The sequence below is a fragment of the Oreochromis aureus genome, linkage group 1 (assembly GCF_013358895.1).
Source record: "Oreochromis aureus strain Israel breed Guangdong linkage group 1, ZZ_aureus, whole genome shotgun sequence".
NCBI classification, from domain to species: domain Eukaryota; kingdom Metazoa; phylum Chordata; class Actinopteri; order Cichliformes; family Cichlidae; genus Oreochromis; species Oreochromis aureus.
In genome coordinates this window covers 11182229-11469002 of record NC_052942.1, presented here as the reverse complement: position 1 = coordinate 11469002, position 286774 = coordinate 11182229, and the positions used below count along the sequence as shown (strand labels likewise).

At 40.0% G+C, this 286774-nt stretch overlaps 8 protein-coding genes and 1 long non-coding RNA gene across 24 annotated transcripts; 5 read left to right on the top strand and 4 right to left on the bottom strand.

Moving 5' to 3' along the window:
• Window positions 1–49291: 49291 nt before the first annotated feature.
• Window positions 49292–100781, bottom strand: kcna4 (potassium voltage-gated channel, shaker-related subfamily, member 4). The gene is made up of 3 exons (XM_031744468.2): window positions 100470–100781; window positions 97435–100406; window positions 49292–56497 (listed from the first exon to the last, which is right to left on the bottom strand). The coding sequence occupies exons 1-2, from the start codon at window positions 100779–100781 to the stop codon at window positions 98682–98684; spliced, it is 2037 nt and encodes a 678-aa protein (XP_031600328.2). The 3' UTR covers window positions 49292–56497; window positions 97435–98681.
• A 13358-nt stretch (window positions 100782–114139) lies between these two features.
• On the top strand, window positions 114140–116887 carry LOC116324003 (gonadotropin subunit beta-1-like). 2 transcript variants are annotated; one of them, XM_031744528.1, is made up of 3 exons: window positions 114140–114239; window positions 115477–115651; window positions 116608–116887. In XM_031744528.1, the coding sequence occupies exons 2-3, from the start codon at window positions 115502–115504 to the stop codon at window positions 116797–116799; spliced, it is 342 nt and encodes a 113-aa protein (XP_031600388.1). In that variant the 5' UTR covers window positions 114140–114239; window positions 115477–115501; the 3' UTR covers window positions 116800–116887. The 2 variants fall into 2 exon arrangements, with proteins under 2 accessions (XP_031600388.1, XP_031600389.1); XM_031744529.1 differs by having other exon boundaries at window positions 114141–114239; window positions 115480–115651.
• Window positions 116888–124160: 7273 nt separating this feature from the next.
• Window positions 124161–129630, bottom strand: LOC116324030 (ADP-ribosylation factor-like 14 effector protein). The gene is made up of 5 exons (XM_031744579.2): window positions 129415–129630; window positions 127407–127602; window positions 127195–127320; window positions 126809–126849; window positions 124161–125476 (listed from the first exon to the last, which is right to left on the bottom strand). The coding sequence occupies exons 1-5, from the start codon at window positions 129483–129485 to the stop codon at window positions 125248–125250; spliced, it is 663 nt and encodes a 220-aa protein (XP_031600439.1). The 5' UTR covers window positions 129486–129630; the 3' UTR covers window positions 124161–125247.
• Window positions 129631–131018: 1388 nt separating this feature from the next.
• Window positions 131019–143336, top strand: nr1h3 (nuclear receptor subfamily 1, group H, member 3). Of its 4 annotated transcripts, XM_031744569.2 has the most exons (12): window positions 131020–131196; window positions 131952–132051; window positions 133576–133792; window positions 135691–135773; window positions 136713–136955; window positions 137529–137795; window positions 137961–138166; window positions 138298–138477; window positions 139356–139455; window positions 139891–140004; window positions 140261–140355; window positions 140709–143336. In XM_031744569.2, exons 4-12 carry the CDS (start codon window positions 135731–135733, stop codon window positions 140853–140855), a joined length of 1395 nt encoding a protein of 464 aa, XP_031600429.1. In that variant the 5' UTR covers window positions 131020–131196; window positions 131952–132051; window positions 133576–133792; window positions 135691–135730; the 3' UTR covers window positions 140856–143336. The 4 variants fall into 4 exon arrangements, with proteins under 4 accessions (XP_031600431.1, XP_031600432.1, XP_031600429.1 ...); XM_031744571.2 differs by lacking the exon at window positions 133576–133792 and having other exon boundaries at window positions 131019–131196; XM_031744570.2 differs by lacking the exon at window positions 131952–132051.
• Window positions 143337–145123: 1787 nt separating this feature from the next.
• madd (MAP-kinase activating death domain) lies at window positions 145124–193114 on the top strand. 10 transcript variants are annotated; one of them, XM_039606235.1, is made up of 36 exons: window positions 145124–145494; window positions 152050–152300; window positions 153358–154002; window positions 157943–158246; window positions 159221–159352; window positions 159484–159597; window positions 159752–159832; window positions 162883–163055; window positions 163178–163413; window positions 163505–163661; window positions 163793–163896; window positions 163981–164186; window positions 164413–164666; window positions 164907–165046; window positions 165955–166056; window positions 167769–167828; window positions 171582–171690; window positions 171841–172027; window positions 172883–173033; window positions 173345–173548; window positions 174927–174977; window positions 176328–176419; window positions 176666–176749; window positions 177658–177816; window positions 178181–178301; window positions 179493–179555; window positions 180454–180574; window positions 180754–180859; window positions 180987–181097; window positions 181182–181289; window positions 182171–182335; window positions 182422–182494; window positions 182843–182949; window positions 186876–186945; window positions 189454–189500; window positions 190776–193114. In XM_039606235.1, the coding sequence occupies exons 2-36, from the start codon at window positions 152242–152244 to the stop codon at window positions 190887–190889; spliced, it is 5010 nt and encodes a 1669-aa protein (XP_039462169.1). In that variant the 5' UTR covers window positions 145124–145494; window positions 152050–152241; the 3' UTR covers window positions 190890–193114. The 10 variants fall into 10 exon arrangements, with proteins under 10 accessions (XP_039462169.1, XP_039462120.1, XP_039462070.1 ...); XM_039605998.1 differs by lacking the exons at window positions 167769–167828; window positions 173345–173548; window positions 174927–174977 and adding an exon at window positions 162106–162162 and having other exon boundaries at window positions 145132–145494; window positions 176316–176419; window positions 176666–176746; XM_039605978.1 differs by lacking the exons at window positions 167769–167828; window positions 173345–173548; window positions 174927–174977 and adding an exon at window positions 162106–162162 and having other exon boundaries at window positions 145133–145490; window positions 176316–176419.
• Window positions 193115–194959: 1845 nt separating this feature from the next.
• Window positions 194960–215308, bottom strand: bbox1 (butyrobetaine (gamma), 2-oxoglutarate dioxygenase (gamma-butyrobetaine hydroxylase) 1). 3 transcript variants are annotated; one of them, XM_039605813.1, is made up of 8 exons: window positions 215212–215308; window positions 211202–211662; window positions 209495–209609; window positions 199002–199200; window positions 198006–198111; window positions 197647–197843; window positions 196831–196997; window positions 194960–196017 (listed from the first exon to the last, which is right to left on the bottom strand). In XM_039605813.1, exons 2-8 carry the CDS (start codon window positions 211604–211606, stop codon window positions 195857–195859), a joined length of 1350 nt encoding a protein of 449 aa, XP_039461747.1. In that variant the 5' UTR covers window positions 211607–211662; window positions 215212–215308; the 3' UTR covers window positions 194960–195856. The 3 variants fall into 3 exon arrangements, with proteins under 3 accessions (XP_039461747.1, XP_039461788.1, XP_031600405.1); XM_039605854.1 differs by lacking the exon at window positions 215212–215308 and adding an exon at window positions 213035–213280; XM_031744545.2 differs by lacking the exon at window positions 215212–215308 and adding an exon at window positions 213120–213279.
• Window positions 198118–207153, top strand: LOC120435775. Its single transcript, XR_005609916.1, has 3 exons — window positions 198118–198339; window positions 202756–202798; window positions 206563–207153. It is a non-coding gene; the product is annotated as an uncharacterized LOC120435775 (long non-coding RNA).
• Window positions 215309–218378: 3070 nt separating the features above from the next.
• Window positions 218379–221353, bottom strand: fibinb (fin bud initiation factor b). Its single transcript, XM_031744440.2, has one exon. It carries the CDS (start codon window positions 220904–220906, stop codon window positions 220286–220288), a length of 621 nt encoding a protein of 206 aa, XP_031600300.1. The 5' UTR covers window positions 220907–221353; the 3' UTR covers window positions 218379–220285.
• Window positions 221354–261537: 40184 nt separating this feature from the next.
• On the top strand, window positions 261538–273412 carry muc15 (mucin 15, cell surface associated). Its single transcript, XM_031744566.2, has 4 exons — window positions 261538–261650; window positions 266198–266910; window positions 269010–269186; window positions 271643–273412. The coding sequence occupies exons 2-4, from the start codon at window positions 266217–266219 to the stop codon at window positions 271750–271752; spliced, it is 981 nt and encodes a 326-aa protein (XP_031600426.1). The 5' UTR covers window positions 261538–261650; window positions 266198–266216; the 3' UTR covers window positions 271753–273412.
• The last annotated feature ends 13362 nt before the right edge of the window (window positions 273413–286774 follow it).

The window sequence follows — 286774 nt, the reverse complement described above, 5'->3', positions numbered from 1 at the left end:
GGGACATTTGTCATTTGGGTGAGTGGCAGCAGTTAGTGCATGCAAACACAGGGAGGCAGCACTCACCAGGCTTTCAGCACCACAACATCACACTGATGAAAACAGCTGGTGTGTGAGTGTGTGTGTGTGTAAAACACCTAGAGGCTATTGAGGATCACCCCCCCACACACACACACACACACATCCCACACCCACCCACCGACACTACAGCCACCACGAAAATTCCCACTCATTCCTATTACAGAATGGCATTATAAGCTTTATTAGTTTCCCGGAGTGTTCGGGAAGGGGGGGGCAAAAAGGGCAAATTAGGCCTTTCAAACATGCACACGGTGACAAATGTCACTTGGACAGTGAGCTGTGCCTACTCACAGTTCTGTTTGTACATAATATTAATTATTTCCAAAATATGCTTCTGTGTAACAAGCAGAAAGGAAATCAAATGGCAACCGGTCAGCTCACAGCTACTAATTGGTTTCCACTGGGACTGCTAACAATGCAAATTAAGCCATTTCTCAGTTAGTGAAGCTGGCAGTGTAAAAACATTTCCCCCTGTGTGTAGCAGGCACACATGGCGAAATGAAACGGCACAAATCAGTGTGTATTGTCACACCACCCCTTTAAGGTGCTCTAAACAATACACCTCACGAAAGCTGAGTCATCCTTGGCAAAATGGGGGGGTCCGTGTTTTTTTTCCCCCTCACCTTCATAGGGGGGATTTGGCATTTAACGTTTCCATTGGAGTGAAAGTAGTTAAGCACATGGCGATTTTTAACAGGGCACTTTTCCAAAGAGCAGACATCTGCAGAATGCAAGTTGTCCTGCACTCTTGAGACTTTGGTCTCTACCTGAGTTTGAGTTTAAATGGATGACAGAAATTATGACAACCCTCTGAACAACAATTGTGCCTCCAGCAATTGAGTCCTGCTGATGAAAACCATAATAAATTCCCCCCCTCCCCGTGCGGGCCTCCCTGCCTGTTGCGCCTGCTCAGTGAGACAGCCTTCATACAGCCTAACACAAGGTGTATGCTAACAATGGCAGTGCATGACATTTCCAAAATATCTCCTGCGGTACTCTCTAAGCAGTTGTCAATTTGATGCACATGTCACCTGCTGCACCTTGGCCAGTTTGGCCCGTCCACCAGAGAGTGCTATTTTCAGTCCAGTGGCAGAAGCTTGTGCGGACTTCACCTTCTACCTTTGTCCTAGGAAGTGATGCGATTCCTGAGTCTACAGGGTAAAACCGGCAGCAGGGAGCTGTGCTGCAGTTTGTCTGCAGCTGGTGACAGAAGAAGGAATATGCAGCCATTCGTTCCCAGGGTCACCCAAGGGCAAAGGAGCCCAAGGGTACAGAAACCTGTGTCTAATTTTGGCAATGGTTTGTATATTTTCAACTTTAAGCTTTGCTCAGACTGCTGAGGTTAATAACTTGTTCTATTGGATTTGGTTTCACAGCAGTCGCAAGGTTAGGTGAGTAACATACTTCAGTCTACAGCTGCCTACAGGGAAATGAATGCAAACTGCGATATAAACTGCAGGTTTCCATCTGGTACGTCAGGGTGATCCTTGGAGTGGTGATATTAAAGGAAATGGGAAAGAAAAGAGAATTTCCAAAATATGACCAATTCTTTGCTGGTGTTCTGAATAATTTTGTGGACAATTCAAGATGATTTGTCACTGAAAACTCTTTTAAAAAAGAAGAAGAAGAAATGTGATCTTAAACGGTAAACAGCTAGATAGACAATGCAGTCTTTTAAGGGGTTACGAACTAAAAATGTGAGGAACAACTTGTTTGTGTGTGAAACAGGACTGTGATATCAGGAAAGCAGTGCATGGCTGAACCATTTTAGCTGTGACTGTGACTTTGAGCCACTTTGAGCAACTAATGCTGTGCTGCTGCTGCTGCTACAGGTCAATACAGGAGAGCCTAAACATGGCCTGCCTCTATCCTTTTCCATATGCACGCTCTGGTTCCTGAATATCTCTGCCGCAGAGATCTCCGCTCAGTTCATTCTCATTCAGGGCTTCAGCCGTTTACCTTGTGTGCGTATGAGGGAGTGAGAGTGGGGGTGAGGGGGTGATGTTGGTGGATGGTGCACGCCAGGGGTGAGGGAGGCGGTAACAAATGTAATCTTGAGTCTGTAGATGGCAGTAACACTCTTGGCCAATCTGTCTCAATAAAATGGAAAAAAGTCTTTTGTTTTGGCTGTCAAGGGCTGCCAACTGAAATTGAAATTAATTGGAAAATCCAGCATAAAGGGAAAAAAACACAAAAAAACTAAACAAAACAAAACAACCTCCCCAAAACATCAACGTAATGGTGAAATAAACCCACTCAGAAGAGCCGTTTCACTGCCTCCTGCTGTATACCTGTGTGCAAGCTGAATGTATGCAGAGTCACGCTCTGCGCGTGTTTTAAATCAAGCCATATTCCTTTAATAAAACCCCCAACATGCACAAAGGGATAAATACAGTGTGATTAATAAAGAGTAACAGCTCCACTCATATGAGGATCGTGTCTCTGGGTCAGGCTTGAGCCTCGCTGTGAAGCAGAAGATGCTACCGGACAAATTAGGCTTGTTCTGCTCACTTGGACAATCTGTAAATTGACTTGCTGAACATGACTGATTATATTTGGCAATTTTTTTTTTTTTTTTTTTACACAGTTATCAACACTTTTTTAAATGCTGACTACACTTTTTTTAGTGTGTGTGTGTAGAGGGGGTGCTGATTATGTAAGTCATTTACATTTCCTCCAATTTAAGAGTGACTGGCTCAGTGAAGTGAGAGACTGAGCCGCAGTAGCTTTCAAGCTCCCCTCAGACTAATACTGAAGAGCTGCGTGAAATAAAACCTCTCACTGAGCCGCCTCTCAGCTCTGAGGAGATGTCGCTAGTGCATCTGTTAGGGGGGTGGGGGGTGCGTGAATGAACGTATGGATAAAGATCCAGCGTGCTCACAAGAAGTTCACACTTATCCCTCTGCATTCAGATACTGTACCATGCACACTGCACACATCACTCCCTGTCACTCACCTCAGCCCTGATTCGCTCCCTAAAGCATAACACCCCAACATCTGGCTTCCTTTTCTGGGTCACATCCCATTTCAGGCAGAGGGAAGTCTGAGTCCTGTGTAAGACCTTCTCCAAGGTGGTTTGACCAGCTGGCTTCTGATCTTCCTCTAGGCAGTTGTGTTGTTTCTGTGTGTTGTCTCTATGTGTTTCTGTGTGTTGGAGGGGGTGGGGGTATTAACTTTGGTGTGCTCCCTCAGGGACAGCATCAGGGTTGCAGCTGCACATGTAGAATGAGTAGGAGTCTGCAAGTCCACGGCCTTGGATATGAATATACCACGCAAATGAAAAAAACACATTTGTGTGATCTGCCAACCGGCACCTGTGTGACATCATTTAAAACACACACTTAGACCAAATAAGTCATTTGTTAACTTTGCACCATATTTCCAGTGTAGAGATGATTTCTACAGTTCAGATTACATGTGTGTATGTATATTTATATCTTCATTTACTTAGAATTCACTTAAAATATTGTCAAACCTTTATACTTTGAACACTTTACAATGGCCAAATGCCATATTTCATAATACAGTACTGTGCAAAAGCCTTGCCCTTCAGTTCTTTATATTCTGCAATGAAAATGGGAAATAGATGCAGTGATTCATCGAAACATGTGCAAACATACGTGGAATTACAGTAAAAAAAAATTGAGTTTGTACAATTCAATTCAGTTCAAATTGACCACCTTAATTCTTCAGCACAGTCTGAACTCTCTTTTAAGCTTTCTTCTTCTTATTTCTTTAAGTAGTTCTTTAGGAATATTTCTCCAGGCTTCTTGAAGAACATTCAAAGCTCTTCTTTGGATATTTCTGCCTTTTGTTCTGTTTTCTGTCAAGATGATCCCACACTGCTTCAATAATGTTGAGGTCCAGGCTCCAATCCATGACTGATAGGGTATCATTGCGTGTTTTTCTATCCAGGTATGCTTTTACTGCACTGGCAGCGTGTTTGTCATACTAAAAAATAAAGCCTGCTTTCCAGACAGTACTGCATTGTGGATCAAAATCGCACACTTGTCTGAATTCATAATTCCATCAGTTTGACAAGATCCCACAACCCACTAGCTGAAATGAAGCCACAGTCCATGAAAACACCTTGGTTGTGCTTTACAGATGTTGTACCCTCACTGTTGTACTGCTCTCCTGACCGCCTCCTTATATAATGACAATTTGAACTAAACATTTGGGGATGGGATGGGATTTCTGATTTCTTAAAAACTTTCAGATACTCTGTATCTGCTGTAGATAGTTTTTTAGGTCTACCACTCCAATTGTTCAGTTTCCTCAGATTTTATAAGGACACACTGCAAATCGTGCCCAAACAAATGGTTTTTACAAGAAAGTCTGGCTCGTTGGAAGCAAAATATAAAGAAATAAGGGGTGGATCAAGACTTCTGCATAATATTGTATGTCAGTCAAATGTCAATTAAATATTCCCTTGTTGGTATTGCTTATCTGGATTTTGATTGCAGTTTTTTTCCTCTGCCAGTTCCTCTACAATTAGTCTTAACACAAGTAGTACTGTGTAGATATGACTGTTGTCCACATATTATTATATTATTTCATAGATGGGCGATATGATCAGGGAACGAAGTGAAAGGAGCCAAAATGACTTCTTTCAAACAGAGGGGGAAGTCTACATGATGAATAGTGATCATTCTGAACTGTGAGCTACTCTAGTGGAGTCCAAGAGTAAAAAAAAAAAACAGGCCTATAAATGCACATAATGGGCTTCGTTTAAAGTTTGAAAGTTTAAGATATTGATTATGCAGAGTGAGAACATAACTACTGATGAATGAATGTAAAAGTAAGTGGAACTTTAATGTGAAAATGTTATTTTCACTCCTTTTTCACATCTTTTTTAGCAGTTTAATGTGTAAAAATTAACTCGATTTTATTACCTGATTTTAAATTTTGTATGAAAGCTATGAAAAAGTGACTGCATCGTTAGAATAAATATCTCAGAGAGAAAAAGGGGATATTACTTATCCTGAAAAGTGTTTTTTTCTTTTAGAAAAAAAAAATCAAATATTAAATACTTTTCCGTTGATTGATTTGTTTTCCATACTTAAACTGCAGCAGATTTTTAGAGACTGCTAACTGTTCTAAAGCTGAAAATGAGGCTGTTTCCTTTATCCTCTTGAAGCATGATAGCAGTGACCATACATCTGCCCATACTTTATTAACAATTAGGGTAAATTGCTCACATTTATTAAAGGGTTAATGACAGAGCATGAGTCAGCAGGCATTTTCCACGGGTATGGCTGTGTGTATTTTAGGTTTAAATGCTTTAAATGCTGCACTTTAACTGATCACATCTCAGCAGTGCTGAGGTCAATGACTCTTAGCTGCACCTGATCAGAGCACCCAGGGACATTAAATGTGCATTAAAAGATTTTCTAGAGTGGATAATAAAATGCTTATCGACATGCTCGGATTAAGCCAATGGGCGAGATGGGAATATTGATACATTTTTTAATATCTTTAACTTTACATCAGAAATGTGCTCATGCAGGTAAAATCCTAATTAGAGAAGGACTTAAAGGTCCAGAAATGAAGGGCCTGTAACAGAATCTGTTGAGTTATTATTGAAGTTTTGAGGATTCTTTGGTTACCTGAACAGGAGGAGGAACACGTACGCTCCTTATGGCAAAGGGGAGAGAGACCCATGGTAAATGTATAAATATCCATTGTACATTGGCTATACATGCCTAAATAGCCATCATACTAATTTCAAATGAATACATATACAGTACATCCAGATGTCACATACATACTTAAATAATCAGGCCCCATCTTATCTTAATGACCTTGTAGTACCATATCACCCTATTAGAGCACTTCGCTCTTGCACTGCAGGCCTACTTGTTGTTCCTAGAGTATTTAAAAGTAGAATGGGAGGCAGAGCCTTCAGTTTTCAGGCCCCTCTTCTGTGGAACCAACTTCCAGTTTGGATTCGGGAGACAGACACTATCTCTACTTTCAAGATTAGGCTTAAAACTTTCCTTTTTGCTAAAGCATATAGTTAGGGCTGGACCAGGTGACCCTGAATCCTCCCTTAGTTATGCTGCAATAGACGTAGGCTGCCGGGGATTCCCATGATGCATTGAGTTTTTCCCTTCCAGTCACCTTTCTCACTCACTATGTGTTAATAGACCTCTCTGCATCGAATCATATCTGTTATTAATCTCTGTCTCTCTTCCACAGCATGTCTTTCATCCTGTTTTCCTTCTTTCACCCCAACCGGTCGCAGCAGATGGCCGCCCCTCCCTGAGCCTGGTTCTGCCGGAGGTTTCTTCCTGTTAAAAGGGAGTTTTTCCTTCCCACTGTCGCCAAAGTGCTTGCTCATAGGGGGTCATATGATTGTTGGGTTTTTCTCTGTATTTATTATTGTGCTATCTACTGTACAATATAAAGCGCCTTGAGGCGACTTTTGTTGTGATTTGGCGCTATATAAATAAAATTGAATTGAATTGAATTGAATGTGTCCATGCTGTCATCAAACGGATAACACAACACGAATCACCAAAACATATCAATTGACTAGAGTACGTTGGAAAGACGCTGCTAGATATCTGCATGACTAGTTTTATTGAGGTGTAGCTGAAATGCGTAACAGTCTGCAGACACTTTTTTTGTTTTCTTTCTAATTGGTCTTTCCTGACTGAGCAGCAGTGATACGAGAACCCCCTCAGGGTGCCTGAATGCAGCACAGCATTGGCACAATAGTCAACGTTCTGGGGCATTCTCCCTGCTTGAAACATTTTTAAGTAGGTAATTGCGTACTCATACAAATGTGCAAACATACACTTGGACTGATAATATGATACCTAAACATTCATAATTCCATTGATGTTAAATACTGTTTGTAATTTCAAGTCAGTTGTCCCATACGTACGTTGGGGAGGCTTGTTCGACTTCAGACACTCACATAATCAATCTGAGGTAGTGCAGGATGATTCAAGAGGAGAAAAAAAACTGCTGCTCTGTATTCTAATATATGTGCCTTGCTAGGAATATTGAATTGTATCTGTTTGGGTTAGAAAATGCCAATGGCTTTTTCATAAGGGACCAGAAGCCCAACCGAGGGTTCAGTATTTAACAACATAAGCCAAGTTTCATGGAACCTGGTAAAGAAAGGGACTGTGGATAAAAGAAGAACTTACTCAGTTTTGCTATCGACCTGCATCACTTTCTTACAGAGGGTTGGCCTTGGCAGGGGGCTGGGTTTTTCTGATTAGTTTTCTAGTTGGTGGTCGGATGATCTCTGGTCCTCTTGGTCTGTTCCGCCCCAGGACACCATTAAGACCCCAAGGAGAGGATGTGGTCATGTATAACAAATCCCAACCCCTACATCGGGTTTGTTGTATTATTGTAGGTCTACCTTATGGTATAAGTGCCTTTAGGCGACTGTTGTTGTGATTTGGCGCTGGATAAATAAAACTGAATTGAATTGAATAGATGAAACCCTGACACTGAACAAGGTGCTCAAAGTTAACAGGACTAAAAGTACAAGGCTAGGATGTGTTGACTATAACAAGTCACGCTTTTTTACATTTCAGTTTAAACATAATGGACGGTTATGATACACTATTTTAAGTTAAATACAGATACAATTACTCCCCAAGCCTCTGTTGCTGTGACGCAATTTTCTTGTGCGGTTCATGTGATTAGAACAATATAAATACATTTAATTTAAAAATCCTGCCCTCATGGTAATTAAAGGAAAATGCAGAGATGTTAGCAACATGTATTCAGTACATCAAAAGTGAGAATTGTTCCCCATTGGATTAAATGTCTGATGCATGCTGCACCATGTACTTATGTGTTAATCCATTTGTGATTAAAATGTAAGTACAAGTTTGGTAGTAGTAATTGGAGCCATTAGACATGTGTAATGCAATAAACGAACATTTACCACATGAATATTGGCCAGTGCCTACCCCAGTAGGTAAACCCATCAGTCTAAAGTTACTACATTTAAATTTCAGGTATTCTAGTTTGCATGCTGACTGCTAACTTATCATAGATTTGTACAAATGAACCTTTGTTGGTGTTGGTGTTGTTGGTACTGATAAAGATAAAACCAAGGATATATGGCAATGGTTGTTTCTTACATTTAAAGTCTATTTCACTGCTTAGTGGTTTCTCCTCTCTTAACCTTCTCAGATGGTTTAGTTTGAAGCAAATTATCTGATTTATAAACACATAAATGTGGAACATGGCATTCCATATTGTTGGAGGCAGCCATGAGAACATGAGTACACTGTGGTCATAAAAGGATGGGGATGATGAGCAATAATACACAGGTAGGCTGAGGTGTTTATACAATGCCCATACCACTACAGCAATACCACCAGCCTGAACCGTTGATACAGTGCAGGACGGATCCATACTTTCATGTTGTTTACATCAAATTCTAAAGTTACCATCTAAGTGTCACAGCAGAAACTGAGACTCGTCAGAGCAGGCAACATTTTTCCAAACTTCTGTTGTCCAATTTTGGTGAGCTGTGAGTGTCTGTGTAGTCTTCTTCTGCTCATCTGCTTCAACATTCTATGTTCTGCATACTCTGGTTATAATGAGTGGGTATTTGAGTCACCGTTGTCTTCCTATCAACTCAAAGCAGTCTGGGCATTCTTTGACCTCTCCATCACAACCCAAATTTACAGTAAAGCTTAATAGGCATGCCAGTATACCACATGCATAAGTTTCAGTGCCAGTAGCAGGAGATAGGGATGGGAATCAAGAACCGGTTCCAAGTAGTCCAATTCCTTGGAATCATTAGTCTGCCTTCCTATCAATCCCAGAATTGATAAGAGAATTCATAACCGAATCGGAATCGCTAAATTCTAATCAATTCCCATCCCTTGTGGGAGATAACATTTATCTAAATGTGTCGGGCCAAGAAGTTGCAAGTGAGCAAGGAAGGTATGGTGTACATTCCAGGGTCCTTGATCACCAGAGACGATTAAGCTAGGTGGCTAATGTGTATTTCCACGTGAATGTTTTAGTAATGTCTCTTTAAATGTTTTCCCGGGATTATTTTCATGTTGGCCCGAAGTAAAATATCTCCCTCTGCTTTTGCTGCAACTTACTGCAGTGTTTGCAGACATGTCTATTGCACATTTTGGAGAGGTAAAGCATGAAGTGGACACGGTGGACCAGCGTGTCTGTTGCACATTTTGCCGTTATACTGGGTTGGGCATGAAAAGAAGGCCTTTTTGCCCAGAGAACTGCTGCTCGCTGGATATTTCCTCTTTTTCAGACCATTCTGAGTGGCTGAGAGGCTGTGTGGGAAAATCTCAGGAGATCAGCAGTTTCAGACCAGCCTGTCTGTCCCCACTGACCGTGCCATACTCAAAGTACTAAAACCACTTTTCCTTGACATTCTGATGCTCGGTTTGAACTTTGGCAGGTCGTCTTGACTATGTCTGCATGCCTAAATGTGTTATGCGATTAGCTGATTGGACATTTGTCTTAACAAGCAGTTGAACAGATGTACCTAATGAAGTGGCCAGTTAGTGTATATTCTCTGCTACTCAGTGTATCTTGTGTTCCAGTACCTGTCTGTATGTGCACATTAATAATTATTTACTATAGATGCATCGGTCGTCCTGCTGCTAGTAGATTATTGGGTTTAGATTTATGTGTCAGCTCACTAATTTTATACATGACCCTTGCAACTTGATGTGCCCATCAGGGTAATGGAGCATGTGGATGCTGATGGATGGTAAATACATCCATCAGCATGTGGATGCTGATGGATGGTAAATACATCCAAGCTGTCAGAACTTTGCCCACATAGATAAATGTTTGCCCCACAAGAGGAAATAGTAAAAAACTATATATATATTTCATTAGTACACTGTTTTTTTTACAGAGACATTATGCAAAGCACTTTAATCTAACCTGTTTTTATACAGTTTAAACCGTGACGCTTTTCAACTTCATTTTGCGTCAGCTGCTTCCACAAAATCATAACATCAGCATAAATCAGATAAAGTTAAAGTTCTAGATCGATGAGTCCTCTGGGTCTGCTAATCAAGTTACTCTTAGGCCAGTTTTATTGATGATAATGACTTTCACCATTTGAACGTAATTTGGTTAAGGTGTTGGCACAGCAGCGTCTTTAATCTGATTCAGATTATTAATGCAAAGTTGTAACTTAGAGTGTGCAAAATATAGCACCACCAGCACCTTCGATCAGCGCAGATATGGCAGTGCATATTGCTTTCACAGTGTTTTCTTTGCCTTTTTTCCCCCCTTTTTTTGGTTGTCTTATATTTTTCTTTCGCTGTAGAAAAAGCCAGCAGCTGTTGACGTGCTGCACCTCCAATCTTATTGTATATGTATCACTGATGGGAAAAGAGATGGAGGCGGAGGAGGTGGGGGTGCCAAGGGCGTGTGTGTGTGTGTGTGTGCGTATGTGTGTGTTTGAGTTGGCGGTGCAAGTTGCTGGGGCGTAAAAAGTCCACTACTATTTGTCACAGTCGACTCTGCCTGGCTGTCAGAGGGGCCTGCCTGTATTCTGCAGCAGAGGCCTCTGGGAGCATCCCACTGTGCATCTGCCAGGCAGTAACCTGAACGCCTGTTGCTCCCTTAGCTATGGAGTCTGTGTGTGTGTGTGCGTGTGTGCGTGTGTGTGTGTGTCTTTAGAAGTGAAGCATCATGCAAAGAAGAGAAACGAAAAACAGGAGGTTTGCCAAAACTATCTGCCCAAGTCAGCCTTCAAGGTGAGACTCTCAGAAATAATGTTGTTGTTGTTGCTGCTTATGCTGACCTAGGTCCGCATCAGTGTTTATTTCTTGCTCACTCTGTATAGTCTAGCATTTTAAAGTCAAATTATTAGAAGTAGAATTTTCTTAAATTATATAAAATATATAAGGTGTAAGTGTCCTTTAAGCCCAGCAGCCCATACACAATACACGATATGATACTAATATAAGGTGTTATTGTTTGAGCTGGAGAGCTGGAGCTAATTTTAGTTTATGGATTTATGTACTGGGCCCCACAGTCAGACTTAGTTGAGTCTAGTTAATCCACGACTTACTGTTGGCTTAGTTGCAAGCAAGGTCGCATTATATCTAACTGACTGCAGCAATGTGAGTTTTTATTTGGTAAACACAATGATACAGAACTGCTATAAACTGAAAGGTGACTTGTTTAGAGCTTTGTTTGCCTTATTTATTTGTTTTGCTAAATGCAAGCAGCTTTAGTTTATCCAAACTAAGCTGAGGTAAAAATAAAAGCCACGCAGTTAAAAGACTGGCTTCACTTTTTTCCTCTTTGCTGCAGTAGACATGTCAGGGGGGCTACCGAAAACTAGCTCTTGGCTGTATCTGCAGATCATGTGACCCTTGCAGTGCATCTCACAGTGGTATGCGAGGACTCTCTTATGCACATATTCAGAGTTGAAAATCTGAATATGCTTCAAGAAAAATATTTTGTGTTAGTAAGAGGAAGTTTGGAGATTTACTTAATGTAAAACAGCAGGTTGGAACTGAGACTGGCAGCAACATCTCCTGTCCAAAAACACATATCACACACGCACACACACGCACACACCGGTCGGCCCCAAGGCCAGTGCTTTCTCTTCACATGATTCATCTCTCTTGACATGCAGGTCATCAGCTCAGCATGATAATGAATGAATGAGTGAGTGAATGAACGGATGGATGAATGGATGAATTCCCTTGCATGCTGAAGTAAACGGCGATCACAGGATGGACCCTGGATGTCTTAGTCAAGCTGTCTCTTGCATTAAGGTTATGTAACTGAGGGAGTGGAAAAGGACATGTGTATGTGTGTTTGCACTGAGTGCGCACATGTGCATGTGTATGTGTGTGGGGGTGCGAGCTCAGTTCCTTTTATTCACAATTGCATCCTGACTTTGCTCTTTTGAGGATTATGGAGGTGGCAGATAGCTTCAAAGAGTATCATTTTCAAAGGTCATTATGAGTTATTCTCACTCTCAGTTTTTATAAAATCTCTTTTTCAAATCCCAGAGTCCTTATCAAACCTACCGATTGTACTGTTTTTACTTTATTCTACTGAATTCTTAATGATAATTTGACAGCCAAGTAATGCACTTGACTTTAATGTTATTATGGCTCAAATATTACAAAAATATTTTTGTAATATATTACAAAATTTTATTTGGTTAAACTTAGCTATATAAAAAAATAATAACAACATTAAAAAATTATGTTTATTAGCAAGGCTCTGTGAACATTCCCGACACCCTCTTGTGGTAAAACGTCTGTATTACACAAAAGTGCGGCCATGCCCAAATTCAGCTTCAGTTGACACGTCTTCAATATAATACAGAGATATGTAATTATTATCAGTAGTAGGATTATTAGTAACTTTTTAGTTTCACTGTAAACATATGATGGGGATGTATTTACAGGGACCATGAAAAACTTTAAAATGTAGGTGAAATAGCTCAAGTTTTTTTGGTGTAACAGAAAACTGGGTAATTGTTCCACTCTAGTGAAGTCCTTGCCATTTTGTAGGTCAGCTCCGGGTTGGCTGATGTGTCACACTGTTCACATCCAATTAGCTTGCCGTTTAAAACCCCTCAAACTTAAAACAGCAGCTCCTGCAATTGTAATGCCGGCTTGTTATCTGATAGGAAGCTGCATGTGACCCTGTGTGAAGCCAGTCTCGCTCGCATGTGCACATGTGTCGCTTGTTTGCTCCCCCCTGTCACTTCACCAGCTAGGGGGTGGTTGAGCCTGCCAGCTCTGAATACATGCAGTGAGAGGAGAAAGTGTGTGTGTGTGAGAGAGGTGAGAGAGACATAGAGAACAAGCGAGTGTTTATATTTGGATCTAGTGGTACACTCGTGTTTGAAAGCTCTGAAGAAACGCGATCACAGTTTCCCCACATTCTATTTCATTTCTTTCCTAGTCTAGGAAATCGTTCTCTGGCTCCCTCCACACGACAGGAGCTGTAATAAAGCAGATACTCACGTTTCACACACGCAGTTTGGAGAGTCTAAAAGATTTCTTTCAGAAGGTGGCACTGGAAGGGGGGCTACGCTGCAAGTCTTTCTTTAACTTTTGAAAACAATCTGTCAGTCATGCCTGCTTTGCAGCGATTGTGGAAAGAAAAAAAGAAAGAAATATCCCCGTTTCCACTTTGCTTTCCTGAACTACTTACCTCTATGCTTGGCAGCTACAGAGATAGTGTGCTTGTAGAGTGAAAACAACAGGAGTGTCCTGACTGATACGAGTACGAGGGAGTTAGTCAGTCTCTCCTCACTTCCTTCAGCAACTGTTAGAAATTGTGGCTAACTCTAAATATCATACAGTATAATATGCAGTGTTGGGGGGGTAATGCAATACATGTACCGCCGTTACGTATTTAAAATACAAAATATGAGTAACTGTATTCCGTTACAGTTACCGTTTAAAAAGGTGGTATTCGGAATATAGTTACTTTGTTGAAATGAATGGATTACACAGCGGTATTTTCCTGTTTCATAAGGCTATGCCCTCTCTATTTTTGGTTTCCACGCCGGTGGAAACCCAAACAAAACACGCATTAAGAGGCTCTAATTTCTGTCTCAATCTTGCGGCCTATGTCAACCCTACTTAATGACGTGAAGCAATATTTTAAAAAATTATTCACAAAACTTATTTAATATGAAGGCAATAGGCAGAGTGTTACAGGCATCGCCCTAAAGAATGTTGCCTCATGGGCAGTGTAGTCTGTGCTGCAGGGAGAATGGACAGCCGTACCTGTTATGTGTCTGTGAGCGCGAGGGAGGGAGAGAAAGACTCGAAAAGTCCGAGCTGTCACGGAGCAGAAACGGGAGCTGGAAGCATGTAAATATAATAATAACCACTGCAGCCAAAAAGAGTGCCTGACGAGCGCAGTTGTAAGTAAGCTATTAAGACTCGACTGTACACCGTGTTCGTGTTTTCCTCCGAAACAATAAGTTCCGTTGGAGCAGCCTTTCAACGCCTCTCTCTGTCTCTCGCTAGCAAAGTTGACCCAGACAACAAAGTAAAGCTAGTTTTCGGCTACGAGCCCGACACGGAACCCGACGTATTAACCAGAGGTCCCTTTACGGTTTTATGCCTTGTGTCATATACGCGTGGAATAGTTTTCTATACGAGATCCCTGCAAAAAGTCCAGCCTTACCTCATTTTATATTAAGGTTTAAAAATCTAGTTGGTATTGCTATGGCGAATAACCTTCTGTAAAAGTAATAAATCACACAGCAATAGTACATTCATGTAGTTGTAAAAAGCATGATAATATATTAAGTAATCCAAAGTATTCAGAATACGTTACTCTCATTGAGTAATGTAACTGAATACGTAGTCGAACTTGTAGTCGACATGCATCTTAACCTTTTTGCTTCTTTGGAGATGCTCATTGACTCCTTGTTTTGGTGATTTGTTTTTGTATGTTAATTATACGCCTTGATTATGTTGCTGGGATATGCTCCAGCCACTTCATGACCCTTAATTGCATAAATGAAAGAGAGTAGATGGATTGATTGGTCACATATAAAGACATTTCATGTGTATACAGTACTAGTAAAAAAGTACACATGATGAGGTAAACGTCTTCTCTGACATTGATCTGAAACATACTTCCTACTTCCTTAGCACAGTTTGACACTGGCTTTCGGATTCTAGGGAGTTTGAGAACAGAGAAGGAAAATGACATTCAAGCAAATCATTTAGTCACCAGTAAAAGTGGATTCGCACACAAGATATGCAGTGTATGTACGCTATGTACAAGGAGCCTGCAGGGATGCTGCAACCACATATTTGTCATACATATACTCTGACATCCATGGACTTCTCATTACGATAATTCATTGTTCCTGGAATGAGAAAGCTCCGCTGAGATCCTGAGGCTGAAGCTTAGCGTGCCTTTCTCAGCAGTTTAATGGAAAATTTTCTGGATGTCTGTAACACATTTGAATTGAGAACTGCAGGTTACGTTTATAAAAATAAGTTTATCTCTGAAAATGAGCTAAAATTCGACACATTCTTAGATTTTACGTGAGATACGTTTAAAATGTGAAAAATTAAATGAATTGGGTTCAACAAGACCGGTAATACTTTTCTGTCTCTGTCACGATCCTGCAGGTCAGAAAGCAGGAAGAGCAAAAAGAGATTTACAGTTTTAAGCTGAAAAGACCAAACCATGTGATCATGTGAAAGTACTCACATTTGCAAATGGCACCTCATGTCAGACAAAATGCACACAAACAGTCACACGTACTTCACCTCAACAACTAAGCCTCGTTGATAGAGTGCTGGGCTATTAAGCCACTGTAACGTGGAACAAGTGGATGGGAGCTGCCAGCTAATGATATCTATTTAATTTTCTTTAAGCCTGGGTGCTCAGATGTAGGTCACAGGATGATTCACCTCAGCATCATCCTTGCAAAAACAAAACAACAGCAAAAAAAAGAAGAAGAAAAAGAAGAAAACAGACAATGTGGAGACGTTAAGTGTGTGGGAGCTGAATAAAGCAGCGCAATGCATTCTTCCATCTCTGTGTCGCTCTCAGTATCTCCCCCTGTCTATCTTGGTCATTTTCATTCTGTTTGCAGCTCAACGCCCTCACCATTTGTCCGTACGGCTCTGCGCCGTCATCCTATCTGGCTTGACAAGGAGGGTCTTGCCAGACGCTCATTTGGAAATGGGTTAGAGCTGCATCAGTGACTCAATTGAGATGCATCTGAGGATGTTAGTCTCGCTCCGGGCCGCCGCAGCTTTTAGGTGACGCGGCTGTAGCTTCAATCAGACTGGAGACTGTTTTCTTTTTGTTCAGACGGGCTCATTAACGTCAACACAATTTGACATTGAGGACAATTTGCTGTACTATTTTGTACACACTTTGTTCAACGTTTTGCTGCACTGTCAAGCAAGGATTTGTGTTGAAAGCAGTTGTGACAGCTGATTTTCCTATAAAGCAACATTCATGGAATATTTTCTGTACGTATAGGTGGTAATCTGTGCTGCAAGTTTGGACTGGACTGAAAACTCCTGTGGTGAATGCCCTTAGAAATTAGGTGGTTTAAAAATATAAATAAATAAAACTGTACAACATCTTTCTGTTGCACGGTACAGGAGTCATGTACCCAGCTGCGCAGTCCTAGTCGACTTTAGCGACTCACTTCCACAGCAGCTTTATCAGTATGAGTGCCAAACGGTGATGTAACTGGAAGCTGACCTCGCTAACTTTCAGTGGCAGCGAGGAGAGCCCACACATAAATCCGCCAAGCTGGATGGGACTTGAAATTATTGCAAGAAGGTGTCAGAGTTCAGTCAGCCACCACCCAAAAACATATTGTGTTGATTTTTGACGGCTGATTGGACTGCATAAACAGATAATTTTTGATAATGTTTTTAATAATTAACTCAGTTTGTTCAATTCAACTCTATATTTATTGAAAACATGACGGGCCTCCTCCCGGTGGGACATGCCCGGAGAACCTCGCCCAGGACGGATCGTTGTTAGATGCCCGAACCCAATCAAATGGCTCCTTTCGATGTGAAGCGACTCTACTCTGAACCCGTCCCGGATGGCCGAACTTCTCACCCTATCTCTAAGGGAGAGGCCAGCCACCCTTAGGAGGAAGCCCATTTCTGCCGCTTGTATCGGCGATCTCATTCTTTCAGTCACTACCCACAGTTTGTGACCATAGGTGAAGGTAGGGACATAGATCAACCGGTAAATTGAGGGCTTCGCTTCTACACTCAGCTCTCTCTTCACCACAACCTACCGGTACAGCGTCCGCATCACTGCAGCTGCAGCACCAATCCATCTGTCGAGCTCTCGCTCCCTTTTCTTGTCACTCGTGAACAAGACCCCAAGATACTTAAACTCTTCCACTTGCTAAAAACATTTAACCTATAAGGCATCTAGGAGGCAAGCTAGATGTGTGAAATACCTCCACTGCCTCATTTTGATGTGGAGTCATAATGACTTTACTCTGAGCCGCTCCAAAAATGATCACCCTATTTCTGAGGGACAGTCTAGCTGGGGGCAATTTATTTACATATGATCATGACAATAAAACTACTTCTTCTTTTTTTGTTGAGCTCATTTCCACTAATTGCATCCATGGTGTCATTCCTCCAGGCACTACACACAGTTTGGGGGCATACATAAGGATATCCAGCTCCCTCCTTTCCTTACTCATGACTCCACTTGGGGAAGCAACTCCTTCCCAATCTGGAATGGGCACTCCATCCTTGCTGCTTCAAACCTGTCTCACATCTGACTTTCAATGAATCAGCTCTACATTATATAAATTTAAATGGAGAAATCTACTTTTGCGTGATATGTCATTTCACACAGGCTGTAAACAGCAGTGTGTTCATCTTTTTTCAACTTGTCGCAAATGTCTGTTAAATTAGGACTATTCTTATGATGGTTTCTTTCTTGGCTAGTCCCATTTTGTAAAATCATTTGAGCAGTCCTATAATGTGTTTGAGATAATCAGCATTATACCACACTGTAAACTAACGTTTCCACCACTGCTAAAGATTTGTGTGCAGTGTGATGAGGGGTGACAGACATGAAATGAAATGCTGCATGATGATATATGAATTAAATCAACCTGAACAACTTCAGACTGAGCGTGGTTGTACATCAAGCCGGAGTTAAAGGACCACAAGTAGGAGGTTTACATATTTTAATCAGTTTACACCACTTAATTATAATTTACATAACATTTAGATTATTATCTAAAATCTGTGAAGTGTGTCAGATGTTTTTCTACAGTTTTCAACTCCTTGAGGCTTTCAATCCTTAACATGCATTTGCATACAACAGGAAAATCAACTGAATTTCAAAAGCTGCTTGAAGTAGAAACTCGGTAAATGCTTGCCATTTATAGGTTATGCTTTCATTTTGTTGCCAAAAGACAGATGTTTAAAATCCTCTTTTACTGCTGAATCGGATGATAACAATATTAAAAGCAGAAATAGGTTCTCTTAATTAGTAAGTGTTTTAGTTAGCAGTCTAGTTTAAAATCACTATAGCTACAGTACAACTATATATAGATATATATATACACCAGAGATGCAAAGTCAAGCACCTAGTCATGCAGTCTGACTTTGCAAGCATTGGGTTGTTCTAAAGAGCTCAATGAAATCAAGTATGGTACGTTAATTGAATGGCACTGCTGCAACAAGTCATTGTTTTTGTTTTTTTCTTAATTTTTCATTAATAAATGCACCCAAATGTGATTTGGGGCAACTGGTTAATCCCATCCATGAAGTGCACTCAGCCTTGTGAATTGTAACAGCAGGTAGAATATCACAGAGCCTACATCCCACACTGTTTCAGTAATGTTGAGGTCCAGGCTTTAGGGAGGCCAGTCCATGACTGCTAGTGTTTCATTGTGTTTTTCTATCCAGGCATGCTTTTACTGCACTGGCATCACTGTCATCATGCTGAAGAAGTTGGTATTGCACAGTGGATTACAATCAATGACACTTTCCTTGTGTAATTTGTGACACCTCTGCCTTTTCTCCCCGTTTCCCTTTCTTCTGAATGTCTTCTTGACAGCCACCCTTCCACTGACACTATTTTTTGAGTCTTCAGTGAACAGTAGATAGCAGTAGATCAGCAGAAGGGTCAGATGTATTTCTCGTGTCAGGTCTTTGCTTAAGGACATGAATTTCAGATACAGTTTATCTGCTGTGGATAGTTTTTCATCCAGTTCCCTGAAAATTTTAAAGACATACTGCACACCATGCTGAGATGTACCAAGTCAGTACTATTTTATGCCTGTCAAATGATTTTGTTTGTGGCATTTTTCATTGATTCAACTAAAGAAATGGGAAAATGAATCAAGATACAATTAATCCTGTCAAAGAAAAGAACCCCAACCCCCCCAAAAAACAAAATAAGAAACTATTCCTCTGAAAATAGTCAGTTAAAGCATTGAAAAAGCAGCCATAGTTCAAAGAAAACCTTTGGAAGAGCTTCAGAAAGTCTTGAGAGAAAATTATGTGCAGTGACACTATACAAAACCTTCTTTTGGTGTAAAAAAACAATAACAAAGGGCATCTAATGCTTCAGATCACATTTGAGTCGTGCATTTCTGTTACATTCTCCACACTGTTGTGTTGCGCACATTGATTTTAGAGCAATTTCTGTATTTATGTATTTTTTCTGTCTAACATCACTACTTTGATTCATGCTCCTCTCTACTGGACATCTGCTTCCTGTCACTGCATCAATTCTTCCTCTCCCATCTATTTTTGTGGGGTTGGAACATCATGTCATACACAGTATTACAGCTACATTACAGCCTGATTGACCATTTTTTATCCTGCTGCGATCAAATTAATCTGGACGGGTCTGAAACAATGAATGATAATATAACTATCTGGGCGCTGGCCACTTGTTCCAAAAATCAATTGATATTTGGCCAGAGCTAATGCCTGCACAGACTATCCAGTGTGGTGTGACAGGGCACTTAACAGGCTATTGGAGGCAGCTCTGCAGGAGCTGTTATTTGAACTATTTTAAAGAGAAAATGTTTTCCAATTTTAATTTCACCGAAGATTGGAGTTATTTGTGTTTTAGTGAAGGTTTTATTGACGTTATATTGGATAACTTGTTGCAGTTGGATTTAACTGTTCCTCGGTGTTTCTTCAGGGCTATTTTTTTTAACTTTGTGTTTAATCCCATTCTAGCAAGATATCCTGTGCATGGGCTGCTGCTCAGCAGATGCATGCACACTAACACATAGCAAATAACTGGCACCAATAATCACAAGATCCCTCACTGCTGTGTGATGGATAATAATCGTTACTGCAGCACATGCATACACTTTTGTTTTATTGTGATGCAATTCAAAAGCACAATTTGTGTGATCAAACTGTATAAAAAAAAGTAACCTGTGACCAGGTCACGAGGAAGAATCCTTTCTTGATGGCAAAAGTGTTTTCAAGTTAACTTTAGCAAATTTTCAGGCAAAAAATGTGCATGCAATGCTGAAATGAGAATTAAATAGATTACATAATAATTATTTTTGATTTTGATTTTGTTGTAGTCCCTATTAATATAGCCATTGTGTTTCTATGGGTCGTATAAACATGAAGTGAGGAGTCACACAAAACAGTGTATATGAGGGCAACTAGCACAAACTCCCTGCAGCTTTCTAAAAAACTCAGTTTTTACTGGAATCATTGATCACTGATGGCCAGGCTTCACTGCTTTCCCCCCTGCGTCTGGCTCAGAAATTAAGTATTGCTGGATTCTTTAGATCAAGTCAAAATCAATTTCTGCGTTATTGGATTCCATGAAAAAAAAAAAAAACTGTTGATGGCCCACAGTTTTGATTGTGGTCTGTGAATGATATACAAACCAAACTTCATTAAAGGAGTCACATATATTTTCTTAATGCTGGAAAGTCTGTTAAAGCAGAATGAGAGGTCATATCTCAGCAATGCTCTGAGGTCATAAACACAACTTTTGTGCATGGACTGAAATGGCCAATCTCACAATGAAGGTATCTTCTTGTGTGCGTTCATTCCAGGGAGTTATAACTCCCTGGAAGTCCTGTTATGACCACTTGCCCTTTGTCATTTCTCCACTGACCTCCAGTGTACTCAGCACTTTTAGCTCCCTGCAACTTCCAGTTCCTGAAAATAAAAGTCAAGTTTAAGAATCTCAGTTCGTGTACAACGAAGAAACGTGGTGATCACTGTCTGCAAGGTGCTTCAGGGTGAGCTAAGTAGTTATAGTAACAAAGAATACTACTTTAAAAACAGTAAAATAAAAAAAGAAAAAGTGAGGTACTCAGCGATTAATGCATTTTTTTGTATCAGTTATGAAATCTCTCTTCTCAGCATGCTAAAGAAAAAGCTTTCATATTGATACTGATTGAGTCTATTTTGCCCTAAAACACTGGAAATCCCAAACCATACTCAGAACACGAACATGGATGCTATGCGTGAAAATAAAGTGCGAGCCTAAAATCTTTCACCCAGGCCTAGAAGTAACAATTTAACGTCTGCGTCATGTTAGCTTTACCTCAGGCTACCTGCCTCCTCAGATGATAAGCACTGACTTGTGCTGAGTTATACACATGCTTACAATTATGATTTTTGGATCAACAATTTATTCATGCACCGTGACTCACATCGCTTCGGGGGAAATTAGATCATTTTGTGCCGCACGTTACCGACGCATTATTTATTCTGAGCGCTCTCACAGGTCAAAGTTATTTACAGGTCACAGAAAATGAAATGTATCAAGCAACTGTTTTTGAGCATACTGTAAATTTAACAGTTGCTGTTTCCACAACATGTGATAGAAGCATTAGGTAATATATATTTTTATCACTTGTATATTCAAATGTTTTTGGACTTCTTTACCAAATTATTTTGCAAATTTAGAAAAAGGAGATGTTTCCTAATTTGATACTTTTGTAGATGAACAACTATTGTGGTGTAGCAGAACAACCACAAAGACACTTGATCTGTTGGCATACGTATGTGTATACATTTACTGTATTGCCAAAAGTATTCAGTCACCCTTCAAAATCATGGAATTTAGGTGTTCCAATCACTTCTGTGGTTACAGGTTTATAAAAAATCAAACACCTGGTCCTTCAAATATTTGTGAAAGAATGGGTCTCTCTCAGGAGCTCAGTGAGTTCCAGCGTGGTGCCATGATAGGATATCACCTGTGCAACAAGTCCAGTCACAAAATTTCCTCACTACAAAATCTTCCACAATCAACTGTTCATGCTATGATATCAAATAGGAGGTTACTGGGAATCATAGCAACTCAGCCACGTAAAATCACAGAGTGGGGTCAGTGGATTCTGCAGCTCATAGTGTGCAAAGGTTGCCAACTTCCTGCAGAGTCAATCGCTACAGACCTCCAACCTTCATGTGGCCTTTAGATTAGCTCAAGAACAGTCCATGGAAAGCTTGATGGATGGCTTTCCATGGCTAAGGATCTGCATCCATGCCTTACATCACCAAGTGCAATGCAAAGCATCGGATGCAGTCATGTAAAGTTGGACTTAGAGAAGTGTAGACGTGTTTGATGAATCATGCTTCTCTGTCTTACAATATTATGTGGATGGAGGTAGAGAGGAGATTATGGTGTGGGGTTATTTTTCAGGAGTTGGGCTCAGCCCCTTAGTGCCAGTGAAAGGAACTCTTAATGTGTCAGTATTATCATGGCGCAACAAAAAGTCACAAACTTCACAGTTGTGTAGCTCAAAATGAAGGCTGAGGATGAGGATGGGAGTGGCCTGAGCCACGAGCAAAGGATGCCATAAGTGGGTGTCACAAAGGTGCGTTATTTACAAATTTGCAACTCCTCATGTGAAGTGTCCATGTCTGTGTGTGTTCCCACAACTTAGTCACTGCTGGGTGCTGCTGTGATCCCATTGCAAGATGGCCTCCAGTTTAGGTTTTGGACATCTTTGCCAGTCACTACATCCTGGCTCATAATGCAATGCTCAGTTGCCAAATTAAGTCAGTGAATGAAATGAGAAGTGCTGCTCGGTGTCAGTCAGGTGTTTGGCCGATCTGCCGCCGCTGAAGTTGCTGGAGTGACATCATCAAGCGTATGAGTCAGAAGACCTCAAATGCGAACGCTGGCACTGAGACACACTGACAACCATTCGGCCGGACAGCTGGAGGTGGCTGTGTGACTCCGTCGTGGGGAATTGTCCATCTCACTGTGCCGCACTTGGGCAGACTCAGACAGATAAATGACCAGACGTGATTAACAGCTTGTCATGGTGATTCTGGGGCATGTGGGCCACCGTGAGCGCCTCCGGGAGTACTCGCTGCACAGCGAGAGATTTTGGTCACCCGTAAAGTACATGAATGTGACGCTAGTCAGTTCCAGAGAATGATTCCACATAACCATCTCAAATGTAACTAGCAGACAGACGGAGACAGATTGTTTTCATCCTGAACCAGAAGCAAAAGCAGGCACTGCTGGGGAAGAGTCTGTGAAACCAGTTGATTCCCACCTTGTGTTCCCCCTGCATTTCACAGACTTCTTTTGGATCAGTGCATTTATCATATTTATGGGTTTTTTTTTGTAGATCTAGATTTGATTAAACATTTTGCTATCCTTCAGGGTTTAAAATCATCATCATCTCGCAGTGGTAGCAGTTAATGGACCGTGTGCCTACCAGCTTTTAGCTGTCTGGCAGCTTGTTGCATGTTATTTACCTTGCTGAAAATGTGTTAAAAATGATGGGCTGTATTTTTAAATGTGCAAACACATAACGCAAGACTGAGATGGGTCAACCTGAGAAAGCATCTTTAGATCAAGTATTCCCAAACTCGATCTGCTCAGTGGCGTTTTATAGCGCCGTGAGTGATTTGTGAGTGTAAGGAAAGAGTGCAGCAGTGCATTCACCTGTTTACAGATATGATTAAAGAAAGTTTAACAGCTTGTCGGGCTGCACAGTCAAACCAGCTCTGTCTCAGGTGTAAAAATGAAAATATTTTGGCATTTCCTCATTTTTCACCATTATTGTCAACACTGATACATTGTCACGGTAAATCCCCCACTGAACTACACCAGGAATGCCAAATTTCACACTGATTACGATACACTAAAACATGACTTTAAGAACCTTTGCTAAATGGTGCTTCACAAATTTGCACCCAGTCATCTTTGAGACTTTCTACCAGCAAAATCTGGAACCTTTTTTTAATTCTAGGAGCTTCTTCCATGTCACACACATAGAGGTCTTAGAGCCAAAAGACAGAAATAAAAAAAGAAAGAAAGAAATGCAACACATGGAAGCACCCGCAGGTGGTCCACAGATCATCCCACTGTCACGATACACTAGTTTGGCCTCTAGTTTTTCTGTTTGTTCAAAACAGCAAACGAATGCTGTTATTGTTGTAGTTGGGGAAGAAATAACAGGGACTTAGTCACGCTGCAGAAAAAATACCTAAGGGGAATCCACTTCATCCAACAGACAGCTCAGCGTCTGTGTATTAAGAGATGAGGAGGATGAGCAAGTTTGATGGGCTTTCACAGTAAATTCCCCAAGGTCTCTTCCTTCAAAAATAACCAGTTCTGGACCAAAATATTTTTTACTGCATTCATTTTTGAAGATGTTACACTTTGGTGAGCCTTTAGAGTGATCAGCTACACTATACATCAGCACATACTTTATCCTCTAGTTAAGCAAAATACAGAAACATATACAAGTGTACAAAATAATCCAAAGCAACAAACAAAGCACAAGTTTCTGAATAGGCTACCTGTTAATCGGGTTTTGTTTGTATGTTTTTTCCAGAAACCTCTATGTCCAGCTCTTTGGACATGCCATAGGAAATGGCTGCAAAATCACTTATAATGCAACTGGAAACATCACAAATGATGTAAGCAGAATTCAAGGCAAAGTCACTGAGTATGAAATCAAGCCATTATTAAGGTTTTGGGACATGACACAGGCTTTCATAACAAAACTAACAAAAAAATAGGACGAACAGTCAAACATGGTGGTTGTTTTGTGATGGTCTGGGGCTGCTTTGCTACTTCAGGATCTAGATGACCTGCTGCCATTGATTGAACCATGAATTCTGCTCTTTACCAGAAAATCCTTTAGTAGAAGGTCCGGCCATTAATTCATACCATAAAGCTCAAGTCACTTGTGTTATGCAGCAGGACAGTGATCCTAAACACACCAACACTCTGAATTCTGAATAGCTCAAATAACAAGAAATGAAATGAAAGTTCTGGAGTGGCCTAGCCAAAGTCCAGACTCAAATTTCATTGACAAAATGGTCAAAAACACTTCAGTGTGGCTAAATTAAAACAATCCTGCATAAAAGATCGAGTCGAACTTCCTCCACAGTGATGTGAAAGACTGGCAGTTATTGCAAATGGTTAATTGCAATTCTTTTTCTTTATTAGGTACATGGGCAATTGTATTTTCACACGTGAAATCATCATTTAAAACCTTGATTTTATATTTACCTGGGCTATCGTTCATGTTTTGTTTCATGATCTGAAACATTCAAGAGTGCAAAATATCCAAAAACAAGAAATCAGGAAGGGGACAAATATTTTTTCATTCATCATTCATTCTGTGCAAATGACTGAGTAAGATCACAAAACCCTTGAAATGGAAACAAGCAGCTGAACCTGTTGAATCCATGAATGACAGTTTGATACATGCTCATACTGAAATGTTACTTTATGTTGTTGGATTTTTACTTTGATTAAAAACAAATATGAAAATTGGAATACCACCTTAGCAAACGGTGGATTGCTTTGCACTCCTCCTGACAATTCATGTCAGGTACTCTTGTTCTGGACAGCGAGCCAGCCAGCATCGTATCGAGCAAAGGAGGCAGGTCCATTCATCACTGGCTGGCGCAGTTCGCTCCGTAAATGATATATTGGCAGCTGACAGATGTGGGTCACTTTCAGCCAGAGTGATAATCGTCATCTGCGAATCCATGAGTCTGATGTTGGAGGACTGAAGTAAAGGCTCCAAAGGTGCTGAGGTCCTGCCAAAAGCAGTCATCTTGTACAGTATACTAACAGAGGAGAAATTCGCCCTTTCTTCACTGAAGACGTTTGACATGACACAGAGAGAAAGACGACATACTGGTACGCCTATACGTGAAACAGAGCCATGGTTAGTTATTAGCAGCACCGGTGCTTTTCCTGCTATGATTAGTCAAAATGTTTGCCATGAAAAATGCCTATTAGGAAATAATGGCAACTGTACACTGTAAAGCAGGTTTCGTGGCACATATTTACAAAACCCAAACATAATTTATGACAGCGGCTCTCAAATATAGGCCACACTCAGTAGCAGGTTGGAAAAAAGGGCAGTGTGACAGGGTGAAAAATAAGGAGAGTAGTAAAACTTAACGAGCCTTTTTCACAAACATAAAAACATAAAGTGATGCGTTGACGTTTGGATGCCTATCAAGATTTATTTTCTGACATTTGATTTATTTTCAGCTGAGAATAACATTTAAAAAAAAACCAGGTGACTCACAACAATGAAAATATGACCATTTTCCATGTGTGTTTGCTGCCAAGAAGTATTACCAGATGTGATTATATGTTCAAATTATCCTTATTCTATCAACATAAGGTTCAGTTTGACTGATTTACTAAAAATATTAACTGATTAAACGCTCCTAAACACTCCTGAGACATTCCAACATTAAAACAACACAGCAGCTCCTTTTCCTTTTCATAGGCTCAAACTGCAAATTTCCATGCAGCTTTAAAAGTTCTGCATATACCTGCTTGTATTGCAGCTACTCTTTGGTTAAATATAAAAAATATCCACATTAATTACACACTGTGTCTGTAATCTTTCCGTAGCTTGCATATTTAATGGTTTCCTGGATGAAATGACATCAGCTCTGTGTGGGAAAACCAGGCAACTGTGAGCCCGCTCGAACGCAGACTCAAAGCCTATTAGTGACGTTACATTTTCCCCATTGACAAGTTTGGCTTTTGTTAACTGCGACTAATTCATCTCCTGCGCGCAAGCGAAAGACACGCAGAGAACACAACATACACAATGCAGGCACACCAGATTATCCCTCATTTCAACAGGATAACAACTGTCTCTTTATAATAACAACAAAGAAGCAAAGCCACCCCGCCTCCCCGGATGCCCTCACTGAAGGATGTGATGGATGCTGTTTTGCATGTAATATTGAATTCACATTCAGGCATGTTTTACTGTTTGTCAGGTTGAATCGTGCAGATCACCTTTGCAAAACTGACAAACCATCAAAAATCCAATGACCCTGTTTCATCTTTAGCCCAGGCTCACTACACGCGGTGCACTGCACAGTTTCCCTTGTACTTTCTCCATATAAGGTTATATTTCCAACCAAGATTAATGTTTGTGTGTTTCTGTTATCACAGCCTGCATATTCTCTGAAACCACAATTAGGGTTTTAATAAAAGTACATTTTACAGAATCTCATATCCTCCTGTGTAATATTGTGAATCTCTGTAATTCAACTAAATAAGCTTGATGTAGCAGTTTCCAAAGAACTTGTAATTCCCCGAGAATGAAAGTCCTTGTCATGTATACATTTTTTCCATTGTTTGTTTGAATGGGTCCTAGTATTACAGGATAGATGCATAATGGGTTTAAGAGCAGGCTAAACATTAAAAAAAAAATAAATCAGGTAAACTATTAGCCATGTATATTTAAAAAGATGAATAATTTTCACATAATTTTTTAAATCATGTTTATGCTGTGCTCCTGAGTTGCAGTGGGTGCTAGGCTCACTTAGTCCATGAGTGAAGAAAAATTGTGGATTTTTTTCTTCTATTTACCTCTCCTGCTTTATAGCTGACCATTTAAGCCACTGTTCTGGTGTACTCATTGCTTCAAATAGTATAGACTTTTGAAGAAACCCTGCAGGACACAGTCCTCTGGACTTTAAATTTTGATAATAGCATCTAATGACGTTGCAGAAGCTCTTCTCTTCTTAGACAGCATTGATTTAATTGATTACACTGCTCTTTTACTGTCGGTGTGAAATGGCTCGAAGGCTAACATTTCTGAACTACTTCTGTGGTCATTAAGTGAGTGGCTGGGATGGCTTATCAATACAAGCACAGGAAAAAACAAACTATTTGAGCCAACGGGTGCATTTAAGGTCTACTACACTGATCAATCCAGGTCCAGAGAGAGCCAAATAAAGCGTTTGAATATACCCAATTTTACACTGTGTGTCGGCTGCCTTGTTTCTATCAAATAGTTTTGGGGGGCTTTTTAATTGAAAAAGTAATACTGTACTAATAAATATAGTGTGTAATTACATCTTCCAACAATTCTCATAAACTCAGAATTAACCCATTAAAAATATTTAAAAGCAGGTCCTGGTGAGTGGAAACCACTACATTACAGGAATACAGTCATTGGACATTAATGTTCAGCCTTAGCCTCATGTCTTGAACTGAAGTCAGTGCTCCAACTCGCGAAGACGTGCATAAACATGCTCATTTACTGTTATTATAATTAAGAGATTAGACAAGCAACCTTCCAGACAGCTAACAGGAAGCTGGCTAAACAACAACAACAGCTGGTTATAAGCTAATATAACGCCAGCTTATGCCAGCTAAAGCTAGCTTTGAGTGTCATAACAATCACAGTTTCTCTGTGACAAAACGTTTGATTACATTCTCCCGTCATATGTGTTTATTCAATTAGCGACAATTACTAATCTTAGATCCACTTCAGAGTAGGTTTCACTGCTACTAGCTAACTGCAGCTAAACTTTTGTACAAACACAGAAGTGCTTACCAACAGAACAGTTCAGGCATATCCTCAGTAGCACACCTTAGTATGGCTGTCAATGGTCAGATGTGAGCTTCTCTAACTCACCGACTCATATCAGACTCCTTTCACAAGGTTTCACAGGCTCGTCCAGAGTAATGAGACGTGGACGCATATTGACAGCTGAGGTAGACAGTAGCTACAGACACCCTCAGATAGCCAAAGACTCTAGGGCTGACTGCAACAGTCAGTGCATTTACTACAGATGAACAGCAAGGTTTTTTAGGTGACAACGTAAAACATTGCAAAATATTTGGTTGACACATCAGTTTTTTAGTCTTGATTTATTGCTAAGTGTTGATATAATTCAGATATGTTAAAATACAGTGTGTTCAAAATCTTTTTTTGCAGAAACACAATAGCCGACCACGCATATTGGATTAGTTTAAATTACAGTTTTAAATGTATGACTTTGATCTTTGTTGCCTTGAATTGGGAGGATTAAAAAAATAGAATTTAGTTAAGTCAATCTACAAACTACTGACACCTAGAGGTGATTTTTTACACACTGTAGTTTAGTCTACTTTGTCTACTTTGGGTAAATGTAAACAGTGTTGACAATGCATTACCCTATACTATATTATACTAGGCCTATTTACAATTCATATATTAATTTACTATCATTAAGATTACTCACTGTCTTGTAATAATAATAATAATTAAAAAAATTTCTAAGAAAGTCTTGTAAGAGATTGAACTATTCCATTCCTTTTAAACACACCATGTATAATGTTCACAGTGATTTTTATACAACTCTCTGATGAAATGCCAGGAACTTAATTGTCAGCAGTCACCCCTCCATGTGAGAAAACAACAAAGCAAAGCATCATACAGTACATGGGTCCAGAACTCATTAGATGGTCCCTGCATAAAGCAGTACAGACATGAATTCTTCTGCAGAGCCAGTCTTGGGATGTGGACCAGCACACCACTGCTACATCCTGCCAGTCTGTCTCCTCTGATGATCAATAGTGGTGAACAGAAGGCAGCTGGAAGCTCACTTCTAAAGACTTTTGTAGTGTGCCAGCTTATTTTGGTTGGCAATCCTTGATTAGTGTTTAATCTCACTGGCCTTTGCTAAATTCTACTTATCCTTGATGAAATAAACTGTCAGCTGACAAAATCACAAGACAGAGCGACATAAATTAAAACATTTTGGATACTATTTAATGTTAAATTAAAGAAGAACTCACTACGTTTAGAGCAGCTGCTATAACAAACCCCGTCTTGGGCATTGTCTCTTAGAAGGCTGCATATTGTACGCTTAGGGGCACATTATTTATGGTTGGTTAGAATTGGATGGTAAAATACAGCAAGTTTGTTTCGCTAACAAGAACACACTGCGGGTTTGCTCACTACCAGTTAGTTGGCTGAGTGTGTGCTGAACAATTAAACTGTTAATTAAAATGCTTTTCATAACACCTGAAGAATAACAACAAATTATGAGGCTGCGAAGTCATTTAACCCTTTAAAGTGTGTAATGTTGATTCTGCTTTACTTTGTCCTTTTGTGATACTTTAGCCAGACAGTTTTCCTCTGCATGTTTTGTCTGATACCCTGAAGTACCTCAAACCGCTGAGCATCGCAGCTTTTACAGAAAAAATATTTGGAAATGCAAATTATTCACAGATGAGTCCAGGAAATGAAGTAGCAGTGGTTCTCCTGGCCACCTCCCTGTTCTCCACTTTGCTATCACCGTGTCTTCTGTGCTGCTGATGGTTTTGCCCCTGTGCTCAGATTCATAAAAGATGAGATGAAATGCAGCTTTATTGATCCCGGTAGGGAAATTCTGTCACTGCAGCAGCAACAAAATGGGCTTCAGCAGGGGAAAAGGAAACAATACAAGAGCAAATAAAAAAATGATGCATGTAAAAAGACATGCTAAACATCTGCAGAGTTAAAAAACATATTTGATCATTTTGATGGACTGATTTGAGAAAGATAGTTTTAGATTTAGAGAGAACTGATAGACAATGAAAGAAAGAAATGATAAGACTGTGCAACAAGATTATTGCCAAAGAACCTGCGAATGCCTGCATTTGTTTACGTGCATCATTTAAAGCTTCGAGCCAGCAGGGACCTACGTATCGGTGTTTGGTTAAGTCTAGACGGGGAGGGACACGATCGCTGTAGGCGTACAGCATGCTCCAGCTACTGCTCTCTGCTTTTTGCGTGTCTCCCCCTTTCTTTGTTTCAGAACCTCTCCCCCTCTGTCTCTTTCTTTCTCTGTGTTTAACCATGTACTGTTAAATGAGGGGGAACAGAAGCTGCAGAAGTCGGAGACAGGGCGAGTTCAAGAGCCGGAGAGAGCAGCAGACGCGCCAGCTGCCAATCACAGCTGTCAATCAGTGGCCTCATGACACACATCAAAGACTTCTGTAAGCCTTTAGATCTTATTAAGGGAGAACTTATTTCTAAAATGACCACCAGTACACTTGAAAGAGGGCTTCAGTTTAGTAAATATAGCCACAATGACTTGTGTGACCCAGTGTTCCTGAAGAACCGAGCCATCATCGGCCCAGGGGGTTCATTTTTATCACTTACACATGGGCTGGAGTTTCCAGGACTTGCTGTCTGGCCCTTCACAGCTCCTGAGCTGGTAGACTTGGACACCGTGGGGAAGAAAGCATCACAAGGAAAGAGTGTGTTTCAGCCAGATCTATTCTCTGGTGGTCAGACTAACATGTGACCAGTGGAGAATTGTGCATTTCTGGCAGGGCTTTTAAAGAGAACTTGTTGTTTACATGTTTGTTGCACTTTGGGAATAAAATGTGACTGATGAAGGATTGTTGAAGCTAATGCTAATGTTAATAATATTATCATCAAGGGTCACAGGTTAGTGTTTTATTTTTTCTTGGGCTAAACTGAAAGATGCTTTGTATTACTTGTTCTTTAACAATGTTATTGTGGTTGAGCATTCAGTTAAGGGTGATATTATGCACAAATATGCTCATTTTTTTCCTTCCTATCTTGCAGGGAAACCACTCAGCATTCATACCTTTCCCCGTCACCCTCTCATCTCCCCTGAGCAGCACCTTCTGCTTTAATAATTCACTACACAGTCGATCATTTATAAACATTAAAATTTCACTACCTCTAACTTTGGACCAGGATGTTATTGAAAGTCATCGTAAAGCAAGGGGAAAAAAAAGTACACACAGGTACAAAAAATAATTACTATCGATGTGTGTTTGACAGCATTGAGGGTGTCCATAAAAATATACTCACACAGGGTTTCTAGAAAGAACTCGTGAAGTCAGTATTTGCATTTTTAGATTAATAAATGGGTAAATACATAATGAATTATTCACCACAATAAGTATATTGTGATTACGAATCAACCTTCATCAGTTCTTGTAGAAATTTACTCAGTAAAATGCTGAATGATGCTCTTCAAGAGCAATACAGTCAGCTTGGATCAGTGGGGTTTACGGTGGCCCCGAGAGGCCAAACGGACTGCAACTTAAGAAAACACCAGCAATAAGAAAAACGCTGGAAAAGCACACAAAACACAATGGAAATAGGAAAAAAGAAAACAGAAATAGGAAAAAAACTGATTTCCAAAAGCACAAGGGAAGTATTTCTGGGGAGACAATAACCCGACAGACCAGTTGCAGGAACCCAAAACATGGTAGGTGTGTTTTATCTTGATTCATATAATACTGATGACGGATTTTTAGGTTAATAGTTAGGCTAACACACTTACCTCTCATCTTTTCTTTCCTCACAAAACCGGTAGATCCTCCACTTCTTTTAAATGTGTCCCAGTGCAATTCTTAGCATATTTTGGTTCCTGCAACTGGTCCGTCGGGTTATTGTCTCCCCAGAAACACTTCCCTTCTGTTTTTTCCTATTTCCGTTGTGTTTTGAGTGATTTTGCAGCGTTTTTCTTATTGCTGGTGTTTTCTTAAGTTTCAGTCCGTTTGGCCTCTCAGGGCCACCGTAGGGGTTACTACGGAAGATGGCAAAACTCCCTCGAGTGTATACATGACCTTACAAGTCATTTTAAAATTCTTTGTCTTTAGTTTTTCTTGTATGAGGATTTGTACATTTGACTTGTTATCAAAGGCTTGGCTGTTTTCCCCCCTATCCTCCAGTTCTACCACTTCCGATACAGAAGAGATCATTTGCTGCACTACAGAATCATTTGCAACCTTGTGCCCTCATCGTCCCTGTAACTACACAAAACAAACACAATGCAACACAATCTTTTATTTTGTTAATTTTTTGTTTGTCTCCCTTTATTTTCAGTCACAATTCCTCCTCAGGGTAGAGGATAGCACTGTTACACAAGTTTTTCTCAATCTTCTGAGATATTTACTTGGCAGGAGGTATTGTCTTTTTGTTCCTTTCTCTTCAAAACACCCCATAAGTGTTCTGCTGGTTTCAAGTCAAGTTTGCCTCTGGCCATGTCATGGTTTTTTATTTTTCCTTAGAAATTCTTGGTTGATTTTAGCAGCCTGCTTGGAAATGTTATGATTTAGAAATATTCCTCCTCTGCCAAACCAGGAGACTTGGGGTCTGGCAGTTGATATGTTGGTGTATCCACAAGCACCCATATACAGCCCTGAATCATCAATTATGATATTGATTATAAAACTGTATTTACAGAAACCCATTTTCAGATGTAATTGGACAAACTAGCACAATTTTAAATATAAGGTCTGTTTCTCATGTTTAGATCCTTTGCAGACAGTTGATTTCCTGAAGTCTAGGAGCCATGGACGTCACCAGATGCTGCGTTTCCTCCCTTGAGATGCTTTGTTAGGTCTTCAGTTGTTACTTACTTGCTCGTCTCCCTGCTTTCAGTACCTGAAAAGCATGCTCTGTCAGGTTGAAGTCAGGTTGAAAAGTATCCCATTTTTTTGCCTTGAGAAACTCTTGGTTTGCTTTTGCTGTTTGCTTTGGGTCATTTTCTCTGTCCAATCAGTTTCTCCAGCATTTGGCTGAATGTGAGCAGAGAGTATAGCCCTGTATACTTCAAAATTCATCCTGCTGCTTCTATACATGTCCATGCCATAACATTACCTCCACTATGTTTGACAGATAATGTGGTACACCGTTTCTCTCTTTCTCTACCAATCAGTCTGGTACATTTTCTTGTTTTATCCACCCAAACATGTTTTTTGTTTGTATTCCAGTACTAGGCATGCTCGCCTTTGTCTTCTTGAGTGTAGCCAGTGGTTTCTACCTTATTTTAAAACCTCTGTATTTCCTTTCAGGAAGGCACCACATGATTGTTGACCTGAACAATGATGGCCTACCTCTTTGAGACTGCTCTTGGCTTAGTTAGATGTAGTAAAATGACTTTATTAATCCAGAAAATAATTCTGTGATCATCAGCTTAGTTGTCTTCACTGCTCTTTCAGTCCTTTTGACGTTGCTTTGCTGTCCAGTAAAACCTATTGATGGCTTCCTTCATTAACCTCTGGACCTCTGGACAGCTCCAGTGAGTTTGCAACATTAAAAAGAAACTGCAATTCTTTTATTGTCTTAATTAAAGATGGAATAACAGAACAGGCCTCACCTGAACATGAAACTGTGTATCAGTCAGTTATTTTGTTTTAACTTCTCAAATGCATAAAAATGTGATTTTTAAAGAGTTCATGTAAAATGTTTGGAAAATCTCTTGAATTAAAGTTGAAAGTTTTCACTTCAATCACATCTGGATTGTTTGATTTAAAGCCACCGTGGTGGTGTACAGAGGGAAAGCTACAAGAAATGTGTCATTGTCCAAAACTGTTTATCTCAGTCTTATCTCTCCATAGAATTTTCTCTCCACATTTATTATTCTTTTCATCTCCAGCAAAGTTTATTCCTGCATTTTTGTCCTGAAGAGCAATTAACGGTTTAATTTTATACAACGCCCTTCACAGTGTTTGAACTGTCACAGAAACTCAGATCATCACGATAACCCCTGTGCCAAGTCTGAAGCCCTTGTCCATTTGAGGACAGCCACTGCGGCTCTGATTAATAGGCGCTATGGCATGCTCTATACCTCCTGATCACTGCTGCAACACTGTTTTTGCTAACTTTTAGCAGCTCCGTGATCTTCCTGTATCCAATTCCATCTTTATGAACTCTTAAGACCTGTTTTTTCCCACAATTCTTTTGGTAATTTTCTCCTATTTGCAGCCAGATTATACGCAGTTCTTTTATTCAAAGTTTAAAATGTATTTTATAGCAGTTTTGCGGCATTTAGGCCATTTTATATCCACAGATGCACGTGGTTATATTTCAGTAATCAAAGGTTTTCAAAATTGGGACATTGATCACAGGTGTATTTTCTTTTTTGGGGTCTAAAATAGTTAGGTTTTTTTCTTGTTCATAAAAGGAAAACCTCTATTTGTGAACTTATTAAAGGTAATACAATATTAAATCGTTTGAAAAACGTGATGTCTGTAAAGGGGTGTAATCACATACTTCTGTTTACTTTATCGAGTAACTTAGCCATTACTTCTGTTTGTCTTTGTGTCTTTGCTAAGATTTTTTGAGTGAGCTGTATTGTTCCTTTATGAAACACCCTTTGCTTTACAATTATTAGATGAATGTTAATAGTTAGTCACTTTGCATGAAGCTAAATACTATCCAGTCTTTAAGTCTGATGTCATTAGCTGTTTTTGGTTCCAAACTCCGCTTCAGGTCGCGAAGTCAAACGAACACTGTGGCATCACTGAGAGTTACAAACTGTCTAAATTCTTTCATCTTTAATAAAGTAATCAGTGTTGCTGCTCTACCAGGTGTAACTGTTAAGTTTAACATCCAGGCATCCATGAAAACAGAATTTATAAAATTTAACTGAGTTAAAGTTAGCAGGAAGTTAGCTCGCTAGTTTCCACCTAAACATAATATACCATGTTCTGACTGAGAGATTTGTGAAAAAATTGAAGACAGGAAACTAAACAGCAGTGACGTTTATAGGGTTACTGATGTTGGGCTAGCTGGTATATAATGATGTGCTACATGGTGGCTAGCTACACAGCTTTGGTTAGCATAATATAAACACATTAGCACAGTGAAGCTGGAGGATGAACGCTAACTTTTTTCCACTCGATGAAAGCTAATGTGTGGTTTCCCGATTGTTAGGGACAAATACAATTGCATGGCAGGATGCTGTAAACGGACCAAACTTCAGTCGGGAAAACAACTGAGATAATCGATTCGCAATAGAGGTTAGTCATTAATATACTGCTGCATGGGCTGGGCTGTAGTTACATCGTAAGGTTTTAAAAACTGAGCTTTAAAATGATTAGTGGTAATAAAAAACACATCAAAAAGGTAGTGATCACTACCTTTTTTTAGGGGCTTGTTCAGATTAAATAGAACAAAATACAAAGCATTAAAACAAACAACAACCTTAATATAGTCGGCCTCATCACAGGTGAGGACGACTCAGAGTACAGACAGTGGACTCTGGACTTTGTGGACTGGTGTCAGCAGAACCACCTGCTGATCAACGCCGGGAAAACCAAGGAGTTGGTGGTGAACTTCCGGAGACGCAGACCCATCACACTGACACCGGTGAACATCCAGGGAGTGGACATTGAGATAGTGGACTCTTATAGGTACCTGGGTGTTCACCTGAATAATAAACTGGACTGGAGCCACAACACTGATGCTCTTTACAGGAAGGGTCAGAGCAGACTCTACCTGCTGAGGCGGCTCAGGTCATTTGGAGTCCAGGGAGCGCTTTTAAAGACCTTCTATGACTCTGTGGTGGCATCTGTCATTTTTTACAGTGTGGTATGTTGGAGCAGCGGTTTATCGGCAGCTGAGAGGAAGAGGTTGGACAAACTCATCAGGAAGGCCAGCTCTGTTCTGGGATGCACCCTGGACCCAGTGCAGGTGGTGGGAGACAGAAGGACTCTGGCCAAAATAACATCTCTGATGGACAGAGTCTCCCATCCCATGCATGTAAACGTTGCTGAACTGCAGAGCTGCTTCAGTGACAGACTGCTGCATCCTAGATGCATGAAGGAGCGTTCCATGCAGGTCCTTCCTCCCTGCAGCTGTCAGACTGTACAATCAGAACTGCTCCCAACAAACACAGATGTTTACATCAGCGCTGTAACAACTTTTACTGTTATAACTGCACATTACTTTTCTCAGCTTATATATACACTAACTTATTGAAAGTTACATGTTTACTTTTTAATGCACGGGTACAATAAACAATCTGCACTTTTCTAATTATTCTAAATATTCTTAACTATTTAAACATCTTTCAGTATCCTGCTATGTTTGCACACTATGTGTACGCTAATTTAAACAACTGTACTGTACTCTGCTCTGGTAACTATTGTCCATGATGTAAATATGTAAAAATTGTGCTTCGGTTCTGTGTGTCCTGTTCTGTTTGTATATGCGTGTTTTTTTTGCTGCTGATACAACCAAATTTCCCCTTGTGGGACAATTAAAGGATTATTCTATTCTATTCTATTCTATTCTAATAAACGCAGAGTACTTTGGACCCGGAAACAGAGTTCATAGGTCATCACTTAAAAACCGGATAGCTGATGTTTATGAGTTAGTTGGTAGTTGCAATGCATTTAGAGTAAAGGCCTGTAAATATTTTACTGTAGTAAGATAATTGTGACCACTTGAAGATAGTTGGACTGGATTTCAGCTAGTGAAGATAGGACACTAACTGTGCATTCACAATGTGAAACTGATGGTAAGTTTTCATTTTCATATTTTCATTCATTCCAGTGTCTACATGATCGGAGTAAACAAATCAAAAGGCCACATTGTGTCAGAAACTGCATCTGTGGAAGTCAGAGGTCATGAGTCTCATGTACCCGACCATGTGGTGAAAGATATCTCAGGGAGAAGGTTTTTACATCACATATCATTAAATGTTAATTAGTAAAGTGGGCTTCAGGGACTTGCTTCCCATCTGGCTGTCTTTCACATACCTTGTCCTTCACATTTCGTTGAGAAGACGAAAGTAGGAATGGCTCCCACATCAGGGCAGGACTGTAAGTGTATTAATAATGCAATTTGTGTTAACGACAGAACATCTGCCCCAGGTTGCTGTATGGTTAGCCACAGGTGCACCAGCTGTCTTTTACCATTTATCCTCTTAATCACTTCAGCTGACGTCAGATTTAGATCGCGAGAAGGAAGCAACATGTTCTTTTTATTAAAAGTTAATTAAATGGGACATTTTATTTTCCTCTTTGAACCAAAGACAAAACTTTTCTTTCTCCACCAGTTTCTTCATTTACTCCCTTCAGAAAAACTGGTTTTACACCAGTTTTATTCCCAGATATAAAAGTACAAGGCATGAAAAAATAAGCTATAAATGGAAAAAAAATCAAATACATGCAGCAAAAAGCTCCAAGGAACACAAAATTATTAATATTAACTACATTTATTATGAATATTAAATACTAACTGCTGTAGAAGAGCTTTCCTCCCAAACTCCTCTACAATTTGGGAAGAAGATAATGGAGGGTATAAGGATTTTTTTAAATCACACAAACAAACACATATACACATACACATACATATGAGTGTGTGGATCCTGTGATAAAAGGCTGAAACACCCACTATAAGTTCGGTGGGTGACATCAGTAAATGGCCATCATCATCAAAGAAAACAATCCTCCAATCCCACCTATTAGAGTAAATGCTATTAAGCAAACACAGTGGGGAAAAAAATCACTGTCCAGCTTACAGAACCCAAGTTTACTTTCTTGAAATTGTTGTTTTTGCTCAAACATCAGTCCATACTCAAACCTATACTTCTATAAGGACATAAGGCAAATGATTGCTGAAGGCAGGAGGCTAGAATCAGCTTCTTTGCTGGTATTAGCGTTGTTTTTTAAATGCATAAATGACCATTGGGTCTTTTCACTGGATGTATTCTAAAGCAGCGGTCCCCAACCCCAGGGCCGTGAGAATTGAGGCTCGGGTGTAAAATTTATGGTTTTCAGGGTTTTTAATCTGTATTTTTTTAATAGTTTTTATCAGTTTCCCTGGGTCTTTTTACCATGTGTTATGAATAAATCTTCTTTTTTTTGGTACCGGGACTGGTTTTATTTTGTTGAATTTATCCTCAACACCTTAAAGGCCGGCCCTTGAAATATTGTTGGACATAAACTGGTCCGTGGCGCAAAAAAGGTTGGGGACCGCTGTTCTAAAGTAACTGGCTAGTTTGACATTGGTCATCTGTCTCAGGTCCTGAAAGTGCTGTGTTCCCATTGCAAATCCCACCTATGTACCACCACTGAAATGCATAAACAAGCGTTACAATTCCTGTTAAAGCATGGACGATATATGTTGGCTACTTACAAAGCGTGTCAGTGGATCCCCTCAATTCAAAAAGAAAGCAGAATATGAGTCAATGTCAGGATACAAACACCAGCTGTGTTGAGAACTGTGTCTTAAGGATGAATTAAAGAAAGCAAAACTCTTATTCTGTCTAAAAATTGAATTTTTCTTGGGTCCCTCTATCTCAGTGTACTTTAAGCCATTCTCCTGCTAAAGTTTCCTGTGCAGCGTGAAGAACAGGCTCTTCTCGCTTCGCTTTGCTGCGTCTCTCCTCCGTTAGTGTTGCTTCATCAGCGGAGACACTGTTCTCTCCACCTAGTGCACACTGGGCCTACAACCAGCACAGTGTCTCATCATGTTGAGCAAAATGGACAGAGGAGTATCTAAAGGCTTATCACTTGCATTGTATTACCCAGAATTCCTTTTGCCTATGTTATGCTCATCTCTCTTGCTCCTGATCCACATTTGGCATGGCTGGATGGTCATTTTGCCAGAGGAGAATTGGAAGAGATTGTGTGCAGCCCTTCAGTATGCTCTCCCTCCGAGCCTCTGGATATTTCAGCGGAGCAGGGAAGCAGCTAGGCAACAGTCTATGAGAGAGGTAATTGGTTCCTGGTGATGAGACGAATTGACATTCATTTGGCCACAGTGCTGTTTTTATTTCCCCGTCTGCGCTCTCCGCCGAACGCAGAAGCCAAATCGGGCCAGCGTTGAAGCTGAAATGCCTCGGCTATTTCTCGAATAAATATCAGCACGTGTTTGAAATGGAAGTCAAAGTGAGATGGGATTGTCCATCCAGAGTGAAAGAGAGTGGCTTCTCCTCAGCTCACACACACTTTGATGGGTATCTCTTACCATCGTGCTTGAGCGCATCCGAGCGTTCCTTGCCTCCAGACGCAGTGAAGAGAAAAGAACACGTCCTCCAGAACTGACAGGGTTTATTCTTTTTACTGTCAGAGCTATTTGTAAAACAACTATTCTTTGGTGGCAATTCTTTAAATATTAAAAAGTGAGGTTCTAGTTCCTCACTTTTTTATTTTTTCGAAGCTGAAAATCTCTGCCAGAAGCTTTAACTCTGTGAAAAATCAAGTGCAGGTAACACCAAAATAGACTGACAGCTTCTCTGGGGTTTATGGATGCGGATATTCATGTGAGGGGGGGGCTGCAGGGTGGGGGGGGTGGATGGGGAGGAGTAACAAACATTTCAAACATCACCTTCACGGCGTGGCATAGTGGCACAGCGGCACAGCCGTGCACGCTCCCCGTCAAGCGCAGCCGCCATCGCACCGTGCTGCACGTTTGCGGCTCTATCGCAAAAATTCATTAACAAAGCAGAGCCGAGACGAAACAGGCGCCTTTTTTTTTTCTGCCTCATCAGTAAGATTCAAACTGAGCGTGAGTTACGTAAGCGCTGCTAAATTTATCAATGCTCATTTTATGCAAAGCCTGAGCTCCCAGGCGCAGACTGTGTGATGTTCAGAATGGGAGAAAGGCTTTTGTTTCCCCTGCAAGCCATCTGATTTCTATTTCCGTGTCTGAAAAACAAGATTTTAAAAAGGTCATGCTAATTTTAGCCGTGTTTTCGTGAAGGAGAAGGGAGATGCGTTTCTTTTCGCTCAAACGCAAGAGACAATCAAAGCAGACTTCAGTCAGATTACAGCTGAGGTTACAGCGCAGAGGATTACAGTCTCGGGTGAATGGCAGGCACATGCTACTTCTCCATATGCTGCTTTCTTCTGTCACTCTCGCTCCTCTTCAGTGTGTGAGAAAGAGACGGAGAGGAGGACTGACAGTGTGTTTTTCCGGGGTGTACCTCAGTGGAAAGAGTGTGCAGGAGTCTCTCAGTGTCTGTTTCATTCACAGTGAAGTCTAAAACTGAAGTGGTGATTTCCAGATCTCACGCAGGATCTTTGTACTTGAACAAGGCGGCTTTCGTGCTTTTTGACACTCTGTCTGCCTCCTTCGTACACGCTTCTGACGACCTCCACTGGAGGCATTAACTCATTAAGCTGTATGCTTAACCCCTGCACTTTAATCCTCATCCTGACCTAAATTTAATCCTATTTCTGCCAGTTGGCAGGTTATTTTCCTTTTTTCTCCCCACTGCTTCAAACCTTTTTTTTTCTATGTTCGTAAGTCTTCCATCATTTAAATCCACTTATCATGTTCAATACACTGCACACAGGAAGTCTTTCACAGGAGTAAAGTGGAGCTCAACTTGTGATGGCAGTGAAGCCACTGGCATTTTGATCTGTGACGTCTGTAAACTCTTTTAATAACACAGTAAGTACTAACACTTCCTTTTCATGTCAAAACACTCACCGTCACCTTTCACAGAAGAGTTAAAAACAATAAGAATAGACATCAAGTCAATAAAACAAATTTGCAATATGTAAAATCAGAGGATTTATGTGACGGGTGGAACACGGTCAGGAAATGAAAATGTTTTGGAAATGTAGAGAGACTCAGTGGCATGAATGTTTGGCTCTAGACCCCATGGTATTGAAACAGGGGGGGTGACATGGAGAGAAGATGGAGACCCGAGAGTACGAGTGGGTGCGTTGACATGCACCAGTTCACAAAGGTATTTAACTAGAAGCCAGTGGAGCTGGTGAAGGTCAGGTGTGGAAGGATGTGAGCATCAGAGTTCTGGACCAACTAAAGTTTATGTGTGGAAAAGCAACAAATGCTCTGGGGTCTTTTGTTTTTACCTTTTCAATCTACAAACATCACGACTGCATCTTACACTGTCAGCAACGCCAGTACTCAAAACTGGAACCTTCATATGATGCTACTACTCAGCCACTATCATATCATTTACTTCACTTATTTTAAAATGTTATTTTACATGTATGTCTACATATTTGTTATTAAAAACCCCAAATAAAACATTAAGGGTAACAGACATACAAGGATAATAAGTGCATTCATATACCTTGATCAAGAAATATCAGTGCATCTTGTGCAATTTGATTTTGAAATCTCACAGCAAAGAATAAGTCTAAACTATTGAAACACGATGAAAGGACCAATAGTTTTATCTCTGGCATTAATAACATAAAATGACCTTTTACAGAAGGGTTTGACTTCAGTAAAGTTTATCAAGGACGTAATGATAAAACAGAATAAAATAGTCTTTATTCTGTCAGTATTTATAGATGAGGTACAGTGCTCTATTACTCACTGAAACATGTATGTTCTGATATTGACATTTATACAACTGTTTTCTAACAAATGCTTCAGTAACTGACCACCTTTAAACCTTCTTCAACACAGTAAACTGAACTCTGTTTAAGGAGAAGGCATGTGCAGCATTGGCCTCATCCAGTCTTTCCTTTGCTTTAGCATTGTGGTAGGAAAACTTGTTTTATAATAGTTCAGTATAGACCACTTTCTTTCAAGGGGTTCATTTTTCTGTAGTTCAGGAATGCAGTTCAGGAATAGTTCTCCGGGAATGATAAACTTTGGAGGCACAATCAAAGACTTGTTAAAATCTCTTTTGTTTGTATTTGATGTTGGAACTTGCCTTTGGGTTAATATATTTTCTTCGTTAATATGTCTGTCAACAGTGATCCCACACTGTTTGTTACAATAATGTGTGAACCTCGGGCTTGATGTGGGGAAGGAGTTTAGGGAGGCCAATCCAACAAGCTGATCCACCTTTATTCTTTTCCACTGTGTTAGATTTTCTATTTAAGTAGTAGGAATAGTTCAGGAATGTATCAGAAGGACAATTTTCTCTTTTTGGATGTTGGCTGCCTTTTGTTATTTCTTTTGATCCCACAGTTTCCATGATCCCAGTTTTCCACTGTGTGATTTTCTATTGCAGTTTTCATCCACTGCAGTATCCACTGTATATAGAGTTTTTTAGTCCTACCACTTCTTTTACTCTCCACTTGTCTGGTTTTCTTTCTTTTTTTCAGGGCACACAGCAGACCATCCTGAAATATGCTAAGAGTTCAGCAGAAAGCTCATGGAAATCATCTTGACGGTGTAAAAATATAATTTTCAAACTCTGTCATATTTGGCATTCTTTTAACTTAAAAATGGGTACAAATTATATGGACTAATCTTGTCTGAAATGAATAAAGATGGATATGTTGATATAAGATTGCTAGTAGCAAAGTTTAACAAAAGATTGGAGATTTAAACTTGTTTCTTTAAGTTTTTTTCGACACAAGACAGATTTATGCCTTGCGTTAGTTGCCTTTTTATGATTGAATGATTCAGTCCAGGTACAACAACTGGACTGAAAATGAATTAAAAAGCAGCCAATGTCCAAAAGAAAAACTTAAAAAAACAAGTGATGGGTGTGTAATAGTATGATGAAACCAATTCCGTGAAGCTCCTGACGTAAAGTAAAGAGCACTGACAACCTTTACAGACTATGCCCCCAGCACTCAGTGGCATTGTTCTGAATGTTTACGTGATCTGCCACTTCATGGCTGAGCAACTTCCTAAACAATAACAGCACTTAGAGCTGATGGTTGAATACGACTGGTTGCAATGATGGCGTCCAATTACAGTACCATGCTCAATTCAGTGAGCTCTTTAGACCGACCCATTCTTTCACAGAAGGTTGTAAAGGCAGCCTGCATGGCTAGGATGCTGGATTTTATATACCTGTTGTAATGAGACTGAAAACACTCAATACTTTCATGCACATAGTCTACAGCTTTGACACACTAACAAATTTATAATACTCTATAATAATCCATTTTCTTAGACGCTCAATGAATTCACAGGGGTGCTGGAGCCTGTCTCAGCTGTCACAGGGTGCAATGTGGGATACACCCTGGAGAGGTTTGCCATCCATCATGGGGCAAGTCTGAATTCTAAGGAATCCAGATCCAACAGGTGTCATGCAGCCAGTCCTTAGAACTGCCAAAGTCCTAAAGAATATTTTAAAATTGAATTAACTGTCAGTTGTTGAATGGCCTAAGAAAGATTTCTAGAGTTGAAATCAGAGTATAATAATAATAATGGATTGCATTTATATAGCGCTTTTCGAGACCCTCAAAGCGCTTTACAATTCCACTATTCATTCACTCTCACATTCACACACTGGTGGAGGCAAGCTACAGTTATGTAGTTTTAATGTTATATTTTTATGTTACAGTGCCAGTGATTGCATTTTTGTACAAATATTTATAAATGTTACCACCAAACACAGACCATAATCATACTTAACTCTTCATGGTACTTGGGATTTGTCTCTTGCACAGTTCGATACCAACCCTTCAGTAAATGTTACTGTTGTTGACATTTTTTGTCCTCTCACCTTCGTGCATGGTTGCATTGAAATCCCACACAGCACAAAAGGAAACGCCTTCCTCACGCTCCCCTCAACAATTCAGTGACTCACCTCCCGTTTATGAAGCCTGCATCGACCCTGATAGTACTACAGCTGAGTTTCACATATGAAACTGTCCCCGTTTCCCTTCAGCTCGGCTGATCTGTGCATTTCATATGATTCAGAGCATCACGGATCATTAAGCATTTGCAACACGATCAGCGTTCCCACGTTCAAAATGGAGGAGGGGAGCTGTTTAGCGAGGAGCCGCTGGATCCTGATCAAGCCTCTATGCTAGGGATATGTTTTCGCTACAGACCACACTGCCTGTTACCATGACAACAAACAGAAATTTCTCTTCTCTCACACACACACATTTCACCCGAGTGCTTTTCAACACTGCAACCATCCTCCCCTCTCTTCCTCTCTCTCCCCCGGAGTTGCTACCCACTTCTCTGCTCCCATCATCCCCAGAGTTTGGGGAATACACTTCAATTGATCTCCTGCAGACGAGCGGAGCGAGACCGGTCACGTGACTAATTCAGATGTCAGCGACATCACTGCCTCGTTTCGTCTCGCTTTTCAGGCACGATCAATTTGAGCGCAAACTACGGCGGAGCCTGTGCAACCTGAAGCAGAATGAACTGAGCTAACAAACACGGTGAAGCGACGAGGCGCTCAGTGTCGACCCGGCTGTGTGACCGGGTCAGGCCTACTCAGGAGATCTGCCTGCCCTGCAGTGGAAATTACAGTCTCAGTCACCTGTTTTGACCTCTTCCACCACATGAGTAGGGAAAACATTTTTTTGTTGTTGTCTCCACATAGAAATAGACTCTCCTCGAGCTTGGAGACAGCAGCGATGACGATCAGAGAGGATACTCTAACATGCTGTGAGAGGACAGTCCTACTGAGCACAGATCCCAGAGCAGCACTGGGCCTTTGACCTTTGACTTTCATTCACTTTCACATGTTAAAATGTTGGATAAAGAGAAACCAGACAGTGTCCCCTTTCTTTTAGCGCCTTGAGCTGTGAAACACGTTTGGATTGAGTTTACACGTAAGGCAGATTAACAACGCTGCTCCTGACAACCTGAACTGTGTTTTCCTCTCACTTTGTATGCCGAATGACGTGAAACCTAACAAGCTGCTTAAGCGCCTCGACTTCAAAGCAGCTGTTGGGCTGTGAGATAAATCCAATGGAAATCGCTAATGGTTTGATGTGTGTTGGTTGAGTGGGGCTGCACCGCTCGCCTGTCTTCCACCTCTGTTTTTCCTCCCAAACTCCCTGAAAATTGGTTACACCATAGTTAGTCAGGACGTCTGCATTTGTTGACTTGTCTTGTTTTTTTATATTGATCTGTAGGCTTACGGACACATACATCTGTCTATATCTTTCCGTATCTATTTCTTGTTCTTAGACTTTCTGCCTCAAAAAATGTACCTCTGTCACGCACAACTAAATACAGAAATGCTGTAAAATGCAACATTTATCCCTGACAGCACATCTATCTAGTGTCATTGAATGCCAAATTTAATAAATTGAGAGTGAAAGGACTATGCCAGGGGAGTAAGTGCAAGGTCAATGCCACTGGATCTAAGTGCAGAAGCTGGTAAATGTTCCCCTGGGGAGGTCACTGGCCTGAGTCACGCTGTATTTGTCTGGCAGAAGGCCGACTGGCATTTTCTGGATGTAAAAGAACAGTTTGTCCATAGCAGCAAGAACAATTGTTGCTGACAACTTTTCCATCCTCAGCTACGGTGACGGCAGCGGCGTTTGTAAAGGAGCAAGCAGGTACCATTTGGGTGATTGGGTTTCAGGGGCCACAAGCATGAGGCAGGCAGGTGGTATTGGGTTTCTGTGCTGAGGGGAAATTGTGAACGCCAAATTTGCTGGCATGATCATATGAGAGCAACCTTCTGCCATGTGCTGATATATTGTTCCCTGTCAGGTGTCGTCTTACGGCTCTGAGAGATGGGGTCTCCTGGAAGAGAGACGTGTCGAGCATGAAGCCCAAACAGTGCTGTGCCGCCACTTTGACTCTGCAAGTTGCATTCAGGAGGCTTCTGCTGTATAACACAAATATACTGATGTATATATATAAGGACATGCAATGTATTTTAGAATTTACTACAAGCATCTTTGCGCATTGCTTTAAAAAATTGCCTTTTTAAATCAGGTAATTCTTTTGGATACACCTTGTATATAAATGTGACTGTGATAGCCTCATCTGGGATCTATCAGGCTATATCTAGGACTGAATTCAAAGTCCTGTTTGTTACTCTTAATAAACTTAGTCATACCTTAAAGGCCTCACAGCACCACATTATCCAAAAGCTAACTTGTTGTTGCCAAAGTTTTAGAAGATAGAATGGGAGCCGTCACGCCTTTTTCATGTGGATCCAGCTCCCAGTTTTGACTCCGGTGATAGACACCCTCATTGAGTTCAAAATGAGGCTTTAAGCATTGATTTTCTGATCGAGCTTAAAGTTACAACTGAAGCAGGTGACCCTGAACCATCCCTTTATTTAGCCCGCTCGGGCGGGTGGAGGTAGGGGTATCTCCCATGATGCACAGAGTATTTCTCCTCCACTCTCATCGCTTTCACCTCCCATGCATTTATATGCTGCTGTTGTATGTCGTAACTTTGAGTCTTCTCTCCCCCACAGTTTGTGCTTCGTCCTGTTTGTGGGCTCTCTTTGCTCTTCTTTTCTCTCATCTCTTTCCCCCCTCATCCCTCAGCCGGCTGTGGCAGATGGCTGCCCCTCACTGAGCCTCGTTCTGCTGGAGGTTTTCTCCCAGTTCAAGGGAGTTTTTTTTCCCCTTTTCTCCCGACTGTTGCCAAGTACTTGCTCAAAGTGGATTGATTGTTTTCTGTCTTTACCTTCCACCTCGAGATAACTTTTATTGTGCTATGAGCGCTACGCAAATAAAAAAAATGGAACCAACTGTATAACTGTGCAGCAGTGAGCTTCCTTTGCCAGCTCTTTGTTCATACTCATAGTTCATGAAAGAAAAACTGAGCAAACACAGCAGATAAAACATTCTGCATCACCGCTTCTTCAGGTTCACTCACAGCAAGGAAGCAGCCATCTGAACGAGTTGGTCTGAATGTTTGTTAGTTGCATTGTGCATTGTGTGTCTGTATGTGTGTGTGTGTGTGTGTGTGTGCGGGCACCCTCCTGTAGACCTTGTGTACCTTGTCTCGTTTTTTCGGGAACAGCTGTAAAGGGTGAGCTACTATATATATCCTCGACACTGGTCTAATTTTCCTCTCTTTGAGCTGAACCCACAGTCATACATCCACCTTTCAGGGTCGCTGTCATCCACAACAAATGACAAACTCTCTTAGCTCCTCAAACCTTTGTGGGGCATTAAAAAAATTCAAAATAATGTCAAGCATTTGTTAAATTTTCCCCCGACAGACACTGGAAATGAATAGTTTCCATCCCAGCGCGACCGCTGCAAGGAGGCTGAGCACGTACCCGCCAGCAGCACGTCCATCAGCAGCTTGATGGATGAACTGGTGTTTGTCCAAGAGTCAAGTAATTGCACCACAACGGAGCCATTTGAAATATTTAAGCAGCGTTGAACACGAATGGCTCGGGCATCCAGTTTCAAAAGCAACCACCGTATACGGCCACTGTGGGTGAAAACATTCTGTCACTGTGATACCCGGCCCCTGCTGACAGAGCTGATTCTGACTGAGCCGCAGAAATGATGTCCACACATGTCCCAGCAGTTCAGCCAACAGCAAACAAAACACTGTGAGAAAACAGGCAGGGAGGGAGATGTGCTGATGTTAGCAGATTAGCCAAAGTAGGCAATTGCATGACAATGTGTAGTTAAAAAAACAACAACAAAAAAACCCATAATGACAGGATAGTTTAAAGTTTGAAGTAAATGGTTTCTGTTTCTAAGTGTTTAATATTCATGTCTTGCAGTGTTGTAATCTCGCTGCTTTTTGCTGCGGTGCTGAAGAAATGCTACTTAACCACAAAAAAATGAGCCCACTTCAGTCCATCTGGCTCACTTATAATCACATATGGAGAGACAATGACATCCACAAAAAGTACCCGTACCATCCCTGTTGCTCACGTACAAAGTCTTAAATGCATGTGTACCAATTACCTGATACGCACAGATCGCATTGCTTGCCCACGTGGGGTTTTAAGACAAATTTCATGCTGCCAGCTTCCAGATCCACAAATGTGAGCTGCGTTCATGTCCACGTGTAAAAGTGGAACACCTGGGCTTTCTCTTGATTCCTTTTTTTAAAATTTAAATAAAGCAGGCATTTCGTCTTCTACTAGGAAATACAGATTTAATAATTAAAAGCATTAAACTGTAGCCTGAAGGTTAAAACATAGGTTAAATAAACTGTTATTACACCCATTCACCATTAGGCTTAACATTAACATTAGCCTGCTATTATCAGAGAATGGTAATATTGTTATAATATTGCACTTCTTTTTCCAAAATATACACAGATTAGTTACCATATACTCCCTCCAGAGGATCGACAGTTATGCACAATCATGGTGTTCTGTCACCTGTGCACCGACACCCAGATGGCCCAGTTTTGTGCAAATCTTAGCTTACGCTTCTGGATCATAACGTACACATTTGCTTTTGAGGCATATTTCTCTCCATAATCACACAGCATAAGAAAACTATAGCTGTATCGCACATCCACCGCAGTCCTCAAATTCACTCAGCTGCTTGCGAGGACGCAAATGTCTGAGTCAGTTGGAACGGACATTAAATGGTCTTTAACCTGTCAGCTCCCTAGTACAAAGTCATATAATGTCTGATTGAGCCCATAGAGCGGGTAATTGTCTGGGCATTAGGTGCTGCCTCCTGCATCCAAGCTGAATCAAAAGAAAAAGGAAAAAAAAGTATTACCTGCACTCACAGACCATCTCCTGCTGTGTGAGAAAGGGCAAACACTCACAAGGCCCCAATCTGATTCTCTTCACACTGTCCAGGTTAAAGTACTTTCGAGGAAGATCCTAGTCCATCACCATCCATGCCATCAGTTACAGGCTTGTACATCTGCTCTATGGGTGCACCAAAATGTATTGGATAGAAGACTGAAATACGCCCTGTTATATTTGTAAGTAATGAAGATTAAAGATTAGACTAGAGTAGCTATTGATGCTGAGTATTTATGGAGGCCAGAAAACGCGTCAGCCTGCAAGCAAACACGCAGGATTTATAAGATTACTGTAGACCTGCCTTCAGATGAGGTTTGTGTATGACAGCAAAATGATGAGCAACATACTTCTGTTTTCTGGATTTTTATTGAATATATTATATTTTTCTTTAATCAACATTGCACATATTCCATTTCAATCACATCTCATATTGCTGTCTACAAAATGTTATGAATGTAGAAAATCCAGAAGTTGGAAGGCTTACCAAAAAAAAAAAACCTAAACAAATAAAAACAATTAATCATAAATAAAACAAAGAAGAAAACAAAACAGGACAATTAAGGTCAGAAAGTGACAAGCTCCAAAGATACAGAGAGAGAGAGAGTGTGTGAAGGAGAAGGAGAGGCGCACCCTCGGGAAAGGAATACAAACATACCTTGGATTAGGATGCATATTTCTCAAAAACAAAGCATCATGCAGAATAAAAGCAAGGCTGGCCAAAACTCACATGGATATTTCTCAACACCTGAACTGTAGAAATATTTTACATATTCATGAATAACTACTGCCAGTTTCTCTGCACTGATCAATGATGATTATCCCTCCATTTTTTTTTTAGGTCTTTTATGAGAGACACGGCGATTGCAAATGAACGGTTTGAATATTAAGCGTACAGATACTTGAAGAAGTTATAGTGAAACACTTTTGTAAACTCAACCCCCTAAACAAAAAACAGAATCGCCATCATTGTCATCATCACACTGCAGCAGCAGAGCAGCAAGCATGTAGAAACACCTCGTGGCTGCACGGAGACAGCATTTTCTCTGCGAGTGAGGCGATCGTGAGAATCATCGAGACTAATAGTAGATATGCTGGATTGTGACCGCCGTTACTTGTAGCTGACCAATCTGCACCAGCTTGCATAGACGCCTGATTATCCTGGTTTTGAACCCTGTCTCTGTCCTGTCAAATTCTCTCCTGGAGTAATAATCAGAAACAACTGTCACGTCTGTTTCACAGATTAAGAGTTTCTGACCTAATTGCAAAGTGATAAATTAGAAATGTTGTGCATAAAGAATGCCCGTTTGCTTGAAAGTGATATTCACACATGCTCACTGTTTCTTGGCCTGTAAATTGTGAGGTTTGTTTTGGGGGGGAAATTGTGCAGTGCCCCACATGCAGTCTGTTCATGACAAAATTATTGGCTACAGTAATTGATCTGCATACTGTAGGTAAAAGGACACATACTAATTATCTTTCTGTGCTCGGCGTGTCCCGAAAAACAGCACGTTTCATCTTTATGACCGTCTGCGGGCTTTTAAATCATACTTTGGATGCGAGGATTACGGCAGGCCCAGAGAAGCTAACGCTCCGTAATCAACCAAAACATGCAAATAGACGAAACACAATTAAATGAAGCAATCATCCTCACCGCATTCAGTGCGCACGTGCAACCGGACAGAACGTGCTGGGAATATAGACAACGGCCGAATAAAGAAGCGGACGCTTTGCATCAGAGTGTGTTTTCTGCATTTGCAGCACATTTACTGCCGAACCTGTCGATGACGGCAATTTTCCCATTTTTGGTTTTGTCTAAATGTTGCAAACGTGTTGCGGAATTGGTGGAAACGTTTAGTTTGTTTGCTTGTGTTTTGTCTAATTTCACGCGTTCTAATGCGTTTTACTGAGACACAACACACAGAGCATTTATCACAGAGCGAGGGGGGAAATTACACAATGTTCCAAAAAAAATTCTCTTGCTTGCCATTAGGGTTGCAACTATTTATTCATTCGTCCTGCCATTTTATTACCGCCAATTTGTTAACTGGTGCAATTTCCCTCAGAATCCAGAAGAACTCAGATCCTCATTCAGACATTTTGGGATATGATAAAAGCATCACGGCCTGAATTTTGAGAAGCTAGAACCTGTATTCCATCAACAACCGAAGAGATAAGGCCACACTTAATAAAAAAAGTCATATGTCTCGTGCTTTGATGAAAGACGGTTGAGCCCTGTAATCTCTGTCTTGAGAAATCCAGCGAGGATATCACTGGTTTGTGGTAGAGTTACATGTATGACCATAAGTGTAGTTATAGTTGCTTCTGTATTAACTACTAAAAGTGCTTCCAATTAGTATTTAATACTTGTGGTCATGTGATCATCCTCGCTGTAAACCCAGTAATCTGACCTTTGTGCTTACATTAGCTGTATTTCCAACAGACACAAACAAATTATGCAAAGTTTTTTCTGTTTTATTTGTCTCATATCTCAGACCGGTTTCTAAATATATGGATGCGGACAGGTAAACACTGCGTTCATTGAATTTTCAGCACGAAAACACTTCACAGCAAAAGCAAACCGCGTCACCGCTCAACAGTTCTGCAGCGCTCCTCGCAGGGCACCTTGTTTATAAGGAGATTAAGACATAAAACGAGTTTCTGCCGTTATCTAACGCTGTGGATATTACAGTAAACACTCGGGCTTTTATCCTCATAATAATGCAGCGCTTTTATTTATGTACAGTATGTGTCGGCGGGACGTAATATCCAAACTGAGCCGCGTGGAAGCATCTGCAGTGCTTTCCGGGTGCAATGTGAAGATATCAGGCTCAGTCGGTTTGTCCTTTAAAGATATTTGGAGACAAAAAGAGGGTTTTAAATTCAAACCTAATTCAGTGTATGAAGAGTAAATTCAATCTTAAAGGTAAAACTGACATTTTTGTTTCACTGAGCAGGGTCTTGGTTTTGGGGTTGTTTTTTTTGGGGGGGGGATAACTGTGATGCTCTGTGAAATGCTCTGTCATTGTGGAGCCCAAATGTAAGAAAGAAACTGAAACCTGGACTAAATTCAAAGCCCGGCTGAACATGAGGATGTAATTTCGATGGTTTTGGATCAATCAGATCAACGCTGAAAAACCATAAGAAATTTTTTTCTCTGCAAAATCTGAACCGTCTTGTTTGTCTTGGCTTTAGAAACCAATCGGTGATTTCTTTCAGTGAGTAAATCCTTTGTTATTGATTAAAGGAGGCATTCATCTTAAAACGTAATCTTGCTCGGTTGCACAGAGACGGAAGAGTCTCGCAGGTGTTTAGGCCTCAGAAATACGTGAGCCTCGACAGAAAAGCACTTTCTCACAATGTGGGCGCTTACGTAAGAGGCGTTATTAATCTAAAACTCATTCCCAAGAAGAGTTTTCTTTTGTTTGAGTCTAGTTATTTTGTTTCAAGTTGATGTGTTGAGTTCAAAACTGATCTGAGCGACTCTGGTCAGCAGTTGTGTGAGCTACTCTTGCATTCAGAAATGTTTTACATGTAGCCCTGGTGAGTTTTCTAGCTCGGAGGCGATTGTAATTAAAATGTTCTCCTCTCACCTCGTCCTGTGTGTTATCTAATGTCCCCACACAGACTGTTGGTAACCTCCCCAGCAGCTTTGTAAAATCTGCTCATTTGCTGCGCTGAATCACAACAAATTATCACTGCAGTTATTACCGCAGGTCACTTTAGCGTCCTTAGGAATGCCTAGCAGTGCAAAGTTTAAAGAAGTGATGCTGCTGTTTGCTCACGACAGGACCTGGATGATGGAGCTGGATAATCTGAGGACTTTTCTGTTTAGTGTACACGTCCATGATTTTCTGCTTCAAAGGCTGAAATTCCACCTTAGTAATCTTCTGTCTTTGTATGTGACATTTTTCTTCTGAGTATTTATTTTAGAGCAGATATAACTCAGTGCTGTGCATCAGTGCAGCTTGACACAATTGTCGAGTCTAACCAAATAAATTATTTTAATTCATAGATTGAGGAAATGGGTTACATAGTGCCCAGATTTCCTCCAGCCTCCTTTGGTGCTTATTTGCTCTGCTTGATTGAATGCGGTGGCCTGCAGGACCAATTGGCAGGCTGATCATGTTCTTTTTCTGTCTACTAACCTGTGGGAATATTACTCTTTGGCTTTTGTGGTAACACCAAGCTGTAGCTAATTAATTTGTCCCTCATAAATATATCAGTGTCATACAGCTTCCGGTCATCACTGGCAGTTGGTGCGATAGTATCTGGGATAGCTGCGTCTCAGATATCTAAACACCCTGTGAGCTAATGTTCAGCTTCAAATGCTTGTGCTGGCCCCTCCTGACGGTCCCTGGGCCTCTCTGGGTTTGGAACATCTTGTGCTTCAGGCACATAATCTGACAAGATCAGTGTAATGAAATCACTTCTGAAAATATATTTTTGGACATCAGTCACATTTTTGATTTAATCTACCTGTGAAAGAAATAGCTCAACATTTTTGGGTAATAAGCTTTTCCTCCTTGCTGGGGAAAGACAGACTGTCTGTACAGTTGATAAGTACCTAGAGCTGGTTTTAGCTTAAACTCTGCGCATAATGAACTGTTGTTTTAATTATCAACTAAAAATTTGATAAAAGCTTTGTGTCTGTGTGCTAAATAGCCAGATAATTTGTTATATTGTTTCATAAATATTTTAATTTCATTCTTTCAGTTTCCCTTAATAATTTCTATATTTGTAAACATTTTTTCGGTTTTACGTTAACGTGACTTTAAAGAAACATGTAAATTGTAGCTAAAAGAAAAAGTGCACCGACTGTAAAATCTGGGCTAGCAGCAGTGTTTAAAACAACTTTAGCTGATAGATGATAGGAGGTGCTGATATGATTTTTGTCATTTATTCCTCTGCTGTGCAAAAGTCAAGAAGAATATTGTTTTAAAGCGTTTCCGCCCTTCATGACACTACCGCTGAACATTTATCCAGCAAAACATAGTCAATTTACGTCACAGAAAATCATGTTTCTGTCAATGTCAGTCGGCAATAACAATCAGCACACACTAATATTGGACGTGTATGTGATGCAGCATGCAAAAATCCGGTCGAAGACACAGACCATGAATCCCAGCAACGACGCACTCAAGAACAACTGGACTTCTCGAATATTTCAAATATTTATTTTAGCGTCACTGCTTGCAAATGCTTCTTAAAACTATGCCCAAAAAATACAGTTTAACAGTTTCTGACGCGTAAACTGCAAATAAACACCTCGTCCAGCCAACGTTTTAGCCATGACGCGAAACCTCCTGCTCAGCGCAGACACAACGCCCAAGGGTGTGACTTTTACATCGCTAGCCTACGGTGATCAATGGTTTCGCATGATGCTAGCACAGATTTTATCAGAAGTTAACGAAGGTGCTACAAGTGAGTATTAATTTTCATTCTTACTAAATTGCAATAACTCCAACGCACAGGCGCACAGTCTGACATCTTCAAATTACAATCTCATCATAAAAGATAGATAAACAAAACCAGTTTGCTGTCACATGCTGCATCACATATGTGTGTGTGTGTGTGTGTGTGCATCCCTAGCTACGATCGGATGCGTGATTGCTCCTTTTGGATCACCTTTTTCCCCTCCTGTCTTTCACACATTTATTGTTATGCAACTTTTTAAAGTGACAGTCCCTAACCTCTGCTACTGTGCACTGGTGTTCTTGGTTAAACTGCCGGTATCCCTCCTCACAATGATAAAGTAAACTGACGAAGAAAACACATCTTTTCTATAAATTGTACCCCAAATAAACCACTGACATCTGTTTTTAAAATATTGTGGCTATAGGGTGATTTAAAGAAAAAAGAAGAAGAAAAGAATTTGACACCAAGGAAATATTTGGAACATTCAGTAAACATCTTTCGTAAGGGTCACTATATTGAGGTAATTACAGATATGAATTTTCAGAAAAAGAGCACACATGAGAACTTGGAAGATAAGATGAAGGACACAAGCTTCCATGTGCCAATTAAAGCAAATAGAGTATGTAAAGGGTGCTTTTTAAAGGAAAACAATTAAAATATATTTATATATGTATGTATGTGATATGAGTTACTACTACTGGCATGTCAGTGGACATTTCTAATCATTGTATTCACAGGCAACTTTGCAGATCTAAGAGCGGTAACAAATGCCAGCACCCCTCTCACAAAGTTGCAGAAATGACATCAGTAACCTCATGTCTCAATATGCCAAATAAATAGTTAAGTGGATTTTCAATGGGAGTTTTGTTAAAAAGACAAAAGAAGAAAAGGGAAGAAATGAAATAAAAAAGTACACTGAAGAATGTTGGAGCAGCATTCGCAACAATATGAAGAAGGTGAAACGGACAAACTGAACACAGAGGATTATGGTGGATGGTCATAACAGTCAAAGAAAGTGAAAAGTCTCAAATTACTCTATCTGCGAAACACATCTTAGGACACACAAGTAGAAACGTCTGGTATTTACATTTTTTTTTCCTATTCAGTGTGCATCTATGTCACAACATTTTCCAGAAGTCCACAACATACAGTAAATTCAGGGTTTCACCTTTGGTTAATGTAATTATCAAGGCTAGGTTTAAAAAAATATAGAACACACGTCCATGTTACTTTTGCATACAGGTAAATTCAAAGTGAAAACATATCAACAAAGCAGCTGGTCAGCTCTAAATTTGCATCGGAGAAAAAAAACGTAAGGTATTTTGTCTTTACGTCAATGATTCTCGAGCAGTGAGAGCCCGGCGAGTTTCGTCTGCTGTGATAGAAAGTGAGTGTGGCTGATATTTATGATGGGTGTTTATGTGCCTGACATCTTTGCTTTAGTGTAAGTGGATCTTAATGTAAGAGGATAATCTTCTGATGTATTTCAGTGTGTTGCATTGAGCCAGTCAATATACGTCTCGTATTTCTCTCCCAACCCTATACACTTTCCGAACGAGGATTTCCATGTGTTATGACACAATGTGTCGTAGATCGTTATTTAATTTTTTTTGCCAGCAGATGAGCGAGCAACTCAGGCCAGCCTTGTTTGGTTGACAATATGAAACGAGATTTCTTTTTTTTTCAAAAAAGTCATACTGCTGGCCGCACAGAAGCAGAGAGCAAACTCACCATTTAGTAACCTATGACACCTACGAAGCCGACCCAACTAAAACATGTCGACGTTACGACCAAACATTATCTCTATCATATTAAAATATTCACATCTGTTCCTTACAAGACACTTTTTTCACATGTAAATAAAACATCTGTTTTTTTGAACAAGTCTTCTTAGTTATCTTCACTTCATACATCTTTATATGTGTAGTAATTAAGGCAATCATTTTGGGCCGCGACTTACTCATACGCTAACTCCAGTCTCAGCCTTCGAGGGTTTGTTTACTGATACCATACAGCAGCTCTCTCCTCCAATTGTCCAAACGCCAAGTCTCATCCGGTTGTTGCTTTTCAGTGTCCGCTTGTGCTCAAGATGACCGGTCACAATGTTTTGCTTGTTCTCTGTGATTTCCAGAGATGCGGGCGGGGTGCGGGGATACTCCCTCTCCCTGTAACTGGCAGCGCTGCAACAAAGAGAGAAACAGGAAATCTATAATCATGCTTGACGAAACGGCACCCTCAACATGGAGCAATTTGCCCAAACACCAAGCTGATATTGTGCATATTTTCCTTTCCCACCCAAAAGTTGGGCAAGATGCACTCACTACAGATAAACATCAGGGTCATTAAGCAGCAGCTCCTTCTGAAGCACTTTGGCAGGGGATACGTCTGAGCTTTGTATAAGACCACATGGGGGTTTAGTTACATAAATAAACCATTTGTTATACACCCCTTAACATGCTTGCGTTCCTTTATCCTTCAGTAGATTAAGCACTTAAAACCATCTCAGTTTACTCTGTCTGCCAGTATCATATTCATCCAATGACAGGGGGTTCTGATTTATTCAACTGATACAGTTTATTTACACTGAGTGAAATAACCAGTGTTTTTTGGGTTGTTGTTTTTTTATGCTAGCACCGTCCCATCAAACCGGGGAAGCCCTAATGTCACAGCACTAGACACACCCATTGTTGTTTGGATGCACAACTTTTGATAACATCATCCTGCTGGAGAAGGAGACGCACAGTTAAGTCCCATCCACACAAGCGCATGACTCGCCGCTGACTTTCAGTTACATAAAAGTTTCCTCGTCAATTCCGGCTGCTAGCAAAACAGGCAGGACTCGCTCAAACAGGGCAAAGGTTGTGTACGCTGAGAAGAAGAAAAATCAAGCCTTTCATCAGCAAACTGTGGCCAATCATAACACTTGTGCATGTCTGCGTGTATGTCCAAATGTCAAGTGTTAGGCTAATAGCTAAAGCATTTTAAAAGTATGCAACTTCTGAAAGCTGTAAATAGTGTTATTGCTCCTGGGTGCCTCCTGGGTGAGGTATGGGAATGTCTCACCGGGAGAAGATCCAGGACACGCTGGAGAGATTATATCTCTTGGCTGGCCTGAGAACGCCTTGCTGTTCCCCCAGACAAGCTGGAGGAGGTGGGTAAGGAGAGAGAGGTTTGGGCTTCTCTGCTGATGCCCCCGCGACCCAACCCCTGATGGATGGATGGATATTCTTGGTTGTCTCAACAAAAAGGTCTGCCTTCATCCAACAGATAAAACTGATTTCCTTTTATTATATTACATTCTCTTCTCTTCTTGTCTGTGTATATATATATGTTATATTATTTTTCTTAAATGCAGAAATTTATACAAGAAAGCTTAAATAAGCACCTGATATGTTGATTTTTTAAATAAAAATTTAGACATACTCATTGATAAAAATACATGTAGTGTAAGTGTTACGCAACCGCTAAAATACAAATAATTTCAAAAAACATATATATAAATAATAATAATAATGATACTTATATCTCATTAATTAAATTTTATGCTTTTTTTTTTAAATTGTAATGAATAATTAACCAAAATGTAGTATTTTACCAACTTTTTTACATTATGCCACTAATGCTAGTTTTTTTTGTTGCCAGTTACACTCAGCTCCATGTAGTTAAATGTAGTGCACTGTATTAGATATTCTGAAATATTCTTAACCAAAAAAAGGAAAAGCATCTCTTATTGAGAAAAAACAAGTAAAATCAAATATAACATTTTTATTTTAATATCAGAATCTGGTGTAAGTTGCTTCAGTTTCTTCCGTGGACCATTTGATGTACAGAAGTGAACATATTAATGAGTTTTATTGTGAAAGGAAGGAGCAGGAAGAAGCCATTTTCACGTGTGTGTGGGGGGGTTTCCAGTAGGGACAGGGCAGCGACAGCTCCTGTTTATTTCTCATCAATCAACAGTCATCTTTGGTTTCTGCTCAAGTATAACAACAGCTGCTCCAAAGTAGAGCTGATGTCAGCGTCATACCAGGTTATAAACGCAAAGCAGCAGCTTGGTTGTCAAAATTGTATGTTTAGTAAAGAAAAAACAAAACATGAAAAAAAATGTATTTAATTAGTCTAAAATCAGACAAATAACGGAGGCGTATGCCAAACACAGGTAAACTCCAATTATGAAAGAGAAACTGTGATCACATGCCTGACAGAAACCTACAGCGGCGTGATGACGGACATACGCCGCATAAAAAAAAAAACAAAAGCTTCTCTGTAGCTGTTTTTAATGTTGATTAAACTCAAATTTAAATTCCTTCCTCATGAAGTGTTTGTTAGTTTGGCTACCCCCTGTAGGGTGAAACATTTCACAGAACTGTTTTGTGCCACAGCTATTTGTGCTTATTAAGATGCACACTATTAGAGACAAGCGTCCTCTTTAAACGGAGCAGCTGTTGTATAATTCTCCACCTCAATAATTTGAGGATTTCCACAAAGTCTCCCAGGAGTTGAAGGCATTCTGTATGCAATCATAGCTGCAGCAGGCACAAGGCAATTACAACAAACATACTGACTGTTTTTAATCTAATTCCCTTATTAGGACTTTGAAGCTAAACCTGCGCTTGTTTACATTCCAGGTTTTGTTTGTTGGGGGGGCTCCTTTGGTATATTTGCGCTCCAGTACACTGCACCTGTAATGGTCGGAGGGCAAATATAGGATTCAATAATGTCAGCATGAGCACTCAATATACTGAGTGTCAGACCGTCCTGAGAGGGGAATTCAGAAGAGATCAGTGAATATCATTAATATTATTCACTGTTTGCGATTTACAGTATTGCATTCTGGTGCTAAAATGCCACCGTGTCGCAATTCTTGAAATAAAAGCAGCTGTGTGTGTGTTTGTGCACAAGTAGAGCAACGTAAAGCTAAAGAGAACCATGACTAACTTACTACAACAACAAAAAACACACTGAATATAATGTTAGCGGAGATGTTCGCGGCACTGCCACCTGAGGCAAGGCGACCCATGCTGTGATCTGCTGTGGTTTATAACCGTTATTATGGTATACTGTGTGAAGACAGTTTAAAAAAAATTATTTTATGAGCACATATCATGGCAATGAATTAAGTTTAATTTCACCCTAAATGGGTTGGTGCAATACTAGAATGAGCCATTTGTTGTGCAAGGAACTTTGGAGCGTATCATGTATGAAAAAAAGCAACTTCTCAGCAGGTGCAGAGTGGTTATTATTATTAGTAGTAGTAGTTTCTGCAAAAGTTTGCATAAATTTGTATAATATATCTATTTATGACAAACATCAGTACTCAGCCACATTATACCCAAAGTATCACAGTATCCTGAGTACAATAAAAAAAATTCACAGTCATAGAAACATCTCTGCTTAATCACTTACATTCAGATTTACCTACATTCCAGGATTAAGGATAAAAGATGCATTCAAATCATTCAAACATGAGTGTAACTTTGCTTTGAAGTTGGAAAATGCCATTGAAACTGAACTGATTGAATCTCATCATTCCCCATAATACTGCCTTTCTTTTACTGGGTGATTCTACAGAGTTCTCAGTAATACAATCATCAGCCCAGGAGACAGTCTGCAATTTGTGAATTACCCGTAAAACACCAATGTTAAAGGAGAGATACCTGGAAAACACTAAATAACTCAGTCCTGGGAAATAATGGTTAAAAAAATACAGACACTTTATAAATGAGAACAAGAGATTCCATTTATTTATTTGCTAAACTAAAACAGATCTAGCGAGAATATTGTCATGTAACTGGCCTCCCAGCTGTGAGCTCACCAGTAGGAGGCAGGACCATTTTCAGTGCCACATTGAGACACTGTTGCTCAAGGCTAAGCCAAGAGCACCACCGCAAACCTGCTCACATCCGACAATCCACCTGCGTACCCAGAAGCCATCCCTATTCACGATGCAAGAGCCCAGCAGCAGCTTTTCTGTTGGGAATGGATTTAAAATCATTATGGTGTTTGTAGAGAGCGCCCAGTAGAGACTGCCAGAAACAGAGCCCTCAGGTACAGCATTATGTGGGAGACAATTTTATAGCCCTGAAGCTCGAAATGATATAAAACTGTAGGGGAGGGAATGATAGAGCTAATAATCCAAATGACTCAACAGTTAGTTCACCTGTTTTTGGAGAGTCATTTTACTGTTTTGGAACAAAAATACATTGTTTGTTTAAAAGAAAATCAATTAATAGACTCTCCTTTTGCCTTTTAAGCTGAAGCTGGCCAGTTGCACCTTCTTACTACGGTATAATCAGGGACAATAACTCACGGCTGACAATCGGTGTAATTATTTCAGGTATTTACAGAAAGGACAAGTATAAAAATACCAAGTATGAATGATTCTGGACTTGATAAAATTGACTGAAAAAATTATGGCACCTATGACCACGATGTCCGACTGTATGAAAGCAGCGACGCAGTGAGATTCTCTACCGCTGTCCAACGATCCTTTACGTGCAAGACCGGTGTCCCGTGACCTCGTTATTCTTAAACCAGAGCGCTTATTAACATGATGAGAGAGGAGAGAGCCACCCTGGTTGCAGTTTTGACGCCTACAGTCACAGACGACTCACTGACTGCTATTCATTTAAAAAAATCATGAGCATGAGAGACAAAGGTGTGACTGCAGAGATCTACCAACCAGAGAAGGAAGACAGATACTAGTGTCTGGGAAAAAAAGAGCTATCTTCTATTACCGTCCTTACATTTTGATAGCGACAACTAACTAATGCACAGCTGTGAATCAAGAAGCCGTGCATAAGCGTTTTCATTTATTCTAGCTTGAGACTTCCTGCCAGCATGTGCAAAGCAGCAAGGTTTTTCACACGGGCAGAACAGCATCATCTTTATCTTGGAGTGGAATAAATTCCTCAAGAGGGCAAATAGGTGAGGACATCAGTAGCAAGAACTATTACTGCTGAATCAAGTTGGGAAATGAGACATAACACCTTCTCATTACTTGCTACCTAGCTTGCACATCAACCGTGCAGCCTCCTGCTACAAATGCACTCATAACTCTTGTTTTCAGGTTTTTTTACACAGGCAGTTAAATCTGTGAGAATAAATGTGTTCTCATGCATCATGGGTCTAGTTGGTCTTATTAATGTAGCAAAAATCAAGAGGCAGGGATTAAATATTAAAGAGTTCTCTCTTTTTTTGACATTATTGTTGAACAAAAGGAAAAAAATACCTCTGGATCTGCCACAGGTGCAAAAATGTCAACTCACCCGTCACCTTTTAATTTCTTTTTAACTAAATATGTGTGATTATGACAGATTGATCTTGAGCTCTGGCTCCTTTGAGAATATTCTCTATGACACCAAAGTGTTTTTGTTATAACTTTCATCTAAATATTCCGGTCTAGGTGTCACAAGCAACTATTATCATCAAAGCGGCAGCAGGAGCTTCACAGGCAAGTCACTTGTTACATTTTTTCAAAGGAAGCTGTCCAGGAAACAGAGTTTTTTATAAGGTGGAAACAGACACCACTTTGTCCTTTGCAAAGGATTTCACAGGTTATCTGATGTCACGGCCGCGTTTGTATGTTTTCACAAAGACCAGCAGACCAGACGTGACCCACAAACGGTGTATGTACTGCTTTTTAGTGGGAAAAAATGGAGTGGTGATATTTCCAGACATCTCACAAAGTCCCAAGATTTAAAATTCCTAGTTACACTTGTTTTTGTTAACATTAAATAATCAAAATCAGAACTGTACAAAGCCGCAAAGGGCAGTTTTAAAGCTATTCTGATCAAATGATCCACATCAACAAACTGATGCACAGCAGTTCTTGTAGGTTATCCTTTAACTATCAAAGACAAGTAGTGACCTACAGAGCTGAGAAAAAAGGTCATGTAGAAGTCCGGAAGTAGGCTGTGAGTAGCCAAGTTTGACACTGTTCAGCTGTGAGAATGTCTGCCTACTTTTGATGATCAGAAGTGACTGGCTTTGTAGTTTATAACATCAAAAATACATGTCAATTACTTGATTTCTACTTTCCACATCAGCCAAAGATTCGGGCAGCTAACTAATCTCATAAATTCGCCAAGTGGCAACGTGAAATCACATTGGCGACATCTATCTTTTATATACAGTCTGTGAAGAAAGATTGTAAAAGACATTAAAGGTAATATCAGAAAACTTTAGCTGGGTTTTGATCCAAACCCTAGACATAAAAATATGACACTTTGAGAAAAAAACGCAAAATAATGCCACAGGGACTGGCTTTAAGAGAGCGCACAGGCACATGTAGCACGGTGCCTGGCTTCCTGTTTGCTGACACTAATCCAAAGGCAGCGGGGATTTTTTCTGCCTCTTGCTGCTTCTTGCCTCACACCCCTGCAGGGCTCTTACATCCACACTGGCTTTCACATTCGCGCACACACACACACACATAAACATACACAAATGAACACAGATAGACTATAAATATTCAGGCCAGGATCGACGGTACGTGCAACACAATGTACGCCGGGGACATAATACACACTGCGCTCATTTCAACCCTGTCACTGAGCTCTCTGTCAGCACTTTCCGTTAGAAAAAAAGAAAAAACATAACTTGCACATCTGCTTATCTGATGCTGTTCATTTAGGCAGACTTGTCTATGAATGTGCTCCGTGAAGCCCAAACGCCAGCGGTCCCATCAACGTTTTCTGTGGTTCTCATTAGATGTGTCGGCTGCTGCGTTAAAAAGCCGAGCTTCAGGTGTTTATTTGTGTCTTGGTCTGAGAGTGTGAGGTGCTGTTTGGAAAGCACATGTGTAACACAACGAGTCACATTACACCATGACAGACTGTCACGGTGAATTAAAGCTGGAACAGAAACGGAGGCAGTGGTCAGGAAATATCATTAATGCCACAACACTCTGCTTCACTCTAAACAAGACCTGCATTTGACAGAAGTGCCAGAATACTTTTACTGAATGCAGCTTAACGAAATCATCGCTGTTTTGGGTTTTTATTTTTGAATGAGCAGTCACTAATTGTCCAAAGGTACTGACCTATGTTTGAATAACATAACCAATGTACAATAAGCATGAAGATGGAAAAAGCAGCTGAAATCTGGGTTAGCTCCAATTACTTCCAAGCCAGCAGCCAAACAATCTATAAGTTTAGATGGTTCTGTCTTCTGTGACACTGACGTATAGTGACAGGCCCTCTTATCTAATCTTTTAGCCCCACAACTTACTGACAGAACGAAGGGTTTACAGTCCAAAATGTCAAAATTAGAGCCATCTTCCTTTCTTAGAAACACAATTTGACACAAATACAATTGAAATAGATTGTCAGCATAAGGCCCTATCTTTAATATGATAACAAGTTTATATGTTGATATGATAAAGTGTCTCAGTAACTGTGTAGATCAGTTCCAATCAGTGCTGTACTGTATGGGGGTGTGTAATGGATTTATTTGTAATGTATTTTTAGGTATGCAGCATGTCTTTAGGGGATGGCAGTGTTGGCCTTTCTGCTACATTGATCCAGGCAGAAATGTCAATATTTACATGCAAATACATAAAAATGTTCTACATTCATTCTTGATTTCCTTGAGGAAAAATTCTGATCACTTTTATGTTCCATGCCCAAAGCTTAATCAGTCTTGCTTGCAGTTTGTGTTTCGCACTTATGAGCACATTTTTGTATCTAAGCATGCTAAGGAAAGGCGGTGAAGATCCTGTTAAACAGGACCCCATCAACACGCCTTATGATGTTTGCATTTATAGCTCAAAGCCCTGATATGGCGAGGTACAACCTCACAGAGCCGCTAGCATGGCTTTAGATGCCAAGTCTTGTTAACAGTGTAATGCTATGCACGGTGGCTCCCAAGCTTTTTAATTTATTAGACATGCCCCCACTTCCCTGTCAGATAGACTCAATAATGATTGAGCTTGATGTTATGCAACACTTGTTAATTATGTAAAAGTGGATGTTACAGTAATAGTAATCCCTAAGTCAGCTTGGTAATGTTTTTTGTTTTTGTGGTTGTTGACTGCCACGTAAATTGAGAGAAGTTGAATACTTCAGTCATTTGTCCATCACTCTGTTCAGTAGTTTCCAACAATATCACAACACAGCACAGAGTGTTCAAGTATTAAAGTGGACATAACAGTTGTTATATATGCTGAACTTGCATTTTTTTTTCTAATTCCAAGCTTTCTATGCAGCTTTTAAAGAAGCTCCAGACTATGTGGCCCCTTATGTCAAATTTCCTCTACAGTTTTAGAGCTTGAACGACTCCTAAATCTTCTACGACACAAATGCGTGACTTTAACCTATTATGTGTTGCCCGCGTTTTTGTTTTTTGTTTTGTTCATTACTTTTTTAATTTCATGTATAGATTTTAACTGTGCTCGTGGTACATTAAGCACAATTTCATAATTTGTGTGAACAAAAGCACAGAGCCGTTTACCCAAAATGAAAACTGTCATTATCGTCTCATCCCCGTCAGTCACGTCGTACCACCTCCAAACCAGCCTCCTCTATCTAGTGCCCCCGCAGCCATTTCTCACATGTGCACTTCAACAGTGACTTAATGAAACGCCTACAATCGCTTATCAACAGCAGATGTAGATGCCTGCCAGTTGTGTTGCCAAGCATAAAAAATACCATGTTGTTTCCCTTGATGATAGAAGCTGCTGGCAATATATCCCCCAATTTACAACTAAATTACAAACTAGAACTCGTTTCGGAAAAATTGACCCAATGCAATTCTGTTCTGAATGTTTGATTAGAAACCTAAAAGCGGTTTGGTGTTATATCACGACTAGGTTAGCATAGCCATATATTAAAATTTCTTGATTCCAATCAACCCCCCCCAAAAAACATTTTGTGATATTTTCAAGAGTCCAGTCAAATCCATAGATCCCAGAAACACAAAGAGAATGCCAGGACAGGAAAGAAGATGAATCATGGAGCACATCAAAATTTCAGCTTCTCGGGTACAGTGGACAACGACGCAGTCCGATTAAAATTAAACAAAACTGAAAAACTGAGTACTGAAATGACATTTGAATAAAATGTCCTTAAATTGAGCCCAATTTTCTTTTTAGGGCTGTGCCAAATAGTATTGCTCATTTGGTGGTCAGTTGTATTAAGAACCACAGAGAAGTTATATTATGTTTTAATGTTTTTATATTTAGAGCTCTAAAATAGTAAAATAACTCTTGCTCAGGAGTTGGAAGAGACCAAAAATGGAGCTAAAAGACTGTACTGAGAATTATTTCTCAGGTTTCCAGAAATAAGTCTCAAAGTGCAAAATGTTGCTCTGTTGTTACATGATCAGATGTCTTCTAACAAGTTTGCCATAACATTGTTGTGTTGCTGTATGCTTACCCAAAGTGACCAAAAAAATGTCCTTACGATAGATTTAAATGTTTTTAGCTTGTCTTAGACGACTTTTTCAATTATCTTTACCCATGACGTTTTTTTCTACAAGGCTCAATAGTTAATTCTTTCTGGTCACAATCTGATTGGCGCTGAATGTATTTGTTAATCTGACTAGACAGAGTCCCACAGGCTACGCAGCTTGCTAAATTAAACCCTGCTGGATGAAAATTGATCAGAAACTTTGAATGGAAACTTAATTGTATTTTCTCAGAGGTTAGTCAATACACCAGTAACATGCAATTAGTTTGAAAACTTCTGCTGAACAGCGTGTTTATCTCCCCACTATCACATAGGTGAGATTTATCAAGCAAGGCCAACAGCCTGAATTCTGCTACAGGGGAGAGGAAAATCTGTTTTACTTAAAAAAATAATTTTTATCTGTAACATATAAAAGAATCTTTTTCTATTTATTTCCAGCCATGTGAATAGATTTCAGTGAAGATGTTACATTTCCGGTTGTAAAAGCTGCCAGGAATCTCTACAGTTTGAGAATCGCCTTAAATTCACCACTTCTCGACTCAAGCTTGAATACAATTTTCACCCAGCAAAAATGAGTCCCATTTTTCTCTCAATTAGGTTTCTGCAATATTTATCATCATTGTTGATGCCAACTCCTCTGTTGGTCTGGCAAGGCTAGCTAGCAGACTATCATGTGCTTTCTTCCTTACACATGGAGGTGCCAGTCGCCTACCTGCATGGACTGCCAAATCAGCAACAAAGATGCAACCCCAGCCTTCTTCCTACCTACTGACACTGCCAAAGAGTCATCAAAGTACTGTATGTATCCATGTAGGGTTTACTGTGGGAGTGGAAATCATGTTCACCCACACTTGATTACATTCATGGTAAATGCATGCTGTAGAAATCAAAGAAGCACAGTTCTGTTTCTGTACACGCACAGTTTAATTGTGAACCTGTGGCTCAGGTTCCTTGCAATGCTAACTAATAACTTTAGTTGTACCAACCTGGCATTAATTAATGATCATTAGTTAGCAACAAACCAAGAGTAAATTCTGAGCTTCCCTTTGATGTGATTTTATAATTTTGTCCTTGTTGCCCTCAACCTCCCAGCTTTCTGCACATGAGGACAGGAATGGGTTTGTGAAACCTGACTACTGTACATCGCACATAGCAAAACTGGTATGGCCCGGATCTGGCCCACATACCGCAAAGAATGACGGCCCTTTGGTGGCCCAGATTTGGTTTGCCAGAGGTGGCCCACACATTGGCCAGCACAAGGCCAGTTGCAGACACACTGCTGGCCCTGTGCTGGCCCAGAACACTTTCAGCTATGGCCCCAGATGTCAACCTTATGTGTACCTTAATCAAGCCATGTAATAACAACATGTGCCGGACATAATAGTGCAAAAGTAACATGAAGAAACTCAGTTCAGACAGTAAAGGGACTGATTCTTATATAGCGCTTTTCTACTCTCCTGGGTTACTCAAAGTGCTTCCTTACTACATGCATGCACATTCATACTCTTGACGTGACTGAAGGAGCCAAGGATCAAACCACTAACCTTCCAATCAGTAGGTGACCTGCTCTACCTCCAGAGTTACAGCCACCCAGTGGTAAACATGAGAAAACCCTCACTAGGTTTTGGATAAAGTGTACACTCAAAAACCTGTCAAACCTGCATTTGAAACGTTGGCTACCATAGCAGTACAGTATTGCAAAATGGTATTTGGATCTTCTAACTAAAATAGGAACATAAATAGTGCCATCATTGCCAGACCTGGCCCACATCTGGTTGACATACACCCTGCCATGACACCAGTCAATTAGAAGTGCCAGCTTGATACCGGATCTGGGCCAGACCTGTTTTCTATGAGCCTGGGCCACATAAACCAAACCATAATCGGCCCAGATACGCCAGGCCTGGCCCACATCTGGATGACATACCACTTACTACCATGCCAGAAGTCAGCCAGCAGTGCCGGCTTGACACCAGATCCGGGCCAGACCTCTCTGCTATGTGGGATGTTGTAGTCAGGGATATTTACTGACAATTAATAATTGTTTTTACGGGTATAAACTGAATAATATAGAAACTACAATGGATCCACAGTACAGTGTTTCCCACTGGTTTGGTGGGCAGGTGGTCAGTAGTAGGAACCTCCTGTGCCGTCCCAAGACCATGGTAGAGGAAAACTATGCTTACTGGTGTAAAATCAGTGGAAACCAGAATACAGTGAAAATAGATTGCAACAAAAATTTTACACGGTTACCATGCCTTTGCCATTGTGGTTTTGCTCTGTCTGTTCTTTTACTGAGTCTTCCCATGGCTGGACCACAATACTGCGCCCTGTCATGCTGCTGAATTGATTTGTCCGTCACGTCTCCCACAACGTCCCCCGTCTGCCCTAAGTGACGCCTTCCTCAGAAGTCTTTATTTGCTTTTTCTTTTTTAGAAGAAGAAAATCTTAATGAGCAATGTCAGTCTGAAGCCTGAAATTAAGTTAATAGTGAGTTGCTTTTTCTCCTACTTCATTTGCTGGGAATGTAAAACGTAAAATGAAACACAAAGTCTGACTTTTTCCTAAAATAAAAATCTTGAGAGGAAACAAGACAAAAATCAAAGCCCCTTTACAAGTCTTTCCCTCAAGAAGTGGCTGCGTCCCAGATGGACCACTTCTTACTGTTTCCTTTCCAATTGGCTACTTTTCTACTTTTTTATGCATCAGACAGATTTATCCATTTCTAGCACTATTCTGGTGCAGAAAGGAGGGTATCTTTCCCATTTGATCTTTACTCATCCATACTAAAGAGCCTCTTTTTTGTTCTGGATGAGATTTCAGCGCTTATAGTCTTGAGGTTAATGACCCTTTCTTTAACGGCACCGAGGTTGGCCTTGTCCAGTGCAGGTGGTAAGACAAAAATCAAAGACAGAGTGTGTGTATTTGATTTTGTTTCATTCTTTATGTTCACTGGCTTGTTCTACTTCTGTGATCATGGTTTATGTTTATTGGCCTGTTTTTGCTGTTGAAATCTCATCCTTGATATGAGTGTTGATTACATTGCACATTAGAGTATGCTGTATAGTCCTACAGTTCACTTATGTGCATGCTCTGTTGTAACACTGTTGCCAGTTTGCATGAACAAACTATTTAAGTTAAGCACTCCCCTACTTTAATTTCTGTTTCATAATCGCTCCAGTCTGAAAATGCAAACAAAGATGACCCGCTTGTGTATGTCGGTTCGTAGTTATAATCAGACACATTATAGTTATTACGAATCTGTGAAACTGCTCAGCGTTATGAGTGCAGTGATTCAGACATTGGCCCCGTTCACCTGTTTGGGTTGACTAAGCTTAATTCAACAGTCCACTTGGCAATTTGTAAGGATGAATAATGAAGCAGTAATCCACAGCAGGCCACAGTTCAGGAACAGTCAATCTGTTCTAGGGTGACACAGTTTTCACATATCAGCCTTGTCTCCTGTAAGTCAAAGACCTGTGACAAATAAAAGGAAAACCCTAAGGCGCATGGGGATCTATTGGCTTTAGGAGTATGTTTATTGCTATGTTTTGGAAAAATGGTGTTTCATCTCTCCAATTATATCTGAAGACTGAATCACTGTCAAAGTGCACTGAAGCTGGTGTCACATGGTAGCTCTCAGGTGTTAATTTATCACCTGTCTATGTGTCTTTATAACTGCAACTTTCGACATCTAAATGGTTTTTTCGTGATTGAGTGTATTGTTATGTATTTTTTTTATTTTTCATCCATGTAAAGCCTGAAACTTGAAATGCCAAAAACATAATTATTTGAAACTAACACATTTAATTTAGATCATTTTTGCTAAATACGTTTTTGTGCAATTTTTGTTGCTTAAAAATGTATTATTGGTTTTTTTGGGGGGGAAAATCAAACTGATGATTTAGAGTCTCATAAACTCCCCAAAAAGTTTTGTAATTGTGGTTTGGGTTAAAAATAACAACATATAGCAATAATATACAGTCTCAACTCAAAGTAGGGTACATCAACACACACACGAAAAAATTTATTGTTAGGTCATTTTTGCTGTTTCTCCTGAACTGTTAAACCATTTCTTCCCATAATATGACCTTTATACTTTGATATAAACAACTGTAATATATCTATAAGTTTAGTATGTTTGTTTGATGTTACCCAAGTTGCCAGACTGGCAGCATGCTAACACAAAGCTAGCAAAAAAAACAGAAAAATGTTAAAGCTCAGTGAATGCTGACCCCAGCCCAGCAGCCAGACCCTGAACTTCAACAGGTAACAAAGGAGTGATGAGCTGTCAGCATGCAGCTTCCATTTCTACCTGTTAATGGCTCTAATGTAGAATCACCATGGTGACAGCTTTGAAGTAAATGGTAATGGTAAATGGACTGATTCTTATATAGCGCTTTTCTACTCTCCCGGAGTACTCAAAGCGCTCTATACAACATGCCACATCCACCCAATCACACCCATTCTCACAAGCACTTTATCTGTAATTAGTGCTTTTTCTAAACTACATTCACACACATTCATACTCCAATGCATCCATCGGATGCAACTTAGCAACTTGGGGTTAGTATCTTGCCCAAGGATACTTGACATGCAGACTGGAGGAGCCAAGGATCGAACCACCAACCTTCCGATCAGTAGGTGACCTGCTCTACCTCCTGAGCTACAGCCACCCAGCCTAAAGTCTCTTTAGGCTGGTTACTTTGTGTTGATAGCAGTAAAAGAAAGCATGTATGTGTGTCCTTATTAGAATACAAATATATGTTGATGTCTGCAACTGTTGCCTCAGATTTTTATTGTTAACTTGTAATTATGTGTCAATGCTTTAAGGTCATTTTACATAACAAGAAAGTAATATAATGAGTAGTGTAACATATTACTTTAAGTAACAAATAAAATGGCCTGTATTTATATAGCGCTTTTCTAGTCCCTAAGGACCCCAAAGCGCTTTACATATCCAGTCATCCACACACACATTCACACACTGGTGATGGCAAGCTACATTGTAGCCACAGCCACCTTGGGGCGCACTGACAGAGGCGAGGCTGCCGGACACTGACCACTGACCATCACCAGTAGGCAACGGGTGAAGTGTCTTGCCCAAGGACACAACGACCGAGACTGTCTGAGCCGGGGCTCGAACCGGTAACCTTCAAGGCGAACTCCCAACTCTTGAGCCACGATTGCCCCAGCATTACTCTTAAGAAATGTGTACATATAATACAATAATTTGACCCAGCAAAGGTCCTAACATTTTTTACTTTTCACAGGTTAGTCTAAGGAGCTTAGAAAGAACAAGCCTCAGACTTAAGTGGCATCCTCCAAAGCTAACGTGGAAGTGACACTGTAGTTAGGGACAACTTGGGGCTGGCTCTAAAAGGAGGTGAATTCCCACATGTTAAAATATCCAGCATTGCTTTACATTATTGTGTGATACAAACCATATCAGAAGTTTGTGCTTCAGTTTTGGTTCTAGTGTTTTTTCAGTCTATTACTTAATACAAATTATGTGTGTCTGTATGCACTCACACTGCTTTCTAACCAAGCTAGCTGCCATTAGCTGGTAAACTAGCACACCACCATTTCATCCATATAAGGTAGCTTCTGTTTCAAAAAATCCCCCTCTTTAAGTAGAAATTATTTCAACTTACACTTACATTCTCTCAGAGTTTTCCATATTTTAATCTAGGGAAAGGGGATTATAAATCAGTAATAACCCCGACTGTTGGACTGTGTCATCCCTAATTTTTTCTCCTTTTTTCTGAATAATCATGCTGTGACCTTCACATTCATCCTTAATACAAGTGCACTATTATATTGTCCATTTTTTTTCAACAGTGATTTATGTACTTCCTGTCAATAATGGTGCACTAATAATAACAATGCCGTTCACTGCCCTGAATGCCATTTTTCCACTCATTTGGCTCATTCTTGGCAACAGTCTCTGTTTCTGATCATAACAGCAGACACTTATCACCATAATTATACATAAATGAGCCATTCAGTGTTGAAAGAAAAAAAAATGTCTGGAAGTTCTGCTGTGCTGTGTGAATCGATTGACGGGCTAAATTTTTCTCTCCATGGTGTCAGCTGGGAACAGGTCCCGCATTGTGTGAGCTGAGGACAGTCAATTATCCTGCAGTTTCTCCATCACATTCGAGTCAAACCACTGTCTGTTTATAGTTGTGCTTTTTTCGTATAATCTCCTTCATGGTTTAAAAAAAAAAGGATTTTTCTGCACACATAACTACTGTATTTGCACTTGAGACACTGTGCTTCTTTCATGAAACTGAGCTCCTCACAAAACACCTCAGTCTCTTTGAGCTCTTCTTTTGTTGATCTCCCCCTGCTCTCATTTCAAAAAAGCCATTCTGATTGGACTTCACTGTTTTTTTCCACAACCTTCTGACTTCTTTTAATACCTGTACTTCTTTCTGTAGCCGCTGTACTTGCCGCCACTCCTTCACAGACTCTGCATCAACGTATATCCAAAAGAACCTAAAGCCATGTGTTCATCTGCTTGTTGTATTCAGCAGCTAAAGTTTAATAAAGAACATTATAAAATTGTGGGATTCACCAGGAACCCCACGCTACGATTTGCGATTTTTAACATTTTGTAACATTTATTGTGATTTATCATCTTTTAGCAACTGCAGATGAGTTAAACATTGTCAATAACAGTTTTATCCAATAAGATAAAAGGTATCTCACCTCTGTTATTTTTTTTCCTTTTAGCTGCAAAATGAAAAAAACACTGTCACTAAAACCTCCCATAAATGTTGCCATAATACAGAGTCAGCCTGCTATCAGCCTCTGAATGGATGGGGTCAAATTGGCAATTACATGCAATCGGTTTCTGATAATACAGCAATTATCTGTAGTCAATCATTGAAAACCACACATCTGTTGCTGTCTGCATAGACAGAAATTCACATTTCATTTGTGTTCAGCAGCCTTCCTGTTCTATAGGAATATAACCAGAATATAACAAGCGGCCAGCCAATTGAGTCGAGTTCCCTTGAGTTGTGCAAATTCACAGACTCATTCAGACTGAGAGCAACATGTTGGCATGTCTCCATTTATAAATTACACAGTAGTTATTTGCAAACCTTTGACAGTCTCTCTGAGAGTGACTGCAGCCAGTCCAAGTAAGACTGCAACCATTTGCAGAAAGCTTGCCTCCTATCAGGCAAAATGAGTCCTCTGGCTTTTAGTATTTAGTATGCTTTTAGTCCCTGGATACAACGACACTGTGAAAACAATTGAGATACTATGCCATATGTAGTTTTTTCCCCATGCCTAATACCTATGAACATTTTGCCCTTGCATATATTTCAATCACATATTTTGTAGGGATTTAAATTATGCAGCACTACATTTTAATTTTACCTCATTAATCTCCCGCTTACGGTTGCCAGCCATGTCACATGTTGCTGTTGCTCATTCTAATTTAAAGTACACTTGCTGTAGTACTGTAGTACTCAGTGCTACACTGAGTAGCTTTTATTGTGAAGTCATCAGAGGAAACCGAGGTTAGTTCAGGCTGTTCATAAAAAATGCATCTACAAAACTACTTTATGGACATCAGATTTGAAATTACTGGCTGGCTTGTTTGTGAACAGATATACCAGCTTCTCTTCTGTTGTGTTTTGTACAAATTATCTATACAACAAATGTGGACTGCCCATAGAATTACGTGAGATTAAGCATGCACTGCTCGTGATCACTACATCGAGCAGGAGTGACGTCTTAAAGTACATCACTCCTGTATATAAGTATATCTCACGTCTCGATCCCTTTACTAAGACCTGCTTCTTCATTCACCTGTGAAACTCAGAATCAAGACTGTACGTCAAACAGCAGACTTGTTTGTTGTTGCAGTCTTGCCTCCACACAAAGGCAGGGTCAAGCCTATCCAGCAGCAGCGGCCTGAAGGGATCAGCCTTGAAAGGGCTAGATCACTGAACATTCTTGTTTCCCTTTGGTGCAATGGGGACTAACACATCCTTTTATCGCAGTTTTCTGTGGTTGTAGACCACCAATTTCAAAACGATTTGCACCTTTCCTCCTCGTACACAGCCCAACTTTATGGCATACTGTAACCTGCATGTTTCACAGTGATGTTAGTCTGTATTTAACAATTATAGTGGACAGGCACAAAGACAAGGTTCCAGTATCACCATTACAAACTATGAATGTGGAGCACACTGTAGATGCTTCCGCTTCTATCCTCACATGAAAGCATTTACCCTTTAAGCATATTTTCAAATATGTGATTGTGTCAGAATGGTGTGGGATTTTATTTAAATGGCAACAGCCTCATGTATGCATTCACAGGAGCTCGCTCTTTTATTTGGTTCATGCTTCTGTTTCTCTGCATGCATAATGCGCCATTCGCTGGATTTACATCCTGAAAAGTGGAAAAATTAATGTGATAATTTTCTTCTGCAAAGGAAGCAGAAAGGAGAGAATCGTCTGGCGCTTGCTCAAAGCAGCTGATTCAAACATCTGGACTTCAATAACAGGAGGAAAAAAGGTGAAACAGGCAGGAATAAAAGACGGGCTCGGCTGATGAGGACAGCTGAAAAAAGGTCTTTTTCTCTGCACTAGAATATTGCTTGATTAGACACCTGAGGATGATTGCAGTGGTATAAAGGTAAGTGTGATGACTGGATTGATTATGGTCCAGCTCGCCAGACTGTAATTAAACTAAATCCTGGACTCTAAAGTGAATCCTTTAGTGTAGAAATTCTGTTACAGCAGAATCTTTACCCTTTAGAAAGGTAGGGGAGCGCTACACTCACTGGTGTTTCCAACTGCCGTCACTATTTTGGCAACAAAAACATACACAAATCATATTATTCTTATAAAACGCAATTATGTGTATTTTTTAAAAAAGCAATCTTTTTTTTCTTTTGTTATTTTTCTACATTGATTTCCGTTAGAGCCCCTTAAAGCCAGCCTGCTTGGGCTCTGTGTCAGCCATTGTTTCTTATATAAGAATGAACACATGTTCACAAGTCACCAGTCACTATTGTTGTATCTTCTGATGTCGTCGAGCTCTCAAAAGCAGCAATTTTAGCACATCGGCCCTGAATGGGCACTATCTGGCCACTGTGCCATGACTATAATGGGGGTTTGCAATTTTAACATTGGCAGAATAACAGCTTTTTCTCCAGAGTGGCAGTGCTCTCTCTGCTGCTGCTGCACCAGTTATAGCACCGGGCATTCTACTGATCCTTTACCTTTTATTAGACCGAAGTTACAGTACAACTTACTTCAACTTAGACCCTGACATTTGACGCTGAAAGGGGGGGAGAAATAATGATAGTGGCAACTTTAAGATAAAGGTGAATTTTGTAAATCTTAATATATAAACAAGCTATAAATGAAGCCTGTGTGTTATTATTATAGCTGTGGCTTGGCTAGTTATTGTTTGAGGACACAAGTGTAAAGATCTGAGTGATTTTTAAAAAAAATTTGACACGCTATCCACATGCATGTATGTATTCAACGACCATTGTTGGTGGTTGAACCACTTGGGTTTTAATCTGATGACATGCATTTGGGGAAATAGTGGTTCCACACAGCCTACAAAAAGCTTTGCTGACTATCATCTACATGCAGTAGCTGTTTACTATCACCAGGGGGCAGTGCAACAACCAATTGGTCTGTCACTCTTGCTGTTATTGGTCCTTCAGCCAGTTGCAGAGACAGCAAAGTTATAAGGCAAGGATTAATAAAAGCAGTGAAAACTCTCTGCTGTAGCCAACATCTATGTAATTATGTGCATTAAACTCAGCAGTCCATGGCATATACATGCTATAATGAATGAATACTGACAGCTATTTAAGAGCTTATATTTTTACTTAGGTAAACACTGGCCTATTTATTCATGCTAAACAAGCAAAGAGTTTTCACAAGCCTCTCTATTTAAAAGTATTTTTTAAAGTATTTTTTTTTTAAAGCTAACAATATCAGGGATTTACAAAGCAAGGACCTTTAGCCTTCCAGCACATCAATTTAAATATCCACTAAAAAAATCATAATTGAAGCACAAAGAGAAATCTGCATATGATTTTTGGTTTTCTCCAGCACACTCTTCCTCTTTATGTGGCATCTACAGCCGAGTAGCTGCACAAGCAGCGGAGACCCAAAAGACAGGACAGGCACTGCATTTAAATAGACATGGTGTAGCATTCACAGTATAATGCATAATTCAGCCTCGCACTGTGGATTAAACCCTGCTCCCCAGCTGTTGCAGAGAGCCACTTAAAAACAGCATGTAGCACGACAGCCAGGACCCTGAACTGTTACTGATATCATGAGGCTCCTCTTTGCTGTTTAGCACTTGAATTTCACTCCAGAATATGCAGCAGATTGAGTCAAATAAGAAAGCCATGCACATATTATACATTTTTAGAGTCGTTCTTTCCGCCAGCGAACTGTTTGGAAAACTCTTTTCTCTAAAACACACATTTTCCAAACCGTGGGTGAGACTTGGAAAAAAAAAAAAGAAGAAAGAAAATAAACCCGCAGGATTAAAGAAAGTGCAAATGTTCACACACGTCTTTTTTTCTTTTTTAACACTTGCACTTAACCAAACCCCAAACACATGGCACGCAAACACACACATGAGGACAATGTTTTCCACAGAAAAATAGCTGCTATCAGAGATTCCAGCCCCTGTTGCTATGACAATGATTACATTTATCCAAAACACAAGTTTCTTGCTTATGACTTATGGTGCCCTCCACCCCATCCTCGGAGAGAGTGTTTTCAACATAATGTATGGCAATGCAGCCCTGGAACAACATTACATGGAGCCAATTGATCAAGTCTGACGGGAAGAGCCCGGTGTGCTCAGGGAGAGCGTTTCATAATAAATAAATAAATAAATAAACCAAAGGAGAAACAAAAAAGTACAAATGTCTGCCAACACTGAATAATTTCTGGCAGTCTCATCTGGAGACATCGTACCTGCCACTTACGTCTGAAGCTTTCCGGGACCTGCATCTATTACAGTCCAGTTTATAAATGGGATATCTGTCTCGTGCTTAGTGAGGTGTAATGTGACTATAACTGCACACATCAATGATCCAGATCTCCACAAATATTGAATTCTTTTGGCAAAAAGAACGGGAGAGCCTGTCTACACAGACGTTTTAGAGGAAGTCTGCTTACACACACGAACTCCAGTGAAAAAAACAATTAACTGACTTGATGTAATTTGACGTATCTAGCTACATTCTGCACTCGCTAAGGAAATATGTGTATGTGCATTCCTGGCAGATTGCTTTGTAATGAAACCGGCATAATGGTTGCAATAATGTGGGATTATTTATATGGCGGATAAAATCATTGCCACCATGCAAATATCCCACAGCAATATCAACTTTTAGTTGAAGTCTACAACTAATTTTGATTCATTAAAAAAAAAGGCACAGCTTGTGTGTCCAGACTTTCACTGCCATGTCTACATTGTAACGTTTTTCTTTAAAAATGTCTTATTTCTTACACAAGAATAGTATTAGGATCAATAACAACTGTGCTGATGGAAAATTTGGCACAAATGTTTTGCACAATTGAGCTTTCCTTGACTAACACGTAGCTTTTTGGTTAGTTTAACTGCCTTTTTGCAGAGAATGAAAGAAAAAGCAAAGGGAACCAAAATCAACCGCTCTGTAGTGGAAAACGTTACACTAGGAGACTGTAAAGCTCTACAACGAGCAGCTGGTTCAGTCACAATAAATCCACCATTGATATAGTTCCTAACTTAGAAATTCAGGCATAAACTTTATTTTTCCCATTAAAAAGATAACAAGACTAATTTTTCCCACTGTTACATCAACTCGAATGAGGCTCTTTGGCAATTTGCGTATTCTGCCTGTGCATGTGCATGATTTTCCAATGCTGCAGCTACCACTAAAATTAACAAGCTGTACCAAGGTGGGGGTTTTTTTGTGAGACAAATACCGTCCCTGGCACAGCAGGAAATGCTGTACCTATTTTTAACTGCAAAACATGCAGTTTTTCAACTGGGACACATGGGAGGGCTCCAATTAGCTCACAGGAAACCCACAGAGGCAAACACTGAGATAACTAATAATATGTCTTCCCCCCATGCCGACACACTGTACCAGCAGGGGAAAAAAAGGAAACATGTCTAGAAAGATCTGGGTTCGGGAGGAAGAATTTGACTGTAATATATTTATGTAATTAAAATCAACATTAAATCTAGCTTCACGCACAACATCAGAGTAAAGTACAATGAGTTATAAGTACGCTGTGTGTCTGACACTTTACGATTTAAGTATTTGAACGGCAATACAGCCTGTTAGTTAGCTTCACACATTCATGGTGCTCTTGTGAAACGATTGATTTGAACAGTATCTGATGAATAAACACACCGAGTCTCTCCCTCACTATTTAACTCATTCACTGCTACTGTCTTTGCCACTCCTCTTGACTTTCATTCCCATCCATGTGTTCATTCACTCTTCTTTCATTCACAAACTCATATCCTGCCTGACCCACATATTCCTCCATTCTTACACACTGATTGATTCTTTTGCTCACTCATTCATACTTTATCTCTCTTTTCTTTCACACACACACACACACACACACACACACACACACACACACACACACACAGAGTAATCCATCAATTTTTTATCTACTTACTGCTCGTTCAATCAATCACCCATTCACTGGTTGTTTCTTGACTAATTCATTCATTCATCCATTATTCACCTTCCTCCTTTCATGCGCCGACTCTGCTCATTTACTAATTCTTTATTCATGCGTTCACATATTTAGTCATTCTTTCACTAATGGATTTTCTGCTGGATTTGCACTCTTATATAAGTATATACAGTGGGTCACTCAAATAATTAATTTGTTCATAGATAATTTTTCGGCATTTATTAGTTTGGGGGTCAGCTGATCTGTTCTTGATGAATTGATGTCACTGCATTTCTTTTAAAACCACAGAGCTTTCAATCCAGTTTTTTTCACTCACGGTGGTTGAAATGAGAATTTTTCATTTTCAATTTTTCATTTCATTTAAATTTAAGCTTTGCATTTATTTGAATGTGGCGCAAAAGCTACTTATCAACTAACGTGTAAAATACTTATCCTGTTACATTAAACTGAGGTGAATTTTAGTGCAAATGGAAAATACTGCCGTGTAACAGATATGATTTTTCATAAAACTGGTCTGAAAGGAAAAGCAGTATCATCTGCACAGATTTACTTAATTAGGCAGTTATAGGCTATAAAATTCAGCATAACATCTACAGGGACAGCGCTGAGATTAAAAACATAGACCTGCAGAGATATTTGAATAATACTAAAATGACAGGACGAATATAACATCTTCTTAACTTTGAACTTATTCTGTGTGGTTACCTGCTGCCTGTTCTCATACTTGGCAGTCTACCTTCACTCACTCTGAATAATTTGGAGACGTTTTCAGCATTTTCTGTGCACCAGATAGCATGCACAGAGGCCCACACAAATAGATTCTGTGGCTGCAGGGAGAAAAAAGAAAAAATCAACAAATCAACCGTTTGTTAACAGTAAAAATTAAATGGAATTTTCCATCAGTTCAATGGTAGCCTTTTAAATCTGCCAACTGCTGAGTCTCGCATCTAACGAAGAGGCAGAAAACCATGACTGCATAAAACCAGGAGTTGGCTGGAGGGAAAAAGGATTTACTGTTAGTGGCCTGAGAAGTAAAACAAAAAATCCTAAAAGAGGACGCTGTGGTTTCTCTGCATAATCCAACAGACGTCAGTTAAAGCCTTCCAAAATAGCTGCGTGGACGCGGCCCAAGGAAAATGAAACTGCAAAGTCCCTTGAACATAAAGACGGTTTTCACCCTCAGTGGTATGAGCGAAGCCAGAACTGGAAACAGTTATCCGCTGGGAGAAATTTTAGTATTATTATTATTATTATAATAATAATAATGTTGTTATTACCATGACATGGAAATAATAATAATATTATTATTTCCATGTCATGGTAATAACAACATGCCATAGCACTGGCAAAATCAGCTTCCATTTATTAAAGAAAATATGGCTCTAGCAGCTTTGGCATCTTGACATATCATTAACTGATATCAGATCCGTGAGAGAATACCCAAATAAACGTAATGAGAGCCACTGAAAAAAAAACGTTTCAGCCGCCGCACAGCTGCTTTATACGCTTCCTGTTCCTTTCAAATCAAAAAGGGCCAAAGAGGCCACAACTATTTCCCTAAAACTCGATGGGAATTCTCGATAAAGCATCATTCCCTGGCCCACGCTAAACCCGATCTTGAGGTTATTCATTTACACGAATCAGCAGAGAATAGTTTTTTTTTAAAAGGGAAAAAAATAAGAGTTGGCACCTCAAAAGAAGTCATCAAGAACACACTAATTAAAGCCAAATTGAATAGGATCAGCAGAGAGCGACACGGAGCAGGAAGGCATGATAACAAATTATCTGAATGAGAGGTAAGGGAGCATAAATAAATTAAAACCGACCTGCTGCAGTAAATGAAATCAAAAGGAAAACAGAAACTGTGGAAGCCGGTGGGAGGGTGTGTGTTGCATGTAAGAATGTGTGTGATCAAAGAGGCGAACGGGGAGCAAGGGAGGGAGGCTGCGATGTGCCACTGAGGGAAGCAGTCAAGCAGTTTGGTTAATCACGCAGCTCTCAAGATTGCATGCAACAGATATCTGCAGAAGATAGAATGAGTGTGTGTGTTTGTGCCAACATGGCAGCCAGAGGGGAGCAGAACCGAAAGCACCGGTCAATTAAACCGCTGCCCAACCAGTCATCATCTTAAACATAAAGTTTCACAATAAACTGTTTATCCTAAATAGGATGGATGAATAGGATGTGTTTTAGGGGGAAAATTGCGTTTTTCACACATATCAATAACTACATAATCAAATGTTAAGCGGAAAAACAGGCATTTTATAGAAACTAACCTCTGTACTGCTAATTTGCAGCAGGGAATAATTACATCACTGACTCGCCTGTAAATAGTTTTAATAAACACTTAACAAACCGTTTAGACCGTAAAGCACAAGAAAACAGTGAAACAATAAAATATGGCACAAAGCGATGCCGTTGCATTTCTCGCGTTGCCAACTAGCATCGCAAAAGCCCTGAAATACTCACTGTAGTTTAAAAGCCAGTGAATTCTCACACTCGTTTTTTTTCTCACTTTAATTATCAGATTGTTTTCCAATTCTCTAAAGCTTTCAGCTGATGTGGTCGACGATGGGGAAAATGTTGGGAATTAAAATATCAAACAAGTTGACAACAGATCAGTAAAATGTTACCTGACAAAGAATTCCTTTTCTTTTTCTACACTGTTTCCTTTTGCAACACAACATCGGTTCTTGTGAAAGGCTGATGACTGATGGTGATGATCATGCTGTCATTCCTGTGATGTAAATAAGAAGCTAGTAGTTTAGCTTAGCATGAACCTGAAACTATTTCTACTTTGTTTTATTTCACACTAAAACTAAAATGTAAAAACAACAGTCACTGAGTTATTTGATGTTATGTGTGAGACTATTAGACCAATTCGCTGTGGACTGGTAGGTTTTTTATCATGTAGGCATGAAAGTGGTCTGAATCTCAATGTAACAAGAAAAAAAGAAATGTACGTTTAATTCCCCAAATCTCAATCTTCATTCCCTTCACTCGAGTTAGGAGAAAGGGATTTTAAAATCTTGGTTTACAGCAGAAAAAGTCTAAGAGTCTTCAATGTCTAACCAAAACCACAGCTTTTCCTAACTTTAACAAAAGGCCCTAAATCTTTTTTTGTTTTTACATCTGACCCTGTAAGTGTCTTAGGACTTGAATCTCTCAAATGCAACTTGGATTGGAACTTTTTTTAGCAATGGCTAAAAAAAGAAAAAAAAAGAAAAACAAAACAAAAGCAAGCAAACAAAAATCTAAAATCTATGAATATAATCCACGTTGTAATTATATCCCCGTCACATTACCAAGAAAACTAATTAGCAGGACGCAGACATGATTTCTTGAAGAGAAATGGACTGCTGGATACTTCACTTACAGTGATTCATTTGTTGGCCGGCTGCTGCTTTGAATTAACTTTTGTATAAAATCCTCTCAGCTCTCTTTCTGTTTACACTGACTGAAGCCTGCAGAGAGAGCTGATGGACACAGTGCACTGCGATGTTTCTGTTCAAACTCTACTTTAACCTCAGCTAGGCAGCGGACGGTAATTCAGGTTTTAAGCAAACGAAGTCCGAGAAATCTCACGGGACATGATGAAATCAGTGTGAAACGTCTTAAGCAGTTTAAAATTTCCCGTTTTACAAAGATTTAAGGCAGCAGCAGGTAAAACACATGGCCCGAAAACCAGCATGAATACAATCACCAACTGTGCTCTGCTGCTGAAGTAAAACACCCACATCAGCCATTCATGTGTTCATTATCTCTAACCAAACCAAGGACCTTCTTGCTGTGGGATGACAGTGGCGAGCACTGAGCCGCGCCGCTATCCCACCTACATAATTTAAATACATTATGTTGAATCACATGCAAAGAGGGACTGTACGAGGGGAAAGAAGTGAGGAGCTCATCTAGGTGCTGACAGATGTTCATTCTGACACTGATGGGTGAAAAAAAATTGGCTTTGTCCTGAAGAGAGCCAAAGACAGCAAAGGAGCAAGAAGCAGGAACTCCAGCCACTCCTCTCAGCAGTCCATAAGTACTCAGATCCTTTATTTAAATAAAAGTATGTGAATGACGCATGTACTTGTATGTGTAAAGCAGTCATTAGAGCTGGCACATGATTTTACTGTGCACTAAAGGTTAAAATAAAGAGACAAAAAAAAAAACTAGTAAATGTTCTGTTTTATTTCTGGCTTCTGGATTTTTCTTCAAAATCTATGTACCGAACACTTGCAGAAGTGATGAGAAAAGTTAAGAACACATCTTCCGTGTTTAAATGACGACTGAATGTCTGTTTGAATCTGATCTGGCATAACTGGGCACAGAAATCGTTTGTATTCACACAGTGAAAATTACTGTTTGTGCCAATCTGCCCACATCGCTCTCACCTCGAACCTCCTTCACTTACTGTAACCCTAATCCAAGTGTTCTTGTGTGAATTGATACTATATGGTACACATTTACAAATCAAACCATTTGCATGGATCAAGATGATGTGTGTGTGTGTGGTGGGGGGTGTCTTGGTCTTTGCAGACCATGAAAGTGACTCATCTTCATGTAAGCAAGTCAATGCGGATTGGTCGCGTACAGCGTGCACACATGCACATACACACAAATGCACGCATGCACACCCAATGAGATATACCCCAGGCCCTTTAGAGCGAGTATTAGTCACTCCACATAAAAGCATCTAGTCACTCCAAAGCAGGAGAGCAGAGAGAACGAGTGGGAGACGAGGTCTGTAGAGGTCTGGTCACGGCAGCCATTTTCCAACACATCCAAATGTTGCTCGGGCAGGACAAAAGCCGAGAACGCTTTAATGTTACAGAGCCGGGCTCAAGTTTACATAATAGCGATCGATAGAACAGGAGACGCCCCCTGATCCAGGCTCATCTGGGATTTGTGTTTTCCCTGTCCACACTGAACAAACTGACCACAGGGTGAAACTTGAGGTCATCTGACTGTAATTGATGTTGACTGCACATGTGGCACACTTACATAACTGTATATTACTTATTGCCTTTTAACATTTGTGGTCGTTACACCATCCAGGACTAGTCAGAAAGCTATGTGACTCAAAGGTGTGCATTTAGGTCTGCACAACTCTCTTTCGGTTTGAATTCGAGCCCTGAGTTCAGCTGTCTTTGTTCAATAGCACCGCAAGTGGGTGATACTCTCTGAATCTGAAATGCCTGTTAGATAATGGTGATGAACTACTTATTGACAGTGCTATCAAACAGTGTAAGATGTAATCACTGAGACATTTTGTAAAGCTGCTGGTATCTGACTGAGCAGGAAAAATGCAGAAATGCAAACAGGTTTCGGGGGAAAGCAGTGGAGAGATTATTAGTATTCTAGACTGTGCGGTTATATTGTGGGTGATGAATACATTTACTGCTCGGTGCAGTGAGATTTCTAACTGCAGACGCACGTTTTGTAGGACAAGTCACTAAGCTGTAGCAAACCACACAGCACACAGCTTTCCAATTAATGTACAGTATATGTAAAATGATTCTCGCTAGGAGTGCACGAGGCACTTTTTTTTAGGGTGTGCTTCTGGTCAGTTTACCACCCGACTGGAAGATGTTCTGCTTTCAACCCTGGACTGCAAAGTGTAAAATATTACATGAGTTTTGAAGACCTCTATATAGTCATTGTTACTTTTTTCCCCCGTGAAACCCGATGTATCCAATCAGACACATGCAGTGCTATCGCGAGGAATAAACGCTGGACATAGCAAAACTGATACAAATTAAAACTCACGCATGTACATTTTTTTGTAGCATTATGTTAACTGTAGCATAATGCTAAAATTAAGGCACCCACAAGTGCAACACTACTGAAAATAGCTTAATGGTTAGGGTGGAGTGGTAACCTGGCTGTGAGGATGTGTGGGTTTCCTGTGGGTATTCTGGCTTCCTGCCACAGTCCCAAAGACATACATGTCAGGTTAACTGGTAAATGACCACCAATGTGAGGTAAAGCGCTTCAAGAGTAAAAAATAAAATGCATATTAAAGTATTGTTAAAGACACGACTTAGTCTAAAGAGCCTTGGAAGATGTGGATGGATGCATATATATATGGATTAGACTGAGCCACACACACTATGCACTAGTCACATATAGTTACATACAGCTAGAACATTTAAATTCCTTTTAACTGATCAAAATTTGTTCCTTTTTTTGGTAGAAGTAGGGGATTAGCTCCAGTGCTGCAGCTAACTCTAGCAGTCAAACATTTAATTTTTACTGCAGCAGAGATGTCTGTGTTGATTGTTCAAAATATGTATAATCTAGCAAAAACATTTCTTCATTTATCAAAACCAAAATGTGTTTGGTTGTACCTTGCTCGCCCCTAGTTTTGTTGCGGTAATGAAGCACACTTTGGTAACTACTTAAAGTTGGCTCTTCAGCTGATTGATGAGCATGAAGAGCGTTGTAAAATAACATGTGCTATGTCCATGTCTGAATGTCTATGTCTATCTAAGCTCTTCAATTCATGCACTTTTTTAGGTTAAGCTGCATTAAAAGATCATTGGGAAATGCTTTAAGTATATTAAACAAGCGGACAAATATCGCAACAATATTAGCTCTGATAAGGCTGGCATGCAGTTGCCCCTTCTTTCACGTCCAGCAAACAAGGAGCGTGATTATCCCCTCACTGGAGTCATGTGTCTGCCCAGTTGATAAATTCAAGCCTGCTATTTCCCATCCTTTGCCCTCTTTGAGTCTTTGACTTTCTTCCTCGGTCTGTTTTTAACTTTGCCTTGCTGCTGTCTGTTGCTTGATTGCAGTATAAGTGATTGATGAGAGCAATAGAGCCATGTAGACAATTTGCAGCTTTTGTGGATAAATCAATTATCTAAAAGAGGCTAGAAAGTTGCACATCAATCCAGCACGCACATTGCACACAGTAATTTGAATCAATAATGGAGAGCGTACAGCTCTTTCGGTTTTCATATAATATTGCCTATCATTAAATTAAATACATAAGGTCCAGCAGGCTTAGTCTCCAGAAATATTAAGAAACACTCCTCCACACTGCTGCTTTAACACGATTAGGTCTACATGAAAAGCTACTATGATATTTGTTTTAACATGTTATGTTGCTAATGTTGGGGCTGCGTGACGCTTCAGAAGCCCTTAATACAAAGCTACAGGATCAGTTTATGCTGTGGGCTACAACTGCAGTGTCTTCACTGCTTTAAAAGGGTAACGAAATTTAAATGCGCCCTGTAATATATATGTATATATACATATATATATAGTAACTACAAGTGTCATATCATTTCCACTCTAATCTAATAAAATGTAGACATTGACAGTGCATTAACATGATGCACTGCCTGACCCTAACACCACCTTGTCATCAGGTTTTGTTTGTCCTATCCACTCAAGTCCACTCAAGGAGAATTTGTCTGTTATCTAATCGCGAGTAGCTTGGAGCATTTTAGACCAAACAGTTTCAACAGCACACTTTGATTGCAGTTGTGACCGCCACTGATCCAACTAAATGTATGAAACACAGAGAAAAATCCAACGAATCAATACTTTCTTCCTGACAAGCAAATGCACTGACATAAGACAGACAGAGTTTTTAAAGTAACTGCAGAAATGATTTTAGTCTAATCTAGTCTAATTATAATGACATGTATGTACGATTTCAAGCCTAAAACCACTATTTGGCATATATGTTTGTCCATTTCAGTGCAACATCTGACAGGCTTAACAGTGAGATAAGTATATCAAACAAGTCCAATGAGCACTTTGGCAGTACTTGTACCTCTTTAGTAGCAGAGAACACAGAGACATCTGGCCTAATAAGATGCTCAGGTTTCCCTGGGTTTGTTTCTTGTAACTGATTTCAAAGACAGCTGCAGCTCTGTATATGGTCAGGACTTCAACCAAGTCCCTTATCTTATAAATATGAACAAAAAAAATTGCAACTTCAAAGAGCATTTGAAAAAGTAAATTATGTTTTACTCTTGGACAGCCTTTCTGTAGATAATACTGACTTTACATGGTGATAAAAAGGATATGAACGTTATCTGTTGTTCTCTACGTTGTGTATCACCTTTTGTGGCTGATCTCACAGTTGTAGCCTCAGAAAATAAAGAGCCTTATTGCATCTTTAGGGTGTAATGGCTTGTCACTGTGGCATTACACAAGTAGTGCTGCGTGCACTTGGCAGGCAGTACGTATTTGTACTCTTGTCATTTCCAGTCTTGATCTTCATCAGCGTCGTAACTCTGCTGACAATTTCTGTACTTTAATGCAACTGAACAAAAAGTGACTGATTAAAAAGGGTGAAAATGTATCTTTATCTACCTGACATGTGTGCCTATGATATACAGAAAAACATACAGAAGGAAAAGGGGAATTAAATGCTTTTCAAATAACTACACTAAATTTAAAAAAAACAGTAAAACCTTGAAATTGTGCAAAATGTATATTTTACCCCATTTCATTTCCAATGTGTCCAAGCATACTGTTTTCTGATATCAGTATTTTTTTCTTAACTATTTGGGAACATAAATCTACCTTTTCTGGACTTCAGAAAGGTACATGTTATCTTTTGGTCCAATAATTAGCCTTCGGGGTTGCATTTGTGCATTTGTACCTAAATGGATTTTCAATGTACAGCTTAAAATTCTTTATCTTTGAATATTAACGATAAAACTAATAGTAATTCATGGAAACTAATAAGCAGCTAGACATACAAATCAAAGTCTCTATTATCTGAGCTAAAGGAACATTTTTAACAAGCGTTCTGCTTGACAGTTGTAGTTTGTGTAGCAGTGGCCACATTTTTAGTTTCAAAAGTTGAGAGCATAAGAAGTACAGAAATGCAATCTCAAAGTCATCTGAGGCAGAGTAGCCTCTTTATTAGCACTTTTTGATTTATTGGTATTTTTAAACAGTGATGACACAAAGAACACGAAGAATTACTGCTTCCTCTAAAGGCTAAGTTATTAGATTATAGCCTAAGGGTTCTCAGATTGCGACCATCCAAACACCATTTCTGTTTCCGAATATAAATAAAACTTAAATTACCTACGTACGGTTTACAATACACTCTAAACGTGCATATATGACTATTTGTCAGGCTTGCCCTTCAGTGATTTTCTGACACATGCTGATGTGTGTTTCTAGATTTCTACAGTTGATAAACAGCATCTGTGGCCTCTCAAACGTTTACAGGACCAGCAGGGCGCCCATCCTCTGCTCGCCAGCTCATCTTCACAGGGAGCAGGAGAGAAAACTTTTTTTTTATGGTTGAGCAGCTGCTCTATTTAATCAAATCTGAAGCTTGTTCATAAAAAGCTGCAGCGCTGTGGGGTTTTAGGTACCACTCTGGAAAATGAGGGGTGAAAAAAGCCTCAACTTGATATGACAAATCTTTGAAATGCTTACCTTTCCCAATGCCATAACAAATCTGTAATCCTCTGTTGCCCCAGATTGACTGTGTGTGACAGCAAACTTCATCAACACTTTGACCACTCATACCTCTGTGTACACTACAGGTAAACTGGCCATTTAAATACTGAAATATTAATCCTTTTTTTTTTTTAGAAACTAAATAAACTCTGCATTCGAACAAAAAGAATTTAGAATTTTATATTGCAAAGTATAGAAAGAAACCCCAACAATCAGCTCACCCCCTATGAGCAATTGGCGACAGTGGGAAGGAAAAACTCCCTTTTAACAGGAAGAAACCTCCAGCAGAATCAGGCTCAGGGAGGGACAGTCATCTGCTGCGATCATCTGGGGGTGAGCGAAGGAAGACAAGACAAAAGAGAGACATGGGAGAAAGAGCCAGAGTTTAATAATTTATAATGATTAAATTCAGTAGTATCATATAAACACAAAGGGAATAAAAAGAGATAAGTGAAGAACTGCATCATGGGATCAGAGTCTATTATACGAGCGGACCCCCCCATGGACCGAGTCGTTTGGTACCGGGCCGTGAGAGCTGAGACTTGGGTGTGAAATTTATGGTTTTCAAGGTTTTTATCGTTAACTTGGTTTCTCTGGGCCTTTTCCTGTGTTGTAGTTGTGTCTTATTTTGTAAGAAATATTTACGTGTTACCATAGCGACCAGAAAGCATTAAGGGGTAGAGAGGAGGATGTTACTCTCAGTGTTGTTGGTGCATTTCAGGAGGACAATGTTAACAAAGTTACACAATTACACAGTGAATGTGCGTTTATTATTATATGTGCAAAACACCACAGTTTTTGTCTCGGTCGTGTCATTTTATTTTCTTGTATTTATCCGCGACACCTTAAAGGTCGGTCAGTGAAAATACTGTCTGACATTAAACTGGTCCGTCGTGCAAAAGTAAGCCTGTAGTCTCTGTTAGGATAGTAAGGTACTATGTAGAGGACTGAAAAACAAAACAAAAACAAAATAAAAACAAATCAGCTTTTTTTTCTTTTAAATGCTGAACATGCAACAAGCACCATTTTTAATAACTGTAAGGCAATAACATAAACTGTGGGCGGTGAAATCCAATACGGAAGCATATGAGTAATTAGCAATACAATCTTCACGTCTAGAGTGAAGTAACACAATAAAGCCAGAGATGCTGTCAGATTAATGCAGCCAGTTGGAAAGAGGGTATACAGTGGAAGGTGCAGAGAATCAGGTTGCTATTCTTCAATAGAAGGACATTATGTAACTGCTACGTGGAAACCACAAGCTGGTTTAAACTTACAATAGAGATCTAATCCCAGGTGTGTTTTATTAACTGCTCCTGTCCAATGGGGCTGTGAATACAGCGGATACATGGAAAACTGGAGGAACCCAACTGTCTTTGTCAAATGCATGATGGGCTGGAGCAAGTAGGATGTTGACATGGATCAATTAGCCAGTCAAACCTGTTCAAATGGTTGTTTAGCCCGTTAAATAAAAATAAAGGTAGTTGACAGTGATAGCAATGACATATTAACCATTAATTGTTTAATCTTTTAAAGAATATGCTCTGTTAGTAAAGATTAGCAATACTCTGGATTTTTCTGGCTAAAAGCGAAACAGCAGCACAAATACTGTTGGTACTGCAAAAGTTTATATATGCCAATGCGGTTAGTGAAACAGCTTGCTGGGCTGTAAAAGTAGTGTATTTCATGGGCTTCATCTGAAGTCGGTCTAACAATTAAAATCAAGTGCATTCTTTATTGAACCGTCCATTTACAGTAAAAGATAATGAATAATCGGAGATGTTATCCAAAACTGTAGGGTACTTTGATTACAAATGATGCTGAATAGCTCACAAGTACACACAGTACAGTAAAAATATGCAGCAACGACCCTCCAGTTGGAGGCAGAGTGCAAGGAGTTGCAGCGACCAGCTGGTTTCCCAGAGGTTGAGAGCACAACAACCTCAACCCCTGTGCAGCCACTACTGTGACTCAGCCTGGTTGTATTCTGGTTATATTCCTGTATATAAAAGCAGAGTTTCTGGGTGCCTGTGTCATTTTCAGCAAAAAACCCAACCTGCAGCAACTGCATCACTATCCTATGAATTTCTTTATTAAATCTATGAGGTTCTGGCTACACTATAAATGTAAGTAGTTTATTTGAATTACTTTTTATATAGACTGCAGCAGATTAACAACAGACAGCAGCAGGTTTGTGATTTTCAACAATTTATCCCAGTTCATAGCCATAGTATCACTAACAGACTGCATGGAATTGCCAACTTGACCCCATTAAATCAAAAACTGATTGCAGACTGATTTCGTCTTATTGGCATTTTATCACCATGTCGACACACCAAAGTCACTTTGAAGCCAGAAAATGACTGTGAGTGTTTATTATTATTGCACATATGCACAGTAACTTTGTCCTGGTCTCCCACCACTGTTATCCACCTAGCGTGACTCCAGCCTTGGTGTGATATGGAACACCGTGTGTAATCTTTTTCACTAAGAAGGGTATAATTTTGACCCATTCATAATGACTCAACACAAACCTGTAAGGATCATTCAGAAATCAAGCTAGAACATACCCACCATTTGTAAAGCTGTCCACTGGGCTCAATTTGACCTTTTGCCAGATCATGTGATGTATGGTTGACACCACTGGGTTAAAGTTAGTTGGGCAAACTTGTTATTCATATAAAAACTGTTTTAATAATTAAGATTTGTTTTTTTTTACTCTTTGTGATACCATCACCATAGAAATCATTAATCTGGACCTTTATTTCCAAAACTTCACAGACTTGCCATGCTAGTTGCTAGCAGTGTTGGTCAAATTACTTGAAAAAAGTAATTAGTTACTAATAACTGATTACTTCTCCAAGAAATAGTCCTGTTATTTTACTGATTACTTATTTTTAAAAGTAATTAATTACTTTATTACTTAGCTATTTAGTTACTTTTTAAAAACATGATACACAATCTGAAAATATAATAAAGCAATAGACCTTTCAGCCTGATTCAATTTTTTCTGCATAATCCACCATATAAAATTGAATCAAATGAAAAGGTCTGTTTTTAAAACTTGTTTTATTAGTTTTAATGTTTTAACTTCATGCACATTGCATCAAGCAAAAAATAAATTATATACAACGGTCTTTGACTTGAAGACATTTGTTTAACATTCAAACTTATTTTCTGCATATTCCAGCATATAAAATAAAATATTTTTTTGTGTTTACACTCACTCTTTCAAATAGATGCAAGTAAAATACAGCAGAAAATAAATAGAATCAAAGACTCAGCTGCACTGAGTCCTGTCGCTCGTAAATCTATTTTCACATGTTTAGCAGGAGTGGTGGGCCGGTGCCACAGCGGTCATGTCAGTGGGGGGATCCGGTGGTTTCTCTGTGAATTTCACATTCCCGTGGCGGCGTGCTCAGTGCTTGCTCAGATTTGAAGTTTAATTTTTGCTGTAGAAAGAAGTTTTCTTCCCATGCAGAGTGTACAGCGGACGCTAATGTTTTTGTCACTTTTTACGGAATCAAACTTAAAGTAATGTCAGTACTTCCATGCTTTAAATGCTGCACGGTTGCACTCTCTCCCTCACTCCATATTATCCATTGTTGATCTGCACACGTCAGTTGCTGCCACAGGCGTCGCACGCTCGTACTTCATTGTCATGAGACACTCTCACAAACAAAATCGCGGTTTAGTAGCGCAGTAACGCAGCATGGTTACCGGAAAGTAACAGTAATCTAATTACTTTTTTGCAATAGTAATCCCTTTCTTTACTCGTTACTTGAAAAAAGTAATCGGATTACAGTAACACATTACTCCCATCTCTGGTTGCTAGGCTATGACTGGATAAGGTTTGTTTGGGGGAGGGGTTCTTAACAGCGGGTAAACTAACCCAGCAGTAAAAGTGGCCCACCAAGAAACGCTAATCAGGCTTCTTTGCTTGATTAACAGAGCACTTCTTTTCTAATCCTTTCTCTGTCGGCTCTCTGTCTCTCAATTTTCTCTGACCAATAGATTTGGACAGCAGCTCAGCAATACCTTGTTAACAGCCTTCCTGAGTTTAAAGTGATTAATCACTCCTGCATTTTTTGAACTATTTACTAATGATTTTACAGGAACATAGATTGAGTTGGCTAAATTCTTTTTCAACAAAACAACAACAATTATCACAAATACTCGCACAGTGACAACAGCTGGGATCGTCTATTGTGCACGTTGGCGACGCAGCCGGCTGACAGCCTTTTATCAGGCCTGATTAATGTATTGGCAAGACAGATGAATGGAGAAGCATTCCATCCTCATGAAATTCCACTCTGTTGTTTGGTTGTTTTCTCTTCTTGTTGCTCTGGATACTTCAACGGAAAAGATTTTATCATTGAGGCATGATGGCTGGTCTATGAGAAGATTATTTCCCATAATTACTTGAAACAGCAAATTAAGGATTCCTTTCTCAAACGAGAAGTCACTATTGTGTTGTTCCGGTATACGATATTTTGACACATTAATGATTTTTTTTCACGAAGTCATTGCATTTATTTAAAAAAAGAAATGTGCATGTGGATAATGTGGAAACTGTGAGAAGAATAAGAGCTTTTCCTCTTCAAATTCCAAATATTTGGTTACCTTTTGTAAAGGAAATGACATACACGGAAAATTGTACACATCATGGTTTGTTTCACTTATTCTGGCTGATAAGACATGTCCTCAAGTGATTGTGTGGGCAAGTAGATATTATTTTTTTGACAGCTTCCATCTCTGCCAGGGAATCCCACTTTACACGGTGATGCTAAGGGAATGCACTTCTTCACACAGAAGTTACCACTCTCACATAAGTGGCAAATACAAAACATAAAAAGGGCTTGTTTAGGTCACTTGTTGGTAATCACATTACAGGAAAAGATGACTTTTTGACCACTGTGCCACGAAGCATGAAAATGCAAGCATTCAAACGTGTTAGCGACACATAACAAAATCATGGCAGGTCCATTCCTTTGATCAGCAAGTGGAGGGAACTGGTGAGAAAAGGCAGCTTTGCATTGGCAACAAGGGGCAACAAATGAAGACAAATTCAAGCTTGGATGCCAGCAATGCACAAATATAAAACTGAAGTGAAATGAGGACTGAGACTAGTGCCGGCTAGTAAAATCATTGCATGTCACACTAAGTATGGCGGTTTCATGTAGCCCCAGCATAGTTCCACCCAGCTTCAGGCTAAGCCGAGGTCGAATCAGCTACTAAAAACAAACTTTCTTTTATAAATGCAAAAACAAAAAGCTTCTGTACTGAGCTATTACGGTACAACCAAATATTAAGCAGATATTAAATTTCACCATCAGTTCCTACTTTATTAATTTCCATAATTTCTGATGTCATACTCACAATCAGAGTTGAACTTGGCTGCATCTGTTTCATGGCCTTCTTCTGTGCCAAAGGTATTACATAAATTCAGGACACGTAGTTTGAATGGCTGCGTAATCAAGCTACTGTTCCCAGAATAAACATTACTTTGTAGGTTATATGCCAATTATAAGTCATAATAGCATCATTGCTTAGTAACATATTAGGTGTTATAAGGTCTTTAAGGTATTAAAATAGCATCATATAAGCTGAAAGCTCAGGTTTAAACACTGTTTTTTTCTACTCCTAGACCTTCATGATGTCACAGAAAGGTACCCCATATGGCAGGTGATCTGAAGGGCTTGATAGCACCCACTACTTTTTATTCCATTTGACATGCTTTACTGCTAATATAGAGTATCTGATAAGTTTTCAAAGTAAAAGACTGAGTCACTGCAGATTAGGTCCTGAAACGTAACATCCTGAAATTCAAACTTCTCTATTAGAGTCCGAGAATAGAAAATGGAGATGGAAAAGATAAGTCCCATTTAAGATTAATAAATATTTTTTGAACTTTTTGCCTATTTATTATACGATTAAAAGAGGAGCAATTAAATATATTTAAATAAATAATTATAATTTGAATATAATTTAAATATAAATATATGTAATATTTGCTATGTCACTGAACTTAGTTTGGTCTTCATTGTAAGCAGACTGTCAAGCTCTCAGTCTGAATATGTTTTATAGGTCTGTCATTGACTATCTTTGATATGTTCCCTGCCTCTTGCCCAGTGTATTCTGGGATAGACTCCAGCCCTCTGTGACCCTGAGTGGGTATAAGCAGATGTAGAAGATGGATGGATGTCTTGGCTGCAGGTAGAAGTCATTTTCCAAACAGCTAAATGAGCCATTTGTCACAGGGGTCAGCCGTGACTTTGACCTATGGTTGTCAGCACAATTTGGCTTCTGTTATGCAGAGCAGGTTGTTTCAGCACAGAGGAGTCAACTCTCACATAAAATGTAGACAATGGACTCAAAGGTGTGAGGAGCTAAAATCAACACATCATTTAAAACAGAAACCCGTGCGACAGCTATTACAAAAAAAAACAAACTGAGTACCAATCGATTATTCTTAACCATGGGCTGGATGAATGAAAACCTACACAGACATCATGGACGAGCTAACCACTGGGTTAGATTTCCCACAGAAGAAAGGCCACAAACCATACCTAAATGTATTTGCAATGTTTTTATTTTTACTGAAAACTATTTGGTGCCAACGTTTTTGGGTGGAGAGGAGGGGCAGTAGACAAGGAAGAACGAAGAAAGCAGGGGCAATGACACATAGGAAACGATCAGAGAAGACTCGAACCTCGGCCCCTGCAGCTCCTTTGTACATGGGTTAGCTAGCTTAACCACGTCAGCTCTAGCAGCACCAAAGAACAATCATTTTCTAATGCATAAAACACATAAGACACTTCCATCTTAGAAACCAGACTATTTCTAAATAGGAACATGGCCCTCGCTTAGTGTTGCTGTATGTGTGAACAGAAAGGTTTAAGAAGCACACTGGACAGTTCACCATACTATCACAGAGAGACAGACAACCATTAATGCTCACGAGATGGCATGATGACCATGGAAGCCATAGACAGGACCTGGCAAGTTGTTGCAATTGAACATATATTGTTTTCGTTACGAGGCAGCGGTGATAACCACCACACCACCGTGCTACCCTGCTGTGCTAAATTTGGATGTTGTAATTTCTTTCTTTTTCGCTTTTGACTGCAATAACTATACTTTGCGCTGATGTTGTCTTTTTAAAAATAGTAAAGTAATAGTTTGAGTCCAAACTATTACATTAAATTATGCAACATTAAGTTTGCATAAAAAATGCACCTCATCCTTTGTGTTTTAGAGCTGCACATCAACAAGCGCATTTGTAATGAACTTCAAAAAGTGAGCGAGACTCAGAGATCCTACTTGGCAGCCGTGCGCGTTTGCCCGGCTTTGGCTCTGTATAGCAAAAATGTGACCACTGAAACGCTGCGGTTCGCTGTTGTTTGTACAGTGTAGTACACAGGAGCAATGTAAACAACATTTATCAACGAGCACTCCATCGGCAGTGGTATAGTAGTCTGGCTGTATTAGCACCTCTTACATGTGTTGGGCTATTATTAGTTCTATCATCAGTAAAGCTGTTGGATTCAGTCAGATAACTAACTTTATAATCCATCGATTCATATAATGGATAAGAAAAGCAAAACGCACCCCTTTATCACAGAAGCAATAACAAAATCTTGACACTGGAAAAAGCTGATACAGAAGAGATTACTCAAACTATTCTCTGATTGCCAAAAATGGAAAACTTTGAGTTGATAACCTCACGTCATCCGTACTTCCTGTTCTTACATAACCAAATCTGACATTATGTGCCCCTCCCTTTTATGTTCTCTGGTACAATAAAAAGTGGTACATAAAGCAATACCTTTTGAAAAACAACCATAAATAACTCTCACTTGGTCACATGGCCCAGCCATATGGTTTGAATCTGCACTACAAAGACTCCCCCAGTACGTGGCAAAAGCACTCTATGAACAGTACAAGTCACTGAGCTTCCATGGCTCAGGATGACACACGCCGTTGCAGTCAACTCAGCAGCTACAAGCCTTAAAATATGCCTGACCCACACACTTTGCATAAAAAATGTTTTGGATTTTGCCTCTTGCCATAAGCCACATTATGTAAGTGCAAAGTGTGAGGTATCAAGAGGAGATGGCCCTGTGCCAGGAGTGTGCTGTGATGCTGTGGGTGCAGGTGTTGAAAATATCTCGCGTGAAGAGTTCCTCTGAGGATAGAAAGCGCTCCGTGAGATAAATTAGCGCATGCTGATGCAGTGTTAGCGTGCAGAGGAACGCTGAGAAGCAATGACAGAGTGAGTGGCGAGGTGTCTGGGTCGATTTTATGAATACAGACGCATTTAGATTTCACTTAAGATGGGAACTGAGCGTTGATGTCATAGCACCTTTTGATGCGTTCTGTAAGTATTCAGAAGACTGAAAAGTCTTGAGACAATCAACTTTTGTTTTCTTGACTTTTCCCAGCATGCAACACAGTTTTTAGAGTTAAAACAGTTTTTTGTTATTTTTTCTTCCTGCATTACTTCTCTATTGGAAATAAAGGCCTAATGTGCCTAATGTATACATATGCAGTAAATAACTTCAAATTTTAAACACAAAGACGTGCTTTAAAACTCGTAGTACTCTGCTTTGATTGCTTATTTGAAAAGTTTGACTGCTTGGCACAGGATGCCTCTTACTTCTCTAAGTTTGACTTATTTCTTGTGCATTGGAAGCTTTTAGTTTCCACATCCCACTTGTGTAAGTGGGATATTTAACTTTGACTGGCTCTCAGACTATTTGATGTCACACAGTCCTGCTTGTGCATCCATGTCCTAAACTAAGATTTAGTGTAAGCACTCAGAGAAACTTTCCTCCTTCAGCAGATGGTTGTAAAAACATCCGTCTAGTGCCAGACACACACGCACACAAGCACACACACAGGTCCTTCTGCACTCACACATTGAAGTGAGGAACTTATTTCTTGTTTTTTTCCTCATCTGAAAAGCGAAAACTGGATAGAAAAATCTTTAACTAACGCATTTGGAATTATAAAAGAAGCAGTTCAGTATATAACAAAACAGAACAAGTAAACAAGTAAAACGATCTTTTGATGTGCAGCAAAGCAGGGAGTAAATTCTGCAGCACTTAGAATCATCATGCGATCATACTTAGTATTTAGTTTTGCAGAAACACAGTTCCTGGTGTTAGATCTTTCCAAATATTTGGCACAAATTCGCAGCAATCTGACTTATGTCACCCTATTAGTTTTGCATATGACACTTGAACACAGCTTAAATGTTGTACAGCAGAAACATCAACTGGCCACATGAAGACTGGAAAAATGTGCGCCACATTCCTCCAGCGTCTACAGGGCTTTACGCACGCGCATTCACGCGTGGTTCTGTTGTCAAAGAAACACGGGAGTGTTTGAAAATAAAAGTGAGGGTGTCGTGCTCGGAATAAAAGTGTTTATCTCGAGATGGGACCTTGTTTAGTGGCATATATTTTCCCTTAAAAACATGTGATTGGAGCTGTTTTGATCATTACAAGGTTGTTTTAAAAAAAATCATTTTCACACACAAGCTGTGGGCCACATACCTTGGAAGACATCCACATCATGACGATCCTCCGAGCTCGCAGATAATCGCAGTCCTCTTGGGGGGGGTGAGGCGGGGTGGGGGGAAAGGAATTGTGCACGAAGTCCAGCAGACAGGAGAGAAAATTGCTCGCAAGCTCCCCTCCAATGAGTTTCCACGATGAGTCATTTTTGCTTTAACTTTCCATCTGCCTCCTTGTAAAGGGATATTGTCATTTTGAGGTGCTTTAAATGAAACTGGGGAAAACTGCTGTCACCGAGGTTCCAACAAGCATGTCCATACAAAACCTGGGGCGAGTCATTTCTCCAGCCATTTTATAAACTGATAATTCCTGTGCTTAGCTCTCGCAGTGGGTCAGCAATACAAGGCTTTTTTTTTTTTTTTCTTTTGGCCTGTTGTGGAAAAACATAGTTGTGTAGGTGTCATAGAAATAACTGTAGCCCTGGTTTACTAAATGCTGTCTTATCAGTTAGCTTTTCTTTAATGTTAAATACTGGAACAGTTACAAAAGACTTATCCGTATTTTCGTTTCCAATTTTTTCTTTTTTCTTTACTTTTACTGGCAGCATATAAAGGGGATTATTAATATCCTTAGTCTGCTCTCTGTGAGGAAGTTGTTCAAACATTCTTTAGCGAAGTGGTCAGAGGATTACTAAATACGCGCCACTTTCATGGCCTACAGCTTCTGTCTCTGAATACAAATCTGCCAAAACCCAGCGCAAAAAAAAAAAAATCTACATTAGTGCAAACAGATTTTGAACTTTATTGCATAACAGCAAAAACGATCCCTATACCTCTCTGTTATTGACAGATGAAACTCATAAAGTGCGAATGCATAGCCTGTCTTCACTAGAATTTCAATTTGATGTCAGATTTGGAAGCCCGCACAGCTTAGATGAACAAATAGACTGGTGTGTGGTGAAGATGGTTTGGGGGAAAGGCTGCTGTTAGAGAAGTGCGCGATGGTTAAAAACAGGGGAAAGAGAGAGATGAAGCATAACAGCCTGCCAATCAGTGGCATGAATGTGTGTGTGTGTGTGTGTGTGTGTGTGTGTGTGTGTGTGTGTGTGTGTGTGTGTGTGTGTGTGTGTGTGTGTGTGTGTGTGTGTGTTTCAAACTTGTGTTGGGGAAGTGTGAGCGGGAGGGGGTCACCTGCTGTTGGGCAGAAATGATGTTTAGAATTATCTTTATAGGGCGTGTTCTTCTTCTTCAGGAAAAATAATTAATAATAATAAACTCTAATTGTAATCACACGTCAGTCTGAATGGATTTTGAGTTAGTACTGTTTTTTCTGCTTATGTCTGTGCCGTTTCCTTTACTGGGGCTCTTGTCCAGCCCGCAAAGCGACTCCGTCACCCCCTCCTCCATTTCCATATACTCCGCTTTGTCGCCGAGCGAGGAGCCAGAGGGCGAGCCTTTGAATTTTCTTAGAAAGTCAGGGAAGTACGGGCAGCCCGGGGGCATGCTCTCCACCACCGGCGGCTGGTCCTCGTTATCGGTCTCCCTGTGATAAAAGTAGTTGAAGTTGGACACTATGACCGGCACCGGGAGCGCAATAGTTAACACGCCCGCGATCGCGCAGAGGGAGCCCACTATCTTCCCACCCACAGTGATGGGCTTCATGTCTCCGTAACCCACTGTGGTCATGGTCACTACGGCCCACCAGAACGCGTCCGGGATGCTCGTAAACTGCGAGGTGGGTTCATCCGCCTCAGCGAAGTACACCGCGCTGGAGAACAGGATGACACCTATGACCAGGAAGAAAATGAGGAGGGCCAGCTCCCTCATGCTGGCGCGCAGGGTGTGACCCAGGATCTGCAGCCCCTTAGAGTGCCTGGACAGCTTGAAGATGCGAAACACCCTGACGAGGCGGATTATTCTCAGGATGGCGAAACTCATCGCGTGCTGTCCGTTGCCCTGATGCTGCGCCAGGTCCGTGCCGAGAGTAATGAAATAAGGCAAAATGGAAACAATGTCTATGGAGTTCATAATGTTTTTAAAGAAGTAAGTTTTGCTCGGACTGGCAAAGAAGCGAACTATAATCTCAAACGAGAACCAGATGATGCAGACCGTTTCCACGACGAAAAACGGGTCGTTAAAAGGTGTAAATCCGTGATCGGGCTGAGAGGAGTTGTTTCGTGGCTGTAGATACTCTTTGTCATCCCTGAACTCCGGCAGCGTCTCCAGGCAGAAAATCACAATAGAAATGACAATAACAAGGACGGACACGACCGCGATCCCCCTGGCAGGGCTCGAGCTCTCCGGATACTCAAAGAGCAGCCAAATCTGGCGCTTGAACTCATCCTCCGGCAGAGGTTTCTCCTCCTCTTTGACGAAGCCCTCATCCTCCCGAAACTTTAGTATCGCCTCCTCCCCGAGTTCATAAAACTTGACCTCCTCGGAAAATATGTCAAATGGGACGTTGACTGGTCTTTTTAAGCGCCCGCCTGACTGGTAGTAGTAAAGAATGGCGTCAAAACTCGGTCGGTTCCGGTCGAAGAAGTATTCGTTCCTCAGCGGGTCGAAGTACCTGATCCTCTTGTCCGGATCTCCCAGGAGCGTGTCCGGGAACTGAGTGAGCGTCTTGAGCTGAGTTTCAAACTTCAGACCCGACACGTTGATGACAACTCTCTCGCAGCAGCCGCACTCGCTGTAAACGTTTTCATATCCGGACTGGGGCCGCCTGTCGGTGATCGACACGGTCTCCTCCTCATCATCCATGTTGCACAAAAAACTCGACCTTTTGATCCCCCGGTCCCCCCCGCCCCCCTCCCCCCCCTCCTCCTCTTCCTCGGCTCCTTCGGCCTCTTCCTCCTCTATCATGATGTCCTCCTCGGATCCGAGCAGAGCCAGCTCGGAGTGGCGCAGGTCCCCGCCGAGAGTGCCCCGGTTCCGTCTCCAGCGTCCGACGCCGCGCTGCTTTTTCCGCTCTCGCACAAATCTCTGCTGCTGCTCGGGCTCCTGCTGGTTCTGCTGCGAGGAGGAGGTGGAGGTGGTGGTGGTGGAGGTGAAGGAGGAGGAGGAGGGGCGCGAGGCGGTACCGCCGCTGCTGATGTTGGCGTTCGCGGAGGAGGCGGCGCGAGACTGATGCTGGCGGTTGTTAAGGAGATGAGCGCTCGAGGAGGTGTTAGAGGTGGACCCCCCGACGCCACCGCAGCTACCTCCTCCTCCTCCACCACCTCCCTCCGTGCACGTTCCACCTTCGGCAGCAGCCGCTGCGGCCGCCGCTCTGGTGTGGGCAACCTGGCGCTCCCTCTCGCGCTCCCTCTCCCGCGCGCGAGCCTGGGCATATCCGTAAGGCAGGTGGCTGTTGCACCCACCGTCCGCGCCCACCATGGCAAACTCCATTTTAAGTCAGTGAGCGCTTCGGTCCGCGGACGCTTACAGTAAGCGCTCGCGCGCTGTGATGTGGACGCAGACCAGAGGACAAAAGTTGCAGCTCAGCGCGCGCAGGGAGGCAAAATGAGGCATGAAGCCTCTCGACCAATCAGTCGTGAATGCGAGAAAGTCAGAATAGCAAACACACCTCAAACGGGTCCATGCTGAGCGAATCCCATGTATCCTACTTACATGATACTGATTGCCATCTCTTCCAGTTTAGGTACAGCCCCCCCTTCCTCCGGTATTTCATGACATCATTACCATATCCAAAAAAAAGAAGAAGAAGAAAGAAGGAAAAAGATCAGATGTAAAGGCCGGTGGCATAGCCTGTTACGCAGACGCTCGGTCAAACTTGCAGCGCCCCTTATTTGCTCAGCATTGTAAATCACCAAGTCAACAAGCGACACCAAAACAGTCTCTCCTCTTTTTCCTGGTGCCCATCAGGTGGTTAATTTCTCCGCGAGCCGGGTTTGCGCCCGAATGCGTCTTTTGATCCTCCCTGGTCACTCATGGTTGCCATTTTAGGATGAGTTTAAAAGAGAGAGAGAGGGGGGGAGAGATATCTCCGTTGTTATTTTACACAGCTCCGGTGAATCTGAATGACTTTATTCCTCTGACGCTCTCAGGAGCTGCGAGAACAAGAAGAGAGGAGAAAACAGCAGTTTGTTTAGGCAAATAAAAACAAAACCTTCATATCGATGTGTGTTGTTTTATCGAATACACAATCAAAATACATCATGCTTATTATCATCATCATTATTACTATGGAGTGAACACAAAGGGATATGGAAGACATTTATGGTTACAATACAATTTACGCATTAAAGTATCCTCCCTTTATTCTAACATCCATACTTACATCTGAAAGGGGGCCAAAACGACATCGCCTCAGTCCCCCTCCCCCGCCCCCCCTCTTCACAAACCAATCTGATGGAGGAAGCAGGGGAAGGAGAGGCTAGGTGAGGATGCAGTTGTTCACTCTCGCTCAAATCCCCGTTATGATTTTGGAGGGTAACGCCGCAAAATCCCTCGCTGTATCCACGCAGCGACCATATCCACATCCAGTACACACATCCGTGCTCTGACGCACTCTGGAGAGGACACTTTTTTTGGCTGCGTCTCGACGTCTTGTCTCAATTCAACAGGATCTATCGCCACTTCAGCCTCCGTTTCTGCTGCATCGCTTCTGGTTACGACGAGAGCAATAATGTTACCCCCTCCAGAGGAGAAAAAAAGAATGAGAAGAAGAGGAGGAAGTAGCAGGTGTGCGCGTAGCGAGTTGGCATCAATGACAGCTCCACACGAAGACAAGATACGAGGGTGGGTAAAAGTTTACCTTCGCACGGGCGAGGGGGGATGGCTTCATGGTTTAAGTCTGAGCATCGCACATCTGTCTGTCTGCCGCCGTATCCCTACCTATACTCCTGGATCCCTCCCATTGTGTGTGTCTGTGTGCGTGTGTGTGTGTGTGTCTGTGTGATGATGGAGAGTCTCGGTGAGAAAGTCGCTCGTGTACCGCAGCTCGTGCAGGCGGTGCTCGGTCCTCCCCCAGTGGATGCAGCCGGTCACTGCGCACCGTGCTGCAGTCTTTCACCCGAGCTTCATCTGCCCTTCATGGTCACTGCTGGGTAGCAACCGGTGTGTTTGTGTGTCCCCACCATAAAAAAAGTAATACATTAACCTAACATTTTAACTATTCATTTTGCAGTCACCAACCACTTTCCTACAAATTAATCGGTGTTTTTGTTGTTGTTTATTTTCTCATATTAAATCAGAAAATGCATACATCACTTATTTACATACGTCCATATATTGTAACTAAAAAAAAGTGTGAATTTAAAGCACTGGAAATACTTTTCATACAATTTCACTTCACCTAACAATCGTTTAACATTATTTTTTGTTAATATTATCACAGGAAAAAAGGTTAGCTCATGCAACAACAAAAAATGTTCACAGAGGCCACAAAAACAAATAATTCATGTTAGCTGTGCCCGCCCTCCCTCTGATATTTGATTAGGAGAGCACTCGAAACAGAATGCAAAGTGTTCATTAACCTCCTCTGACCCAGCGATTCATTCTTGTCCTCTGTTGGGGGGACACGAGTCTGAGACCTCCACGAACACAATTCATGCAATCTATTTGAGTCTTACTCAAATTTACTGTCAAGGAGACATCTCAGGGTTTCAAGTTTCCACATGGGCTTTCTTTTCAAAATGACCATTTCTCATATAATTTTTTACTAAATTTGCAAGAATTTCAAGAAAACTTTTTTCATTTGGTCATTATGGGGTATCATGTGTAGAGTTTTGAGGTGAGAAATGAATTGAACCCATTTGGGAATAAGGCTGTAACATGACAAACTGTGGAAAATGCAAAGAACTATGAATACTGTCCATTACACAATCAGTGTTCTGTGTAGTGGACAGGAGGACTTACTCATTCCTGTTTTCAACCCATATCCACACTTCAAGGAGCAAAGGAAGGATTGAGGCGGAAAGGACTTTACTCAGAATTGTAGAAGGGGAGTCAGACTTCGTGCTGTCCGGTGATGAGGTGGAGGAGGACCAGACAGAGCAGGAAGGTGAACGCTCAGTGGAGGACATGCCAGCCCTTGGACCCTGAGCAGGGGATAAAGTGAGGGCACCCACCATGCCATTATGGATAAGAAGCAATGTGTAACACATGGCTGTGAAGTTTTTGGGGGGGGTTTGTGACGCACACACACATAAATGTAGAGCACATAATCAGTTAAAATAATGGGTTAGTACAATTTCAGGTTAGGGCTTGGCTGTATTTGGTTAAACCTTCACACACATAGATGGATTAAACAGGTTATTTACTCTGTTGATTTTTATGTTTAATAACATCCATCCATTGCTTATCCTTTTCAGGGTCGCGGGGGGTGCTGGAGCCTATCCCAGCTGTCATAGGGCGAGAGGCGGGGTACACTGGACTGGTCGCCAGTCTGTCTCAATGCTAACACACAGAGACAGACTGGCAACCTGTCCCACATTCACACCTATGGACAATTTAGATTGACCAATTAACCTATCCCCACTAACTGCATGTCTTTGGACTGTGGGAGGAAGCCGGGGTACCCGGGGAGAACCCACACAAACACAGGGAGAACATGCAAACTCCGCACAGAAAGACCCCGGCCTGATGGTGGCATTGAACTCAGGACCTTCTTGCTGTGCAGCAACAGTGCTAACCACCGTGCTGCCCATTATTTAATAACATGTAAGGCTAAAGACCATGAAACCGTACCTCTTCTTTTTTTGTTTGAAACTGATTTTAACATGAAACATGAAAACAGGAGTGCGCACACCCTGGAGGCCCTCTGATTACATCAAACAGTAAATAGGTGTTCATTCATGGCATGATGCCTTCAGGACTCAGATATACTGGGGCCCATTTATAGCCAGTTAAATAAGTCAAGACAGATTCTTTAAGATTAGGCAGTCGTTCAAAGTAAGAAATGATCTTGATGTTTTTCTTCCTCCTGAGGCCCAAACAAGAAATTGTTTTGATACTGAGATTTTTAACCACTGTGGTTGAAAGAAACACATTACAACAAATTGTTGTTTTCAAAATAATTTATTTATTAATTTATAATTTGTCGCTTTGATGGACTGCCTACTTTTGATGAATCTGTCTCGACTTATTGAATTCACTATAACTAGGGACCAGTACATTTGCATCCTATGTTATCTGACTCATGCCATCAACATGGATATGCAGAAGAATTTTTTCGATGTTAATGCTCCACCTATCTCTGGCTGGCGTGGCTCTGACATTTTGGTAATGCCTATCTTCTGTTTGATGTAAACAGGGAACCACCTGTCTTGGTGTTTATGGCCAGCATTGACCTGGTTTCATATTCCATGCTTAAAAAAAGAGACAATTTCAGCCCAGTTAACACTCTCAAATTTAGAAAACAATTTGATTTTTAGCAACAGAAACATAATATCTGCCAAAAAAACTTCAAACCTTTCAGTCAACCTTCCTATGTGGTCATAAAAATGTGAAAGCTGCAATTCCTGTCCATCCATCCATTCGCTTCCGCTTATCCTTTTCAGGGTTACAGGGGGCGCTGGAGCCTATCCCAGCTGTCATAGGGCGAGAGGCGGGGTACACCCTGGACAGGTCGCCAGTTTGTCGCAGGGCCAACACACAGGGACAGACAACCATTCGCACTCACATGCACACCTAGTGGCAATTTGGATTATCCGATTAACCTATCCCCACAAGCTGCATGTCTTTGGACGGTGGGAGGAAGCCGGAGTACCCGGAGAGAACCCATGCAAACACGGGGAGAACATGCAAACTCCACACAGAAAGTCCCCGGCCTGATGGTGGAATTGAACTCAGGACCTTCTTGCTGTGCGGCAACAGTGTGTGCCACCGTGCCACCGTTCTGCTTCCTGTCATTTTGAAAAAAATATTCAGTGTGCTCTGTTGGCCTCAATCTGCCGAGATTGTGGAAGGCCTGTGTAGATGAGCAGATAATTCACATTTAACTCTAGAGTACTAGATGATCCTTTACTGCAGTTTGTTGTAGGGAAATCAAATCCTGCAACTTAAAAACCATAATGTTTGTCCCTCTTCTACCTCATCTCCTGACAGCACTGAGCATGACTCCCCTTCACCTTCGAACAGATGCATCGGAGAGCAACTTGGGGTCAACTTTTTTCTGGGTCTCAATAAGTTATTTTGTTACTGAGCTTCTAGAGTGCGACATAATCCAACGTTCTTGTCTGCCACAGTTGCAATTAATCCTGGGCAGTATAAAACACTGCAGTCTACAGAAACATCAAGTAAGACATGAATCAAATCTACATGTGCAGCTAAACAAGTGCTAACTTCTAAACTAAAAGAAAGAAAATTTCAAACACGCTCACTCTTAAATTGATTTATAGATCTGGAGTCTTTGAAGTTTAAGCAGAAAACACTTTTTTGTTGCTTTTTCAAAGTTTGTTTACATCAGTAAGGCTTGTCATAAGTGATAAAACAGAGATTTAAAACATGGTCCAAGGGATAAAATTCTTGGCATGTAACTGGGATGTATCTCATTAATCACCAGAGTCTGGTCAATATACAGTCATGAGAAAGCATTCACCGGAGTCTATGCAGTCCAGTGAAAAACTACACACACCCTTAATGCTGCCATAGGAATGAAGATGGTGAATAGTAGCAATATGCTGCTCATCAAATGCACAGGATTAACCAGTCATGAGCAAGTGTGAGTACATCTATACAAACAGCAGAAGTTTTGGCTCTTTGTTGGTCTGAATCATTCAGATTTGTGTATTATTAAATTTTAAAGTTCACAACAGTAGATTTGGCCACCTAGTCAACTCTGAACTCTGTTTGCCAAAGTATTCTAGAGTCTAATGTGAAGGCATCTGACAGCCAAAGCTTGACCAATCTCAGGCCAAAGCAGGACGATGATCCCAATCTCAACAGCAAATCTGCAACAGAAAGACTGAAAAATAAAAACACAAGGTGATGCAATGAGCTGGTCAAAGTCCAGACACAAACCTGATTGAAACTAGCACATGTTTTTTAAATACTAAAGTGTCAATGGTGTAAACAGTAACCCTGCCAAGAAAGACAGAAAGACAAAATATTTCAGGGCCTTTCTTGTCTAATTTGTTATATATTCTTTAAAGCGATTGCACAACAATTCATATACTGTGTAATTAGAGGTCATCTTCTCAGCCGAAACTAGCCTGCAGGAGAAAGAATGGAGAGTGCAACACAACAAGCAGGCTAACAAATTACTGTGTTAGGGTATTAATTAGTCAAACAATGCATTGCTATTGACTAGGCGATTAGGAATGCATTACTTTTTTGAGTAATGAGTACTGAAAACCACAGACAAGTGGGTATAATGAATACCACAAGGATTTTTCATTAATGTGGCCACATTAGCTCTTATTTGCATACGGCTGTAAGACTTTGTGAAAATGATGATACTCCAAGCAAAAGACGACAGATTTGGTGCATGAAACACACAATAGGCGATATGATGATTAGTGTGCTCAAGGATGCAGCTGACCAAAACAAGTAGAGGACAAATGCAGTTCACAAACATATCATATTCTGTAATTTCATCATTGCTTGGCAATACTTTCAGCTTGTTTGTGCTGTCAGCCTTCTGTTAACGGGTCAAAGGTGTCCATAGCCACGTCTTTTGGGATAACAAGTGCCGTGACTTTAAATACCAGACATCACAGCACCTGGTGAGGTAACTGTTGAGTCAGTGTTATTGATCATTCACCCTATTGCTGCCACAGATTTATGTGGATCATTTTGCACTCAGGTCTTACTCACTGCACCTTTGAAACCTCCCAGGTTTGATTGCACACATAATTAGTTTTTCTGCAGGTACTGCTGCAGGCCTAGTGCTGGGCTACAAAGCAATCAGTAGCTATAGCCCACTGAGTTCAGTCCATTTGATTCAAAGTATACATCTGAAACAAAAGCACTAATTAGGACACGGACAGCCTGTTATTCCAGATACAATATTCCTCTGAGGAATCCTAATAATCCCCTAAGGTATTTCCCAAATCTCTACTTCTAATATTCCTGTTGGGATATTTTTGGTTGCTTGTGCAGTCTCCTTCTTAAACCTATCATACGGCCATTGTGCTACATTTTGATACCAGAGAATATGAAACGAAATGTAAAACCTAATGCGTATGCTTGTGCTTGTGAAGCAATCAGTGCTGCTGACAGTGCAAATCTCACTCACTGCTTCTTTAAAGAGCCTCATCTTCAGTCTTCTCTGTACTTCTCAGATACTTACCTAAGACTTAAGTGGAGGTCTTTTCTAGTCTGTACCACATGTAAGCTCCTTTCCACCCACCGCACACGGAGACATCCCGCTCCCCTCAACCCCTGCTCTTATTCACCGAGTATCCACCTCAGTCAGCACCAGAGGGAGTTGTGAGGTCAGTCATAATAAGAGGTGATAGAGTGGGGATGCAAGGTGCCTTATTAAACACAAGTTTAGTTGCACTTTGAACCAGTGCCAGAGCTCATCAAAAACCCTTCTGCCTCTCACGAAGCATACCCAGTGAAAAACATCCAGCACTCCAAATTCATAAAAAGACGAGTAAAATGTCAAACTCTCTATGCATGAAACACAATCAATATTTGTTTTTTGTTTTTTTTCAGAGCCATCATGCAGAATTACAACTTTACTTACTTAACTTTAAAATGCAGTCCAGGAAGCATGATAACCTTTACAGCTTGTCAGGATGTAATAAAGCTCAGCGCTGTATCATAGATATCTCTGTATGTTTTTGGACAGTGATGCATATTTTGTAATTTTGCTTCTGTATACCAGCACTGTGCGCTTTAAATCAAATAAACAACATGTGATTCAAGCCCAGATTTTTAGCTTTAATTTAAGAGGTTTAACATACAGTTAGGTCCGTAAATATTTGGACAGACAACCTTTTTTTCTAATTTTGGTTCTTTGGTTTTGGTTCATCAACGCAGTGAATTTTAAATGAAACAGCTCAGATGCAGTTGATGTGCAGACTTTCAGCTTTAATTCAGTGGCTTGAACAAAAACATTGCAGAAAAATGCAGCAATTTTTAAGACAATCCCTTCATGTCAGGGGCTCCAAAGAACTTGGACAAATCAAATAGCTGAAAATAAAATCTTCATTTCTAATAGTTGGTTTGCTGGCAATGACAGCCTGAAGTCTTGAACTCATGGACATCACTAGATACTGGGTTTCCTCCTTTTTAATGCTCTGCCAGCCCCTTTACTGCAGCGACTTTCAGTTGCTGTTTGCTTGTGGGCCTTTCTGTCCAAAGTTTAGTCTTCAACTAGTCTTCAGCAAGCTCAGTTCCATTAGGATCAGGTGGCTGACTTGGCCATTCAAGAATATTCCACTTTTTTGCTTTAATAAACTCCTGGGTTACTTTGGCTGTATGTTTTGGGTCATTGTCCATCTGTATAATAAAATGCCGCCCACTGCATTTAGCTGGATTTGAGCAGACAGTATGTCTCTGAACACCTCAGAATTCATTCAGCTGCTTCTGTCCTGTGTCACATCATCAATAAACACTAGTGTCCCAGTGCCTCTGGCAGCAATGCATGCCCACACCATCACACTGCCTCCGTCGTGTTTTACAGATGATGCGGCATGTTTTGGATCATGAGCAGTTCCACACCGTCATCATACTTGTTTCTTCTCATCATTCTGGTAGAGAATGATCTTGGTTTCATCTGTCCAAAGAAAGTTTTTTCTAGAACTGTCGGCTTTTTTAGCATAGTCTAGTCTAGCCTTTCTATTCTTGAGGGTTATGACTGGTCTGCACCTTACAGTGAACCCTCTTTACTTTCATGCAGTCTTCTCTTTATGGTACACTTGGATATTGATACGTCTACCTCCCGGAGAATGTTGGCTGTTGTGAAGGGGGAAATGACACTGCGATCATCCACCACTGTCATCTTCTGTGGACATCCAGGTCTTTTAGCGTTGCTGAGTTCACCAGTTCACCTGTAGATTTTTTCACTCCTAATATTGCAGCAATTTCTCTGATGGATTTTTCCAGTTTTTGCAGTTTAAGGATGGCTCCTTTCACCGCATGTTGTCTGTTCACAGCAAGATCTTCCAAATGCAAGCACCACACCTCGAATCAACTCCAGACATTTTATCTGCTTAATTGACAATCTATCTATCTATGTATGTGTTGCACCTCAAAATGTCCAGGAACTCAGTGATCCCCTGGTACGTCTGGGAGGAGATCCCTCCACCATCCAATGTCTCATTAGAGCATCCCCAGCGTTGTTAGATATGCATACAAGTATGTGGGGACCATACAAACTACTGAGCACCATTCTGAGTTGCAGTATTTTGGCAAACTGGACTAACCTGCTGCATCATTTTTAATATTGACTTTGTTGGGTGTCTTTGAATTCAGCCCTCTATAAGTGGGTGATTGTAATTTCCATCAAATCGTGTGCCATTCGTTTCTTCCTAACACATTACTCAGTCCATCTCAGCAAGGATATCAGCATGATTTTTTCCCCATTTGTATCTGATTTGCTTTCCGAGTGTTCCTTTAATTTTTTGTTGAGCAGTATTTTAGATCTTTAGCTGTTTTTAAGGACAATAAAAGAACACATTTACATTTGCTTAAAATAAGTCAAATAATGAAATGAGACTGCATATTAAAATGTAAAGGAGAAAAGGTAGACAACAGAAGTCAGCAGTCGATACACATAAGCACACCTACCACCTACTTCCACACTCGGCCTGCACGCAGAAATATCCAGCACAGTCACCAAACAGAAGTCTTGTCCTTGGCAGTGCTGTGGAGGCGTTTGTTTGGACCAGGTGGAAGGCGGGAGAGAGCGTGAGTGTGGGGTGATGCAGTGCGTTCAGGGCACTGCTGAGTCTTTTTTGTTGTTGTTGTTTTTTTGAGGGGGGTTTGCATGCGACAAAACGAGTTTAAAGAAGTCTGCTTGTGTTTCATGCATTAGCAGATGGAGCAGCAGAGGACAGGGGCGAGGTGTGACTGAGCATGTTTGTGCAGGGTGTTGATGCGGTTATGGCAGTGTTTACGCTGCACTGATAAAAAGAAAAGAGAGAAAGCAATAGGACTCTGTTCCCAAGCTTAAAACCAATGACCCATGACTGAAATCTGTGATGTCAGCAAGATATATGACTTGGAGCTGTTTTATATGTGGCTTCATCTAGAGCTATGAGCTTTTACACCCAAAGGAGCCCTTTTTATATAGCAGTGCTTCGAGTTATGAAGCAGAATATCATCACGGGCCCGGCAACAGTTCATCATTGCCCAATTGATTCCCAGTGGACCCTGATGTGACAGGGCAGGACTTCTTCTCATGGCTGTAGGAAGGGAAAAAAAGGCGTTTTCTCTTGGAAACATCCTGCTAATTTCAGCAATTCTTTGCTGGTGTTTTCTTTCAGCTTGCTGCAGAGCATATGGGCTGATTTTCAGACTGTGATGCAGACATGAATTTCAAAGTCTTACCTTCTCTATCCAGATAGCCAGCATATCGACAGAATGCACGGATGGATGATATAATTTCAGCACCGCAGTTAATTAATCAATTTTCAGAGCAGATGTGCTTTTTTTTAAGAGGAACTACCATCTGTTATACCATTTTTTTTTCTCAGAAAATGACTAATGATCCGTTTTGTTCTAAATATAAGATTAATCAAATCTGCCTAGTGTTCATTCAGGGCAACATGCACAAAAACATGATTCATTTCTGCCAAAATTTCCTAAAAAGAAGTAGCACCTCAGAGGATGGGGTTGACTCAATAAAAGTCCTTGCAGCCTTATTAAGCAGGTACGGCACTTTAGCAGGATGCCCGGGAAACCTGATTCCCTAGTGGCTGCAAGGGCAGACGGAGCAGCAGTTGGGTGAACTGTGGTGGCTGCTACCCAAGTAGTTAAATTCTACTGTCACTGCAGCTTGTCCAGATTGTGGTGCAGTGCTAACTTTTACCGAATGCAGCAGCAGAACATTGAATTTCTCAAAAACTCACAGGAGCAGTCCTGGAATCTGTATGTGCTCTATAAAATCTAAAGCTGTACCCGAGTGCAAAAATACTTATACTTACTCAAAGAGTTCCATCCACTTGTTAGGTGATTACATTACAATACTGCTTCTAAGTCATAGATGCTGCTACTTTTATTAAGGATGTTGTTTTTAAGAACATTTTTTAAATATTTTATTTAATATAAACAAGCCCCTAAAAACAATCAGTGGTGATAGTCTGCCTCTATGGCCCTTTATTATCAAAATAAAATTTGATAATAAATAAAGTTTTTAAAACCTGACGATGTACCTACAGCCCACAGGCTCACGGTGCCAAATGGCAAATATTTGAATGCTTCAGAGAAGAGTCACTCTAAGATTTCAAATGGTACATGAGGCTTAGGATCAGGAATCTTTCATAGCGAGTCACCCAAATCACACAGCGACATGTTAATAACTAACCTTGTGTGAATGTGAATAGATCCTCTCAGATGTTCTATTTCAGTCACATTCCTGTCATAGGATTGCATCTGGCTCTTCCCATCAGGTAGGCATTAAACGAATGCCCACAAATATCAATGAACTGAAGCAATGCTGTAAAGAAGAGTTGGCCAAAATTCCTTCCTAACAACGTGAAAGACAGATAAAGTCATACAGAAAATGATTACTTAAGATTACTTGAATGTGTGCTGATGTTGTGTACTTACTGTAGGTAGTCCTGTGCAAATATTTTTAACATAAGTGTACAAGTAGTACAGGATAAAACTGCATGTTGCACGCTGCAATGCAATGCAACCTGGACTGGCGAACCACTAAACAGCAGTCAGAATATTCTATTTTAATAAGAAATATATTAAACATGATTTATAATGTACTATATGGAATGCTGTCACGAAATAGTCAACATAAAATTATAAGATTAATTTAAAGTAAGAGCAGTTTCAAGATTTATTAAGCTGAGATTGGCTCCAGTTACCCCTGAAACCTTGAATAGTAGAAGCTTTTAAGAAAATGGATGAGACGACATTATAGAAGAAATAGGATGTATTTATGAATCAAAATAATATCTGTAAAGATTTGCTTTTTTACTTATGTTTATGTGTTTGTGAATGTTGATTCTATGCGTATGTACGAATGGAGGGCATCATCAAGAGTAACTAACAATGATGCTACTGTGGATCCTAATAATGTACAAAAAAACAACCAAAAAAATCAAATCTTTTACATTTTAACAAGCATAATGTAACCAAGGACAACACAGGGCACTGAAGATGTACATCTGGATGAAGATGATCAGAGGCGAGGGATGCAAGAGTGTTTCTGTAGCAGTTGCTCACCTATGCCATATGCTAAGCATTCATATTATCCTTTCATATTAAAACATCTCACATTAACAGTAATTCTAGGCACTGAGCACCACAATATAGTCCTCCTCTATGTTTTTATACAAATCAACGAAACAAATTCAGTTGTTTTTAGCAGTTTACTTTAGTATTTATAGCGTTCTTTTTAAGTATCTGCCTTGAGCTAACACATACAGGACACTTACCAACAGCAATGGCTTTCCCCTGAGATAATACAGCCTTTTTTAATACTCTAATGAGTGTCTGCTGTGAGTCAGAATGCCTGCTACACCAGACAGACAATAAACCTTTTTTTTACCTGTAAGAGAAAAGCTCATTGTGGAAGTGCTGTTTCTTTAATGTGCCTTCTATCACTGAGTCCAAGAGAAAATGAAATTTCACGTCATTGAGATAAAATGATGTGAAGGAACAGGAACAGTCCTAAAGTAGCAATTCATTTAGAGCCAATATTTTTTGCTGATTAGACTTCCTGTATTCACAGACACTGATGTATCGTTGTTCAGATCATGACAAGAAAAAATACTTTTTACTTGTATGTTACATATTGGATAATAACTGGCCTGTACACACAGCGCTTAATAAATTTAAGAGACCATCCTCCAGTGTAAAGCGTATGCCACAGCTGCCCTAAGTTAACATTGCTGATAAGTACTGGTTTCTGTAAGTTTCTGTAATGGTTAATCCACCAGTGTGCTCAAGCACTTTATATTTTTAATGCAATTTTTTTAATGCAATTTCCAAATTTACTGTTTAATAAAAAAATAAATAAACAACATTATTGTATTTTTGGATTAAGATGTCAAATCAGTTATTTATTTACACTCGTAAACAGAAAATGTAATTTTCCAGGTTGAATGTAACGCTTGATTAATTCCTGACTCCTCAGAGAAGTCCAGCGTGCCGCCTCAAATTTGGGTATAAAAACATGAATTCGGTTTGTTATTTGCCTCACAAATAACAAATATAATTTAACGTTTTAAACAAGTTTTCGACAGATCTCTAAATTGTTTGTGTTTTCTTGTTTTCATGGCAGGTGGTCTATAAATACAACAATATGTGCCAGCGCTGTTGACACAGTGGAAAAAGAAGAAATGACACAATGGAGTAATGGAGATGGAGCACACAAATTAATTAGTGAATCTCATATCAATGTTTGCCATCTCACTGTGGGGGCAGTTTTATTTTTATAATTCTGGTGTCCATCTGCGCCTTTCACTCACATAACCTAAACAAGATTTCTGAAGATACCGCCCCACTCCTCCTCGTTTGTAGGAGGAAAGGCCTCGAGCCATGGGACGTCCCTGCAGTGTTGAAGGAAAGACACGAGGATTTGCTTGTTAAGTATAAACAGGTAGGAAAAATATCGCCCCGGCCAAGGCTGAGAGGATTAAACGGATTTGTGAGCGGTGCTATTTAAGCAATGAAGACAGCTGCAGGTTGAAAGCTGTTACAGGTGTTTAGAGAGCGAACGAAGGGACAGGACTCTCAGCAGAGGTTCAAAGCATCAGCAGAGCTCTACAGGTATGTTTCCTGTTCATGTAGATGACAAGAAAGCTGCTGAACACGTTGTCACAGATCTGCTGTTAAAGACAGAATGAGGTTATAGCATTGTTGTGGGGACGTAGCAGATTGAGTTCTTCCTCTAGAAAGAGTGAGGTTTAACAGAGTCAAGGAGTTTAAATGATATCATTTAAAGGTTTAGTTTGAAGAAATAGAATAGTGTGAATGAAAGGGGTTAATTGGAAGACGTTTATTAAATTATGTGCATCATCCTTTTATCATCTTTGTTAGGCTGTTTAATAATAGAATTCATTTTCTATCTGGCTTTAATAAAAGATATAGGTTGCCATCTTTTCATTGTTTTCATGCTAAACCACAATTTTTTTTTTGCAGTTATTCATTTGTATCTACAGTAGTTTTAGGTCTAATTTTCCAAGTTTAAAGCACTGCTTCTGAGATTTCTCGAACCATAATTGCCTTAGCATTTAAAAAATGTTTTTCAAAGTGGAAATTCATTATTAGCTTTGGAAACTTTGGGAGCTTTTTAAAATATATTTTATATTTTTTTTCCCTTTTTCCACAAACTTTAAATTACATATCAATGTGAGATGTGGAAAAACTCGCTGAACTTGAGCTAATCATGCTTTATCTGTATTTTATTAGATTAAAGGTCATCTGTTTGCAGTCAGGAATGCTCCTCCACAGAAAGACATGCTATGCTATTGTTCTTGAGTAATGTGCTGAGCTTTGGAAATGTAATCTTTTTAATATCATTAAGAATGCATTTTTTAGTCATGTTTTACAATATTTATCATTTTACCTTGAGATGAAGACAGACATTTTAGAGATGGATGTCTTTTAATCTGAAAAGACAGAAGCTATGACTATATTTACATGGCTGGGCGGCTGTAATTTAAGTGAACCACTCTTTTAGGATCTAGTCTACAAGATGAATAAAAATGTGCAGTTAAATAAGATCCAACTCTGAAAAATAAAAAAATAATCTCTAATATTATTTCCCGCTTTTCATTTCAGAATACATTTTGTTTTACAGCACACTAAATCAGCCACCACTCCTGTAAATGTACACCAGCACATTTGAGTGTATACATTACTCTTCTGTAGAGGAAATAACGCCATTAATCCACATCTCCATAATATAATCATGTATAATGACACAGCCGCGTTTTAATCAACACTAAACTTCTGACGTTGTGTCAAAGCGCCTCATTTGATACCCGATCCCCTCTTGTGGCAGCAGCGTGTAGTGCATCCGGCAGAGGATGCAGCTGGTTGTCATGGCAGCAGTGCTGGCGCTGGCGGGGGCGGAGCAAGACTGCAGCTCCGGCTGTCGCCCAAAGAACATCAGCCTCCCTGTGGACACCTGCGGCTTCGTCGACACCACCATTTGTGAAGGACAGTGTTTCCAGAAGGTGAAGAATGACTCGGTCTCCTCTAACTTGTGCTACTTGTGCACTGTTTTTCCCGATGAGACTTGCGCGTTTATTCTGCTTAGACGTGATGTGTTAAGCTGAGCTCAGTGCTCCTGAGAAAATCATTCATTTCGATTTGATTTATATAGCAAATCACCACAGCTGTCACCTAAACGTGTTTATTGTAAGGTGAAGGCACTACGGAGAAAAGCCCAATCACATGAGCAAGCGCTAGGTGACAGTGGGAAGGAAAAACTCCCTTTTAACAATAAGAAACCTCCAGAGCCAAGAACCAGCCTCGCAGTCATCCAGCCTGAGTGGCTTGGGGTGACAATAATAGTTGCAATCTGAAAATTTTATAGTGTTCAGTAAGATTATGTATTGCTAGAAGTTTTCTTTAAAGATAAATCACATTTACAACTTTATAGCAGACCGCTATAAACGCTACTGCAGGGGCGCACATTTGATCCTCCCCAAGCCTCCCCGGCCCTCCACCTGTTTTCCCTCTCTACATACTACTGCTCCATAGAAACAGAAAAGAAAAAAAATACTATAACGACAGATCATTACATAATACAAGCTTTAAGGTTAAAGCAGACATTCAATGACCATCAAAATTATACAAACTTTGTACAAGTATATAAAAAATGAAAATGTAAAATTGACCTCTAACATCAAAAGATACCACAAGTAACCTTTTTGAAAGGGCTGCAGTCAGTCAATTAGTTTATTTATTAAAATGCTTGCAAAGTGAGTAAAGATTACTGCTGATTAAAATCTTGTACTTTTGAGTTTTTAAATGTCTCAACAGCTACATTTTCTCCATAAATAATCTTAAATAGTGCCAGCAAAAGTCAAAAGCTGTCAGATTCATGAAGTTAGAATGAAATCCCTTTAAAGAAATGGAACTGACTGTGTTTATATCCATGTGTCTGATCCCTCTGCTCTGCTGGTAGGATCCCAACTTCATTCATACTGACGACTGGCCCAAACAGAAAACCTGCAACGGAGAGTGGTCCTATGAGGTGAAATACACAGAGCAATGTCCACGGGGTTTCATCTACCCTGTGGCCAGGAAGTGCGAGTGCACTGCATGCAATGCAAACACAGACTGCGGGACCTTGTCTGGATACATACCCAGCTGTTAGTCCTTTTAAAGAACCCCAGTATTCATCCTGTGCTTAACAGTTATCTTCTTTGCACCTCTTCCCTCTGAAATAAACCAGTGATACAAGCCTTTCTGTTTCAATCTGTTTTATTACAATTTTTTATAAATGCAACCCTACTTAAAAGTTCTTCTCTTTATACCTGTAGGTAATTGTGATCACACCAGAACACAGTCATGATTAGACCACTTGCATTATTAGTGGCGTGCTTCAGTCTTATAGTGTCATAAGTCACAGTAGAAGAAATTGCGTAGATGCAGCAGACCTGTAGAGTCGGCTAGAAAAGAAACCACCCAACAGTTTCCCTTTTTGTTTTGAGCAGGGTGACTGACCCCTGAAAGTCAATAATCCTGCGAGTCAGGTTTCCCTGCTGAGAACAGGATGTAATCCTGCAAAGAAAACAGAACGCTTCACCTCCTTTTCTGACAGGTGGAAATATAGAGTTTGCAGCATATCGAAACCCCCCCTAAAGTGCCTGCAAATTGGTGTCTCTCTTCTCAACTCAACACAGCCTAGTGAGCAGAAAACCTCCTCAGAGCTGCTAAAGTGGTGGAAACCATAAGCCGGCTAAAGACACAGATCTAATATTGTATGCTTGGGTGTGAGGAGGCCTCAATATAAGCAAAACATATATAGATTAAAAAATGAATATAAAACAGAGTATGCACCTGCAAGCTTTGTTTTTCCTCCTCTGATCCAAACTAAAGGCTTTTCAAATTTCGGGACAAAAGAAAAAGGCAAAACCAATGGACACCTTTGCAGAGAAATGAAAGGAAGAATAAATGAGCCCTTCGCGCCCTGAAGTATGCAAGAGACTGCCATTGTTACGATAAAGTTTGGAACGGGCTTATTTTTAGCCAAATGCAGGTGCATCTTCTGACTCTACAGACTGTTAGCATAAAATCTTGTTATAAGGCCAGAGACAAACCTGAGGCTGCTGCTAGCAACAACTCACTCATTAATATGACAAGCTGTTAACTACCTACAGTGCTGTTACCTGGCAACACACCGGCTTTATCCTCCTGCATTGTGGACAGCAACTCATTCATTAACAGTTTTAGCCTGTGGGTTTGTTGGTTAAAAAAAAAAAAAAAAAACACTGTTTAATTGTTGAACCAAAGTCTATATTTTCCTTATCAGGGGCTGGAATGCAATAAGAGGCAACGCAACACTATAGTGATGCTTTTTGCACAAAAAATGATGTGATCATGATACAGTGATTCTGCAGTCTCAGTGTTTTGTGAGACAATCACGTATAATGGATCATGACAATCTGCGATACTGACAAGACCCAAAAAAATGCCACTAAGGCGAAGATCAGGAATTAAGTAAATAGACTAGCACCTATGTTGCATTATTCTACTCTGACTGAGCATTCAAAATGCTTTTCTACTACAAGCCTTACATACATTTGTTAAATGAATGATCATGCACACACATACATCCACACTCTTACAATTGAAGGTTCAGTATCATCAGCGTCTGGACTGGAGGAGACTGCAGTTACCGAACCACCGACCTTCTGGTTACCCTCGAAGACGACCCACTCCACCTGCCGAGGCACAGCTATGTCTTATCTGTGTCACTGCAGGTTGTGGTGCCACTGTGTGTGTGTGTGTGTGTGTGTGTGTGTGTGTATTAACAATATTATTATTTTCTAATAATGTGTCATTTCCTGCCCACCATTCCCTCTCTGTGATTTTCTTTCCACTTTGCCCCTATTCTTTTGATAACTACCACAATGAGGATTGATCAAGTAGTGATACTGGTAAGCTTAACTGCTGAGATCATTTGTTGTTTAATGCATTGCTCTATCAGTCTATCAATAATTTGTTCTAACCTTATCTAACACGATATTTCTAATTAATTGGGTACTCCATAAATGTAAAGTATTCCTTTAATTAGGTCTCAAGGTTCAAAAGAGATAGATTAAATTAAAAGTTGTTACATTCAAAGCAACAAAGGACAAATTATCCTGAATCTCCAGTCTGGATCAGGTTCCTAATGAGATTTTGTTCATTACACATCAGCATGTGTGAAAGTTAGTCTTTCAGTCTGTGAAAATCTTCCTCCAGTGCCCAGGCATGGGTCTCTCAACACAGAGATATATCTCTGTTTAATATTTTTGAGGTTCAGCACATCTTAGGTAGCTACAGCATAACAAAAGGCCACAATTCAGTCACATAACTCATGTTTGCTCTCTCCCATCACCCCTCTCCGGTCAGATGCCTGCACTTCCTTGAGCCTGGTTCTGCTGAAGTTTTCTTCCTGTTAAAAGGGAGTTTTTCCTTCCCACTGTAACCAAGTCCTCACTCATAGGCGGTCATTTGATTGTTGGGGTTTTCTCTGTATTATTGTGGGGTCTTTATTTTACAGTATAAAGTGCCCTGGGGCGACTGCTGTTTTGATTTGGGCAGTGATAAGTCTCCCTGGAGTCTTACTGATGGATGTTGGGGTGATGGAGGGGTTAAAACAGCAGGAAGTGATGTAGAGCAGCATATGCTCCAGCCCGCACCCCTGTGACCCTGACAAGGATAAGCAGAAGAGAATAGATGGATGGATGGATGGATGGATGGATGGATGGATGGATGGATGGATGGATGGATGGATAACCTTGAACCCATACGTGTGAGGGATTCCACTGGAATCCTGAAAGGAAGTAAAGGATTTGTCAGTCTTGTTAGGGAGAAAAAGATACAGTTAAGTTGTGTTACAATTGCATGATACTGTACATTTTATTTCAAGTGATCTTTAAATTTTTATTTAATGTATATCACAACTGTGGGTGTGCGGAGTGGGTGATGAAAAGACGCTTGCCATAAAGTTTCTGAGTGATTTTAAAAGTGCGCTGCTCAAGAAACTTGTATTCAGTGGATATCAATATTTCCACGGCTTGTAGCTCAAAAGTCAAAGCAAAAGTGCCTTCACAAGCAAAAAAAATCAATGATAGCAAAAGAAGTCAGAACAGAAATCCATGGGCAATGATTACATAAAGTATTTTTGCTCTTGTACAACAGCAGCTTGCTGAAGTTCAGGATCTTGTTTGGACCAACAAATTTTCAGTTTGTTGTTTTGAGTCAGGGAGTAAGAGGAGCTAAGATGGAGTAATAATCAAGCCTGCAGGCGAAACTGACCTAAGCTGCTTGCAGTAGAGTCCACGCTGGCATGTAGAGAGATGGAGCATGGCCCACAGGTGTGAGGCGGCAGCCTTTTTAGTGCTGACCACATCACAACAAACTGACCTTTTCTGTTCCCATACAAGCAGCCTGAAGGTGCTCAGAGAGGAGAAGACAGATTTTTAAACAAATCATATAATGCAAAAGCTACGTCCACATCCTCAGCACAGTCCAGTATGTTTTCAGTGGATGGACAAAAGAGTCTTCGCTTCATCTGACCATGACTTTCACCACAAACTGGTGCGGTCTCTACCTGAGTATGAAGGATAAAGGATAAAGGTCAGTATTTCCAGGTTTGAGGCCATGGTTCTTAGCTTGATAACCAAACACGTATCATGTTAACAACTGAAAGGACAGTGGACCCGAGATCAGGCTTTCAGTTAGCTACCTGATCTAGTAACCTACCTGATCTAGGTTACGTTTCACCTTTGCATCTAGATCTAGACCAAAAGAACGAAGAATGTACTCAGTTATACTTCACTCCATAAAGTAGCTGAGCTCATCCTTGGAGAGGCTTCTTTGCACTGAAAGGTGTCAGCTGAGATGATTCAGGCAACCTTGGAGGTTTCAGAGACATGCCAACTGAGAGGAGAACCGGAAGAGCTGGCTGGACAGCTCATCTTATCTGGCTTCTGAACTTCTGATTAAATAAATAGATGCCTTCCAATTAGGAGAAAGCATTGGGCAAATATAGGAAAACAACATTTCTCCACTTCAAAAGGTTAAAGCTACTGTTTGGTGTTTTGCTTAATTCAGTTCAATTCTATTTTATTTATATATAATCGCCTCAGGATGCTTATTATTGTAAGGTAAAGAGCCTACAATAATACAGAGAAAACCCAACAATCGGATGACCCCTGATGAGCAAACACTTCAACGACAGTGGGAAGGAAAAACTCCCTTTTAGCAGGAAGAAACCTCAGGGAGGGGCAGCCGTGTGCTGTAACTGGTTGAGGGGATTAATAAGACAATTCCTGCAAAAGACATGTTGGTTTGACCTCTACGGATATCAACAGCAATTTCTAACTTCGCTAATGGATGGAGGTTTGGGGTATTAAACAAAGAATTTGATCCTAGATACAAACTGCATAAATGAGCTTCTACTGAAGGATGCCTGCGTTCTGCCTAAAAGGCATAATGAGGATCTCAATCACTTGGAAGGTGCTCAGGGCAGACATGCCACGCCTCTGCATTGAACAGAGCCAAAAGAGATAATTTGGGTATTTGACATAGGTGCATGCTCTTAAGTTTTAAGCTGGAAGCTTAATTTTAGTTATGCTTCCCTTTGTATCTAATTCTGCAATCAGCTGGTAATACAAGTAAGCTAGAAACATTATTTGAAAATAATATGCTACTGAGCTCAAAGCACGGATTAATTGTCAATGAATTTTCTTTCTACTGAAAAATAAAAGAAGAAGCTGGCAGTTTACAGGAGCGAAGGATGTGACAACCCCGTTACTCCATCTTCTCTGTTAACGTCCCAACAGACCTTTGGTCGTCTCACCGCGATGTTCATGGATTTACCTCCAGCCTCTAACTCACTTGGCTCACATCTCCAGTTCGCTGTGAACACTGTAGGCTGCATATCTGCTGACAGATTTCCGTCCGTTCTGGTCACCGGTGTCCTTTAACGGTGGCTTGTTTTTATCCAGTAGCTCCCCGGAGGTTTGCGCTCCGTCCTCACTGATGACCGCCGCAGCCAATATTGCAATAGACATTTTATCAAGTTTACGGATGAGGTGTCATATGGCTTTCTCTGCTCGAGGGAGGAAATGGACACTGTGATGTAGTGGATGGCTACGTCTCAGGCTATGATGAATTTATTTATTTATTTGGATGAAGAATTTTCTAAGAACACAGGGCAAACCATTTTTAGAAGTTTATGTTTGTGTGTGTTTATGATAACAGCTGTTAAAGACGCTGAGGTTGGACTCTGCAGACTCTATTTTCTGGACTTTACTGGAGAAACTTCCTAAAGTACTCTAAATTGTTTTATTGTGCTTTCCAGTAATTGTGTCAGGTTTTTGTGTAGCATCCAGCTTGAGGTGAACTGATATGATTTAATCCACTAAGAGCACTGATGTGACAGATAAGTTAGCCAGGCTAGTGGTACTTGCACTGGAACTGAAAGACCTTTTGAAAAATGCTCATTTTGACAGTGCTAACCTGGCTGTAGCGTGTAAAATTGTAATCACTTTTAATTAATATTAAAAGTAAAGTGACCTGACTGATGACGTTGCAATAGAGTGTTTCTTCTGCACCAATCTGGATTTAAACCTGGCTCTCTAAAAGAGCGTGTCTTTGGTGCTGTCTACCTCCCCTCCCCCCCAACCAGGCGCAGCAGATTGCCGCACCTCCCTGAGCCTGGTTCTGCTGAAGGTTTCTTCCTGTTAAAATTGAGTTTTTCCTTCCCACTGTTACCAAGTGCTTGCTCATAGAGGTAATCTGACTGTAGAAATTTCTCTCTATTATTGTAGCATCATTACCTTATAAAATAAAGCACCTTGAGGCGACTGTTGTTGTAATTTGGTGTTATATAAGTACAACTAAATTGAATTGAAGTGGTTGGAACTGATCACAGCACCAGATGAAAGGGGGTCAGGATCACTGATTACAACTGCAGTGCATACATGGGTGTGTTCATGTTTCTAACAAATACTGTGCCAATCTACCACACACTTGACAAGATTCAAGTCTGAACTCATGTAATGAACCAGCCAACAGACATTGCCATCACTAGATCCACACTGCTGTAAGGCAAAAACAACAACAAAACATGACTTGACAGCATATATTACGAGCGGGAAATATTCATTCTCAAGAGCTCATTAAGCAGGAAACTTGTTCTAAATGAAAAAGGAAACTGCTTCTTTAACAAAGTGCTCTGATATTGCTTCTAACATCAAACATAAAGATACCGGCAGCGATGATGAGAGAGCATACAGGTGTCTTTTGAAGACCCATACCTGTATCTGGAGCGTCCTCAGTGTTCGGAGTCGCTGCATAACAAACTGTACTGCATGGGGAAAATAGTTCAACTTGAATTTAAGTCTGACAACAAAGCTTCACGGGCTGTGATGAACGATGCTTGCATCAACTAACTTTCTGTTCTCAGGTTTTTATAAATATTCATAAGATTCATTCACACGTACACCTTTAACTGCATTATAAATAAAGACAGTGGTGCTGGTAAATAAAGAAGAACAGCATGCCTCCATTTCATAACACAGTTTTTCATGACGGTCCAGTGAGATGACTGCACCCTCCTCTCCAAAAATATATATTTTTAAAAAAAGGACTTGCATTTTATTAGCATGCCCTTTAAAAAGTAAAATATCCACCATTGCAATTCTTTAAAGTTCATAGTTTTCAGCCCTTGCTGCCATTGCTCACTCTGTGGTAATAAGGATAGGGTATGGAGGCGAAGCTACCCTGGGCTGCATGACTCTTGACCTACAGCTGAGCTCAAGGACAGCGGGATGTGTACAAATGAGACATTACTGTCTGCGGAGTTCTGCAATTCTCTTGCCAGCCGGCACGATGAACTGCTGTGTCATGCTGTTGTCTATGGCCTTAGGTCAGTACGAAGGAGGGAGTGAAAAGACTGCTGCTCAAGTGTGTCCGGTCTATTATAATCAGGCAAAAGGAACATAATGGAATTTAGCATGAATCGCATTTTCAAGGGTTAATCATTTACTAGCTGGATAACTGACAAAACGTGTACTTAAAAACGAACGATTTGTCATTAAACAGCCTTCAAGCTCATCCCAAAGTGCTCTCTGTAATATAAATAATTAAGACTGTGTCAAAAAGGTGGGAATACATGTAGGAAGGATTAGTTCCCACTTCAGCGCCGCCTTTGGATGAGCACGGATCAGATATACAATGAGAGCGAAGCCCTGACATTCAAACCTCTGAGAAATTATCTGTCAGTCTAACTCAGTGAGATGAGGAGCTCCGCTCATGAATTTCATTTGTCATCACACTCTATTCTGTGATTGTAAAACAGGTCACTGGCTTTATTTTCTTTGTTATTAATGCTTTTCATCTATTTTCATTTTTCTGTTGATAAATGTCTTATCAGCTTGTCAAACATAAAACAGTCTGGTATCAAAACGATAAAAGGATGATAGAACTGATACTATGTCGAGTATGAAGCCCACTGAATTGTGTTGGAAATTTTTATTTAAATATACCTCAGACATATGCTATGAAAAATGGCTGAACAACAGACAGTGACTTAGACACAGGGACATTTACATTCCAGGTAAATTTGCAGTATTGTATTGCATAAGCACTGCATTGAACCTCAGCAGGTCATCTTTGCAATCTTTAATAATGCATATACACACACAGAGCTACATTCAGCAGACCTCTTGTGATAAGGGCGATAAGGGCCCAGAGCAGGTAGTTCCACATGCTTGATTCAGCAGTTTTTAATACCAGCAGCCCTCCCTGACACAACCCAAAAGGAGAGTTGTGTCCTGGAATTGAACCAGCGCCTTTTTATTTGTTAAGTCACTGTGTAATCCTCTACACTGCACACTTCCAAATACTGAAATCTTTAATGTTTTTCTGTACTCATCCCTCACAAATAAACTAAAACTACACACTAAAAGAAAAAGAAAATTAAGGGAACAATTATAGGGAACAGTATAACATAAACCATTGTTCGTTTCTGCTGCTTTGGTGACAGTGAAATGTTTAAATGAAATGTTGTGTGCCCGACAGGTATTAAGACAAGACGCCCTGGGAGATGACGGAGTGTTCCCTTTATTTTTTATTTATTTTTTATTTGGGCAGTGTTTTAATATATAATAAATTGGTCACCTTAACTTTCTGATTAACTGTAAAACCCTGTTAGCTTTTGGATGATACTAAGTCACCATCCCATTCACTGATGAATATGTTACTGACTTCATGCTCCAATCATCTATACAAACTATACAATGTATACATTACACTCCATATGTTTTCCCCATTTACAAACCAAACTGCTGATAACACTACAGGAAAGTCCTTTTTTAAAAAAAATAACATTTAAGCATGCTACACTATATCAACAGCACAGACATTAAATATTGAGAAAAAAAATCTTTATTTAAAGAAAAAAAAAAGTGTTTTCTTCTCTGTTACCTTTGTAAAACTTGATAAATATTGCGGATTATTTCTTAAAGAGTGCATCACAGTCTTGCATGGTCCATCAGCCTGACTTGGGTATGAAATCAGAGAGAAACAAAAGAATATCTGAAAACTAAATGGCAAACTTGTTCCGGATGATTTCGCCACCTTCCACTTCCATCTGCTCGTAAAGCCACTTCCTGTCACAGCGGCACTCGACGCCGCACTTGCGAGATCCACATTCAGGGCACGGGTAGAAGCAGCCCATGCAGTCCACATCCAAACAGTCACACAAGTCCTTGCCATTGGAGAGCAGTCGGCCTTTGTTGTCGTACACTTTGCTTTTGGCTCCAACATTCTGCCTGCGTGATTCAAACAGACAGTGTCTTATAGAACAATTGCATCTGGTTTTCTTTAAAGATTTTCTCTTCTGATAGTTTTCCTTGGTCATTTTTTAAAGTTTCCTTCTGACACTGTCATGTAAGAAGGTCATAGCTGAATGTAAACCACCTCTTTATGAACCCAATTTAATGCTTATTATGTCTGACAATGTTAATAATACTTAAAAACCAGCCACAGTTCCTTGTTTGAAACACTGCTAAAGCTTTGAGTCAGGAAAAGCTCATCTTCTGAAGACACTTAGAGGACAGTTACTTGGGGTTGGTCACTATATTTCATGTGTTTTGTGATAAAGTGGTTAAAATTATACCAAAAAAGCCTCTAAACCTATGGATATGGCAACTGATATTAATCTTTATATCACATGTGTTTTACAAGCAAGATCCCTTTTACATACACCAACTGTGTCCCTCAAGGGGACGGTCTATGTAAATAATATAAAACTTTCCTGTAATGACATACATTGTTAGATGGTATTTAAAGATGTACAAAGAAAAAGTTTAATATACTGCAGGAATGACCGTCTTTGACTGATTGGTTAATTGATTGTTTGATTAGATCACACCACACCAAATTGTAAAACTTGTGGATGCCAATTTAGCTTATTACTATCCACATAAGAGCTCCTGGCTGCTGTGGCAAACCCCTGCCAACTCATCAATATACACTCTGGCAAATGAGAACGCAAATCTGAGGAATGTCACCAGCAAATGGTCTTAATTTAAGTTTTGTTTTTGTTTTTTTAAACGTGTTTCTTCTCCAACAGTCTGCTGAAGGGCACAATCACTTAAGCCAGAAAAGGAAAACGTTATCCACGCAGGCATAATTTATGTTCACATCTAATTAGCAAACTAAGTGCAAGACAGTAAAAAAGGATTCATGACAAAAAGAACTCAGAGTTTCGAAGTACACTTCAGTGAAGAGCACAAATAAATGCTTCTTCCATCAAATTCAGTGGAGATACTGTATGCCTGCATCCACACAGAGAACATTTTTATTTTAAAACTAAAACTGATCCCTTCCCAGGCTTGACTTTTAGCCCAATTTTAATATTATTATTCACCAAGAGAAGCCACAACAATGGGAAGAAGAACGATGACAAAAAACAAACAGGATCTGAGCCTAGCTGTGATGTTTCGCCTTGCAAACATGCAAACACACAAGAGCATTAGCAGCAACACCAAACTGGATCAGCAAGCATTTCCAAAAGGTGTGTGGTAGTGATAGGTGCAAGCACAATAAAGGTTTCATGCTTTAAAATGCATTTTTGTGGATGTACTGCAAGCATCTCTCACCTGTCTGACAGCTGTTTCGCTCCACGGCCACCTCGTCCACCCTGCAACAATAACAATAACAAAGAAATATAGCTCACGCAGAGATAAATTAGGCCTAAAATAAACAATACACTTTATATTACACATAAAGATAACTGGGGAAAGAGATTCGTGGTTTAATGATAACAAAGAAACTGCTTTATTTCAAATGATCCAGTGGCTTCTGGTTAATATTCTAATACCTCTGATGTTATATCAAAACATCATGGCTTTGTTGCATTTACGCGACAGTCATGAAACTTTATTATTATTTTTGCATTTTAGACTTTTAAAAATAATTCTTGAGGGGTAAAAAAGTGAGCACATTACCCTCCCACAGTATACACAATAGTAAAAAAGACACTCACCCTCATTCCTCCTCTTTTGTCTCTGCGAAGAGCAGCTTCTTTTGCTCTGTCTCTGTCCGCCTGTGTCGTCATCTGATTTGCGACATTTGTCTCCTTTAGGATTACTCCTCTTTTACGCAGTTCAATCTGTGGAATTTACAGAGTTATAAACTCAAACAAAGAAAGCAGAGTCACCTGTTTAGAATAAGCACGATCCTGTTGTGAGCCCGCACCTTTGAGGAATCCTGTCCTTGGGTGAATATGGTGGGCACCGCATCCTCTCGGAGAAACTGTTTGCCATTGTAGTCTCTGAAGCAGTCTGGCCTAAAGTGCTCCGAACAGAGGCAAGTGTTGGCAGTTGGGATGAAGTTTTTCATCCCAAGGCTTGTCACCCATTTGCTGGCGAGTTGAGGCTTGCTAAGAGGAAACCTGACACACAAGAAAGAGAAGAGATTTATTTAATCCAAGTACAAGATTTCAACCATCACACCTGTTAAGATAAAGGGTGAGACTTATGGTAAACTGTTAAGGTAGGTGGGTAATTTTCATTTAAAATCAAAACAGCTAGTCATCGCTGTGGCTCAGGAGGCAGATCAGGTCATCTGCTAATTGGAAGACTGGTGGTTCAAACCCTGGATACTAGAGCCTGCATGCCCTAGTATTCCTGGGCAAGATGCTGAACCCTGAGTTGCTCCCAATGTGTTTATCAAAGTGTGAATGTTAACCCAACACTTTTCCTGGCTTAAAATGAATATTTGGTGATTGACCAAAGATGTAAAGAAATTATGGTTCAGCAAGAGTAGTTTGGTGAGAGTTCTGATGTCAGTTAGAGGCAGTCTACAAAGTACAGGAGCAAAAGCAAAGGTCACTCTTGTTTGTGCTGCTGTTGGTCTGTCAGCCACGGAGAGGAGTGAAGTTCTAACATACAAAGAGCTGAACTGAAAACAAATGTTAGAAACAATGAGCCCTAAGTCTCCACTGCAGTCACTAGCTGTGCTTTTCATGCTGTATATTTTGGATCTTTCATGTTTTGTGGGGGGATTTTTGCTAATCTTTCCAGCCCGCTTGTCAACCAATAGTTCATTTCCAGCTACGTGCAGTTACAGTCTCGGAGGACTGCAAAGAAACGTGCACACATTTGCAGGACCATAAATTACACTTAAGCATGACCAGTCATCACGTACAGTGCAAAGAGTCAGCATTGCCCTACTTAACAGAACTTCCTACAGTTTCCTCTCATCTTTTGCCAACTGAATAAGTTAAACGATAAGTTTCCGTTGGTGAAGGGCCAAAACCTCAAAACTCTGGTCTCCATTGAATTGTTTTATATGCAAGGGAATTCTAGATTATGTTTTACAAATCCGTAAACTGTATCTTTGCTGAAAACCTTCAAAGCAGATACTGACCGAGGCATCAACGAGTGACCACATTTATTACAGTAACATTTTATCAAGCTACCAAATTATTGTCAAGTTACCTTCTATTCACTTCTGAAAGCCTTATCTGCAACCTCTGCCCTCGAAGTACCTTTTGTACATGATGTCATACCCGTTTAAATGCATTTTTTTTTGGGGGGGGGGGGGTTATGAGTTTGTGTGTGAGGTTACTGCCTGATGATACATTTCCTATTCAGTCTCTCCTGCTGTCATCAGGACATCACAGAGCCTATTTTTTCAGCACTAACATGACTCTTTCTAAACATATAAATAAAGCTGAAGTTAATATTTTATGTGTGCTCACCGTTCCGAGCACCACGGAGGGAGCAGACAGTCATTAGGTTACATTTCCACTCGGAATTTGTTAAATAAATTAACGTTTTTTGGTGGTAAAGCTGTGTGCTGCATTAACATATCGACACCGTGTACATGCACATACGCTGTAACCATAAGCAACTAGCTTTAAGTAGATACTCTTCCTTCAAGAAAACGGAGCTTGAAAAATCAGGAAAACGGTGAAGTAACTTGACCAGAAAAAGCTATTACAGTGTACCCGTGTGGCGTCGTGGTGCGGTGTATAATGGTCAGCACCCTCACGTATAACGTTGGCTAGCTCTGTGGAGCTAATGCTAAGCTAAACCAAGGCAGCTTTTCTTGAAGCTAATGTCCAAACCTAGTTTTAATGTTGCATTTAATCTTGAGACCATCTTAAGGCGACTGAAAACACACGCACACCAACGCTGTGCAACAATACCGCTGCAAGCTAACGAGAAACTTCAGCTCCTCCGCTGCACAGAAAGCTTACCTGTAAAATCTTATTTCCGACCCTTTGACAAACTTATTGTTGCATCCCGTTGCCGCACATATAACGGGCATACTGACTCTCTTTTTTCTCTTTGTCTAAACTATATGACAATACGAATGAAAAAAAACAAAACAACAGCAGTTTACAAACTTCCTTTCGCCGTCTTCTTCGGCCAAACTACTCGTATTTCTGCTTAAGCTTCCTGTTTCCCATTGGAAGAGTCTGCCCTCTGGCGGTTCATAATATTCACATACATGTAAAACAAACTGGAAAACAGTCATGAATTACATGATTGATTTATGCACAATATGAACGGGATGGGAAACAAACTTTGACAGGCGGTCATTCGGCTCAAGTTACTTTGATATTTTAAATAAAATACAATAAAAATAAAAATCATACATGCATATATCACTCAGAGAAATATAGTCACAGCTCTAAAAGTGCAAAAATATCTGTCTTAGATTGCAGACACAAAGCAGGAGACTAACGGGACAAACGTAAAAAACATTTTCTGTAGATGCAGAAGTGAATCAATGAATTTACCACACACACTAGAACTGTTGACGGCGAGTGCAGAATATCCCTAACAACACATTTCCATTTGTTTTGCAAATTTCAAAACAAATGGGGAACAAACCCCATATTTTCTCAGAGTCTTACACATGTATAAGCAGTACATACAGTATAAAGATGGACTATAAATTACAGCAGGCAACCAATACAAACACCAGGTTCCCTCCACAAATTCATCTTCTTCTCTATCTTTCAGCTGCTCCCTTTAGGGGTCATCTGCCTTCATCTATCCTCCTCTGTCACACCAACTTTCTGATGTCCTCTTTCACTACATCCATGATCTTCTCTGTGGTCTTCGTCTTTTCATTCTACCTGGCAGCTTCATAATTAGCATCCTTTGTCCAATAGTTCCACCATCACTCCTCTGACATGTCAAAACCATCTCAACCTTCCCTCTCGAACTTTGTCTCCAAACTGCTCAACCTGAGCTGTTCCTCTCATTTCTAATCTCATCCATTCTGGTCATGCCCAGTGAAAATCTGAACATCTTCAGCTCGGCCTCCTGTCTTTTTGTGAGCACTACCATCTCCAAACCACCGCGTATACCGCGTATCAGAGCTTATTACCATGTTATAAACCTCCCCGTTCACACTTGCTGCAGTTCTTCTGTTATTAGGTTCCCTGTAAATTTCTCACAGTTTGCAGCATCATCAACCAAGGCACATCTTACATTAATACAATAATTTATCCCTGTCATGTAGAGGGTCCAAATTCAACAATTTCATTTTATTTTAGTTGATTATGAAATCATGAATAAATTCCTAAAGCACAAAAAAGAAAAAGGAAAAAGGGGAGACTAAATATTATTTTAGCATAATTTAAACGACTTTTTGTTTTTTTTCTGTATGCAAATAAATAAATTGCACCTTGATTAAATTTATATATATTTAAAAAAAAATCTATGTTATAAAACGCTATAATTCTAAAGTGGGCCCTGTGGCCGCCTAATGCGCTGGGGCTTTCCGCGCCTGCAAGACCAAATCCGGGATAGAGAAAGCCCCCGGCCCCGGCCCCATCTGCCTGATGGAACATGCTTCCTGCTGCGACTGCCGCAGCCGGAGCTCCCCGGGGCCGCTGGATCACATGATAGAACGACGCTGGCTAGCGAGCTAACATGTTAGCTTATGTTGTTAAAGCCCTTGCCAGGAATCGCACACGGACGCAGTAGCCCGACTAACAAGCAGTCCCAAAGTCCTGAAGTCCTTGGTGAGTCTAAAAAACGCACCTCTGTGTCATTTCTGAACGTTTTTATTGACCCAGAGACGTTAACTTAGCCAAGCTAGCTAAGTTAAACTTGTTTATAGGAAGTTCGTTTGGTGTGCGGGGCTTCTCGGCTAACGTTAACGATACTGGCCTTGTGTGGCTCGACCAAGAAGCTAATCTCACCTAAACACCTGGTTGTTTTGCTTTAATAGCAGTGTTGATGGCATGTTTACCGTTTAACGTATGTCGATGTAAGCTGGCTAATGTTTACAAGCCAAACTTGAGGCTAGCTGTGTGCGTTTGTTTGTTACTACTTAAGTGGCATTAAGCTTAGTTAACTAACTATCTAACTAACTAAGCTAATGTTAGCAGCAAATCTGCGGTCAAGACGGCCACATCACAGTATACCGGTATTGTCAAAACGATACTTGTCATACGTGTTAAGAGTTTTCACTTGCGCTTTCAAGTGCTCCTACTATGGTTGCAAAGAAACCAAAAACTAATGGTACTACTACTAAAGCTACTTTAGCTTGACAAGCCAGGCAGGCTGTTTACGCCCTCATCCCTATATGTGCTTGTTTTCAGTGTGAAAACCCTTTAGTGTACCTGCCCCACCCGTAGAGGTGGTTTCACTTGTTTTTCCTGACAAGTGCTGTGTGCAGAGGTGACATCTGTTGCACCTGCTATCACAGCGGGGTGCCTCACATCTTTATCACATCTTTATCACATCTTTATCATATCTTTATCATATCTTTTAGTTCGGTGACCTGAGTTAATTCCCAACACGGCTCCACCAAAGATTAATCAGAAGAGAAGTCTCGAGGCTAAAGAAGTGAAAACATCTGGGTGAATCTGCAAGTGAATATACTTCTTCTATTCTTCTTCCACCACGTTGTGTGCATGTATTTGTATGGGAACATTGATTGGTTGTGGAACCTGTGATCCCTGAAAGCACTGACTCTTTCCTTTCACACCAAGATGTTGCTGAGTGCAGTAATCCATTTCTGCTTCACCGTAGAGACTTGCATCCGTTGTTACTCTGAGACCTTGAGAAAGGGATGTTTCCCAGTTGTAGTCATGCTGTCTTCGGACACTGGATTCGCACCTTCTCACGCCGTGTTTTCTCAACAGAGTTTTCTCACATTCACTCTAACCCACCACTCTGGCTGCTGACACGTGCAGTAATTTGAATCTTTCTCAGCAGCTTTGTTTGCATATTATTTCTCAGTTCACAATCACTGAAGATTCAGAAAGCCCATAATAAACACTGACATTTTTATTAGGGGTTTTTACATTAAATATGACCAAATGAACTTTTTTTTTTTCTAAATTGCTACTATTTAGTTAACTGACTGGCACATGTAAAAATACTAGTTGCTAAATAATCTTACAAGTTTTTTAAAAGCCTAATTTTGACTCCCTTCGATTTTATTTGGCCTCAGATTGTTTATTAAAGAGCAGACTGATGTTTGACTTGCTGAAGTGTAAACGGAGAACAGGTCCTTTCTCTGTTTTGGATGCTAAGGTATAATACTGACTCTAGATTGATCATCAACTATTAAAGATTATGATGACCAAACCAGGTACAAATCATTATAAGGACTGCATTTTTTGGTTTTTATTAGAGAATATTTATTGTCTATAACTTGTTACTGATGGGCGATTTTAGAGTTACATCGATTCTTTTTTCTTTTTTGTTTGTTTGTTGGTGCTCTCATTTAATTTCCAGCAGTCTGTGAAAACATGGTCAAAGGTGACTGACTGATAAGTTGCAGGGGACATTGGACTTTATCTGTGAGACAAGAGCGGGGATGACTTAAGGTCAAATGCAGATAGGAATTGTTACAGCAAAAGAGTGTTAATTCACGCAGGAGACCATGATGCCCTCGATTATCGTACATTTTAACTAGTAAATCAACTAAACTTAGACTTGTATGACCAGAATAACACATCATAATCAACCTATTCTGAATATCATTTGTTTCAAACCTCAAACCCCCAGGTTAGGCTTTTTTTTTTTCCTTAATGAAATGACCCTGAATTGGCTAAGTGGAAGAAAATATATGGATGAGTGATAATTCACTGTTTTATGTTAGAAAATTATTCTTTTGCTGCGTGGCATTTTTGTGAGGAAGGTTTAGAGTGGTGACAGAGAGAATAAGTAGATGCTATGTTTTGACAGAACTGGAGAAAAATGGAGTAAGAACCTTGTAAAGATTGAAAATGGGTGGCTCTAATACTTGGAGAAAAAGGATCGAACACCACAACCCTGTGTGGATTTAAGAGCTGTGCAAATGACCAATAGTAACCTATGGTGTTCCCTCTTTCACCTCCCTCCCTCCTCCCCGTCTCTCTGTGTGTTTTCCCTCCTGTCTCCCATAGGGCATTGTAGAAAGGGACTTGTCTTCTTTCGTACTTGCCCTCTTCGAGATATCAAGTCATTAAACTTCTGCCCAACAAGTCACAGGGGTTTTGGCATCCTTTTAAGAATCATCAGGCAAGCTAGTCCTTAGCATCACCGCAGAGATATCAGCAGGCTGAGGTTGTGGACTCAAATGGGCAAGATGGATAGGCGATAAATAAGACACCAGATTCTGAGGTAAGGTCATTCCACCGCTGTGCCTGTCACAGTTAGGTCTCGCAGTTCAATTCTAGCTGATTAGGGCTTTGAGTCAAAGTGTCGTTGACCTTGTTTTTCTTTATCATCAAACCAAAACTGCATTTTCAGTGAGGAAACTATTAAGTTCCAAAAAGTAAATGTTACAAATTGCCAGCATGCTTTAAAGGCAAACTTGATATTATTCATACATAGCCTCATTTTAGTGCCATTAGCCAACATGGTGTAACAATCACAACTGCTATCATGGAAGTGTTACCAAAGCCTCTTTATGCCAACAGAAGTTTTGTGTTCATTATCTTTTATCTTAACTGTTGGGAACAATAACGTTTTACTGGTTTCTTTGGGTATGTAAAAACTTATCAGTGAGACTAGGCACATTACTGCCATAGTAGCTGTGTTCTTTGTTTCATTTAATTACATGCTTTCCCTTTAATTTTTGAACTAACATAACCTGAGTAGAGTTATGTAATTTCAGTCACATATCTTGTTGGAAACATGGGGAACTTTAAAATGCACCGAAACGCTTTATGATACTTGTATGGAAAAGTACTACTGTTACACTCATAAGTACTGATGTTACTACACAGTTATATCAACTAGAACAACAACCTGCATGTGGATTTTTTTATGTTATGAAATCTTGCAGGAGTGGTTGCCGAGTCCTTATCACTATTTATGAAGCAGGTGCTTTGCAGAGTAACTAGTTTTTGAGGTTGCAATGCCACAGAAAGGACGTGCACCATTTGGCATACCATGAGTTTCCATAAATTTGATATTTATGCTCATTACGTTCTGGCTATAGTAGACCTTTACAGTCTTTATTCCAGTCACTGAGCATGTTGCATCAAATAAAGTAGTTTAAGTTGTCAGGTATGTAATTCATTGTTTTCTAATTGGTTAGCATCCTTAAATGTAAGGCAGTAAAGTTCAAAATATCACCAACTACAGCCTCTGAAGTGAACCCAGAGTGACCGTAGAGTTGCTTTAAAAACATTTCCAAAAAAGATTGTAATAATTTTTTTTTATTGTAGGATTGAATATTGAACTGCATTAGTTGTGCAGACAGAATCCAGTTGTGTATCATGCCATGTGACAAAGATATCTTAAAGTTTGAACATTATCATTTTTATTTGTCACAAAAATAACTCGGCCCTCATTTCCAAACTTGCTTGTTTCTTGTAGGCTGGTTAAGAACAGCCAAATGGCCTGCTGATTCAGTTTCCTGAAATGTATCCATATGTGGCACATGACACGCTTTCGTTTCTGCTTTTACATCCAGTTGGCTTTGCTGTATGCACATCTTTATAGGCAGGCTCTGAGTGGCCAGAACTAAAATCCTTGATCTATTTTAATTCTTTCTAAGAACTGTGTTATGCTGCGTCACAGCATAATAATCCACTTGTCATCGATATCTTCAAACCACATCCTTATTTTCTTAATTACACACCCAACCAAGAGGAGGTTTCAAGAGAACTAAGTGTGTTTCTCACACTTGACTGTTTTGTAACTCTGTAGCATAGCTCTACCAGAATCTCTCACACTTAAGTATGTCTCAGGTGGTTGCTAACACGTTGTCTGTGAAACTCTCTTTTTAGAAATGCTTTGTAGCCACAACGGTTGACTACATGGGTTGCACAGAGGCAGACTGTATATTTAAAGAAGACAATACATTTCCTGGAATTAAAGTCTATCATCAGAACAGACAAAACTGTCTTTTTTTGTTTTTAACCTGCATTGAGACCCTTAAGCTGTCCTTGTCCAGTCCAAGGGGGCTCTTACCCATATTTACTAGTAGGATCCAAGGAAAAACTTTACTTCAGAGGATTTTGTAGTGATAGTAACGTTTAGCATAATGTCCTGTTGTTTTCATTTCGCAGGTACATGTTGATTTCGTAATGACAAGCTGCTGTGCAGAAGATGTCCACGCTGTCTGTGACTGATATCCCAGATGTTGGTCATGGTAAGAGGAACAATCTGTCACACATGTTAGTCCAAAGTGAGAGATTTACCTGATCAGGAGCCAATTCTTCCGATATGTCTCATTGTTAGATTATGACACTTTATATGAAGTACTTGCTCTACATTCTAAGAGTTGGTATAAAAGATGGTTTTTATATTGTATTATCTTTTTATTTTAGTGGGGAGAGAGCCCTGAAAGAAAGATCCTAATTTATAATAAATGCACAGTTTGTGCATTTCTCAACAAATACTACTAAAATAATTCAGTGAAATAATAAGTAACCCCCCCCCCAATTCTGTTTATGTTGCTTATCTTTTATTTTAACTAGTCTTATTTAAGCTTACTATGGAAGTTTTTGCTGCGTACCTCAGCCATTTACAGTTGTAATAGTCTCTCCTTTCCCTGCTCTCACCTCATACACATGTGCGTCACATATGAGCTGCAAAAAGGCAGGAGAAGTGTAATTAAGTTATTTTAATTACAATAAAAACTTCCAAACAAGTGTTTGATCAAAAATAACTTGAGTGACAGCGAGAAAAGGGCAGAGACGCATTGATTTCAGAACTTTTTTAGTTGTGACATCTCAGACACACCCAGAGTTTGCAGTTCAATTGAAAAGCTTTTGGCTTAGGAAGTGCTGTTAGCTTCCTTTATCCTCTATTAGCTCTCCCCTAGTAAATGGTCCAACATGCCCTATTAAACCCAGCACAGATACATTGGCCCTTTGTCATCAGCTCTACCTTACTGAGTCAGGACTGGGTAGATGTTGGATTCAAATTCATCATTTACCAGTGAATTTGTGATTATTGCATCATGTTTTATATGTTTTTGTGAACATGGCTGTTTATGTTAGACAACTGTCAAAATAAAGATAATGACGAGTGGAACGGCCTTGGACGATGATTATTGTTTTCGCTGTGTTTGTCTCGTCTCTCTCAGATGAGAGTAAGGTGTTTGATGGGGCCTCTGAGCTGCAGCTGGACTGCATGGTTGAGGAAAGCAGTGGAAGTACCACAATGAAGCATGATGGCCTGCTGTCACTGACTGACCTCTCCCACCCAGATGATTTCCCTGTCCCCCCTCATAATGGCCCCTCGCTGGCTGAGATGAGCAGCCCTCTGCCAGTAGAACCAAATGACATTAAGCTGGATCCAGCTGCAGGTGACACATCTGCAAGCACAGGTGAGGAGGGGAGGAGGGGGTACAGCCTTCAGATGACTGTAGTAGGAACCATGCATGTTTTAAACGTTCGTTTCAGCAAACCTGCATTAAATACATTGTATTTAAATGAAAAAAATGGCACATGCTCTTCTGTGAGGTGGTTATTAAGAATTGGAGAGTGGGAAAAACAGTGTCTGTGTATTTGTCACTATTGTGAATAGTTGAGTGGAAAACAGGACCTAGTTGTTAAATACAAAAATTAGAAAAAGGCATGACTAAACTTGCCCATCTCAGTTACGGCAGTTTGTACTGCAAGTGGAGTAACAACTTCCACAGACCAGTATAACCAGTATTATTTCCTGCTGATCCCTTGATCTTAGGCATGCTTATTCTATAGTTTGACCTTTATGATGAGTCAGTAACGTTGAGTGTGTGTATTCTGTTCTATTTTGGTTTAGATACAAGGCCTAGAAGTAACCATCGTTTCTTGAAAGGAGGATGCATAACAGACTGCTTCTGAGAAACTATCTAAACTAAACCCAGATCATTTTCTTGAGTTCACATTGGTGTCATATCACTTTCATTTGTGTGTAGATGGTCAGCCAGTGAAAAGAAAGAAGGGGCCTGCTCCAAAGATGCTGGGCAACGAGGTGTGCAGTGTCTGTGGTGACAAGGCCTCTGGTTTCCACTACAACGTGTTGAGCTGTGAGGGCTGCAAGGGCTTTTTTCGGCGCAGCGTCATTAAAAGTGCCCAGTACTCCTGCAAGAACAATGGCCGCTGCGAAATGGACATGTACATGCGCCGCAAGTGCCAGCAGTGCCGCCTGCGCAAGTGTCGGGAGGCGGGGATGCTGGAGCAGTGTGAGTGTCTGTACGCCAAATGAATCAGAGATGAAGAAAACTTGAAAACCCACATGCAATGTTGGCATGTGGGTTTCTAGCCAGAGTGCAAATCGTGACAATGAAAAGAAACTCTTTAATTAGCTTGAGCTTTACTCAGGATGTGCATCCTCTTTTGACCTGTAGGTGTGCTTTCTGAGGAGCAAATTAGACTGAAAAAGCTGAAGAAGCAGCAGGAGGAGGAAACGGCCCGCACGTCCACAGTGGTCACACCCACCCCTCCGCAGGAAGCAGCCACACTGGATCCACAGCAGCAGGAGATGATTCAGAAGCTGGTGGCTATGCAGAAGCAATGCAACAAGAGGTCTTTCCTTGACCGACCAAAAGTGACGGTAAGTGCTTCAGAGGGGAGTTGGAGCTGAAATGGCAGCAGCTATAGAGACAATGTGTCAAATGCTGAGATGGGTTTGTCTCAGAGTCCCATTTACCTCACTACTGTATATTTACTGTTAATGTATTCCAGCCATGGCCACAGAGTCAGGATTTGCAGAATCGAGAAGTGCGGCAGCAGCGGTTCGCTCACTTCACTGAGCTGGCAATCATGTCAGTCCAAGAGATTGTGGATTTTGCTAAGCAGCTTCCTGGTTTCCTTGAGCTCACAAGAGAAGACCAGATTGCTCTACTGAAGACATCTACTATTGAGGTCTGTCGCTAGAAATGTGACTTTTGTTAAATTGTACCCATTATACTAACTAGAGGGGGGGGAATGGTATCTATCTTGTACTGGCCCCTTTTATGAGCAGATTTAAGACATCTCATTATGAGCCCATTTTCTTTGGATTGGCTGTCCATTACTTGATTTTTAACTCAGCCCCTCTAAGTATAGCTACCTTGTTGTCTTGCCTCTGTGTGAATAGTCCACAACCAAACTCTAAACATACTAAAAATACTTTAGCATTTTCATTTCATTTTGGCAAGTATTCTGTGATTCAGAGGTGGGAGTAAACACAAGTGCAAGTCTCAAATATTAACTGTTAAGTATCAAGCAAGCAAACCCCAAGTTACTAGAGTGAGAATCAAACACGTCAGAAAAAATTCTGCTGATCTTTCAGTTCAGCTGTTTTCAGTGTTACTAGAAATTGTTGCAGCCGACGGTCTTATAAGCCTTTTGATCTAGTATTTGGTGTTTTGTGGCAGTAACAAACCCACAACAGAGCCCAGTGCTCTGAAATAGTAATATGATCAGTATATTTCTGAAAGGAAAGCTCTGTAGTGAAAACAGTTAATAGTATCCAACGATGACTATAGTATAGTTTAACATTGCTTATGATGAGCAAACCCAAAATACTTACCAAAGCAAATTTAGTTTAAAAAGAAGAGCAAATAATGACTCATTGGATACATATTGCGAGCAAATTCGCTTCTGCTTTTGATTAACTGTGAATCTGTAGTGTACAAACTGACTATTAAATTTTCATTTTAATATGGCAACAAATAGTTTGTTCCCTTTTGAGTAAGTACAAAAGTTAAAGGCTGGTGTGGTTGAAAGACAAAAAAAAGATGTTTTTTCGTCTTTCTCAGATTATGCTGCTTGAGACGTCTCGGCGATACAACCCTGCCATCGAAAGCATTACATTTCTGAAGGACTTCAGTTATAATAAGGAGGATTTCGCCAAAGCAGGTTCATTTGTTCATTTCTACCTACCAAATAATTCTTTTTATTAGTTAACCAGAGTGTGTGCATTACATCTGTCAGAATCAAAATGTCTTTATGAAGATTATGATGACAAAATTTAAGTGCAGTACTTACACTATTAAAAAGGAGTAATAATATATACAAAATTCAGCACATGTACAGCAGTCCCTGCATTCACCTTATTGCACTAGTCCCATCAGTAATGATTAAAAACTCTGCTTTAATTGCATCAAATGCTTTAATGGCTGTATCGTGTGCCTTCTAGCAGGAACTCAGAGATTACAGAGATGCATAGAAAATATGTTTTCATATGTTCCCTTACTGTGAAAATGCTCAAATCCACAGCGTGCAGTTGCAGTGCATTTCTATTTGTAACGTGACATTTTATTTTCCCTCCTCTCTCCACTCTTACCTCCTCAGGGCTTCAGTTTGAGTTCATCAACCCCATCTTTGAGTTTTCAAAAGGAATGAATGACCTGCACCTGGACGAGGCCGAATATGCTCTGCTTATTGCTATCAACATCTTTTCTGCAGGTCAGAATTTATAAACTACACACCCTTCTCATAGTGAAAATGCTTTGAGAACTAATCCTTCCCTTTTTAGTTCTGAGGGAGAAATGAACTGTTTGCATTTGCAGATTGAGCTTTTTTTTTCCCCCCTCAGAAGGCTTTCCTCGCATTTTACCAAAGTAGATGTTTTTTTTCCTCCATAAACCAACAGGAGAGATTAATATATGTGTGTGTGTGTGTGTGTGTGTGTGTGTGTGTGTGTGTGTATATTTGCTTTCAGATCGGCCAAATGTGCAGGATCATGAACTGGTGGAGCGGCTGCAACAGCCCTATGTGGATGCACTGCGCTCTTATATCATGATTAAGAGACCAAATGTAAGCACCAGATGTATATGTAGCTTTTTCTCTTGTTACAGACTGAACGTCAGTATAACCAGGCTGTCGTCATCACAACAAGCACATTAGGTCATGACTAAGGTCATATTGTTTTGTTGAGACTTGTAGGGGGTTTGAACTGTTAGAAGAGCAGTTGTGTGCTAGATAAAGCTGCGTGGTGAAAGGAACCAAATGTAGACTACATATTGTTATCTAAAAACAGCAACAGTTATACATTATCAGCTGAGTTGATAACAGGTGTGTGTGTGTTTCCACACACATATTGTGAAGTGATTGTGTGTTTGAAAGGTGTTTTGGAAACTATTCATTTATTTTTAAATGAACTTCCTTAGGATCACTTGATGTTCCCCCGCATGCTGATGAAGCTGGTGAGCCTTCGTACACTAAGCAGTGTCCACTCGGAGCAGGTTTTTGCCCTTCGCCTCCAGGACAAGAAGCTTCCCCCGCTACTATCTGAAATCTGGGACGTCAATGAGTGACTGCGAACCTGATGTCACACTCCGTGGCTTTGTTAAGCCTGAGACAGACATGGCATCCAGCAAGATCACTGACTCCTTTCTGACGATCTTGTCAAGGACTGGTTGTTTTCTTTTTCATGGGGAAGGGAGAGCAACGCTGCCCTTTGCTCTCAGACTGCTATATGGCTTTGTGTTCCTAAGAGGAACATGAACGCCTAGTTTTCTTTGAACCTTGCTTTTTTTTTTGTTTTGTTTTGTTTTTCTTCTTCCATGTAGATACTGACGTGATTGTGGTTAAATACCAGCATTCGGCTCTTTAGCCAGTTTTCTTTGATTTAATATTTGTTGAACGTTTTGTCAATCTCTAGTGCGGTTTTTATCCTTTTCCTCTAACAATAATAATCAACAGGAACTGAGCAGGTCTTGGCTGTGGCTGTTTCAATGTCAGGATTACAGTCACACATTCAGTTAAAATGGTGATATTTGCATTTGTGCAATAGAACGGGGAAAGGATGGGCATAATTGGACCCACGACAGCTTTTCACTTTATTGACATTAGATTAAAATATAGGCCACTTGGTTGATACGTGATATGCATTTTAATATGGCAACAAATAGATTTATGTTCCCTTTGGAGTAAGTACAAAAGTTAAAGGCTGGTGTAGTTGCTCAGGTAAAGTAATGTGAAGTAGACCTCTGAGTACTGGAGGCTTCTTTAATATCTATTAGTTTAATAGATTTACTTTAGTTTTTCCAGATGAATAAGGGACCTTTTTGGTCGTTTATAGAAGCCCATTACAGTTCATGTAAATTGTATATTTATTTACATTAAAAATAAAAAATGCAAAGCTTATCCTCAAGATTGTACAATCACATGCTAACGCACAAGAAAGTACAACTCTGCAGGTGACTAGTAGGCTGGGCCCTTCACAGGAAATGGTGTGTTTTGTTTTGTTTTATCACTCAGTGCAATGGTACCCTGAAATACAAGCGGTATTGTCTTTAAAATGCAAGGAAAGATGAAATTTCAGTTTGGCAAAGTCAATCTACCATGTCTCTGAGCCTTTTTTTGTTTCCCCCAAAGAGAAAACCCCTTTTCTGTCAAAGTTGCATTCACAAAAAAATGAAAGTATTGGCTTGATTAACACCATCTTTGTAACTGTGTAAGTGAAATGTACTTTTGTGATTTCGCTCTAGCATTTAAAAGCGTGACAAATGTTTGAGCAGAAAAGGAGATGTTTTGTGACATTTTATTTTTGATAATCTACTACGTAACTAATACGGAGGACAATAAATGTCAAGCTGAATTTCTAGTTAGAAAGCTAACTTGATCTAAAGGTCTATAATAGTGTGGATATCTTCCTTGAATGGGTACTCAACATCAACAGCTTTAACCGGTCAGATTTTGGGAAACCTCACTAAAAACATGTACCAAAATCTTTATTAACAGGGAGCAGGAATCAACAGGAAAGAACTACTTTACTACAGAGATCTAAGTGTTTTTCTTACTGCTGTGTTTCCCATGCCTTGTCCTGTGCGGTGTAACATTGAAATGCTGCATAATGGATGATAAAGGACTGCCAATGGAAATCCATAATTGTGAAGTCTGTTTTCTCTTCCTATGTTGAGTGAAGACGGCTGAAAATTGGGACAGTTTAATGGCTTTGCAGTCTGTTTTACAGTAATTTAATTACCTCTCTAGCCATTACAAGATGTCAAGGTTAGATTTCTCAATAACTGTAGATGTAAAATGCAGTTTGCTCTGCCCTAACAAACAACTTCTACTATTTCAGCCGGGAGATCCTCCAGAATCATGTTTTTTAGCATGTTTTTAGGGGGCCTTTTAGCTAATAAATTCCATCAGATGGCTAACATGCTGGTTAAATAGGATATTATCTACACCTGCTACACAAATGTCACACAGGCACAAGTAGTCTCTTCAAAATTCACTTTATTGCACATTAGATAAGTTTGTCCAAAAGCACTTGCTGATGGACTTCATGTTTAATTATTTGAATTTATGGTTGTTAAGCTTGGATTGTGTAACCAAACTGACCCCCCCCTTTTTTTTTTTACTTTATCGCCATATTGACCAACATGTCTGTATTGTATAATATTAGCTTAAACTGATTATCTCTCCCATGTTCAGCTCATGCTTTTAATAAAATTGGCTTTGTTTATTAAAGTGTTCCTGTGAACCACCATGCACAGCATTGGGAACCCCGAAACTGACAATATTATTTTCCACTTTTATTTTAATTTTATTTTTTTGCTTTCCTGCCTGTGACATGTAAGGATGTCTTGTGTGAAAATGATATTAAATATTGATATACTAAATTAATGACAACTCTAGTGATGGTTAAAAAAAATAGCAATGACAATAATTAATTGGTGAATTAACTCCCTAGTTTGTATTTGCCTTTGACATCGTCTATGACGTGACATCTATGACAACTTGACTTTTATGTTTCACCATGCTGATTAAATGATCTAATGATGCAATCCTTTAGCCTGGTTCATGCATCTTTGAACAAGCTGGATGGAAACTGATTTTAAAATGTCTCACACAGCCCAACATTAGGAAAATGTGTAAAATGGTAAAATGGTAAACGTTACTTAATAGTTGGCTGAATAAATGCAAACGCTTGTCCAGCCACATTCCTTACAGTATTCACAGTGGGGTGCTCTTAAGATGTTAGAATAACTGGAAACACTAGTGATCGGATTTTCTTCCTTAATAGTTGCTTGGGGGAAACGCCTAACAAAAGGCCATCCATGAGGGTTCTTTCCTGCCAGAAGAAGAATGGAACAGCAGCTAACATCAGGAAGCAAACTTTACCGATGCCCATTTTTTTCCATTCTAGGCACAGAAAAGATGGTGGTGTTCTGGCGTTTTTGACCATGTACTATATCAATCCTTAAAATTTGATTTATATTTTAGATATATTCTAAATATTACAACATATTTGGTTATAGATTTGGATTTTGTTGATATCCACATAATCTGTGATATAATGTTTTATTTATTAAAAAATAAGGAGCAGGTTAAGACAAGAACAGATGCAGGAGTGTGTAACCAGACCGGTGAAATGCTTATGCAAAACTTTCCTTTGGGTCCCTTTTTAACAAATGTCAGTTGTTGTATTTTGGGTTTTGGTTTGATGGTTGCAGGGCCTAAAAATTGCTTCTGTGAGATTACTATTAATTTACCACCTTATCCCTTGGTTGTATACCATTTCAGTTCACAGAGGGAATATGATTAAGTTTATTATTTTTTCTAGTGTGCCTACTGCAATCAAAGAGCAATAGCTATTGTTGTGTATATGTATATTGTGGTAATGCTGCCAGTATCTCAGGTTCTTAGCTCATCCTGAGACACAAGCTTATGGTGTCCATCCGCAATAGCGTATTAGTCACATTTCAGTGAAACTTGCACTCAGTGATCACCTGATGGGCCTTTACCCAAAGTGGCTTGAGGTCAAGGACACATTTGCTGTTTTACAAGGAATAACCTACTAATTGTAATGGATTGAAAGATGGATGAGACTCCTTCAGTGCAGTTCTGGTTTGTCTTCAGCAGATCTTCAAGCCTTTTTATGTTGCTGACCTCATAGCTTTTTTCTCTCTCTGAATGTACCCAACTATTAATTTGGTTAATGCTGTCTTTGATAAAGATGTTCAACATGTACTGTTTCAATTTCATTCTCAGCAACACATGCTGAGTGTTCAAAGTGAGAGCTTTGAAATGCAAATTCCACTTTTTGAATGACCTGCAGACATTTTAATTATTTAATTGTATCCAGAAATCAACATTTTTCACTGATTTAAGAGACTGATTTTTTTAACCAATGTTTTTTCTGTACTGTTGATGCTGTACAGTTAGGAGACATGCCCAGGGTCACTGACAGATTATTCAACACTACTGCTCTAGAGTCAGCATGAAGTACTCTGTCATCAGGTTGGCTGATTGTAGCACATATTTCACTTAAAAAAAACAACTAAATTTCTTTATCATTGCTTTAAAGCAAGTAGCCTACTAAAATTCAACAGTTAAAATTTATTTGGATTATTTTTAATCACTTTTTGTTAGCTTTTTGGTCATTTTAACTTTAGTTAAATAATGTAAACAATGTAAAGGTGGTAGGCTTATCAAAAAATAAATATGGAGACCCAAATGGCTCTCGCCGGTCCTGCTGCGCGAAAAAACGCAGGAAAATTGTACAAATAGATTTTTAGAGTGAACCAATGGTAACGACACCCAGTCGGGAGCATTAGGTGGGTTTTGTCCGTTTTGTGTTGTCGCTTCCGTTAGGTCGGGCTCTCAGTATGCGGAACTCCCTGCAGGCTTCTAGCGCTGATGATGATGAGGAGGAGGATGTTGTGAAGGCAGGTTGTAACTGACCGAGCCACACGTTTCACTGAGCAGGCAGGCGGACACATATTTCGCATCATTTATTATGTTCCGGGACACTCAAACGGAGTGGCTGACCTTTTCAGCGGTTGTCCGCGCTCGATCTTTTCAATGATAAAAAAAAAGGACTGAATTCTGACAAACATCGCTGCCTCTCCGCCGTGACCGAGGAGAGCACCCACCATCCAGGCCGTCATCGGCAGCTGGCTGGCTTGGCAGCGAGCATTAGCGGCTAACCGGCTAACGTAGGTAAGGTTATTCCCATTAACGTCTGTGCTCTGTGAACGCATTCAGCGCATATGTGTCGTGTGTTCTCAACAGTGTCATTGCGTTTGTTACGTTTGGCAGGTGTACTGTGTATGAGACTAACGTACTGGTGGTAGCTAGGCAGCTCGCTCGCTAGCTAGCTTGCTAGCTAATCCACTCGTGACGTAGGAAAGCATACGGCTAGCAGAGGAGAGGTGAGAAGATGCTTCCTTGGCGTTAATGTTTAGGACGAATCAAAGCCAGACAGCCTGTTTGAAATATTTATCCATACATATAATATAAAAAAATGACAGCACTACCACCGTGCACCAAAGACGGTTGTATCTGAGGTGGGAGGCGCTGACATTGCCTTATCACATTTTTTCGAAGTGCTGTGTTTGTTAATGTTACCTTTCTCTTGGCGTACGTCCTCTCCATGGCTAATCTCAACTGGTTCCAGTAAAATTTAGACTACACACCCAGACAGGCTAGTCATGCGGGATTTGTGCTCTGCAGTCGCAACCCGTGACGATTTTCTGTTGAAATAGTGTGCCATTGTGAAGTCCGTCATCACGCCTGAAGCATTGCTTAGCAGTTGGATTATTTGACACAATGTTCAGATTATCTTGCGACATAAACGTTGGGCACTAACGCGTGAAAACATTAGGACGGTTTCATCATCGAAGAAAGAGAAAGTATTTTTTTTTCATGTGGATACTTAGTATGTTAATGTGTACAGAATTTTAAGATATACGTTAACATATTTTTAATAAAGATGATTTGAGGGTGACTGGGACGTAATGTTCAATGGATAACTATACACCATTTTTTATTTGCTGTCATGCATGTCTTTATTGATGTGACGACATTTAGGTGAATGAGCACAGAATAAACCCAGGCTTTATGTAGATTTCACCGTTAAATAGCTATAATATTAAACCAAAATTTTAAGGAAACATGATTATTTTGTGCTTTTGCAATACAATCAGTGAACGTGTGTTAATGTGATGTTTCTGGTCATGGAAACATTTGTTTAAGTGTTTGGGTGAATGACAGTGTGCTAAAAGGCATTGCAAATGAAGAACATTGTGGTCCCACAGGCAGGCCAGTATTTCTTGCCGGTGACAGGTATGGATTGGCTCAGGGAATCGGGCACCTTCTGTTGTCCGTCTTCAAGGTGCTGAGGTGAACGGCAATAAGATCCCTGAAGTCTCCCGTCAGCATCAGACATATTCGTTTTGGGTGGATTTATAAACCTTCAGGAATAAAGTTTTAACATAACTGAATAGCTAGCCTTCATTCTTAATAATGACAGGATTATTTGCATGTGAAATTGTGTTAAAGTTTGAGTTAAACAGTGCAATTAATGTCCATACACTAGCCCCAATCAATAAGTGGTTGTCTTTTCCATTTACCAAAACTTTATCAGAGAAAGGAGTGTGTCCCAGTCACATGTAATTCACCCAGTGCATTACACAGACTAGCTACAGATCTTTGACTATATCCTCTTGATTGATGATGGGGTACAATTTGATTTGAATCTCAAAGCCTCTGGGAAAAAATGTAAAAATGGGCCAATCGCAAATGGTTTCTGAGGGCAAATATAATTTATTATACACTGGAGCTTTTAGGCTGGGGGGTTATCTGGGCGATAACAAAATTGAGCTTGTGTTATAAGATATTGTGAAACAAACATATTGGTATGTAACTTGTTGTTAAGTCAAAACAAGGCATGAGTATCCTTGTTTTTTTCCTTTAATGCACATTGAACTTTTATCAAAGAAAGGTACCTGGAACCTGATTCAAATGAAGCCAGTCTTCATCACACCTTGCAATGCAAATTATTAGCACATAGTTATTTTCCTACAGTCAAACAGATAACTGAACACCATAAATGTGTTGGTTATTTCATTTTTGTGACCACAATTTCAAGATGTAGAAACATGGCCAGTCACCAAGCATATATTAAGATCTTCTGTAAATCATTTTAAAGTTGCAGCACTAGTTCCTTGTAGGTTATGAGAGGCAGGGGACCAAAATATATCAATACTGGTCCAGCTGTTAAACACTGTACCATTGGTTCAATAAAATGATAATTTAAAAAGTGAGAACGCATTGAATAATACTTTCTTAATCTACACATTATCCCTGGCTTGTTTGTGTGGCCTTGCTGACCTGATCGATTTCAGTAGCATTCTCTGTTTGTACTTACTGCTGTTTACTGTGACTGGCAGTAAATGTTAACCATGTTGGAGGCCCATGAATCATATCTGTCTCCTCTCCATGCTTACATAACAAGTGACTGCTTGCCTGCAGACCACTCTGAAGAGATTCATCTGTTGTGTTAATGTACATCATTATCTAGCCTTTGAAGATTGTTGTAATGTTGTGACAATTCTTTATTCCCGGTTTTTAGAGATAGGAAAAGGGGATCAGTACCACACTTGGTAATTAAAGACAATCAGTGAAGTGGCACAGTCCTGCCATCCTTATCTAAAAATAATGTTGTGAGCCAGTATCTCTGTGCTGGATGAGTCTGCCTGCAGCGCTACTGCTTCATAAAACAGCCATTTTGGCTTGGTACCAGGAAGCTTTCAGGCTGCCAGACCTGTGTATAGGCTCATTTTCCTGATGGTTTCATGAGATAAAAAGGGTTACATTGTATTCTCTATAGGCCTGTTGAATTGTCCCTTTTTGTAGTTTTTCTTTGCTGTGACAAGGTTTATGCTGTTGCCGCTATCCAACCTTGTAGAAGTTGTTCCATGTATTTTATTTATTTTTTAAAGCTTGAGCTGAAAAGATTATTTTTTATTTTAAACTGCCATTTCAGAGCACATTTACCCATTAATGTTAACTGACAGTTTACTTTTCCCTTCTTGTACATCAGTGTGCAAAAGTCAGTAAAAAGCTGTCAGGCTTTTAGGGTATTTGAATAACTTTACCAAGTGTGATGAGTGTGAACATAAAGCTGACTTCCTAAGACATGTTTCATCCTACTTGGTAGGTCTGTTTGAACTGCATCTTTGTGTGGCTCCTCACATCAAATGCTCTTGGATTAAACAGTGTGGTGAAAGTTCACATGTAAACGCTGTCAAGCTTCCCAAAACCATATGAAGGTATTAGGTATCTGTAGTAGCTTAAGAATCAGTGTTTTAATACTGCAGTTTCAGTGAAATGTTTTAAACATTCACTCAGTTTCAAATTCCCGTAAAATAAAAATATAAAAATAAAAACAAAACATTTTAGCATGCATCAAGAATACTTTAATTCTAATGGTTCGTGTCCCTCTGTGAGCAGCTTCTCTGCTCAGAAGTGGAGCTATTAGACATAATTACACCTATAATGTGTCTGAAGCCTTCTGTAATAATGTCCGCTGGACACAGCTGTGTCATGCACTGGTAGTTCTGTGGCTGAGGGGGTTAATGACCACCTTTGTCAGGATGTGTGACTATCGTGTCCCACTCATGATTTACATGCAGTCCATTTGTCTGCCCTGTTATTGTTGTGTGTCTGGTCTGTTTCTACCACACAAGCGCACATATTAAAACACGATATTCACATCAGCATGTATTTATATTTGGGGCAGATTCATTTTTAGCATTCTGTGTGGTGTCACTTCACTGAAGGTCGCTGCGGTTTTAATGTTCATAGTGCGAAACCTTTTTTTCTTGTGTAATAGATGTAGTCTCTGACAGCTCTTTCTAATGTTGTTTTGAGCATGAAAACAGAACTGGAAGTGTAAATGAGTCTTTAGGGGGACAGCGGGCTGCCTGTTTGAAGAAAGAGTCAAATTAGGTCAGAAGTGTTTTCTATAGTTAAAGCTACTGAGTGTATAACATGTAACTAGTCCAAACGGCATGGGAAAAGAACAAAGCAACACGGGTTCTGTTAGACATAGGATATACTGCTTCTCATATGTCTGTGTGATGGAGTAGATGCGGTCATGTTGTTTAATTCAAAAGCAACTCCTGGAACTGCAGTGAAATTGGCATATTTTCATAGATGTGCACAAATTTTGCTGCTTGTTAGACTTTACTAATTTATCCTTTAGTCCTTGTGAATCAGGTCTTTTTTAAATGTAAAGTTTGGATCTTTTTTGCAGTAATTGCACTGATAGAGGTGTGGTCATTGTAAGATTATCTTAAGCTTTTAGAAAAGAATCCTGGTCTTAGCTTTTCAGTGGGAATGCATCAATGATGCAGTATGAACCACTGACTAAATTAAAGCTCCTTCAGCTTATCAGTTGTTGGATAACAGCCTTTAAGTGACAGTGAGAAACTGCTGTGGGTCCTGAGTGTTTGTGTTTCAGGGTGGGGTTTCAGTAGCATGGCCTCCTGTAGTATTTGTTAGTTTTAGAGTAAATGCTGTTTGGCATGGCATGATAACTCAAGTAGATCACGTTACTGTGGTTTTGTTTTTTGCATGTAGCTGATGTGAACATTAGCAGTTATGGTGTTTTCCTCTGAGGTGTTTTAAGCTTCAGATTTTGCTGCTTATTCCAGGAAAATAAAAAGCAGAGCAGTAATTTTGTAATGTTTGATGGTTTTGGGAGGAAAAAGAGATACTTCAGACTGTAGTTTTACTGCAGCCACTTTATAGTCTTTGAATGAAATGTCAGCATGTTGGTTTTGCTCTTATTATATTCACACTGAAAAGTTACAAGTTGAAAAGTTGAGTGTGGCACCGAAATTGTCAATTCATGTCTTGTGGTTTTTAAGGGGATCTCACTGCTGTTCTTTTCTTTCTTGTGGGATTCCAGTTCATTGGTTACACCTGCAAGTGCTTCCCATGAGGGTTGTCCTGATTGTGTCATAACTAGTAACATGTTTGGCAGTGCTGTTATTTGTTTAACTAGTACATGCCCATGCTACAGTATAGTTTGGCCAGTTTGTGGTGTTGGTTGTAAAATTCAAATGATTGTAAAAATGAAGATTATAACAAGTTAGATAAACATGTGTTCATTGCTTGGTGGTTGCAAGGCAACATGATGGCATTATACTATATGATGCATGAGTGACATTTTGTGAATATAAATTAGATGTTACTGTTGTGAAACAAAAATGATTCGGTGCTTTTGCAAGGTATTTAAAAAAAGGTTATCTGAGCTTGTCGCTAGGTGATTGCAAGGCGATGTGATGACATCATCATAATAACTATTGATAAGAGCTGTCAGGGGCCTAAGATGTAGCTGTGTGCCAAGGCTGGTTGCTGAACTCCTGATCCTAATGTAGGAGGATTTGCGAGACAAATTTGCGAGATTTTGTAAGTTATAGAACATGAGTGAGTTCCTCTAAAAAGTAGATCATATAGCTCCATAAATTATTGCTGAAAATAGCATGAAATGCCATTGCTGTGGGGATGTTAAATTGTCTTTCAGAAAAGTCTTAAGAGTTGAGCTTAACATAATCCTGGCCCTGACTTGTTTTTTTGTCTTTAGTGGCCAGTGCTTTGTCATTACATTTACTCTACAAGAGGAGATCCAGAGCGTGTGCACCTGTTTGTAAAGCTGCTCTTGTTAAATTTATTCTCACAAAAGCAGCTCAACTAATATTTTGATATGGAGTTTGGTATTGTGTCAGGGAATGCCAGCTAAACTGTAGTCATGAACTGTATGTTGCCTTAATATGAATGTTAAGTTGTCTGTTGTCACTATAAGGGAACTAGACTGGAGCTACAAGTGGCTTCCTGGTGTTTAATAGCCATCTGTAGAGGTGCTGGTTTAGTTTGCTGGACAAAGTCCAAGCTGTGAAGTGTGCTCATTCCACCAAGGCCCCTAAGCTGCTTACTTACCTCTCCTTACCCTCCAACAAAAACAACCAGGCAACACATTATTGTCAACTCTAAAGTGCAACAAGTAATATTTTGTAATATGGTTAGAGTGATTCTTTAGTTATGTCTATGTAAATTTAACCCAAAATTATAAGTTTTAATGTCCAACAATTCTGTTTACAGGTTTTTGTGGTTCTTCTTCCTATGTCGCCTTAATGTCCAACATATGCCCTGTAAACACATATCCACACACCTTTTTTGTATTTTGTTTCTTTGTTTATCTCATATCGTAGTATAATGTTTTGTGAATTTTGGTAATATCAGAGAACATTTCCTTGTCTTGGTAATTTGGTATTTGTTCGAATACCACAAGGACAGAACAATACAGTTCTTTGTCTGCGCTTTAACTGAAAAGGCTCCAAAGTCTTTGTTCCACCTTAAAACCACCTCCACGTGAAACTTCAGCTGTTGTGTGGGGTTGAAAGCCTTGTGAAAAGTTGTTGTGGACAAAGGTAGTATATATATTGTAGAAAGAGGAAAAGTGGAGAATGCTGCAGAGCTGAGTGGATTTATACTTTATTATAGTCTTTGACATTTACCGAAAAGTCACAACTATACATCATAAAACCCAATCTGACCCCATTTTGTAACTCTGAAAAATTACGCTGCTGTTTGGTGACATCCAGTGTGTGCACCAGGTGCTTTTAATGTGCAGACACAAGCTTATTTTATTGTGGTCATAGAAACATACAATAATATATATATTTTCTTCTTCTTTGTGTGTTACAGATTGGACCCAGTCTTCTTCTTCTTTTATGTTTTGTTTTGTTTTGGTTTTTTTTGAACCATCATAATGATAGTAAAGGAGCTGCATTTCAAATATACACCTGAGCTTTCTCACTTGTGATGGAAAGGTACCCTTAACTCAAGAGGCGACGTATATCCTGGATGCTGTGACATACAGGACATGGTCAGTCCAACATGGAGAAAAAGAAAATGTGCCCCCGCCTTCTCGACTACTTGGTAGTGGTCGGAGCAAGGTAAGCCCTTAGGCAGACATGGCACCCACTACCCTTTAACCTTGATACTTTTTTCTTTAGTGTCTTGACATATAATAGGCATATGAGGTAGACCTCTTGATTTTTATATCATCTTCTGTTTTTACCCTGTTGAAAATTATCAACACTTTTGAATGCACCCTTGCAGTGTTTGAAGGTTTTTGTAAAACTGCAACCTTGAAATCTGATGATTTCACAGCTTATGTTTTTGCTTTGGCGTTTATACAACAGCTCAACCCTTATGAAAAATGAAGAAAAGTAGTATATTGTTTCAAGCATAGTGACTGTAGCCAAAAAAAAAGTATTGACATAACACAGTAAAATCAGAGGGGACTCTCAGTCACTGTGTCTGTTTATTTGAGCGGTTGGTGATTTAAGTGTTTAACAACAATTTCAGAGTTGTTATTGGATGGAAGGGTTGTTGCCTCATACTTCCTCTGCACAGATTTCCAAACAGTTCAAACACTTCAGTTTGAAATGCTAAATTGGTTACACATTTGCTTCTGTAACCACAGAAATACTATCGAGGCTTTGTTCAATGTCTTTGTTTGAACTCTGTGGTTTCCATTTCTTCCTTTATGAAATTTGTCTTTCCTTTTATGTCTTTCATATTAAAGGGAACCTGTTACACTCATTACTACCTCAGATAGTCTGCTAGATTAGCTTTTGTTATTTCACTATTTAAAAATAATCTTAATGTATCTTGTAGTGGGCGTTGGTGCAGCCCCTCAGTTCATCCACTTCCCCTTAAGCCAACTTTATTCTGATTGGCTGTAGTTTAAAAAAAAAAAAAAAAAGGTCTGAATAGGAAGTAGGTGACAGTGAGAACACAGAGTCGCTCACATTTGACACATAAATACACTAATGTCTTGATTTGATATTTTGATCATGTTTCATGTAATGGATTTTAGGCTCCCGACTTAACATGTGATGGGATCTCAGTTGCAGTTGCTTCAGGAATTAGTTGTAATGTGCTCAAAGAACACATTAAGCAATAATTCTGGGCACTGCTGACATATGTTTGCCATTTAACCTCCAGGCAACCTACTAGTGACAGTGTGGCCCAGACTCCTCAGCTTCTCCGACGCTACCCACTAGAGGACCACCAAGACTTTCCGCTCCCACCAGACGTGGTTTTCTTCTGCCAACCGGAGGGTTGCCTGAGTATACGCCAGCGCAGGGTCAGCCTTCGCGATGACTCCTCTTTTGTTTTCACCCTGACTGACAAGGACTCAGGAATCACTCGCTACGGAATCTGCGTCAACTTCTACCGTTCCTTTCAGCGAGGACATCATCGTACTCGAGCAGAGAAGAGCAGTCACGCTGAGACAGCAGAACAGGCAACAGAGACCACAAGCGAAGGGTCTGATAGTGGCGGGGGTGGAGCTCCACACCGTGTGGTTTCTCCACCCAAGAATGCAGAGTCAGTACCTCCGCCTGCTTCTGGAGAAGAGGGTGGACAGCAAGGTGCTGAGCAAAATGCCGGCAAGTCCCCACAGCACAAACGGAGTGCTGCTAAGGTGGCAGCCAGGAACCGCAACAGCACACTGACCTCACTGTGCATACTCAGCCATTACCCCTTCTTCTCCACCTTCAGGGAATGCTTATATATTCTCAAGAGGCTAGTGGACTGCTGCAGTCAAAGGCTAACACAACGGGCGGGGCTTCCTCGTGCCACCCAGAGGTGAGGTTTCAGATTTCATGCACTAATACGACTACAAGTTGCCCTCTTCTTTACTCAAAAACAGGTTTTATAGTCTTAATCTTTCTTTAAAAGCTTTGTTAGCCAAATAAATAGCACACAGATTATTTTGAAGGTGGTCCTTGCCAAGAACCCATCCTGTCAAAATATGTTGTGTAGTATAGAAACACAAGAATCCACTGGATGATTGCTGTGTAATTGCTAAGCACATGAAAACATTAAACTCCCACTAAACACTAATTTTTGTATGACCTTTCTAGTTGTGTCAGCCTTAGGGCCAAATACCAAGTTAGATGACAAGATCTCATAAGCAGAGACCAGAATGGATTCATTTTTAAAGGCTTTTAGCACCCATATTAATCAGTACATTGTTTATTCCCTCAAAAGTTTTGTTTTGTTGACTGTAACTTACTTCAGGCCCCAGAGACAAGCAGCTGGCAGATGATACATCTGTTCATGCCCACCTGTAATTTATGTAAAAAAGAGCAATTAGCACTCCTTTAAAGCACAGTTTCAGTTGAATTCAACTCACTTGAATTTCTTGGGCAAGTTTTTAAATAATATCTGTGCATTTGATGCACATTAATAACCATTCACACGACTTATTATTTCCCTTTAAATTCTAAAGGCTAGAAAGGTTGGTGAAAACTTGTTTTGTCAGTGTTCCTGCTGATGTTTTCTGCAGTGCCCACTCCTTTGTTTCTGCTCCCGTCTGCTTCTTCCGTTCTCCACCTGTTAGCTGTATGTTTGTGTTTCACAATTAATACAGGAGCCTTTGTCTGTGGTGCCGCGCAGTTTTGCAGGCCATCTGTAGCGTGTGTCTTGTTCTCACAGTATGCTTTATGCTTTCAAGCTCCACCTCAATGATAAATAATGCCAAACAAAATATCCACAGTGCTTTTTAATCAACTTTGTTTTGATTGGTTTGTTTTACATTAAATATTATTTCAGGAAGAATAACAATTGTTACATAATTCTAGTGAATCATTTTGTGTGTACACCCAAGCTTGACAGATAGTGGATTGTTGGGAAAATAAAGGGTCATGGTTTTCACAAACTACTAAGCAATTTAGTGTTAGGACACCACTTCACACTTCACCACCATCTGCTCAACTGTGACATGCACTCTTCCTCATGTCCTGCAGACAATGCTGAGAGGAAGGTAAACAATTGAGTTTGCGTGCACTACACTGTACAAATAATATGACACTGCCCAGTTTGCTAAATTACTATAATAAACTGTATAAAAAGTTTTCAGAGCAGCAAGTATTTCACAAAGTCTATCTGTTCTATAAAAAGGTGAAAATATGGCTGTACAGACTTGTTCATGGTCTTTTGCTTCCCACAGTTAAATGAACATAATCAGGCAATATTGAACACCAAGTGAAAGCAAATGAAGTGACCCCTTAATCAGCTCTTGACCCCCTGGCTGCATGTGCCAACCACAGCTGTTCCCTACACTGTGTAGCTTGAAGTTTCCTGGACTAGTCAGGACAAGTAACACTGCCTATTAAGACAGATATGCAATAAAAATCAAGAACAAGAAGGTGAAGACCTTTTTCCCTTTAGGCAGATCATCAGCTGCAGTTTGGAAATACATGTCAACCAAGAACAGTACATATGCAAAGAGTGCTGTATAGTTGGGTCTGCACTAAACCTTGATCAGTATATTGGCCAGCCAGTATTATTGGCCATTGTTAGGCATTTGCTAATGTATCAGTAGATAATTTTCATTTATTGGCCAATAAATGAAAATTTCAAAATGTAGTTTATCTTTGTTTCCTGCGTTATCAAGTTATGTTAGTAAGGACTCTATACATAAGAAATGCTAGGGAAATCTGTTCATTTCCTGTGCCAGAAGGACAAAAGGTATTGACTCATGTATTGGAATTTTACACATAATATTGTTATTGGTACATGTTCTGTCCTAAATCCTGTTCTAGTCGGGTTCTAGTCTAGATAGCAAAGAAACAACTAACTTATTCAGCTGCCTGAAAACACACCTCTAAATGCAGTATAATTCATGATGCCAAGAAAAACAGTGCAGTGGTTATTAACATGAATTGTCCATGATCAACTCAGACATCTATAAAAGTGATCCTGTACAGCGTGTCAGCGTATCAGTCCGGCTCACAAAGATGCACTGAGAGCACCAATGCAATCACATTCCATGTGGCCAAAAAAAACCACAAGTGAGTAACAAAAGCTTCAGGAGAATGGTGAACATAGTGGAAACACAGTTATTTTTCCGAAGTAGTGATATCAGGGAAATGTAGAGGGATCTCATAGCTCACAAGATATTTTAATTATTAATAATACAGCACAGTGTAAAAGGGAAAACAGTGCTTTGTTGATTTAATTTGTGTTAAGTTTTGGTACAGGTTTTTTATTTATATTTGTTGATCTTTCTTCAAAGGCGCTGAATTTAGGCAGATATGGAGGACCAGTTTCATTTTGATGCAGACTTTGGTAGATTAGCACACAGATGTGGAAGGAGTGTTATGTTTAAGTGACTGCAATTAAAAGATTTTTGTCAACAAATTCAATGAATAATTGTCATCTCAATATTGATCAAAATAATTATGGGAATCATTTTGGCCACAATCATCCATGCCGAGGTAAAAATATAACCCAGAGAGGGAAAACAAAAAAGGCTCTCAATTGGATACCCCCAATATATCCAATAATATGATAAAAGGGGATTTATCGTTCTGTTCTGCCTATTAGACTTGACACAAATTGCTGATCATGTTTCGATTTTCTTAATTAAGCTTGAAGGCTAATTAATTCATATTTAATTTAAGCTGCAGAGTACTCACAGCTGTACCCTGTATTTGATGTGGTGGCGTGATGTGGCAGTATTTTTCGGTGCTCTTTGGGTTTTCCTGTTGCCATGGGTGACTTAATAGATTGCAAATTTTGATTGACAAAGTGCTAATTAGGCTGTCACTTCACAAGAGCTTATTCATCGAATGATTGTTATTTATAGCTGTTAAACTAGCGCAGCTTTTCCCGTCTTCTTTAAAAGGCACTGTTGGAACGTCTAGCACCCAGTTAAGCTCATACCTTGGCATTTTTTTCTTTGATAAAATCCCGCTCTGCCTCCACTTATCAGTAATATAGAACTATGGTTTCTCTGACAAGCTCAAAAAGCCGAAGGCTGAACAGACCTGAGAATCGCTCTTTTCCCCCTGACATGGTTGGTTGAAATGTGGTGTTGCAGTGACAAAGAAGAAGTAGAGTCATCACATAATGACTGCGAGCATTTTCTGCTATGGCGGCTCTGACAGATTGAGGTCTCTGCCTGCCTGTGGGTAGCAGCTGCAGTTGGTGGGAGAGATCCAAACGGCTAATGATTTACCTCCCTCACTCTTTGCCACACACACACATATAAGTATGCACTTTAGAAAGGGTAGTAGCACTGCGTGCGTAGAGTAGTGGGTTTTCACATTACTATAGCGCCAACTACTTAAGAGCCTCTTGTGCATTTGTCTCATTTGCTCATCACATTAGGGATTTCACTGGTTATTTGTTCAGGTTTCTTTGTGGCTGTCTGCAGCAATAAAATGAACTGATGATTTCATCAAATCTATTTTTAACTTTAAAATTACTTTGGACGTGTATCAATATATGTATTAGCGTTCTCTGCTTGTCACAGAAATTTGTTAAGCTTTTCAGTAAGTATACACACTGTCACGTAATATGTAGTTTTGAACAAAACTACATTAAACATTGAGGGTATTGTTTTTCCTTACTGCCCAAACAGATTATTTTTCCTCCCCTGAGAAGTGAGATACCATCAGTTCCACTATGATGTTGCATTTTAATGTTTGTCTCAGCCTTTTTCTTGATTGTTGTGTCACAGCACACACTTAATTGAAAAATCTAAAAATGTTTAAATGTACATTAATGTCCTTCCCAGGGACACCATGTGGCGGGTGTTTACCGGTGCGTTGTCGGTGGAAGAGAAAGGCAGCCAGCTGCTGGCCGACCTGCGGGAGATTGAATCCTGGGTGTACCGGTTGCTGCGTTCACCAGTGCCAGTGGCGGGTCAGAGACGTGTGGATGTGGAAGTGCTGCCCCATGAGCTCAAAAGGCCACTCACCTTTGCCCTACCTGACAACTCTCGCTTCTCCATGGTCGATTTCCCGCTGCACCTGCCCTTAGAGCTGTTGGGTGTGGATGCCTGTCTTCAGGTCCTCAGCTGTGTCCTGCTAGAGCACAAAGTAAGGACAGGCACAGGTGTCCTTCCTCTTGGGCCAGTCTCTTTATATTCTTTCGTTTTTTTTGTGTGTGTATAATAAAGGGCAAGAAGAAGGATGTGGATTTTTTTTTCTTTTTTCTTTTCTTTTTTTAACAGCTGCAGTCAAATTACCCTTGGGATTTTATTAAAGATCATGCTGATTTTAGAAGTGAAAGGTACAAGCAAGGCTATATTTAGTCTGACTGTTCAGTGGTTTCCTCTGGAGTGCAGCAGCATGTCTATGAGTTTTGTCTTTTTTGTTTTTTCTTTCCCAAAGACCTTGTTAGAAATGTCCTGAAATGTCTACATTTTCTGTTGTTAGCTCACTGAAGCTGTGTGGACAGAGCACAGTGGGTAAAAAGAAGAGTGTTAATAGTTTATGATAGAGAGGAAAGACTCTGTCATCTTGTATTTTTAACACTAGAGTCATTAGTGTAGATGTAATAGGATTCTTTTTTTAATTGATTTTGATGTAGTGTTACTCTGTGCATACGTTGACACTGACACATGGGCTCATTTGCAACCAAATCAAACCTACGCTTCTCAGATTGAGTCATACTCCTTAAAGACCATTATGTTGGATAAATGCTGGTCTTTTTTCTCTACTTTTCTGTCACCCTGTGTCTAGCAGCTATGGGGTTCTTAAGGTATTCTATTCTGATATGTATGCTGCCACTCAGAGATTTCTTGCTGCTCTTGCTGAGATTTTATTGCTGTTAATTATCCATATATATATATATATAACCAAAATGAGTTTTTATGGTTTTAAATTATGAACAAAAAATGGAACATGGCTTCAAAATCAGAGTCAAATCATACATCAAAAACAGTCAAGTGGTGGAAACATATCAGGGTGGTGAGAACCAACTAAATATGAAATTAGTTGCATTGTAACGCTCACTTTATTAATCTTCTGCATGTTGTGTTTTTTTGTTTTGTTTTTGTTTTTTTTCCCAGGTCATTCTTCAGTCCCGAGATTATAATGCTTTGTCTATGAGCGTCATGGCCTTTGTGGCCATGATTTACCCGCTGGAGTACATGTTCCCAGTCATTCCCTTACTGCCAACATGTATGGCCTCTGCTGAACAGGTGAAACTTTGTGTTTGTAACTGATACATGTTAAATAAATATGTCATTTCTCTGTATATGTGTACATTTAAAAAAATGTCTTTTCATTTCATAACAGTTTTGCCTAAATGAACATTTTCTTCCTTTGGCAGCTCCTTCTTGCTCCCACTCCCTACATTATAGGTGTACCAGCCAGCTTCTTCCTCTACAAATCCGACTTCAAAATGCCAGACGATATTTGGCTTGTTGACCTTGACAGCAGCAAGGTCCGTATAACAACAGCTCCTTCTCATCTTGGATTTTCTATTTTATTATATTGTGGTTCATTTACCTAATATTTATTGACTTTTTAAAAATTAATTTTGTTTTTAAAATGCTCAAATACATAGCAAAAATTAAGACTGCTATGTTTGCCTTCAGGTTATAGCACCTACCAATGCAGAGCTTCTACCACCTCTTCCGGAGCCTGAAGCAGGCGAGCTTAAGAAACATCTAAAACAGGTAATGTATGCGATTTGTTTTGATTCCTCTTTAATTTTTATGACTATAAATATGTCTGATTCTGCTCAACTGTGGCAGCCATATATTTGTCCCAAATACAGTGAGACTCCTAGCATACACATGAGCATTTCACAGAGAACTTTCTGGAACCTGGGTACTTCTCTGGACAGTTAACGTTTAATCCCATGATTGCTAGTTAATTCTATTGAATGTAAAACTTGTCTTTCAGCAATGTGAAGAGTAGGGGCTTCCTTCTTCATCAAAGTTGTATGTACTGTAGATGAGTGTGGGGGCATTTGAAACTGGTTTTGTAGTGCACTAACATAAACGAATTTTTCTTTTTCCCTCTGTTTTCTGTGCATGCTCTAGCTTTTGGAGGTAAAATCAGATGCTAGGTCGCTGCTACCCAACATAAATGCTTAGTATTACTGGTAGCAACTAACTTGGCCTCTAACCTGATTATCTAACATCAGAATCTGGTTCTGATTCATGGAAATACAGCACATGTCACAAAATCCGCTCACGTCTTTAATGTAATTAAATATATTTATTTAAAATAATTTAAAATATTTAAGCTACCAAAATGTCTTTACTTAGTGTGCTCATTAGCCAGGAAATGTTTGCTATGGCTAATTCTTAGATGGCATTAGCTGCTGATATTCAGAATACCATGCATCCTTATTTTCTAATTTATGTTATTACATTTTGACTTTACTTTTTATCTCTCCTAGTTGAACAGCTACATTATTAATATTCCAAAATATATTTATTTGCAAAAGATACTGACTACCTATTATTCACTTTGTAATCATATGTTTAATATGAGTAATGAACAGCAATAAATCCCATTATCCCATTTAATGAAGTAATGAAGTTGTTTTGTAGGCAATATCAGATCATAATCATTAAAGTAACTGTAAATGTAACAAAACTAATAATAATAATATTGATAATAATAATAATAATGATGATAATTGTGCAAAAATAACTTTTTTTAAACTTAAATTCATAAATCTGAGAGTCTGTAAGCAATCTGCAGTCTGTAATATGATGCTGATATTTCATTTTAAATATGATGTTGTTCATCAGAACTGTTGTGTCACCCTTACATTCATGAAGCAAACACAGACCACAGCTTTTTCAAAGATCCACTTAAAATCTTTGCACACTTATTTAGTTCATTCTACCTTGAATCAGAGCCAGTCTGTTAGCTGTGTGTGGTTAGCATCTCTTTCCCTGTGTGCGGGCGTGTGACCGAGCTGCTTGTGTGTACTTGTGGGAGTGTGCAAGGCTCAGTATAGCTGTTGTATATCTGGAAACAAGTTCACAGTGTTAATATGAGCAATGGAGAAAATGTCACTGAATATGGTTGGAGTGATTATCTGAAGACTTTGATGCCATAGCAGAGTGCTACTGATGCTATAGTCTCTCAAAATACTTGCACTTGACGGCTGGATTACTGAGATAAACTGGTTATAACAGCCAATAATCTTTTTTTGTGTACTTTTGCAAGGCTGGTTGTATTATTACAACTTACCTGACATTTCTTAAGGACTAGAAGTTTATATAATACTTACATTTTGCTACAGGTGCTTTATTGTGCAAGTATTTTATTTATTTGTGAAAAGATCTGCAGTTTTCTGTGTGTCATTACCACTCCATTGTAACCACTGGTTTGTCCCAGCTGGTCACCATGGATGTCCTTCATGTATCTTGTAGTGGCTGGATTTTATAGGTGAAATCTATTATTTGGTCATGTTATTGTTTTTCCTGTTTTTTTTGGGTTTTTTTCTGTTTGTCTTTCACATCAGACATAAAAGCATTTCCATTTTTCATCTTTCTCTGTCTCTCTTGCTCTGACTTTGTCACATGTCACTGTCACTCAGTCTTGCAAATTCTCTTACTCTCCAGGCTGTTCATCACTTTTTCAAAACGGGCACAAATGAATATTTTCTTATCTCCTTTCTTCAGTAAAAAGTAGAATTGAAAATGGAAATGATAAAAGAGCAAAGCCTGTCTGTCGTTGCACAAAAAAAAATCAAGAGGAACCTTTTCCCTCGTTATGTTAGATCTGTTTAAATTACAAATATTTTTATTTCCTGTCAGCAAAAAAAAATCTAATAAATAGGGAACTGCTGTTGAAAGGAGACAAAGAAAAGGGAAAGGGCTATGGTGGTGACCCTTCCGTCATGTGCTGTTCCAGTGTCAGTCACAAAGTTGTCATCCCAGGCCTTCATGTGATTCTCCTCGCATCTCTCTTATCCCCTTCCTAGTGTCTGGTTAGGTTGACCGTGATCACCCAAAAGCAGATCTTCTCCTCTGAGAATAAGGTTACTTATTTCTCCTCCTGTGGAATGTGTCATGCCCCCTGCACGGATATCTTCTCTGTCTCACATTATTTTGCTTGTCACTTCTACTTGTTTCCTATTTTCAAGACCAAAAATGCATAACAGCGTCACAGAATGTTGCAAACCAGTGTTTTGATACACTGCTTAGCTCTGGCTTGAGCATGACTGAATGTGCGTGCATCTAATCTTGGCATCAGTGAGTATTCTCGTAACAAAAACAAGATCCTGTATGATGAAGCTGATCACTTTGACAAAGTTAACATTCATCCAGACGCAGCAACTAAATGTTCCATTATGCTAAGCTAAACATTGACTCTTGAGTCTGCAGCAGTCCCCTCAAAGCAAACTTACTCCCTCCTCTGCTCCTCCTACTCCAAAGTGACGCACCCACTGCAGGCATCAACATATGGCAACCTCATCCTTTAGCTGCTTTAAGTAATGTAATGGGGTGGGACTCTGGTATATAATCTAATATTAGCACATTGCTAAGCAGCAGAATTGCTTCCTATAACAGCCATTGGCTCTCCAATCAAATCCGCTTTTGTTTCAATTCTGCCTGCCAGTCTGTCAAATTTAAGTAAAGAAATTTATATTCCAACTAAATGTTGATGCCAAATGTGGGTGTGGTCTATCACACTGCAGTGTTTTTGTATTCAGAGCCACTGCTGTGTTTGTAATTAATGTCACCGGTACCTGTTCTAGGCTTTGACCAGCATGAGTTTGAACACCCAACCAATTCTCAACCTGGAGAAGTTTCAGGAAGGTCAGGAGATGCCCCTGCTCCCGCCTGGTCGAGATAAAGCTTCACCGTCATCCACCGAATTCAACCCTCTAATTTATGGCAATGATGTCGATTCTGTGGACGTAGCTACCAGGCAAGCATTGAACTGTCAGGGTTTATCAGCATCTGTCTGAACTTCTGTTAACACGCAAGTCACACTGATCTTAATAAATAAAATGAAATAAAAAAATTAATTTAAACTTCTTTGTCTTGCAGGGTTGCCATGGTACGGTTTTTCAACTCTCCAAATGTTCTTCAGGGGTTCCAGATGCACACTCGCACTTTGCGCCTCTTCCCGCGGCCAGTGGTTGCTTTTCAGTCAACATCTTTTCTTGCATCTCGGCCAAGACGCTCTACCTTTGCAGACAAGCTTTCTCACACCCAGGCCGTAGAGTTCTATGGAGAGTGGGCTCTCAATCCCACAAACCTTGCCTTTCAGAGGATCCATAACAGTAAGACTCAGTAAAGATCATAATAGGTTGTCTTTTATGTGAGTATGCATTACAGAATTTGTGTTGAACTCTGTTGAATATCTCTCTTTAGATGTGTTTGACCCCTCCTTAATTGGAGACAAGCCCAAATGGTATGCACATCAGCTGCAGCCAGTGGTCTACAGAGTATATGATGGAAGCTCCCAACTGGTTGAGGCTATGGCTGGCCCGCTGGAGGATGAAGGCAATGAGTCTGACCCCACAGACAGGTAGGATTAAACCAAGGTCTTTCTGTTTAATCCAGTTCAGTCTGCTATCTGGGTTTTTGTTTAATTCTGCCATATACTAGAATATTTTCCCTTTGATTGCTGTCGGTAGTGATAAATTCAATTTGTTGCAGCGGCAGTGACAGTGAGGCTTACGACGACTCCAGCTCATCCTATTCCTCACTTGGAGACCTAGTGAGTGAGATGATTCAAGGTGACATCCAGGGAGACACACCAAGTATGTGGTTATCTTGCCCAATGATCCACTTTGACCACATTCATAGCATTTCCTCTGTTGTAATATTTAACTTCATTGTCTCAGGCTTGGACCCGCCCACCCATGCAGCACTGGGAGATGCTAGTGAGGTTGAGTTTCAAGACTACCATGACTTCAGGGAAGGGCATGGCCCTGAAGGACCACCCAGTGGGGACGGACCTGCTGAGCCTTCTGATGGACAGCCTCTTCGCTCAAGCTCTAGCACAACTGCAAGCTCAAGCCCCAGCACAATCATCCAGGGGGTCAACCATGTATGTGATCTTTCTAAATAAATTCCAAGTTTAAGTAGACTGGTGTAAGCTGGTCCTCTTTAACCTTCTTTTCTTTACTTTTGGATGAACTAAATCTTCTTTGGTTTATGATAAGCATGTACAAACCGTCTTTATCTGTTGAGTGTGTATCTTTTTCAGCATGATAGTTGTGCACATTGAGGAACATTTACAGAATTCCCTTCATATGTGTTTTCATGTTTTTTAGGAGCAAGGGGAAGTACCTGAAATTGAGGCATCAGCAAGTGCTGCTTTACAGAACCCTGTGCCGGGATTGGCCAATCAGCCGTTCCTCAGACCTGCAGCTGATGCTGGTCTGGTGGAGCATGCCAACAAAAAGCAAGAGTATGACAACCCATATTTTGAGCCTCAGTATGGCTTCCCCTCAGAGGATGACCCTGATGCAGAAGAGCAAGTGGAATCATACACCCCTCGATTCAACCAGAACCTCAATGGCAACAAGTGTGTTAAGCTTGTTCATCACTTGAATGAATGCATTATCTTCATTCAAATGGGCTCTCTGACCATGCAATGATCTCTTTCCAAACCTAGCATGTCAGAATACTCTCTTCATTCATGGTCTTGAATCTTTGGTGGTGTTATGTTATACAGTGTGAATGCTGGAGGGTTACCAGTGGTGTATGCATATTTTCCCGTGTCAACGATGCACTGTAATATCTTTTCACCATTTTATTTCCTTAGGATACAGCGTCCTTTACGCCCCAGTAGCCTGAGGCTCCCAGGAGAGTCCGATGGGGAGGGAGACTCGCGTAACAGTTCACCAAACTCCACCATTTCCAACAACAGCAACGATGGATTTGGAGGACTCATGTCCTTTGCCAGTAAGAACATTTAAATATTATTGTATTGTCGGCTAACCTGAGGCAATGTAATGTGATTGATCTGAATATGGAGAAAAAGCAACTGTATGCTAAGATGGAGAACATGTAGCCAGCAGTGCCAGAAAGACCAGATAAGGTTGATGAGATGAGTTACATTAGGAGATTTGTTTCTATATGAAATCTGTTATAATGAGTCATACTTTATTTACATATTTGCTTTTGAATTATTTAACTTTCTAAGTTCAAGTTTCCTCGTTTTCCCAAAGGCTTTTTTGAGAGAGAGAACATGTTTTACCAAACTTAATGATAAGAATCAGCGATGTTAAACAGAGTTTTTGCAATATATTCTCAAAATTAAATCATTACAGTTCAAGGACTTTTTTGATGTTTATGTCAATATAGGGGGAAAAAAACCAACTTTTTTTAGCAGCAGTATTATAGTGCAATAATAGTGACAGCATTACATACAGCAGAAGTCAAATGTAAGCACAAAAGTAGCATATGCACTATTTTCCCTGTACATTTTACCTAAAAATAAAACCGCTTATCCATCACAACCAACACACTGCTTGTGTTGTTGTTGTTGTTGTGCTCAGTAGGGAATGTAAACATATGGTGTCGCTATAGTATTGATATTGAGATATGGTATTTATGTATGTCATAAAAAGTTATACCAACATTTTGATGAAGGTAGGGTATGTCACAGCCTTTGCTATTACATCGTCATTTCATCTTGTTTTTAAGGCTCCATAGCATTTCACGGCCAAAGACAGTATATTTAATGTGTGTACTGTATATGCATATGATATAGATCTGGATAAACACAGATATAAACTGCAGCCTAACATGCTGGACGAGGAATTCAAACACAAAGCAGTATTTGATTTTTCTCATCACTCCTTTTACAGGCAATCTCTACAAGAACCACGGCACAAGTTTCAGCTTGTCCAATCTTGCCCTTCCTAATAAGGCAGCAAGGGAGAAATCAACACCGTTCCCCAGTCTAAAAGGTAGGTGGCTAATGTGAACACTTTTACAGTTGTTCAGTATACTTATCTGTTCAGCGTGGTTTCAGCGGTGATTAAAACAATTATAATATATTTTGTGGGGATATGAAAAAACATAAAAATAGGAATCATGGGCAAAATAATGATTTTGATACATTTTTTTTGTTCATCACTGGCTTCATTTACTCAATTATACAATTTTGGATGTTTAAATTACATGCTATTCTAATTTAATTTAAGGTTTTTTTTTATATTATTGACTGATTAATTTACTTTCCTTTTCTGCCTTTCTTTTCTTTTTCTAATTCGTTTTGGGGTAAAAAGAATATTTTAATTTTGATATTGAGGAGGAAGTGGAGCAAGCAGGTTTGTAGAATTGCTTTTTTTGTAGCCTGACTTTCCTCCTTTTGGATTGGCAAACATATATGGCACTATTTAAAGGAGAATATTGAGGATATATGAAATAAATAAATTTCTCTCGAGTCTTATTGGGAAAATCCACTCAGAAACAGAGTTCACATTATTTTCATGTTCTTGTGCAGATTGTTTTTGCAGAGATGAGCAAATTCAAATTCAATAATGAATTCTGTTTAGGCTGGATTTTCACTTTAGCTGAGAGAAAAACAAAACAAAATTAAAAAAAAATAAAACAGGTAAAGCATGATAAACTAACTCAATAGCTCCACACCATGTGGAATAGCTGCCATAGAAAATGTTCTGTTCCTTTGATTTTGATGTGTTTTGTCTTTGTCCAGATTCCCCTGAAAGCCCGGGTATGTTATGTCTGGTGTGATAGTTTGTAACCTCTTGAATAGGCATTTCTTTAACCTTGAAGTGACCTGTGCTTATCTTTATACCTCTTTTATATTTTAGTATAGGACTAAGACACACCTATAACACCACAGATCTAAACCCCTACCTTCCCCTTTGTTTCTTTGCCATCCCTCTTTGTGTGCCTGTTGGGAGTCTTCTTGATGCACTGTGACGCACACATTTACAGTCAAAAGATTTTTGACTATAATCTGTTATTGGTGTGGCATCTGCTCATCCTTACCGCTAGAGGAAAAATGTCAAGTCCTTATATATAATGGAGTAACATTTAAGTCTTTGAATGATCTGTTTATCTCCCACTGGCCGCTTGTCTCTTAACCTATTGTGTTTGCTTGTTTGGTGGCGTTTTCTTTTTGATTTAATGAACTATTTAACAAATATGATTTTAGATTTGAGTATTTTACTGCTTTCTATTTTGGTTTGTTTTTAATTCTTGAAACAAGATAATCACTTAGTGATAAATTCCTTCACACACATGTTCAAAAAGAAGGGACTCAGTCCATTGCACTAGATTTACACTGTCTATGTTGAACTGTTCAGCATTATTCATGTGGTTCAGGCTACTGATGTGTGCACAACAAAGTATGAGCAATACTCTGCTCTTACTTGGGTTGTAAATGTTGAACATGTTGCTGGCATTGTTCATTTTATCCAACATTTTCAGGGTCAACACCATCATCAGTACATACTGTGTATTTCTCTTTTCTGTCTACCCTTTTTTTTCTATTCTTTTTTTCAGTAATTTTTTTTTTCTATTGTTTGACGCCATGTTGAGTGTGCATGTGTGTTGTATTATGGGTTGATGTTCAGACTGGTTGTGTCTGGGCCGGTGTCCCTCTCTCTGTCCACCTTTTCGCGGCACTAATTCTGGGTTTTGTGTGCAGTATTTGGGCTAAATTCTCTAATGGAGATAATTACAGAGGCCGGCCCGGGGAGCGGAGAAGGTGGGTTCTGCCCTTTTATCGCGTGAGCTGCATGCTTCTCCAAGCCAGTCAATTACATCTCCCAGCATTCCTTGTGTCTCTCTCCATTTCAGTCACTGTGTTTGTCATTAAAGGTCCAATGTTGTCTTATCGCACTGCCATTCATAGTGACTGTTCTTTCTCAGACTAACTGTTCACTCCACAGTATGTTTAACCTCATCTATTTCACTAGCAATATCACAAAATTTTAAAACAAATGCAGATATTTTCAGCAATCACAGGAAAAAGAGAACAATATGTTATAAAACTATTAAACTCAGAGAAGCAAATGAAACACAAGATGGAAAAAAAGGATGTAAGAAATGCATCATATGTGTAGGTTGTTATATACCTTAGCTGCAGCGTGCTTCCTGAGAGGGATAGGAGACCCCTGTTGGGGGAGCAATGTCTCCAAGCTGTTTATTTGTTAATTTATTTTTTTATTAAACGATAGGGCTACTGGACCTTTGACCATAGCTCTGGGAACAACAGTAGTATTATACAAGAGCACATTACAGGACTTGAGACTGTTGCATGCTGAAGCAAATGTCCATAGTCACATTAGTCTCCTACCTCATATTTGGGTCAGTTTTAGGGGCCAAGTTCTCAAATAGCTCTGCTTTGTGAGCAGCGACGTGGAGGAAACATTGTTTTTTGCCATGCTGGTGGCCTGGGACAATTTCTTAATTTTTTAGCTTGATCTGGTGGTTTCTGTTACTACATTGGGACAAGGTATAGTCGGCCTAGATGGAACTTGTTTCCAAATGTTCTTCGTATCTATGCTGGGAGTGGGGGAGGCTGATGGGGTCTACTTGTCCCCCCTGGAAGTCGTCACAAGTGTTGAGCTTGGCGGCCTGAGTGGAGGGGAAGAAAGTTTCATCTTCGTCCTCACTGCTTCGTCCTCACTGCCATATGAAGAGCTCCTAGCTGTCTTTATCATCTTCCTCATAATCCAATTGCATTAGGTCTACCTTTGGCACCTGTGAGCCACAGCTGGTGCCAGCATGTGGTATGGTTTCCCCGGCTCCTTTCTTGTTTCCATCATCTGTCGGCATGCTGGCTGTGGCCAGGTAAAGCAGTATTTATGGTCCAGCAGGGTTAGCATGTTTGCAGTCTGCTGGCTTTCAAGGGATGGCCCGTCTGCCTACAGAGATCTCATCAGAGGGAGGCAAAAGTGGCCTCCCTCTGATGAGAGGCAAAGTGCAAAGCATATGGTACAAATGGTCTGTGGCCACTCTGGTTTGTTCTGTTGTTAGTCTGTCTGACAAAGTACAGTGCTGACAAAGAGGACAGCATGTGTTAGCTGGCATACTAAACTGTACAAAGAAACTAGCTTAGCTAAATGGTGGGATGTCCCAGCCTACGGTAAAGACTCATGCTCAGGGTGAAGTGAAGCAAAAAGGCAGTTAGTGCCTGGTGATGGAGAAGTTGGCTAAGCACCACCTGCCTATGGATGGATAAGCTGGCTACCCTATAATACATGGCGAAACAAGAAGAGGTGTTTGAATAATGATTGTGCAGTAGAGCTCTATGCAGGGTGTACTTTGCAGTCACCAGCCAATCAGGATATGTGTAATGAGAAAAGCTTCTCAGGAATAGACAGGGAGGTGCATCACATGGGGAGAGATTGAAACAAATGCTAGGAATGAGAACCCACTGATTCCTTTGACAATGGTGGGGCAACCAACTCTGTCACCTGATCCACAAAAAATCTCTTAACTCTAAATCATGTCTTAAAATTATGCCTGTTATATTTTTACAGATTTATTTCATTTTTATCATCATGAATCAGTGTTTCTGATTTATTGACAGAATTTGTTATTCCACCTGGCTCAGTCAGTGCAAAAATCTGACCAATGATTGTACCCTGACCTGCTTTACAGTTGTATGTTATTATTTCCAGGCTTCAGAGTGGTTTGCAGATGGATCTCACTTCCATTTGTTTTTACTCAGGTCTTCCAAGCCTTTGACCCCTGTTTTCTAGCTTCTGTAAGAAGCCACAAACAAAAAATTATGAAAGCTTCTCTATCCAGAGACTCAACTGAGTTTCCTGTGGTTTGTTACCAACAAGCTTCTTTTCATTTGGCCTCAGACTTATCTGTTCATATCTACAGTAGACACAGTCCATATGCAGTCTCCACCCTCTTCCTGCAGCAACATTCATCATACTCGAAAATTGCCCGTGTGTTTCAAGTGCTGCTTCAGTTGCCATCCCTTTCACAATAAATCATAAGGAAAACCGAAAGAACAGCTATGAGTTATTGGTTTTCAGACTAAAGCATGCTGAAAAATTCTTCTTGTGCAGTCGCAGCATTGATCTCCAATAAAACTTCAACAACAGAAATAAACAATAGATCCCCACTGCCATATAAAAGTGGAAGTAAACCAGCTTGTGATGAAAGAAAAAAGGAAGATTTCCATCCCCTTCTTTTAGGGGGATCCTCCTCACCCAACCCAGCCTTAAAAACTGCTGAAGCTTGATGTGCTCCAGTGTGTTATGTTTATATGTGTGGTTATAATGGACAGCATCCTTTCATATTGTTGGTTATTGCTGCCACAGCATGACTGGCCATTTTAGTTGCAGATGAGTCAAAGCAGAGTTTCTGTGTCTGAACCAGCATGCTCTGTCAGCAAATGAAAGGAACCTTTGATCAGTTTTAGAACTGGGCCACCAGACTGAACACAATGTCAGGCTTCCTCCAGTTATGCCTATTTTTTGTTATTTCTATGTTACATTTATAGTGAAATAGCTCCATTTAATCCTTTTTTTGATTGGTGTTGTTGAGAATGCGTCTGTTGTGTTTGAATAATTTTTACTGGACTTGTTAACTGACATAACGAAACAGGTGTGTCGCACATTAGCATTTAGCAATAACGCTGGCACATACAGGGTGAATTGTAGAAGGAGCGGGTTCTATTAGGAAAGGCTGTTTGAAACGTGTAGTTTGAGTCAACACGGTGTAGCTGGAATAGAAAAACAATAATAAAATATCAGATCAGTGGAAGTTATTTTTGTCTGAAATGGCTGAATGTGTAACAGCGTTTAGATTTCTTAAATGTAGCACACAGAGTTAGGTAAAGGTTTAAAAAATGGTTTGGAAATTGCAATACTTGGACTTGAATCATTTTTTTGATCATTTTATAGTACAATGATAAAATGATTGCCACAGCCCCAACATCTACTGCATTGTGGTATCCATCGACTCGCGTCTTTATTTTCCTTCATGCATGTTATCACTGATGTAGTTTTGCTACACACTGTCCTCCCACTGACCTCAAATCACTATTCTGCTAATGTGTGATGCCACCACCAAGAGCACCATTAGGACTCCTGTGTGTGTTTGTGTGTAGAGAGCGAGAGAAGAAGAGTGTCTGCACCATGTCCCTGTTTGATTTGTCCTTCACTTCTCCTGTTGTAATAATAGACTCTAGCAACGCCAGTAATTTGTGTGTTCAGCAGTAGATAACCTTCAGTGTTTGTCCTCTTCACAAAGAGATGTAAACTGCTTTCTTTCCTATCTGATGTTGAATCTTATAAAAATCTGATTTGAAAGCTGTTTTCTTTGCTTTTGTTTTTTTTCCTTTCCCCCCCTGGATTACAATTCCTGGTTAGCAAGTGCCCTTGTGTGAGTCTAATCCAGTGCTCCTCTGTGTAGCGAGCTAGTAGTTTGTAGTTTAAGTGTGTTATTATTTTGTGATGTTTTAGAAACATAATTGTCGCGGTTGTTCTTCCAGGCGCACGCGCACCTCGAGCACTTGTTGACCAGAAGTCTTCAGTGATCAAACACAGTCCGACTGTGAAAAGAGAATCGCCCTCTCCGCAGGGCCGGGTAAACAACACGAGGTAGTAAACAATTTTAGATTAAAGCTTAGATTTGCAAGTATTTCTTAATTCTTTTGTATTTGTTAAGCTAAAGGCTATAGATTGGATGCATTTTAATTGTTGTGTAATTGCTGTGTTTAGTGTGACTGAACCTGTGTTATGTCCATTCAGTGAGAACCAGCAGTTCCTTAAGGAAGTAGTGCAGAGTGTTCTGGATGGTCAGGGAGTCGGCTGGCTCAATATGAAAAAGGTGCGCCGCCTGTTGGAGAACGAGCAGCTTCGTGTGTTTGTGCTGAGTAAGCTGAACAGAGCCGTCCAGTCGGAGGAAGATGCCAGGCAGGAGATCATTCGGGATGTGGTGAGATCTTTGTTCTTATTCATTACTCCATGACAGCGCTTGCCTGTACCACGAGTATTTTTAAACCTGGGCTATATTTTCCCATTTTGTTTGGTCTAAATGATTAATCTGGACAGAAACATTTGGAATTGGTCCAGTATTGAGCCAGAACAATATAGAAGGAAGTTCCGAAACAGTATTCTAAGGCTCTGCTGTGTTTGATGTCAACCTGCCAGGCTTTTGCATATACAGATGCAACAAAATAAGCTAACCACAGTTCCACCACTCTGCAGCATGTCAAAGCACTTATCTGGTAAAAGTGCTTGGCTGTAGGATTTCTTCTCCTTTTTCACTAGCGGTCGTTATTTCGTTTGAAACATAATCACTGCAAAAAGTGACAAAAGAACAGCTTTTCAATAAGAGTCCTAGCCCCCCATAATGTATAAATACATTAATGTATAACGTTATGGTATACTTTCTGCCCTCTCCTCCCATCCCTGGTTGGTATTCTTTGAGTTTGAGTGATGGTCACACTGTTGGCTTCCTGCAGCTGCTTCCATCACACAAGATTTTCGAGAGCAACTTATCCTGCATCTTTTTGTTGTGGATAAACACTTAGAAGAACAGTGAACTTTTGGGGTTTTTTAATTTTCAGAATATAACTATTGGAATAATAATTCCATGAGATTATATATGATTATATATGAAGTGTTTCAATATGGGACTTGCTCAAAGTATTGTTTGCCTTTAATAACTGAGACTTGTCTAAGGTTTTGAAATGATATAATAGTCTTTGACTATGGAAGCTTGTGGTGTTGTTTGTATTTTTCTATTCAGTTTTTCAGTAGAAACCATGTTACTGTGATTTGTTTCCAGGAGGTGAACAGGAAGGTGTACAAAGGCATGTTGGACATCTTGAAGTGCACCGTTTCCAGTCTGGAGCACTCCTACACTAATGCAGGCCTCGGGGGAATGGCCAGTGTATTCAGCCTGCTGGAAATAGCACGTACACATTATCAAACCAAAGGTATGTCTCATGCGTTTAACACGGAAGAGTGGAAATGAGTGAGTTAGAGGATTTTTTTTTTTTTTACTTTTCTCAGCTTGTTTAAGATTCTTTGTGCTGAGGAGTGTAACGGCAGCGAGCCTGTGCTACTAACACTTGTCCGTCTTTGCACTGTTTATATTAAGCTTTGTGTTGCATGTTAGACTTCGAAGCACTAAAAGTGTGATTTTTCTTACTTTTAATCGATTCCCAGTTTAACCCTCCGCTTATTTTGTTTTTCTGTAATTTTGATGACCTCTGTTTTTGGCCCCTTAATTTCCGTAACTCGGTAGACCCAGAAAAGCGCAAGCGAAGCCCCACAGACAGTGCTGGCAGCCCAGGGAGTAAAGAGAGTCCTTCTGGTCGTATGGAGACTGCCAGACCTCAGGGCCTTCTGAATATTCCCCACCTGCAGCTGCCACACCACACAACGGGCAAAGGAGCCCGCCATTTTGATACCCGGAGTCTGAATGAGGAGAACTTTATTGCCTCGATTGGTGTGTACACCACTCCAGCCCGGTTGCATGTGCACTGTAAAAATCCCCTCCCCCTACAAGCTCATCACCCTTAATACCAGTCTCCCTCCCCTCCTCCAACCGTCTCAAAGAAAGATCCCCTCACTTGTCCCAGACTCCGATTCTTGCAGGGCAATAATATTCCACACATTTTGACTAAAAATAATCGCAGGAGTGGGCAGCCAAACTAAAAAACAAAACAACAATAATAACAATAATCTTCTGCTTAAATGATTTTCAAAATTCAAATTCAAAATGAGGCCTTGGTTGCAGACATGATGAAAGCCTTGCAAAGTGTCTGGAATATGTTCCTGTCTTTCAGCCTGGACTGCGTGTGCTTGTCTCCCTTCCCTTAAACATCTGTGCCCCTGTTTGCCTCCTTCCCAGAGTTCTGTCGTTAGCCTCTCGGCACCTTGAATGCATGTCATTGTTTTGGTCTTCCAATACGTAAATCTGCAGTAGTGGATGAGGGAAACCAGAGGTATGCGCATCAGTAGTCGAGACTGCCCTCACTGCAGGTTTTCTGCAAGGCGTGCTGTAGAAAATAGCAGCTCCCTTTGCTCTCAGCATGGAGGGTGGAAGAATCACTCCCCAGTAAACAGTCCCAGTAAGAATGCAAATGTCACCTAAGAAGCTTTTCTATTGGTCCAGATGGAAGTAATTGGAAAAATCCTTAATAATCTCTTTAGGATTTCAATTTCCAAAAGTTATTCTGGGTCTGTATACAGGGGACTTTCTCAGCTAAACCACCCTGACGCCTCTCCTACCCGCACCCCCTTCTTTTCTTGTTAGAAGCTGCACCTTCAATTCTACAGAAAGCTGTGAGACTTGCATCCTGGCTTCTGCAACTGCTCCATTTCACATGCTGGCTAATCGGCCTCTCAACCCCATCCCATGCTCTTTTCCAAATCAACCATCTCTCTCTCACTCGCTCTCTTTCTATCTCCTGATCTCTCTCTCTCGCTGTCTTACTTGTGCTCTGGAGAGCCAGACAAATGCAATAAATGCAAATCAGTGGCCTGTAATTAGAGCAAAAGCTCATTCTGACGTCACTGTGTGGCTCTCCAGGACTTTGTGCCAGGAACTACGGGTGTGTTGTAATGTTCCCTTAGTAGCTGTTACACACGATGGATTTAATGTAACAAAATAGCAGTTCTTTTTCTATTTTTTAAAATTTTCCAGATTTAAGCAGAGCTACATGCAAACATTACAAAATACCTCCCATCAATAGTGACAGATTCTCAATGCTTACTTTGTTTTGCTTTTGATTTTAATGCTCATCCACCATACATGCCTTTTCAACCAGCTCTCTGACTCTCTCTCTGTCTTTCTCTCCTTGCTTGCAATGCATCTTGGGTAGAATTGTGGAGCAAGCACCAGGATAAGCAAAAAGCTATGGAAAAACAACAGAGTAAGAGACTTTTCACACACCAAAAAAAAACAACAAGAAAAAGATTAGGGTGTTCAGCTGCTGACCTTTTTTTCCTGCCACCTTCTGTCTACCTTTTCAAACTTACCAGGACCTTTTATACATGAATAAATAAAAAAGAAATGAAGGAGAATAACCCAAGAAATATAGTCACACAGGTCTTGATTTTACTCTTACTTTTATTCTAAATTACAAATAAGATATGTATCAGGCTGTTTCTTTTTTTTCCTATAACATAATTAAGGTTAAAGCATTTTACACAAATATAATACTGTTAGGGAAAAGAAAGACTTTTATTTTCAAATATGCCATGCTGTGTTTAATAGAGACTGTTTCCAAAAACTTGTGGAACTTACTTGACATTTAAAAAAAAAAATTTAAAAAAATGGGAATTTCATTTTAGTTACTGGCTTTAGCTCCAGCAATATGTAATTTTGTTTTACCAGTGTGTTTCTTTTCCTTGCAAACATGCATTACGATGAACAGATATGAATACCTGCTGCCCTGTCCTCCTCTTTTAACTGTATTCTTTCCAGTTTCAAGTGGCTTGCTGTAAACTGTGTATTTGCAGCCAATATTTCACAGGTACACTTAAAAGCCTTATGAAATGTTAGAAAAGTTAAATGTCACAAAATCCCAGGGGGGAAAATGAAAAAGGAACAAAGAAGGGTCAGGATGTACTTGTCACCATCTGCACCTGTGGAGGTGACGGAACAAATTGCAAATCACACTTGAAACAGAAAATGTCTCCTTTACCGTCCATCAGTTTGTCTGCATGCCTAACTGCCTGTGTCTGTTTTTGGTGTAACTTGGGCCACATTTGCAGCATTGACTGAGACGTAATGTCACACGCTCTGGCAGTTTTGTTTTCATTTGTAACTTTTTCCCAATTTTACTGCACTCTGCTTGCCCCTTCTGTCTTTTCTCTGTCTGGTCTTGAACAACTTAAGCTGTTTTTTTTTTTTTTTCATTATAACACCAGTATTTTATATGGAAAGATAAAAATAAAATAATTAGAGAACTTTTTTTTAAGATTCAGTAATTATTAATTCTCTGATTCTTACTGTATTTTTCAGCTAGAGTCAGGTTAAGGCACCAAGTCTTTGATACCAAACGTATTTGATAAGCTAGTGTTATACTGTATGCTTTGCTGTGCACAAGTGCAACGCAGTGTTTAAATTGAGGCTTTGGCACTTCAGATGGATGTAGCGTCAGTGTCGCTGTGCTGTGCTGGCTTTGAGTGAGGCGGCTCTGAATAAGGTAAGAAGGCAGAGTAGTTGTCTTCATGAAAATGTGCTTATAATCATGCCTATTTTGCAGGGTCAGAAGGAGCAAAGCAGCAGCGCCCCCAGGTGACAGATGCAGAGGAGAAGAAGTCCCAAATCAGTGCTGATAGTGGCCTGAGTGTAACATCTGGATCTCAGGTTTGTATATGCAGCACTGTGCGAAAACCTGTGTGAAGCAGAGAGAAGATTAAACTAGGTTTAAAAAATAAAAGCTTAATAGTTCAATCTAATTCCCCAGTCTTTGTCTATGTTTTTGCCAGAGCCTGTAATTCTTGCAGTATTCAATTTTTGATGTTGCTCCTTAAATGTCATAAAACTGCTTCCCTTAAAAATACCATTACATATAAAAATACCACTGTATTGTTTTTTTCTTCTGGGTTACAGAAGAGTGACACCGAATCTGTAGCAAGCTCAGAGCCACCGATCCTGACAAGGAGCACCAGCCAGGACTCAGAGGCCAGCACAGTGGTAGGGCATGGCCAACTCAGATATTAGTCACTAAATTTCTGTTTATTCCACCTACAAAGTAATTTAAAAAAAAAGCAAGAATTGTGGGTGGTATGTGTTAGCATATTGTTAGCTGTAATCAAACAAACCAGTCCTCTGAGGGCTGTGACGTTGCTGTTGCTAGGTTATAGATTTAGTGAAGACTGAAAATGCCAAATGTCTTTAGATGATGAGTTTTCAGCCTCTCCATGAAGAAAAGTAATTATATAAAAATGATGCAGATGTCATTCTCAAAGAGTGCAACCATTTAAAAACGTGTAGTCATCAGAGTGATGTTAAGAAGAATAAAAATGGGCACCTCACAGTCACTGAATACCATAGAGTCAAATCTGAGGCTATTGTTTCTACAGCTAAATCTTGTAGGGCAGCAGGACAATGATCCCAAGCACAGCAGTGAATCTACAGCAGAACAGCTGAAAAAGAAAAGAATTAAGATGTTGCAATGGACCAGTTGAAGCCCACACCTCACTATGATTGAAATGATGTGGTGGGTCCTTATGAGAGCTGTGCATAGGAGAAATGCACATAAACCTCAATGAACAGAAACAGCAGTATCAGAGTAAAGAAGTGTGTTGTGGCCAAAATTCTTCCACAGTGTGAGAGGTTGATAAAATTACACAGAAAAAAAAAAACATTATTTCAAGGTATATTTGCTAAAGGTGGTTTTTAAAACTACTGAATCATGGGATGAACTTCATGACTGAATGTGGTGTAGTGCTGGGTTAAGATGAGGAATATGCTGTATAACTGTTTAATTTATTTTGCTTGATTGTGCTTCTTTTTTTTTGTTTTTTTAGTAAGTAAATACTCCCAAGAATAAATCTTCCCCACTTCTGTATTGTTCTTACACCTTGGTTCTTACTTTGTAGATAAGCAATAGCTCTGGAGAGACTCTTGGAGCTGACAGTGATCTGAGCAGCACAGCAGGCGATGGGCTTGGCGGGAGAACCGCCCCTCATTTAACTCAGTCCAGGGGGACTCTATCTGACAGCGAGATTGAAACCAACCCAGCCACCAGCTCAGTGTTTGTAAGTAAAGGACTCACTGTTGGGGAAATGTGTTAATGACTTCACAAGTTAAAATAAGTGAAAGCTTCACAAAAGGTACTGGGTCTTGGTGGGATTTCAAGGTTCAGTTGCAGTTCAGTTACTTTACCAGTAGAGGTTAAAACCTGAAAAAGTTGAAGTGGAAAATAGTTTGTTTTGTTTCTTTAACTAAGATTAAACAAAGGAAACCTACGCCTTCCAGCACTTCAGTGTTTGTGTTGCATTAAAGCTCAAATGGTGTCAAAGAATGTAAATGAATTTAAGCTAGTTTTCTATATTTGCACATTTGTGTACATATTTCGGGTGATTGCAATAGCTTCTGGTTCACTTTGTCTTGTTTCCAAAGGGGAAGACCCACACTCTGAAACCTGGTGTAAAAGATCATTTACCTGCCTTGGCAAAGGGGCTGCCTGCACAGCCCATTGAGGACACCAGTATGAGGATTTACCTTTTCGAAGGCCTGCTGGGTAGGCTCCTGCTCTCTTGTTCTAAGGCTTTCTCTTACAGTTTGCTCCAACAGCTGATGCTTGGTAAAAACTTTCTTTCCTATGTTTCTAAAAAAACCAAACAAACTTGGATTTCTTCTCTTCTGCTTCCGCAGATTGTTCTTTGTTGCTGTGCTAACAACTTAAAATTGGTGCTTCCACTAAAGTAAAGACGGCAGCACTTTCAGTTACCCCTTACTTACTTTAACTTACGCAACTTCCTAATTTGGTTTGCCAGTTAATGTAATCACAATGAACTTTCACTAATTTGGGAGTTGCTTATAATAGAGCAAAGCAGAAGTCAGACATGTGATGACTTAGGATTATGCAATGTTAAATGCTACAAAGCAGTAAACTACAGCTCAAGGTTAAAAGCTGTTTTGTCTAAAAAATAAAATAAACTGTGAAGATAACTGTAATAATAGTAGTAGCCCACTACATGCCAGCATAACAGTTTCAGTGTTCTCCATTGATTCTCCATGTGTCTGAAACTCTACTGAAGGCCCAGACATCACTGCTCCAAAAAACATTCCCTCATTTGATGCTTTCAGAGTGGTTCAGAGTGCTGTTGACTTTGGACTCAATGGAGTCCAAAAACTCCATAGATATACATTTGGTTAAGATTTTGGTGACTTTATATCAAAGCATATACAGATATTTCTAATTGTGAGGCCAGCTATAGGCCTTATAGCTGGAACAATTGTCATCTTTGATCGCTCCCATTAATAAGATAGAAATGCTTTATTCTCTGCCAGGTTTTTCCTTTAATATGTCACTCCTTCCTAACCTGTGCAAATGACTAATTTTCTTTGCTGATGAATTAACACCCCTGAGTGAGTCTGACTTTTTCTGAATGACTATAATTTGCAACAGCAGAAAAAATAGCATCTAACTGTGACTCTGTGTAACAAAACAGAATGTCAAACTAAAGTAAGAACTTAAGACAGTGGCTCATCTCCTTGAGTGCTGTTTATAAAATAACAAGCCAAGCTCTGTTCTGTGAATATCTGGGCTTGCTTTGTCCGTTTCTCCTTGTTTTTGTTCCTCTCGTGTGGGTTTCGACTCGCTCCGCTCTTGTTGTTGCCATTAAACCTACTCACCTCTTCGCCTAACCCCCTCCTGCTTTTGCTGCTTTTTTTCCCTCCTGCTGCTCCTCATGGGGAATTCTTCCAGGCCGTGATAAGAGCTCCGTTTGGGATCAACTAGAGGATGCTGCCATGGAAACCTTTTCACTAAGTAGGGCTGATCTCTTGCCTTTGCCCTTTAATTCCTTTGTGTTTGTGGAGCGTATCCACGGTTCACCCCAGCTAGCTCTGTGTTTAATCTCTGTGGGGTTTTCTTTTTTCCTTGCACATCTGTGTTAAACATACAGAGGGGTAGAGCATGTGAGCAATAGGAAGATGTCTCACAGGAAGATCACAGTTAAACTAGGAGCTTTTAGTTAATGTTTCTTTGATTTTTCTCTTCACAAACATTTTCCCTCTAACTTTTATTTTAACCTAACAGCCTAACATTTCATGGGTTTGCACACTGGATGAGTGTTACCTTTAAGTGCTGTTAGAGATGTAATTACCAGCTGAACACACTCAAACAAGCAGCTGGTGAGTGATACTGTTAAATGTCAAGATTCCTAGTGACCAATTACCACATTGTAATAGGGATGAGAAAAAATGATGTAATGGAAAGTGAAAGCAACTAATTTGAGGCTAAAGGGGGGAAAAAAGCTCCACTAACTTGTTATTTTGGAAAGGTTACAAAAACGGCACTTAAAAGCTGCAGCAGACAACACTGTACCTGCTGTGTGTGTGTGTGTGTGTGTGTGTGTGTGTGTGTGTGTTTTAACTAAACCATTTTGGTTTAGTTTTCATTGGACCTGTTTTGATGTGCGCTTAATTATGATCATCCAAATGTTCCAATAAACCTTATTGTGTGTAAGTGGTGTTAACCACCAGCATGTATCAGACCCTGATACACGCATATTTTTTCCGGTTATAGAAATGTATGTAAGTCTTTGAAAGAGCTTGCACTTGTGGCTGCATGTGGTGTAGTTTGTGTTAATATGTTACCAGCCCAGGTGCAGACAAAGAAGATTTTCAAATTTTGGGAGCTTCATCGGTCTTCTTGATGTTTCTAGGTAAGGAGCGCTCCACACTTTGGGACCAGGTGCAGTTCTGGGAGGATGCCTTCTTAGATGCTGTTATGTTGGAGCGTGAGGGCATGGGCATGGACCAAGGACCTCAGGAGATGATCGAAAGGTTCCACATGGCCATTGTTTTAGTTCAGCCATTGTGATTTATGTTAATTTTCATATGCTTTTTTTTTTCTTTTCTTGGTCTTGGTTTTTTTCACTATGCTGCATCACCTTTTTCATATGTACTCCATGAAACTCATCGTGGACAGTGAATAAGTTCTTCTGTGTTGCATGTCAACATAGATACCTGTCACTGGGAGAACATGACCGTAAGCGCCTGGAGGATGATGAAGACAGACTTTTGGCCACCCTGCTGCACAACATGATTGCATACATGCTAATGATGAAAGTACGGAGTGCTGTTTGTCAGTTCATTCAAAGCACAGTAAAACTGTTTGTTAATATACACAAATTTTTGTTTCCCTGTGAATATCTCAACCTTTGATTTTTGTTTTTGTTTGTTTGTTTTCATGTAGGTGAACAAAAATGACATCAGGAAGAAAGTGAGGCGCCTGATGGGCAAGTCCCACATCGGCCTCACGTATAGCCAAGAGATCAACGAGATACTTGACAAACTGGCTCAAATGGTAAAAATTTGTATTAGTTTTATTTCACCCAGTTCAACTTTAGTTCATTTTTTTGATGAAATATGTGCTGAACTACATTTGCAGAACGGCCGAGAGCTGTCCATCAGGCCCAGCGGAAGCCGTCACATCAAGAAACAAACATTTGTTGTTCATGCTGGCACTGATACTACAGGAGACATCTTTTTCATGGAGGTATGCAAAGTCTTCATTTTATGACTCGGTCACACTAGAGTAAAAATAGGAGGGCAATCTGCTTGTGACTAGGAAGAATTTGTGGTTATCCAGATTATCAGATTGATTACTAGTTGTAACTTTTTGCTCACAGGTTGAGCACGTAACTGCTTTCAACCTCCAGACAAGCACTTTCAATCCCAAGCCAATTGCGCAGGTTGCCTGTTGGGAACAACTGATCTCCAAACAATCATTTTCTGACTTGGTCTGATTGTATCAAACTCAGACAGATTGTGTATCTCTTTCCAGCAGGGGACTCAACTGTCACACTGGTTGTATTCTAGTTATAGTCCTAGATAAAAGCAAGTTTGCAGAGTGCCTATGTTATTTTGCAGTTAAAGTGCTGTACTGCAGCAACTGTGTCACTATTTGTGAAGTAATTTCTGATGGCTGAGGTTCTGGCTAGACTCTAAATGTAAGTAGATGATGTGCATTTCTGTGTATGCAAACAGCAAAAGAATTGTAATTTTCACATTATTATAAATGGAGTTCGTGTAACTGCCGACTTGGCCTCCAACCAATAGCAGATTGAGTCCATCTCATTGCCAAATTGGCGCACTAAAGTTGCTTTGAAGATGGCAACCATGAGTGGTTGCAGACTTAGTCCCTGTCTTTGAAGTAACCATCTCATAGATGAGATTGGAGCCACATTACACACAGTCGCAGTAATTTTAGGTCATGCTGTGGTCTTAAACCACTGTTTTCACCAGTGTGCCTGTAGCATAACGCAAAGGTTGTAGCAAAGGATATTTTTTGTAAAATATCAAATGGTCTCAGAGTGTCTGAAACATTCTTGAACATAGAACAAGTGTGCTTATTTTACTTGTGCTTTATTGTTCCAGGTTTGCGATGACTGCATAGTCCTGCGCAGCAACATTGGTACCGTTTATGAACGCTGGTGGTATGAGAAACTCATCAACATGACCTACTGCCCCAAGACCAAGGTGCTGTGTCTCTGGAGACGCAACGGCCAAGAGACGCAGCTGAATAAGTTCTATACCAAAAAGGTCAGAGGCTTCTTGTGTCTGCATCTCTTGTGTTAAATTGACTTAAGAAGATCCTGAAATCAAATAACTTTCTGATTGCTTTCCAGTGTCGTGAACTCTACTACTGTGTTAAAGACAGTATGGAAAGAGCTGCAGCAAGACAGCAAAGCATTAAACCAGGTATGGAGTGAGCTAGAGCAACCACGGGCTCCTTTTTGCATTTTATTTCATTCATTATTCTCTTTAACATGGACATTGTTTCTTTTGAGAGTTTGATTGTTGAGTAGGAGTGTTAAGAGTATTGCAGAAATAGTATTTTATTTTCAATAATTAAATATTTTAGAGCAGTCAGTATTGCATAGATATTATTACCTATATATGTTGATAATAACATAAAACATGGACAGACCTAAAGTTTAATAAAGCACTGCTGCAGTGTTGAAATTTCCAAGTACTTTCAGTCTGTTTAAGGTAAGAAGAACATGTGACAAGCTTTCAGACATTCCTGTTCCTGTGTCCATCCTTCAGGTCCCGAACTGGGCGGAGAGTTCCCCGTCCAGGACATGAAGACTGGTGAAGGTGGACTACTGCAGGTCACACTGGAGGGAATCAACCTTAAATTCATGCACAGCCAGGTAAGAGACCAGTTCTACTGCAAAGAAACTGTGTCTCATCTCACAGAAGGGCATGAGAATGTAGAATCACTCATGATGGTTCAGACTTCATCGTCCTTCTGTCCACACTCCGCTCGTCTCTCGTGTTTGCCTCTGAATCATTTCCTTTCATCGTGTGACGTCTTCCTCTATCACTAAGAAAATCTTTACAACACATTTGATTGGCATCTACTCATACCTGTTGTTTTTCCCATAGAGGAAGAATTCCTGTTTGTGCTTTTGCTTTTTTTGGATTTGCTCCCCCCCTCAGTTTCACTGTTTTGTTTTGTTTTTGTTTGTGTGTGTGTGAGAGAGTTTATTTGTGTGCATGCCTTTGCCAAAAAATGAACCCATCCTTCCACACAAGTTTCTTTTGACATCTGTGGTGCTCAGACTTCATGTTGAGTTACTGTGTGGGAGGAGATGTTAATCTGTTCGTGTGTGTGTATAAGAGAGACGTTCAACAGTGGTAAGACGGATGACCTTGAGAAAAGACTTTTCATTAATAATTGGCTATTTTATAGCAACCTTTGATTTTAAGTTTGGACCCCTTGAACATCGTCATGTGTTGTCTTCATGTCTGAGCAATAGCAATAGTTGGGTGCTGTGTTTCCACAGGTTCATTTAAAATGTGTAGCTCTGATTGAACTATGCTGAATAATACAAATTAGGGGAAGAAGTGTTCATCATTAGATACCCACTATCTTTAAACTGACATCAGTTCACCCAAGGTCCTGCGTTTTTTATTTGTTTTTTTTCTCCTTTTAAAAAATTCTGCAGCAACCGTGTTCTGGGTAATTTGGACGATCCATCACACTGCAGAGACGTGTAATTGGACCCACTTTCTCCCCCAAAAAACTGAAATGAAACTTGGAGCTTATAATTTTTCTGTTACCGCATAAATTTCTCCCATTTTAATTACATGCACTGCAGTATTATGCAAAAGCCTTAATTGTACCTTGTTATATTTTGTAGGAAAAATGGATGTTGTGAATAATTGGAAACAAAATGCCCAAACCCAAGTTTTTGGGTTAATACTGTATATCAGTACTCAAAGTGAGGAACTTTGATCTATTTAGTTTTAATTCATGATGGTGCCCAATACAATACCAGTCAAAATTTTGGACATAGTGAGGGCATGCATATTTCTCATTAACAGAATATAATAAAAAACTGATGCAAAATTACACAACATTAAACTCTTTGAAACTCCCAAGTGTTTTGGAAAATGTAAATATCTTAAAATTTAGTCTAAACAAGAAAAAAGATTATGATTTAGTTTTCCTCTCAGTGACCTATTGATGATTGATCTTAAACAATGATGTAGTAGAAAAGTAAGGTATACCCAAGATACACATATTTGGTGGACAGCATAGTACCATAGCAAAACGAGCTCAACTTACTGTAGGTCAGTGAATAACTATACAGTAATTATTCACAAATCACAGTAGAGATAAAATGTGGAAAATAACCAAAAATAAAGAAACAACCTAGTGTATCCAAACTATTGACTGTAGATATATGTGTAAATGTTTGGCTGGTCAGCAATCGTAGACTGTATATTAAAGACGGATATAGCCACTGTGATATTGTAGACCCTGTTTATGAAGTGTCGACTTGAACATTTTGGCCCTTGCCATCTTGATTTCTTTGAAACCAGACATGACGAGTAGATCCAACCAAGGAACTGACAGGCACCTTAAATCATAGCCTGCTTTAATACTTTATGGGACACTAATGAGCAAAATAAGTTTAATTTTGTGTTAAATAAGAACTGAAACGAACAATTGAGACGATAAAGTAATCAGAAAATATATGAGATCATAGATCAATTGAGAAATGGGACTGTTTTCCACTTAACTTTTACATAATCAGACTTGGTTTTGCAGCCAGAGGAAACAGCCCCTGGTGGCCATTAGAAAGACTGCAGGTTTGACACTAGAACCTAATTAACCTCCTTCATCGTCCACACTGCTCCACATCAGTCTGCCACCCTTCACCTCCCCAACTCTCCTTCTCAGGCCTGAAACCCTTCCAATTACCCGTTCTCCACACTCCTGACTCAGTTCAGCTACGGTTCCCCCGCTGCTCTGCACAGTCATACACTACCCTGCTCTGACTTGCAGTACCTCTGCTCAACATCCCATCAATGACCCATTCAGTCCTGCAGTAATTATTCATCTTCTTCAGTCTGTATGTGTTTATAGGGATAGTGATTTTTATCCATCAATCACATCTAGCTAGCTTTGGCTCATGGTGTAGCAGCTTTCACATCAAAATGTGTGTAAACTTTGTTTTGCTACACAGCCAGGTGTGCTAATATTGAGCTGTGGGGTTCAAAATTACTCAGATTCTGGGTATAAGTGGTAGTTTTTAATATATATGTACTCCCCTCATATTATTCAGTACATTGTGGAAAAAAATCTATATGCTGAGTAACCCTATTTTTGGAAAACTTGATAGTTTTGGAGTTTTTTTGTTTTTAAACAGAGCCACATGATTTTTGAAATGCCAGGAAATCAAAATGACCATCTTGGTATTTTAAAGCCTAAAGGCTTCTTCCATCTTTTAAATACAGTCCATTGTCAAAACTAACAATCATGTCTATTTTCATAGTTTTGTTTTGGTTTTGTTTTTTTTGTTTTTTTTTTGTTTTTCCAACTAATATGACTGAAAATATCAAACTAGTAGTATATAATTCCAGTAGCTCTGTCATATTTCAACAGACCACTATTACTAATCCCTAATACAACATGATTAATTAAAAATTTCCATGCACAGTATTTGCATCAGCTCAATAAACGTCCTCATAGATCATGTTGGGGTCAAACAGACTAACTGAAAACTAAGTGCAGCAGTGTAGCGAGCGTCCGCCTTGTTGGGTCCCTCTGCAGTGAGATGTATCAGAGGAGGCACATAGTGGGATTTATTGTCCATCAGTAACTACCCTCATTTATTTGTTCTGCTGTGTGAGCAAGTGGCGTTGGTGCCAGCCCTTGTTGCTGGAGGAGGAGGCATGGAGGGCTCTGGGGGGGAACTGAGATGTTTAAAGTCCAGGAAAACAGAGGTGAATCCAGTTCTTAATACCCTAGTCAAACCTCTAGTCTTCTTTTTTTTCTTTTCTTTTTGTCGTCTTCTTTTTTTTCTTTACTATTTCCTAGCAGTTTTTTGGGGGCTGAGTCCTCTGGTGATGGATTTTTTTTTTTCCTTCAGATCATATTGGCTCTTGTAACCACTTAGCTAGATTTTTGATTTGAATCTGTGCGAGGCTCCTGTGGACAGTGCCCTCTCAGAGTGTCGTCGAGTGTTTGTGCTCTTCTGTCCGATAATAATCCAAACCATTTCTCTCCCATGCTCTCTCCCCCTGCAAGGAGCGGAAGGTACACAACCTCTGCTGTGTTTGCTTATTAGCAGTTACATCTTATTCGGTTCCTTTTGTTTTCTCTACCTTTTCTTTTCTTTCCTGTTGTAGCTGTATGGCAACTCTAATTTTGTGTCCTTGTCTACATTTTATATGGAACTTCCATGTATGCATCATATGGGCCATATTGCATCTTTGAGCATAAAGAAAACATTTTTTTTAAGTATCTTTGCTGTTTACACCAAATATGACAAAACTGTCCCAGTTCTGATTCATTTCATTGATGAGCCACGTTGAATCAGCGTTGAGCTTCTCATTGCCCATGTATGCGTTTGATCATGGAAACTTCTCATAGTGTGCTTTTTCTTTTCCTTTCTTAGCCGTTCAAAGCTTGCATTCCATGTGTAGCCGTTTTATTTTGACCTTTCACACTGAATAAAACAAGTTTAAACATGGCTAATTCTTTAAATATGACGTGTTCACCATCCAGTGTTGTTGAGTTAATAATGTTCTGTCTTGTTTTGTTTTGTTTTTTGTTTGTTTTTAGGTTTTCATAGAGCTGAGTCACATTAAAAAGTGCAATACAGTGAAGGGAGTCTTTGTCCTGGAGGAATTTGGTAATTACACCATCTATTGATTCTAGGCCTGTACTCGGCACGGCAGTAACTCAGCTTCACGGCAAACGTATTGATGAAAGCTAATAAGGGTTCACTAAATTGGATAGCCGCTCTCCTCGGGAGCATTGAGACACTGACGTCTGCAGGCGATTAAGTGAGTCATGTATTATTTCGAGGGTGTGGTTTGCGCTTAGTCACATGCAAGTGTTGAGGTTTAGAGCAAGGTAATAAAAGGACAAAGTTTGTGAGAAATGGTGTGCATAGTGTAGAGAAGGAAGGCTGAAATGTGTGTCATAAATAGCTGTACCAGTTTGTGTAGATGTGTGACTCAAAGGGGACCTGTTCTGCTTGTTTCCAATTCCATATTTTTATGTTTGCAGTCAAATAGAGCAGCTTTCAAACATTTTGTAATCCTCATTGATCTTAATGCAAGTACTTTAGTCTCATTTTAGCACACTTCCTATTTACTTTAAGGCAGCTTTCTGTGATTTGCTGCTACCCACAAACAGAAGGTTTGGACAGCGTGGGAGTAGAGTGGCTCTGCTCACAGTATAAAGATATTTGCTCTCAAACTAGTCTGAATCATGTGATTTTGGCTCTATATATTTAAAATATTGCACATATTTCAAATGAGAATCCACCACTGTAGTATTAACATATATACGCACACACACACACAGCAGAAAATAAGGACAAGGTCCCCTTCAATGGTGCCACTCGAATATTAGAAATGAAAGCATCATATTAACTGATTTTCCAGAAACGAAAGAATCAAAGCTTATAATGCTTGAAAATAGGTAAGCATGAAGGGCATTTTGCTCATATTATGGTTTTCATTTGTTGACAAAAGCCATAAATAGAATAAAATCTCTCAAGTAACACTAGTCCCCTCGTAGCTAAATGGCAGCCTGTCCTCCATGACAACAGTGATGTGTTCTAGCCCTGAATTGGATAAGTTGTTACTAGAGTTCAAGCTGCCACCTTTTCAATAAGACTTTAACCTTTTTCAGATCTTAAACCATTTATTTGTTTGGCCTGGTTTAAACTGTTCCATGTTGAGTCAGCGTGAGGGAAGAGAGCAGCAGAGTCTGAATGTCTTTAAAAGCGGTCAATACTGCATCGTGCCTGATACATGAAGAGGAAGACGTTTAGTCTCATTAGTAGGATGGTGTAGTGGCTAACACGTTTGCCTACGGAGGAGACACAGACCCAGCCTCAGGGGGTCACAAGCTAGTGTACTCGTAGTGCCAGATGAATGGGAGGGTTGCGTCACGAAGGGCATCTGGTCTAAACTCTGTGCCAAATCAGTCACGCTGATCCATCCGCTGTGCAACCCCCTACTTCAGGGAGCAGCTGAAAGTACAGCTCAAGTATGAGGATTGTGTCAGAACTGAGATGCGTCACACAGTTAGTGAGTTCCTGTTAAGTTTCATGGAAAATGCAAATGTCTGACTGAAAGGTGAGCAGTAGCTGTAGCTCTCAAACTTGCTCAGACGTCGAGCGCCTGGCTGGGTTACTGTCGTGTCTCTGTGCTGCTTTTGTAATGTTGCCCTCATCTTTGCCACTATGAAAACCTTCATTCTCCAGCAGGTAAAGTGTCGTCACCTTTCTCCTTTCTTATTGAAACTAAACCTGTGCAGAATATTTCCTCACTCCGTCCTTTTCATAGATTTTTTTTCTCCCCCCCCCTCCTCTCTTTCCCCTTTTCTGTACTGCTGATTTTTCCTCTGCTTCTTCCATCACTTGCTTCTGATTCATTTCGGAGATCACCCCAGACTCCATCACTCACGTGGTCATCACTCTCTGACCATCTGTATCTCAGCAAGCGGAGATCTTAGGTGGGACAGTTAGTTTGTGGGGGTTGAGGATTTCCCAGCCCCTTCACCTGTCCAGATCTCAGCCTTTCCATCTCTGCTATGGGTTCAGTTACTAATGAAAAGTCAGCCTGTCCCATGGACAGCGACGTGGTCCTGGGTCGAAGGATTTTGGCCTCTTGTATTGACTCTTCTGTGATGTTTAACTTTGAGTTCACTGGCTGGAAGGGGTTGGGGAGGTCGTCCTTTTTATTGTTTGTTTTTTCATATATGAACTTTGCGGCCTTCTTGGTCACAAACCCTCTTGTTATGACATTTGTGCTCGTATTTGTTCATCATGTGGGCCATGAATGTCCAACCAACCCAAGCTCAAATTTAACATTTTGCTTTCTTTTTTGAAGACAAAGAGAACATTTGATCAGTTCATTAGTCACAATAAGGAAACACAACATGAGCAGGATTTCACAATTGAATTTTATCTAAGCTTAAAGTAGACAGCCCCTTCTGCCCCTCAATCTGAGCTTTAATTGACCTTTATGGTGAACTTTTCTTGGCCCACATCTCATTTTACACCTTGTTGAAAGTCCAACCCTATAACCACCCACCCGCCCCCCTCCCAAAAGCTCTCAAACATGAACTCATTGAGGTTTCTGCTGCCTTTGAATTCTCTGTTTTGTCTCTTGCACCGGCGTAGTTCCTGAAACTAAAGAAGTGGTGATCCACAAGTACAAGACCCCGATGGTGAGTCCTCTCTTCCTTTATCTCAAATCATGAATACATATATTCATGTGACTGTTGAATGCCAGTGAAAAGATGGACACAGCAGAAATGTTCCTTAAATAAAGGCGCCTAACTTAAGCTGCTTTCAGACCAGAGTTCATTTCATAGTTCTTAGAACTCTTGGAGTCAAAGAACTGACTTTTTTCTGTGCGTCTGCACCACATGAAGCAGGAACTCTCAAAGTTTATAGAAGATTTTTTGTGGACTCGAGTTTCCGCTGCAGGGCATGTACTCTCCAGCACAAGAGCGGCCTTTGAGTGATGTGAATGTACGGTGATTGGTCTCAGAGCAGAACAGTTAACTCTAAAAATGGAACAAAATAGAGAGAAATGGGCTGACAGTAAAATCCAGCCTTTATTAAAGTTATATGTGAGAGAAGAAAGTACCATGAGGTTCAGAGTTTTCACAGTGAATATATCAGGAATTTTGGCATGCAGTTGGACGTTACATCATATCAGTGTGCACTCTGGTGGTGCAAATGCAAACAGGAAAAAGCCCTGAAGGTGAACGTAGTTCTCAGGGCGAGCTCCCCAGGGGGCACTTACCCTCAGGGCGTCTGTAGAGCTCTGGTCTGAAAACGCCTTTGGTTTCCATTTCACTTTGACAGTATGCTGACACAAGTGAAAGACCTGCCTTGGTGGCTCTGTGTTGATTAGAGTTTTTCTTAATTTTATAGTATGGGACAGGTTATTTTAACATAAGAAAATTACATTTTAACCACTGTTCAAGAGGTAAACAGCAGAGTGACATCACCTCATAACGATGTTTTAGCAGTTGTAAAATCACACGATGACATTTCTTGATAATGTGTCAATTTTGCTTTGCTAGTTAGTAAAAAAGTGACACATTTCCCCACAACTCAAGTAAGACTATAGGATGATGAGCCTTCAGGTCAGATAGTGCTTCTTGTTAAAGAAGTGCAGGACATTTAAAGATTTTGTACTTCTTTTTTTTGAACTGCTCATTAAGTTGCTACACTGATTAGTGGTTTCCTGCCATCAGCCAGCGGCAGGAACGTGTGTCACGATGCCAGCTCCCGTAGCACAAATAAAACTGAAGTATTTGTAGAAAGCGCATCATACCATCATTAGTGGCAAATGATTGACAGAGTGCCTTGAAATACCCCACAGTATATAGACTGAGAGGAGCCTCTTATCCAGCTTTGTTCCTTGTATTATTAATAACTGCACGCAGGTGGTTCCCTCTCACTTCCTCATGTTTGTTCCTCCTCTGCAGGCACATCAGATCTGTTACTCGGTCCTCTGCCTTTTCTCGTACGTGGCGGCAGTGAAGGGGAAGGAGGCGGAAGGAAAACCCAAGATGCTGTCACCGAGACCCCTTCCTAGCTAGTCTACACCTCACGCTCTCCTCCCCTTCCCTCTCTCCCTCATCCCCGGCGTGCCTCTCTCTACTTGAAAATGGCATCTCTGCTCCTAAAACCACAGACTCGACAATCCCCAACTTCACTCTAAGCACACAACTCCCGCGCTCTCCTCCTGTGTATATACAAACCCGAGACCCTTTTTAGATCCAATTGTGTAGACATGTTTGGTCTGTGATGTCATGTAAATACTTCCAGCTCTTCACCGCTGTTGCCCAGATGTTCTTTCCTAACTAGCTAAATGTTTGCCCGCTCCATTACTCTGGAAAAGTTGCTCCCCCCAGAGCTCTTCTGCTCCCGGTGAAAGTTTTGCTCCTTGTTCCTGCTAGCAGGATCCAACAGTTTTTACTCGTATATGATGTGAGGGCTCCACAACCCATCACCCCCCCAACCCCCGAGGCATTGAGTGCTTGCAGGTCCCGCGCACAGCCTCGACGTACAGCGTAGCTTCCTCCCCTCTCCTGCCCATCTCCATATGACTGTATGACTTATTCTGTGATATGTGGTTACTGTAAAGGTCCAGTCTGTCCAAGTTGGTCCAGCAACCAGAGACCATCGTGTAGTGCGGGATGTTCCATGCTGAAAATGCTACTGTATACTGCACCAGAGCACCGCATGTAAACGCTTCGTTATGGTGTTTGAACCCTAAAATACTGTGAGTGTTCTCAGATGTGTACTCTTGCCCTAGCCCGGCCCACCCGGCTCAATTACTGTTCTAGTTCTACTGTAAAATTTCTCGTCTGTGGTCTGCTGTTATCAATTGCATGTTACTATAAGGATGACAAATAAATATTATATATATTTCTATATATAGTATTTATTTAATATATACATATATTGACTGTACATTTCTGGAAAACAAAATGTTACAAATGTTAATTTGCTAGATGTGCAATACTTAATAAGTAGTTAGCCATTGCCAGAGCCAGGTTTTCTCGAGTGAACTGGCTTTCACAGGGTGACGAATGTAAGAACGAGTTTGTTTTTCTATAGTACACATCGATCGATTGAATATTACGACTTCAGTGTGACACGAGCATTTAGTTTTAAAAGGTGATCACAGGTCAGTCGGTGCAAAGGACTGCTGCTGTGTCGCTCTCTGTGGGTGTTGCAAACCCCACCCCAATCAGTGATGTCACAGCAGGCGGCGGGGATGCCGGGGTAAATGTCACCGTCTTCTCACAGCTTTTAATTGTAGGCAAAGGCTGCATGGATAATGAGCTACTAGAGGCAGTGCAAAATGTCTTTGATGGTACACATGTGAGCTGTTTGTGTGCCCACTTTAAACAACGGATGTTTCAAAATATTCCTGCTATTTTTTTTTCTTCACATGACCATAAATATAAGTATGTGAGTCATTAAAACATTCAGTGTTCGGTGATAATTTAGAGATATAATTGTAGATATTTCCATATTTGTGGTACAAACACTGGAGCTACACGCTGGTACTTAATGAAACACCAATAAAAAGTAGTGGGGAAAACAAGGAATTTTTAGTAACAGTGTAACATCCATGCTGGAATTATTCCTGAGCGACTGAAAACACAAATATTCACTAGAGAAGCCGAAACCAGTGTAGGAGCTGCATAACCAACTGATGGGGTGTGGAGAAATGAGAAATAAGCCACCAAACCCACAGCAGCAGTTCTTCCTCCTGCGACTGACCCTTCAGACACGCTGAAGATGCCATCTGTGGTCACCTGATCTCCAAGGAGACGATCGAGTCTTAATGTCGTGTCTGGTCCCATCGCTGGCTCGTTTACTTTCACAGTGAGAGTGCGTGTGAGTGTTTTTGTGGTTCGCGTGTGTGAATGTGGTGAACACTTTTCTCCAGATCAGCAATATATCAGTACAGCTGTAAGGCTGGAAGATGTTATTTTGATCCTGACATGCTTGTATTTTTAAGGAATTTAACTGTGCAAAAGGAAATCCGAGTGTGGAGAAGATGCTGTTAATAAATGACAGAACTTGATCTGAAGCATCTGCAAAACTGATCTGAGAATTTTCTGCTTGAGTTAACTTTTTTTTTTTTTTAAACTGGATTATTACAACTCATCTCTGTTGCTGTGAAATCTGATAGCTGTAAAGAGAAGGAAAAATGAAATGAGATGGAAGGTGTAACTATTCCAGTATTCAAAAAGTATTTATAAAATATGTACAGCTTTGGCAATATAATAAAGATGTCCCAAACGAAGCTCTGTGTGCTCGTCATCATGTGAACAAGGGAAGTGCCAACAGGTGGCGCTAGTTGCTGAAACCTTTTCTTAAAAAAATAAGTTCATACTGTTTTAAAGAAGCAAATGAAGACCTTAGGCTTTCATCAAAAGAAGTGTTTTCATCCATATCTTGATTATGATTGATTTTTCTTCTACATTGTGCGTGTGATGGGTCCACAGAGCTGCAAACAGTGGCTGAGTAACAAAGATGCGAACGCCACAAAAATGCCAGCATAAAGTCTGCAGGAGAATGCAAAACATCCCATCTGGGCTGCCAGAGAACGAACCATCACCTGTACGCATGTCTCATCACAGTACAGATCTTTTTCCACTAACAGCAGCGGGTGAGCGGGGCAGCTACTGAATAAATCTCAAACTGCTTATGGGGACTCGATCGGTTTATATTCATCACAAAAAGCACTAAAGAACTGCTGCTCAAAGTAACCTAATCAGAGTGGTGGTTGTCATGACAGCTGTTCAGGAAGTAAAGTGGGTTGTCCACCAATTTGGAAGGTTAGTGGTTTGATCTTTAGCTCCTAAAGGCTGTGTCAAAAAGTGCTTAGTCAAGATACTGAACCCCATAGTGCTCCTGATACATCCATTGGAGTGTGTGTGATAGGTGCTCAAAGACAGGAAACAAAGCTCTGTGTGTGTGAATGAAGGAGAAAAGCAAGAGAATACTCATTGGACAATTTGTTAGGTACAGCTTACTACAGGGGTGGATCCCCCTTATTCCTTCAGAGCTGCCTTCACAGAATCAACAAGGTGCTGGAAACGCTCATCAGAGATTCTGGTTCATGTTGACCTGATGGCATCACTCAGTTGCTGCAGATTTGTCAGCTTCTCATCCATGTTGAATATTGCAACTCTTTCCCAGTCTTCAAGTGGTGCAAGTTGTAGCCTCGGTTTCCTGTCAGCTGAGAAAATTGGTACCTGGTGTGGTCTTCAGTGCTGTTTTGTGCATTCTTTGGTTATGAAGGGTGCTAGTTTAAGTCACTATTGCCTCTATCACTCTGAAGCAGTCGGTCCATTCTTCTGTCATTGTTGTGGAAGTTTTCCACTTAAATAAAGCCTGCAGATGAGCGGTGAGCGGTAGCTAACATTCTTTAATCAAAACACACAGAACAGACAACCAAGCTTGATGGAGAGCCTACATGACCACGGGGCAGGGTCAGCAGAGTCTCACTGAGCCTAACATGGCTCTCAGTTAAATACCTTCTCCAGGAACAAAAGGCAGTACACAGCTGTTTCACACCTTAAGGTTCACACTCCCTTGCTACCTCCCAGAGTCCTCGAAGAGACAAAAGACTCTCCCTCCTGTGGAGTTGTCTGCTTCCCCCAATTTCCTAAATAGACCCCCACCATTTGTCTTACAGTATGAGTGTCAGACATGTTAAAATCACCAAGGCATTACAATAACGTGATTAATACATAAGTGAAAGAAATTCCATTACAGTCATCAACAAGACATTTTCATCCAGAGAACTGCTGCTCACTGCTACTTTGTTTTTACAACCATCCTCTGTAAACCCTAGAGATGTTTGCTCAGATCAAACCAACAACCATGGCACGGTCAAAGTCACTTAAATCACCTTTTTCCTGTTATTTTGATGCTCAGTTTGAACTGCAACAGGTCATCTTGACCGTGTCTACACACCTACATGCATTTACTGGCTGATTAGATATTTGCACTAACAAGCAGCTGAATAGGTGTACCTAATGAAGTGTCTGGTTAGTGTGAGTGACTTTACTGATGCTGGGCATCTCAATGATCTCTCTCTGAAATTTCACACAGTCAACAAAAAGAAAAAAAAGCAACATGATTTTCGATGAGTTTTGAAGTTTATTTACCATCAGAAGCAGAAAAATTCATTTTCAAGTCACCAGATGTAGAAATACCCCTGGACAGCAGCAGAAGCATAACTGAGCTGCTGCTGGTATTTCATAAGGCCACAGCTAACACAGCCGCTGTGCTGTAGCATAAGGCAATTCAGAAACTGCAACTCTACAGAAATGAAAGCAAAGTGAAGGACAGCACATCCTTCACGTCGGCACAGGATCAAACAGTAGAGGTAGAAAGATACTGTAGCAGGTAGTGAAAAACTGAAAAAGGGAAGAAAAGAAACTTGGATTCAAACAGGTTCCACCTGAAACCACTCCCTGTTCCTTGTACACAATAATATAATGAACAACAAGTTTGATTTCAGACTCGTGAATCGTCGTCTTCAGACAGAACAAATGAGAGATTTCAGAAACGGGGCTTGCTGAGCCAAATATTCCCACCAGAGAATGGGTAAAGATAGACAAGTGTAGAAAATGTATAAATTAAGAAGTATCAGGACAGAATATAAAATCTCATAGTTAAGCATGTAAAAACTCATTTATAAAAATCTTTGTCGGCTTTAAAGCACCTTGAAATTTAGGAGTAAGGTGTTTCTCTTAATTCTTGCATTGTTGCGTTGCACTGTGCGACACATCTGCAGAGCTCTTGTCATCCTCTAAACTTTGCAGATTTTTGTAAATCACTATATATATATATTTTAACATTTATAGTTTAACAGTTTGATTACAGAGGCAGCGATTCAGCTCTTGACCTGTTGCCTGGTAGGTCAACATGTTTGCACTCTGCCCTCTCAGCATTTTTAAAACACATGTTCAGCTTGACTTCTTCTGCAAAGGCTCTAAAGCTACTTATTTCAATATGGCCGTACGTCTGGAGCTCACAAGTCCTCGTGCACCGCCTTGCGGAGAATCCGGAGACGGGACATGACTTCGTCCCAGTCCAGGTAACAACCCTCGAGGTGCCGGAGCCTCTCCGGCCTGCTGATGTAGCTCTTTCGGCCGTGAAGCAGACGCCAGTTATCAAAGGTTACGATGTCACCTGAAATAGAACAACCACCAGAGATCAGATGTGAAGCTGTGGGGCACGTCATTGATCCTAGATTTACTTCAGCACAGAATTTAATTTTCTTATTTGCCCCACCTCGTTCAGAGAGGTCAGAGTTGGCTGCAGAACAGCTTATAATAGCTCACAGGCGTCATTACGCTTCAAATAAAAATCTGAAACCTCTGACATCGCAGTCTTGGAAACCGTTGGGCGACAGTCCTAACTTCCCAAAGCTGGCACTACCACTTCAAACAGCACGAGCCAAAGTCTCATTGTGCTGTGGGCAGAATTCAGCACAAGACAAAAGCAGCTTTAAAGTCAGGTCATCAGGATGGAAGCCTGAGGAATGCTCAGGCTTCCACTGCCTCTCTGCTAACACCATTGTGCCTTCGAGCCCCACTCTGAGGTCCTTTAAATAAGTTCATCTCCGTTACTTGATGCTGCAGACTCTTAGCACGCTGTTTTTTTCCAGAGGGTGTTGCATTACACTCTGGTCGTTTGCTTTGCTCTGCAGTAGCGGCACTGACACGTCACATGTCATCGCGACCCTGACGAGGACAAAGCTGTTGTTGCCCATCGCTGTCCCAGTTCGTTTTCTGTTTAACACAAACATTATCCTGCAGACTGCGCCCATCTCCCTCGCCGCATCCATTTAATTTGCACTCTCTTTCCTCGCACCTCTCACTCATTTTCATTTCTTTCTTCCACTAACACACACTGTTTGGTATACAGAAGCATGAATGGGGGCCTTTTACACACACATTTTCCTATTCTTCTCATTTTAAATGGAAAGAGGTGCACGCTGACCTGGCTCCATCCTATAGGTGACCACGTTCTCCGGTCGGTTCATGATGTCCACGTAGGCCTTCAGTGCTCTGTAGAAGGGTTGGACCTGATGTAAGGGCAGGTCCAGCACTGAGTCTCGGGTGGCGTTATTGTAGTTGATCTTCACGACTCGGCCGTCTGCATCGACGCTGCACCGAGAGGACAAAGCTCAAAGTCAAACTAAAGTGAATCTGGACTTTTAGAGATGAGACAACCAGTCCATTACCTCATTAGATGCTCCATAAGAATGAATTAGAAAGCATTTCATGATTAGGTATTTTAGTCAGGTATTAAGCAAGCATGCAACTCACTACCAATTCACTGAGTCTAATAGTACAACTGAATTGAATTAGTCAGTTTAATATCTTAGAAGTAACTCCAGCGATTGATTATGAAATTCACTGCAGATCATTTTTCTACTCATTCATCTTTGCTCTCTTCTCCCACCTTATCACTGTGACAGTAGTTACCGCACATTGATTAATTTGACATAAATCCAGCTTTTTTCAGTTACACTTGAACAGACACACGTGACTAATTAGCATACAATTAATACGAAGCTAAGCTCTTATGATCTGTACAGTTCATGTATGAACTGTGAACAGCAGATGGCAGTGTCCCATTTCAAATCACAAAAATACACACCTAAGTGTATATAAGTGTACAGAAATGTCACTGCGTAGTTTCTCTAAAAGTCTGAATCTCTGCTTTATATAAAATGAGTAAATGTGTGTGTATGCCGGGGAAAAAACCTGAACAAAACACAAACTGATGATCTGCCTGATCATCTCCACTTACTCAATGATGCAGTTCTTGGACTGCAGCATGAAGTCGCAGTAATCTGTCCCGGTGTCGGTGAAGTCCACGCGCAGCGAGGTGAGCGTCTGGAAGGCCTCTGGGTCTTCTCTCTGCAGCTGCTCAGCCATGTGGAAGCCGTCCACCACTTCGCTCTCCCCTCCTTCCTTAGCCTGGTTGATGCAGTGCAGAAACTGCACCTACGCCAGCCCGACACAGACACACACACGTGCTCCACAAATGCTCGTTTTACAACTCTGACAACATAAAAGCCGAACGCAGCCATAACTCAGGAGTGATACCGTATCTGTCTGCTGTTATTTCATCTTCCAAACAGAACGTACAAGTAAGATTTTACTCACTCCAGGTGCAAAGTGTAATGCCGGGTAGTCTGTATGCAGGCTGAGCTTTCCTGAAGTGTAGGCTACATTGTTTGCCATGGGTTTGTCCTGGACCTGCCATGTGTGCCTGAGGACAAAGATAACATTCATTAATATACTCCACTTTAATTATTTAACTTTAGCTTTAGAAGATCAGTGGCGACAATTAGGCCGCGTGGAGGAAAAAGGATGAGATGAGATGAAGTTCGGAGAGTTCCCTGAGGGGGGAAAGCAGGCAGCTTCACAGGAATGCTCAGCCTGTAGCCTCTTAAGCAGGCACTTCATTGAGATGCAGCAAGAGTCAAGCACTAATGAGGTAAAGTTATCTTCCATGTTCTGTTTGCATGTCTCGTTCGGATGATGCGGGAGTCGTAAAACTGTCTCGTTTCTGTGATGGCAGGCCTTCAGCGTTAGTCTGCAGACTCTTTTACTTCCAGCGGCATGAGCTCATCCGCTGGCAGAGGCAAAGCTTTACGCTCCAAACCTCTGTTCTGACTGAGTGCACCAGGTAATTCCTCTGGCTTAAAAAAAAAAAAAAGCTGGAATGCTTTTAGGTTGTTTTCCCCGTCTCTGTCCTCAAGTAATCAGTACAGCAATAAGTCAAAATGATGAACTCTGGTGTGGTGAAAGGGGCCCCGACGGCCGTTCGCTAAGCTCCTCCATGAAACCGAAATGAATCAAAGCTATGGATTATTCACTATTGGACATATTTCCTTAATGTACCAAAGTCAGAATCTGAGCCCTTCTTTCAGCAAAATATCGAGCTGTCTTTCTGATTCACTGGAAAAAGACATGCATTTTTTTAAAGGGTCTTTTGTATTTAAATTCTTACTAATAACACTCCTGGGCTCTGCTCCAGCCAATATATGATCGGTGGAAAATTCAACAGCTCGGGATTTAGAGGGGAGTCAGATTATTAAACAATGGCTTGGCTGAGGATCACTGGAGCAAAAATGGAGGAAGATCACAGAGTCTTACCCGTAAAATGTCAGCCTGAGATAGCCAATCCTCTCAGCCAGTCTGGCCACTTGGCCTTGCTCTGCAGGAGCCCCCTTCAGGTAGACCATGCCAACACGACGCAGGGCCAGGAGCCAAGCGAGCGCGGCCTTATCGTCACGGAGGACTTCGTCAAAGTCTGCTGAGGGGATGCGCAGTGTCGAGTCCCAATAATAACGCCCTGAAACGAGGAAGCGGCAGAAAGGTCACTTCTTACGTACGTGGAGCTGTTTATTTCTGGTTTCTGTCTGTCAAGAATTAAAGCTGGTTGTGCAACACAGGAACACGAAGCTTTCTATATCAACAGCCTCTGTGCCATAACGGCTCCGTTAAACAAACAAATGCTGTACAGCGAGGGCAGAAGTGCTCTGCAGCAAGGCATTTTATCAGATGTTACACTCTTGTTTCGTCCTTCTTTGTCAGCGTGCTGGTATAAACCCGAGTTAGCTTCTAGCTGACTGAGAGACTGCAGGTTGCACAGACAGTTTTATATAACCTGCAGATATTTGGAGGTCTTTGCACTCTCTGAAGGAGGTCAACCCAATAAACTGGGTGGCAAGGGCCCACACCACAAAACGTTCTGAGCTGCGTGCCCCCCAGTTGGATCCTCAGGTGGTTGAACCAGTCCCTGCAAGTCATCTCACTTCTTTCCTCTGAGATCTTTTCCTCTGCTGCCACCCTCCTCCAATACAGGGCGTAAAAATTCAAAGAATGAATCTGAGCCTGTTGACTTCAGCTGATGGAAAAAGACTAGAATCAGCCAGATGTGCAGCTGCAATCAGATATAGGGCACGTCCGCTCTCTCAGACTTTCCATCAGCACACATTTGACCTTCAAGATCCCCCCCGCCCCATCCTCTTCTCATCCTGGTATGCTGCAGGTGAAGGAAATCAAGTCAACATGGAAATATGACCACACACACTTTTTATTATCAAATAAAACCCAATGAGTAGTTGGATTTCCTTTGTTAAAAAAAAAGCCAACTATATTAAGTAGCAGCTAGCAGTATGACTGATTTGATGTTTGTTTTATTGCAAAAAAGGAAACAATTCATTTAAAGTCCATTACTGCCCCCTGCTTATTAGTTCCAATTAAATCTATAAACGCTGCAGCTCTCCACTGCATGCCATCGTGTGTGCGCTTGAAGAAGAATAGCTTGCTGAGAAAAATCAGCACGTCTCCATCAGACAGACAGAAGTGGGGGGAAACCCCCCCCAAAAAATCCTCCCACTGCTCTCCACCCAACTGGCTCGACTTCTTTTTCCATGCAGCCTCCCTCCAGTGACTTCCAAAGAAACAGCTGCTAAGTGCATTTGTGGAGGGAGGAGGAAGAGGAAGGTTTAAACTGAGGAGATTTTGTACCTGTCTGATGTTTGTGGCTCCTTTTCGTGTCTTTTTTTCCTTTGTCCACCGACTTCCAAACAACTTTCCAAATGGCTGCATCATAAGCAGATTACAAGGCTAAAGCTTGCAGGAGATGGACACACAGGGCGAGCGCGCTGAACCTAATGCATAATTTATCATCATCTAAAGTGTCTCAAACCGCAAAACAAAATGCGACTGTTTGCTCTGAAGGCCACAAATATTTAGAGGTACGACAAAAAGACTTTAACTGGTGATGCGGAGTTTCAGAGCCACTGAGGCAGAGATGCAGCATCAGTCAGAAACACAGCGATCGTGACTTGCAGACCTCCCTCCAGGCTGTTGTCACAAACAATCAGTTTCTGGCTGCACAATTCAAAGGGTCAGGAACCTGCTGCTTGTTAAAACTTGTCAAGAGGGCGGTGGGCAACAGAGACGGGGAACGAGGAACTAGGGCAAAGGTCAAGCCCCAATGTTACAATTACTCTTGTGAAACTGGAACTGTCTTGTACAGGCATGGCGGCGTTTCAGCTCTGCAGTTTAGGGTGTCACTCGTGACAAAGGGGCTACAGCGTTAGCTGCAGTGTGCGTATACATCAGCTGAGCAGTCCTGGCTCTAGTTCAGCTCCCATCTCATTGTGGAAACGCATCACGTTCGCCGCTATCAGGGGAATTCACAGCGTGGCTGCTGGGCTGAACAAAAGACGAGAACTTTGCAGAGTATCTGCTTTCTAATCAAGTAATCAGCACCTAACATTAGCTTGTTTTTAACCGGCAAGGCTAATCACAACTCTTGCATGGGAGGAATCATAAAGGAGGATCTTCCCCCGTCACACTGATCACACATTATGAAACAAATAAAGGTTTTTTCACCCAAACAGCTTTTGCTAACCTGTTTCTCTGCAGCTGCTGTTACACTCACAGTGCAGTTTTATTTAAAAGATATTCTTTGATTTAAAGCTGCTATAAAACAACTTCTCTGCATCAACAATGGATTAAAAGCAGCATGTGAATGTGAACGACGGCAGACAATTTTCAGTCGTCAGCTTGCCTCAGCTTAATGGAGCCTCTACTTTTCACTGCTCTCGTAGCTTGTTTTCCCAAGTAGCTGGAAGTGGTTTTTTGGCAATAAAACACAAAGTCCTTTTTACCTGCTCTGCACTTAACAGTTAAAAAACACAGCTGCCAAGATGCTGGTGAACACTGAGGAGTGCTGGTAGCTAAAGAGACAGATTTGTAGGAGGTGGGGGTGACCAAAATCAAAGCTTAGTGAAGTGAATGCTGTAGTTCTATTAATGAAGTGAACACAAGCTCAGTGGGAAAATAGGCTCAACATGCCGTCATGTAAGCTCTACGTGTCCTGCAGCAGTAAACCTGGGCTTGCAGGTCCAAATCAAGTCCAGTACACAATATTCCTGTCCTATAAGTACAAACCACTCAAAGCTCTTATTCACCAAACTTTTTTGAGTGTTCTTCTGGAAAGGCATCCACACAGGCAATAAGAACCACCACTCTCTTTTGCATAGTTTCCAGCTGTGGTTACCGGTGGTCCGATGTCAGAATTAGCATGTGTGTGTTTTTAAATATCAGTATGCAAAAGAAAAAAATAATAAAACAGCAGAGCAGTGTCAAACCGAGACAGCCTCGAGTCTGCACAGTGTTCATTTGTGTAAAATCACTGTGGGTTTCACACACAGGACTGTGCTGCCATGTGCTTGAAGGGACACCCTCCGACAGCCTGACAAGATATGTGCATAATTCCCTCCACTGTGCCCCCACCCCCCAGTCCTGGTCTGCTACAGTGGCTTTTCCAGATGAGGAAACCTGAAGCCGTGGTTCCCGTGGCTGTCAGGCAGCTCATGGCAGTTTGGCTCTGCTCTCGCTGGGCTGTGTGATTTAAGCTCGCGGGCCCGGGGTCGCTCTCCTCTGCAACTGGGAGCGCCTTCAAAGCTCTACTTGAATCACTGCAGTTATCCAGAGAGCTTTTGTTTTGACTTGGTTAAGTTTTATCACAGAGCTCAGATCAGCTCACTTCAATGGTCCGTCTGTGGAATGCACAGTGGAGGGTGCACGGCCAGATGGGCATAAACAATCTATTCTTTTTAAAGAAGAGCAGTCTTTAGGAAATTCAATTCAAACTGCTGTTTATACTGGAAGCAGATTTTAGAAGTTTTACTGAGTATAGATATATGCAATCTCCTTTGTTTTTTTTTTTGTTTTTTTTTAAAGTGGAAAAATGACCCCTCTATCTGTACCTTTTATTTGATTTTAGTGATGCATCAATATAAACTATGGTGGAATCCACTGTACTCTTATTGGTTAAGCATCTACAATCAGTCAAATCAGTTTTGTTTTATTTTTTTTGCCCCAGTAGATTTTGCTGTCTCTCTACGAAGGCCTAAAAGAAGCTTTTCAAGGTAAGAAGAAAGAGTGGAAATGGTCACAACAGGCTTTTATCAATGATTTAAACTATGAAATCTTCCAATATAATCCTTTTCTAAAAAGACACCTGGAAAAAAAATGTACTCACAGTCATATTCCACTCAACAATTACCAAGCACATTTGCATTTTCCTAGCATACGTACCGGAGTGTTCGTTTATCAATGGCACTGCATGACCGTCACGCCACCTTTCCACTAGTGCAACAAACACACCTTTATTAATGAAACAGACGCAGATTACGGAGCAGCCAACTTGTGCATTACCACTTCGGAAGACACAGTGTGAGCAGTGTTTTCTCACCGAGCAGCAGCAGTCCCCTCCGCACGCTAATCCAAACTTTCTCCATCTGCAAATTTAGTTTCCCGAAACTCAACTGAACACTGTGCTAGTTTGTCAAAATCATGTCTTTTTTTGGCAACTTATACGCAACGCTTTCAGCATTATTTCAAGTGCCAAGCGGGACGCCCGGCTTGCCAAAGAAATGAAAAATCCAATCATTATAGTCATTAAGCTTCCCGTGGAGTCTGATGCAAAGGTGTTGAAATTTCAAACGAGATGACAAAGAAAAGGGATTTAACCCAAATATAACTGATCCGTGAGGAATTATAGGAATACACCGTGAGAAATAAACTGTGTTGCGGGTGAAAAATGGTGAAATCTGTTGAAAGGGGGCCAATTTTGAGGTCGCTTGAAAGAGACACCTGATATATGAAAGGCTTGGTGGACCAATCATATTTCTGACAAGTCTGAAGTTGCTAAACCCCTCAAGACTCCATTATTGCAGAGTACACAGTAAATAAATAAAAACCATTTATGACAAATTAAAAACACCCAAAGTTAAAGTATACACCAGTTTCTCATGTCAGGTTGGTAATACAGCCTGTGAGAGCGCATGTGTTTGGAAAGTTGGTTTTGCTGAAACTGTAAACGGCGCGTGAAGTGATGATCCAGTTTGGAAGAACGTATGCGTTTTTCCGCTGTTGGACTTCCACGGCTGTTTCCAGGGAAGCCGCTCGGTCGACTGATGATTGGTGACACAGAAGGCTAAACTCAGACCAGATGGCAAAGGGGAAAAACATCATTGAAACTGGGAACTGACAAATCAGCTGCTATTTGGCTAAGCTATGGAATCCATCAGCAGACTTAATGAAGAAAAATCCACCAGTCAGTCAGTACGTTTACGATATATGTCCAGTTCAAATGGAACACTAATTGATTTATAATGTAAGTATTCAAAGCAGGAAATTAGGGCAAAAAAGACATTTTTAATGCTACGGAGAGGAAAGAAAACTGACACATTTTCTCTTTAGAAGGGAAAAGGATAACTGAAAAAGCCAACCAGGCAAAAGTTGATCGAAAAAAACCAAACCAAAACAAACCAACACGTATCTGTATACAGGACATGGGTGCCAACACAGATGTGTGCAAACTGCATATATTTAGACATTTTTATCAAAGTATCTTCCAGAAAGAGAAACTGAACCTGAACTTCTGGACTTTATGGCTGCACTGATGCGAAAATGATCATTTCCCCGACACCTTTGGGCAGCTTCATTTTAGCCTGGGATTCTCTAGTTAGTGGAATCGGTACAAAATCGAGCAGCAACGGATTTTAATTCGACAAGACGACATTACAGTTTGTCGAGTCTGCTAGGGATTATCTCTGTGGTTGTTTTTAAAATGTATTAGCAAGTACTATGAAAGTGTCAGAGTCTGGTGCAGTACGTACTGTAGGGAAATATTCCCCCCTTTTTCTGTTTAGGTCAGCTTTTGTCAGACTTTTGACAGCAGAAATACTTTTTTGGCTGTGATAAGTTACTAGAAGTTTTTTGGGCAGGCCAGAGAAGGGACAGCTGTAAAAACAAAAAGAAATCTCAGCGCTTTTCCAAAATAAAAAAAAAAAAAAATGTCCAGCATACTACTTCATGTATTGCTTCAGATTTTAAACACACTTTGTGATTCATTTTTATCTAAACTGATCAACAGCAGCAGTATTGAGTAATGCTTGTGTTGAAGGAACAAAACCCAAAGAATGAGTCAGTATGGAAAGAAAACGCTGTGCGACTGAAGAAATGATTGTAAAATAAACCCTGCTCTTTTATCAAATATGATTAACAATAAACCAGGGGACCAACCATTACTATAAACACAGGCATAAGTCTTTTGTTGTGACTTTGCCATCTATCAGTGAAGCACTGTTTTGATATTCAAAATCTATCTAAATGTGAATGGATGTGCTTCAATTCTGCGAAATCACATTTAAAGACTCAACTTGTTACAGGAGTAATGACATGCCATTATGCCCCAGTTGAGGATGAACAGTTGGCTAAATTAGAGAATACTCATAACTGCAATTTAGAAAAAGAAGAAACTACATATGTGAAGTGGTGGATAAGTGTGAGGAAAAAAGCTCAAAGCCACGCATTCGGGCTTATTTTTACTTTTTTTAAAACCCCACTTAACCTGTTTTATTTCTGCCTTTTAAATACCAGTGACATAAAATTAGTCATGAAATCAACCCCGGCTAAATAAACATGACAAGCACCAAGTGGGAGGCCCGAGATGATTACATGGCTCAAATACTGAAAGCATCTGGCAGGCTTTAAGTAAATCACTGACAGATTTATTATGAAAGGAAGACTCATTGCAGATAAGGATGTGAGTGACATCTGCTTTTAGTGTTCCCGAGAGCACTGCGACATCGTCACTCTCCTTTAAACGATGTAAAGGGTTCAAAGTGCCTGCAAGATAATGGCATGAGTGCATTCCAAAGGTCCCGAACATATCTACAAAGGAGATGTAAATACTCGATCCACACATAATAGCTAAGTCTATTAAATGCGTCAATCCGTGCCGACTGTGCGTTGAGCTCAGTATCTGAGCATGCCAACACATCTGCTGTAATATTTTCTAATATGTATGTGCACAAGGATTTCACAGCTATGTTTATTTACAGCAGCATTTCTAACGCAACAGACTTAAACTAACAACACTTGTTTAAACTTGTAATGCTGCAATAGAGCATAAACTCTCAAATCCAGTTGGTACTTCCTGTCCAGGCTTTGCTCAACGAATAATCCTGATCGGGAAAGCAGTGGATCGAACAGCAAGAAAGCACTGCCGTTCATAGATCCACATCACACATCAAAGCTTTTTTAACTCGCCGTGGACTCTTGGTCATTATAATATATCTCAGTTTTAGATAAGTTCTTTCTAAATATCAAGTAATCAAACAATTTCTGCACAAATGCAGTAAAACATGAGAGCATATAAGGCTGTCAGAACCAAAACATTTTAAAATGAAAAGGTACAGTTGGTAAGAAATCCCCACTTGCAGAAACCGAGCAGCGCGAGTTTAAATCTGTGGTCGAACGTTATCTGCAGGCTCAGGGATTGGTTTGTTCCGAAAGGAAGGAAATACAACGGTGAGCTTGTATTTGCTAAGAACATGCTGCTGTGTTCTTGACCCTCAGTCTGAATCCATTTTCCATATGGCACAGACAGACGGGGGTCTGCGTGAGACTCGGTTACACCGACGTCAGCTCTTTTTTTTTTTTTTTTTTTTTTTTTTTTACATAGCCCACTTCCTTACAGCGTTTTACATTAGCTTCATTTTTTACTGAGTGTGTTTATCAGGATAATAAACTTGAAATTCTGACATATTACACACGTATCTAATATATTTAAGTTTATACATTTTTGGAAACTGACACATCTTTGTTATTTTATTTTTTCCAGGTAAAGTTATGAAGAATATGGGCTTAACATGCAGACTGGACTTCCACAACAAAAACAGCACTGGTAGATGATCACAGAATCATTTCCATGATAACGATTAAACTTTACCGAATTAAGCCAAGGAATTCTGTTTAAACCCCCCCCAAAAAAGTCAGCCCAGCTCTGGAACAGTATTCTCTGGACAGATGAGACAGATCAGTCTGTACCAGAACAAGGAGAAGGGAAAAGTACGGAGGAGGCTTGGAAAGGCTCGTGATCTGATGCATACAACATTCCCTGTGAAACATGGCGGATGCAGTGCGACACATGGTTAAGCACTTTGTCCCTGCTGTAGACAAAACAAAAGGCAAAAAAAAAGGCATTCTTCAGTGATACTCATGAGCTCAGACAAAAGGATTCTTATGTATATTTTAATTCTAAAACTGATTTTTCTCAAGTATATTTAACTGTAACTGCCTGTCCAAATAAAAGCTTTCCTAATATTTGCGAGGAACACAAATTCATCGGTGACTGATGGTATCAATCCAGTAACTGTCCTTGACTGATCTCTAATAGCATTTCACCAATAGCTTTCTGATGAGCTACACACTTGTGATTTGAAAGGCACACATAGTAAAAGAAAGCAAGAAAAAAGCCCTACTTTAGACAAAAAGTGAAGTTTTAAAACATGATGAATAAAAACCCCAAAGCTCAAATTATCACATTGACCTCACTGCGTCTCAAGTGTGCTACACTTTCACTTTCACAAGCCCACTTGGGCCTGTAAAATCAAGGCGCGCTGCATGAAAAAGCACACAGAAGTTCAAACTGTGGACTTCACTTTAGTCACAAACAAGTAAGTGAGTGAGAATACGAGAAAAACCTCAGAGGTGAACGCTGTGCATCATCCATCTTTTGAGAATGTAGACCTTTCCGGTATTTTTCAGTTCAAGGAATTTCATACTGGCGCTCAGGAGGAAATAATTAAACCCAGTGAGTGCGTGTGTGTGTGTACGTCATCTTTTATTGTGTTTTGATGCATGAGCTTAGCAGTGCCTTCCAGGAGCGCTCCTGGCTCTGAGCTGAGCGCTTCTGAAAAAAACAAAACAAAACCCTAAACAACAAAATGACTGTCTGTAAATTGCTACGAGGGCGATCTACTTACACCTCCACATGAATAGAGGAGTTCTGCAACACAAGACACACACGTACAGACCCTTAATCAGTCTGGAACAGAGCAGGAGCCGCTCAGCCCTGTGGGTCCTTCAGGACCACGTGTGTGTACACAAACCAACTACAGTCCATCCCCCGCTCCACTGAAGTGCTGCTACCTTGTTCCACAGCTGAACTTTCTCCTCTGCTGTCTGGCAGACTGTAAAGTGTACTGGGCCATTGTAAATGTACTGTAAAATGAGTTCTCTTCTAGTCTTTAGAAAAAAAAGTCTTTCCTTAGCAACCCTGTAATGTTACAAAGCGAAAAAAAAACCCAATGTCTGCAAAGACGAGTTTAAATCGGGGGCATCTTTTTGTTCCCTGGGAAAAGCTTAGCTCGGAATTTACACAAATTTTCATTTTAGCAGCTACACAGTCAAGCGCCACTCACACTTACTGTATTCACGTCGCATGCCAAGTGCTATTACATTTTCTACTACACGTTCATTCATATATTTCCCTGCAGATAAACCCGTCTAGTTCAGACACACTATTGTCAGATAAAAACTGATTGGAAAACACTTTAAACTAAAAAGCGACGATGGAACAAAAACAACAACTACATGAAGTATGAAATACCAGTCTGCAATTGTTCGAACTCTACAGTAATCCCAGCAAGAAATTTATTTCAACTGAGCAACCTTGACAGTCTCATTAACAGACTACAGGGATACACACAAACAGCTTCCAAATATAATTGTGACACAGTGGAATAGGTCTACAGAAATTACTCAGTTTATGTCCAACAGCGCTAAAGCAGAAAATGTTTCATTTACACCGTCCACACAGGAGGATACATAATTACCCACTTCCAACGTGCCTGCGTTGAAAGATGAAAATTAAATCATCTTGTATTTTGCAGTAAATTACTGTGAATGCATTACTCCGAGTTTGATACAAACTCATCGCTGACTGAACTTTTTCTGTGTTGGACAAAAAAAGAAGTCAAATTAATCACTGTGTGCTGAAATAAAAGCGGCTGCACTTAACTTCTTTTCTTCCTGTTCGGGCTGCGAGTCGCATCTAATGTGAAATATGACGTTCTGTGGTCACAGTATGGAAAATGTGATCTGTGACGAGCTTCGTTGGACTTGCTGCTTTACCATTTATGTACAAGCTGGTAACACCTGCTGCTTGGCAAGCTGATAAATTGCCGTTTTCAGATACCGCTTTGAAAATGCAGTTATTCATGACAGTGTTTGTTCATCCTGTTAATTTTGAGACAGCTGCGGCGTGATTTATGGCCTCCTTTAAAGATAATCTATTTTACCATTACATCAACAATAATTAGAAAGTAATCACTGGTTTAAAACTACAGCGGCCCCAATAACTGCGGCCCTTTTTGTCACCATTTTAATTGATTAATTTTGTGGCCTTATCAGTTAAACTCCACATAAGTAAATACAATACAGTAGAAGATAAAAAAAAGAGAGTAAATTCTACTTTACAAGAACATTACAAACTAAAGCAGAGATATTAAATGAAACTCCCCAAATGTACATAAAACATTCTCTTGGTGGAAAGATTTTTTGCAACACTGTTGCAATCTGATAATACCATCTACCTTCTTTCAGGTGAGAAAGCTTAGCCCATGATGAAACACATGCAATTCAAAAGATCACAGCACAGCTCGGCACAGGAAAAACCTGGGTAGAGGGCGAGGCCGCTGCTCCTATCAAGTACATGACATCCTAAAAGTACAGACTTTAAATTGAGTGAAAATTATGAAAGCTGGACTCACGATTGAGGAAAAGCTCTTCCTGCATTGCCAGTCGGGCAGCAGGAGAGAAACAGCGTTTCTTCAGCCACTCTGCATCAAAGACACTGACGTGCTGGTCGGGCCATACGATGGAGACCTGTGGAGAGATGAAAGCTTATTGAACTGGTTTGTCAAAGTGTTTTGAGGTTCTTTTTCTTTTTAAGTGTTCACCTAATATTTTGTAGTGATTGCTAATCAACTGAAGTAAAGTTTGTGTCAAATGAACAATCCATGACTTGTTTATTTAGTGGGTATTCTGTCTTTTTAGTAACACATGACTAGGATAGAAAAAAAGATGGGTCTGCCCTTTGAATGCTGATCTTTGAAGGTGTTTTTTTTTGCTTCATAAGGTTAAAAAACCCCAAAACTTACTCCCCTCTTTCCAAATACCTGTGGAGGCTTTTAGCCAATCCAACCACGTCCTCAAACCTTTTGGTATTTTTAAAGACACATGTTTGCTATAATGCATAATGGCTATCCAGTAAATCTTGGCACAGGAAACAGGATGCACACGGTAGCTTGGCAGTGCTGTCACGTCAAAGGAATCTGTTTATAGCCGTGTCCTACTTCAGGGCCTGGATCCTCTGAAGGACACAGTTCACTGGGGAGATTTCTTTGGAGGACTTAAAGGTCAGGCTGAATGCGCCAAAATTAGACTGTCTGACCTCATCGACCTCCTCAGTTCATCACCAGGCAGTTTCTCAGTAACAATAAGCAAAGTGTAAATGTCATTCCCGAACTGGAACAAGTTTCATAACAACCAAGTATAATGAGATGCGTTTAAAATTTTAAACACGACAACGACACAAACGCACCCAAACAAACTGCTTAAAACAGAGCAACGAGAATAGAGTTGTGGAGATATCATGTTTGAATCTTTGTAAAACATTTGAAATATCAGTTCTTCTGCTGAATTCATGTTTAATTATTTGTTTGGCCTAAAAACATCAGATAAAAGCAAGTAATCACTATATATTTTCCAGGGCCTGAGGTGACACCACTTTTCCCCCTAAAGAACAGTAAAAACTAGAATCCCTACCTAGTGCCTGTACGCCCAGCAAACTAGCCAAGGTGCAGCTTTCATGCACATCTGTGCTGGCTCATGATGTATGCAGTAAAGGCTAAAGGAATTTAACATTTCAGTATCACACCAACCTGAAATCTAATCACATCTCCTCCTTCTGTTTCTGAGTTAATGTTCTGAATAATGGGCAAGAAAGTGCAGAACATCATAATATCAGTTAAGTTGACCTTTTATCCTGTTTGATATTTGGTGAAAAGATCTTGCATTATGGCCAAAAATAAAGAAATAAATAAATTGTGAGATAACACCAGTGACCTTTGACCACCAAAATCTAATCAGTTCATCCTTGAGTTTAACTGAGCTTTTGGATATTATTTTGGATACTGATTAACTTAAAAGAGGGCAGACTCATCTGCTGTTGATCTTACAGGTGAAAGTGATAAGGAGCACATAGCAAAAGATTTGGTATTTCAAAATAATGTGCAAGCACAACCACAAGACTGGAAAGAAATTACTGTTGAACCGGAGAGTAGCTCTGGAAATCCACACGCAGCCAACTTGGGTCATAATTTAAACTTCCATCCTTTTCTCTAAACATAAAACATCCATCTTGTGTGTCTGTGTGGAACTCTGAAAACCACAAGCCAGGTTTGGCAGCAGCCCACCTTGTTGTCATTGGTGACTTCCACAACATCTACTCCTGTGTGGATATCGAGATCGGCCAGCAAGAGCGTTCGGGCTTGAGCAGATTGCAGGGTACACAGTGGACACTGGCAGTTGTCTCTCAGCCAGGTGAATGGGTACAGACTGTGGCCTCCATCCTCCCACTCTACCTCCATCTGCCTGTCATCGTCCAGAGCTCGGACATGCCTCACTAGGTGGCGAGAGACAGGAAGGGAGGCTGACTCCAGTGTGTGCCGCCCACGAAGATGTAATGAAACCAGGCAAGGAGGCAGAGGAGCAGCGGTTGGCCCCGGCCTACGACAAGCCCTCAGAGCCTGGCGGGTCATGGCAGAGGTGCTCCTCTGCAGAGCAGGCAGGGCTGAACGTGCAACAGTGCTCATCCACATTTCGGAAGGGTTTTGCCCCCGGCAGCTTTATCCCCAGATCGAAAAGGGCTAACACTCTGCAGAGAAAAAGTTAGTGACTTTAGACAATATTAAAAAGCAAGATTTTTTTTTTTCTTGTTTCCTTGCAGCTTTTGGCAATGTGGTTTGTTGCTATGCCACACTCTGCTGACTGTGTTGATAAGAAAAAGCTGTAGTTTAGAAACCATACAATTTTTCTTTTGTACAAAATGCTGAACAGTTTGCATGCACAAGACACACTAGCAATCTGAAATTGAATATGATGATGATATTCACATATGATCCTTCACCGTTTAATTGGTGATGTGCCGATACAATACAGATACCGTTAAGCTATAAAGCCAGTTTATATAGGGGAGAGCAGCTCGTTTTGATTTATGAGATAAACCATCATTAATTTTGAAATTCTTTTAAGATTTCATTGACCAGTAAATAACTGTGATTTGTATTTTCAACAGTAATGAGTTAATACAAGAAAACACAGCTTTCAGCTTTTCGTGTATTTTAAAATTGGGTTTAAACTGTCTTTAAAGCACTCTGGGTCAGCTTCTGTTGTTTAAACGTGTTATAGGCTATAAACAAAATAGACAACAGGGTTTAGACATTTTTCATTAAAAAAATGATTTAGACAATTACAATTCAGTGGGTTACATACTGAACTTGGATGGAAACAAAGTATCAATCCTATTGTGTTAGTATCAATCTGATACCAATACCAGCTTTGGTATCGATACTATCGATATTTGGCCTGATCCGCCTACCTCTAATGTCTGACCACCAACCACAAAAAACGACTGGAGACAGCAAACTCACAGTTGGGAACCTATAACTGTGAAATGTTCGGAATGTGCTTTAAAAAATAAAAGACAGCTGGGTAATTTTGCCACCCAACTAACTAATGCATCATTCCACTTTCACAGATTCAAACAATAGCTGTAAAACCTTTCGTGGGTGTAACTGTCTGTGCTGAACAGGGTTAGGTTTAGCCTTTTGATTCGTACCCCCTCATTTGACAGCTGTGGGTGCTTGTTTTGTTTTCAGTTCATTTATATATAACTCAGTGCGAGATTAGCTTCTATTCCTTTAATACTGCTGACTTCAAGCTTCCCGATTCTATTGTTGTTGAACACGGCTGTGGCACTGACAGCTGGTTTTGATAAGCATACAACATACATTGACTGAATCAGAAATGAGTTGGTGACCAGCTCCTGACAGAGTGACTTATCCTCGGTCTAACTCCGTAAGGTCTAAAATGACAGCATTTAGCCGGTAGCCGCTGGGTTTGAAGAACGAGCTAACCCTCGACTGTTAGCAGGCTAGTTACTGTCAACGCACTCGTTCATCCAGTACAGCGACATCCTGAATTCAGCTTCAAAGCTAATAGCGAGACTAAACAGTGGAGCTGCTTACCCAGCAGGACACCTGTGTCAAGTTTGTGTATTAAAGTGGCAGGAAGAAAAAAGAAGTCCGCGTTTTCACCATCAATAGAATTTACCTGGATCAATTAGGTGACGGTCGGTGTGTTGTTCCCACGAGCGCTGCGGACGTCACAACACAACCGCCGGCTGTCAGCGTGCGAGAGAAAGTAGGTGAAAGGTTGATCGGCGGCAGCATTGAACAGGATGACACAATCACTACACGCGCGTAAACTTTGCTCTACTTTCTTATCCCAGCCATAATACAGCCACGATACAATCTGATAAGGACAGGGTGGATGTGTTTTTAGAAACAGTAGTGGGAAGTACAGTAGACACACGCTACACAGCTACCAGTTAATATAACACCATTATTCTCATTCTAATAGTAGGTGGGTCACAGTTTCAGTCTGATAAGTTTTGGGTGATTAGGGGCAAATATGTGCGCGGTTTGGAGGTCCACTAGATTATCATAGCAGGTTAAACGCAGGTGTAATTACGAAAATGAATTACAGTCCCATTTGTTTGGTGTACTGCATTCAGTCCAGTTAGCTATCATACAAAGAGCCGTAATAAAAGTTATTAATTATATCTGTGTTTACCCTGCAGTCAAATATTAAAGATAAAGACCCTATAATAACACAGAAAAAACTCCAACAGTCAGGCAACTCCCTATGAACAAACACTTTGGCAACAGTGGAAAGGAAAAACTCCCTTTTAAAAGGAAGAAACCTCCACAGAACCAGGCTCAGGGAGGGGAAGCCATCTGGTATGACCCACTGAGGGCGAGGGAAGGAAGACAGGACAAAAGACACGCTGTGGAAGAGATGCCTGGGAATAATAACAACTGATGATTAAATGTAGAGTGGTGTATAAACACACAGTCAATGAAAAAAGGTGAGTAAAGAAGAAACACTCAGTGCACTTCAAGCTCTGCCTCCCATTCTACTATTAAGTATCCTAGGTACCCACAAGTAAAGCAGAACTCTGAAAGCAAAGTGCTCTATTGGGGTGATATGGTACTATGATGTCTTTAAGATAAGATGGGGCCTTGTATGTGATAAGAAGGAGTTCAAATTTGATTCTGGATTTAACAGGAAGCCAATATGTGCGAAATATGCCCGCTCTGCCTAGAACTCATCGGTTTGAGACAAATGCTAGGATCAGCGTTGTTTGTTTAACTTGGGAACGAAACTTAAAGGAGCACTTGGAGAAAAATGGCCAGTGCCACAATCCCCAATTTTAAAGTAAATGAGCCAAATCTACACCAGCATTTAAACCTTTCACTTTCAGCTTTTCATGTATTTTAAAACTGGGTTTTTTGGAGACCTGGAATGAGAATGAGCCTGTCTTTAAAGTAGTGTGGGTCAGCTTCTGCTGTTTAAATGTGGTATAGGTTATAATTGAAATAGACGTGACAGTCAACACAATAAGGTTCAGACATTTTTCATAGTGCCTCACTGAGGTATATATTTTTTCATTTCCAAAAAATTAAATAAAATAAATAACACAATTCAGTGGGCTTCATACAGAACCTTAGAGGATATAAACAAAGTGTCGATCATATTGTGCTACTATTAGGCAGATACCAGGCCTGCACTTTACAGTATAAAGGATCCTAAAAATGACTGCTGTAAATCAAATTCTGCAGAAAAATTACAACACATTTCCTTTCATAAATCTCATCTGCCTCTACTGCTTGTCAACAAATTTCAGTCTGAACCATGTTAGCTTGATGGTAGCACATAAGAAAAAAGTCCTGTAATCCCCAAAGTCTCCTGAGGAGTATGAAATGAGTACAAAAGTTGATGGGAAGCCATCCAATATCTGTTATGTATTTATACTTCAGTCTAGAGAAAAGTGAATGGATGACAGCCAATCCCCAGAGCCTATAAATGTCCACAGAAATTACATAAATTCTAAGTTTATATGTCTCTGTGCTTTTGAGGATGCCAGTGGAGGCACTAGATCAAATATTTATCATTCTGATATCAATAAATCTTTTACATTTATCTGGAAGGAAGGTCCGAATATAAACTGTTTCCAGCCACTTGCTGCTTTTTTCTTTTAGACCAGTGGTTGGGAAGTAATTAAAAAAATGCATGTTGAAAACTGTAAAACTGATAAGCAGATGAGTGAATATCGCACAGAACTTCTTGTGTCCATTCATACCTTTTTCACTCAGTTTTGATGCCTTCTTTGTAGGTTTCAGGCGAGGATGACCAGTACACAGCAGAGGAGGAGTGCAAGTTTTAATCCAAGTGGCACCTGCTAATGCCAGAGTTTTATTTTAAAAAGCATCATTTTGAAATGATTAACCCAGGAAGAGACACATGGTCAGACACATGGTCACCTAGTTTATAACTTAATAGATGTGCGTTTCAAAGGGTAAGCAATAATTTCTACTCAGGCACTGGACTTTGTGCGAATGGTTCAAGTATACTCTCTGTGTTATAGAAAGTACACATGCCGTTAAATCTGTATCATAATTTTTCTGAAATGATTGAACCAAATGGACAAAGTGCTAGCCACAGCTGAACACTGTTCATTATGTAACACTGGAATTCATATAAAACCAAAGGTGAAATGATGACTTACCAGTAAGAATGATAGTTAAAGCAGCTCTGCTATCACTCACTAGCCACTTTGTTAGGTACACCTGTTCATTTGCTCATTAAAGCAACATGTAGTCAGCCAATTACGTGGCATCAACACTACATGCTAAAGTTTAAACTGAGCATCAGAATGCGAAAGAAAGGTGATTTAAATTACTTTGAATGTGATGTGGTTGATAGTGCCAGACCGGCTGGTCTAAATATTTCAGAAACTGCTGATCTGCTGGGATTTCGCTGTGCAACCATCTTTAGGGTTTACAGAGAATGGCCTGGAACAGAAAAAATATCCAGAGTGCACCAATTACTGGTGAAGAAATGCCTTTTTACTAAAAGAAATCAGAGGAGAATGACCAGACTGCTTTGAGCTAACAGGGAGGGAGCAGTAACTCAAATTACCACTTGTTAAAATCAGAACAGAAGCAGAAGAGCATCTCTAATGCAAAACCCTGGAGCAAATGGGTTACAGCACCAGAAGACCACACTGGGTGGCACTCCTATTGAATACTGGAAAAGCATTACTTGGTCTGATGAGGCTCGATTTCTGTTGTGATTTGGATGAGGGGTCAGGATTTTCTGTAAACACCATGAAAGCATGGATCCATTCTAACTTACGGTTCAGGCTGCTGCTGCTGCTGTAATGGTGTAGGGGATATTTTCTTGGCACACAGTATTTGCTGACCATGTTCATTCCTTTATGGGCTCAGTGTATCGATCTTCTGATGGCTGCTTCCAGCAGGATAATGCACCATGTCACAAAGCTCAGATCAAACTGGTTTCTTGAACATGACAGTGAGTTCAGTATGCTGAAATGGCCTCTACAGTCACAAGATCTTGGTCTAATAAAGCACCTTTTGGATGTGGTGCAACAGGACATTTGTATTGTTGATGTAAGCTGTAACTGTGAGATGGTGTCATGTGACTATGGACCAGAATCTCAGAGGAATGATTACAGCACATTTGTGAATCTGTTCCACGAAGAATTTAAACAGTTCTGAAGGCAAAAGGGTCCAATCTGGTACTAACAAAGTGTACCTACTAACTTGGCCACTGAGTGCATATAAGTGATTCCTAGCCTTTTTGGTGTGCATACTCACACATACCTGTCAGATGAGCTTCACTTCCCTGTTTAGTGATAAAACCCTTTGTGGTTTAGTGTGTTAATTTGATTTTGAACTACTACCATAGAGAAGATTCATGGATGTAGTGCAGGAGGACATGCAGACGGTTACTGTGACAGAAGAAGATGCTAGCGACAGGGTGAGACAGAGGCAGATGATTCACTGTGGCAACCTCTAAAAGTGCCACTGAAAGAAGAAAATCCTTTCCATACATTTGAGCAGCCTGTGTTTGGCTCATTTGAGTAAACCTGGCATTCATATATACCATTTAGTAACAGAACACTGATTAGACATAACTGAATATCCTTATTAATCTTGCATCAACCATGTAGATTCTTAATTCATCGATATTTTAAGTTAACTATTTGGTTAAAATAAGTTTGGCTTGCAATTTTTTATTATTTTAAAAATACTTGATGGTAAAACTATTTAATTTTGTCCATTAAAGACATCCTCCATTAATTTTTTTTTTTTTTTTTTTTTTTTAGCAAAAACTAACAATTTATCTGATATTCAGCAGCATATTTTTCATCATTTATCCATTAATTTTAGCTGGCTATTTAGTACTTTTAGTGATTTAATTCACATCTTTCAGCTGAGCTATCTTTTTAGCTACCTAATTTTAAGCTAAAAAATACTTCTGGTAACTTGCTTCCCAGGTTTCATGAATCACTGCAGATATTTACTTTTATAATTGGAATTGTTTGGCTTTTTCACGCTGTTTTGCATGTACACATTGGGGAAAGCAGGAAAACCTGCTGGAAACCCTGAAGTAGCCTGTCAATGGTTGGGATAAGTGACTTTAGAGAACTTGGATTCAGTGTCAGTGGCTTTTTTCCCCTCTGCATGCTGCTAATAATCATTGTATTTTAGCTAAAAAAAAAAAAACCAACCAAAATTTTACCCTCTTGTGGAAACACAGTGTAAGCTATAGTGTTCCCAGCTTTTATGTTTGCTGCTGGGCCTATACTGTGTCTTCTTTTTAATATTGGCTCATCCTAATCAGCAGGCTCAAAGTATCTGCAAGTAAAGCTGTACTTTCCAGTGTTACATAATGCGCACAAGCTGGCACTTTTAAATATGATTTTGAATCAATATTATTGACTCATGATTTCTCAGTTTCTCCAACTCAAAGCCTCACCGTCTTTATTCAACCTTATTTGTGGTCTTAAAGGGCCAAAGGGAAAAAAAGATTTTCAGCTTACTGAAACAGAACTCAGGAACAAACAAAGTTGTCTGTAAGGTCCACCACACCGCTTAAAACACCAGTTACACAACATCCTTACATGTCTGTTTCTTGTAAATACCAGCAAGCAGCTTCATCCTTCAAAGCATTCATAATTAGGGGGCATTGCCTGTGTGTATAATTCACAGCAGACTTCAAAACCTTGTAAAGCAAACATGGAAGGCAACTTTGTTTTGAAGCACGTGGCAGTATATTGTGCATTTCCCCATTGTTATACTGCTACTGCAACATTGTGGGGTGTGCTAAACACCACAAACTCTCAGGACCTCCTAGATGCGGATCCATGGGGATCCCCTGCAACATAATGAATGGTGTAATCTCACTTTCATGTCAGTAACTACTAGAAGAAAACAACAACAATGGGAGGGACCCAGTGCTCAAAGGACCAGCTGTTGCAGCAACACTGTACTTCAAACACAACTTCTTTATTTAAGAAGACTCAACGCAATCCATTAAGTATGTTGTTTTACAGATTAGTATTTGACACAGAAGTCTACTAGTGCTGCCTGCAGTCTTATCCATCAAAGTATTACATCTGGCCACATATCTTAAAGATATACAAGAATAGATTTTTTGCTGCTCTATTTATATAAACAATGAATACATAATAGATGTTCAGTAATAAAGATATTGGCACTCACAGTATTTACTTACCTCTAATAATACACTGTACATTTTCCAAGACTATGGGAGGCTTTGCATTTTTAACCATGTCACAACCTTTAGCACCGTGACAGCAAAGAATTGTGCAAAGTCTGCTAGCCTATAAACAAAAACATACATCAGATACATATGTAAACATTATTTTTGGTTTTGGCAAAGAAACACTCGTCTGAAGCACAAACTAAGAGCGACATAAACACATAACTTTGTAACGTTGCTGCTAATCTATTTAAATTTTGGTGTCAAAGTCAAACCAAATAGATGGCACTGAGCGCAGGGTAAGGATTCTGCTCCAAAACTCACTCTTTTGTCTTAAGAGAGAACCGAACGAGTGTTGGAAAACTCAAACTAAGGCCTGTGTTTTGAAAAAGGATTTTTCCTGTTGTCACTCTTTTGATTGGCTGACTCCTATACAAAGCCATTGTTTCACACGCATAACCCCACACATACACACATGCAGAAAGCCGTGACAGGTAAACTCAGATCACTAACCAATAAAAAGACAAAAAGAGGCATTTCTGGTACACTCACTTGCAGAGAGACAGTATTGGAGTAACATTAAGGCGATGTATTATCTACTGTAAAACATTACTTCATATTGAATCATTTTCTACTAACATTTTGTATTGTAAGGATGGAGTATACAAAGTTATCAAAGAGTGGGCAGTACAACAGTGCACACAGAATTGTCACCATCCTGTTTATCCTATTAATATCTGGAATTTTTTTTTTTTAACATCATGTTTTTACATCAATTGGATGAAGCACTTTGATTTGTTCGGTATTTATTCGGATGAATCTGAGATAAATAGACTAAATTTAGGAATTTCCTCACTGCCCCCCCCCCCACCCAGGATTGTATCACAGTATTGTTGGATTATGTTGCATAAGATGAAAAAGGTTATTCCTTTTTGCATAACAATATTTAAAGATTGTTTCCTACTCCTCGTATTTCTTGTTTATTTTAACAAAAGGTTTACTGTGCCAGAGACAGTCCAAAAGACTTTTTCTAAAATAATAATAATAAAAAGAACAGATTAACTCTATCTGTACCTTACAAATGGAAATAGCTACATTTTATATTCCCAGGTTCTTTTTTATATTCCTTCAAAAAATTTCTACCATTACTGCAGTGTATGCAGTGCCAAGTGAATGTCCCCCATACTGCGGTTTTAGTTTCGAACCGACTTTATTGGAATATGAAGCAAACATAAAAAAAAAAGAAAAAAAAAAGTAAAAGTCCCCCCTAAAACACATTTGGTTCCTCCCTGAGATTTTGCAATGCCAATTATGATATTGCACTTTTTCATTATTAATTTGTTGGCTTGAAATCTTTAGAGATATATTAAAAATACAAATACAAATAAAAACCCCGGGCACACGCACCCAAAACTATCTTCATCCACAGAACATTTTAGTGAGGAAAATATTTGTTAGTTCAGGAGAACTGATCCTTTATGCTCTGGCTTTATGCCCCCGGTATGTAATTTTCTCTCTGCCTCTGTCTCTTGGTCACGCGCAACTATAATAATAATAACAACAAAAATAATAATAAAAGAAAAATGTGGTGCTGCATTAATGAGATGATTAGGGACTATTTTCACTCAGAACTTGAGGTACTCGTTCTTCAGTCTGCTCAGTCTCGTGCCGTGGCTGCGGATGATCAAAGACAGGAGCTCGTGCTTGTCCTTCAGGCCCAGAGAAATGTCCAACGTCTCCTTCAGGACGTCCCGCGTGTGCACTATCATGTTAAGAAAGTCGTCATTGAGCCGGTGCTCCTCCTTCAGCTCACTCTCCTGGCTCTGTTTGAATTTCACCTCGAGCTCCAGCAGAGATTTCTCCGAGTTTGTAAACGCCTCGTTTATCTGGGTTGTCTCCCTCCGCAAATACTTCCCGTAGCTGTCCTCTCCGTCCAGGTCGTACGAGATGCTTTTCCCGATCCCCTCCAGCACCCTGGCAGAGTCCTCGATCTGCCTCTTGATGATAGTGAAATCATCCCGTATGAGGGCGTCCTGGTCCTCGCCGAGGCTGCACTTTCGCTCGTCTTTCATTTTAAAAAGCATCTGGCACTTCTCCGGGTCGTCGTTGTCCTCGTAGTCGCCGTCCGGCACGAAATAATGATGGAAAGTGCCATTAGACATCTCCGGATGTAAAGGTCCCTGGTAAAAGCCTCCATACACCGACAGTGATAACCCGGCAAAGAGGAGCAAGTGAAAAAGAGCCATGATGCCCACTTGTCCCAGATATACTCACAAATAGGAAATAAATAAGTTTAAAAACGATGTATTCGAAAAAATATGAGCCCGGTTGTCTATTAAATCCCAAACCGGCAGAAAACCACAAACATTTCAGTTAGTTTTAAAGTCCAAAGTGCGCAGTTGGTTGAAACTTTCTCGCTGCCCTCTCTGATATCCTTCTGGGTCCGAGCAGATGAAGTGGCGTAAGTTGTTTTCCACCTCTCGTCCTTTAACGGAGCCTGCCAACTCCCATCACTGTCGGCGAGCACGAAGGCGATGTATGGAAGTTTGTTTCAGCAGTTGTACTCGCGGCTTTAGCCTGGTGCCTCAAACGCAACATCTGGAAGTCTCAAGTGCCGCGCTTCGGTTTATGGCTAATAATACCTCTGTGCTACTCTCAAATTACAGCCCCTCCGTCACTTAAAAGGCTGCATTCAGTCTGCACCAGGCTGCTACCAGCAAGGCCAAAGCTGTTAAAGCCCCATCGAAACCAGGAAAGACCAAGTTTGTGTGAATTCACATAACCGTGACCAGCTGGCAGAAAAGGTTCAACAAGTTATTACCCTACCGAGAAATATAGGCTACACAAGACCACATGTAAACATGAAATGCAGTCGGTCCTATAATTATAGTGAATATAACCAGGTAGTGGCCCTTTTATAAAATCTATGTTTTTTAATACCTGACGATGTGTAGTGTGGCAGAAATGTAATTTCTGTGGTAGTATTGCATAATATAAAGATGATGTGGACACAAACAGCATTAAGTTTGCCTGTAGCACAGGAAAAACGTATCTGATTTCATTACAGTTTGCAGGATTGTTTTCTTACACCTTACATCCAGTCACTGCATTTCATAGTAGAATAGTGCATTGGCTCCAGTCTATGTGGAGACGCTGGTATAGCTGTCTCATTGTGGGTGCATTTCTTTTTTCAGTTTTTCAGTTTTTTAAAGTTTTTGTGTTGTCTGATGTTTTGTTTCTCTGAACTGTGAGTCTGGGATAAATAGAGATTGATATGCTGCCTATGAACAGTCATAGTAATTCGTGTAACTTAATTTTTAAAGTTACTGTACATACATTTTAAATCGATACATTTGCCTTTAAGCCATGGTTACTAGTTACTTTTTTCATATGCAAAACATTAAATATTCTCATAAATTATGTCATAAACTGTAATAGACCCAATGCTATCCAAGGTTCCTGCAATTTGTTCCCCATAAATACGCTACATTAAAACGGTCCTTAAGGGCTTAGGCATCATTATTGATTTGCTAGGGTTAACGGTGAGATAATGGTCTTTCTGCTGCTGTGGACTTTTACTCAAGTTCTGCAGTTTGCAAACAATAGTGAGAATGCCATTTTAAAGTTAGAATTTAAAAAAAACTGATAGATGACTGAAGTTTGTTTTTCTTTTTACAGTATGCTATTTCCATTTCCCAAACAACTCCAATTCAGAAAAGCTGGAATGGTGTGTAAAATGTAAGTAAAAACACTTCCAGAAGTCTTTGTCTTTGTTCGTCCTCCTATCCACTAAAGCAAATTAAGCTAAATGTAAATATGTTGCTGTCTTCTCTGGGCCAAAGCTCATTTAAAAAGGACTGTCATTGTCCTGCGGTCAGACAAATTGAAATTTTAAAGTGTTTTTGGGAAAACGGATGCTGTAGCTCCTGAACTAAAGAGGAGAGGGACCATCTAGCTTGCTATCAGCACTCAGTTCAAAAACCTGCATGTGTTCATATGTTCTTCTTGCACATCTGGAAATGCACCATCAGTGAAAGACCAGTTTTAGATTTAGAATTTTACATATGCTTCCATCCATATGTCTTTTTCAGAGAAAGACCTTGTAAATTTCAGCAAGACAATGATAAACCAAATATTACTACAACACCATGACTTTGTAAGAGAAGTGTCCAGGTGTAAAAAATGGTTTGCCTGCAGTCCAGACCTTTCACTGATTGAACCCCCCCCCCCCCCCGGCACATCATAAAACAAAAAATGCAATAATGAAGGCTACCTGGGCTAAGCACTGCCTTGTCCCAACCTTTTTGAGATGTGCTTCTACCATCAAATTTAAATATGGGCTCATCATTTTCTTAAAATGGTAAATTTTCTCAGTTTAAACATTGATGTGTTTTCTGTGTTCTACTATGAATAAAACACAGTTTTATAAGATTTGCAATCCATTGCAGTCAGTTTGTATTTACATTTTGCACGGCGTGAACTTTTTTTGGACTTGGGTTGTACTTCTTCCACCAACCTGATAATGTAGAATCGTCATTGTAAAAGAAAACTACCTTTATTGGCCATTTTAAACTTCACTTTACTTCTGCCAAATATTGCATTATTTGTTTAATATAGTAGGGTGGTTTGATCCTTGGCTCCTCGAACCAAAGTGTGGCCTCGGGTAAGATACTGAACCCTCAAAATATGCCACTGATCCATCAGCCGGTGTGTATGATAGGATGATTGCTGCTCTATAAAAAGAGACTTGTGTGACCGGGTTAAATGTGGCTTGTAGTTTAAAGCCCTCTAAGAGGATGATAAGGCTAGAAATGTACTGTATTTGGCTAATGGAGTCCACATTAATGTAGAAAACTCAGATCTGTAGAGCTGGCAGGACATAGAGGAGTCGAATCCAAGGAGTGTAAAAACATGTTTGCTAAGCAGCCTTTAACACAGTAGCCACCTGTCTTTGGGTCACTTACTGGTGTCAAATGACAGGCCGAGTCTAGTTCAAGCTAAGGGAGTGAAAATGCACGAGATAGTGAATGAGTAGAGAAAACTTTGTGAAGCTTTGACATGTAATTTGTTTAGATTTTTACAATTCTCATGCTTGTAACTACTGATTGTGAATAAAACCGCAGCTGTGAAATATGTTCCTGTATTAAAACACTCTGCCAGGGCTGGAAATCCAAGAGTTGCTATTAAATTGAAAATGTAGTGATTTGTTAGCGGCTTTAGTCACAAAAGCAACGCACCAAGGGAAGGATAATTTTGTTTTTATATGTAATGCTATATCTCAAAGAGCAACATCTTAAGAGTCAACTAATTTGTCAAACCCACAATTCCGCTCAGTGTGTGGATATCTTTCCTGTTGAAACAGTGAACGTTACACCGTCACCAACCTCAGAGGAATTTTGTTCTTCGCCACATGAGCGATTATTCCGGGTTGCGACCTGCATGACTTAAGCTCAAGAATGACACGTTTTGTGCGGTAAACACAATGTTAAAAAGTTTATTTCTTTTTCGCTTGGTTGAAAAAAAACATCGTGTGAAATATATTTATAAAAAAGGAAAGTCAATGGCTTTGTTACATAAGCCTTACATAAACCAAGGTCTGCAATGTGAATCAGTCAGATTTATGATGTGGACAAATACCTCACTCCTCATCCTGTCTGGATCTACCCTCGCTGACATGAGGAACTGAGAAAAGAGAGAATTTGATGTTTTCTCCCACCCAGTCCTTGCTTCCAGGTTTTCCATTATAAATTGTATCCCCCCACACCAGCATTAATAAGACACTGCGACAGCTCCTGACTGTCAATGGTCCCACTAATGTCCTGTATTTTTTCTTTTAGCTAGCATTGGCTCAGCTATTTAACCTGTTGTTTTTGGTGTTTGGGCATTCTGTCGTACTCTCCAGCAATCATCATTTAGCCTCCCCCCCTACTAAGAATACTTTATTTTAACAATACAGTGCCCGCTTACTTACAGATTTGCCTCTACTGCTTTTGTTTTAGGTTTGAATGTGCTAGTGTAAAGCTATTTCCATCCTCTCTGCTGCTCATTGCATCTGGGTCGTGACAGCAGTAAGTGCAACCTTCACTTTTATGAGAAAACCTGCAGTGTCAACTCAATGTGCTGTCAAAGACCAGACAGGCCTTGAGACGCTTAACAGCGCCCATCCTGTGACATCATTCTGCAGAAGGGCTTTCTCTATGGTGTCAGGAAGAAAAGAAATGGAAAATGAAGTCACATTATGGGCTCGGGGTGTGATGCTGTTTTGGTTCAAAGCCTTTTGTGGCATGCATCTACATTAAATCATTTTCAAGAGGTGAAAACGCCACCTACTCACATAGGACAATCTAATAAAATAAGGGGAAAAAAAACCAGTGAGGAGGTTTTAGTGACCTCCCTCTTTCAGCACTAAAGCTGCGACACAAAACACAAGCCAGATATTTCTGTCCTCCCAGTTCTCTGCAGCATGAGCTGCTGCAGTCTGTTTTTCTCCATTTTATTGTGGATATTGAATGAAAATTGAATTTAACAATACATAACAGCATTTAACAACCTTGTTTGTGATAAAGTGCCTCCAACTTTAAGTTAAATTGACCGAACTGGGATTAGATCCCAGCTTGGCAAGCTGCTTCCCAAACTGAGCTTGACTCGGGGTGATTCAACAATCAGGCTCGGAGTGTTTCGTATGATTGCAAATAGGGCTTATTTTAAAGAAAATGGCACCGGGTAAGACTTCCTTCTGCTCTAAATTCATTGATGTTATTGGAGACCATGTTATGGGTGGTTATTGGATTGACTTCTTTCTTACCTAAGTTCCTGTAGGTAAAAATGAATACCATCAAGAGCAGAGCAAATTAAATTATGGGCGTTTGATCATGGTTCAGAAGAGTATAAAGAAAGGAAAAAGTGCAAAAAGGAGCTGGATGGCAGATGAGACACAGCAGGCAGAACAGGAGCAGATGGCTCAAAGACAAAAGCGACACTGAGCAATTTGGCAAAGACCTAGGGTTTGTGGGTAGGTATACATAATATAAACTATATGTCTGATAAGGGAAAATAGGTAGATGAGTTAGACAATGGCTGAATTGTCTTAACTGGCCTTTTTGGAAGTTTTCTGCTAAAAAGGAACAGCTTGCTTGCTGCACAGTTAAAGGCTTCCAAAGTCTATACAAATCTCCACTGATTCAACCAACCTTGTAATAACTTGCATTAAAATAACACTTGTACAGGTTTTATTTAATTGTCTGGGAGCTTCTTTGTTGTCTGCAATCTTTTGTCCACTTCTCTTTTTATTATAAAAATATATATTTACTAAGTTACAATATTGTGAAAAAAGCATTGAGCTATCCTATTAGAGATTTGTTGAAACATTGCAAACATAAATGGAAATTAGGCAAAAACAGAGTTTATATAATTCTAAGAATATTTGAAACAAGTATATGGTTCCATTTATATAAGCATTATTTAGATAGCAACAAATCACAACAACAGTTGCCTCTAGGCGCTTTATTTGGTATCAACAACTTTATTCTTTAACACAGCTGGAACTCTCTTAAATAGTTTCTATATATAGTCTTCAGGAATAGTTCTCCAGAGTTCTTGAAGGTCATTCAAAGCTCTTCTTTGGATGTTTCTGCCTTTTGTTCTGTTCTTTGTCAAGATCATTCCACAATTCTTCAGTAATGTTGAGGTCCATTCTGTATTTTTCTGTCCAGGTATACTTTTGGTATATTGGCAGTGTGTTTGGGATTTTTGCCATGCTGAAAACAAAGCAGTGATAATCAGATGCTTTCCAGATGGCACCTCAGCTTTCTCTCCCTGTTTTCCTTTCTTAAGAATGGCTTCTGGACAGCCACCGTTCCACTGAGACTACTTCTGATGACACTTTGGTGAAAAGCAGATGGATCCACTGAAGGGCCAGAAGCACCTCTCAGGTCCTGTGTCAGGTTTTCTTTGGAGTTTTTTCCCTGTCTCTTAAGGACATGACTTTGAGTTAATGTTCATCTGCTATGGATATTTTTTTTTCAGGCCTGCTTCTTCTCAGATTTTTTGGGGGATATTTCAAGTTTTCAAAAATTGGCTCTTTAGGAATCAGCTTATTGGAAAAAAGTACTATTTTAGGTCTGTCAAACTGAGTTAAATCTATAAAAAATGCCAATGATAACAAACTGCAAATTGGAAGAAATTATGTGTTTTTGCTACAGGCTTCTAGTAACAAAGTGCCTAAAGATCAAATTTTTTCTTTACTAACTTGCTTGAATGATTCATAGGTCAGGTACAAGGTCTGGAGTAGAAATGAGTGAAAAACCAGCCAGTGTTCAAAGAAAGACTTTGAACAATCTTCAGAAAACCTGAAACAAAGGGTGGCTCAAGACTTTTGCTCAACATTTTTTATTTCAGATCTTCTGCTTTATATCATGAAGACAAGTCAATGTGATAATTGAGGCAGAAATAAACTTAAAATACCTCACATCATATATCAAATGCATCCTCCACATTTTGTGGTTTATTTAATCTACAAAATTTCTCTTCTTTCTCTCTGACCTGTCAGTGCTGCTTCTGTCCTGCATCTTTGCCTGATGTTTTAACCCAGGATCCACATGTAGACTAAGGAGGTTATCTGCTTTTTAGCCCCTCCAGACTCTTAGTTTGTCTTTGTACATTCACCACCTGTTTGTGCTGAATGTGGAGCCTAGAAGCCAAATCTAACTCTATTCTCATGCTAAAATAAATCCTTTCAAATGTGGGTCATCTGACTGATCTGTAGATATAATCTTCTTTTGACCACAAATGGATGCTGTGATATCTTTAGTTAGATATTTTAATCTTGTAAAAGTGCAAATAAAATACATGTACATAAAATAGCAGGTAAAATGCAGGAAATGCAGCTTGGCGAATTTGTGGTAATTCTGATATCAGACATCTGAACAATTTAAAGATCTGGCAAAAGGCCACGTCTTAAACTGTGGCACATTTTTCCAGCATTTGATCTGAGCACAACACACATTTGGACCATTCATGCAACTCCTGACCTAAACCTTTTCACACAGTAGCTCACTTGTTTAAAAATTGTGTATAATGCTGCAACGAAATTCTGCCATACTCAGTCTCCTCCAATTAGACACAACTGAAAGTCTCCCATGAAATTGTTCTTGGCTGCACTTGTTACAACCTTGCTTACTTTGAGCCCTTATGCCATAGTTTGTTTCAAATTATATCCAGAAACTGAACCCCGTGGCATTCTTCTGTCTTTGGCTTGTACATCCATGAGCCAGAGAAATAATGACCCAGCATATCCAGTGACTACAGGATGGTGGCACTCATATCATACATTATGGGGCCTTTAAAAGGTCTGTTTGTGCAGCAACTCAGTCTCTGTAAAACATTCCACAAAGGGTAATTCCAATATTCATTCTTATCCGTTTTCATTATCAGCTGTTTCTACTAGTCAGCAAATCTATTGTGTTTTCTGACAGATAGTGGGCCATGGAGGATTTAGATAGTACAGCAGGGAGACAGCTGAGCTTGAAGATGCATGGCCTTGTCTAAGAAGCCTCAAACTCAGTATCTGTAAAGCAAAAAGTCCCCAGTATCTGTAAAGTCGACAGTCCTATCATTTTGCGCTTTTTGGGTTCTCTCTGTTCTGGTGAGATGGAGCTAATGCACACGGTAAGTGTGATGTTACGTCTCCTTACAGCTGTAAAACATTTGCCAGTCTTTTACATGGGTTTAATGGATTCTCTGGACTCTGTCCAACGTGCATACCAGACACATGTTTTTACAATATGCAGAACATGTCATGATCTTTATTTCCATATGAACAGATGTGTTGGCACAGAGATTCAGACAGAAGCAGTTAGACATTTCAGAAAGGCAACAACTGTAAATGCAGAGACTGTAAAATGCAACCAAACTGCTGTTTTTATGAACCCTCCACAGTTCTGTGGATTATCTTTCTGTCCAGCACATTGGTCTGGGATCTCTATGAAATTTTTAACAGCAACAGGTCGTAATGCCACTAACATGGTGGAAAGATTCAAGGTTCCCAAACTTCACTAATAGATTGAGGCCCTGACTATTTTGTTTTTGGTAAAGTTGCAACTGGCAGAAATTGAGTAAAAAATTTAACAAGCCAGAATTTGAAAATAGACACACAACCTGCAGCTCTCCTGTCTCCAAGAGACTATATATGTAACTGATGGATCTATCTTCTGGATTGGAAAAGCGAATCCACTGCAGTAAAACTGCTTTGTGCCTAGTAGCTGGCAGGGGTGATTCCTTTGGTAATAAAAAAAAAAAAGCGGTCTAGTTATAAATGAGGTGTATATCGGAAAATGACTATTTAGGGTCCTCTGATTTGTCTGATGTGATTATGGCTTGAATCACTAGTTTGAAGTCTAAATACAACATGGTGTTTATTTTGTACATTAAAGCCCCCATTAGAGGCCAGAAAACCAATAACACAGAATATACTCCAGGTTGGGCCTGACAAGTTGCTGTATCATGACATGGCCTGAAAAACCCCGTGATTGGCAACACTCTCCTGTTACAGGCAGTGTTGGTCAAGTTACTTGAAAATAGTAATTAGTTACTAATTACTGATTACTTCTCCAAGAAAGTTATCCAGTTACTTTACTGATGACTTATTTTCAAAAGTAATTAGTTACTTTATTACTTTTTAAAAACATGAGATATAACCTGTATACGTAATAAAGTAATAATAGACCTTTCAGCCCACTCCTGTTTTTTCTGCATATTTCATCAAGTCTCTTTTTACAAAATGATCTTTTGTGTTTACACTCACTCTTTCAAATAACCGCAAGTAAAACACAGCAAAAAATCTATTTTCAGCTGTTTAGCAGGAGTGGGGAGATTTGCCTGGTGCCGCAGCGGTCATGTCAGTGGGGGGATCCAGTTGTTTCTCTGTGAATTTCACGTTCCCATGCCGGCTTGCTAGGTGCTTGCTCACATTTGAAGTTTAATTTTTTGCTGTAGAAAGAAGTTTTCTTCCCACACAGAGTGTACAGCGGACGCTAATGTTTTTGTCACATTTTACGGAATCAAACTCAAAGTAATGTCAGTACTTCCAGGCTTAAACGCTGCACGGTCGTACTCTCTCCCACACTCCATACTATCCATTGATGATCTACACACGTCTGTTGCTGCGACAGGCGTCACACGCTCATCCGTCACTGTCACGAGACACTCTCACAAACAAAACACAGCGTGCTTACGGGAAAGTAACAGTAATATAATTACTTTTTTGCAACATTACTCCCTTACTTTACTCGTGACTTGAAAAAAGTAATCAGATTACAGTAACGCATTGCCGATCTCTGGTTACAGACCACTTTTTTCCGAGGTCTAAGATCTGTAAACTGATCTTAGATTTAGAATCGGTGCAGGACGTGAGCTGAATGGTTGTTATGGATTTGTTTTATTCATTGATTCCAAAAACACGTTGCCTCATCTTTAAGTCAACTTTGGTTTACTACTAAATACTTGTTGAGTATATAACTTGCCCATCAGTCCCATGTTTTTTTTTTTGCCCATCCATCCATCTTCATAACCACTTGGTATATTCAGAGTAGAAGTGTGGAAGTAGGGTAAAAGGACAGAACAGAACAGCAGTCTATCTAAGGACTAAAACATAGAGACAACCATTCACGCTTGCGGTTTTCTGTAATTAGTAGTAAGCCAAAGATATATATGCATACTGTCTTTGTCTCCATTATTTGCTCTTATTGAGTTGGACAGAGAATACAGCAGTATACAGCAGTTCCCATTTGTTGGGTAACTTTTGCTGTTTTTGTAACTGCTGTTTGCATTAAGTTTATTCTCGCCTAATTTATTTCGCTCCAATTTATTTGTTCTTCCTTTTTTCTTTCCTTTCCTCTCCCTTTTTTCCCCTGTCACTTCCTGCTCCAGCAGCCTCGTTGCACCTTCCGTCTCCAACCCTAATGAAGTTATTTCTTCTCAGTCTGAGATAATGGCCCGAGAACAAATTCGTTTCTCTGCACACTCAGTGTCTGTGTCATTACAAAAGACGTCTCAAAATGGCTGGTAATTCAGTTTTTCTTTGTTAAATTCCATAATATATGTAATGCATTCTTTTTGCTGTGAATTGTGGTGTTTGTGTGAGAGAGAAAGGGTAACATGGATTTGCTTTTGATGCCATCCTCAGTGAGGTTTATAAGCTCTATCCACACGGGCAAAGAGATGAGGCTGAACCCTACCCACGGGCAAAAAATGTACAGGCAGGCAGGCAGACAGACAGACAGACAGACAGACAGACAGAGGAAGATTACATTAATTAGTGTCTCTGAGAGATGTGCAGGATTAAAATAAGATGCTTCTCGGTATGTCATTTTGTTTTGGTGTTCATTAATTTTGAGCACAACATAATTAGTCCTAACACGATTTGTGATTGGTAATTGGATGTATCTGACATCTGTGAAGGTTCCTCTTGCATGATGTGGTGCCATCTCCATTTGTTGAATGTATTTTGATTTCTTTATTGTAATGTTCTCTTTAGCATTCTGATATCTGGACTCACTACAATTCTTACCAACCTAAAATCAATGTGCAACTTCTGAAGCATTTTATGAATCACAGGATGAAAAGTGTTCCTTCTTGCTTTTCATGGTCATTTTTCTTGATGTCAGATATTTGGATGTTTATTTGAAGTATTAAAAAAAAATGATAGCCCACGAGTGCTTTCGCCTAAAAAGTTTCCAAGCTCTTGTCTGTTTCAAATCATGGTCTTCTTCCCTACAGCCATTGGCAGGCTGCAGCTGTTGCTTTTCAGGCTAGCTCATATCCTTTGACTCACTATGTAAAATGAAGACAGTTGTGACTAATAGGCAGCAAAGCACAGACTTGTACTGGCACTATGTTCATGCACATGTGTGGCTTGATTGATCTTTTAGAAACAGGGAGTACTTAACCACACTGAACCTCGTGTGAACTGGTCTTTCACGCCAGAAAACAGCTGGATTTAGGACGCTGGGTGTTTCGTCATTATTTCTCTGGAGACTAATAAGAAATTAAATGCCTTCAGATTTCAGCATTTCCAGAGAAACATGAAGGTTTCTGTTTGTGGTGATTTCTTTTCCAAGTGCTATATAACATTCACTGGCAAACTATTTGATGCCAAAAATGATTCACCACAAATAAAACAGGCAGTCAAACAGTCACTGGACTTCATGCTCCTTGGGATCATTGACCTCAGTCTGAGCACAAAGTAGCACAGTTTGTTTTTTAACACAAGTAAATAAAGATGCTTCTTTTCACTCGCAGTAGGTAGCTTAGTATTAAATCAAAACATTTTGGAAATCTGGGTAAAATTGCTTTCTGGCAGTGACGTAGATAAGAAAATGAATCCCATTCTCATGCTTGTAACAATGATGAAGCTTCATTGAGCAGCTGGTTAGCTTAGCATGTAGTTTGAAAGCAGGGGAACCAGCTTACTTGGCTCTCTCCAAATTGCACCAAAATCTGCTACAATATATCCAGATGAAATGTAAAAACACCAATTTACTGATTTGCTATTCCTTGTGTCTTGATTGCTCGCTAGGCAATCCGAGAAAGTTGCTAGATACTAGCCAAGAAGGCTGACACAATCAGAATCTGTGTCAATGAGCCAATGGGCTTTGGTGAGTTTCCACAATGTACTGTACATGTATAATACAAGTCACTGTGAGCTGTGGTCTAAAGCACAACCTGTTTCATTATACTTTCTGTTGCTAATTTGGACCATAACTGTAAAAATTAATATCACGCTGTATTCAGCAAGACAAAAAACTATTATGACCACGAACCAATCAGATAGACTCAAACGGCCTCGAAGTGGAGATTCAAATCATGGATTTGCAGCAAGACGTCCACAGCATATCATGTCAATATTAGAGATGGCACGATACCACTTTTTTATGTCCGATACCGATACCGATATCATAAATTTGGATATCTGCCGATACCGATATGAATCCGATATAGTGTGTTTTTCAATCAATAAAACTGTTTTTTAATATATTGCTGCATTTTGTATAAGTTCATACTCAAGTTTAAATAAACAACAACACTAAAGCTATTCTGTTATACCTGTGTGTAAAAAATACACTGCGCCCAAAATATTTCATAGTTCAGCAACACTGATCAATCTAATAAACTTAAACCTACACCATCCTCCCTATTCTGGTATTTTAAAGAGTACTTAGCAAAAATATTAAGCAACCTAACTAATAGGGTTGCAAACTCCCAGCAAAAAAAAAAATAGGGAACCACCCACCCTCCACCTCATGATGCTTAATCGATGTAATCAACTTTAATTTGATGCAGGGTGAAAAAAATGCTCAGAAATAAATTATTTTTCAAGAATAATTAAATAGATTCAACATCTTTCTTCAACAGAATTGCAGAATTCACAGATGATACTTTCCCAAAGGAAAAAGTACTATAGCTTACTAGGGTATATTAGACTTAATAGTTACTATATACAGTAATGGACTTCTGTACATTTTACATCAGATTAAAACTTTGGGTGTAAGTTTCAGATAATTATTTATTAAAAGCTAGAGATTTTAAATGAGAATAAGAAAGAAAAGTATGTATTTGTGCCCCCTTTTCCCTGTTCATGCCCTATCGGCCCCCCTGGCTACACTTTGCTAGATCCGCCCCTGCACAGTTACCAGCCGTCAGCTGCTAGAAAAGGATCCTGGTGTAGAAAGTAATATTAGATCAATTCTAACAACAGCTTATCAAGCTTAAACGTGCTGCTGTTGTTCCGCCGCTGGTTTCTTCTTTCTGGTGCAAAGTGGGCCAAAAACAAAGAAGAGAGACGGACTCGCGACAGAAAAGCGATCAGCTGATCATTAAGCAGTTTCATGAAGTAGCGGCAGGAGAGGGAGAGAGAGAAGAGGCAGTCGCTCCATATATCGGTTGTTAAGCTTAACATGGGAACGCTTTACAAACATTCAGAGATGAACTTACACACTTGCTTTACTTCTCTCTGGGATAACTTCCTCAGAGATGAAATGCTGGTTTGGTAGCGAGGCTACAAATACACACAGCCGCTCTATCAGGTGAGCACACTGCTCCGACGTGCTACGGTTATGAACAAAGTTACGCTGTGTCGCAAGTTTTGTGAGGTGCTTTTTTGATATTTAATGGATCGGATTACATTTTTTATTTCTCGCCGATATCCGATCCAGTAATTTAGGTCAGTATCGGACCGATACCGATACGTAATATCGGATCGGTCCATCTCTAGTCAATATGGAACAAATTTTCAAAGGAATGTTTCAAACTATGTCACAAAGTAGTATGGCAGTTCTGAAGGTGAAAGATCATCAACCAGCTACTAGGAAAATGTGTATAATCAAGTCGCTAGCAAATGCTTTTAATTGACTTGTCTCTGCTGGACATTAGCTAGGCAAGTGTAAGGCACTTTCATACAGAAATGAAAGACATCTTTTAGACAGGTTGTAGTGATGGATTTGATTTTTCAATCATTTTGAGGAAAATGCAGCTAAAATATATATAAATATATATCCAAATAATTCATTATTGAGGGAGACATCTTTGGAATAAACTGAATGTATATCAATCAAGTAAATTTCATTTCACCAGATTCCATTAAATTAAATGTTTCACATTGTACTTATTAAACAAAATTACACGGGACATTGACATGCAATTAAACTACTTAAAGTCAACATTTTGGGCATACAGTGTAGGCACACAGAAAAATGCTATGGAGCTCGAGGTATTTAAATTACAGAGTAAACAAAAATGTTTCCTGAAACATTAAACTATTACTAAACCTACAGTTACTCTATATGCTGTGAAACAGCATTCTTCTTCTTGTGTCAGTTTCAATGTCAAATTGAACAATCTGTAAATATTGAGGCATTAACATCAGACTGACAATCAGCATCCCTTAAGCCTCCAATAAAAGACATTGTGTAATGACATTTTTTTTTAGATATCAGTTTTTAGATGACATGTTTTATTTTTTTTATGCTGCTCATTTTGTTTTACCACCACTTACTAATTTTCCAAGTCCAGAAACAAAACCAATTTAAAGTCAATTACAAGACATAACACATAATTTGTACCTTATCTCCGGTTACATGACGAACAATTATTACAAAAATAATTAATTTCATTTGCATTTTCATTACATCCCAATCCACACTTCAGCAGAGCAGCCTGCTTTATCTGCCGGGTGATGCTGGGTGTTTTTTCCTATGATGTATATACCAGAGAAACCATGCTAAAAAAAAAAAATTAAACCAAGCAGCAAAAAAAATGGAAAATGAATGCTTTTGATTTTTTTCCACTGTGCATAGCAAACTAAATTTAATCAGACAAGTAAATTTCACCAGATAATTTCAAGATAAATCTGCTGAATTAAACAGAGCCATGAAATAAATATCAGAGCGTTTCAGAGCACAAACTCCACAACCCCCTTTGATTAAGAGATTTTAAAACTTGGCCACTGTCAGAGGAATCCTGCGTCACTCGCCTTCCTCTGAGTGAACACAGCATAATGCTCCTTGTACTCTGTCCAGCGGTGACTTCAGCTATTTCACCACACAGTTACTGCTATAAAAGATACAAAATGACTGAAAGGACCTTTGCAGAGACTTTGCATGAGAAAAAAACTTTTAAGGTAAATTCCTTTTGAGATAGTGTCATAATAGCATCATGTCCTCGCTTTATCTAATAATTCTTATTATTCTAAAGGTAAGCACCACATTTCTATGAACAAATCTCTCATACATAGACAATTTTGCTCTATCAGCAAATGAAACACAAACGTGTGTCCAAAATGAATATATGCAAAGGTAGTAAAAATAGTTAAATAATCATAAAGACAACATTTGATCAAAATATCCGTGAGACCTGAGATGTGACGTCTTTCTGTTTCATGCCTGCAGGCTGTAACGTGAGGAGAACTATGATCATAAAACGATAATACCTTGCATACGCAGTCAGGGGTGGCGTCATTTGGTGCACGTCTCATTCGATGGATAATGACTTCAGGGACTCTGCGGTATATGAACTTGGGAAGCATAAATAATGCACTGCTTGGTTCACAGCACAGGAAATTTGGAAACATAAACATAGAAGGAAGCCAGTAACTTCTGCTCATTTTTATGATGCAGCGCTGATGAAAACAGTTAGTGTTAAGAGCCGAAGTTCCTGGTAGCGGTTTTATGCTCACCGGCAGGACTGGCAAAGGTTTAATGTAGCAAAAGTTACTAGGGCAGTTTCTCATTCGCTTTTGAAGCGTGTGTGCTCGAAACTGACGTCAGTTGTATAAGCGTTTGCAGTCGTTTTGTGGTGTGTGATGACTCTGCCTGTCACGGAGGGTTAAAAGTTATTGTTGATTAATAATCGTGTCAGACTTCTGCAGATATAGAACCTTTATTCCACACTGTGGGTTCGCATCTGTGGAGTCAGCAGAGATTTTACTGTCAGTGTGCGGCTCCTCATCGAATTGAAGACAGGGATATACCGCAGTTTTTCAGGCACAACAAATATATCTAGAAGCTGTGAAATACATTCCCTGAAAATTCAATAGCATTAATCTTGCATTATATTCATTATGTCAGTGATGGTAGCCAACAAATGGCACTCACTATTCTGCACTAAAGGTGGAAAGGCAGGTGCTTTTATCAAGTATTAGGCAGCATCGATGATGACTGGACTGCTGCTATTGTTGTAAAAGTACTGGCTCTATATATTATTTATTTGTTTGGGTGTGTAGCCTTCTGCCAGGTGAAAGAGGCTGCACAATAAAAGCTCACCCTGGCTTATCTTTTTGTACAGCTGAGCACAACATATTTGTAGTTTTTTATTTTTTATTATAAATTATTGCCAATCTTTTCAAGGTACTGGAACATTTTGACCACTATGCACGCATTTAAAAGAGAATTGCAAACTTTTTCAGCAAAGTCTGAAAATGTTTCCCATCTTAAATATATCTATAAAGTGGGGAAATATGTATTTGGGCCACACTCAAAAAATGGAAACATTTACAACATTTTACAAGTCTAACTTGTAATTTGAACAAAATAATTTCATGTTTCTATGGTGAACGTAATTAAATCATGTAGGATCTGTATGAAATTCAACAACTTAATTTGTTCTTGTTGAGATGACCTGATACAATCTAGTAAGAGTGGTTAGTTGCTGGACTCACAAAATTCACAAGTTCACACGAGACTGCATACACACCACGTGTATGCTATCGCTATTTATTGTGGTTTAACCCGCCAAGGACAAAAACGTACAGAAAATTCTACATCAAGCCTTGTAATCATAACTTTCCTACTTTTGTTGCGCCTCACTCGACAGCTCGGTGGCGTGGTGGTTAGTGCTATTGCCTCACAGCAAGAAAGTCCTAGGTTCAAATCCACAATCTGGCTAGTTTGCAGTGGGTTCTGGGTACTCTGGTTTCCTCCCACAGTCAAAAATCATGCAGGTATTAGAGTTAGGTTAACTGGTCATTCTAAATTAAACCCTTTAGGTTTCTTGGCTGTTGCCTGGCAACTTAAATGTCAGCTCTGCCCACTGATTTTCTATCAGATCGAGGTCTAAAGACTGGCTAGGCCACTCCATGACCTTATGTGCTTCTTCTTTAACCACTCCTTTTGTTTCCTTGGCAGTATATTCGAGGTCATTGACATGTAAGAAGACCCATCTGACTCATCTTCAGTGTTCTGACTCATGTAAGGACGTTCTCATCCAAGATGCTATAGTACTATACATGTGCCTTTCCAACACAGTGAACTTGTGCTGTACTGTTGGCATAAAAAAAAGCCCTAAATCATAATGTTTTCACCTCCATGCCTAAGTGTGGGGATGGTGTCTGCTTAGATGTTAATTAGCACACTTAAGATGGTCCTGTGCATGTGCCTTTTTGAGATGTTGGACCTTATGAACACTGTAAGACTTCAATCTGTTATGATGTGGTGTGTTACCGGTGGTGTTCCTGGTGACTGTGGTCCCAGCCGTCTTGAGATGATTAACAACTCCTTCTATGTAGTTTTGTGCAGACCCTCCACCTTTCTCATGATAATCCTCACCCTGTGAGATAAGAGCTTGCACAGAGCTCCAGACCAAATACTGATTGATGGTCATTTTATATTTTTCCAATTTCCAATCGATTGCACCAGCCGTTGTCACCTTTTCACCAGAATTCTTGCTGATGGTCTTGTAGCCCATTCCAGCTTCGTGCATGTCTACAGTCTTGTCCCTGACGCCCTTTGACAGCTCTTTGGTCTTTCCCATAGTGGTGGGGAGGTTGAATCTATGGACAGGTGTGCTCTACAAACATAAAGAGTTGAGATCAGGAATATTTGTAACTGATTGTCAATCTGTGTGAGCCAGAATTCTGCCTGGGTTACAGGGGATCAAATATTTATTTCACTCAATGATATGCAAAACAATTAACAAAAAACCCTCCACTGACTAATACAATACACAACCTTATGTTGCCTTTGTTCTTTATTTCATTGTGAGAGTGTAAGAACGTATGAAGGACAGCAGCATATTCAGCAGCATGTCCCCAAACAGCCTTGAGTTTAAAACGTCAGTTGGTGGAGTGAAAAGACAAATCCTTGAGGCCTGAATCTTTGCGTGAGTGGATGTGCTTTAAAAACTATAATTTCAGCACTCTTCACTAGCTGCTGGCAGAACAGCACTAGGTTTATAGCATAGCGTGTCATTATCATTTCCCAAAGAAGCCTTCTGTGTTTAACCTGAGAACATTTCAGTTAACATCTGCAGTGCTTCCTCCCACTCAAAATGTGATGGCCTCTGCCTGATGGAGAACATCAAGATAGACACTCTATTCTTTGTTCTTTGAACCTCTTTTTTTAAAGAATGGAAATACACACCCTGTTGCCATTAAATACACTTTAGAATTCAGTGATCAAACAGTGTCAGCACCGTCTCCAACCCCTTAGAGTTTAGACTCTTTGATCTTATCACGTCATTGTATTATAAACCATCTATCAGACCTTAGCAGCTACACTCTGCCTCCCTTTTAGTCATCTGTGGTATAAAATGCAATTGCCTTGAAATGATTTGGGTTGACTTGCCTTCTCTGAGTCCCTATGCTCACTGTACAGAAAGTGAGTAAACACACCAAAGCAGCAAACTTTGTAACAGGACTTAGAGTAATTTCTTCAACCTGCCCCGAGAGGTTAGGAAATGAAAGTAAAATCGTTTCTTTTAGTCATGTGTTTTTTCCGGGCTCAGCCAAGGTCACATTACTTGCCCCCAGGATTCAGACCCCGGGGGATCTCAAAGTTGCTACGTAGGTCAGCTGGTTTGTGATGAATTGCAAATTTGATTACCACTGAAATTATAAGGGGGTTGAAGTCCCTGCAGTGTTGGCCATCTTTTCTAGACTGACCTTGTGTCGAAACTCCATTGACCAAATGACCTTCTCGCTGATATTAAATCATAGCAGTCTTAAAAAAGGCAACGATTCATCCGATTTCTTCTCTGTATTGCTTCCCAAATCTCCAAGAAACTGATAAAAAAAAAAAAAATTAAAAAGAAAGACAAACTATTACAGTTACAGTAAGCCAACTGTATATAACTGTTGGGATACCAACTTTTCCACCAGGCTCACTGTAGGAGTTAGCAGTAGGGAAGACCGCAGTGCTCGGGGAATTGGCTGTTCCAATTTGGGAGAAATCTGGGTAGAAATGCAGAAAAACCACGTAGTAGTGTTGAGTCATCTTTTAAACAATGGCCAAGCATGGATGAATGTTTGCATGAGGTTTGGAATACACAGCGGTGATGACAAACAAACCCGTTTTGTTGAGAAAAACAAATGAAACTCTACTGTATGTGCTTACAGTAAGGGGGAAGACGAGAAATGAAAGAGAAACTGAGCGAAGCTTCAGAATGAAATCAGTCCCATTGTCACACGGAACTTGATCCGTACACTCATGCAGATTAGTATAAAGCACTGATTGGAAGTGACTGATTTTGAACACCAGTCAGCCATCTTTGCAAACAATAGGACTAATCCAGCATGCTGGGCAGATGGACATTTTTCATGATGCATTTGGCGAAAATGAAGAGATGAGTCAGAATCTAAACAAAAGCACAGTTTGAAATTTTTGCAGATTCGAATAAGAAATCGGTTTAAATGAGACGTGATTCATTCAGCCGCAGTGAATCAGCCTGGCTGTGTGTTAGGAGAGTTGATATGAACCATGTAATTGCTCGGACACTAACGGAAATGACTCACGCAATATTGCATAGCATACCGGCTGTAAATCTGAGGCTGTGATGGGGAAAGGCATTAAGATCTCCACATCTACAGTATGGCTATCAAAAAAAAAAAAAAAAAAATTCACACACCGGTGACAATTTTCTTGGGTTTTGAATACAAACCATGTTTGTAGATGAGTAAAAAGTCCAGTTTAGATCAATGAAGATGTGTGTCACTCTTTGGCTTGAGATTAAGAAGCTAGCTGCAGCTGTAGCATAAGAAATAGCTACAGACCAGCTTTCTGTAGTGCAGAAGGATACATCTGTATTCCACATCTAGCCTGCAGCTCTTTTAAATTTTTTTTATTTAAGCACCTACTGTAAAAATGCACACACTCAAGCTGTTAGCACAGCAGCTGCTGTAGATATAGGTTAATGATGCCTGAACCAACAAAATGAACTCGGTCACTTAGAAATAACTGGAAGTTGTGAAGGTTAGATTTGATCTTTGTAAAATGAAATTCACTCGCCATTTGAACTGCTGCTATAAGACCCATTAAGTAGTAACATAGATCAAAGGTGGGACGACAGAAGATTTCTTCATTCATTCTTCATTTTTCAGAAAAAGGGGTTTTCTTTTTCTTTTTTATGCTATAATTATCATTATTTAAGATCTGCCATGTGCATACAAAAAAAAAAAAAAAAAAAGCTTAAGCATGTTTGTGCTTTATCTCATACTATTATTTACTGAGGCAAGCATTAGAAGGGAATGGAAATGGGGCCCCTTCCATGAGAAATCAAGCTTCATAAGACATGCAACATAAACATTTACTGTTTGAGGTAATGGGAAATTCCCTCTTGAAAGTTTTTTTCAATTTCTTCTCCATATGTGCAGTTGAACTTTATTGTCTTTGCATTAGCTATGGAGCCGATGACTGTAGGCTCAGAGACAAAGTGTTCCTGAATGGGCATAAGAGAATATTTGGGTTCTGAGGTGACAAATAAAAATGCACCTGATTATTAACACTGTTCTTTTGCTTGGCATTAGTGTGGCTGGAGTTTATCCCAGCTGTCACAGAGGGCGAGAGGCGGGTTACACCCTCGACAGCTCATCAGTCTGTTGCATGGCTAACACGTTAAGACAGACAGCTATTCATGCTCAAACTCACAGCTAATTTAGAATCACCACTTAACCTAATATGCATGTTGTTTGGATGTGGGAGGAAGTGTCAGGAGGGAACCCCACTCAGGCACAGAGGAAACATGTAAACTCCACACAGGAAGGCCACAGCTGGTTGGGGTTTCCCATCAATACCTGCATTGGAGTGTCTCAACATAGCTGTTCACATCGTGAGTGGACAGGGTTTGCAGGACAGCTGAACAACGTCTGGTTGGTATTTTTCAACCTCCTGAACCGTGCATGTTTCTCTCACCTCGGGGAGGTTATTTTCCATGTTTGCTTGATACTTGATCCTGCTCTGCTCTGACAGGGATTGTACCAGACTGTGTCCTTCCGATTTCAGGCAGTGACCTCACGAAGCAGCGCTGTAGTTTAGATTTTATGAGCTTTGTACAGCCATGCTGCAGGGTCAAGGTGCCAACAGGTGCTGAACTGCAAGCCTGGCCTCTGGACTTTGCTATTGTTCTTACAGAGACATGAATTGTTATTCTTCACCATGGAAACAATGACAGATTTAAAAGCAGTCTTCCTATTTATTACCTCTCCAGAGCTTTAACAGCACTCGGTTTTAGTTACAATCCAGTCCACCGCCAACTCTAACACTAATGTTAGGGAAAAGGATTTTTTTAAAGATTCATTCTGCCTGGGTTTATGGTTTTAGTTTTGAAAAATTCTTTTATTGTAATATATACACTTACTTTTAGTTTAGTTATGATGTAAATTTGCTCCATTTCATTTTATGATATTTTTCTCCTTAGCTTATTGGATCTGTCTTTAAGCCGTTTTTATTACTTCGTTATTCAACATGTGTTCTCTCTTATTATCAGCTTGTCTGTCATCTTTGGAGCACTTTGAACTGCACCAACCTGCATGAAAGGTGCTGTATAAATAAAGCCTGCCTTATAGATTGATTGCACACTGGCTAAATGATAACAAATACACGTGTGTCCCTTTAAAAAAAAAATAGACGAAAAAAGTAAATAATACATTTATGAATTAAACAGAATTTATTTGCAGAGAGCCATGGCAAAAATGACTGGTAGTCTCCCACACAGGTGTCAAAAAGCACACCTCTGGATATATTCAAAGGAATTATTGTTTGGTCAGTTTTAGAAAAAAGAAGGTAAAAGTGAAGTTAGTGTTGAAAAATCTAATAGAAACCATGAGTGTGCCTTAATGAAGCTTATGCCTTTACTGCCATGGTGCAAGGTTTCACGGCATGTAATTACACAAGACGACTTATTAGCCTCAGGAAAAGGTCACAGATGGTGGGAGTCTGCGTGAAAAGCTTAAACGTAGCTTTTGTACCTCTGACTATTTAACTCGAGGGAGTGCATTTGCAGTTTGTGGTGCTAATTGTTATAAATCCTGAAAATTACAGTCAAAGAATCATTAGGCGTGATCGGAAAGATTAAGAGAAAATACTTTTTTTTTATTACCTCCGCATATTCTCCTCTAGATTTCTTTTGTTGTTAACAAAGAAAGTGCTTCTGTAAAGGTCAGAGGACATTTAGAAAGGGCCCGGTTCTTTTAAGATGCACTTCAGCAGGTGTGAGTGGGGATCATTGCTGAGCTGCTAATAAAACGCTGCTGCTGATTAGAGCTGCTTGTGCTGCGAGCAGACTTTTAAAACTTTCACAGCACAAAGGAGTTGTTGAGTCCCCCTTGAAACTCATGCCCCATGGGCCCTTACTTTAGTGTGGGTGCATGCTTTCCACATGCTGTAAGCAGTTTGTGTGGTAGTTGGCAAGACAGCTGAGCCAGTGCGGTAATCTTTGGATCGTGCTGCTACATGAATGGTGGCTGGGGCTCTGTGAGTATCCTGACTGTCTGCCTGAGCGCCAGGCCACAGGAATGAATCCATTTGCGCCACTGTCTGCCTGTGAATGACACTATTAATGCTCACAGTGTACTTTTTCCCTTTAGAATATAAATTAAGCTTTGGAAGACGTGCTTCAAATGACAGCCCAAAATGAGTACAGGAGGTGTTTTCTGATATTCCATTGCCATTTGAGATGCTATTACTATTAGGCCAGTTACTTTAGCCCGCACTAATTACAGTACTCCTTAATTATTTTACATGCATGTTAAACCAACTTATCTATTTACCTTCAAAATTCTTACCACATTTTTCAACAGTATGCATATTTAATCTCAGCAGATGGCAAAAACAGGAACTGCATTCCTTGCCTCCAGTCTGACTGCCTGTACTAGTCATTAGGAGATTTCATCAGCTATTGAGCAACTAATTAAGCTATTACTTTGCTGAATTAGTTGGCTGATGATAAAGACGTTATTTATTGTATAGGGCTAGTTTATCCAATAAAAACAGTTGCAGGAAAAAGTTTTGTGAACCTTTTCTCCTGCCATATTCCTTCCTGAATATGCCCTAAATTCCTTAAGATTACTAAAAGTAGATAAAGAGAACTCAGTTAATGATCCAGTGAGGGAAAATATTTGTAAGTCTCTAGGGTTAGCAAAAAATTGGAAGGTAAAAACAGATTTGGGTTTTTATCCGACCAAAAATCAGATGTGTTTTTTATTTAAAAACAGGGTCCTATCAAAGTATGATCTTCACAATCCATGATTAGAAAGTGTATCATGATATGCACTCTCTTTATCTGTTAGGACTTTGAAAAAACCCCCAAAAGAGTTGCTGATCCTCATCAGGCTGACAGAGTTTAGACAACAATCTTTTCTTTGGACGTTGCCAATCCACAGTTAGGAAAACTGTGTACAAATGGAAGAAACTCAAGAAAATTGTTTCTCTCCCCAAGGACAGATCACCCAATAAATATTGCTTCAAGATCAGCAAATGTAATAATCTGTGAGGTCACAAAGGCGCTGTGTAACTTCTGGACAACTAAAGGCCTCGTTCACATAGGCAAATGTAATTTTCATGAGTGCATTGCATGACTGCAAGGTCTCCAAAAACAACTGTGCTGCTGTTTGCCAAAGATCATGTGGACAAGCCTGAAGACTTCTGAACAACTGACTAATGAAAAAAAAAGAATGTTATTTTTGTTAAAGGAGAAGCATGATGTGGAGACAAAAGAGGAAGCTGCATTTAAGCATGTGAATCTTATCTTATTTGCAAAACACGGTGGTGGTTATGTCATGGCTTGGGCCAGTTTTTCTGCATCGCAGTTAGGATGTTTGCCATTATTAAAAATACCAGTTTTCAATTAAACCAGCAAATTCTGGAGGAAGAAAAACAATCAGAGAAAAGTCCTTCAACAAAAGAATGGTGGGAGAAATAAGGATCTTAATGGCAAAGCCAAAGTTCTGAGCTTAATTCAATAGAAATGTTTCTGAATGCCCTGAATCATGTAATTCGTGTAAGGAAACGCACCAACATATTGGAACTGAAGTTTTTCGGTGGGCTAAAAGTCTACTAGAACAAAAAAAATCCATAACTTAACAACTAGCCAAATGATCAGGTTCCATCGTAGGTAATGGCTATTACCCTCAGTGCTAAGCTACAGCTTATGTTGCATGAGTTATTACATCCTAAGTGTTGACTATTGTTTAATCTAGTTACGTAAGATTGGTATGGGACAATACATTAATATTGTTTCCTACATTTTAGTTCCATCTGGGCGTTTGGCCATTTAGTGTTCAACTCGGACTTTAACATCTGTGTTGCAGCTCCCCAGAGTTTTGTCAGAACGTTCCCACTGTGCCCACAGCTTAATGAACCAAGTTATATGGAACGGTCATTCGAGTAATCTTATTTTTTTATTTTATCGGTTCTTTTATATACTTTGGAAGTCGCCATTTTATATAGTATGTTTTACTTTATTGATATTGTGGTTTCTGACTTTGGTCATGCATTTATTTATTTTTCCTATGTCTGTTTTGCCTGAGGTGGTTATTTCTATGATATTGAAAAAATAAACATATAACAGAAAAACACCTTTTTTACCTTGACTGTAAACACATTTTGGTGACACACAGCAGAGACCATAGTTTCCAATGCAAGTATAAAAAGGAGCGTATGAGGTAAGTATGCGTGTGGTTTTGGTGTCATGAAACAAAGCTTTTCCAGTTCTGTTCTACCACAATGAAGAGGTGCCGCATACGCAACTCTTTCCATTTGTCACTGTAAGTCAGAGTGACTCCAGATTCTCAAATGAAACTGAGCCGCTGAGACATTTCCTAGGCACATTAGGTTATAACCTGGCGAGTCAAAAGAACATTTATGGAGAATGAGCTAATCAGTGTGCAAATATCCCTTGACATGAACACTGAGGTATTGTAGAAGAAGATCAAAGATTGCGAGGAGGTTAGCCAGTGGCCTTTTTTGTTCCACATCACTGTAAATCTCCAAAAAACTGGCAAAAGAGTTAATCCTCTCTGGCTTATAACACCTATTAAAATGCTGATGTAGGCTCAAACTTAGAAAAAAAAAATCATGAACATCTCTAATGCTGCTGGGAGGCAAGTAGAAGATTTTCCCATTACCCAGAGAAGTCAATTTTAATGTGGGCAAACATCCTGAACCACAGAATGCTTTAACAGTCTGGTTAAATATTAAAGTTTTTTTTAAAATAAACACATTAAACTGATAATTACATTTTTAAAAAAGGCTAAAACTAGACTCTTTTTAGCTGTCACACATTATATGTATTTTATCCATTCACCTTCAAGGTCTACTTTGGGTTGCATGCATATTTTTTGGATTATAATTTCTATTAAAAACGGGTTGTGCCAGCTTTTCATCTGCATTTGGCCGAATCCTGACGTTGCTGGATATTACTGATATAACTGCTTGTAGCATTTTCACAATGTTAGGTTTCATATGTTACTTTGTTTCACCACACATGAATTCAACCGCCATTCGTTGTTTCCACTTGCATAAAGTGCTTTTATACCTCATACGTTTTAAGTTGGTGCCATGTTTTTCAACCGGTGACAAGCTTGTTTCGTCTTATTAGTAGGAAACGTGCTTTGGTCCACACAGACACTCTAATAGAGATCGCATTTGGCACTTTTCTCTGCGTTGCATGTGCTGAACTCAAAGGGCACTTGGAGAGCACTTCCTCTGCCAGGGGCCAGTGCCAAGGTAGTTTTAAAGAATGCGATCCAGCAGCACCATCTCAACATTTAATGGCTTCCTGTGTGTTGCCCATGCATGCTACACATCTAAGCCAAGTGTAGTGAAATTCAGAGCACGAGTTTTGGCCTATAATCTTGTTGAGAGACAAGAAGGCGAACAAACAAACAGCAATTATCACATACCTGATGTGTTGCAATATAACATTGCATCAGAGTTTTCCCTTTTTGTGAGCCAAACAAATGTGAGAATAAAGAAGTCAGGCTTTCCAAGAAGTTGTGTAGCCAAGACAAACAGTCTCATCTCATAGAAAACAGTGCACACATACTGACCACAAAAAAGAAGCAGACAAAGCAGGAGTTCTTAAGACGATAAAAGCAAAAGAAAAAAGTCACAATAATGGATTGCAGGTTGTTTATACTTATTTGACACCTACAGGGAAGAAAAACGGTTTATTCTGCTTGACTTTAAATGCTTTATTGCACAGAGAAGAACAGACAGTGACGTGTGTGAAAAGAGTGAAAAATCTCACGGATTACATCAAGGACTTCATCCAAGTAAACCATTTCCAGCACAGATTGGACACACTGAACGTCCACAAAATGTCAAAGGAACAATGGAATTCAGCCGAATGAATTTTTCTTAGTGCGTCTTTCAAGATATTTTCTCACAGGTCAAAAGCAGCTCGCCTGTGATGTATTATCCCATTTTCTGTGCCTGCTTCCCCTATCTGTCTCCCTGTCTTTGCGAGTCTGGATTTTAGGGCGGCAGATGTTTTAGCTCATGACTGGATGGTGATGTCATTGCTGGTGAAGAACTTAATTCTTCTGTTTTGGTCCGAGGAGGACCGAGCAGCAACGCTGAAGATGCCAGATGTATTTTGAGTTGTAGTTAATCTTCCGTTTAAGCGACACAGCGATGCTTTATTCCTAATTTGTCAGTGAAACATTGTAAAAGCATTTGAAAAGGATCTGATGGATGCAAGATGTAGCATTAAATTGATTAGCATTTTTAAAAAAAGGGACAAGATATACTATAAGAGTTATTTTGAGGTATAAATAACCGGAGAACAGTCAGCTTGAAAATAGATTATAAGAGTGTAAGAACCTTCAAAACCATTTTAGATCAGTTTTAGCTGAAGAAACACACAAAGCAGTGATATTTCAAAACCTCACGCTGCAGGCATCCTGTCCCACCTTACAGTATGTCAAATGTGTTTTATTAAATGGGGAAGTGGGACTTTGCAGGTCATTGGGGTAAACTGAACACATTGTAATTTTCTTGGAGTCATTCATAGAATTTCTACACTGAGCTCTGTCGTCTCCAGCCCCAACAAACAGAGCCTTTCTTATCACACAGCAGTGGGATTGTTGACCGTAGACGTTATTTGATATACTACTGTTTTCTCTATGCAACTTATGAAGCGGCTGCAGAAATATTTGATTATTAATGTATTTCAGTGTGTTTGAAGCAAACATTTTAACAATGCTATGGACCTGTTTTCATGTTTTAAACCTATTTAAGGTTTAAAACATGAATTGCAGCCCTAGTGATTTTTCGGTTTCGTGCTATTTGTGCCTCTCTCTGCATTAGGCCCTCAAACGGGTTTCAAACTGAATAATTCATTCTTCAAGAGTGGATATAAGTGGTATAAGAGTTTACTTAATTTTAAACGTTGAACTTTCACTTTAAACTGAATGTAAGTACATAAGTTTATTTATAAGCACCCTTAACAGAGAAGTGGTCACAAATAGTAAGTACACAGTAAAATAAGAGAATGAAATGCAATAAAAAAGTACAATATAAAGGCAATCTGCCTTGTTCAACATATGTTATATTTGAGAAGTGTTTACTTAATTTCAAAACTTTGAACTGAATAACAGTAAGTAAGTAATGTTTATTTATGAAGCGCCTTTCACAGGCGAGCGGTCACAAAGTGCTGTATTCAAATGGTAAGTAGACAGTAAAATAAATACAAAAATGAAATGTCAGAAAAACAACACAAAAAGTAAACTTATGCTACACGTTAGCATTTCTTGCTTTCTTTCTAGATAAAGAACAGCATATAAAGGTTAGTCTGACCCTTTGTTTTGTGGTCAGTGCTCTAGTTGCAGGTTTTTGAACACAGCCACTCCTCACACCAGGTCGTGAACTGGAAGCTCCAGTAGAGCCGCTCCTCTGGTTGCGTAAGCTCCGGCTGCATCGGTTCACTGACAGTCTGACTCGATAAGATTAAAATCAAGAATTAAAGGCAGTAAGTCTTTAATTCTTGATTTTAATCTTATCTTTTTAAGCAACCTTTTTATTAATGCCATTTTTTCTGTGCTGAGGTTGTGTGAAAAGTGTTGCTACCACTGTTTGATCTGGTTGTTGCAGTTTCATAAATGCCTCCAGTAAAAAATCAAAGGATTCAACATTTGATGAAAGTTTGTTTAGCTTAGCTGCTCCAACACAGATTATGGGAGCAAAACACTTTCTGACATTATACAAACACTCGTCAATGGTTCACGATACTTTGGTAATGTGTTCTTTGTGTATTTGGCTGTACTACTACTTCTCTTGGCTGCTTTCTACACCTGCCTATCTTGGAAGATTGAATCCCTTTCTGGACCCATCTAAAGGCTAGTAATATTTCAAGGGGCTGCTTCAAGCAGTGTTTCAAACTGTTCTAGGTTACTGTCAAGACGACAGCCTGAGCAAAGCACTGGGCACGAGGAGAGGTCAGTCTGTCACTGTCGGGGATCTACTGCATGTGATCACAGGTGAAGTTGCTGGTTGATGCTGACATCTAGTGGTCGACAACACATCATCAATATCTTATCACTGCTGCAGGGGAAGACAGCAGGAATTCATTATATATGCATAAAAAACACGAGACATAAAAAAAAGTTGGGGCTGCTCTTTGTTTCCCCCATTCTGTTTATTTATTATCTGCAAACCAAGAATAGAAGGACTAAAGGTTGCTTCATGGAGGCTTATCTCTTACGTTGAATGTTCAGTAACCTTGGTTAAGTTTGCAATTTTAGGGTCATTTCATTACTGTTCTACAGTCTTACAAACAGGGGTTAAATGTAGCACTTGAGTGTAGTGCACTAATGATTTAATTAAGTGCCATGTCAAAACAAACCAGAATAAAGTGCTAACCTTGAAGATGGATTAAAGTTTGTACTGTGAGCACAACACCCCAGGTACACTGGATCAAACAAAAGCATGAGGTAGTAAAGGATATACAGAAGTAATAACTGGATAATATTGAAAATAATTTCAAAGTCGTACCTAAAGACTTTCCATTCTTGGCTCAATGCTCTCTTTGTCATGTGTCAAATAATCTGGAAGCTGCTGGATTCTGTGATATGCTGCTTTATCCCGATATTTCAGGCTTTTTATGTCACATCAAGCCCATAAACATGACATAAATCATTTCAGTTCTTTGCTTTTGAACATCAGATTGTTTTCAGGATGGATTTTAAAAAAAGGATCTTTTAACTGCCTTGGATGTCTTCCTGATACCTTATCTTGTGAATGATGGTTCAATAAAGGATGCTTGAGAAGAATGTCCTTTAAAAATAGTGCTAAGAAGAACAATTCAACATTAGTTTGCTTATTCAAATTTATCAGTGTCCTAAAAAAAGAAGAAATGATAAACAAACACATCTGATTATAATAAGGAAGGTTTACTGTTTAATTTCAGTATAAATATCATGACCTCATAAAGGTGTGTCTTGTTTGCCTGAGAGGGTTGGGGGTTTTTTTAGCATATGAAAATATGGAGATACTTAGTCATTGTTTTGGTATCCAGTATCTCTACTCATCTACAATGCACTGATCTTATCCAAAGAACATGTTAGAAAGAATACATGTCATCGTGTGCTATTTCTTTGCCATTAGTCCTGCTTCCTCTCACACTCAGCCACCTATGTTAAGTTGGAATTTTCTTCTTTAAGTGGACTAAAAGTGCAAAAAGAAACTTGTGCAGTAAATCATCTGCTGTGACACATTTACAAACACAAACATCACATCAGCACTGGATCAATATAGAGATATTACTTCTAACGTGCCCACTGAGAATTATCATGCATTTCTAGCTATTTAGACTCTCTTAGCTCATTGTTGTATTTTTACAGCCAATTAAATTTGCGGTTAAGTCTGACTGCCCTCCGAACTACATTTTCCACCAGTACTTGTCTGCTTTCAGTACACAAACTAAGACAATTGTGCTATATTTCCAGTTCAAAACAGACCCAAAAGCCAAGCTACGTATATAATTAAATTAGTGCTGTCAGCGTTAATCTCGTTAAAATGACGTTAATGCATAACTGCATTAACGCGTCAACGGATAACTGCATTAACACATTAACCTTAGTGAGTTAGCACGGATCGAGCGCGTGGGGCTGGACAGTGCGAACACATTAACGAGCTAACCGTGTGATTTGCCGTGTTAATGCAGTTATTTTAACAAGATTAACATTTACAGCACTAAATTAAATCTATTCAAATCACAACGACCTTTCCTTTCATGCCAAAAAACCAAACAAAACATAGGATAAATCACAGTGAATACAACCTGCAGCCAACAATCCCTACAAACTCAACAACAACAATGACGTGTCTGCCTGGAAGAAAGAGATGCAAGCTTTGCCATTGTAGCTCATTTTGTATTAAGTCATTAGCTGGAAGGAACCACTACTGGCACCTGTCACAGGTCATGCCTATAAATAAACATGAAGAGCGCACGTTTCATGTAGCACGTAAAACAATATTTAAGGCAACACACATGAGAATTAGAGTTGCTTAGTTGACCTTTTCCATAATATCTTTCCTGAATTATTAATAGGCATTCATCTATTCCTTAGTGTCATGTGAGAATTGCTTTTAAAAGTCTCACTAAACACTTGGATCAGTGGACTCTAAACCGGTGACAGTAAAGCATAAAGGATGCAAATGCAGACAAGATCAGGGAAACATAAGCAGTGCCGAAGTCTTATTATTATTGTTGTTATTGCAAAATAAGCTTACCCTGCTGGTTGTCAGACAATAGCAGCCCGAGATCCGGGACTGACTCAAACAGACAGGATGGACCGGGTAGGGAGTGGCTAAAAGTTGAGTGGGTGCAGAATGAAAGACGTGTCTGTTTTCATTCTTGAGCCATCAAATATTGTCATTTTGTCCAAGCCACTGGCTCCTCAGAAACGTGCCTTATATAGTGTCACTCGGAGTGGGAGCAAAGTGAATGCATTAAGAGACCAATGCCAACTAACACGCTGTGAGCTAGTAGACGGTATATGACAAAATAGAATCATTTTATGGCCGGAGATGAGAATGTGTCGGTGAAGTAGATGCTAAATCCAGCGCTCCAAAATCGTGACACATACTGCAGACAAACGGGGAACGCAACCACCACCCATACTGCCTCATTGTTACCCTTTTAGACAGGACTATTATCTCTAGGCACCCAACACCGCTGTGTCCGGTGCGTCAAGGCACTTACACCAAATGACATCTTGTACGTATCAGGCGATGCCAACAGAATCTGACAAACCGACAGTGTTTGACATCCTGGGATGAGAATGAGATGAAAAGGCTGAAGGACTCTGGTGGGTGGAAGAAGCAGAAGGAAAAAAAACTGGACTGTGAGCAGATTGTGACATTTTACTGTTGCCATGAAACACAATTGTATCAAACAGCAAGAAAAAAAAGGTTTATTAAACCTTCTGTGCACTTAGTGTCCACCACAAAATGGCAGGTGTAGGTGTATTAATGACAAATCAGTGACCTGGTGCAGTCACCTGATAACCAATCACTGTAGACACAATGAGTCAGTTCTTTCATTACAAATGCTGTCATCCATAGCAAATGGGTCAGTCCTTCCTTTCTCTAAATGTATAGAAAAAGTTGCCCTCAACAGGTCTCAGAATAGGTCATAAACCTTAAAACTAAATTGCCTTTGTTATACGCAAGCCAGGTGTGGAATTACCTGTTGGAGATCAGAGAAATGCACATCTTTATTTTAAAACCTGCTTTTTTACTGATTATGTCATATATATTTACTATATGTGGTTGTTTTAGTGGCTGTTGCTTATTGGATTCCCTTTGTACGTTATTAACTCTCGCCTGTGGTTTGTGCTCTGACTCTGGAGCAGCATGTTTCTTCTTTGTGGTTGCTGCCCTGCACTGATTGCCCTCACGCTAATCTGCTCTGTTTATATGACGTCATATATTTAAACACGACGCCTGCCGGTCACTTATGATTTAAACGAAAATTATTATCGAGCCCTCAGTGCTCACTTAGCGTTGCCTTTGCAGTACTAACCAGATCAGCACAATGTATAGTGAGAAATCTGTTTTATAATTAGTACTGAAAGGTATATATACCTTCATATATACGTCAGCTTTCCTCTTTCCTTTTTTTTTCTGCCCAACCCCAGCGGCCAGTTTCAAAAACAGGTGCCGCACCCATGAGCTGAGTTTGCCTCAAGCAGAAATCTTCAAGGCTGATGGAAAACAAACAAACATACAAAAAAAAAAGGTTGCCACTGCAGAAGTGCCAAAAACTATAGTTTCATAGCCAAAACTCACTGCTTCCGGCTATGGATATTAAATGAAATAATATGTTTATAGCAAGTATAGCCTTGTACAACAAGTAATTTACCTCTTAGGAAGTGAGGGTGGTATTTTTGCAATTTACGTTACGTTCTATAAAAAGATTTGAAATTCTTCTTTACACTCATTTAAGAAATTTCAAATTGATTTACTTAAAAACGTTATGTCTGGCAAATTGGTAAGAAACTAAATGGTGAACTGACTCATTGAAAAACATTGAGTTAACCTGCCAAAGCAGTTTGTTATTTGTTGAAATAACACCATGTGTTTTGGCAATGAGCTGAAGTACTTTACTATTTTCATTTGTTAAAGGTTTCTGTTCCTATTCGGGTCCAATTGGGCTTCATTGTTTGTCTATAGCCCAGCTCCAGCTCCAGGTGACAGGAAGTCAAAGGGATGTTACCTGTCAATGGTCAGCAGCAGCAGCCCATAATTGGTCTGAATGTTGTTATAAATTCATATGGATTGGTTTATGCCTTTTATTAGGTTGTAAACTGTCACTGATACATTGAAGTTCTTGTTGACAAAGGCTGAGAGAGGAGGCTAGAGGGAGAGAAATGCAAAGAGCTGGGTTAGACAGCAAATCGAGAGGGAGCAAAAGGAAACAGCTCAGAGTGGACGTGTAGTCAAAAAAAGCTATAAAGTCAAGACTGCTTCTGTTTTGCCCATTCACTGATGATAATGTCACATAACTAAGCATTGTTTTTTACTGTTATCAAGTGTAGATCCCTAACCTGCTCTTATAATAAGTTTTTATAAAATTACATTTTTATATTTGTGTGTGATTGTTGGGGCAAAGAAGAAGTGAGGAGCATGGAGAGCGATACAAGAGCAGGAGAAACCAGGTGAGCAAAAAAACTTAAATGTGAATTCAACTCTTACCAGTTTAGGTCTTGTAAACTGGAGTGACAGGGTGATTTTCCATATCTGTACTGAATAGCGCTTGATGAGTTGGTGGACTGCCTTTGTGTGGTTAAGAAATGGAAACAATGTCGGACATGTTTGTCCTTTTGTCTGCTTGGCTGAAAATTGTTCGTTAATTTATTTTTGCAAAGTTCTGGTCAACTTGACCAAGCCTTTGCTTCGGATTTGATAACTAAACCTTAAACTTAAACTTAATACACCTAAAACTGGTATTTTATATTGGAATCATTGATTATTCATTATAAATTATTCACTACAATAGGTCATCCAACTAATTAGGTTGCTTTTGAAGGTAAGACTGTAATGAGGACCCAGTTGAAATGAAATGAGGTATGAAAATGTGAGAAGCGCTGACTACATTTAAAAGCATATTCCATTAATGTTAATTGCAAGGCACTGTATGCATGACATTATGATTTGGGGCTTAGCCTCCCCCTGGGGGTGGGCAATTAATTTTCCCAAGGAACCACATGAAAAACTGGGACTATTGTGGACGGCTGCAACAAAGAGATAAAATTAATATTGAACACTATAGAGTTCATTGGTTTAGCCTTCCATAACAGTCCCAGTTTCTCATATGGCGCCTTGGGAAAATTAAATGGCTACCCTTGCACAAGCTGTTTGCTAGGCTAAGCTACTTCAAATCAGTACTTTTTTTGGGAACATTTTTAATCAAGTTTGGCTACAAATAATACAATTTGCTGTGTGGTACAACCTGTTGAGGAAGTCTCTGTTGTAGTTCGTTACACAGCACTTATCAGTAGATAAGATAAAATCTGTGTCTGTGCATTACACTTATACAGTTTGTGCATGCTAACCAGTTTTGCTAGCATTAGCCCATAACTTAGCACTCCAAGCGCTCACCCAAACAAGGTTACTTCTGGGATCAAAAAGTAAAGATGGTGATGCTAAAATGCTAAATAAATAAATAAATACAAAATCAAGACTTCAAAACAGGACACAGAGCAATCGCAAGGTTTCTGTTTGTTACAAGGGAATCTTCCTTGCCACGATTTGTTTTTGGTGTTAGGAATAGCTAGCTTCTTACTATTATTATCATATTATAAATAAAATCTTGGTTAAAAACTGTCATTTAGGACGACACCTACTGGCTATGGACAAAATAACCCAACTGCCTGACACATAGAAAAGTAAGACTGGACTGGGTTCACTTACAAGACAGCCGGTCAGAGCAGGGTTTCAGGTTTACAGGTAGAAAGCAAAAGCTAGGCAGCTATAAAACAGGCGATGGAGTGCTGCGAAGTTACAGTGCAAAAAACCCGAACTGACAGAGGAAGTATTGTGAGCCAGCTTTATTTATTGAGGTGACTAATTGGTGAAGTGGAAGCAGGTGAGTGGAGAGGCGGAGAAGATCAGGAGATGAGATGTGTCTGGTAGGAAGGGGAGGTGGGAGTGACTGATCTAAAACGACAAGAGAGAAACGCAGAACAGAATAAACAACTGAGCTGTAAACCAAGACATGTGTTTACTAGACTTGTGGATATGCAACAGAACCTTTAAATTGCCATTATATAATATGTATGAAGCATGTTTAGTAACAAAAAAACGTAAATGAAGCTGTAGATTCAGTTCTGGTTTGAAAATAAGATTGGGCTGAAGTGTTTAAGCAATCGTTTCTTTTGTATTTTTTAGCATGAATAATTGATGCTTATACAAAGCTGTCCTTTGGCTCCACGCAGAGAATAACCTTGCAATTGGCTGCATTCCAGCTTGGCTGTTTACATGTACCTTCGACACCCTGTAACTGAGTCTCTCAACGTCCATTAATAAACCAGATTATTCTTGTGCCACCTGAGGTGTGCACTTGCCCACAAACACAGCACTTCAACAGAAAACAAGGGAGAAGAACACGCAGCCAGCTCTGCAATTTGAAAAAAAAATTATATTATCCAACATGGTAATTTATCTTGGAAGACATTTTGCACACATTAAGGAAATTATATTTGAGGAGTCCAGGATGTCTGTATGTCACAGTGACCTTGTTTTATATTACCAGATTTTTGCATGAAGGATTACAGCACATGCTGCACTCTTCTGCCTCCTCACTGCATTTCACTGGCACTATTAAAATGCACTTTTTATTGAGATCCTGACAATCACAGAAAGCTTGTGAGCTGCTTTTCTGTTGTTAAAGATAGTTGCGAGGAAGAAAAGAGATCCAGAAAACTCCAAAATAGGCCCATAAAGCCTTTATTGGCTGTTCATTATTCAGCCAGTGTATTTTGGGCCCTGACTCCCTAATGAAGGCCATGAGGCTCACATGTGTTGAATTCACAATATAGTGGAATACAGCTATTCCTGAGGTGGTATAAAAATAGGAAACGTTCGACTGTGTACGGTGTATATCTAGGTGTAAACCTAAAAGATGTCAAGGCAGAGCCATTCAGCTTTCCCTCCCTGCCTTCTGGGTCTTACTGTTTTCTGCCAGACACAAACCTGAAGGAGATAATTCAAGTCTGACAGCGAGGTATCCCCAGTGCCGCACAAATGCAGCCCTGCACTCACACTCGCACACACACAAATCACCTGCTCGTTGTGGGTTTTAAGAGGGTATCATTAATGCCTTTTGTGAGTTCACTGCAGTATAACAGGGCATACACTCCGGATCCGTCTGAAAAAAACAGCTTTCCCACATTTGTTTTAAAGGCTAAGCAGAACTAGAAGCAATGGCTTTGCAGTTAAAACTGTGAGGACTCATCGATGTAGCAGGAAAGTTCTAGGCAGCAGTTACTGCAACGCCACAAACATATCTTGTGATTACATGTCCTTTGTTTAGCTCACATAGAAGGCAATTTACTGTAAAAATTTCATTTTCATGAACACAGTCGAAAACCATAAAATCCTCACGAGGAAGCCGCGCAGGATTCGACTTGGTGGAAATTATGCGCTTTTTATAATCAACTGAGGAAATAAGTGAGAGCGTGCACAGTTTGGCTTTTTCATTATGCCTCTCCAAAGATTTGCAAAGTGTTTTTGTTCAGACTGAGCCACAGAATCTTTAGCACACAGGGAAAACACTCATCAAATCTAATGCTTAACAGGCGGATCTGAGAGCGCCATTTCGGAGAACGTACTGGAAACAAGACTATCGTTTAAACTACACACATGAAACTTTAATTCAGAAGCACACGTGTGAAACTGTAACGTAAAACAAACAGCAATGAATCGTAAAAGTGAAAAAGACGAACACACCTTTTCAGCAAAGCTAATCTGAAACAAGACACTGACAAACATCCACGGTTTGATCTGTTTTTCTGCTTGCCTAATCAGAGCGAATTAACCTCAAATGCAATAATAGCTCGAAGGATGCTTCAAAGACTCAGATAAGTGCAGACCCATTATGGCAGTTTGGCTGTTATATCCCTCTTGCAGCCATTTCCCTGAATGAGTTTCTCCAGTACAGCAAAAGCAGCCTCAGATCTCTGAACAAGCTTGTCCGTGTTCACATATTAAGGCTTATTTTCCTACGTCCTAATACTGCTGATAGATAATTCACACGATACCGCTGCGAGCACATCTTTATGTAACTAAATTATTAATCCGACGCTGGGAAATTATATCTCTGAATTCTCAAAGTGAGCATGTTGCTGTTGTTGGGCGATTTCACTGTTTTTATGTCCGTAGCGCTTTTGTCTATCTTGAGTCTGGGAGATATATTTCAGGGAGCATCATCTAAATTTCCACATTTATGAATTTCTGGGTGCTTGGGCTGTCGGTGTGCTGTACATAACTGTAAATTTACATTCAGTCTTTGATTTTACCATCAAACGATGTGTGCTCTGCAGCATATATTACGATGACGAATGGCAACACATTTCCCTATTCAATACGGACCGGAACGTATGCAGAAACATGTGGGGCCTGCACAGAAGCCTGGTTGAATGAATATATTCAGTGGTGTATGTTAGGAGGATCTGGTAAATGAATGAGCCATACATATGAATGAATACATGAAAGTGCCAGATTTATTCAAATTAAAGTTGAAAATCCTTTCTCTGCCCTCATTACTCATTCTACTATGGAGGTGTTTGACAAGACTTTTTAATGAAGAAGGATTCCAGCTTAATTTATATAACTAGATGTATCTACAGCGAGATAAGAGCTGTCTGAATCATCCAGAAATAGGAGCCCCTATACTCTGTTTCACTTATCCAGGCAGGCACTCCATCCTTTGGGATAAGAGACATGGTACAGTCCAATGTATGAATGTATTTATATGTGCTTGTACACCACTCTGCATTTAATCTTTAGTTATTATTCATCTCTACCTGTCTTTGACATTTGTCCTATCTACTGTCTACTCACCCCCAACCAGTAATGGGAGATGGCTGCCCCATCCCTGAGCCTAGTTCTACTGGAGGCTTCTTCCTGTTAAATGGGAGTTTTTCCTTCCCGCTGTTGCCAAGTGCTTACTAAAGGGACCCGTCTGATTGTTGGGGTTTTCTCTGTATTATTGTAGATTCTTTACTTTATAATGTAAAGAGCCTTAAGTTGAGTGTTGTGATGCAGTGTTGAAGTTTATCAGATAAATCACATTGATTCAACATTTAAGACCATTTTATATGGTGTCACAACATTTGATAGCATCAAAAATGAACAAAACCAGATATGCCAGCGAGTGCATCATGAGAAAACACCAACTTGAGTCTTTTTCCTGTGATCAAAACTTGTCACTTATTGTTTTCCGGGGCTACCGAGCATATGGGTTTCAGCAAAAGGGAAGAACTTCGGGCTGGCCTTCCCTTGAAACCCGAGGAAAGAATGTGTCACGCTGACATCTGCTGCTTACGATCGCCCTTCCCTCCGTTTCTTGCACATATCTGATCAATTATAATTTGATAGGCAGTGTGGAGCACCGACAGACATGAAGCAATATTTACAAAGCAATGCTAATTAGATCAGCTCTCCTGCACAGCCTTGGGAGTAGTTTGTTATGCTCCTGCTATTATCACACCGAGCAGGATTGTGTTGGTGTTTGCTGAATTGTCCATGTGCGAGCCAGAGTAATACAGTTACTTCTTCATTCAGTTGAGACTCAATTTCAAGAATCAGCTTGAAATTTAACATGGTATTTTTGGAACTTGCAAGTGACTCCAAATTATATTATCAATCAGATACAGGCTCACCGCTTCATTAGGTACATGCAGACATGGTCAAAGCAACCTGCTGACGTTCAAACCGAGCGTCAAAATAGGGAAGAAAAGTGACTTTGAATGTGGCATAGTTGTTTGTGCCAAATGCACATTTCTATTTCTAAAACTGATGATCTACCAGGACTTTCTAGGGTTATAGAAAATGCCTTCATGGTTTTAGAGGTCAATGGAGAATGGTCAGACTGCTTTGGGCAAATAGTAAAGCAACAGTAACCCAAATGACCACTTGTTATTTTCAAAATAGGAGAAGAATGCACAGATGGGTTACAGCACCAGAACAACACTGCTGTAGAAGACTGGATAAATGCTGTTTGGTCTGCTGAATTTCTGCTGGAATATTAAAATGGTAAGGTCAAATCTAAGCCCTCTATCAATGCTTCAGGCTTGTGGATGTGCCATAATGGTGTGGAGGCCCACTTTGGGTCACTTGAGCATCATTTAAATGCTACAGCCTACCTGAGTATTGCTGTGGACTCTGTTCATCCCTTTATCATCCCACAGTGTACCCTTCTTCTGATGGCTGCTTCTAGCAGGCTCCATGCCATGTCACAAAGCTCAAATCATGGTTTCTTGAACATGTCAGTGAGTTCAGTGTACTCAGTGTACAGTCACCTCATCTCAATCCAATAGAGCATCTTTGGGATGCGATGTAACAGGATATTTCCATCATGGATGTGCAGCTGAGAAATCTGCAGCAACTGTGTGATGCTATCATGCCAACATCTCCGAGAACTGTTTCCAGCACCCTGTTGAACCTGTGCCATGAAGAATTAAGGCAGGTCTGAGGGCACAAGGGGGTCGAACCCGGTACTGACAAAGTGTCAGCTGACTATATGTAACATATTACAGAAATGAGTGAAAAAATGTGTGAAGCTATGCTACATTTGGAATCTAGTTAATGCCAAAGCCTCTTTTTTGTTCAGATTGTGTTTTTAAGTCAGTGTTAAAACACATTAGATATTATTTTTATATTTTGTCTTTGTTTTCTATGTGTTGCCTCTCTGTGCCAAGGTTAGTCTATGTGATAGCACAGTCACGCGAGTCAAATGGCCCAATCCTGCACATACAGGCGTATCTATTTGCGATGCAAATGTCTGAGAGCTAGGCACTGAGGGCATTTCTCTCCAAGTGGCTCCAGTTATGAATTGCATGTATGTTTATTTGCATTCCTCCCTTACTGTAATCCTGAAAACTGGCATGACTGTTTGCTGTTCTTATTGTCTAAATTCTACTGCCAAAGATCAAAGAAACAGAGACTTTGCTTCAGTCCTTTTATCTATCCATAAAGCTACAGATCTTTGGGCAGTGGGTGAAACTTGGCATTAAACTTCAGTATTCACAAATGCACCCTTCTTCATAATGCATTCTCCAGGTTTCACAGCACCCTAATTTGCTTTTTCTTTAACCTTTCATGACTTTTGCACACTTTTGTTTTGCACTCAAGTTTGAAGGCTGTTTATCCTCTGTTCAAGATTTAGGCATTTCTATTATTCACATCCCTGATGAGGCTACATGATCCCATTAGCTTCAAACACTGGCAGGCCACATGAGGTGGCAGCGACAAGCTGTCTGTGAGGAACTCTGTGTGCTCGGAACAGTGGGCCACTGTTAAACCTCATCTATGGCAGTATATCAGCAGCTAAACAATGGTATCTTCAGTGCAAGATGATAAATAAAAGCCACGTGGTTATGATAGCAAAACACGAGTACTGTTTGCGAATGTTAATGTGTTTGATTGCTGGCTTATAACATGTAAAACAGGTAGGAAGTAATAATCGAGACCTGAACAGACAGCTCTGCTGCTTTTTTCATCTCGTTTTATTCATATTTTAAAGAGATTTTTGACATGACCTGATGAAGGTTGGTTGTGTTATGTAGCTGCTTGACTGAGGCGAGTCTGCAGTGGCTGAAGCTGTAAAAATAACTGACTTAAAGCACTTGATTTTGGACTATTAATGGCTGCTAGGTATTCTGTATAATGCTCATGCTGATTGGGCGTACTCAGGGTTTTCTCTTTTGGAGAACTGGATGGGCTTTCAGACTATTTGATGGAAACCTGTAGTTTTCAATTTCATTAGCAAAACAAGCACAGCCACTCCCTCTTCTTAACTCACCAAAACACGCCAGCTTTGAGTGCCACTTCACCAGCCTCGCTCGTTCGCACTAAATGAATTCAGCCTCTGCGTGACTCACTTAATCGAGGAACGGGACAAAAAAGCAATCCTGGCTCATTTGACGCACGGTACCTGCGAGTTCACAAAGTCACACGTCACCTGGTAGCCTGATATAGACCAGAGACAAAAGCATGGATGAAACCCGAGCTTACCAGCCTCTTTTCTGTTACCATGACGACCGCAGCAGGAGGGGAAAAAAAAGGCTCAGAGGACCTTTGGCAAAAGGCTCCGCCCACTGGGGGGGAATTGACAGATCTAACCTGGCAACCTGGAAACCTGGCAACCAAAAATTAATATAATCAACTTATTTAGATGGCAACATGAAATAATGAGGTGGTAGCAAATTGACATTCCCCCAACCCTCTTTACTCGTACACCAATTCATTTTCATCCCCGTCCTCCGTGGCCTTTTCACGGCATGCAACTGGATGCGGTTCAGGGCGTGTTTCTGCTGCTGGCAGGTGAAGAAGCAGGTTGAACAGGTTCTTCCCTGAATGCCACTCTGTTGGGCCCTCCTCCCTCCCTCCTTCTCTTCCTTCTCTCTCCAAGCCGACTGCTGATTCACTCTCACATGTTGGCAGCTGAGTGAAGAGATTTTGTTGCCTGTGCACCTGTTCTCATCTGATATAGCCTAAGAATAAGGTAAGGATTTACTGAGGGAGGGTTTTATTTATTTATTTATTTTTTTGTCTTTCCTTTTCACAGCAAACGTGTGAGGCTAAAAGCTGCCGGGAATATGCTTTACAGGACGATATTTACTGTTATTTTTTATGAATATTCACAAACCCCCTATCTTCATTCCACTTTTTCTTTTCACAGCGGCATTGTGTTTAATGATATTTTGATTTGGTAGCTGTAACATTTACAGTTTTACAGTTACACTTAACAATTGGCCGTACCCCGCAGGTTTTGTCACTGCTTCTTATTTTGAAAGTGTAAAAATAGAAGATTCAAAAACTGAAGAGCTTTTGTTTTCAACATGAAAGTAAGAAAACAAGTTGGTTGCTAGGTGCCACAACGTCACAACGAGTGACATACATACTTTAAGACTTTATATAACCTAGGCAGGGGAATAAGTGGTTGCCAGTTTTTACAGTTAAGAGCCTTAGAGCGATGTTTTGTACATTTAAAAACTGGGATGGATGAACTATTGAGATCTTTGAATCCAGAGTACACACACTTTAAGATAAAAAAATCAATCAAAATATGGCCTAACCACACAAATGCATTGATAAGCAGAGTCAACAAAGAGAATTTTCTTTTCTTCATACACTGTTGGGTAGAGCTGAGAGTTGGTTAAGAGCTCAACTACTCTTAACCAGGAGTATAAAGGAGGAAAAACACAGCCTGAAACTTTTGCTGTACGTAGAGGTTGTGTTCCACATGAATGTAAAATAAATTACAGTATATTGAGGGGTGATAATAACTTCAGACAGCTAAAATGTCAGATAATTAAGAAGGATATGCCGTCGCCAGGTGTTTACAGGAATCACATTAGTGTCCCTTTCAGCCTGCGTGAGTGTGTCTGTGTGATGTTGATGAAGGCACGGCTGACTGAGCTGTTGAGATGATAGCTTGCGCGCTGACAGACTGGCATAGTGGGAGCTCTTTTCAACAGATGGCTTCTCTGAGTGCGAAGGGTCAGAAGCAAAATTCTCTCCCCGTTGCCGTGAACTTGCTGCTGTGCGAAGACTCGTCGGCGGGTCAAAATACTCTCTGGGTAGCCCGCCACTGTAATTTCTTTTTTTTTTAATGGTTCAGAGTAGTTGCTGTTCACAGCTATGCTCAGTGTCACGGCATCAAAGTGGGCATAGCTGGTTTGAAATTGCACGGCCCACATGTGCCATCCGAAGACACAATAGTGGTAGAGTCTGTGTCTGAACAGGTCAGCTGCACAATGTTTTTCTATGTTTTTTTAAAGCGAGTTGACAAACACCAATTACACTCTGGTCTTTGCATTATAGTGAACCCACTTCCACACTGATTGTGTGCTCATTTGAACAGTGACAATCAAACAAAAAAACAAAAGAAAACAGTGACGCTGCTGAGCTGCTTGCAAAACTGGTTCCACATTAACTGGTTTCTTTTACACAGGCTCCTCAAGATGCCTGCAGTGTAATTACACTTTTATTCTCCGCAGAGTGCTCAGTTGAGAGCTGTTGTCTTAAAATTGATGGTGTACTGTGAAGACGTGAGACGGGAAATGTGGGGAGAAAGAGGAAGGATGAAAAGTTCACACAGTATTCCAAAATCCATCAAGCGACGGGAAAGGCAGGAGGCGCATTAGCGTGTCATTTAAAAGCGCCACTTTGTTATTTTCCACCGCTGCAGTGTTATGAGCTCTAACTTGTTCCCGCCATGCTGCTGGACTGAGACACGAACAAGCCCGATTGATCCTGCGGCAGGCTGAAAAAGCAAAAACACACACGATTTTTTTCCCCATTTGTTTCTCGGAAAACAAAAAAGACCAGCACGAAAACAAAGTCGTCGGATGATAACAAGCTTGTTGAAAAGCTAACCACCGATTGAACAATCCCTGGCTGATTGTGAGCTGTCAGTCAAAACAACTGAGCGGTTCTGTTTTAAAGCTAACATCAGCAGTTTCAAGGAAATACAAACTGTATTCAAAACATAAGGAATATACATGCTTGGGTTTTCCTTTTTGCCAGATTGTCTGTCCCAATGAGCTAAAAACAAAGCACTTTCTTGATGTTTTTAGCACCTTTGTTGAATTGTTAAAATGAGATCATGTCAAAACAGGTAAAACCGGAAATATGAAATTCCCAGATTTGCAAGTGAAGCCTCTGTTGCTGCAGGCGCCGACGTTACACACTGTACACTGAGCCTCTCGCGCTGATTATAACAAGCATGACTTTAGAACAGAGCAACTGATCAACAAAGTGACTCACAGCAAGAGTGCCCTGTAGGGATTTGCAGTCATTTGTGTACTGGAGTGAAGCCGAGGGGAGAACACATAGCTCACAGGGCACTTGCACAATTCACACTGTCAAAAAGCCACAGATCTCACCAGAGATTGTGTCGGGGCTATGCAGACATCGTAGCGGATGACTGCATAGAAATTCGCCAACAAGCTCCCGAATGTGCCGTCTTCACAATGCTGTCAACTGTCCGCTGAGCGGCTCTCCGAAAGTCAGGAGGTGGCACGGAATTCAAGGATTTTCATTATGACTCATGTCAGTGAAGCTGACCTGCACCCCTTAAGCAGGTGTTTTGGTAGCTTTTGGAAAATGGGGGGGAAGAAAAAATCAGGCTAGAGATGTTTTGTTGTTGTTGAGTCTTTCAGCGTGGCCAGGCGGACTTTGAAGGCTGTGATGAACACACATTTAGCACCTGTGGGTCCTTCCTGATGGTGCTTATACTCAGCAGGCGGTAAACAGACTTTTCAGACAAAAACGGGGGGGGGGAGGAAATAACAGAAAAGCTGTTTTTCTTCCTTTAGCTTTTATTTGAATCAAAAATGCATTTTGTGTCCAACCTCCAATCTCCTTATGTTTTGAAAAAAAAAAAAAAACACATTAAAGCAACAAAAAGAAATAGCCAAAAATAAACAGCCAGTCGAGAAAATGTCAGTCAATGTGCAATTCAACAAAACTCTGATAAAGTACAAGTGTAGAACTGGGAAAAGGAGGACTTGTAGTTGTTATAATCCACAATATTATTAACATTGTCACTGGTTAGGAGCAATGCAACGTACATGTCATGCATCTTTTTCTAATTATAAAAATAGCCCGTGCTATATTAATGAGTAACACATTTTACTTATTATTCTGAATGAGTCTTCTTCATCATGTGTTATTTCAGTTTCTAAGTAGCGAGTCGATGACAGCTCCTTCTTTCAACTGATACTGAAATGTTATCTTCCTAGAGTACAGTCGGGATAGTAGTCGAACGCTGAGTTAGACTGAAATGTATAAAATCAGTGTTTACTGCCGTATGGCATATACATGAGTGACATAACACTCAACGCTACATCACATTCACACACTTTGTTAGAGGGGCAGGTTTGCTTGGCTATTATTAGCTTTGATGCCCTTTTGGGAAATTTTATGATGTAAAATGGATAAATGTTGCAACTGAGTTTTGATCTTGGAAAAAGCAGATTGCAAAGTAACTTTAACTTTAAAAGTCAGGTTTGAATGTTTCTTGACGATGGATATTTATCTGCTGGAGGTGGTCACGGTCACATGATGCAATCAGCAGCTTTCAAAGAAGTGAGCAAGATGACCTAAAAGAAGCAACTTGCATGAAGGTGACCTCGATGAACAAATCTGTGACCAAATGAAAATGAAAATGATTTTCCAGGCAAAAAATAAAAATTCCAAAAATAGATGAGCAAAACAAGTCTTGTAACAGAAGTTATGCAGCCCTCTAAAAACAAACAAACAAACAAACAAAACACTGAGCTTGGCAGTGACATCACATGATGGAGTGAGCTGAAGTTAGTGTCAGTATTAAGGTATACTCTCAACCAAATGTAGAAATATTGAAGTTGTCCTCATTGTTTTTGGACAACAACAGACTGGGCTTTCCTTAAGACAGCCTGTCGATACAGCTCATCCAATGAAATTTCTTATTGACCAATACTTTTTCCAGACACTCTGTTCAGCCTCCTCCTTTTGCCACAGGCAGGTTGTCATATCATATGGTATTAGAGTTACTGAGTAGTTATTAATGATGTTTTCAATTAAGCTGACATAGTTAGTTATGGCTAACTCCAAAGGCCTTTAACATCCTGTTAAGAATAATCTCTGATTAGTTTTCTTGTACATACATATGCTACGATCATTACAGCACGATTATTATTATTATTATTATATCATCATTTATGTTTTTAATAGTGCTGGCAGCATTAATCTCCTTAAAATGACGTTAACGCCATAACTGCATTAACACGACAAATCTCCGTTGGCGAGTTAGCGTGGATCACCCCGTGTGTGAGGCTGGACGGCATCAACGCGTTAGCGCGGTTAGCTTGTTAACGCGTTAGCGCCGTCCAGCCCCGCCCTCGGGGTGATCCGCGCTAACCAGCTAACTGACATTTTGCGCGTTAATGTGGTTATGTCGTTCTTGACATTTTAATGAGATTAACGATGACAGCGCTAGTTTTTAAATTAACAATTTGTATTTTAAGAAGTGAAATAATGCATATTTTTTCTCATGTGTTTCAGAGTAACAACAAAAGGGAAAATGAGACTTCTCCTCCTTCTCCTGCTTGTCCAGGCATTCCACCTGGCATCACTCCAATATACAACAGACTCTCCAGGGAGAACGATTGATAAGAGTTGGTTGCGCGCACGAGGCAAAATTCCAGAAGGAAGTGCGAATACTACGTTTACTAAAGGAAAGGATGAGGGAGTTAATGTTACAGAGTCAAATAATGACTACAGTGGGACATCATCTGGCTCAATGGCAACATATTCAGGAGAAGAGGAAATTAGTGGAAATGAGAAATGGGAGGATCAGAATGTTACCACCACGACCCTGAGTCCTGGAGTTCAAAACGGTACGATCGAGCCAACCGCGCTGCCGCCGACCACAACCGCAGATCCCACAAACTCAAGCCAGATCAACATGACGGGAACTGAAGGGGAATTTAATAAAACGGTGAGCCCGCGTAACTCCACCAGCTTCCCAGATTACTCTAATCGCACCGATTTAGACTCGAAAACCTCGGTTCCAGAGACCAACACTACAGAAGAGCACACAACAACTCTGACCACAACACTGGTACCAGGAATAAACGCGACAACAACCACATCTTCACCTACAACGGTGTTTCTTCCCGACGTCCCGGAGACTACAACTGCTGCTGCTCCAAACACGCCTGAGAAGGTCAACAAGACAGACAAAAGCGCCAGCTTAGCAGGCAGCTCCGATACAGGTACTGATGCAGTCTGTGTAACAGGATCTGGTCCACATTTGTCTGTCTGATCCTGAAGGCAAAAGGCAGATGGAAAATTGGAGAATATACTGTTTGTGTGAAAGTTTTAGAAGATTTTGACTTGACTTGGGTAATGCGGTTTGACACATCAGAATAAGATCCATGGGGCGGCAAAGGAGGTTTGAAAAATACTTACTCTACGCTCAGTGCTCATGAGGAAAATATTATCATGTCATATGTTTAACAAATTGCTTTTTTACATCCTTTTCCTGGTTCATATTTGCCAGCATCTATTTTCCCACTGGAAGAGGACAAATACCCCTTTTTTCAATAGCAAAGGCTGGATTGGGTTTCAAGTCCTAAAGAGGTGGCTGCTATGAGCAAAGGACTCTATTACAACCACCTTCTCAGCCGGACAATGAAACCCTGTTTTAGGGGGGAAAAACTTGAAAGACAGAGTGAGGGACTAAGGTCAGAGATACTTGTGCTGTCTCGGTGCAAGGGCGTGAGACTAGACTTTGGTGTCGACCACCAGATCAGGAAGATAAGACTGGAAAGGAAATTTATATTCCTTAATCAGTGCGTAAGCTAATAGAAGACCACGGTACAAAAAACAAAACCTTTACAGAGCTGGTGCAGTGGGGATTAAAATGACACAGCTCGTGGACAGATGGGACAGTAGGACATAACACTAACAGATGATGGCAATAGACAGCAGGAAAACAGATGTGAAACTGTGGGCAGCACGGAATGATAAAAAAAAGCTCCATAGTTATCATGACAGGAACAGCATGAGCACAGAAACTGTAGAAAAGCACAGAGTACAGATAAACAGTCTATATGTAAGATCCCACAAGGCAACTTAGCCTTCTCTGACACTAACTGACAATTAGCTAATCACCTCACTTACTCAGCTACAATCCATACAGACCTGTTAGTAACTCTGTGTGGGAAATGCCTGTGGGAATTACCTAATAATGGTGTAGATGACATGGGTATAGCTTTTAAGGATATCCTAGATAAATATTAAGCTTTTTCAAGGTTTCCAGATTCATCCTACAGAGAACATGACGTGTATCTGTGCCAAATTTCAGAGCAGTCCAGTTCGTAGTCGTTGATCTACAATACCGTCCGTTCAGTAAAACCGTGAACAACTCTCTACACAATTTTAGACTAACTTTATTTGCATGTGTTTGTACATTTTTGTCATCGTGAGATGAAAATTTAAGAAAAAACTGATAACTTGCAGTTCAATTTGTTAGCCAACCTTAAAAGGTGAGCTAACTAAAAATAATTTCCCAGCAAGAGCAACAATTGCTAAAATCTGTATTTCCACCCACGTTTCATTATGTTTACTTTAAAGTGAAATAAAAAAACACGCTGCTAAAGATGACAAGAATAGAAAAACACTTAATGAAACAAGTCTTTTGGTTCAGCCTGCCTTGGATTAGGGGTAAATTGATCCTAGCAAGTCTGTCAATTGAGCCGTTTCTAGATGAACAAAGTCACTGAATTATTTATGTGTGAGTCCTGACAAAATACCACTCGAGTATTTCTCTGTCAAAGGATATTGAGGACAGCTCTATCACTTTCAAAAACAATTATTTTCCTCTGCTGTTGCCTTGGACACATAAATTAAAATAGAACAGCAGCAAAACTTTATGTTATATATAAATAAAACCCAATTTTTTGAAAAAAAAAGTCAATAGGCTAGTTATTGTTTCTCTGTTTCCATTTAAACAGTTGTTATATATAATTTAATGACAACTTGAATGCTATTCATAAAGTATTCAGCCACATTTCACCATATTTAGATTACGATCACAACCTGCTGCCTTAAAATATTCAAATGAATTCCAGAAATTATCATGAATTTGGCATGTTAATTGCATTAATTATCACAGCGTAAATTGTACAATTCTGAATAATTGTGATGTATCACCATGCAATGCGTTACCGCTCCGAACGCAATTTGAAAAACACATTCTAGCCATAATTAGTCGACAATTATCCCTCAAAGATGCCAAACGATGTAAATAATTTCTTGTTGACAAATTATCTGTGACTCTCTCCCACCCCCACAACCCTTCACTTCTCAGACGAAGGTTTCGCAACAGATCCCCAGATCAGTAAACGACGCGACGCCTGGGGAGCTGTGCTGGGAACAGCCGTGGTTGTGGCATTTGTGGGACTGGTGGCCTTCGTAATCCTGAAGAAGAAGCAACAGAAGGCCTTCTCTCACAGGAAGCTGGTTGAGGAGTATCCTTCCGAGCCAGGTATGTGTGTTCCTTCGCGCTATAAAGTAACAGATCGTTTGCTTTAATCAGGGTTGCTGACTTGATAGCTATCGAAAGACTCTCATATTTAATAAAACGTCTGCCAGCAGACTATTAAATTATGCCGAGAAATGTAGTGCTGAGATAAAACTGCGCTAAATATGCCTTTGTCAGTGCTTCATAATGAGCCACTATAACTCACTTATCCCCTCGTATTTAAGGTAACTGGCTGCTGGATAGTGCTGCAGTCCCCTTTATAAAAAGTTGGCTGTTTAACATAGTGACAAAAGAGAGAGGTGCTGCTCTCTCGTACTCTCTCTCCCTTTCACATACACACACAAGTGCATAGCTAATCCTGTTTTAATAAGGCAACCCTCCCATAATAAGGTAACCTCACCATGCAAAATAGGATCATGTACTATGATAGTTTCTAATCTGTTGCTTTCCTGCCATGAACTTAGAGGGAAACAGCACTTTGTTGTCACAGTTCCCCTACACGCCCTCATACATAACCTTCCTTCATCTCCAGTTAAATTCATTAAAGTGCACACAGATATGCACGTGGGACTCGTGACTGCACGGGTGATTAGCTGGCAAAGTGCATCCAGTGAAGGCCGGCTTGAAAATGTACCTGCGCTTTCCAGATGAGTCACATTCCATCTTAAGCCATACACCCACTACAATGTAAGAGAAACAGGGTGGCAACTGAAAAACATATACTCTTAACAAGTATGTTGACAACACCCAACATTGTTAAAAGAAACTCCTCAGGTAACAAATGCAGAGTTACAAAATGGAAAGGAAGAAAACCTCTTTGGTAATGCAGTCGCTCAGTATTGTGCAGTATAACTCGAAGAGTGTAGAGCACTTGATAAACTGCTCACCAGTAAAGTGACGTGATACGACTGCCTACTTGCAACCCATGTATGTAAATTATGCGCTTAATGCAAACAAGCCCACAGGCTTCATGTGCAGAAATGAATGATTAAAAAAGCTTGCGAGAGGCAAAAGGTAGCCAGACACTGTGGGTCTGTGTGCTTGTTCCTTTATGGCTGTTATCATCCAATAACCTTGCTAGTACTGCAACCCTGTGCTTGAAAGCTAAAGCAAGAGTTGTTTTCTGCATGTAGTGTCTCTATCTGTGCGTGGTAAACTGTCATCAATTGTACATGTGAGCCAGAGACTCTCAGGCTGAAGAAGCGTTTTTGACCTTGCAAAGACAGTGTTTTTCTTCCCCGGGATTTATTTCAGTGATAGAAACATCAAGTGCTCAACTGATCTCAGTGTTGTCATTGATGTCAGTGCCATTGGCTCATACAGGCACCAGGCAAAGGTCAAAATATCGGAATGTTTTTAACAACAAGCGTCTGTTAAATGACACGGTAGATTTAAAATAGCAGCTAATGTTATGGATAAATGGTTAAAAGAGCTAACCATAACTGGGAAATTTTTAATACCAAAGTAGTCTTGCTTACCTACAAAAACTTAGATAATTTGTGTGGTAACACATTGCCACAATCTTCCCAGGAGTGGACAGGCCAGCAAACTCATCTCCAGGTCAGACCATTTAATCCCCAGCAAAAGCAAAATTGCAACAACCCGTCCACCAAAAAACAAAAAGTTGACCATTATATGTGCTATTGATGAAAGGGTTTTCAAGTCAGTCTGACAGGTCTGTGGGGGTACAAGAGATTAAAAAAATGGAACTGGTGATTTTTAGAACCGCTTACACAACACAAATGTCACTTTAGCCCTGGCCTTTACAATCGCTCCTTCTCTTCTTAGACCCTTCGTTTGCACAAGCAAAACAACTCCAGAAAACAACACAAGTAATATAAACCCAACATAAGATTGTTTAGGATTTATTACCTGTCCTTCTTGCTACACTGAGTATATTTTCACAGCAGATCCTTAAGGGCTGGCGACATTATCTCTGTGATGCAGTTATTTTCAGGTTAAGTGTAATTTATGTCTTAGGTGTGTCCACTTACCTTCGATCTATCTTATTTATTAATCGGAGTTAGGCGTAGTGATTTCCTATATAACGCTCCATAGTACTTGTAGGTGCAGAGGAAAACTATTATTCAGCAGGGACAATAGCAGCACATTCAGGAAAAGAGCTTTGTGTTATTGATTTTTGTTAAGGTTTTTTCAAAATGGGGCCTCGAGAAGAGAGCGCTTGCTCTTTGTTTCTAGGGTATGTTTTTACCGTCAAAGCCACCGTGTAATGCTAGTGTGTTAATATATCAGTAGACCGCTCCTTTTTGTGTACTTGGTTATCTTATGTTGGAAATAAAAGCATTAAAACAGAAAACCTAGGAGTCAAAAGCATAGGATCGGACTGCTGACAGTGGTCTACTCTTTAATCTTCCAACTAAACAAGTTAATTAGAGTACTTTTCTTTTTGCAAAAGACAAGGTGTATACTATAAATATTTAATATTGTCTACTTTCCAGTTCTCAGATTAGACAACAGTGAGCCTATGGACTTGAAGTTTGGTGCCTACTACAACCCAGGAGTACAAGGGGACACCATCCAAATGACCAACCTTCCAGGACGCCGTTGAAACTACAAAGTCATGAACTGCCTTTCAAAAAAAGTTTGCCACCTATGATTTTTGGCATTCAGTAGACAACTTACTGTCTAATGTGTGGATTTTTGTAAATAAGATGGTCTGAGAGTGGCATTTGTGGATGGGAATTACAAAGTGAATTATGTAGGTCTCTTGTCAGCCACAGATGATACTTATGTCAGATTATGTATTACGTTAATCAGATTTGCTGTATTTAACTAGGAATCACTGAAGGCAATCCATCTGAGTACACTGAGAAAGCCAAAATGAGCTGTTAGCCATTTATGTGTGTTGCCAAAGGGAATCAAAGATAGTCTTTCCTAATGAAGAATTTGCTTTGCAGTCAGTGAACAATGTCAAAAATCAAAACTTTTTGCTTTACTTTTAAACACATTTGTGTGAATGGCACCAACACCATTCAGTTAATGACAAGAAAAACAGAAACATTAGTATAAAAGCACATCAAGACACAACGAGGTTCCAGCTGATGCAAAATGTTTGAAAAAAAAATAGCACTGATGTCCTGCTGTCTAAATAGCAGACGACACAGCTGGCCTGTCGAGGCCTTTGCAACAACATTCAGAAGCCGTGGTGAACAATAACATTATCCATATCAACAATCACATGCTGTTACAGCATAAGGTAGGCAATAAGCAGTTAAATTCAAACTGTGCTTTTCAGATATTCCACAACTGGCAGTCACAGTCAGAGTCAGAGAATTGAAGCGTCAAAGCCAAAGACTTGAGTTTGTTTTCTACACACTAGTGACTGAGGTGGAGGGAGGCTGGGTGCTGCGTTGTTATTCATAGGCTGAGATTTTGGTATTCTGGAAGGGAGCTGTGTATTTGGTCTTCGCACTACTCAGAAGCAACAACTATATCAACATAATATACTGCTTAAATCTTCTGACCTCCAGGTGTCCAAACACAGATTTGACTTTCTCGTAGTGACTGTGTGCACATCAGTATATACTGTTTACCTGCAGCATAACCACAGCAAATTCAGAAAAAAAACTATCGTCATTGTTATTATTTTTTTATTCTTCTGTAATTTTGCTTCAGAAAAAAGCATCTCTTATATAACTGTTCCACTGTGGTTGGACAATAGGTAGAGATTAACTCCATTCTGGATGTATCTAATGCAACTGTACAAGAAAATCTAACAATATTGCTTATTTCTACACTGGTTCTGTTAACAGACATGTTTTTGGCTTTTTTAAAGAAAATAAACCCAGATATATACACATCCTTCAGCTCGCCCAGTCCTTTCACTCATCATTACCTGAGTGACACCAACACTCAATCAATATGCTTCCTTTCTATGATTGATATGTACCTCAGCTTTGCCTTAATAGTCAATAGACAACTGTCGCACACACACACACACACACACACACACACACACACACACACACACACACATATATATACAGTGGTTAGTTCAGCAGACATGTTGGGTCTGCTTCCTTCCTCTCTAATTTTACACATCAATCAGTGCATGAAACATTTTTCCTGAGTCAGAGAAGCGAGTTTAGCATTGCAGTATTAAACAAGGCAATGCAGGTGGATTATGGGAGAATTCTACATGGGTTGCGATTGCTTGTAAATTTTACGGAACTGAATGATGCTTTACTAAATAAACAACCTTCCCAAAACCGTCTCTGTTTTGTGAGTTTGCATAATTGCCTTCAAATGTGTGTAAAAAACATACAAATTGTGTTTCCTTTTATTATCAAACAAGCCATTCCATGCACGCACACACATAAGAGTCAGTATTAAGAATGTTGGACAAACAAAGGCGTCCTTCTTTCATCACAAAACTTGCTCGGTCTCTTTTAATTAACAGCAACAGTTTAGGATGTGATTGTTTGGCAGGGTGCTCAAATCAATTAACTGAGGCTAAGTCCTTGATAAAGAATGTGTACATATTTCTTTGGGTGGTATTGACAGGTTAATTTATACCTCCAGCTGAGCCAAATTAATTCAAATGAAATGAAATGATTGCTATCTAAATTGAGGCCATGTTTTTTTTTTTATTGGCTAAACTGAAATTCTTTTTTTTTTCAAGTTAACTTGCAGGAAATGAGTTTAACCTACAAGCCAGGCCTGTTGTAATAACTCAAATCAGTGTCTTCTTATCAGATGAGCCTTCTACAACAGGTTAATCGTCAGTGGTGCATTACGCTAAAGTCCTGTTATTTTTATTTAGCACAGTCATTGACCACAGGGTTGGAAAGACAAAATCAGAGCAGATGTGTCAGGACCAAATACAAATATTTATATACTTCCAAGCTGAAAATGTGTTCACTCCTTCTGTATTTCACAAAGACATCATATTTATTTCTAGTGGTAAATGGTTAATGGACTGCATTCAAGGACATGTGAGGTGCTTGTCTTCTATCAGGAGCAATTTGCAGTTCAGCATCTTGTCCAAGAGCACTTCAGTGTTGACAGGAGGCGTAGGGTGATTGAACTACCCTCTGATTAGTGGACAATACACTCTCCCACTTGAGGTCTTGATCTGGGACTTTTAAGTATTTAATTAATTTCACTTCAGTGTACCTCATTAGTTCAACACTGATAGAATGTAATTATTTTACTGAAATCAGTCAAGGTCACTTGATGTTCGCGCTCTCTGCGGTAGAGTATCACTTCCTGTTCCTGTTCCAACACACAGTGGTGTTTTTGTGCAGCTTATCTGCGTAGCAATTTAATTAAAAACTTATAGATAACTTCTTCTTTCATAGTGTAATCTTCACATGCTTCATCCGAAGCACATTCTCTGTGTATTCACTCACTAATTTATAGTCACACTATTCACTTACTGTTTCTTTAGGGTTTTGCTAGCTTAGCTTAGCAGCATGGCCTCTTCACCTGTGCCCCCTGCACTTTCCTGCTCATTGTGTCAGATGTTTAGTTACTCCTAGGGCTCCTTTAGCAGTAAATATAGCTTATTTTCAGCTCTGGAGGCCAGGATCATTGAATTTGAGACTCGGCTTTGCACCCTTAAAAAACCTGTAGCTAGCCAGGCCCCTGTAGCCGGGGCAGCCGAAGGTAGCGTAGCCCCTGCTAGACTGTCTCGAGCAGCCGGGGAAACAGGATGGCTGGGTGACGGTGAGGAGAAAGCATAGTCCTAAACAGAAGCCCCAGGTACACCACCAACCTGCTCATGTGTCTAACCACTTTTCCCCACTCGACGACACACCTGCCGGGGATCAAACTGGGAATTGGTGATTCTGGGACATGTGAAGCTAGAGACACCAGCAACCATAGTCAATTGTCTTCCAGGGGCCAGAGCAGACGACTTTGAGGGAAATTTAAAATTGCTGACTAAGGGTAAACGTAAATTCAGTAAAATTATAATCGGCAGTAATGACACCCGGTTACGCCAATCGGAGGTCACTAAAATCAATATTGAATTGGTGTGTAACTTTGCCAAAACAATTTCGGAGTCTGTAGTTTTCTCTGGTCCCCTCCCCAGTCAGACCATTAGTGACTTTGGATGGAGGGAGTGAAAGACTGAAATGTGGATTATTAAATATTAGGTCTCTCTCTTCCAAGTTTCTGTTAGTACATGAGTTAATAATTGATCAACAAATCAATTTACTCTGCCTTATAGAAACCTGGTTACAGCAGGATGATTATCTTAGTTTAAATGAATCAACACCCCCGAGTCACTCTAACCATCACAAACCTCGAAGCACAAGCGAAGGGCGGTGTGGCAGCAGTTATCCACATCAGCCTATTAATCAACCAAAGGCAAAGACAGACTTTTAATTCATTTGAAAGCCTGATGCTTAGCCTTGTCCACCCTAGCTGGAAAAGTCAAAAACCAGTCTTATTTGTTATCCTCTATCGTCCACCTGGGCCTTACACAGAGTTTGTGTCTGATTTTTCAGATTTTTTATCTGACTTAGTGCTCAGCTCAGATAAAATAATTATTGTGGGTGATTTTAACATTCAAGTAGATGCTGAAAATGACAGCCTCAGCACAGCATTTAATCTGCTATTAGACTCAATCGGCTTCTCTCAAAATGTAAAAGAACCCACCCACCACTTTAATCACACTCTAGATCTTGTTTTAACATATGGCATAGAAACTGAACATTTAACAGTATTTCCTGAAAACCCTCTGCTGTCTGATCATTTCCTGATAACATTTACATTTACAATAATTGATTACACCTCAGTGGGTAGTAGATTTCATCACAGTAGATGTCTTTCTGAAAGCGCTGTAGCTAAGTTTAAGAATATAATCCACCCACTGTTATCATCTTCAATGCCCTGTACCAACACAGAGCAGAGCAGCTACCTGAATGCTACTCTAACAGAGGTCGATTATCTTGTTAATAATTGTACCTCCTCACTATGTATGAGTCTGGATACTGTAGCTCCTGTGAAAAATACAGCCTCAAACCTGAAGTACTTGACTCTGTGGTATAATTCTCAAACACGTGGCTTAAAGCAGATAACTCGTAAGCCTGGAGAAATAATTTGTAGCTTTATAAGAAAGCCCTGCATAAAACTAGAACTCTTACTACTCACACTGATTGAAGAAAATAAGAACAACCCCAGGTTTCTCTTCATCACTGTAGCCAGGCTGACAAAAAGTCAGAGCTCTACTGAGCCAACTATTCCTTTAACGTTAACTAGTAATGAATTCTTGATTTTCTTCACAAATAAAATTTTAACCATTAGAGAAAAAATTATTCATAATCATCTCACAGATGTAACATCATCTACAGCTACTTTCAGTACCATTGATATTCATTTAGAGTCTTTTTCTCCAATTGATCTTTCTGAGATAACTTCAGTAATTATTTCCTCCAAACCATCGACGTGTCTTTTAGACTGTGTTCATACAAAACTGCTCAAAGAAGTCCTGCCATTAATTAGTGCTTCAATCTTACATATGATCAACCTATCTCTAAGGCTACGTTCACACTGCAGGTCTTAATGCTCAATTCCGATTTTTTGAAACGCGCTCTAGTGTGAACGCACAAAGCGGCCCGCATGCACAAAAGAAGATGTCACACACAACGCGCTCTGTTTAGACCCAGAGCAAACAATATTGTTTGACTGATGGCCCTTAATATAAAGACTTCGGACTTTACGTTTCCCAATTTTTGCTTTAAGTTATTTTGTTATTTACATAATAATGTAAATAACCTAATAATTATCTCTTCCCATCTCTAGACCCAGCTGTCTTAGCTAATTATAGGCTCCAACCTCCAACCTTCCTTTCATTTCAAAAATTTTTGAAAGAGTAGTTGTCAAACAGGTAACAGATCATCTGCAGAGGAATGATTTATTTGAAGAGTTTCAGTCAGGTTTCAGAGCTCATCACAGCACAGAAACAGCTTTAGTGAAGGTTAAAAATGATCTTCTATTGTCCTCTGACTGTGGAAACATCTCTGTGCTTATCCTGCAACCTAACCAGCTTTAGGTTAGTGTGATACTGTCGACCATAATATCCTATTAGAGCGATTAGAGCATCCTGTAGGTGTTACAGGTACTGCGCTGCAGTAGTTTGTATCATATCTATCTAATAGACTCCAGTTTGTTTGTGTAAATGCAGTCTTCTTCATACACTGAGGTTAATTATGGAGTTCCACAGGGTTCAGTGCTAAGACCAATTCTGTTTACATTATACATGCTTCCCTTAGGCAGCATCATTAGAAGACATAGCATACATTTTCACTGCTATGCAGATGACACCCAGCTCTATCTATCCATGAAGCCAGGTAACACACACCAATTAGTTAAATTACAGGAATGCCTTAAAGACATAAAGACCTGGATGACCTCTAATTTTCTACTTCTAAATTCAGATAAAACTGAGGTTATTGCACTCGGCCCTGAAAATTTTTAGAAATATAGTATCTAACCAGATTCTTACTCTGGATGGCATTACCTTGGCCTCCAGTAACATTGGAGGAGGAGGAACCTTGGAGTCATTTTTGACCAGGACATGTCCTCCAATGCACATATTAAACTGTCCTATATGTAGGACTGCTTTCTTCCATTTGCAATTCATTATTATCAGGATGTCCTAAAAACTCCCTGAAAAGCCTTCAATTAATCCAAAATGCTGCAGCAAGAGTACTGACAGGGATTAGAAGGAGAGAGCATATTTCTCACACTGCAGGCCTACTTGTTGTTCTTAGAGTATATAAAAGTAGAATGGGAGGGAGAGCCATCAGTTTTCAGGCCCCTCTTCTGTGGAACCGGCTTCCAGTTTGGATTCGGGAGACAGACACTATCTCTACTTTTAAGATTAGGCTTAAAACTTTCCTTTTTGCTAAAGCATATAGTTAGGGCTGGTGACCCTGAATCCTCCCTTAGTTATGCTGCAATAGGTGTAGGCTGCTGGAGGATTCCCATGATGCATTTTTCTTTAGTCACCTTTCTCACTCACTATGTGTTAATAGACCTCTCTGCATTGAATCATACTTGTTATTAATCTCTGGCTCTCTTCCACAGCATGTCTTTATCCTGTCTTCCCTTTATCACCCCAACTGGTCACAGCAGTTGGCCGCCGCTCCCTGAGCCTGTTTTTTCCAGGTTTTTTCCTGTTAAAAGGGAGTTTTTGCTTCCCACTGTCGCCAAAGTGCTCATAGGGGGTCATATGACTGTTGGGTTTTTCTCTGTATGTATTATTGTAGGGTCTACCTTACAATATAAGCGCCTTGAGGTGACTTATGTTGTGATTTGGCGCTGTATAAATAAAATTGAATTGAATTGAAATCCTGTACTGAAGTACAGCTTTGGCGTACCTTTACCAAGTATTTCTATGTTCTGATACTTCTACTCCACTATATTTTAAAAAAAGATATTACTGTACTCATTTCATGACCTTACTTTTAAATAATTATTTCATATACAAAGGTACTAGGCTACATTATTCATTACACCTGTAGGAGCAGCTTGGCCAGGGACACCCATACCATGAAGCTCCTGGCATACAGATGTGGTGCTGATGCTGCAATGCTGGAGGAGGTTTGCAGTTACTGAGTCATCAGAACGTTGCCACTTTCAAGTATCTCACATGAAACCACTTCCTGTGGTTCCTAAACGCCTCCGCTTTACAATATTACCGCTGACAGCTCATTGTAGAATGTCTTTGAGGGAAGAGATTTTGACTTGTTGAAATAGTGCCAACAGTATTACAGTATCATGGCTGAATTCAGTGAGTTCTTTACAGCTCTTTCACAAATGTTTGTAAAAGCAGACTAGGTGTGACAAAAACACTTAAATTCAAAGATTAAGAGACTGTGTGGCCTAACACTTTTGCCTATATAGTGTACATTCCAGCATCGGCACAGGCGGATGAAACCTATGTTCCTGAAGCCAGGAAAACAAACAAGCTCTGAATTCATTCAGTGTGGCTTTGATCCACAGAAGTGAGCATACAAAATAGATTATATAAAGTTAGCATAATCATATTCTATCTTCCCCTGTTTCTTTGATTTATCCTGTTACACTCTGCTGACACTGAAAATTCTGCCTCTCATAAAAAGTCATGTTTCTGAGGTGAACCCTGTTAATTATTTATACGGGGCCCAATGCAGAATTAGTCCATGGCTTAGGCACTTCTTATGTACTCCATGTTATGATTCAAATGATGGGGTAACATAAAGAGTACCCAGATTAACTGCTGCTTTCTCGAGTTTTGGTAACACTGATCATATAGCAAACAAATGGACAGGCATGTTGGGACCAAAACTGCATAAGTCCCAGAAACAATAGCCAAAAATGTGATTAAGTAATATGAATATAAATTTAAAAATGTGTTGAGAGACAAGTGTAATATTTGCAAGCCTATAAGTCTAACTACCTCCAACTCTTAGGTGGAATGCAGACTTGAAATAGTGATGTTTGATATTCACCGCTGAAATTTAAACAGAGGGGACAGATGACCTAAGGTTTGTATATTCTGATAGCTTGAGATGCAAGATGCTTTTTAAAAGATGGATCATAAAATGACAGAAATATCCGGCTCTATAATTTAGTGGCCTTTTCAAAACCTACCTGCTTTGTGAGAGAAGCATAAACATGTTCCAAAAGGACTTGTTGTACCATCCTTGCAACTTTACATCACTTTAGTAAGTTGCTGCCAATGTGAAATTACCCAGCAGTGACATTAAGCTTAGACAGGTTTCACCACTATTCAGGAAGTGTGTTATTTACTTTGAAAAGTGAGTCAGTTTACTGTTTATGTAAGACATTTCCTCACATAAAAAGTAAGCAGGATCTGAATTTTAGTTTTACTTTTATGTCATTTATGCAAGAAGCTATTACAGGTTTGTTATTTCTTTCTTTATAAAAAGCCACACAGATCCTCGTGTACCACACATGAGGGTGAAGGCATACCATTATTTGGAGCATCAGCATATCCAAACAGATTTCCTATTCCCAGTTTTACTTAGTAGCTCGAAAGAATGGCAGGGAGAGGTGGCATATGGAGGCTGATGTGCAGCTGTTGTTTCCGTCTGAGTTGCCAAACTTGCCTCATGAATCCTCAGAGACAAATCCTGGAGAAAGAAGGAACAGCTGAAACTCTAGTCTGACAAAATATTCAAACACCTGAAGCTACAGTACCTGCCACTCTCAGGAAATCGTGTTATCTTCATTTGGAAAATTTGAGAGCAAGATTTAAAAAAAATTAATTCATTAGCCCTCGAAATACTTTCATTGAAATAAACAATAGAAATGTGTGCTTCCAGCTCCAGTCTTGTTCTTTGCATATATAATCATGTTGCACTACTGCATGTATTAATTGATTATTCTTCTTTTTCTTTCTATATATGTTTTGCTAATACATGCTATGGGCATTAATACATCCATGTCACAAAAGACAAAACAAAAAGAAAACTGGGAGCGGTGAAAATGCCTTTACCCCATAAGGTTGACAATATGAAATACAGGGTGTATCAAACAGAATCGTCCGATTTCAAAGCGCTTTAATTCCGCACCCTTTAACAATCCATTCACGGATTTGTGACTTTCATGTGGTTCCTGGTAGGTAGGACAACAACAGCAGTGGCTACAGAGACTCCAGACATGCTCGCAAAAGTATAAGACATTTGGGTAACCTGTGCACATATGCTGTGCATCCAGAGTGGGACACATTGAACACTCGTGATCATCAAGTTTGGTTTATAAATCCTTTTATTCAGCCATGTATTTTAAAATTTGCTTCTATGTCCATTACTTTAAAAATATGAGTCTTTTGAAATTGGATGATTCTTTTTAACACACTCTGTACACCCTGTACACTAAGTAAAGTCACCACAATGCTGATTCCATCTTCTGTGTTTAGGGCTGGAAAATACTGTGTGGCTTTAAATTCTGCATGAGCTGCAACCACAAAATCATAAAAACTCTCCTCATAAAAGCAACAATCTTGCCTGATTATATTTTGATCACTGACCACTTTAAGACTGTTTCTATACGCTTTTCTAAACTGCTTCCTGTGCTCCATGTTCCTTCTAATTGCACTTATGCAATTTTGCTGAATTTCCTTCCCTTGCATCAAAGCACCAACCTTTCAACTTGAGTTTTATTTGGGAGAAGAGGACAAAGTCGTAGGGAGCCAAACCAGGTGGTGGTGGTGTGGCAAAAAAAGTCCTGTGTTTTCAGTCCTTGTGCCAAAAATCCTCCCACAAACCTGGCATAGCAATAGGAATATTTTATATGTTGGCACTCATGTGGTGCAGAAACGATATGTGTGAGTTGAGAGCAGTACATGTATCCGCCATAAAAGGTTTTGCTCTTTAACACAAGTCCCAGCAAATCTGTTATTTAGCAACAAGCAAAGCACACAAACATTATGCAACACTTATTTGAACAAGCTAATGGAAATTTTCGTCTATTATTTACTAGCAGATCAGGATTCACTTACCCTAACTTTGGCAATCAGGATAACTGGTCACATAAAGCTGGTTATCAGCTTTCCCGATCTTGGTATGAGCATGTTCACATGAAAGAATTATTGATAAGTGTACTTACAGCAGAGCAGCAGATTCTTCAAAGAAAGATGAAACAATGTTATAGGAAAAATATGAAGACATTAAACACAGAATACAGATTGAAAGCAACACAGCTGCAAAGGGCAAAGCAGCAGTGTGAGTGTGTCAGAGGAAAAGCACCGTAGAGTAATATAGTATTGAAAACAGACACTCTAAGGCTTTGGTCAGTAAGAGATGATGTATTAATACATTTGAAACTAAGAAAGAAAGAAACCCGGCAAAATGCAGGTAAAACGCAGACTGTATGAGTTAACAGACTTGAATCAATATCACAGCTCTGTCATTAAGAGGAGGAGAATCTGAAGGATTATAATCGAGTATTTCATTAAATTATTGTTTAAAGGACAGTTTTTACTCCCTGAGCTTCAGAATCAGTGATGTTTAGCAGGCACAGGGAAAAAGTGTTCAAGCATTAAATATAAAAACAAAGGATGAGGTCAGCAAGTACAGTATAAGTGAGCCATTTTAGGATATATTATCTATCTATCTATCTATCATCTATCTATCTATCTATCTATCTATCTATCTATCTATCTATCTATCTATCTATCTATCTATCTATCTATCTATCTATCTATCTATCTATCCATCTATCCATCTATCCATCTATCTATCTTCTTTTCCTTTCTTTTTCTAATGCATAATCATGCATAATCATTATTTAAAAACTTTCACTAGAATATGTGCACAGAGGTCAGAGGGATTTTTCATTAATGGTGATGCTATTTTGCAGATAAGTGATTGATCGGTAGATCATTATTTCAAAGCAGGTGTTATTTCCTGCTTCAGAGCAGGTAAGCTTTGCAGAATAAATTACCAAGGCGATATATTACGGTACAGAAAACCTATCGTGAGCCCTGAAATTAGCTGAATAAGAAAAAATCTTCCTTAATAGTACAGACCTCAGACCTGATGTTATGGACAATCACTGATGATAATAAGGTGAGCATGCTGATGAGCAAACTGCTGTTATTATGAAAAATATCTGATTATGAGTAAAAAAAATGTACTTGTGTCTATTCTGGACACATACACACACACGCAGACAGACATATATACACATGCAGACATACACTCATCCCCCCTCCAAACGCCTTCGACGCTTATTCCCTTCCGATGCTGACGGTGGATCAAGGAGACCAGCGCATAGGCTGCAGGCCCGGATGTACTGTCCAAATCGGCTGTCTCTCACCCTTTACCCACCCCTGTTGCTTGTCATGTGTTTCTTTGGTGTTTTAAGAGTTTTTTTCATGTGCTATGTGCAGAGGTGTTTTTTTTTCTGTTCTCAAACTGATCTCCCTGTTGGAGCTCAGTCTGGGAGGAGTTATTTTTTTTTCTCCTTATCTTTCCTCATGTGGTGCATTTTCCATTGTTATACCTCTCTGACCTGTCTTCCCCATGTGATGTTTTTGTGTAATGTATGTATGGTCGGAGGGTAAGATGGCGCCGCCATTGCGTGCAATAGGTCGGCAGCCTTATGAAATTTCCCCTTGTGGGACTAATAAAGGTATATCATATCATATCATATCATATCATATCATATCATATCATATCAAACCATGTTTACAGCAAATCCATGGGGAATTATCATTGTGAGTATAATATCCCCAGAGTTATGTTATAACAACATACTATATACATGCATATGCGTTTGTATGTTTTGCATTTTAAAGGTACACCTACTCCTCAGACTGTTGTGCTATGAAAGAGATTCCTGGGGTGTATATGAAAGCTAACTCAACAGCTTATGACACACACAGAGAAATGAGGCCAAACAGCAGGTTAACATTCTGCCTCTGTCGCTGTCTTCCTGCACAGGTCGGTTGCTCTCTGTAGCTTATACATTACCCATGTGTCTAACAGGGTACTGTCTGTCAGTGATCTTTCCACAACGGTCGCCACTGCTGTTGGGTCACTGGGGTGGATCTGAAAGGTCAGCATCTGCCTTTAAACAAATACGAGAGCGTTTCCAAATATACAGATGAGACAGGGGAGCGATATTTGCCCAGACAGGCAATGAATATTGAGGAGCACCATGAAAAACAAGAAGGATTTTTATTTCACTTATGCAAACTAAGACGCCTGGGAATTGTTGGAACAGTGCGGTGGTATTCAAAGCCAATACATTTTTGGACAACATACAGGCACTGCCGCTAGGTACAGAAACGCTTGACTTTCACTTAGCCTTCACTTCACTGAGCCTTACTGACATTAAACTTACATTTACTGGGAGTAGGCAAACACACAAAAAATAAGCAGAGAGTGCAGAGACAGTATTTTTCCTCCTGTGAATGCAAGATTAAAATTGTAGTGGAGTCTCAGATAAACATCAAGGGCGAAGGAACAACAAGCAGCTCACTGTGACTGTTCATAAGGTACCTAATTTAATCATTTCAGATGCTAAATCTTGGCAATAAAGTCAGTTCCTTTGCATGAGAAGTTTTCTGTTATTGTCTGTCACCAGTGAACTGCCTTTTTACATTTTTTTAATAAAACAGAACATTTCCTGCTAACTTATCACACAAAAAGATGGTAAATATAAACAAAATGAGGGTCCGTACAATCCAATACAGAGGAGAAGTTGAATTTCATTGACAGCATCCTTACTCTGGTGTAGAACAGCTGGAGTAAGAATTCTGGCTGATGTAATACAACAGAGTACCAAAAGTATATCTGGACAGCAATGTAGTGTTTTCTGATCTGTTGCCAGTTATTACTGTAAAAATAACATAATAAATAAGAGTAAAGCTCCAGGAATTACAGTTATTTTTTAGAAATATATTGATTAATACACCTATTTATGTCATAGTTCTTATATAAATGACTACTAAACACCTATACACTCATGTTAGACATAAACATATTATGCCTACCACTCAGTCCACTCCTTGTTGTGGTGTGGTGGCTGCTTTAATAATCCAGAAAGCTATGACAGCGAGCGCATAAGCCCCTTGTTGAGACATCCATGCTAGACAGGTCAAAATTGGAACCACTTCTCCCCAAGGTTAAGGGGTTGGGATAGAGCTAACACTTCCCAGCCAGAAAAGCCCCCAAAACAATGTCCAAGACTTGTTAGAACTCTACTGAAGAACAAACTAGGAACCAGTATCCGTACAATTCCTGAGTAGGAAATGGGGTTTCTAAGGAAGCCTACAAATAACATCACTAGACAAGCTCTGACCTGGAATCTATTGGGAAAGACAAAGAGAGGACACGGCAGGAACACATGGCACAGGTACAGTGACACAGAAACGTAGAGAAACTGACATGCATGGAAAAGACTGCCCAGAGCCATGTGCGCTCGTGGGGAATCATCAATGGCTTATGGCCCTCATGGGGCAAAGAGGCTTAGGAAGATACACATTATTCAGGGTGAACTGACCTTCTGAGGTTACATTCGGGTATGGTTGTGCTGGCGATTATGTGAGTGTGTGAACTGGTAAAAATGACAAAAAACTATAAATAAAAGAGAAAATATCAACTCAAACAACATACTGCAACTCAATATATATCGATGTGTGCAGGGTCTACAAGGGTAAAAGAAATTATTTTTGAAAGGTGGTGACCAAAATAGTAACTGACTTTTTGTTGACCCATCCCTCCATCCTCATTTTCATCCAGTGTGGCCTTGGAGGCTGACATATGTTATGGTGAGGCTGGAAAGATTAGGACCCAATATGCAGGACTCCAAACTGGCACTGAACTCAAAATACAGCTTTATTCCGGGACTCAGAGGGATCGAAAATATAAAAGAACTTAAACTGGGAAGATAATTTGCTAACTAAGAAACTACATGTGAGTCATGGAACTTTCAAGACACACGACAAGAGAGACTGAAACAATATTTACATGCAGGTAATGAGTGAGGAAAGAGGCAAGGGGTGGAAAACACAGTAGTTGCAAATCAAGACTAATAAGACGAGAGGAGTTAAACTCAAAACAACATACACGAGACAAGAGGCTATCACAACAAAACAGGAAACGTAACTAATACTGACAGAACTAAGACATGCAAACATCGGCGTAACTTTGTGCTGAAAATGAGGGGGGGGGGTCATAAGCCCCCTAACCCCCCGGGAAATTACGCCCCTGCATGCAAACTTGATACAGGGACAGAAGATCAACACAGAGATCTTCTGTGTTGACATGAGTGGGGGACAAAGGGATCACAAAAGATAACTAAATATTACATATCCAAGGAGATCGACTATAATGCAATTCAGGCTACTAACACAATATAGTAAATGCCAAATTTAAACACAAGTAATCCTTAAAACTAAAAGGAATCACAAAACCCACAGAGACCCAAGACCCCGGGATCATAACTGTGGCTTTGAAACAACGTGCAATGTGCTTCCACTCTTTGCTTCAGACCAACAAAAGCTATAATTTCTGTTACTATTAGAGAAGTTTGTCACTGAAGCATGAACAAATAAGTGTCACAATCATTTTCTAGAGGGCAGTCCTAAAGTGTGTTTTTAAACTGGTGGAATAAGATGTTACAACAACTGAATGAATTCAAATAGACTGTTTTTTATGCAGTGCAAATACAACTTTGCTCCTTCACCCATTAATACAGGCACTTTTTTCTGTGCTGAAGTGTTTTCTGTCTAACATTTATACACCTATGAATGCACCAGAGAGCAACTTAGAGTTCAATTCAAGTTTATTTATATAGCCCCAAAACATGACAGCAGCCATCTCAAAGTACTACATATTGTAATTTAAAGACTACTACATTAAAGAGAAAACCCCCAAATCAGACGATCCCCTATGAGCAAGCACTAGGCATTTATAGGAAGGAAAAACTCAGGGAGGCTCAGGGAGTTGCAGCCATCTGCCATGAAAGGTGACAGAAAAGTAATTTTGACTTTGCTGGGGCTGAACTAAAAAAGTGGGTGTGTCTGCAACTAATAAACAGCACACGGACTTAAAACAACCAGATAACAGAAATGAGCCTTGGAAAGGTGGATTTGCAGAGATATG

What these genes read in the sequence shown, in the direction of transcription:
- kcna4 (XM_031744468.2), bottom strand. Translation starts at nt 100,781, where the DNA reads ATGGAGTTTGCCATGGTGGGCGCGGACGGTGGGTGCAACAGCCACCTG. An exon ending in ACATCAGCAGCGGCGGTACC is followed by an intron (nt 100,407 to 100,469) that starts GCCTCGCGCCCC and finishes TCCTCCTCGCAG; the next exon opens with CAGAACCAGCAGGAGCCCGA.
- LOC116324003 (XM_031744528.1), top strand. Translation starts at nt 115,502, where the DNA reads ATGCAGCTGGTTGTCATGGCAGCAGTGCTGGCGCTGGCGGGGGCGGAG. An exon ending in AAGGACAGTGTTTCCAGAAG is followed by an intron (nt 115,652 to 116,607) that starts GTGAAGAATGAC and finishes CTCTGCTGGTAG; the next exon opens with GATCCCAACTTCATTCATAC.
- LOC116324030 (XM_031744579.2), bottom strand. Translation starts at nt 129,485, where the DNA reads ATGCCCGTTATATGTGCGGCAACGGGATGCAACAATAAGTTTGTCAAA. An exon ending in TCGGAAATAAGATTTTACAG is followed by an intron (nt 127,603 to 129,414) that starts GTAAGCTTTCTG and finishes CTTGTGTGTCAG; the next exon opens with GTTTCCTCTTAGCAAGCCTC. An exon ending in AAGGACAGGATTCCTCAAAG is followed by an intron (nt 127,321 to 127,406) that starts GTGCGGGCTCAC and finishes TAAATTCCACAG; the next exon opens with ATTGAACTGCGTAAAAGAGG.
- nr1h3 (XM_031744572.2), top strand. Translation starts at nt 135,731, where the DNA reads ATGTCCACGCTGTCTGTGACTGATATCCCAGATGTTGGTCATG. An exon ending in TTGACCGACCAAAAGTGACG is followed by an intron (nt 138,167 to 138,297) that starts GTAAGTGCTTCA and finishes AATGTATTCCAG; the next exon opens with CCATGGCCACAGAGTCAGGA. An exon ending in GGAGGATTTCGCCAAAGCAG is followed by an intron (nt 139,456 to 139,890) that starts GTTCATTTGTTC and finishes TTACCTCCTCAG; the next exon opens with GGCTTCAGTTTGAGTTCATC.
- madd (XM_039606235.1), top strand. Translation starts at nt 152,242, where the DNA reads ATGGAGAAAAAGAAAATGTGCCCCCGCCTTCTCGACTACTTGGTAGTG. An exon ending in TTAAGAAACATCTAAAACAG is followed by an intron (nt 159,833 to 162,882) that starts GTAATGTATGCG and finishes TACCTGTTCTAG; the next exon opens with GCTTTGACCAGCATGAGTTT. An exon ending in CCTTTTCGAAGGCCTGCTGG is followed by an intron (nt 178,302 to 179,492) that starts GTAGGCTCCTGC and finishes GAATTCTTCCAG; the next exon opens with GCCGTGATAAGAGCTCCGTT.
- bbox1 (XM_039605813.1), bottom strand. Translation starts at nt 211,606, where the DNA reads ATGTGGATGAGCACTGTTGCACGTTCAGCCCTGCCTGCTCTGCAGAGG. An exon ending in AAGTCACCAATGACAACAAG is followed by an intron (nt 209,610 to 211,201) that starts GTGGGCTGCTGC and finishes ATCTCTCCACAG; the next exon opens with GTCTCCATCGTATGGCCCGA. An exon ending in GGAAGAGCTTTTCCTCAATC is followed by an intron (nt 199,201 to 209,494) that starts GTGAGTCCAGCT and finishes TCCTCGTTTCAG; the next exon opens with GGCGTTATTATTGGGACTCG.
- fibinb (XM_031744440.2), bottom strand. Translation starts at nt 220,906, where the DNA reads ATGGCTCTTTTTCACTTGCTCCTCTTTGCCGGGTTATCACTGTCGGTG.
- muc15 (XM_031744566.2), top strand. Translation starts at nt 266,217, where the DNA reads ATGAGACTTCTCCTCCTTCTCCTGCTTGTCCAGGCATTCCACCTGGCA. An exon ending in AGCAGGCAGCTCCGATACAG is followed by an intron (nt 266,911 to 269,009) that starts GTACTGATGCAG and finishes TTCACTTCTCAG; the next exon opens with ACGAAGGTTTCGCAACAGAT. An exon ending in GGAGTATCCTTCCGAGCCAG is followed by an intron (nt 269,187 to 271,642) that starts GTATGTGTGTTC and finishes TCTACTTTCCAG; the next exon opens with TTCTCAGATTAGACAACAGT.